Below are 276427 nucleotides of genomic sequence, written 5' to 3'. Positions count from 1 at the left end.
GTGTCATTGCTCAGTGTCTCATGTCTCCAAATACCATGTGTCACTGTGGGCTATCAAAACACTGGTCTTGACTTCCAGCTCCATTTTTCTGGAGAGCTCTTGTTCAAGGGCTGTACATAAACTGTAAGTAAGCTTAAGATGTTTTAATTTGCCTGTGCATTAGTATCCACTGAGAAAAAAATGTTCTTTTGAAATGTTGGCATAAATTCTAAGGCAATGCAGGAGCCACGTAATGCCTACCAACTGACAATCTTCATTTATCTTATGTTCTTAATCTTCCAGAAAAAAAATTGCTTCTATTCTCTCTAGATAATTGGGAATTTGCTTTTCTCTAACTAAAGAGCTCCTTCACCAGAGTAAGAAAATGTACAGTGTAACCACAGAGATCATCTAGCTATTACCCAGGTTGGTAAGAGTTGTTGCATCTAGAAGTAGCACAGTAAGGGTATGGGCATACTAATGAGAAATTAAATGAGTTAAACATTTCAGGGCAGATGCAAACAGCAAAGCGTTAATTAGCAGCATGTCTGCCTTTGTAAATTTTCTGTCTCATTTTAAACTTAAGGCCTGTTTTATGTGGTCTTGATTTGTGTTTATTGAAGGCCTGCCATATATTTATGGTTCCCAAGATAGATAAGCCTCCAGGAGAAGATTAAGGCTTAGTCCAAATCAGGAAAGAGAGCAAGTGCTGTGAAAAGCAGGCTGCATTGGTGACCATATCTTGGCTGACTAGACTGTGGTAGAAAGAAAGAAAAAAAATGGAGAATGGAAGATAGGTGATGATGAAGAGGTGACAGCAAGTGAGTGCAGGCAAGTGTCAGGCCAGCGGAGCAATGACATCAAGTAGTATTTTCAGCATTGGCTCAATCTTCAGCACAGCAACGTTTGCAGTAATTTTAATGTGGTGATCAACAGTAAATTAGTAGGTTTGTCACTGTTTTTGCAATTACTGTTCGATGTTTTTTCCGGTTGGCAAGGCCAAGAATTTAATGGTCATTAAAAAAATACATGCTTATGTATATGGGTAGATGGAAAATGTGTAAGATCCTTCGTGTAGAGAATAAGTGAATGTGTGTTTCCAGGTGGCACCAAAGATAGTTACTGTCTAGCGTTTGGCAGCTAGTTCTGGTTATGGCAGATGCATTGTTGGGAGTTCACATGTATTTTCCTGAAAGCATCTGATGACACCTGCAGTAAGAGATGTTGGACTGCACTCACTCATTGTTTGGTATAGCAAAGCCTATGTTCAAAGAAACATTTCAAAATAGCTAGCATGCTTGGGCTGGCTTAATTATTTCCATGCCTACAGTTATAACCTTGACTCTCTAGGTGGCAATACACATACACGGTAAACTGCAGTGAATCTGGAAAATGTTTTGGGTATGCTTTTATTCTGAACTGCTACTGAAAATTCGAGCAGTGACATCATGAATGTTAATCATTTCCTTACGGTGATACATAAAGGCAGATCAAGCCACAAGTTCCTGATTCTAAGGTGACAGAAGGTCTTCAGCATAATTGGAGTAAAAACATTTTGTCAAGAAGTGTTGGGTAATCTCTTGTCTTTCTTTCCACCCCTTCTGCCCCCCACCCCCCAGAAAGCTATCAGTTTAACGCATGGTAGTTTGTTGTCACTACTTCTTAGCACTGTTTCCATTGGAGCTAGAAAGCAAGCTTTATCTGATGGTGTGTTGGATGGAAACCTGGATCGGTGGCTGAAGGCTACTTGAAATGTACTCGTTAAATATGAGGAAGAAAAAGGTAAGTACTGATGCATAGGAAACTAACTATGAAGTAGTGTTTGACTGTTGATGTAACAATGTAGTTTAAATGTATGTGGCAATTTCAAATGTAGCCTTAGTAAGAGGTTGTTTATTTAAAATTCCTGTTTCAAACTTTGTATTGGAGAATATTAGGTTGGTTCAGCAAACAATATATTTTAATTACTGATATTTCATTTGTAAGTGAATTCATTAATAAGTATGGTTTAAATTTTCTTGGTCAAAAAACCAGCAGTCATGACTTCTTAGTGACTTCTGAGGACTTAAAAATAGTTGTTTCTTCTCTTAAAGCCATAAACATCATAACTTTTTCACTACTGAAGGAAAAGATATTTTCTTGTTACTGATATGTTACCATTCCCAGTGGAAAAAATTTTGAAGGGAAGATGGAGACAAGTTCAATTTTTGTTTGTAATTTTATTTTGCCTTTTAAGAATGCAGTGGATGGTAGTTTTCCTGGTTTTGTTTTGTTTTCTTTTGTAATACTGATGTTTTGAAAGAAGGGATATGGACTGGCTAAACATTACATTTTTTTCCCACTTTTCTTATATGAATACCCGGGGTTCATGTTTAGATTGGAATATGATGAAATAAGTGGCTTACAAAGTATGAGATTGAGAGAAGTAAACAAAAATAGAATTGTAACCAGAGGAAATTTTTTTTTTCTATGCAGAGCTATGAATGGAAATGCGCCACATCTATTCACTGTTTTCTTGCAGAGGTGGATTTTGTAATGTCCTTAGTTTGAGCAGTGCACAGTGCTCTTCTGATTAAATTTGAACACACAATAATTAATTCTATTGGATCTACCCTGTGTCAAGTGTCCTCTCTGAAGCCTTGTGCTGTATAGTAGACATTTCCTTTTGATGCTTCAACTTGCAGAATATGAACTTTGCTTTCAGCTGATTTTCCTGGCGTTTAAAAAACCCTAATTTTGCTTCTGATTGCATCAAAAGCAATTATTATCCAAGAACCTCTTTGGCATAAAGCAAGCTACCAGAATCTGATGATTTCATGATTGTCAGTTGTAAACTGCAATGTTTTTTTATCACATAAACACAAAATGTTGCATCTGTGTATCCCGTAATAGTTTTTCTATCTTTACCTTCTAGGAATTGGAGAAACCTGTGAATGAACAGAGGAAAATCTGCTTCAGACAAAGCTCTGTATTTCCAAATGTGTAATGTGCAAATACAGAGACACTAAAGACAGCTTTTCACTGTTTAAATTGAACCTATAAAAATTATTCTAAAATATGATTTCAAAATACTGTATGATATGAGAGGGAAAAGTATGGCTAACAATGTTCGTATTTTGGCCATTAATTGTAATACCAAACCTGGAGCGTAAATGCCAAAATGTCTTGATTTGTATGACATAGCAAGGCTTCTGGGACATGGTTTTGATGTCAAGTATGTTGGGTTATTTTTGTCTTGGAGTCCATACACACAATGCATGTATGCCCAAAGCACTTTAAGGATACAGCTTGGTCAGTGGAGTTGCCTTGAATCATACAGATAGGTACTGAGCATGCCAACTTGTTTATATGCTGCCAGATAGCATAAAAGGTATGCTCATTGTCTCTCTCATTATTTTGAGCCATGAGACACATTCTGGTACGTGCATTTAAATGCATTCCTTTCTCCCCTGTTTATGTTGTGTAGCTTGTCTGTGAATGGCCTGGATTTGTCAGTTCTAACTACTCCAGTCTCAAAACATTTTGGGATTTCTGTTTTATCTTTGGGTAGTCTTGAATTATTGTGAGGCCAGCATTACAAATTTATAAAGACCAGTCATTTCAATATGAGTTCAGCAGACAAAATACTCAAATTTTTTATACCACATTGTATGGCAATTACCAGTGTCTATCATGGACTTAAAACAGTGATAAAAATGCATTATTGGATTTTCTTTTTCAGTAAGGAAAATTTTAAAAATACAATTTTGATGGTCTCTGTATTTCGGTGGTACTATTTACTGCAGGTTAGAATAGTGGAGTCTTGTGGATAACTGGCTAGCTGAAAAAGTTTACATAAACATAGTCCAGCTGGCTGGACAAAAGTGCACATCACTCTCAGCTTACCTGAAGTAAAGCAAAATACACTGTCTTTGGCTGTTCTTGTTACACAATAACAGGAAGATTGTGGTGGGAAAAGAATGTTGCAGGTGGGAACAGATAACTACAGAAGAGAAACTAGGGGCGGGCTTGGTATTTAGGCAACTAACCAATAATGAGCTTAACTTTTGTAATATGTATGAGCTAATTATAACAAGGCATAAAAGGTGACTGTAAGGCACAATAAACGAAGTCTGCTGATCACTCATATTGAGCGACTGTGTCTTCCCTCCATCGCGACAGAGTCTGATCTTTTGAGATACAGTATTCTGACTTACAGTTCTTGGTGCAGTGTACTCGTGCCATGGAAGATTTGTGCTTTCAGGACAGCTTACAGTAGTGAGCAGTAACTCTGTTAGTGTTTACAAGAACAGGTCCTTGGGTTTTTTATCTTAAGTCTCAAGTAGTCAAGGAAACAACAGGATTTTTAATGTGTTTTCTTAAAAAAAAAGAAGGTCTGTCTGATCACATGTGTTAAAAAAAATAATCAGTCACACCACTTTAAGCCAAGGATGCAACCGAACTCTTCCTCAGCTAGGTTGGTCAGTTTTTCGTCAAAGAAAAAATATGTAAGGTCTTTTCCTATGAAGTAAGTACTTAAGAGAATTATTTCAGTTGCAGATACTAATTTCTGTGATGTTAAAAACTATTTTAAAATAATTTAAAAGCACAAGATAGCAGTCAGCAAGCACATTGGTATAAAAATTACGTAAAGGCTAAGATGCTGGGTTGTAGCAGAAGGCTGTTGTTTTAGAAAGAGGTGATTGGCGCAGAGAAGAAATCCCAAATAAACTTTTTAATTTGCTGAATAGATGTAAGAAATTTACTTTGCTTTTTTCTTAGAAATCTAAGTATCTAAAGGTGAAACTTAAGCAGCCAGCAACAAACAGCCAAGCTAATCAGTTCAAAGGTTCGTGACATGGCCTATTTCTATCACGTAGTTTGTGATAGCTCCTCAAAGCACAGCCTGAAAGCGATAATGACGGTGCCCTGCCTAGCTGACAATAGCATCATTTTATCATACATCTATATAAAAATACATATAAATATATGGGACATCTGCCTGTGGTTGACTGCCTCCTGCTTACGGTGGGGAGTGGTCGAGGTGATGCCCTGCAGACCACAGGGTGAATCCATATGGTCACTTTCCTCTTGTGCCATGGCTTTGCCATCAGGCTGTGCCTGATGGGGAACTCTGCCCCAAACGCCACAATTCCTAGGACAGCCTGTGAAATCCAACAGCCAAACATTTTGTATTTGCCTTCAGAGCAGTCAGCCTAAAGGCACGGTGTCACATGAACATGGATGTGACTTCAGCTGCCCCTGGCCTTTGGAAGCCTGGCCTGGGGTTATACTGCTCTCCATGAAACAGTCCATCTCACACTGAATATATCTGGCGTTGCCTTGCGTGTCCTGCACAGAGGTATGCCACTCTTCAGAGCATGTGTGCTCGCTGTACTTGACTGACACCCTGCTAAGTGTCCAGGTTTTCCTTTTGTCTCCAGCAATGGTTCACTAAAAGACAAACTTCCTTCTTCCTTTGTGAAGCATGGTGCTCCCTGTACATTCATTAGTGTTTAACCTTCGATTTTTAAGTAAATAGTTTTAGTTTTAGTTATTTAGTTCCAAATAAGGAAGTCATGTGGATAAGGGTTGGTTTTTTTTCAGTCCTGAGCAGGAAGTTTTTTGTCATCTTTTTCTAAAGCCTGAAGCATTGCCCTTGGCATGTCTTTGGCTGTGAATAGTAAAGCAAACCTCCGCCCTCCCAATTCTATCTTCTGTATAGTCTTTGTGGGACAGATACATTGTATCTGGTATGAAAAAAATGTGGGAAAGAACAGATTTTAAAAATTGTTTTAAAATGAGGATTTGAAAGCTCTGAGGTCACATCTGGAGAAAGTCTTGACTGAAGAATTCATGTACCTGTCATTTGACCTACGTTAGGGAGCTGGCAAGTCAGAGTTCACATCTTCCAGGAGTACTCTGGAAGATGACACCTCAGAAAAAATTATTAACCAGCCTGAGGGATACAAGGAGTGACGGAGCAAATTGAAGAGAGGCAGTGTTCCCTGAGGCTGTTCTACAAAACCCTTAAGACTTCTTACTCTTTGAAGCTGGGATTATGTTAACATTTCAGGAAAGGATCCCCAGAAACTTAGAAAACTTCTAAGGTTCAGCTATCATCTGAGTCGTCATCATAGATAAGAACAGCAACTGAAGCGGTTATCCTTCAGTCCTGCATTTTCCTGGTGTTTGCCTCCATGATTGTTACCCTACAAAAGTATATTGTGCTTCTCCATCATGGTGAAGGGTTTATTCTCAAGAAACGGAGACTACTACATCTTAAAGCTGCCAAACACACTTCTACACTGAGTCCTTTTAGGACTTCTTTGCTCATTTTCCTACTTCTATTAAGAAAACAGAGCAGCAGAGACCAGTCACACCATCTGAAATGTTGTTTCTTAGTTCTGAACTTTGGTGTCCTGCCTTAGGAAGCAGTATGCTGGTTTCCATGGGAGTATCACTAGAAGCACAGGAACTAGTCATGATCGTAATAAGACTAAACTGTACTGTCACATTTTGTTCTTTGGGTCTGCACTGACTTCAAAGGTATTTACAGAATGCACTTAGGGAGAACTGATGGTTGGATATTTGTGACTGTGGCCATCAAGCTGACAAAACCTACCCCACTACATTCTTGGCAACTTATGAACTCTAATAAAAACTTCTAAAAAGCCAGTTTTTCTCATACAATAAAGTCTGCAGACACTCCTGTTGACTTTGAACAGTTCTTCATGCAAATACAATGTTTGAACTATCTTGGAGGCTTCTGGGCCTTGTTCAGGTATCAGTAAATACTTGTTGCAACCACTCAATGATCTGATTTAAAAATACTAGAACATGTTGCAGCCTGGCTGTGTATAATTTAATATTCAAGACTGTCCTCATTCTTGCCTTCTGTTGAAGCACATCTGTCATATGAACCAGTCGCTGATGGACATTCGCATGCCTGCCTGGGTTCTGTCATCTTTTAGTCAAAAAATCAGTTTATTTGTGATGAAGGAAGTCATGTTATGCTTGGAAAAGCATTTTTTGGCAAATCAGTGTCTAATACCAGTGTGCGGTGGGCAGCAGGCGGAAAGATACACTACAGTCAGACCTGGAATAATCATTGCATATCTGCATATGGTGAAATAAGCTATAAAGCATGACTTAAGCTCACTCCAGGAGGTTGCCTCTACCTGTTGAAGAGTTGTTGTTGAAGAGTAAGTTGAAGAGGTAAACCAAGGCAGAAGATTCTGCTGTTGTCGCCCAGAATCTTCATGGTAAAACAGAATTTAAGTTTTGCATTATAAAGAAAAGTAATCTGCCACAGTGCCTTTTCCACACCATGCTAAAGCAGAAGCTGAAACAGCCATCATCTGATGAACGTGTGCTTAGTATGTCTGCTGCCAGCCTTCAGCGCTGGACTAACTTACAAGACTTTTATTTATGTTGTAAGATAAAGGCAAATAAGCCTAGTCACAGGCTGGTTTGTTGGTGATGATATGGGATGGGTAGAAATCTAGAAGCAGTCTTTACCAGTCTCAGTCCTTGCTCCTCTCTTTGCTGCTTCATCAGTTCTTGGAGACCTGCTAGGGCACTAAGGCAAAGGTAAAAGTTTGTAGATAGTCTTATGAAACTCGGTGTTTTCAGTGTGTTTGGAAATGATGAAGCAATGAAACTGGGAGTTCCCTCTAAAGCAGATCAGTGCATAAGATGTAGATTAGTTTTGGCTTTTTCATTCCAAAACCTGGACACACCTTCAATAGATCCTGCCTCATTAAACAGGGCTGATGGAAAAAATGTTCTAATACACTTGTTGGGTAGACCTAATAGAACATAGTGAACAGAGTGCAGATCTGGATGGTTATGTCTTTGCAGGCGCCCCATGGAAACAACAGAAGCAAAAGCATTCCTGTTCTGGTAAAAGTTTCTGTTAAGCATATTATCCTCCTTTAAGATCACTTATTAGTAGAAGAGTTTTGGACTTTGAAAACAATGGAAGGTTATGCATGAATTAATGCAATCATACTGTGACATGTCTGCATTTCACTTGCTTAGGACATGAAAAGCAGGAGGTGTGACACGTTGTTCCAATAACTGAGTTGGCTGCTCTGCTGCTGAAGTGACAGCTTAGACACTGGGAATATAGGACTTCCAAAAAAAGAAGCATAAAGGATGGACAAGCAAGATAGCGCTGATCTTAAGGTAAGACTATAGAAATGGGATTGATGCTCTGCAGTAGGACTGCAGGAGAAAATATCTCATCAGTTCTGATTTCTAGAGATAACAGGATAAAGAGTATGTGATAGTTATGTGGATTTTAACTACTAAGATGTCTGTTACAGAACTTACCACAGGTGTTTTCATACCAGTGAAGTGCTGGGAAATTGGGTGTGAGAATTTCCCGCATAATTGGTTTGTATGGCTTTGCAGAGCAGATTTTTAGGTCTTAGTACTAGATTACAAATGGCGAGTCTTTTAGGGAAGACTGGGAGTTTCTCCTGTCTGAAAGGAGATGCACAATTTGGAAAGAAATGGCAGAAATTTGGATTTAAGAAAATGTTTGCAGTCAGAGGAATATGTACACCTAGTTATGTCCCAGTCAAGGCCCAGAGCATCTGCATGTGCTGGAATACATGTGTTTCAGGTTTCTTATGTGGTTCAGATTCATCTGAAGAGTGGGCCTCGTAACAGTGACTGTTATGTCCTATTAAAAGAACATTTGTATATTTCATTTATAAATATTGGTGAAACTAGTAAATTGAGCTGAAAGTTTCTATGCTGACTCAGGATTACTTGTTTGAGAAAATTTATTTGAAAATAATTTAATATCTTCAAAGGTGTAGCTAGGAAAAGACCATGCTGTTCATCACGTGGTAAAATTCCTAGCTGTGCATTGTGCTCCTGCAAGCTGTAATGCTTCTTGAAGGTCTACTGTGTAAGAAGTGCAGTGTAAGAAGTTTAAAGACTAATAGAAGCAGTGAAAGAAGCAGAAACTTATGTTTGGTAGGGGGCTGGAAGCAGTTTTCTTTTCTTCCTTGTCTTTGAAAGAATGGTTTATATGAAACCGCTGCTAAGATTAACAGCTGTTTCAATAAGCCCTGAGGCATGCCCCATGGCTGAATGGGCTTTTCGGCTCTGGTTTTGGCGTGCTGTTGAGCCTGGGTGCCTAACCTCTCAGAGGCTTTGATCCTGGACTTCTGTGCAAAGACAGCATGGTCCGAAGTCAGGTCTCTGCTGTAGGGGAGAAGGAGGGAGAGCTGGGCACCATGGAGAAAGATGAGACTTGGCTGGACAGGAAGATTAGAAATGGAGAGACCAGAAAATGGAAACAGCTAGGAGGAAAAAGTGGAGGAGAAATACAGATAAAAATACATAGAGGCAAACTGACATTGGAGCTCACAGTCCATACAGTGGCACAACTGAAACCAGCAAACTAAAAAGTAGACAAACAGCAGATGAGAGGACAGCACAGAGAAACCAAAGAACCGGAGGCTGGGATTGGTTGTAGGAAGAGGGTAAGTTTGGGTCAAAAGAAAATGGAGATTGAAAGAAAAGTGAGCTTTGAGGGACAAGCTGGAGGAAATGCAGAACATGACACTTAGATTGAGAGGGAAATGGCATACGCCTGTTGTGTTAGTCCACACTAGGTACAAACAGAATTGCTGCAGGTGCTTGTTTTGGTCTGATGACTGTGGTCCTCTGCCCATTCAAGGGCTCTGAGCCGGCGGGAGACTGATAACTGCTGAAGGGGTGTTGATGTTCCTTGTATGAGTTTGTCAGTGTGGAAAAAGTGGTAGAAAAGGTAGTGAAGAAGAATAGGAAGATCAAGAACCTCAGTGTCCAAACGTTTGGGTTTATACCCAAAATTTGTCACTTTATGATGAAGATTTTAATTACTGGTTCTTTTGTACGCTGGCTGAGTCATTCATTGTCATGAGCTGTAATGCTGGTTTTCATCTTTTGCTTTTCAAGGATGTGTTGGTTAGATGTGATTCAGGTCTTCATAACTCAAGGCAGAATTGTTGGTTACCTCATGGACCTTCCCAGTATGTTTATCATGAGTGCTGTAACCTGACCATGCACCTATTTTCACAGCACCCTAAAAAATGACCAGGAAAATGGCTCAGGCGTTAGAGGGGGAGTTAAGGTGCAGGCAAGGTCGACCCAAAAGCCGTGTCCTGAGTTTGGCATAGTTGTGAGCCGGTTCCTCGAGGTGACGGAGAGCTCAGCGGGGGGGGGGGGAGACAGCGCCGCTGGGCCGGGCGGGGGGCGCAGCCGCGGGGGCAGCGGAGCCGAGGGATGGGCCCGGCTTTCGGGGCTTCTCCGGGGAGCAGCCGCTGTCCCACATGGGCGGGCCTCGCCTGCTGCCTTGCGGCCGCAAGCACCTTCCAACACCGAGGGAAAAAAGCCGACGGCGCAGATGACTAACCCCAGCGCCTGGGGTGAAGGACGGCGCCCTGGGAGCCGCCGCGCTCCGCGGAGGCGCCGCCCGCCGCGGGACAAGGATCGCGGGCGCCGGCGGGCATGGCGGCCTGGAGGGACGTGCTCTTCTCGCAGCTGGGCTCCGTCTGCTGCGGTGGCCGGGACTGGCGGGGGGGCGGCTGGCGGCCCCCGCCCCGCCAGCGCTGCGCGGCGGCGGCGGACCAGCGACCGCGGTCCCCCCCGCGCCGACCCCGCCGGGGCGGCCGCGAACCCTTGACCCCGCAGGTACGGGCGGCACACACGGGGCCGGCGCAGACGGGGCCGGCGCGCGGGCGGCGGCGGGGCCGGGGCCGGGGGTCTCGCCGCTCTCCGCCCTGGGCGCGCTGCGAAATCCCCCGCGCAGGGCAGCTGCCGGGGGAGCGGGAGTCGCTAGCGCCGATCCTCCGCGTCCTCACCCGGGCCAAAGTCCCCTCGGCCGGGGAGAGCGAGGCATCTCCGTGCGGGGCGGGGCGACTGGGGGCGAGCTGGCGGCGGCACGGCACCCGGCTGCAGCCCGGCTGCTCGCAGCGGCGGGCGTCGCGCTCCTCGTGCCGTGTGTGGCACTTGAGCACGGCGCTAAATGGCATCACACTTCACCTGAAAGTCCAGGCGACCTGGGGAGAGAGCAGGTCGGTGGGGCTGATGGCAAACAGAAAACCTCAGGCTGCAGGGGGCTGTTTCGCCAAGGATTTGATGTTCGGGTGGCGGTGCTGGTTACCCCCCTGTGCGTCTGCAGGTGTGGATTTCAGTGACTTTAATCACACACACTTGTATTCTAGTAGCCGTGAAAGGCTTCCAGCCAAAAATCCAGCTCACGCTGGGAGCAGGACATCGCACCGTGATGTATGTGAAGTTTACAACGGTTAGATGTAGCATGTAAGGAAAATGCCTCTGGCTGTAGTAAGTTTGCACTTCCTTTTCCCGTGATGCCAACTGAAGGTTTTGTTTTTGTTTTTTTGGTTTTTTTTTTTAAATTTCAAGATGAAACGTGTTGTCCAGATATTGGTGTTTGAAGAACAGAGCTCTGCTACTATAGATAAAATCATGAGGCTGGGTGGTAGTTCACACAGATCATACTGTAACAACATATTTGATGTATCCGTTTAAACACATTTCTTTTATCAGCAAGTATATTTACAGTGGGACATTCTCAGTATTTCTGTTTATTAATATAATTTTCAAAATTTCCAGTATCTGCTTGTACACTAAGAAAAAAACAAGCTAGTGTTTTAAGTTCTGAAGTTAAGCCACAAACTCCTTTTCTTGTTACCAAAACAGAGGCCAGTTTCTAGAGATCAGTGCGTTTTGGACCTCCCAGGGGAATTGCAGTGTTACCTGTGAGAATAAGCTCATACTGCTATCAGGCTAAAACGAGTTTAAGGAAGCATCATAATTGTTTTTTTAATGAAAAATATGCTGTGAAGTTGTGAAATCTGTTTACAGACTTTTCTTTGATAAGTTTATATTATACCATTACAACCTTATTTAAAGTAGTAACAGGTTTATATAGTTTCATTAAAAAAAATAATGAGCAGTAAATAGGTTAGATTGTGTTTGAATCTGTTTCCTTAATCATTTTGTGGCTTGATAAGGGATAAATGCTGAAGCTTTCTTGGCTGTTACAAGTTCAGGGACACAGACATTACCCAATAGTGAATGTGCTGAGGTATGTTGCCTTGGAAATAAACAGCATCAGGAAAAAAACATGGTTGTACAGAGCCATACTAGAGAAAGAGGCTTGTCTTTGAGCTCCACCTTCTTTTTCTTTTTCCATTTTTTTTTTTTTTTTTTTTAAGACTCTTGTAGGGACAGGGAGCAGATAAGGTAATTGTTACCTCTTCTAAATCCTTTTTTCCCCATTTGCGACCACCTAAGTGAAAGGCAGTAAGTCATGTAGCACTTTTTTAAAAGACCAGAAAGTAGGCAAGTTTAAAATACAGCCTGTGAAGGAAAATGATGTCTCGGTAGACATCTGTCTGCCCATGCATGCATGCAATTGTGCAGTGTGCACGGTACGCCACTCCGGGCTCCAGGTAAAGTTTTCAAAAACATCTGAATTATTTATGTGCCCAGGTCCCAGTTTTCAAAAATGTTGCTGACGTCTAATAGTGTAGGTCCCTCTGGCATCAGTGAAACTTTGTGTACGTGGTGGCTGTTTTGTTTGTGATGGAGAACCTCAGGGACTGGGCAGCTGCAGCATGTCACTCTGTCATCCCAAGGAGTTCTTGTTTGCTTCTGCGTAATCAGAGTGGGAAGTGCCCACAGATAAAATAGAAAACAGGTTTTAATTGCCATGGGGCCAGAATTATCCTTGATTTATAGTAATGTCTTTGAAGTGGGATTGGGATACGGGATAGCATGTCAGGGGGAGGCTGCAGCAGTAAGAAGTTGTCAATCCCTTCACATTGCTATTAGCACAATTCTGAATATGACTGGTGTTACGAATAGGATGGCATAGACCATGCAGGGTGGCTGAATCCCACCTACGGTGTCTATCAGCATGGATCTGATCTAGTTGCAGCTGCCGAAGCTGAATGAAACCTTCCCAGGAGCAAAATATATGTGAACTACGTGCAATATTCTTCTTACTTCTTTTCCTAAAGAAGTTACTCCTCCATCCTGCTTCTTCATGGCTCAGTTAATCTTAAATTTTTCACTCAGTAGCACTATGTCAGCTGAAGAGGTGGGAGCCCCCATGTGTCCCCCAACAAGCCAATCTATGGGTTTTGGGTGCTATCTGGGGAGGTGGTAGGTCCAAACTGGGTAATCCATTCTTTTTGAGAATTACACTAATAAGTCTGAGACTCTTCAAGCAGTTCACTGCACAATGGGAAGCAGAGATGACCGTGACTGAGCAAATTTTGATCTTCCCTCCATGTTGTTTTCAGACTGGCTCTATAAACTGTTGTGTAAAGCTTCCCTGAATCTTGTAGTATGTAAACATATTTCTGTGTAACATGCATACTGGGTGAACCCCTGTGATCCATTCTGTATGCTTTGAATTACCAGTTCTTTTGTTTTACAGCCTCGTCTCTAACATTTTACTTAGTTTTTGTGAGGTGGTTGCACCTTCTCTTGCCAGTCCTGGAAGAAAAGAGGCCCCTTTGAGGAGCCATAGCTCTAAGTAAAGTGCTTAAGCCTTGAGAAAGGCAGGATTTATTAAACACTTGTCTTCATCCTTTCCTTGGGGCTGGCGTTGCTTTGTGTCTCTGCCATAGTGAGTTGCTGGTATGTGCTGTTCTGAGTTGTCCAGTTCCCTCTGTTCATTGTACGGGAACTGAAGGAGGCATCTAAAAACAGTTTCTGGGCTTTCTTGCTGCTCTTTTCACCAGAAGAGAAGCTGGGCGCTTGTACTGCACATTGATAAGTGCAAGTCAGGAAAAGGGGGTTTTAAAACCTGATGGTAGTGTGCTGTCTTCTTGTCACTGTTAAATCAAATGTCCTTGCGTTGCTAATGTAGTAGGTGCTTCTGTTTCTTTCTAATTATTAAGTCTTAAGTGATGAGAATTGAGTTCAGCCCTCTTCAGCATTGTCAGTAATGATGAAGCTCTGCACAGGAGCTGTGATGAGGCAGGCAGTTGCCTCTTTGGTGGGGGTTTCAGGTGTAATGGTCTGGAACTTGGTGAACAACCATGGCTGTGACTTGGTGCCAGCCCCACAGTGTCAAAAAATGACATGTTTTCATTATAAAAGTGGTTTCCTAGTGGCCATGTAGTGCTAGGGATTAGACAGAGGTGATGAGGGACTTGGCCACATCTGTAGAGGGCTGGTTGCCTGTTGTGACTGTAGTGTCAGTTGGGTTAGGCTGCATTGCAGGGGTCACAGTGTGGGTATCATTTTTTTACCAGCCTGTCTGGAGTGAGACAATCCCAGGTTTGATCACAGTCCTGCTGCTATAAACTTACGCATTTGTTTACATTATATTGGCAAAATTTAATGCCCAAAGAGATACAGAAGAGCTTTACTAGGACATCCCAAGTGCTTATGAAATATCCCTTTCTCTGCCTGCTGGCTTGCCAAGCATTTTGGAAGCGCTGGGTGATGGTGCTGTGCAGCCTTAGCCTGCTCAGTGAGCTCTCCCTGTCCTTGCTCCTTCAGTGTCCTCCTTGCCTCTGCTCTGGCCCTTTTCTCACCCCTTGTGCTGGCCGCAGCTCACCAGACCAAACACAGATGCACTGGGCAGCTTGGAGAACGGGGCATGCTCCTGGGAGCCTGGGTGGCCTTTGGAGCTGCCACCCAAGGGAGAGGAGCTGGCAGCAGGATGGAGCAGAGACCTTTCAGGCTGTGGGGGACGATGCCTGGGAGCACAGTCTGGCGTGGTGGAGACCAGGAGCTGCAGCCTGGCTGGGTGCTGGGAGGGCAGTGGCGATGGCTACCAGGTTGTCCTGTGCAGCCTGGCATAGCTGCCTGGCACAGCAACCACAGCTGCTCCTCACTGCCTGGCCCCAGGGAAACCCAAGCCTTTGGGGGTCCCTTTGGTTGTTGTTGCAAGCTCCAGTGCAACAAGCCAAGTGATAAGGCTTGCATTGCAGAATGTGTCTTGGCGCTTGAGGCCAAAGGTGTGGAAAGACCCGACGGTGAGCCTGAGGGTGTGTTCAGATAGCCTCTGTGGCAAAGAGGCAGGAGGACCTTTCCATCCCTGCTGTTCCCGGTGGCTGCTCCCAGCCCAGGTGGGAAATGCAGAGGTGGGACCGTACCTTCAGCTTCCCCAGAAAACAGCTGAGCTGTGCTCCCTCTCTCTTTGGAAAATGGGATGTCAGTCCTGTGGTAGTCTGCCCTGCCTAGCAGTGTCAGTCAGTGCGAGGGCTGCTGCACGCAGCTGTCAAGACCATGAAAATTTTATTACTGTGTGAGACAAGCAATGGAGCAAAAAGAGCAATGCTGACAGGAATAACAGTGAACAGTCATGTGGCTCCAGAGGCGAGCTGTGTGGGTCAGTCGCATCCTTTGAACTTCATAGTATTACAGTTTAATACAAATTGCTATCAAGCTGTGACTTACTGGGGCTCTTCATGCTTCCTCCAGCTGAATTTTGCAAACTGCATTGGTTTTCCACATTAGATACTGTAGATATCCAACAAAAGTTGGGCTACCTGCTTTCTGGGCTGAGATGGGGAACCGCTGACTTTAGTACGTGGCTGGAGACAAAGTGTTCCAAGGCACACCCCATGCACAACTCCACCGAGGAAGGTGCCAGGAAGGAATTTGTTTGGTAGTTCTCACACTGCCCCGGTAGCCAGATGAAAGGCACCACAAAAGTTGGGCTACCTGCTTTCTGGGCTGAGATGGGGAACCGCTGACTTTTGTACTCGGCTGGAGACAAACTGTTCCAAGGCACACCCCATGCACATCCTGTCTTCAGAGAGCCACTTTTCTTGTCAATATTAATCTTCATATTGTGAAAATATAAAACAAAATAAAAGTCTGAAATTACCAGCAGGTAATTTTCTTCTCTTTCTCCTCCTGGTTTAAACTGTGAAGCGTTGTGCTGTATAATTCTGAATCCTTTGATGAAGGAATGCATTTCTAACAGCAGTGGGGTTGACCTCTGTGCCAAGTAGGTGAAACCCAGTTTCAAAAATAGCAAGTCCATTAGCTCTTTGCTAACCTGAAGTGCTGAACAAAGAAGCAGCACTGGCTTGCTTTGATCCCAAAGTGGAAATCAGAGCAAGACTTGAAGCATTGTATGGACCTTCTGAATAATACACCTGAAGCATCATTTTCTTGTGGCTGCCTGGATTTTCGATTCTTTAAAATAACTTACACAAGGTCGTTTCAAAGGGGACATGTAACTTGCCTTGAATTTGAGGGATTTTTTAAATTATATTGCTTTATTCAATAAAAGAAGGTCACAGGCTTGATTTTCTGTAGGCTATGAAAGGTACTACTGACTCCCAAAATATTGTCAGTGAGACAGGCAGGAGTGTTTACCAAGGAAACCCTGCAACATTTGTCTCTGAAAGTGACACAGTAAAATAAGGCCATTCTTAAATTTAAGAATTTATAATAATTTGCAAATATTCTTGGATTAATTTGCCATTTCTTGCTCTCTTACTGATGCCTGCTCTTGTGTTTACCACAAGTTTGGTGTCTTTTATAATTTATTCTGCAATTTGTACTGTTTTCCATCAATTAAAATTGTTAGAAGATGTCTTTCTGTATCTTTGATGTATGACTAGCTTTTTCAGTAATCTACATTTTACGTTCATCATTGAATTGGCTTTATAAGAGGAGATGATATACAAGATGATATACAGAATTATGTTGTATTTTAATGCTGGCAATGTTAGACAAATGTCAGCTTTTAGCAAGGTGGCTGTGACCATCCTTGAGCACAGATTTTTTTGCTGCTTGTTGGACCACAGTTATGAAACAACCAGATCCAAACTTTCTCAAACATCATTGTGCTTCTAGAGCAGTGGGTATTGGAGTGGCCTGTTTTAGGCTGAAGGCCTAATTATGTTTCATGTTTTGGACGCTTTTTGTTGTTTCCAGTTGGGGAGTGGACCAGGAATCCTGTTCTTAATTTGCAGATGTCTAGTGCCAATATAGGATTTTTAGCAATGATTTTGGGACCTTTTTCAAGGATGAGGCTGAGGAAAACAGATTGTGATTTGAGATTTCTTGTGTTTAGCTCATTTGCAAAAGCCTGGGGTCTGGGCAGAGATGTTAAGGTGCGGGCCTTGGTGTCCTTCCCCCTCTCGCCCGATGCCATGGGCTGTGCAGGGGGGCAGGAGAGCCTGTTTGGACCCTCCAGCTGCAACCTGGGGTTCCTCCGTCAGCACCTGCACCTCGAGCTGGGCCTGCTCCTGTGGCGGTGCTGTCTGTGTTTTTCCAAACATTATCGAGGCAGCAGAAAGGCTTAACTTAAAAAGTAAAAAGTAATAGACTAATTAAAGGCCTAGTCTTTCAGACTGAGCTAAGCTTTCTGTCAGCTGGCTAGCTCTGTGCTCCAGGGGTCAGGCCAGAGGTTCTTTACAAGGAGATCATTTTATATTTAGTATTTCCTGCATTTTGTTTCTTGACTTCACTGCTGTTTGTGTTCAGAAACATTATTCCGACTGTGTTGCATGGTCTACTCTGAGATAAGAAGCAACATGTTGGAAAGTTCGTTAAAGTCAAAGGGGTTTTCTTTTATTGGCTAAATTGGGGATCAAAATATTGGAAGCATTCTTATGAGCCTTTGATTTAAGCCCCCAGTCCAGAAAAGCACCTGGGCTTACATACTTAGCTTTTAAGTGCAGTGATTAGATTAGATATTAGGAAGAAATTCTTCGCTGTGAAGGTGGTGAGACACTGGAACAGGCTGCCCAGAGAAGCTGTGGCTGCCCCATCCCTGGCAGTGTTCAAGGCCAGGCTGGATGGGACTTTGAGCAACCTGGTCTAGTGGAATGTGTCCCTGCCCATGGCAGCGGGGTTGGAACTCGATGGTCTTGTAGGTCCTTTCTAACCCAAACCATTCTAGGATTCTAGGATTCTATTCTATGATTAAATGTGAAAGAAAATGCCATAGCATGCTGTTGGTTGAAAACTATATTTATGTATTTCTGAGAAGCTGACATGCTTCATTTGTGCTAAGGAAAAAAAATCTAAAATCTCTCTTCAGTATGACTGAAGATTTTTAACAAGTTCTGTTATCCCTCTCTGTCTTGGGTCTGCGTTTGCCCTGCTAGCACAGGAGACTTCTCTTCTGTTCATGTAGACAGTGTATGTGTGAACACCCGAGAATATGTTTACAGTGAGTGGATCTGTTTGAATTAATTACTGGGAAAAAAAATCACAGAAATTCTGCTGTGACCTGAAATGATATGTTATCTTTAAATGTATTTTAAGGAGGATATAGAGAAACTTTTCAGTGCTATTGAATCTGCAGTCTGCCTGCAAAGGCAGTTTGAGGTTAACTAATAGTTGTCTTATAATTAGGCATGGTGACCTTGTGAACAACAGTGGAAGCATTCAAATTAAATTATTTGCGCAGTATTTCTCTAAGTATTTTTGAAATGTAGCAATGAAAATTTTCTTGCAAATTTAATTGCTTATAAGTCAGTATTTCCACAGATGTACAGAGTTCTGAAGACTTAGGCAAAGGAGTAGGTATAACAGACTGGAAAAGTAAAAGATGCTAGTTAGTTGTACTGTTGTACTGTTGTACTGCGGTGAGGGAGGTGAGGGGAACCACAGCATGTCTGTATTACAAAGCCAGGCTGTTGTCCTGTGACAGGATAGTTCGAACACAAGGAAATTCTAGAAGAACTGAGAGTTGGTTGAAAACCTCACATTGGGTTCATGTTTTATTGCACATGACCCTGGAGTTTTACAATGCACTTTCTACCCTATGTGGATCCAAAGTGGTGTTCTTTGTTACAGTCAGTTGTTATATTACTTCATACCATGCATGTAATGGATGCTGAACCAGAAAGTTCCTGCCCTGAAAAGCTTATGCAAGACAGCCTGTTAAGTTGGAAATCTCTTTAATGCTGGCAGTAATTTACCAGTTGCCATGGGATGCAGAAATACTGCTGAAGTGCTGTTTTTCACTTGAGAATTATTATGCCTAAAATGATGATACCTGCAAGTCCACCTTAGCTTTTTTATAGCTCAGGAAGAGTTTCCAGGGGTAAAAGTTCAAGAGATAGCAATATGCTTATAGGCTGAGCTCTTGTGAAATGCTCTTGAGTGTCAGCTTACAAGAACTCTGGCTGCATTTCAGGTATCTAATGTTCTTGCAAGTGACTTGCTCTATGTGTAGTTAATTTTTAAAAGGGTTTAAGGTATTTAGAACACTGTGCTGAGCACAGAGGCTGGATTCTTGCAGTGGCTCTAATAAGGGGAAGTTCTTTCCCTCTCCCCTCATTGTGCATTTGAGTAAGGGTTGGTCACACGCTGGGCTACACTGACTTCTCACAAGTATGCTTTCACCTGAAAATGGTGTCTCCCTCCTTCCCAGGCACTGAAAATCAGTTTTGGGTCATTCGGGTAGTTCAAATCCTTGCCATCAGCAGTAAAGGTTCTTTTCAAGTACTGTGTAAGTATACTGGAATCCTGAGGCAAATGTTTTAGCCCCAGAATTATCTGTTGCTATGTAATGAGTATTTGTTTTCATCTAATAATTTTGAGGGTAAGAAATAATTTCTTCACTGGAAAAGAGTTATACGATGTGTGACTTTTTTTTTTTTTTTTTTTTTTTTGGCTACGGTTCTGCCAAACCTGCTCAGTGATGCAAAAATATTGGCTCTAATAGTTAGGATCTTTAAGAAAACCCAAATTCTTGAGAAGTGTAGAAACGGGATTGCGTGTAGTGGATTCACTACACACACTCTGTACAGAGCTAAGCTATAGTGCTTGGCAGCACTTCTCAGCTCTTGTAGTGTTTTGGCTAAGACTCAAGAAAGAAATTATTGTTCTCTGTTATCAGCACAATTTGTTGCAGTTTCAGTAAGTGACTTACTGCTTGATTGTTCTGGCTAGTTTCCAGCCCAACTGTACTTTGCCTAAATGAACTAACCTGTTACTTAAACTGGCTAGTCATTATATGAGTTCTTATTATCTGCCCCTGTCTGGATCTAGAATGTATCATTAAAGGCAGTTGCTGCTGTTTTGTCCAGTAAATGATTATTTTCAATCATGGATGAAGTTATTCAGACACCAAGATATGTGCCTGTTAATTTCCTTTTGGAGGGGAGGAGCAGCATGCTGTTTCATTAGAAATGTGTGCATCTGTGCTTTTCACTCCAAAAGGGGACATAAGTACAGTTAATGGTACTAAAAATTTGTTGTTTAGTATTGGCAGTGTAACCTAGTTTCCCTGAGTTTGGTACTCAACCAATGAACAGTGCTTATTGTCTGGTCTTGAAGGGGCTGAATGTTTTTTGCAGATCTTGGTTTAGTAAAGCTAATTCCGGAGCAGGACAAGTGCACATTGTCCCTACTTATCAGTGTTTAATTGGTGCAGTGCATCTAAAGGCTTTGACTCTGGCAAGTCCTTTACAAGGGTGTGGGGTTGAAGCTTTCACCCCTTTGCTCTGGTTAGGTATGTGGTGAAATCAGTGCGGGTACTAGTACAGCAGGTGATGGCAGAGCCGCCCTGTCCTCTGAGGCTGGTGAGCCGAGCGCTGCATACCTGCTGGGTGACCCTGGCAGGATGGTGGTGGCACAGTCACTTGCCTCACTGATGGCAACCCTGGATTTTGAAGGACAGACTACCCAGTGGTAAGCTGGGTTTTTAAGATTTTGTCTGCTCTCACTTGCCGTCAGCAATGAATTGAAAGAAATGCGTGGTGCAAGTGTTTCTTTCTAAATTTTATGCTCTGGTCCCTTTCTTTACTTCTAGAAAACTTGATTTTTGAATGTTACTCATGTTTAACTAAATTTGACCTGACACTGTCCCTTTAATACCAAATTATGCAAGGATCTCAGACAGTAAAGATATTGGAGAAGTGATTAAAAGCAATTTTCTAAAAACTACTCATGTGCCTTAAACTTCAGAGCCAAACTCTTGCCACTCCATTGACTAAATCAGTCTAGAAATCTCCAAAGCCTCTTCTGTGGCAGGGAGGTATAAGCAGCAATCCTAATCCTCAGACTGGCGAGAAATGAGAAGGCAGAACTCCCAAAGGTCTGAGGACTGTCTGGAAAGAAAATTGGAAGGAAAACTGCAATATAAACTTGGCTTCAGGTCTTCTGTCTATCAAAACAGAAATCTGCCAGTCAGAGGAATGCAGGTGTATTTTATGTCTCCTTTAGGTGGTAGAAATGATACAGGTTGATGCTGGATGAAGCATATGTACCTTACTGTAGTGATGGGAGAGATTTGAATTTGTTTTTGAAGATTAATTAGACGGTGAAAATTTTGAAATGTTAGCCAGAGTTTTATGAAAGGAGATATGCATCTTACAGAGGTCTTACTGGAACCAAGAGCAAACAAACAGCATTTCAGGAGTCTCCTCTTTTCATATTTACTTGCTTCACCCTGAAGTCATGGATGACTGCAAAAAGCATGAAGGTTTAAAACACTTTTCTTGATTATACAATTAGCTTAGAAACCCAAGTAAAGCCTTAGATTAAGAAATGAGTGTTACTGTTCTTGTGTAAATTTTACGTAGTCGGTGAAGATTTCACCTTCTGTAAAATTAAGAATAATGGTAAATGTGTTGTGTCTCCCAGTGTTTCAGTCTTGAAATTAGTGCTTCACAAGATGAAATACAGTGATACAGTTTTGCATTTAATTTTTTCCTATGGTTGATTTGCATTTCTATATGCACACATATATTTAAGTAGTAGCATCTGTCAGGAAATTTATTGAAGAAAAAAATGGTGGACTTTGAAATAATGTTTTTTTGCTGCATTTACATGTTTATCATTTGAGATGAGAATAAATGTTAGAGGCTTCATCAGGATCATGTACAGATGGTAAGCTATCTAAGTACTGCTTTTTAAAATGTAAAAGTTACAGGAAGCAAGGAGGTGAAAGAGTGCAGCATAGGCAACGATGGCAAACTCTATGTAAATAAGCAAAGATTAATGTTGAAATATCTTGATGGGACTATGTTTTTTTGCAAGGTAGGATGAAAACTCCCAGTATTGTGTCAATTACACTTCAAAATCTTGGTTTTTTCCCGTTTACTGAGAGTCCTGAAGTGGAGTTAACTGACTGACTGTTGTGCTAAGGGAATCTCTCTGTCCCTAGGTGAGGTGCATCCTTGGTGTTTTGAGATTCAGTGATCAAACGAATTAAATAGTGATCTTCTTAATCTGAAATAAATGGGAATTTTGTCAATGACCTCTGTAGTAGCAGGGTTAGATTCATGGCATGTGATCCAAAACTACAGTTTGGTTTTTTTCCATTGGCTTTGTTAGACCTTGAGCCTGACCCATTATGACTAGAGTAGCCTGGTCAGCTGTGGTGTGTGTTGGTCCCTGCCCTTACTCCCTCAGTTGCAGAAAAACAAAGGTGCTTTTGCACCAAGTTAAAAAAGGGTACACAAAACATCCAGAATTTGAAGCACTGATATTTTTGTCTTAACTCCCAACTGCCCTCCAAAATCTAAAAAAGGAGAATCTTGTAAGACAAGGTATGTTTTTTAGGGGACAGCTTAGATGTTCAGAAAGCTGATGGTAGAGAAAGAAGCCTTTCCATCTCCCGTATTAGATGTTGTAATATCAGCTCACACAGTGTATTGCATCACTGAGGACTGTAAGTTATATTTTGGTTTGAAATAACCACACCAAACAGCTGTTGTTTACCAGATGACCTCTCCTCCCTCTAAAATTATTGAATTGTGTTTTATCTTTTATCATCTAACTTTATTATGAAGAACAGTGAGCTCTGGAGATAAAAACTTCTTTGACAGCCCTTTTCAAGTGTATTAACTTATGGATTAGTTGAGTGCCAGTGTCTTGCTCAGCTGGCAGCATGTTTTGCTGTTGGTCCGGGGGTTATTGCAATGCTTCCCTGTTACACTGAGTTGTGTATCTCCAGTGCTGGCCTTCACACCTGGAAAGATATACAGATAATGCTTGATTTCCAGAATATGTCATCCTGGAGTTAAAGTAGCTCAAGGGATGATGCTACCTGTGTCTGTGCAATGCCAACAGTTTGCTTAAAATTACTTGGAACTACTAGTGCTCTTACTAAATTAAAGTCACAGCAGTTGGATGTTGTCTTGCAAGGCTGAGCATGTTGCCTCACCAAGTGCTGTAAGGCTTGTCAACCTCTTGGGCACTCTGTCATACCCTTTCCTGTTAATAAAAAACTTAGTAAAGTTCATTCTTATCCAAGGTATCCCATAACATAAAAAGATTTTTTGTTCCCTAGTTCTGATTGAAAAATAATTACCAGAAATGGTAATGGGTTTCAGGAAAATCAGAGTCCCAGGGTATTGTAATAGAAACATTTCATTGTTTTGCTTGGTAGCTCAAACAACTAGAATGAGGTAGTTTAAGAAGCATGAAACAATACTGATTATTGATGAGAATGCTACCAAAAGGTTTTTGAGAGCAGTGTGTGCCTGTCTTCAGGTAATGAAATCTTCTTTGCTGCTTCCAAATTCCTCTGGATTTAATTTTTATATTTTGTCTTCAGTGTCTGTCATTCTCAGATAGTTAATTTTCTTGAGGCCAGTGCTCTGTCCAGTGCTGAGGATCTTCCACACTGTTGTTACTCCTTCATTTGAAGCTCAATCAGACACAATTCAATTAGTTGCTCCCAGACGAATACAGATACATAGGTACACCAGCAAACTGCTTTGTAATGATCTTTTTCATCATTGTCGGTGGGGGCCTGTTTCAGAGTACATTAAAACCAAAGGTAGGACTCCCATTAGTCTTGGTGGAAGCTAGATCCCCACCTGTGGACAAATCAATCAGTAGTTCGCTCAGGTAGCTTGTAGCCCTTGATAACTGTGTGACTGGCTGGGAGATTATGCAGGGTTATTTAGGGTTGTGATGCTGAAGTAAAGAAACCTCAGACAATCCTGCTTTATTAAGGATCATAATTCCATTCAGGAGATGAGAGGTATTCTCTTGTATAAGAATTATTGCTGAACTCCCATCTGTGAAATGCTCCCAGCAGTAGAGTTGAATTACTGGCATTCTCATGAGTTGAATTCTTTTCTAAGTCATTGTGTGAAAGACATATTTAACAAACACATATGGAGACAAGTACTTACTGTAAGTATTTTTACAGGGTAGACATTTTGCAGATGAACAAATGTTTTCAAACATGAGGAGTAAATAAGGAGTCAACGTTATATACTTACTGTTTGCCTTCTATGCATAATCATAAACCAGGACTCTACTGTGCCCTGTCCTAGAGAGCTTGCAGTCTATGTCTAAGGTAAACAACAGTTAGACAGAGAGTGAGATGAACATGAGAAACAATGAGACAGTAATGGTTGGTTTAATTTTATTTAGTCTTTATGATAAAATATCTATCTATTGCATGTTTCATTGTGGGGGTAGTTCCCTTTGACAACAAAAAAATCCTTCGCTACCAATGTTTTACTAAATTCAGTCCCAAAGTTCAGCATCCAAAAACTATCGTTCCTTTCAGGGAACTTGATCCTGATACACCTGAAGAGAAAGAATTTCAAAGAGTTCTCGGTGAGATTCTTTGAAAGAAAATCTGTGTACCACAGTGACTGTTCAGTTTATGTGGCTTCAACAGGCATCACTGAGACAGTTTTCACAGTGTCCCAGGAGGCCAGTGGAAAAAACTCACCTCACATACCCTCTGAATGCTAGGTCTAGTCTTTGGTCCCTGCTTTTGCATTTCACTGTAGTCCTAGTTCAGCGTATAACCAGGATGAATCTCTTCTTAACTCTGTTAAGAATAATGTAAGAAGGAATCGGCTGTCTCTTTCAGGTAAAAAGAAAATCTTGCCTTTTTTTGACACTCACACCTTTAATAAGATACTGCCATTTGCTAGTCCTCTGGCAGAAGGAAAGTGCAGTCCTTTCAGCAGTTCTGATTCATCCTCACCACTTCCTGTATTGTACCTCTATCCTGTAAATAATTTTCATGTTTAGTAGTGAAGGGTGGGAATAAATGTTAGTACTGATCTTTCTGTGGAGCTGTGTAAATCCTGAGGGTGAAGGGCTAAGACTGTTTGGATCTGTAGCTTTAGTTTACTGACAGAAACCAAATGTTTGGTTTCATGTAACGTTCTGATGGGAATTATTCTGTTACGTGTTACGCATACACAGCCATGTAGATGTTATAGTACAATTTTTGGCATTATGTTCTTAAGTTCAGGAATACAATTACATTGTAAATGTCTTTTCAGACCCCCAAATCTTGGATTGAAGAGGTCTTCAGTAAAAGAGAATGTGCGTACATCATTCCCAGTTCAAAAGATCCTCACAGGTAAAACAATGAATTTCACTTTTTCTTACGTTTAGAAAGTACCAGAATAATTTTTTATGGGTGGTGTGTAGCTTGGATAAAGTTCTTTGCAGTTTTTCAATGCCACAGTTGGTGTGTTGTTTATGGATTTTCATGGATACTGTCACCAGTTCAGTACATTTTAAATTATGCCATTTGTTTGAATTAGAATTGGCAACAACTGACTGTCCTAGCCTTCATAGATGTATTGCTCTTAGTCCAATAACCAAAACTGTGGTATAGCATCCAACTGAGAGATTGAGTTACCCGGAGTTACTGCTGCACAGGAATTCTTAATCCTGTACCACCACTTTTTCCTTTCCTCAGAATAATGTCTGCCGCTGATCACAGTCTTCTGAGATAGAGTCTTCTGCCTAGGCTTGCATAGAGAGTGAAAAGCATAAGGAAAAGATCAAATCCTCAACCTCTGTTTTAGGACCCGAGAAAGCAAACATAATTTGCCATTATTCCAGATTGTTTATCTAGTGGATGCTGTTGCCTAAATAAACTTGGTGAGATCATATTCTGACTTGTAATTTTGATCATACCATTTTGAACACATGGATAGTGTATAGTAGATAAGATAGATAACTCATCTACGAATTGTGGATTTGACATACAGTCTGAGATATAAACCAAACAAATCACAGAAGTTACCCAGTACATCTTCCAGGATTGAGTGCAGAAGAGCACAGCCTTTAATGCTGTTGAGAATTTTTTCACAGGTGAATTGATACTTCATAAATACTGTTACAGATGTTTTCTTTTTTACAAGCATGTAGTAATTATTCATATTTTATCACAGGTGTCCTGCAGAATGCCAGGTGTGCCAGAATTTAATCAGGTAAGAGTGCATAAATATATATCTATGATTTTTATAATAACCTAAAGTTTTAGTGATAGGCGTTCCTACTTAAGGCAGTAATGACAACAAAAATCCTGTTCCTCTTACATTGTCAGAGTAGCATTTCTAGCGGTGTCCTGGAGAATGTTTAGCATAAATCTAGGTAAAATAAATTAAAAGTTACCATACAATTTTTTTGCAATAGAAAATTTTATCCAAATAGCTTGTGTGGATGAGTTTGTCTTAATCTCCTGAGGATTGAAAGGCAGAAATATGCCTTTAAATGGGAGACAGTTCCAGCCATATCCTGGGTGATATAAAGGAGAGTGGGCAGTATGAGTCTCTTTTTGTGAGAAAAAAGCAATGAAGAGCAGTAAGAATTATGGAAAGAGTAAGAACAAAATAAAGGGAGAAGAAAGAGGGTAATAGAAACATCCTTAATTATAGGTTTTCTGAAGATTTGCTCATCTTCTCTGCAGTGGGCTTTCTGTGTCCCTGCTTTTGGGAAGGCAAGCAACAGAACTTACATTGCTTTAGTGCTTTTGATTCGTGTGTGGGTTTTGCAGACAGCTAGTATTTTCTGGCTTGTATTAATTACTTGTTTTCAATCCAACATTTGTCATTCAGCTGTTGTTCCCAAACAGGTTTTGATACTGTATGTTTACGACAGTAAATTATCAGTTATCGAAACAAAATTGTTACCTTTCTTTGACATGTGTTCTGTGTTATAGGCCTCTGAAGGCTGAAGCAGCAGGGAACAATGAGTTTTTGATAATTAATGACTAGCAAGCCGGTGCTAGCTAGTCCTGTCACCTGCGTGAGCATGATTGTTTACTTTTTCATTATGTTTCAAATTTTATTTTGCTTCTAAGATTTTTGTGAAACAAGAGTCACGTTTTCCAAAAAGCAAATAAATTACTCCTTGAAATCAGATTACTTTAAAAGGCTGATGTACAGAATGCTGTTGGTCTTTTAAGTAAGGCAAATGATCTGCGTGGCATCTGTTCAGAAAGGGTCAAGTCCCTCTGTAGGAACAGTTGAGTGCATACTTTGCTTCAGAGCGGAAGGCTAGAGATTCAAAGATTCTTGCACGTGCTCTGGAAGTAGAAATGCAGGGGAGGATTTTAATACTTCCTGCTAACCTGCGGATACCCAGGTGGGTATCTAGGCTGAAGTTAACTTGTGCTTCAAAATACAATGGTCTAATCCCATCTAAATTGAGACTATAGCAGTTCTGCAGTCCTCGTCCTCGCCCCAGCAGAGTGACCATGTTGTTATTTGGTCTGAGAAGCTCATTGGTATGAAAATCAGCCTTGGGTGGTGGAAAACCTAAATAAGATCAGTTTTCCACCAAACTAGCCTCCTAATCAAATAGCATTAGCTCCCACTACAGTGGGAGAGGGAGGAAGAAAAACTAGAAATGTGCACCCCACAGGATGGGTTAATTTTTTTTTTCCCACCTTTGAAAAGACATTCTGTACCTTTGTGGGTTTTTTTAATCTTGTAGTTATTGTGTTCACTTTTTGTTGAGAGTTTTCATGATGTTTAAATTCATGTGAATTCTATTTGTCAGTCTCTCTATATATGCAGAACATGTGTGGGTGTCTGATGTTCATTTCAGTCAGCCATTATCTTGCAAGTATGTTTTCCCGAATGTTAACTGTTCTTGTCTTCTTGTGTATCTTACGTTGTATACAGAGCCTTGTTCTAGGAGAATTTTTCTGTTTCTAACAAGGGGAAATAATTTTCATGTGTGTTATAACTGGTTATGGTGTATTTATTAGATCAGCAATTAAATAGGTTTTGGGCCTCCTGAGATCAGTAATTTTCCACAATGGACCAAAAGTCATGTGAATGTACTTGACGCCTACTATAATTTGACCTAATATTCTAGGCAAATGAAATCTGTTAATGATTTCTTACTTGCAGAGAACTTCCAAGGTTTGCAAACAGTTTATGAGTGGGTTATGCAACTGTTTGCTAATACTAAGTAGAATAACTCCATTTAGTAGTTGCTAATCAGAGTAACTTATTGGCACCTTTGTCCATGTTCCCTGGTGTGTTGAAATGGCCTCTATCTACTCTTCAGTGCAGTGCTCACAAGCACATCCCAGACAGCACCTAGACCGATCTCACTGCATGAATATTCAGCAATGTGGTGCCGAACTTAGATATCCTTACGCATCTGAGATGTTCTTACAGACCATCTCTGTGGACATTTTAGGCGTATTTTTTGGACACAGTCTCTGAAGTGCTGCCTGCTAGGGCACTGCATTTTGTAATCTGGCTACTGCAGTTAATTTTACCTCAGTGTTGACCCTCCAGTTTCCCCTTGTTGCTCAAAGTGTGACTTTTCCAGGAGTCTGCTTTTGTGTCACTGACATTGCTCCCTTCCTCATTAGCAGCTTAGTGAGCCTTTGAGGCAAAGAAGGTAAAGTCATTGCAAAGGCGCTTTCAATCAATGCATATAGTATATTCATAGTATCACAGGATAACAGGCTGGCAGGGACCTCGGGAGGTCTCCAGCCCCAGCCCCTGCCCAGAGGAGGCTCAGCCAGGGGGTCAGACTGGGCTGATCGGGACTCCACCCAGTCACGGTGTGAAACACTCAAGGCTGGAGAGAGCCCACCCTTGCCAGGCCCTGGCTCCACCACTGGTCTGTTCTTCTGGGGAAGAGGCTTCTCCTTATCTCCAGCCCAACCTGTGCTGCTGCCTCTCACCCTCCCACCATGCACCACTGTGAAGAGCCTGGCTGGATCTCCTTTACCCTCTCCCATCAGTGCTGTTAGATGCCCCAAAACTGTCCCTCTTCCCAGCTGAAATATTCCTGGTCCCGCAGCCTCTTCTCAGAGAGCAAGGGCTCCAGCCCCACCATCCTTCACCAGCATGGTCACTCTCCCCTGAAGTCCTTCCATTTTCTGGTGTGTTTTCTGTGTTGGAAGTCCAACTAGAGGCAGTACCCACACAGCGTCTGACAAACACCAAGAAGAAGGGACAGTCCCTGTCCTCCCCTGGCTTTTGGTGTCCTGCTCACAGCACCCCAGGCACTGCTGGCCCTTGTTGCTGCCTGGGGACGTGGGTGGCCCCAGCTCGATCGCTGCCCACCACCACCCGGGGCCGTGCCCCAGATCTGCCCACTCCCCAGAGCTGCAGGTGTCCTGGGTCCCCTCCTCCAGGTCGCTGGTGGAGATGCTGGACAGGACAGGCCCCACACAGACCCTGTGGGACCCTGCTTGGTACCAGCCTCCAGGCAGCCTCTGACCCACAGCCAGCAGCCTGTGAGCCCACCACCCAACCAGGTCCTCACACAGCAACATGCCCTCCCTCCCAGGCCGTAATGTCACAGCCCAGGTACAAGGATACCGAGGGAGACAGCGCCAAAAGCCTGGCTAGAGCAGAGATAGGTGGCACCTACTGCTCTCCTCTCGTCCCCATGATTTTGTCACAGAAGGCAGTCAGGTGGGACAGGCGTGACCTGCCCTTGGTAAATCCTTGCCAGCGGCTCCCCATCACCATCTTCTCCCTACCGTGCCCAGATGTGGGCTCCAGGAGGACTCAGTCCTTGGTTTTACCTGGGACTGACAGGAGGCTGGCCAGCGTGTGGTTCCTTAGGTTGGCTTTTGCCCTTTTTTGAAGGGAGGAGTGACATTTGCCTTTCTCCGGTCACTGGGGACCTCCCTGATCTCCACGACCCGTGAGAGCTGTTGGAGAGCAGCTGCACAAGGACAACAGCCACCTCCCTCAGCACCTTGAGGTGCAGCCTTACATGAACGTGTGTGAGTTGAGTGCTCCTGTAGGAATCCTGACTCTACCGTTGTCCCCAGCTGGTAGCCTCTGTCCTGCTTCACTATGTCACTAAGCACACAGCACAGAACTTTACAGAAAAAGCCCCACAAACAGCTGTATTTAATACTCTGCTTTGGTTTCCTCAACCTTTCTGAGAGCCTCTTAGTCTTCCCTTTTGACCTCCCAGTAGCTCAAGTAGTCCACGACACCTTGTCCCTTCCTGCTAGATGGCAAGAGGGAGTGAGCATGCCAGCTTGGAGCATGAGCTATCTGGGAAATATGAGTGTTTCTGAGTTCATACATTTTGCTACAGTAGTCTCTGAGGTAAAAACAGCTGCATGTACCCCGCACACCTATGGTTTAGGTCTGTGTGTTGTTCCTCCACTGCCTGCTCAGGATAACTGAGCTGTTGTGAGTGCAGCTCACCTCTGGGTGCATTTACATGTAAACATTAGGTATGTAGTGCAAATGATGTTAATTACTAAAATAGTTCAGTGTTCACTGGGCCCCTCAGTTTCAAGGTTACTGCACTGATTTTTCTTGTCAGATGGTTAGTTCCTTTTCACAGGATCTCTGTTTTGAAAAGGGAGGTTGCCTTGGCTCCTGCTGCTGCCCTAGGAGGGGCTACTGGTGTGACCCTTGTATGGAACAGTAAAATATGAGATAGATGGTAATTCTGTGCTCATATTTTGATGATGGGCTGAAAATCATTCAGATTGTAGAAAATGTGATCCATCGATGATGAACCTGATTGCTTTTCAGTGCTGTATTTCTAAGAGCTGCTATTTGCTGAGTCAGACTCAGACTGTGTAATGTGGTATCGAAGTGAGTATCATGAGGTAGTTCAGTATTTGGTTGGGACTGCTATTGGTTCTTTGTCTTTCGGAATGATTCCTGGATGGAAGCGCATGTTATTTTCAGGCTACTCTAGGAGCAGTACAGTGATCACAAGGTATTTTCAGTACCAAAGGACAGGAGGGTATCTATGTGGTTTTTTATCTTTCATCAAAAGGTCAGATTTTTTCCTGACATGTGCTGTCTTTTACCCTGGAGTCCCCCCCAAAAACAAGCAGAAAATGGAGCAAGGAGGCTAACGGCTCAGCTGTGGAGAAAGTTGTCCTCTGAAAAGCAACAATAACATCAAAACTATCTCTTTCTTCAGGTCCTTCCTTTGAGGTATGCAGGGAGAGTCATAAACAAGTATAGTCATTTGCCTTATGCTCTTTGTAAGCAGATTTTTACCCAAATCTGTGTCCCTTGTGCTATCTGCTTTGTGGCTACATTGCCCTCAAACACTCTTAGTTTAGGTGTATCTCTATAGTGATTCTGAGTCCACATGTTATTTGGTAACACGATGTCAGCCATGGTCTTCCATCTGTGTGATCCCTCACAGTCTTCTGAAATAGTAATTGAATTGTGTATCTGTAAGTGATTTAGCGTGACTGGCTTATTCTCCAAGTTCCAGTTTGGATACTTTTTGTTTACTTCATGAGCCTTGACCCACCTGTCTCAGTTCGCCTGTGAGGAGGCCAAATTACAATGGATTTTGCTTTTGGGGTCATCAAAATGAGGTCCCTAGAACAATAGTTTGTTTCAGCAGCTCCTGTCCCACCTCTGCTAATCCCTGGCTTTTTTTTCCCCGCCATTACCACAGTGCAAATGGTTGTGGAATCACGCAGTGAGCCAGACTGGCCAATACTTCTGCTTAGAATAACTTGGCAATACCCCGCCCCCCGGCCCCAGTCCCCGTTAGGCTTTCCACCCCACCCCCACCTACCCCTCAACTAGATCATTTCCTTTTCATGTTTCCAAGATTTAGAAGATCAGTTGTGAGCACATGCCTGACTCCTTTCTGGCAAGTCCCTGAATTTCTGTGATATCCTACTATTTGTCTCAGCTAGGGGAAAGGTGTAGGTGGTCTAGATTAGCTAATCCATGTTGAATTAGCTTCACAAAAATGTGGGCATTTTTGGTAGCCCCTATTGACTTCTGACTTCTAGCTAACCATCATCATGTATGTGACAATAGAGCTCAAGTCTTTTCTGCAGTGCTAGTCTTCCACAACTCTTTAATTCTTGACTGAATAAGATTGTTTTATTGAGTTATTAATTCTCTAAGAGTGTGGGAAGCTTTCTTCTCCAGTCTGCTTTTGCAGAGCATTGAATCAGTCAAATGTAGTTTGTCTGTGTTGAAAAACCAGGGTGCAAACATGATTTCATGGCTTCTGGGTGTCAAAAAGTGCCTTTCTAAAGGAATTCACTTCCTTAATTTGCTTATTGGAACTGAATTGCTGAATTTAAACAAATTTGGAGTTTGTTTTTGTTTCTTTCTTTCTTTCTTATTTTTAATTTATTTCTCTTTCACCAGTTAGTTCTCACTCATCTCCACAGAAAACTCTCTGTCTTTCTGAATGTACCTCTTCAGGGTTTTGCAGACATCTAACCTATCCTTAGATCCACAAGTAATACATCTGAGTCCCAAGGCAGTCATTGAGTTTGGGTTGTTGGAGGTTGTTTGGTGTCTTAAAAGAGTAAAAGGGAAGAATTCATCTCCATTTCCCAGGGTATATTAATTTCTGAAATATCTAAAGGAAAACTGGACTGTCAGATGTCACTATAAATTATGTTGAAGTTAATCCTGTGGAAGAGACTGCAACCTGTTGAAGCCTGTATGACAGTAATACTGATTGAATTTGGAATCTGGGTTATTTATCCAGTTGCAAACCTTTAATGCTAACTGAGCTTCTGCTAAATTTCCCTTAACACTGCACATCTGTTTATTTTTTATATTGACTTTGCTGGCTCCAAGGGTTAGTATAAAGGTCAACCTGAAGTTCTGTCTGGATTGAGGCTTGCTCCTCTCCCCCTGATTAATGATGGTAACTCCTAGATCTTTTTTCAATACCTAGAATAGCCTGTGGTAATAACTGTAGCAAACCTTGGTGTCCTAAGATATTCCTCTGAAATGTCACATATAAGACCAGTAAATCTGAGCAGCATTGCTTAGGTCAGAATTGCTATATGGGATTCTCAGCCTGTTACAGAATCACACAGAATCACAGCATGCTTTGGGTTGGAAGGGACCTTTAAAGTTTATCTAGTCAAACCACCCAGCTTTCAGGTACAGGACAAATTCAGTATCCAACAAGACATATTTATGATCTAATTCAATGCGATTTTGCCATTGTTGAGGTTTTTTTTCAGCTGAGTTTAATTTTTTTTATATTATGTATCAGAAAGCTACAATATCCTTCTTTCTAGAAAAACTGTTTGGGCTATTCTGATGAAGATCCTAGAGATGCATGCCAGTCTGTTTGATATAAAATGATCTCTTTATTTTTAATATGAGGTGTTGCTGTGGACGGCTGGTTGGAGATCACCCAAGAGTAGACTGTAGCTGGCCTGTTTATCAAGCTGCCCCACAGAGAGATGGTGGAGAATGGTCTGTGCAAAAACACACAAAGACAAGTCCAACGGATGCATTTGGTACAATCAATTTTCAGGATGGAGATCACACTTACCATGCCAAGGTAATAGATACTGGGTTTATATGTGTGACTTTTGTTATAATTTCAGTATGAGAAAGGCAAAAAGTGGTTTTGGGTGAATATCAGATTGTTTGTCTTAAGAGGCCAGGGGAATCTAAAAGGGTATCACATTGGCGTGTGTATGATATTTTTATGCTGAACTTCACAGCGATTAAGCATAGTCTGTCTTGCTGTCTGTATTCCTCATTGATGTATTTTTGTGCTGTCATTTTAGTAGCATTATGAAAGTTCTAAGCCTGCACAAAATCTTTAAGACATTAATGCTGAGGACTTTGTAAGTTGCAATCTCATCCCTTAGAGTATTTAATGGATGTTTATTTTATTATTATTATTTCATATATATTTATATAGATTTATTATTATTTCTTCCAGTATATTAGACTCTCTTATGATAGCAATTTGGATCAGCTGCTGCACCTGATGGTTAAAGAATGGCAGATGGAGTTGCCAAAGCTAGTGATTTCTGTTCATGGAGGCATTCAAAATTTCAAGCTTCCCTCAAAGATCAAGCAGGTTTTCAGCAAAGGATTGGTGAAGGCTGCTGAGACTACAGGAGCATGGATAATTACAGAAGGCATCAACAGCGGTAGTGTAATTATTTTTCTTTGTTTCTGTCTTCCTCTGGTGTTCTTTCTCTGCACACAAATATATATATTTAGGGCAAGTACGATGAAATTAGTAATTTGTAATATTTTAGCACAAAATTAAGCTTTTTTTAAGGAATGGTGCATAATTCAGAGTGACAAAATGTTCCTCTGCTGTTGACAGGTATTCTGAATATTTTTTTTTTTTAAATTAAAGAGTAGAGGATTCTGATGTATTAAGAAACATTGATAGTAGATAACCAGAACTTATTTGCAGTCAGTTTTATCTGCTTCATTAAAATATTTAGGATCTGGAAGACTGTGATTGGTGTTTTTGAAATTCAGTTTTCAAATCTGACTTTAACTTGTGTTTTTTAATTAAGGAAGTTTTAAATTGGGATAATCTATTAGCTTATTAGTATCTGAAACTCTCTGTAGACTACTCTTAAAAAACAAGGGGGTCAGTAAGCCATGGAACTGCAGCAGGTTTACTTCTTTAGGTTTTGTTCAATTCGATGATCTTACAGAACTGTCCTGAGCGTTTATGTAAATAATAAAATTTTATGGAGGTAGAAAGTACCATTAGCAACACGTATGACTATTATTAATTAGAAATATGTGTTAAGTTTGAAGCATTGGTGCATTACATCTAAGCCTTACAATTCCTGCAGTTTACATCAGATATACAAGTTGGGTGTGATGGTTTGTTTCTGGTTAAAACATAGCCATAGAATAAAATAAATTATGGGAAACCCTTTCACTGGTGTCCTGTAGCAGGTCTCTGCATGTAGAAGAAAAATGATGGCTTAATTATCTATTTAGGAGTGTCTAGGCATGTGGGGGATGCGCTGAAAGGCCGTGCCTCACCACACCTGAAAAAGGTCTGTGCTGTTGGGATTCCGCCATGGGGTGTCATTGAGAATCAGAGGGATCTCATCGGAAAAGATGTGAGTTGGACACATTTTAATAATAAAAGCCTTTGTATTCAAGGGATGTTATAGCTTTCTTGCATACTTCATTTTCTGCTTGCTTCATTTAACTGGTTTGGTATTTTTTCTCAGTAATTGAGGCTTAGATTTTGCTCAACAGTAGAATTCTGTGGCGTGTTGAGGCACTGTATTTTCCTTTTTGTATGGTTTTAAAATATTTCTCTTCTTACAGGAAATTGCCATTCCTTTTTGAAATTTTGTAATCAATTGGACAATTCTCTTGTCGTTGCAAGTGATGTATTTCTGTATTCATGTGATTCCAAATGAGCAATCAGGTTAATGGTATACACAAATAGGTTACTAATATGTGTGATTTTTATTCATAAACCATAACTTTATGTGAGTGCCGATGTAAGGGCACTTGACAAGTAAGGTGAAATCATTCCTGATAAACGATAGCTCACCTTTTTTACTGGAACACACCCAGGAAAAATATGCCATTATGTTTCAATTGTTGCAAAGAAGAACTCTGACTAAGGTCCACAAGCCTAATCAGAAATACTTTCTGTGGTATTAATTGTGGTTTTGTTGCGGTTAAGAATCAAATGAAAACCCATGTTTGAGTAGAGCAGCAAAAAAGTATGATGAAGGCTTTCAGAAGATCACAGCACAGTAAAGAAATGCATACAAGCAAGGCAATGTAAATGGTGATATTTTTCTTTGAAGATCTTTTTTGTTTTGGTTTTCTTAGGCAGTTTGCCTGTACCAGACTCTCGGTAATCCACTCAGCAAGCTCAGTACCCTCAACAGCATGCATTCTCACTTTCTAATGGCAGATGATGGGACAGTAGGCAAGTATGGGAATGAAATGATGCTCAGGAGGAATTTGGAGAAGTACATATCACTTCAAAAAATACACACAAGTGAGTACTCTGTGGTCAGCTTTATGACATAAACCCCTGTCCTATAAAGTTCTGGAGGTACTTGACATTTCCAGTTACATGTTGTACATCTTCATTTGCCATAGATTTCACTGAGGTTGAAAACTATTATTGCAAGTCTTGAACTCTTAATATCAGGAAAATGGAAAGGACAGAATTTTTATAAAGCATTATGCAACTGAGCTAACTCACTTTTTGGTTTCTCAGTTGTAAAGTTATCTAAATTACTCAGATTATTTAGTAAGTATTGAGTGTTTGCGCGCTTCGCAGTTTTGCGTGATCTCTATATTAGCACTAGGTAGTTTCCCAGCATTTTGCTAGGTGGAAAAATTGTCACATTCAGTGGAATTCGAATCATTCTTCCCCTGTTCATTTGCCTTTATCTTGATTGCTCTTCTATATTGCAAGCCTGTGACCTCCTTAGGTACAGAAATAAAGTCTGGTTGTTAAAGGAATACCTTCAACCAATGTTTGTTTGTCATATTGCATAACTTCCACTGTTTGCCTATAAAGTAACTGAGTTATGGTATAGAAATAATGAATGAAATATTTATTACAAGTATTAATATATAGACATACATATATATATATACACACTAGTATTTCCTTTTGTGCACTAGATTGTATAAATTATTTGTGGAAGTTCACTCGCACCTAGTGATTTAAATCTTGAGGTATGTTAAAAAGACATTAGCAGTTACAACATAGAATCCTTGTTTCTTTTGTCTGCTTACTTTATAGTATTTACAAACTTAGGAACTTACCCAATTTCTAGTATGTTAGAGCTTCTTACCCAGACTCTAATATTTTCTTTCTATGAGTTTTTTGCAAGTCAGACTTTCTGTAGTTTTTCCAATTCTATTGCAATTTTTTTGAAATTTATTTCTGATCATTAAAAAAAAAACACCCTGCTGCTGTAAAACTTGAGAAAGTCTGTAAAGAAGTGCCTGATTACTTTTTTATGCGTGCAGTTAAACAAATTGATATTGACCACATTTCAAATGCTGTCAACATCCTTGCATGCAAGAGCTATCATGGATATTCTAGAGGATGTTTCTTCTTTACAACACTAGGCCTGCTTACAATTTTATCAGAGGTTTTTGTGGTCTTTTTGATCCAGTTACAGAAGTTCTGTGAAGATCTTAAAAACTGTTAAGTCAATTTAGAGATGGTAAAGGCATGATTTCCTCTCCATTGAACCACATGTGAGACTCCTTCATGAGTATTTCTTTACTGTATGTTCTGAATTTTTTGTGTGATTGAGACCTGTTTGTAACTGGTTAGGTGTGTTTCGAAACAGGAATGGGCCAAGGTGTACCCATAGTTGGGTTGGTGGTGGAAGGAGGCCCCAATGTGATCCTGATGGTGTGGGAGTACGTGAGGGCCAGCCCAGCTGTCCCAGTGGTGGTCTATGAGGGTACTGGCAGAGCTGCAGATATCCTGGCTTTTACCCACAAACACACAGGTGATACGGGGTGAGTAGTGGCATAATGGTCCTCCTCCTTGGTCTGTCATATTGGGAGGGACCTCAAAACTTCTGAGATAATTTATAATGCTTCTAGTGATGACTCCACTGTGGTCTTTTGCTGGCTTTTACTTCTGTGAAGCAAGATCAGTTTCTTCTTCCCCTGTCTCAAACTAGTGCTGAAAGAATTATTCTGCCAAATTTACTATGGCTTTTTGGAAGAAGAAAAAGAAACTACATCTACCTATTTTGAGTTACAACATTTCTCACTTTTGGCGAGGGACACTGCTGGGTGACCCCAGAGTGCCTGCTTGGGTTTTGACTCAGTCCTTTCTCTTGCCATCAGCATTCTGTAAATGGGTTTGGATCTGGGTTGCACAAAGCTTTTGAGACTAGGGCTAGGGCTAATTGCTGTAGGAGCCTCAGGCTGGGGTAGGAGGAGGACTAAGATTCCTTGGCTTTGGCTTTGGTTTATCTGTGGTAACCCAGATCTGTCATCCCTGTCTAGCTGTAACCCTTGGTGTTACTTCCAGTGCAGCCTCAGCTGCAGGCTCTATTAGACTGACCTTGACGAAAATTTTATGCCCAAGGTGTAAATAAATATATATATTTGTATAGCCAAATAGTATTATTGTGAAAGTTTTTCGAAGTCAAAAGGGCTTTTTAAATAAAAAACCCCAAATTTTTAAAAGGATGTGTGGGTTCATTCCAATTAAAGAACAATTTAGTAAACTTTATATCCTATTTGTTTATTTATTATCTTTTCTAAATATTCTTTTGGGGTGTTTGTGTGGTATTTTTCCCTAGTGTATTGTATTGAAAACTTTCTTCTTCACTTGCTTTTTCTTCTATATTTTTGATCTTTACAAAAAAACCCCCAAATCCTGCCATGTCAAAAGAACAGGAAAATATGGAGGAAAATATTAACAGAAAGATAAATGAGGGTAAAAAAGATAGGAGAGGTAGGAAGCAAATAATGAGGAATTTAATTTTATCTCTGTATGTTTACTGAGAGAATTAAAAAGTGTTGAACTTCATGTGATTTTTAGCCAGTCCTTTGAAAATTGATAACTTCTTCCTTTGTTCTATTTCCGCTAGTATATATGTATGTTCAGATCTAATGCCTGTGTGAATTATGTTATGGGATGCCTTTGCTTTGTTTTGTAGAAAAAAAAGCAGTAATAAGTCAACACAGAAGCAGAAATAAAAGACATTTCTCATATGTCTCTGCTTCGCACAATTTCGTCTTTTGCTGGACTGTCATTTGCACTGGTAAGAAAAGCTGAAAATACACTTATTCTTGCTGTGTATCTGTTTTTCAGGGATCTGCGCCCTCAAGTGAAGGAAGAGGTCTTAGGGATGATTCAAAACATATTTAGCTTGGGACAGAAACAGTCCAGTCATCTATTTCATATCTTGATGGAATGCATGGAGCACAGAGAGTCCGTGAGTGGGGTTCACACTTTGAGTTTAGGATGTCTTCATTTGCTGTTACCCTTTTTGCTCTTTCTGTGGTGGGTTGGCATGGTCACAGCAGTTGTAGAAGTAATGGTGTTATTTTTAATATAAAGATAAAACAAAGGTGTCTGTACTAATTTACATGTTGAGTAGCTCCACAAAGCTTTTTAATTTCTCAAGTCTTCATGGTTGCTTATGAAATGACAGCCTTTCAGATTTTAGTAAAAGGCCAGACATCTTCGTTTTCACAGGAAAGAACAAGTAATTCCTACTTTTTTCCTTCTCTAGCAGTGTCTCATTTGTAGTTTAGAAATGTTTTCATCCATTCTGCTACTTACAACAGAATTGTGCCAGAACTTTTCCCTGGGTATTGAAATGTACTTTTGAAATGTGCTGGCATGTGTAGCAGCTCAAGTGCTCATTTCTGAGTAGAATCATAGAATGGTTTTGGTTGGAAGGGACCCTAAAGATCATCTAGTTCCAACTCCCCTGCCATGGTCAGGGATACCATCCAGTAGATCAGGTTACTCAAAGCCTCATCCAACCTAGCCTGGAACATTTTCAGATATAGGGCAGACACCACTTCTTCAGGCATCCTGTTCCAGTGTCTTAGTAAAGAATTTCTTCTTAATATCTAATCTAAATCTACCCTCTTTCAGTTTAAAACTCTTACCCCTGGTCCTGTTGCTATGTTCCCTGATAAAGAGTCCTTCCCCATCTTTTCCGTAGGCCAGGCCCCCTTTAAGTATTGAAAGTTTGCTGTGAGGTCTCCTGAGAGCCTTCTGTTCTCTAGGCTAAACAACCCCAGGTCTCTCAGCCTGTCTTCACAGGGAAGGTGCTCCAGCCCTTTGATCATCTTGGTGACAGCCAGCATGGCTTCACTAAGGGCAAATCATGCTTGACAAACTCGGTGGCCTTCTGCAATGGGGTTGCAGCGTTGACGGATGAGGGAAGAGCAACTGTTGGTGTCTGCCTGGACTTGGGCAAAGCTTTTGACAATGTCCCAGGTAGACCACTTGGTGGATAAGGAATTGGCTGGATGGTCACACTCGAAGAATTGCAGTCAGTGGCTCAATGACCAAGTGGAGAGCAGTGATGAGTAGGGTTCTACAGGGATCCATACTGGGACTGGTGCTGTTTAACATCTTTGTTGGTGACAGACAGTGGTATTGAGTGCAAGTTTGCTGATGACACCAAGCTGAGTCATGTGGTTGACAAGCTGGAGGGAAGAGGTGCCATCCAGAGGGAACTTGACAGGCTTGAGAGGTGGGCCTGTGCAGATGTTGTGGAGTTCAACAAGAGCAAATGCAAGGTCCTGCACCTGGGTTGGGGAAACCCCTAGCACCATTACAGGCAGGGCACAGAATGTATTGAGAGCAGCCCTGAAGAGAAAGGCTTGGAGGTGCTGGTGGACGAGAAGCTCAACATAGCCCGTCAATGTGGGTTTCTAGCCCAGAAAGCCAGCCATACCCTCAGCTGCATCAAAAGAAGCATGGCCAGCAGGTCGACGGAGGGGATTCTTCGCCTCTGCCCTGCTCTTGTGAGACTCCACCCAGAGTCTTGTGTTCAGCTCTGGGGCCCCCAAGACAAGAAGGACACGGACCTGTTGGAGCGAGTCCAGAGGAGGGTCACAAAGTTGATCAGAGAGCTGCAGCACCTCTCCTGTGAAGACAGGCTGAGAGAGTTGGGGTTGTTCAGCCTGGAGAAGAGAAGGCTCCAGGGAGACCTTATAGTGGCCTTCCAGTACCTAAAGGGGGGCTACAGGAAAGCTGGAGAGGGACCTCTCACAAGGGCATGTAGTGATAGGACATGGGGTAATGGCTTTAAGCTGAAAGAGGGTAGATCTAGATTACATATGAGGAAGAAATGCTTTACTGCGAGGGTGGTGAGACACTGGAACAGGTTGCCCGAAGAAGAAGCTGTGGATGCCCCATCCCTGAAAGTGTTCCAGGCCAGGTTGGGTGAGGCTTTGAGCAACCTGGTCTAGTGGAAGGTGTCCCTGCCTGTGGTAGGGGGGGTTGAAACTAAATGATCTTTAAGGTCAATTCAAACTCAGACCATTCTATGATTCTATGATCTTCATGGCCCTCCTCTGGACACACTCAAGCGCCACTTTCCTCTTATTTTGGAGCCCTCAGAACTGAACACAGTATGCCACGTGGGGTCTCACAATAGTACAGAGCACAGTAGAGGGGCAGAATCACCTTCCTCAGCCTGCTGACGTGTTTCTTTTGATGCAGCCCAGCATGCACTCGTGCTTTCTGGGCTGCGAGCGTACATTGCTGGGCCATATACAGTTTCATCCACCAATACTCCCAAGTCCTGCTCTGCAGAGCTTCTTTCAATCCATTCTCTGCCAAGCCTGTATCTGTTTGGGATTGCCTGACCCAGGTGCAGGGCCTTACACTTTGCCTTGTTGAACTTCGATATTCGCATGGACCCACCTCTCAAGCCTGTCAGGGTTCCTCTGGATGGCATTCTTTCCCTCTAGGGTATCAACGACACCACTCAGCTTGGTGTTGTTGGCAAATCTGCTAAGATGCACTCAATCCCACTGTCTATGTTGCCAACAAAGATATTAAATAATCCTCAACCCAGTACAGACCCCAGCAGAACGCCACTCATCACTGATCTCCACCTGGACTTTGAGCCACTGACTGCAATACTTTGAGTGTGACCATCCAGCCAATTCCTTATCCACCAAGTGGTCCATCCGTCAAATCCATGTCTCTCCAGTTTAGAGACAAGGATGTTGTGTGGGACAGTGTCAAATGCTTTGCCCAAGTCCAGGTAGATGACATCAGTTCTCTTCCCTTATCCACCAGCACTGTAACCCCATTGTAGAAGGCCATCAGATCTGTCAGGCACGATTTGCCCTTAGTGAAGCCATGTTGCCTGTCTTCAGTTGCCTCCTTATTTGCCATGTGCCTGAGCATAGTTTCCAGGAGCATCTGCTCCATGATCCTGCCATACACAGAGGTGAGACTGACTGGCCTGTAGTTCCCCGAGTCTTCCTTATTAACCTTTTTTAAAATGGGGGTTACGTTTCCCTTTTTCCAGTCAATGGTAACTTCACCAGTCTGTCGTGACTTTTAAAATATTATGGAGTACCAAGTATTTATTATGGGAATGATGATAACTGTAGTGATGATCACTAAAATGGAATCTACCCAATATGTTCTTATTACTTTTTGTTTTACTTTGAATATCTATTTTCTAGCTGAAAACTGAGCAGGTATCAATCATGTTACATTTGTACATTTCTCAGCTTTAAAGACTAATCAAAAGGAAATAGACTCGTGCTGTGTAGTAGGTTGATTCCAGTTTGCCTGGGATGCCATTGCATTAAAAAGCAATATGGTACATTTTCTGTCTGAAACAAAGGAAAATCATGTCTGGACCTTTGCCATTGTTTGTGTTGAAATGTGTATGGTTTAATCTACCACAGCCCTTACCAAGAAGAAATAACTACAGACTTCTCTGCCTCACCTCAAATAGTATACTTCTGCAATTCTAACAGATAACCATATTTGATGCGGAGTCAGAAGATCAGCAGGACGTTGATTTGGCAATTCTGACTGCACTCTTGAAAGGTATCTATCTGAAAATAAACCCCATTTTCATCTGACATACAGTCCCACTGGCTTACCATTTCAAAGTAAAGGAGTAACATCAATGTATGGAAAACACTAGGTCCTTTACTTGTTTCCTAGGTACCAATATGTCTGCTTCAGATCAGCTAAACTTGGCGTTGGCCTGGAACCGGCTTGATATTGCCAAGAAACACATACTGGTTTATGGACAACACTGGAAGGTACTATTACCTTTTATTTTTCACAGTGGCTTTACACTTTTATTATGATGACCAATTTTCCATGATTTGCATTTAACAAGCTTTAATTAAGGAATAGTTTGATGCTCGGAGTCAGTCTTCTGGAGTAATCATCTTTGATTGTGGAGAGGTATTATTCTTAAAATTGTGAAGTATTTAACTGCAGAGTGCATCAGATGAAAAATCAAACACATTTGTTTCCCCAGAGAAGAAGGGGTATCTAGAATTCTTTTAGTTTTCACTGCTAGCTTTTCCAAATAGTTTCAGTGGTCCTTCTGGTTATGTATTTCTCAAGCCTGTGTTGACAATCATTGGTGGTCAAGGATATTTCATTGCAGCTCAGAGTACTCTTGTCCCCAAAGGAACGTTGCCTCTGTTTTCCTAGCTCTAGACAGAAATACAGAAATCACAGTCTCATGTAGTGTTATCAGGTAAAAAAAGGTAGAATTAACTGTAGTAATATGGCATCATGGCATTATTTTAGGTAGTGTTTGTTAGGAATATAGGAATAGCTGTAATCAAGGCAAGCCATGGTTTAGACTGATATTAGCTATATGCATGTGAAAGAACATACAGTAGCAATTTAATCCGTCCTATAAATTGTGGTTTTCAAGTTTTTAGATATAATTCAGTATTTAAGTATAACCCTCTCTAAGTGGGTTTTTATTTACATAATACAATTTTTATAGATGATAAATATAAAACTGTGTGTGCCTCAACACATACTATTCCCATTTATTTTCTTCAAGAAGTTGTATCTGATGCTCCCAGAAGTACTTTTTAGGTTTTCCCATCTAAGAATTACAAGGCTGATTTTTCCAGTCCTGAGTGCCTTTTCTTCTTTACAATGTAAATTTTGGATAATGGGCAGTGGGTATATATATATATATATATGCATTTGAGTGACAGTAGCTGGTTGGTTGATGCAACAAGAGATCTGAATTTATTGATCACCAGTCCATATTTTCCTGTGGCATATAAGGCTGAATGCATGGAAGGCTATTTATGAGCTATCTACAATTGAGCATCCATGAATTAAAGGTTGTTATTTTGTTGTTGTTACCTCTTTGGCCTCAGTTTACTATTTGTGAAGTAGAGATGATGACATCGTATTCTTGCACAAAGCTTGGTAAAAATAAACAGTGTCAACTGCCCACTAAAAGGCAGAGGAGGAAATTGCTGGTTTCATCTTCAGGGTTCCAGCAGTATGTGAATAATAAGGGATGTGCCAAGCCTGGAACAATAAAGTTAGAACAAAATGTTGAATATCTGCTACGAGAGTATCATTCACTCTGTGAACTGAGGACCTCTAGCAAAACATAGTATATGATTGAACAATGAATAATTGTACCATTATTCATGGTGATGAATTATCTGATAACTTTTGAGTGTTTGACTGCATAACCTTAACAGTATTTCTGTCCAACAGTCTGTCCAACAGACTTCTGGCTCTATGTAATATAGAAAAGATTTGTATATACACAATGACGTCTGTGTATTTTGGCCTTTATGATTTTTTTTTACGATATCCTGTTATGTTTTGACTCTGTGAAGAAAATTTATTTTTCCCAATTCTTCTTTCTTTGTTTTATAGCACATACATTTTTAAATTTTATTTATTTTTTCCTTTCAACATCTCTGCTGTGAACTGTTGGTAAGCTTTATTGAACCACATCTGTGAAAGGTATTAAAGAAAGGGGGACACCATTTATCTTATTGCTTCTAGTTCTGTACTGTTGGAATAAAAGAGAAGCATTATGCTTTTGCCATTTTTGTCATTGAGGATATATGTTGGCAAGACCTGTGAGTCTGCATCATTCCTTTGCATTTACATGAGAAATGTGTCATGTGAAACTTGCTTTGACTGCTGAATTAGTATAAATGGCATAATCATAGAATCATCGACTCATTCAGGCTGGTAAAAGAACCTTGAGATCGTTGAGTCTAACTGTTAACCTAACAATGCCAAGTCTACCACTAAACCATGTCCCTAAGTGCCACATCTACACCTCTTTTAAATACCTCCAGGGATGGTGACTCAACCACTTCCCTGGGCAGCCTGTTCCAATGTTTGGCAACCCTTTCAGCAAAGAAATTTTTCCAACTATCCAATCTAAACCTCCCCTGGCACAACTTGAGACTGTTTCCTGTTGTGCTATCACTTACTTGGGAGAACAGACTGACAGTCACCTCACTACAATCTCCTTTCAGGTACTTGTAGAGAGCAGTAAGGTCCCTCATGAGCCTCCTTTTCATCATGGAACAGAAGGCATCAAATGAAAATATCAGGTAGCAGACAGCCACCTAAATAACTCCATGATTCTATGCATATGGGAAGTAACAAATAACTTTTTCCTAGTTCCCACCTCTTTGACACAGAATATTTTAAAGAACTATTGCATAGTCCCCCCAGCCTCACTGCTGGCTTTCTTATTTTCTGCTGTTCTGTGTAATTTTTTCAGGTCTTAAAATCATCTTTTGGGATAGGCAGACCTGCAGTGTACCCAGTATTCAAGAGATAGGGATCTTCATTGAGATATTAAGTGAAATACTAGTATTTTATACATATTTCTCTATTGAATTATAAATACTAATAGTTTGTATTCCTTTTTTTACTTATTTCCAACTTACATCCAACTTATATTCATGCTTTCAGAGGCTAGTCCACTAACATTTTTTCTGAGTTATTTCAAGACTGATGTGCAGGCAGGGGTTGTTTCCAAATGCACATTATTTCACATTTACCAATATTGGATTTCACCTCCATTTTTTGCCAATTAGCCCATATTATGAGATTTTTCTGCACCAGTCAGTTTTATTATGATGAGTACTTTTGTATCATCAACAAGTATTATCAAGTCCATATTCTGTTTGTGACATTTTCTTGGTCTTCCAGGACTATTAATATTTTTCTCTACAATTTGATCATTTATTAAACAGTTTGAGGACCTTTTGCCTGGTAACAGCTTAATTTGTTTATAGGTCCTTCAAGAAAGCAGCATCAAAAGCTTTTGTAGGGATACTGAATGTACTGTATGTACTGTATCAATCAGACAGCCTTATCCTCATTGTACCTGCCAAAATTCTGGTAGAGTTTGGATTTCATTCTGCAAAATAACTGGCATCCTCTTCCTCTACTGTATTTACCCATGTTGCTATTAATTGCTCTTCCTTATTGTAGTTTCATTATATTTGTCCTTACAAAGTTCTAACTGTATTGAAGTACCATACTTCGACAACTTGTACACTCCTTTATCTTTTTTAATTGGCATATTTTCTATAATCTTTCATTCTGCTGTTAAAGGGGCTGATCTCAGCTATACTTCAGTTCCCTGGGAACTCTTAGGTGAATACTACCTGATCCTGACAATTTGCTGCCACTTTCTGGATGACTTCTATAATCTTTTCTAACGACACTTCAATTTGACACAGTTCCTCAGATTTGTCTGCCATAAAGAACAGCTTTGATGTAGGACCTTTCCTATCATGTTCTGTAGTGAGCAGTGAAGCAATGAATTAATTTACCATTTCTGCACTGGTCTTACCTCCTTGCGTGTTTCTTTTATAACTTGATCATCCTCTGGCCTTACAGATTCACTGGCAGTCCCCCTACTCCCACGCCTCTGCTTCTGATATGTTTGAAAAAGATCTGTGTACCTGTTCATATCTATTTCAGTGCAATTGTTCAGCACCATTTTGAATGAAAAGTCATTGTCAGATAATGAGTATGCGCTCCTCTTCAAGTAAGACGTAAAGAGATTGTAATAAAGAAGCCTTACATCTCTTGCTGCTTCTCTAAGCAAAAATTAGAATGACATATATGCCTGAAAGTTTTTCTTTCAGCTAAGCAGGAAAAAAAATCTTGAAAAACATTTTCTTCATGCACTGTAAAGAAGAAAAAAACAAAAGATAAAAGAAAATACACAAGTGCAATTTTAAAATTTGCTTTTGACTTAGTTCCTTTTCTAGAGAGGAGTACCCCTGACTGCCAGGCCTGCAATTGTCAGGGTCTACAGTTTGTACATAGTTATTGTGGTTGTGTGTTCAGATTTTAAATTAGATATTTAAGCAGCAATTTTTAGGTGACTGTCCATGCAATCTTAGTATTTTTCTGTCTATTTAAATGTTTTAAGGAAACATGTATGATTATGCACAGATTGTGGCCATTTTGTTTTAGAACTCTGGTCCTAAAAGTTCAGAAGGTAAAGATTGTAACCAGCTGTAACTATGTTCCTGCTGAAACAGCTCACTCTCAAATGTACTTTACAAGAAAGAATGTCATTCTAGTGATTACCGGACAGCTGTCTAAACCTCTTTATACAGACTGCCAGCACAAGGAATGACTACTTGAGGAAATTTAGTCCAAGAATGGTCACTTTGAGGTATTTTGGGAAGAATCGTCAACAGTTCAGGAGCAGTGCATAAGTTTTCTTTTCACCTGTGGCAGTTATGTAACATTTATTGGTCATATTTTAATATCACTTCCACAAAACAAATATGTACATGGAATGCACTAATTTCAAGTGCCAGTTTAGCACAACCACCTGCCCCATTTGTGTGCCAGCGTCCTCAATCTGCTCATCTCAGTGCATTTTCTGTGCATACCTGTTCTGGGGAAACTGTTTATATGGATTTATATGAACCTCATATGTCCGATTACCTTTCAATTTTGCATGTAGAAACCCTGCTGAGCTCTGTGCCAGTGCCATGAGTTTCACCATTTGGACACTGTTGTAGGCAGAACTCTGCTTCGTGGTGTCTTTGACAGAGTTTGTCCTAACACAGATTCTTTCTTATATTTAGAAAGAAGTCTGCTTTAAAGAACTTCAAGTTCTATAAAGAGATCTTGAAATACAGTACCTTGAAATGGCTTTTGTCGTATGTCAAAAAGGAAAGGCTTCCCTCCGCCCCCAGAATTATCATACATTAGCTTGTGAAGTGAATTAAAGAGTAGGGAATGTATTATCAGAGTCTGGCTGTAAAGTTAGATTTGTAGAAGGCTCTACAGACTTTTAACTACAGTTAGGTTTGTGGAAACTCAGTTTTACTCTCCAGTCTCTTGGATGTTTTACACAGGTGCTTCCTCCAGCATATTTTTCTTTTGTACTGTGCACTTTAAATATACATAAAGAAAAATCATTTCGATAAAGACATCTCTAGCTGTTCAGGAATGTTTTATTTATTTCCAAAAGAAGGTGATAATTTTCTAAGCTTTACTTTCATTTCTGTCCTTCTGGAGGTTGGTGCCTTGGAACAAGCAATGCTGGATGCTTTAGTGATGGACCGTGTGGATTTTGTGAAGCTGTTAATAGAGCATGGAGTGAACATGCATCGTTTTCTTACAATATCCCGTTTGGAAGAACTCTACAATACAGTGAGTATTTGAAATCCCAGTGTACAAGTTTAGATTAGAATGTCTAGAAAGGTTACTGTTTTGCTTAAGAGATTTGATAATTAGGCCACATTTTTATGAAGGGTTTTTGAAAAAAATTGAAAATTAACAGATTTTGATAAGTTCTGATTGTAATGTCAGATTTCTGGATTGGTGTCTCAGCTTTTCATTTTCAATTCATTGACATGAACCACACTGAGTACTCATCCGAAGCTCATGAAAAATATGTTCTGATTTTAATCTGGTGTGTAATACATGCTTATCTTACTGAAAATTATATGTTGTTTAACCAAAGTGATACCAACTTCTTTCTAGAATATGTCAAGACTGAGGATAGTAGAGGTGTTGCACATTGGTGTTCAAAATGTTTTTGAAGAGTTTGAGTGGGGAGATTTTGAATCACAGTGGCTTAACCTGAAGATCTTTTAGCTGCTTTTTTTACAGTATTGATTTTCTAGTGTGGAGTGCCATATTTCTTACTGTCTTTTCTTTCACACCACAGAAACAAGGGCCATCAAATCTACTTCTGCATCACCTAGTTCGAGATGTGAAACAGGTAATAGACACAGAAAAGCTAGCGAGCAAAGATGGTAGTTTAGAACTTAAGTGCCCACTGGCACGCTGCTATTAGGTAATACAGGGGAATTTTAGGAATAGAGGTGACGGGTTCATTACTACACTCCTGTATCTACTAAATGGTTTTATCTTCATCATATTGATCCCCCATAAGCAATCATCTGTCATACTACTACTGAATGTTACAAGGGTCCTGTACCTTGATTTCAAAGCCAAGCAGTTTGTATAGATCAAACTCTCTCTGTCAAGTTACTAAAGTGACATTCTGAAGTGATTGTACAAAAGACTTGGTGAATTAGTGCAGTGATTATGGTCATTGCTTTAAGGTTTTCTTTTTTTCCCCCAAAGCTGAAGAAGTTTTTCCTTGTTGAGCAGTAGCAAAAAGACACTGTGACAAGGCATATTATTTTAATGTGCTGCATTGCCTAGGAGAACAGAAGGTGGCAGTGAATGACTATTGCATGCAGCACTGGCTCCCTTAGTAATTTAGTGGCAGCCTTGTTATTTAGCTGCACAGTTGATGTATTTCATGTTTCTGTTATCTGTTGTACCTCACAAGCCCTGCTTAGCCAGGAAAGGGTGAGCTGTTCTTTTCTGCATCTAGTCTCCATTGCAGGAGATGCCTAGATCCAAAACTAGATTAATTGTCTAATTCTTTCCAGGGTATGAATGCTAATATAAAATAAAATGGTAAGTCTGACTGTTTGCAGAGTTCTGTGGTCTCAAGTAGGGGAATTTCTTGTATGATTTTCTTATTGTGGATGCCTTCCACATCAATCCCATTGATGGCTCTGTAGATAAGTGTATTTTGGTCTTCATAGCAAGCTATTTTATGTGTTTTCCCATACTGATGGACATATTTGAGGTCTAATTTATGTGATAGGTCAGGAAGATCTCAGTGTTGAATATACATTTAACTTGTCTAGGCTGAGAAATCTGTCTTTTTCACTTCTACTGAAGTGATTTCCTTCTTGATATGACCCCCTCTCCTAAAACCCATGGCCTGGTTACATCTCAGAACACTGGGAAGACTCAGCGTGTGATCTAAAGGGAGGCTTTTTGCATTTGAAATAGAATAGTGGAATGTAGGTAGAAAATGGGTGCACAATTTCGAAACTTTCTACGCTTGTGGGTAAACTAAACTCACTCGGGACCTGCAAATAGGTCTAAATGCTGAAAAGCCTTTTTCATCTAAACTTCTGTAAGTATGCATAAGCGCTCTGTGAATGGGTTGTGCAGTTGCAGTCTTTTATTAAATATGGTAGCACAGCTAGGACAGTCACCAGTGATGTGACCATGGATCTCAGAATATTTTCTCCATTACTTTGACCACCTTCACTGCTGCTACGTTTGAATGGACATACACTGCAGTCTTCCCAGGTAGCATAAAATATGCTTTTTAGGGCAAAGAAGCATCTATAAGTATAGGTAGTCAGAAATACTTGCCTAACTCTCAATGACAGGGCTGGCAAGCTCTATCCTGTGAGACATGCTTTTGCCCCAGAGTGCCATCTTGTTGGTGCCTTCTGTTCCCTGGGGCTGGATTGCCTTAGCTGGCTGTACTGAGGCTTGCTACTAAAGTCTATTGAAAAAAACCCTCAGTCTAACGACAAAAAAAAAAAAAAAGACTTTTCACAGTCTGAAAGGAGTACATCACTAGGAATACAAAACCCCTCTGTTCCAATCTATACAGGCCCATTTTTCACTTCCAAGACTTGTGGTTTAAGGTTGCACCAATAATCTTCAAAACCTGCATGGAACATAATCTGTTCTTCATAGAGTTTGTTGCAAACCTTGTGTCTTGGGAGGACGGTGGAGGTAAATAGGGAAGCAGTAGTGCTTTCAACAGAAGTGGCGAGAGACTTAGAAGGTATAGTACGTGCACCTGCTGTCCTAGTTGTCATGACAGTCCTGAGCCTCTACAAGAGATTACCAGTCTCCAGGAATTACTCCACAACATTAAATATATGCTTCATCCACTTCTTGATTTTTAATTAATCAACTAGTTTAATGAGCAAATCATACCATGCTAGTTTTCTCTTGTTATGAAAAAAATAAGATTTTTACCAGTCGCTTTGGCTGGTGGTGATTGGCCATTACCCTCACTGTTGAATGCAGCTGGTCTTATGAACATTGCAACATATATCCGTCCCTAAGTAATGTGGGTGCACTGGCCTGTAGACATCACACTTTTCAGACTGAAAATGTGGTTGTGCCAGTGTTCTTTGTCCTAGGGGAGTTTCATATGCCTAATGAAGGTATACATTTTCCTGACAGATGCAGGAACTCTCAGCTGCACCTTCTTCCAGACTCCCCTCATAGCAGTAGGGCTCTGGCATGGCTGAATGCTGCAAATAATAGCATGGTGAAATACGTGTGACATTTGGTGTTTCAGAATACCCTTTCTGTGGATTACAAGATATCACTGATTGATATTGGGCTGGTGATAGAGTACCTCCTTGGTGGAGCTTATCGGAGCAGCTACACAAGGAAGCATTTCCGAATTCTCTACAATGATATCTACAGAAAACACAAGGTAAATTCTGTGAAATGGCTACCCCTGGTTACCAAGGAAAGCCAAAATGTGACACCTGAAAATACCTCAGATTGTCGTCATGTTTTTTCTGAAGAGTGTCAGCTAAATGTACGCCATGCTTGTCTGTTTTATGAATCTCTGCCAACTGTGGAGAGGTTGCAAATAAAACAGATGAATCCCTCCCCAAGGTACTCCCTGCCCCTCAAGACCACTACTGATTGTTAAATTAACTATTAGTTCAGTAACTTTACCTTTGTGTCTGGTAGCCTTGTTGTGTTCTTTGACTGGCATCCATCAATGAAGATGGATAAGGCTGTACCAACCACTATTTTCCCTTTTACAAAGCAGTTGCATGCTTCTGCTTTTGCAACTTGAACCACATCACAGAAATACTGAATTCAGCAGGCATTGAACTAGACTTAGAGCATGTCAGTGTGGCATAGTGAAGAGCAACACGGACATCCCTGTTTTGAGTTTTGAGCAAATGTCTTACCTTTTAGAAGCAGCTCAGTGCTAGTGGTGCATCTTCCTGCCCAGGCTATTGAGCTGTGTTTGCCTGGCAGAGCTTTTTCTGTGGTGCAGTGGTCATCCCAGAGGAAGTCTCATACTGGATGTGCCAGGCTGCACCCATGGTGCAGTTGCTTTGTGCAGGCAGAGGGCTGTGCTTGGACATGCGTGCTGTTCTGCACCTTCTAGACACTTAAGGTGTTTCACTGTACAGCATAGCATTGTGCCATGTCAGTGTTATCAGTAGCAAAACAAACCAACCTCTACAAACTGCCTCAGAACAAGAGTGTGCAAATATACCAGCACTTTCATTTTCCCCATTGACTTTCCAAAACCAGTAACTTGAAAACAGACTAAAGTTCTCAATAAGTTGAATATCATTCCCAACATCACAGAGGGAACAGATTTACCACTTAAGAATTCTCCCCAGTTTTTGGAGTAGAGCTGGACTTTCACTAAAGTACTTCCGTGTGTTAACAAACAACAAAAACCTCTCATCCCATGTGCTGCTTTCTTGACTGATAGAAGAACCTCAGGGTGATCAGGGAAAATGAGAAGAAATAATGAAAACTCTTACTTGGAGTGAATAGAAACACAGAGAAAGCGCTTCCTGTGTGTCACTGGCTTTTAATACAATGCTTAAAAGAAGATATTTGAATAGTTATAACACTTCATTGTGTTCTTATGAAATATGACCTTAACAGGAATCAGTGAAACCATGTAATCACATAATTACGAACTGCAGGGAAGAACGTTAGCGATTCAGCTGATAACATTCTTCCTATCAGTCAACACTGAACAAAATGCCCAGGAATGCAGATGTGCCATCCTTTTAAGGAGACGGTCAGCAAAAAGTTCAGAGAACTTTTGTCTTTCAAAGGGCTTATGGAACTTTTTTATAAAAGTAGGCACTTGGAAGAGCTTCCAGGCTGGGTGATGCAATGTGGTGCAAGTCCTATTGTTGTACTTGGTGGATGCTGTTGGGGAAATCAGTGTTTTGAATTTAGAGATTCAGAAAAATGTATATATTTTAAATTAGATGTGAAACTGGCTATTCTTTCTGTGATGGTATAGGCTCCAGTGGTACTTATAGCAATTGCTGACTCAATAGTCTTTGAATAACATCAGTTTCTACAGGCACCATTGCAGTCAGAGGTAAGTACAGGTAAAGTTAATCTCTAATTTGCATTTCTCTCCCTGTGTTTTATGGTATGCCTCTGGATCTAGAGAGTGCTCTCCAGCTTTTCTCAGAGCCTGTCTCATTCCCTTCATCAGAGTAATCAGACAAGTAGCAGAATGGGGTCTGCTGAAAGTACTTTGCATTCTCAGTTCTTCAGAACAGCACAGCCTTACAAATACAAGGTAATCTAATTGCTTCTTCTAGACTTTGCTTAGGACATATTAGGCTGCTAATCTTTTTATTGAGAGATTTTAGAAATACGTTGTTCAGGCTTTTAGTTATAATTGTATTTAAATTCCAGCGGAAGCAACATTTTAGTCCTCACTGTTCATGAAGTCTTGCAATTTTAATGTTGAAATTATGCTCAGACTCCTCCTGTGATACTTGTTAATATATTCCATCCATATATTGCTAAGGGCTTTTGTTCACCGCAATACAGTACCATCAAATTTCTGAACATCAGGCACTGCTGAAAACTTTTTATTTGGAAACAATTACAGGAATTCTCTGACCTTCCCAATGTTTTATCATGATTGCTTATTAAGGCGCTACATCGAGCCTGCAAAGAAGATGTACAGTTCTGATATCTGGAAAATCATGACAGAGTATTTTCTTTCAAAGAAAGAATGATAGAAGAGCAAAGGTCACCACACACATATATCTGACAGACAAAACAAAGTAGAATGAATTTAAATGGCTTTATTGGAATTAGTCTTAACCAAAATGAACCAATTACTGCACTGAGACAACCTCACTTGTATCAGTAAGACTTTTTCTTTGCCTTTAATGGAGAAATATCCAGACATGAATGTATAGCAAGTTTACACTACAAGTGTGGCTGACAGTAGAAATCATCTTTAAGTATCACAAGTCCATAGTGTATGTTTGTTTACTGATTGATTTTTTTCCTGTTATGACACAAGTACAAGGAAAGAATGAAAGCAGGATCTTGGTGTCATGGGTTTGGAGACAGCCCAACACTGTGGAAGGGGAGGCTATAAATGGCACAGGTATAGAGCAAGGAATGTTTTTCCTCACTAATGTTACCAGTTTCTTAGCATTGGTAATCTGAATGTCTTTCTAACTCTGTTTTATGACTTAGATATATATAACTATCAAATAGTTTGCTACTAGCAATTCAGATTTTTGTGGGCTTATTTACATGAACCTGAACCTCAACCATTTACTGAGATTTTCTTTTTTTAAAAAACCAAATTTATAGGAAAGATCCACTGCTTTACATAAGTGTAAGAAGAAATCAAAAGATGATACAAACTTTGCAGAGAACTCTGAGTCATCTGGCTTTATCTACCCCTATAACGACCTCCTGGTTTGGGCTGTATTAATGAAAAGGCAGAAGATGGCCATGTTCTTCTGGCAGCATGGAGAGGAAGCCATGGTCAAAGCTGTTGTGGCTTGTAAACTCTACAGGGCGATGGCACACGAAGCTGAACAGAGCAACATGGTGGATGACACTTCAGAAGAACTTAAGAAGTACTCAAAGTATGAGTTCTGCAGTACTTAGAATTTTTTCCTAATCCGCTAAGAGTTTGTACGATTATTGGTCCCGTGGACGACAGAGTGTGAAAGAAATACTTCCAACTGCCCACTCTTCATATTATAAAATGGAGCTATGTATTGGTGTGCAGTCTGGTTGAGCGTTAAAGGAAAGCTGTTAGCTTGCTATCTAGTTGCATATTTGAAAATTAAAATATAGACAAATAATGCATGGCTCACTGTCTGCTAAGTGGTCAAGTGGAAGACTGAAATTTCCCTTACAGTTTCCCTTCCAGTTCAACTTGTTAAGAAGCCATATGGCACATATGCTTTGGACTTTTCAAATCTGTAATGTGGTAATGAGCAAACTAACATCAGTGCTTAAATCCTGCTCTGTATAAGACCTAATGAAAAATGTATGCTGAAATAACTGAGTGAATAAAAAATGAAGTAGACCAAGAATTCTCCTCAAGTTTTTAGTTTCATGTTAATGTTTTCTGGTATTTTTTCTTGTTAATGACATATTTTAAGCTTTGTAGACATCATGCCTCAGATTCAGAGTAAAATAAGATGTGCTGTCAGGTTTTGTATGCAGCTTCAAAGCTTAATTTAAAGGAAGACATATCTCCCTTGGAGAGTCTTCCCTATAAAGATGTTTAAGAACCAGTGTAAAAGAAGAGGCTTTTGCAACTCCCTGCAATGCTTGCCCACAGTGGTGATGAGTCTGTTGTTGAAGGAAATGGCACAGAAGTTGATAGCATCCATTTTGATTGCTGAATGAGATTGACAACAAAACAAATAAAAAAATAGGAAACAGGATGACCATATATAGTAAGGTGTACTCCCCAAATTATTTTTCATTAGCCATATTGATAAAGCAACAGGAAGAATGGGAGAAGGCATATGGACTGAGATTGTTAGCTCAACTTTAGTTAATGGAGTTTTCAAACCAACCTCTTTGCAGGAGTCATTCTGAGTTTTGACTGATACCTGTAATATTAACTGTTAATTCACTTCTGCTCTAGGGAATTTGGGCAGCTTGCCTTAGATGTGCTGGAGAAAGCATTCAAACAAAATGAGCAGATGGCTATGAAGTTGCTGACCTATGAACTGAAAAACTGGAGCAATTCAACTTGCTTAAAACTAGCAGTGTCTGTGGGGCTGCGGTCTTTCATATCCCATACTTGCACACAGATGCTGCTGACTGATATGTGGATGGGGTGCCTGAAGATGCGGAAGAACTCCTGGTTTAAGGTAACATCACTCCAGCTTTTTCTGAGCATTTAGATGCTGTTTAGATGCTTTATACACGCCTTTGTGACAGTCATGAATGTGCTTCGTGCAGCTTTGGACAATGGGTTTAAACATGGATTGGAATGTGCACATTTAGGAGAGAAAAGAAAAGTGGGGAGGGACGACAGTACTTGCTTCTATTTTACTTTGCAAAAGCAGCTGTGGGATGACGTTGGGAGAATACATTTTGTGAGGGTTTTTTTGCCATTCCCATTCTCTCAGAACCCTTCAGTCCCTCCCCACCTGCTCTCACTGCCCTGCATTGCTGGTTCTCTGGCAGAGCTGCTGACAGGAGCAATCCTTCTGGACATAGGGATCAGTACCTAAAGTACCTCTAGATGCCACTTTTCAAAGCTACAAAACAGTCAAGAGCAACACACTTCTTTGGAGGCTGTAGGAGTGTGATACAGAGATTCCCCACAACAGTGTTTCCCTCCCAGGCCAATGGAATTGCACTGGGTTTGTGCTAGCAGCATGCATGGCTGACTATGGTCTCAGGTCTATGCTATCACTGCTGAATTAATTTCCTGAATCTTGTGTCTCTCTTTTAGGTCATTATGAGTATTCTCCTGCCTCCCACCATCTTGATGCTGGAGTTTAAAAGCAAGGCAGAAATGTCTCATGTGCCTCAGTCTCAAGACTCCCACCAGTTCACGTGGTATCATGGGGATCAGAGCCCAACCAGCCCTAAAGATGCCTTGTCTCTGGTTAGTCTGTGGTGATCAGTCGTTTGAATGTCAGGGTCTGTCTGTTTACCACAGTATAATCCTGAGGAGTGAGGATGGAAGTGTCGGGGCCTAATTCTTGATAAGTAGGGGTTTGATCCCTGGTTTGGATACTGACTGAAGTGACCTTGGACAAGTCACTTTGTCCTAGGTGTTGCTTCTGTCCTGGCCATAATGAAAAAATCCTTCCCAACCTCACAGAGGTACGGTGAGATTATAATTTTCTGTCAGTTACACAGGTATTTTAGGGCACAATGTCTGTTCAGGCTGCAGATAAATACCTGTGTAATCTTGTATACCAAACAGTCTAAGAATGGTTTAATGTCATATACAAAATCGTATCCGTAAAACCCAGTTTAGGTTGCCCAGCCAAGCTGCCCAGAGCCGGGGCAGCAGAACTGAGGCACCCCAGGTCCCATCCTCACCAGCTCGCTCCTTCCTCCCACTCAGCCTGGCCAGCAGCTTCTGCTCCATACTGCAGCCACAGCCCTTCCCCCTCTCCATTGCCATCCTTCGCTCTTAGCCTCTCCTTGGGGTTTTGTTTTCTGACTTACATCATAGCTCTCCAGGAGGTCTAGCTCTTGCCCCTCTTGTTGAGGAACTGGGTATCTCTACTGATTTCCTTGAGCCTAGCAGAGGTGCCATTAAAGCACAGGAGAAGCACTGTGCTTTTGGTTTAGTCACCTGAACTGAGTCCTGAAACACTCTGCAGGGACCTGTGGTTGCACAAAAGTCCTTAGGCCCGTCTGTGGGGAGCCTCCAGCACGGTGAAGTCTTTGCCTTTTTAAGGCCTGAATTCCCCCAGACTTCTGCCAAGCAGAATTGTCTATCCTTTTTATCTTTTTCCACAAAGCATTCCTTGAACTGAAAATTTCCAAAAGTTTTCAGTCTGAGGTAGACTGTAGATACAGAGAATTTCCATCCCGAAGGGTAAATGTTGGTGAGGTGCTAACCAATGGAAACGGGATTGTCAAGTGAGAGCTGTCAGGCAGTCTGTTTTGCTCTGCTTTGCTTATCTTACACCAGATAAGCACTGCAGATTGCTTGGGACCTTTTCAGTAAACTTTCTACTTCTGTAAAATAAAAAGGAGTGGATTGTCTTTGAGGGCTTTCACAGCATTATGGTAGGCCTGTCAATGCCACGCTTGTGTTTTCTCCCTCTGATGATGAAAATGCTTGAAGCCATTATGTCCTGCAGTGCCTGTCTAATATAGTCAGTTCAAAAATGTGTTTTATGGAGTTAGTTAACAGCTATGATACAGAGGATAGGCCAATTGTAATTATTTGCAACAGAACCAACCCTGCGGTATGGTGGAAGGCAACACAGCAATGCACATAAGCACTTTTCTTGCCTGCCTCAGGTGGGGCTGCTTCCTTCCTGGACTAGCAATAAGCCTAACTTCTGATTTTATCTAATATAAAGTGTTGATGAAAACAAAAGGCCACACTACAACTTTTTCTTAAATAATCTGATATGAAATATTATAGTAAAATCTACAGGAAATTTCAACAGCATACATGTGCAATATAGAGCATGTTTCACACACAGTCATGAATTCCAGCAACCTGCTGCAGCTGGAAATTGCACTCTTTCACGGGATAAATTCTTTCCTTTACCTTGGAGGATCTGATGTTAACACACTGGGATGATTTTGTGCATCAAATGTTCTGGTTTAGCACTTTTCTGAGTCTCATGTGTAGTAGGCATCAATATGTCACATAGAAAGTGTTGTACTGCAGATGTCTAGTAAGTTTTAGCATTAATATTAGCCAAAGCAATTGGCCAACACTGAAACAACTGAACAAGGTAGTTTGGTTCTCTCAGCCTTGCCCAGGCCTCTCTCCTTCATCTCTGTTCAGCACCTTCTGGTTTTGTCAGTTGCCCATTGCAGTGTGTCTGCAGCTCTTAGGCTTCAGTGGCAATTGAATAGTTGTACTTTCAGAGGGCCACTCAAACAAGTGTCAAACTCTGGATATAGCATCAAGTGTGTTTGCTTTTTTGTAGTTGTTGTTTTGGTTTTATTTTACTGAAGATAATAAAAAGAAGTTGCATGCATTTTTTGTAGACAGGTCTTTGTAAGAGAATATTTCATCCTCATTTTCTAATCAGGCGTACAAGACATTGAAAATAGCAATTAGATTCTGTATTTAGAATTTCACTGTCTTGACATTTTCTGTGCATTTTTATACATGAGTGGAAATGTGATGCTCATTCCATTATTTCAGAATGAGCCACAGTTGTCAGTAGAGTTTTAAGCTAACACAGTTATGTTGTATTGGGAATTTCTGTATTTCACAGATGGGGAAAGTGAGACACAAAGTGATTAAGTGATTTTGCCTAAAGACTTAATGAAATATGTGGCAGAAGCAGGAGTGGTTTCAGGTCTGCTGAAGCCCAGTCCACTGACTGTAGTCATAAGAGCAAACTCTAAATGAGTATTTATAGTGGAAAAGCATGCATGTTAATTATTGCAAACAAGATTGTTGTAACCAGACAAAATCAAGTTACAGTAATGGTTTGTATGTTCAGAACACAGCTCAAACATCTGCATCTGTCTTCCCTCTAACATGACACAACCTTTGCAATTAGACCATGGTTTCTTACTTTTAAAATGGTGTTTCCTTTTAAAGAAGGATTATGACGTGGAGAAGGTTGCTCAGAAGATTGATGAAAGCCAAGTAGATGGTGGACAAGGAAACCTGCCTGGCATTAGAAAAATCTATGAATTCTACAATGCACCAATTGTCAAGTTCTGGTTTCACACGGTTGGTCATCATGCTAGAACTCACACTGCCAAACCCCTCCTTTTATCCTTCAAATACTACTTGATGCTGTTTTTACTTTGCCTAGAACGGATTTGCAGCCGCTTAGCAGTGGGGGTGGATGGGAAGACATTTGAAAATTTATCTCACAATTAAGTCAAGTGTTTTGCTGCTGAAATCATGCAGCTGCATTAAAAAAAAAAACAAAACAAAACAAATGAAAAAGAACAAAAAAACAACTATAAGGAACTAAAAAATACCCTGAGCACAGCTTTTTACAGAGGTTAATTGCACATGTAGAGATAGATTTGAAGCTGGCCTTAAATGCCTTAAATCCCTCACAGATATCCATGTCCCTTTCTTTAAGAACTGTTTCTGAAGGAGTGAATATTAATCTATAGAAGATAATTTACTATAGAGAAATGTGAATTTATTAAACAAATTTTGGTAACTAGCTCTGTGTCAGTAGAGTTTAGGATGTTTAATATCAAGCTGTGTGTTGGCTCAGACCACCATGTACATAAACTGTTACTCCTTCAGCAGGGTATGGTTGACTGCTTTATAGGTTGTTAATCTATTATCTCAGATACAATTATAGCATGTTCTGTTATCTTTAAAATATGTGCTTTCGACATTGTTCTTCCTGTGTTTTGGAATGTACTGATTAACAAGGTTACCAAGTTAATGAGCTTAACTGGTTAACCAGATACATGTAGCTCTGAGGATGGTTACTTGCTCCTACAAAAAGTTAGAATGAAAGCATAGCACTGCCCTTACGTTTAAGTAACAGTGTGCAGATAAAATAGTCTGTCTTATGTATGTGTTTAGGGCCTAGGTGAACATGCACTGCAATAATTCATCTTCTGCTCCCATTTTTTCAGCACTAAAGCATCCATTTCCAAATGATGTTTAAGCATATTCCCATAAAAAGTGCTTTGGAGAACCGGAGGAAAGATTGTGGGCTTAAAAATCTGACAGTGCTCAGTAGTTTGAATGCATATAGTCAGGCTAATCATTGTTAATATGTTTGCAGAAATTTGTTCAGGATTTTTGTGCGTACGGATTATGTATCCTGTGTTTTGTAGATGGCATACATGGCGTTTCTAATGCTCTTCACTTACACTGTGTTGGTGAAGATGGAACCAAGACCGAGTGTGCAAGAGTGGCTTGTTATCATTTATATTTTCAGCACTGCTATTGAGAAAGTCAGGGAGGTAAGCTTTTCCATTCAAACTTCTCATCTATAGGGGATATATTATAAACCAGAGACTACCATAAACAGAAGAATGCCAAATCCTGCATTCTTTTTATAAAGAATTTAGCAGAGGAAAGAATTGTACAGGGCGTTTATTTCTGAGAGGTCTTTTATATGAAGACCAGCGCTTGGGCTTTGAAAATGCATCTTAAAGTTTGTCCTTAAATCTCTATTTTTTCTATGTAAAGCCAGTGGTAATGACACTTGAGAGTGGTTGTGCTGAACTGAGATCTGCAGCCCTCATGTAGGCACCTGTTTCTTAATTTTTTTTTGGTGGATGATTTGATTTCTTATAACAAATATAGAATTTGCCTGTTTACTTTGAGTGTGGACATTGTAATCAATAAATAGATGTTGTGCATAGAATAATCTGTGGCTCTGTCAGATCTAAGTGACCCTCTATAAACAAAGCTGGGGAGAAAACCACCATCAACTTTTATTGCTGGATTCATTGAGCATGGAAAAATGATACTCCAATCAAGATTAATTGCTGTTATTTGCAATTGATTAGAGCTAAGCTTCTGAACACAGCTTGCATTCTGAACCTGAGGTTGGGGACAAATGAAACTGTGTATTTCCCAAATTATTGTATCTGATTGGACATATCTTCACTGTAGAATTGGCACATAGTAAGCAATGGTAGTGTGAATTGTCTTTTATTTGAAGTGCTGTACTTTTAGAGGAATAAAACTGCAGCAAAGTTCTGAGTGAAGGATGCTGTTACAACAGCTCACTCAGAAGACTGCAACATCAGTACGAGAGATGTGAGAGTTTTCAAGGGGCAGCAGGAATGCTGGGAATATACCAAAGCTTGGATAAACATAAAAGTTCTGTGGTTGTGTGAGATAAAATTGAAAAAATCTACACAAGGATTGTCTGAGAAAAAAATTGTGAAATAGCAAGCACTTTAATCATGGTTGTGCAGTAGCATTGTTTTGATGGTGGGACTGTAGAAACATCAGCTCTTCTTTCTAGCACTAATGTTCATTGGAGACTTCGAAATTCATGTCTTCTACTTGATTTTTCTTTGTCCATGTACTAGTTCTGGTCTGCTGGCAAAGACTTTGTAGGACGCTGTGTCTTACATGTGCAGCTAATTAACTGCTGAGGACCTTGTTACATATAACTGCAAACCTCTATTTCTCTAGATTGTATCAACTAATTGTTAAAGCCTTGGGCCCTGATCCTGCAACTGGTTCCCCATGTGAGTTAGTCTGGCTCAATTGAGTAGGATTACTTGTTTACATTAATGTGTTCATATGTGTAAACTCTTGCAGGATCAGGGCATAACATTTCAAAATCTCTCCTTTGCTTGGTACTTATCAGTGTGATCTTACATAGCGCTGACTTGCAATGTGCAAAGGTTTTATTTATGGCCTCCCAAAGCTTCCACTTCAGACATTTGTTCAGTGAAGCTTAAAATCCCTTTGGGGCACCTCACAGTTGGAGGAGTGAACATTTCGTTCTTTACCTTGCTAGTTGCCTGTGCTCCTTTTTTTAGCATGTCCTTGGTGGAATACAAGGATCTTTATATTTTCAGTCTGAAATAAAAGACATTAGTTATTTTCCCATCAGCAAGGTTAGGTTGGTACTTTCCATGACTTAGGGGCTTTTGAAAGGGCTGTTGCAGGTTGTGGCCATTCCTCTAGAAAATGCTTGTTAAATTATAATGATCTGTATGCATAACAGTTTTATACTGGCTGCTCTTTTCTGCTGAGGAAAATGCTCTGTGGTGAATGGGTTTAGGCTCAGAATACTTTTTTCCTTGGGAAGAGCTATCCTATTTGGTGTGGCATACTTGAGCAATATGACACTATAGAGTAAGCACAAACCTCAGTTAATGCTGAATGTCAATTTGCACTACATGAGCCTGGGGAAAAAAAAAAAAAAGAAAAAGAAAAGAAAGAAAAAAAAGAAAGAAAAAGGGAAAAAAGTTACATTCCCAAATATCATGAAAAAATTTGGATGGAAAAGGTTAAAGAATGATCTGTGATTGTAATGGAGTTCTGTTGGATTTCCACCCCACCCCCCCACCCCCCCCTATTCTACTCAGGTATTTATCTCAGAACCTGGAAAATTCCGCCAAAAAGTGAAGGTGTGGATTTATGAATACTGGAATTTTACTGATTCTGTAGCTATCATCCTGTTTATGATTGGTTTTGGCTTGCGCTGGTCCGATCCCCCTGTTCAAACTGCAGGGAGGCTACTTTACTGCTTGGATATAATATTTTGGTATACTCGGCTCCTTGATCTTTTTGCTGTGAATCAGCATGCTGGCCCATACCTGACAATGATTGGGAAAATGGTAAGTATCGTGCTCTGGGGCAATATTTTTGTCATTAAGGCATCTATTGAGGAATGTGTAAAGGTCAGAAGTGACAGAAAATAATGATGATCGAAGGAGAGGTCACCTAATAATTCATTGTGAACGTATTACCTGAAAATACCACATCTTTTTCTATTTGTGAGTTGACCATAATCAGATTTTAGTCCTCTGTAATTTATTCATTATTTGAATTTATTCACAAAAGCCATTTTTGCTTCATTCCTTAGAGAAGTGTTGCATTTGAGTGGAGTTTCTGATCCAGCTTGATAATAGGAGAAAGAAAAATCACTGTCTCTTGCAGACGGGCTCGCTACTATAGATAATTCCCCTAGCTCTTGGAAACTGTCTCATTATTATTTTACATTTTGATCCAATTAATTATATTCCATTTAAGCAGGCAAAATTTCTCCGAGATCAAAGTTAATTTTTTTTTTCTCTTTTGGTACAAGAACTGCTACTGAACTGCTGCCTAGTCTTGAGGGACATCTGCAGATTCCCACTGTGATTTCCCTTGGTTATTGGGAACTGTCTTATTAATACTTTTATATTCTGTCTTGCATAGTAATTCTGATTCAGTGTTAGAAGGCAAAATAATTGTCACTGCTATTTCTTGCTGTTAGTTTGGAAGAAATACCGCTGAGGGAAAGGACCATCTCTGCATTTTTCAAATCTTGCTGAAGATCTTGAGAGGGACTTGAGAGACAAGTAGAACTTGTGGCCTTGTTAGTCCAGGATAACTTTAATGTCTATAAAATACTTGGGTAGTCCAGGTCATAGAAATAAAATATCTGTATTTCCTCTAGCATATTAGATTATTAGCCCTGGTTTTATATTCTGCTTTGTAAAAGCAGTGATTGATAGTCTTCCCTGAAATGTATGTCTCCTTTACGTATAGTTAACCCAGCTAATTCTTTCATGCCAACATGTCTTCCAGACAGCTAACATGTTCTACATTGTGGTCATGATGGCCATCATCCTCTTGAGCTTTGGAGTATCACGAAAGGCAATCCTTTCACCAGAGGAGCCTCCTTCCTGGACTCTGGCACGAGATATAGTATTTCAGCCCTACTGGATGATGTTTGGTGAGGTGTATGCTGGAGAAATAGATGGTAGGTAATTTTCACAATACAGCTCAACAGGTTAAATTTAATATGTGCAGAAACATGTCCACTTCGGGCTACTAGAGTTTTTACTATGTGTTGAGTCTATTCTTCCTCAAACAATTTTGATTCCAGTATATGTATGTCCTCAATGAGTAATACTGCACGAGTAAAGGTGAGAATATTAGCTTCTTTGTTAAAAATAAAGATTAAGCTTTAAAACCTTGAAATTTAGCTTTTCACATGAAGTAGATTGCAAAGCTCAGAGCAAAGCAGATAGGAACTAATACTAAGGTAGTTCATGGTCAGCGGGTCTGGCAGTGAAATGAATTTCCAGTTGGTCGAATCCAAAACTGATGATCTCTTGGAGAAAAGATTACAAAGTTGCCTTAAAGGAGGAAAGAATGAAGGGAAAACAGAAGAGGAAAAATAAGAAAGAAAAAATATTTTTCACCATACTAAGAGTTGCGAGGCATAATTCTTAAACACATAAACCAGTTGAACATGGGAAAAAGAGAATCAATGAATGTAAATAGGAAAAATGTTATATCTTGATTATGGCTTTGACATTGTCTTAGTAAGAGAGAAGAACCAGGCACTACAGGAGGTATCTCAGCATTATAGGTGGAAGGCACTCTTACGCAGCTAAGTGATGAGTACAACTAAACCAGTCCCTAAAATAGAGAAGTAGGTATGCAAATAGGTACAGATATTTGAGATACATAGTTCAACATAGACCTGATTCATTAAAATAATGTAAGATATTACATCCATTATTGCTGAGTCATGTGATGGCTAGGTATTTTGGTTTTATACATCAAAATTCTTTTAATGAAAGCAAGCTCTGAAGTTTCACAGTTTAATCCATTTAATCACGTATTAATGCTAAACCTTTAGACATTTGATACTTCCCAAATACAGTTATGATTTCTCTAATAACTCATTATGCTGAGGTGTATGTCCTGAATTTAGGGCTACTGCCTTATAAATCTGTTTTAAAATTCCTCAAAGGTGTAAAATTTGATTAAAAATTATAAAGACTGAAAGGTATTTATTTTGACAATTTGAAAACATTAAGAAGGATCCCTTAATTTCTGTGATTTGTTACTTCATCTCACAAATACTCATAGCTTTATAACTTTTTGCACATGAATTAATCTGGTCTTGCTGAAGCTCTAAAGGAATAACACTATGGTAGTGATAAAGCAGCCTTTGTGCTGTATGCTTTCCACAGTGGAGTCAGTGAAAGCTTTGCCACTTGCTTTAAGGATCAAAGATTTGGATTTCAGTTTACTTTAGTATGTGCCATTTCCCAAATATATTTCAGCTGCATCAGTTTTGTCCTTAACAAAAAGTCAGGGTGACTGATGTAGGAACTGATACATATGAAATGGTGTCTACAGCTTCTGAATTGCAATGGAATCTATGGAGCATTAATATCATGAAGAGGTCTTAGGTCTCCTTTACGTGGAGGTAGACTTTTTACTTGAAAATTTAGTGATGTATCTCTGTGGAAGTAATGAGGACTTTTCTGTTTCTTGCTGGGGCAAATGGGGAGCACGTTATTGCTGTACTATGCTCTGATTTCCATGCTAACCATGATCTATATGTCCTTCACTTCCAGTCTGTGAAGCCAATGAAGACTGTCCTCCTGGCTCCTTCCTCACGCCGTTCCTCCAAGCTGTGTACCTCTTTGTGCAGTACATCATCATGGTCAACTTGCTTATTGCTTTCTTTAAGTAGGTACCCAGGGTATGTTGCTGCAAAAGCAACTAATAGGTGTTCTGACAACATTTCTGCAAAAGGCTTTCACCAGAAATGCCCCATCGGGGGTGTGTTGATGGTGGTTGTTACCCCATATTCCATTATGGTCTGGTGAATAAAAAAAGAATGGTGGAAGCAAAAAGGTGGGAGGAAGGGGTTGTGAGAAGACGTCTATAAACTGTTTAGCCATTTAAACGTAATCTGACTCTGTGAAACTAAACAACTCCAGCTGGCAAACAAGCAACATTAATTCAGCTCTCAAGTAATTGGTCCTTTGTCCCTGAAAGTTGTATTTGTTGTGCTGAGAGCCTATATAATGTTCAGCATAGGGCAGCCCAAGATTCAAATAGGCAGATAAGTGGAGAAGGTATTCAAGAGAAGAGGATAATGACTTTGTAGGAGCCTGCTTTTCCTTGGAAATAATTTGAAAATTCCTGTTGTTTGGTGCAATTTGATATGTTTTAGTCTGAAATCTATCAAGTTCTGTAAAATACTAGTAAAGAGCAGTTTAATGCAAGTAGTTAATGTTTTCTTAGCATTCTAGTATTTCTTGGGAAGAAAAAGTCAGCTGTAGGTTAAAAAAATTTCAAATGAAGAAATGTAGTGATTAATATTCAAGAAAACGGAATGATCAAAACTCATTCTATTCCCACTTCCAATTAGAAATCCCTTTCCTGAAATTGTGGCAAGGCATCATTTTTTTTTTTTAATACACAGCTGTGAAATTGTAATTTAAATTATTTCTAGATTTAAACCTTCAGCAATGATGATATGTTAAATCTTCTGCCTAGTGATTTGATTGTACCAGGAGTGGGAACCAAAATGGGTATGAGCATTGTATTTAATTTGCTCCCAGAAGCAAAGCTGATGTTTTTGTGATTATATACTGGTATAGTATGATGGTGCAACTGAAATTACAGTACCAGAAACCACAAAGTTGCTTTCCTGTACTTGGGTCTATAACAGTAGATTCGGGAAGTTATTCAGTGCAACAACAGTCACATTTAGTAACATCAGAGCTCCAAAGAGTACCCTGCAGAAGAATTGCTCATGTAATGCCTCTTGCAGCAAGTATTTTGTTTAGGAGGAGTGCACAGAACTGTTTTGTTAACAGTTAGACTGACTCCTACATTTAATCCAGTCCAAAGAGGCAGACAATGTTGAATTCTCAGTTAGGCTATGTATTAAAGTTTAAATAATCTGGCTGAGATTTCAAAGCCACTTCAGGGATGTATTTTGCCCAGTTCCCATTAATGTGAATGGGAATTGGATCTCCAAATCCGTTAGGCAGCTTTGAAGATCTCATTCTCAGTGCACTAGCTGCAGGCACATGCTGCTGCTTTGTTAAATGAGAGTTGCTAAGCTGATTTACCTCACTGGAGGGATGGGACTTTTCTTCAGTGTCATATTAGATCTGTAGACAAGCATCTTGTGCCATACTGGGAGTATTCCTCACAGGAGTGTTTTATACTGCCCCCCCTCCATCTCTCTTCTCAGTAATGTTTATTTCGATTTGAAATCCATATCAAACAAGCTCTGGAAGTACAACCGGTACCGCTACATTATGACCTACCATGAGAAGCCATGGCTACCTCCACCTTTCATCCTCCTGAGCCACATTGGACTTCTGATAAATCGCATCTTCCACCATCGGCCCCCAAATGAGCTGGATCAAGAGGAAGGCGACGTTGGACTAAGTAAGCTGGGGACCAAAAGAAACAGCTGATTAATGTTTTGCTAGCCTCCCATCACTTTGTAGCTCAGTTCCTCAAAAAAAAAAAAAAAAAAAGATAGTCTCTGGGTGGGAGACTGTTTTTATTTGCAAAATTGAATTTAACCTGCCTGTCTGAGAACTCTTTTAGGAAAAAGTGACTAGGGGAACGCTTTGCTTTGTATTTGGCATTTAACCTGCCAGTCTGAGAACTCTTGTAGGAAAAAGTGACTAGGGGAACGCTTTGCTTTGTATTTGGCTTTTCCTGTGCTACATACTGTGCATCAGTCAAGACACATCACAACTCTGAGCTGAAATAAAGTGACAACAACTTATTCTGTAGGATTGAGTAGCCTTATTTTGAAAGAAAGTAAACAATACCTGAGGTATACATTTCTGTACATTTGGTCCTGAGAAGACCAACAATTCCATTTAAATTGTCCAGAGAAAGTAGCTGCAGAGCCCAAGGACAGAGGAGATCCAGTGATGGGAGGTGCAAAGAGGGAGAGGGCCTTCCATCTCCTCACTGCATCCTTCCCTTTGTGCACTGGTTCATCACTGTACCTTTACCCTACCTCCTTCACCCTTCCTAACCTGGACTTCTCCATCCTGGGGTTCTTCCTAACACCTCTTCAAGGCGATGCCAGTTCCGTATCTCTGTTGCCAGCTCCTGCAGCTCTGCTGTGAGCAGCCGTAGCCACTCTGGGAAGAGGACCACAAGATATTGGGATGAGTACGAACACGCAGTAGTAGGGCTTGGTGGCTGGTGAGGTGAGGCAGGGAAATGGGGAAGAGGAGAGGCTGGTGACTATAACCTTGTCCGAAAAGAAATTTGGAAATGTTGATGCATGGTGTTATACAGCCTCATTATTTGTGATGTGATATATCCTTGATGCCTAATAACAGAAGTGAGCAGACCCTGCCTGAGTTATGCTTCACTTAGGATTTTCTCTGCTGAACATGAGTCCCTGAAGATATCTGGCATGCTCACAGGTGGTTACAGAGTTCAAAAATGGGCTTAACTAATCAGTGCTGAGCTTCTTTACTGATGCTCCCAGGCTCAGCTCCTCCATCATGACTAGATACATCAGCCTGCCTTTGAAGTATTACTGCTTACTTTACATGCATGCATAATATAAGTTCACTGACACAGCACAGAGGGCGTCTTACCTGTGAAGTGCATTAGGCACAAGAACTGAAACACTGCTTAGCACATCTAAGAGTCCTTGGATAGAAGAGGGCTCACACGTTGCCTACACTTCTCTCAGAAAGAGGTTTTTTTTTCCTGCTTATATACCTTTGTGTCCCTTTTCTATATGCTTATGGGTTGCTTGATAAATTTCTTCTATAATTTTGATGTGGTTATAATTAACTGGCTTTAGCAATGAGGATCCAGTGCCACCCTGTGGAAAACTAATGAAAATACCAAAATACAGAGTAAAATCTTGGAGGCAAGAACACAGATATGGGTTAGGCGGTAAAAAAGACCCTAAGAGGTGATGAAGTCTGATTAGGAGTGAGAGGGGGACCCCAGGATACTGCAGAGGGCTTCCCTGCTGAGCCGTGTGTTGCATCCGAGTGCTACAACCTTGTAACAAACACTTCCGTGTCGCTTGGTGCAGATACCCCCCTAGCAAGTAGAGTGAGGACTCTGGTATGCAAAAAGGGAAAGAAAAAAAAGAGCTTGGAAGATGGAGAGTTTGGATCAGAGAAGCAGCTTTCCACTGTATGCATTTCTTCATACTGACTTAGAATCAATCTGTTCTCTCAGAAGTCTTGGTGTGAATAGCATCATGAGCAGCCCAAGCTGTGGAGTTTCAAACTTTTGAATGTGTTCTTTTTTGTCCAACAATCTTGCTTAATGTTTTGTACATATGAACATGTGAGACAATTAGGTGAAAAAAACCTTTGTGGCTTTGAGTACCTGAAAGGACTATAATTACTATAGGTAACTAGCCCTAAATGAATGCCTGGACCAAAGTATAATGAAATCTTTGTTTTACATATCTATGTCTAAGTCTGGTGAGTGACACATGTATAACAAAATACAGGAAAAAGTTTGGAAGAAAATATGTCTTTATGAGCAGCCATTTGGGTATGTGTTTTTGAGGCTTTAAAAGGGAGTTCACTGGAATTTTTGTCAGTGTGATTTTGCTCTTTGTCTAAGGAAAGATAAAAAACTGTTCATATGTTTTTGGCGTGTTGGGTGTATATATACATAAGCCCACATTCATGAAGTTAGGTCTGATTCATTCTTGTCAAGGGTGGGGAAGGAAACTGGTTCTGAAAGATTTATTTTTTTCTCATGGATGCTTATAAACAATTGCATTCATCAGCATGCTTTGTACTGACTCCTGCCTCCTTTGTTCAGAGCTGTACCTGAGTGATGAGGAGTTAAAGAAGCTCCATGACTTTGAGGAACAGTGTGTGGAAAAATATTTTCATGAGAAGAATGAAAACTTGAGTTCCAGTGACAGTGAAAGGATCCGTCTGACAACAGAAAGGTGTGTTTTTCTGCAGATTTGTGCTTTTCATATATATTTGTCAGATAAAAAGTAATAATAATTTTGATAAACTAATGCTTTTGGAACAGGTTGTAGCCACTGTGAACATAAGGAGCAATAACATGTATAAGCATTGCTAATTTGATGGAAATGTATCTGTTGGAACTGCATGGCAGGCCTGGTTGGGAAGCCTTGCTGGCAGAATTGCATCCCCAGACGTGTGCAGGTGATTAAAAGGATACAGCAAGGTGTTGCTCAGTTTCACTTTTGCAAACCAGATAGCACCATGAAAATGTGCCAGAGTATGACATGCAATACACATTTTTATTTAAAGGCTTGGCAGTGCAGAAGTGCTGTGAGAGTATTGCTTCTGGTTGAGAGTAACTGCTGTTTACAGAAATAACCATATAACCATTTTAGCCTTTTCTGCAATGTAGTGTCTTGGTTTGCAAAATGGCAATACACAACTGTCAACAGGGTTTCAAAACTCTCAATATATGCCTAATTTAGCTTTCTTTTGAAATCAATGGCAAAACTGCCAGTAAGTTTAATGGGAAGAGTTAGAGAAAACGAGTACTATAAAAAGTCTTACTGAATGCCAACACTGATCTCATCTAATAAATTTGTTTTGCCAGGAGAAAGATAGCCTCTTAGTCTTTGCCTGTCCATACTCTTATTTTCTGCATACTAAAACAAAACACACAAGCAAAAATAATGTCCTCTGTAAAAGAAATAAGTAGCTTTGTTCAAAATCTGCAGAATCGATTATAGCAACAGGATTTCATTTAGCGGATAAATATAGATCTGGAAAGGATTTTTTTTTCTGAGTGCAAAGGTGAAACACACTTCACAGCACTGCATAACATTAATGCAAAGAATTTACATACTTTACATGAATAAAACATTTTATAACACTGGTCTTGGATTTTGTTCAGCTATTGATTAAATACCACATCCTTTAGTTGCTCAGTGACAGAGGAAAGGAGGAACTTTTGCTCGTTGCCTGCAGTTAGTCTATCATTGTCTTAGTGATAGAGTACCAGAAAGAGTATCTTCAGGGAACTTGAAGGTAATGATTTCATTAAAATCATATAATTCCAGGCCAAGAAGTTCTTGCGCTGTTCACTGGGGATTTGAAGACCATAAAAAAAGGCTTTGTTTTTTGGGCAGTTGAATTTTACCCAAAGATAACTGATGGCATCAGACATAGAGAATCTGTTCCCACAGGCCAGACAGGTTCTTGGGAAGACCCTTTTCACATCAGTATCCAGCGTTTGAGAAACACAAGAGCATCTGTAGGTTCGTGTGAGCCTTGTCCTTCTCATGATTGCACAAGAAATGTAGAAGTGAAGGGTGACTGGCTGACAAGAACTGTACTTTACAGCATTTTACATTTTCAGCAATATCCAATGCAGGGTTTCCAAAGCTGCATCCTGCTGTCCGTGGTTTAGTAGTTCTACGGCAAGGAATGGACATTGGTAGGAAAATAACAGTTTTTGAAATAGATACTCCTTGAAAAAAAAGCCTGTGTCTTTAAAAGTCACTGGCTGTGGGCTAGTAATCTGAAGGACATGTAAGTCTGGATGTTTTTTGACAAATATAGGTATTTGTGGGAATGGAAGTCACCATTAGTAAAAAAATAAAGGGCTGTTTGAAACTCTGACTTTTTGAAATGTTTTAACAGCTTCCTTCATCATCGGGCAAACAGAAGTAAAGATCTGTGTTTTGGTATTTTAATTATATTTTCTTTTTCCACCTAGAGTGGAGGAGATGTTTCTGCAGCTTAAAGAAGTGCATGAGAAGGTATTTTATATCAAGGAGTCTTTTCTCTCCCTGGACAGCCAGTTAGGACATTTGCAAGACCTGTCTGCCTTGTCAGTGGACATCCTGAAAGTGCTTTCAGCTGTAGACACCTTGCAGGTGGAAGAAGCCTTACTGGCTGACACAAAACATCGAACCTGTAGGAAGCTGCCCCATAGCTGGAGCAATGCACTCTATTCCAAGACCTTGAGCAGCCTGGAGTGTCTGTATGACAAGAAATACCACTACTACAGCATGCCACCTTCCCTTTTACGGAGCTTAGTAAGGAGTCAGTGGCCATCCGAGTGCAAAGACCACATACTGAGGACCAAGAGTAACAAAATGGTAGAAGACAGCTCTCGAAAGATAGAGATAGAAAGTGACACGCTCACTTCGGGAGTATCCTCTGAGACCAAGTCAGCCACTAGATATGGACAATTTTTGCTGGTGCCCCCTGACCATCAGGGAGGGTCTCTTTCGGAGGATGTCACCTTAAATATGTCCTTTTTGAGCACTCCTACCAAGTACAAGGACGATGCGTTCAGAAATGTACTGCAAAGTAACATTATGGTGCAGCAAAATTTGCAGAGTGTCAGCCTTGTTGGAAAAGAGTCAGAAGATTATCAGTGGAACCAGAGAGACTTTGTTCCTCATGTGCCATCAGAAAAGACTAATGCCATAGAGACTGATCATCCTCTTGGTCTCCAGTCATCACTGTCTATTGGAGAGAGTGCAGCACCCTCCTGTGATGACAGGGAAGAAACTGAAGGTGGTTATGTGAACTGGGGATTCTCTGAAGGTGATGAAAAAGGGGTTTTCAGCTCACAAACAAAGAATGTGGCCCTGTGCATACATTCCACCTATAACAGTGACTGCAATTGCACGGGTAGTCCTCCCAGGCATGTCCAGATAAGAGAATCAAAGTCCTTTTCCTACAACTCCAACAGATCACCTCACAGCAGCATCATCTCTCAGAATAAGCTGAAGCGCAGCACCTCCTTCTGGATCAGCCCACTCTGGAGAAACTGGAGTTTCTGCAGGAGCAACAGCTTACAGTCCTCTAAGAAAGAGGAAAGAGGGAAAACCTTCAAGGCCATAGGTGGTAATTTTAAACCACTACACCTGCATAGTACTTTTTACTGGAGAGCGCAAGACATTATAAAAGTGTTTCCTTTGAATGGAGGAGTTATTAGCTGCAGCTAAGGATAATAGCAGGAAGCCCAGAGTTACTACTTCACTTTCTTTGTGCTGGGTCTTCATGCTGTAGAGAATTTCTGAAGTGTACCTGGTATGTAAACTGCAGCTCATCTGTGTGTCAACCACGCTGATTCTCCCCATCTCAGGGGATCCCTGTGGCTGTGGCTACACAGCTGGGGTTACAAAGGGACTGTGCTTGCTCCAGGAAAGTCTTCTGTTCTGGAGATGCAATGCAAGAGTTGCAGGAGCCAAAATAAATTGCACAATCCGTAAGAGATTCATTAACAGTATCTTAGGGTAGATGGGTGCATGGAAAATGAAGAAACACTTGCCAGTTTAAAACTCTTCCTGTCCACCACCAAGTTTGCTTACCAACAGCTAAAATACAGCAAATTCCAGTTCTAAGTATGAATAGTGTAAGATGATGGATAACATTTGCTGTTTTATGTCTTATGATGGTGCACATCTTTGCACTGAACTTCCTGAGTATTAGCTTTGGCTGTCACAAGTCTTCTCAGCTTGCTTTGGAGATCTGCCAGCTCTCAGTCTTATCAGATCTTCTCTCAGTAAACAAAAGCTCTGCAGCTTAATGGTGTTTTTTGACTCTTTCCCACAGAGCCTTTAGGATCCAGTGAGCTACGCCACAGTGAGGCAACAAAAGCAAAACAACAGAACAGAGACAGAAAGTCTGGCAAAGGAAAGATGAATCAAAAACCCCTTCAGGTGCCGGTATGTGCAGATGTAAAAGAATCACATATCCCATAGTTATCTTTTTCATTCATTAAGAGCAGTTCTGCAGTGTTGCTTAGTTGAAAATGTATACATTGAAAATGCTGCACACAAATTGGGGCACCTTTTTTGTGTGTCTGGCTTTGGTTTAATTTCCCTTTTGTTTGAACGTGTGGATTTCAGTTTTGAATGTGTTGAAGTCTATGGGCTTTGCAAGATAGTATACCAGGGGTGTTACTGAGTTTTCACAGAAAGGGATCAGTCCTTGCACTCTAGCTGGCAGGAGGACTTGGGGAGGCTTCATATGATCTAGGATAGACTGAAGGAGTGGTGAGCCATATCCAGGTGGTGTGCAACTGTGAACCAGCAAGCCAGGCCTTGTAATGTTGTCTCCTGCCTACAAAAGTCCCACAGACTTTTCTCTGAATCCATCATTTAGCACACTGCAGACAGCGAATTGATTGTGTCATATGTATAGGGCAAATTTCATAACTGTATGTGTGTATAAAAATCTATTCATAAAGTTATAAAGAGCTTCCTAGGATCTTTGTCATTGGAAGGAGTTCTCTCTGTTTAATGCAATGAAACTTTTAAGACTGATTTATTTACATAAGATGCTCAGGTCAGCAACAGATCTTAGACTTGAAGTTTGAGATCTGGTACCTCTGCAGGTATTCTGAGGGACTTCAAAATTTGTTTTAAAAAGCTGTAGTGCTAGATCTTTCATCAGTAGTGTTTACTAGACAACGTCTTCTCCAAGTTACAAGAAAAATGGGAAAATCTGTTTCCCAGCTGGGAGAGACTTCAGTCACTGGCATTTCAGTGATGCTCTGAAAGGCCATGTCATAGGCTGTTAGAGGAATTGCAGAGGTGCTAGTCATCGCATAAATCAAGTATTGTTTTTTCTATGTCTTTCCAGGTGATTAGAGTGGATGATTGTCCCCAGAACACCCAAGTGAGCTCAGAGCCCGCAGAGATCAACATCTGGGATGAGCAAGAGAAACACAGCAAGAACTGGCTCACTGTGTCTAACTTCAGGCAGCTAAGTATGTGAAATTTTGGAGATGATGAAATTCAGAACAGCTTTTAAAAAGAAGCAGTAAATAAAAATTTTAAAATGCAGAGTATCATCCACCACTTTCACCTCATGCCATAATTTTTACAGAATTAGATTTAGGTTGCATCAGCACACAACTTGGTTGTTTGCTGTGTCATTGCAGAGGCAAAAGGGACTTAGGTTGGATGGAAGATCAGTTGATTCTTTCTGGGAGTGCTGCCTGTCTCACATGGAAGATAGTGGAATACTAATCCTCAGGAGTAAGTGGGAAGCAAGGAGGATGATATCTTTGTCTCCTTTCCTGAGATGTATTCTAAAATATCATCCTGGCTAATTGTAAAAATCGTGAATTTCTCAGGGCATTTACACTCACAGACAGTGCTGTGATACTGTATCTGCTGGCAGATCTTCTACATGCATTATTCATTACTCATTGCTCAGTAACACATCCACCAAAGGGAAGAAATGAATTCTGTATCATCTCTGTTGGAATGAAAAGGGAATGGCATTCTCACTCTTTTTAAATATTTCTCCAGCTCTTTCATTCTCAGAAATCCTTTGCATAGTTCGTCTTATCTTTTGGCTTTGCTGTGATGCGGCTCACTGGCTTCATCCTGTGAGGTGCTGCAAGAAGCACCACGGAATGCTGTGACTCAGCACAGCATGGTCTGAGGAGGGCTGCACTCTTCTGAAACCTGCTGACAGAGAACAAAACCAGTCCAGTCTAACCCTATGAAATTCTGTTACTGCTTTTATAGCCCATTATGCATTTGCTGGGGCAATATGGTATATAGGTGTTTATTTTATAGCACTGCATAGGTGTTTAGTTTGTAGCAGAAGAGCTGTTCATTTACACTCTGGAAATAACTGACACCTCCTCTTTTGGCTAGGTTTGGAACGTCTCAGTTACATGCACCAGAAAATGAAAAATCAAGACATCGGTAGACATACCATACCGTTCTGTGATTACCTGAGGCATCCTCGAGAGGTAAGACCTAAGATTACACATCCTAGTTCATAGCTCTGGCAGGACTCAGTCCAGGGTAGCTCTACTGACGTCCCTGGGCTTGCCACTATAGGTTCTTTGTCCTGAAATACCTCTTGAGAGAAGAGGAACTTTGTTGTCTGCTGGCACAGTGCATGTGTGCGAGTAAATGAATAATTTAACAGCTGTTAACACTCTTTAAGATTATTGAAGTAGGATATTAAATTATTGAATCACAGAGTGGTTCTGCATATGAAGAAGTTGATCAGAACTGATGCATGTGTTGACGTTTCATTAGGGAATGAGTGAGCACACAGTTTGGTCTTATACCTGTAGGCAGAATTGGTTAGTGAAGTAAATTTTAGAAAGTTAGCTACATAGCTCTTAATCTATCACACAGAGATAGTTATTTCTTACAAAGTGGAAGTTAAATAATGATAATAACTACAAAGCTTAGATTTCTTAACCACTGGCTTATAAACGCTGTATCTAATTATTTATCAAAATTAATTTACAGCTCCATAATGCAAAGGTCCTCTGCCTATGTAAATCAACATAGGCTCATTGTGACTTTGATGGAGCTAGACCAATTTATATTTCCTGAAGACTGGGGGCAGAAACCTGGATTACAGAAACTTCCATCTCATTTAAAAGCTAATGGAAGAAAGTGTATCTATCTTTCACTACATTGTGTAGGCGTATCTCAGAGGTATGAAAGGAAATTAACAAAGAATAAATTAAGAAAAGGAACTGTGAAATAATCCTTTCCTCTTCCTTTTTCAACAGCTCACTTCCTTGTTTGTTTTACTTATAGCACTCTTGTTTACTAAAACGGTCATCTTTAAATGGCTAGCTTATTTTTTACAATGAATGTGGTTTGTTTTTTTTGATAAGGAATAAAAACAAACTATATAGTTTCAGATCTACTGCTCTGAGTGCTGTAGAATTTGAATCCCAAATACCAGGAAAGAGAGCTTGAATCTAAATTTTAAAAGATGACATTTTTCTTAGGGATGGAGGGGGGGGGGGGGAGTGGAAGAGAGAGAGAAGTAGAAGTAAATTACTGATTTTGTATTCTGTAAAACCTGATCTTGTATCTGTGAAACACAGGGTCAGACAACCAAAATAAATGTACAGTCAGGAAAACTGTGTGAAGGGATCAAATAATCTGGTGCTTCAAAACTCATATTAAGATGTCTTGGGTAAAACTCAAGGATGGGATTTTTAAAGTTCTCAGAAAAATTCCACTGATTACAGCAGGATTGGAGTTAGGCTGAAACTAACCACTTCCAGAATTCAAATTATTTATTCTTTCAAGATAGAACCTCCAATACCTACTGAATAGCTATGGCCTCTCCTTAAGTCCTGTCTGGGTTATGCGAATATATATATATATATATATATATATATATATATATATGAGATGTAGCAATGTTGCTGCATCCAACTGTTCCAATTGAAGTATGATCTATTTTAAAGAAACACTTTTTTTCCTGAAGTGGTGCTTCTCAGATTTACCTACTGAACACCAGTGGTTCAGAAATCCCTTCTGATGGGTAGCAGGGAGCAAAGCAAGGTTGTATGTGGAAAGGTTTTGGTTTTGTTAAAGATTTTTTTCATCTGCCAAGCAAACTACAAGGTGAAAATATGAGTGAAATAAGAAACCAGTGAGTTAAGTTTCAGATAATATTCAAAGCTGAGTTTTTAAACTTTGTCATCTTTGAACTTTTTGGGCGGGCTCTACTTCTTTTGAGGATTAAAATCTGCCTGCCTACTATTCAGAAGAACAATCCCATTTCTGACTAGCACATTAGGAGGACCCAATTTTCCCTAATACTGCTGGGAGTTTAAAGACTGTTTGAGTACTTCAACTGTAACAGCTGGAAAATCTGTGATCTAGGTATCACTGGAAAGCTGCTCAGCGTGTTACCTTCTGTTACAGAGGTTTAGGGTGCATTTTATTTTCAACAACTGTAAAACCTATCCCTAAATTGGAATTTTCTAATATAAAGAGAGTTCTGTCCGTATTAGAACACACTTTTGTGAGTGTATTGTTGTATAGGTGGATACCTGAGTATTTTATTTATATGTATGGGCACAGGATGAAAAACTGTAATTCGAGCGAATTAGTTCCATTTTAGTGTAGGTATGGCAATGCTGTGATTCACCTCCTTGTCAGTGTCATTATTCATGCTAACAATAAGCATATCAATATCTTTTCAAGATTGTACCTTTATGAGTTGTGTAGGATATATATGACAGGGATGTGCATATTTTACCAGTAAAAGTATCTCTCTTCTTTGCAGGATGTGAGTAATAGCATATTTGGAGCCACCAACAAAAGTAATCTGAACAGGAACTCCTTGTATGTATTATTAGTATATTGAGATATTTATCACATGCTTTTAGAAAGAGACTTCTATGCTTTCTGCAAGTTTCCACTTCAGTTCTACAGTATACTTAGGATATGAAATTGGTGTGAAACAAAAAGTTAAGGCAATTCAGTCTGTTTAAGTTTCTTTAAATTAAGCCTTATCAATGATAAAGAAGATCCATTTAAATGAAGTGTGTAATTTTAGGTGGAATAGACACCCCTTTTTATTCTAACAGTAATCCAATTTTCTAATTAAATCACTAAGATCACCATAGCTTCTTTAACTAGCCATTATTCCAATCTAGTAAGCATGAAAAGTTGCATTTGCTTTTGCTGTGCAAATTGAATGTTTCCTTTTTTAATAATTAAAATGCTAGCAGCTTCTGAAAGCTTCTCTCATTGTCTGATTAATCTCTTTCATACTGAGTCTGCACTTTTACAAAATATTTAGCTTGGTTTTCTTGATGTTTTTCAATAGTTATTAAACTTAGATTGTATTTAGTGCAAGTATAGTGATTTCAAAAGTGTTTTCAATTTTATTGTGGATTTTTTTATTTTTTCCCCAGCTTGATTGATCATTATCTTAATAGTGGGGGTGATTTTTTCCACATGCAGCTTTGTCTGTATGTTCCTTTTCCTTTTCTGTCTTATTTTCTTAAATTTATTTTGTATCTCTTTTACTTCATAACACTGTGGTTGTAATAGATAGAAGACACTAGAAAGCTGTCACATACTGTGTGCTTTCACCGTGGGAAGAGGAAAAAAAGATAGTGTTTTTTACCCATACTGTGGTTGGCTTTTTGGTTTTTTGACCCAGTCATTTATAAGCAGTAGGCAAACTGTATACTCTCCAGCAGGACATATAGGCCTGATTCTGCAGCTTATTCTGTTGTCTTCACTGGATATCTCTGGTCTGTGAGGTGAATCATATCTTCTGTCTTTTGTAACAAAGACTGCTTTAACATTAGTGCTGATGCTGTAGTCTTTTCTGCAGCCTTGCTAATCCAAAGGACCATCAGTTAAAAAAGTCTATTTGTGCAAGCAATGGTAATGGCATATGTAGCTCTGAATACATCTCAGCATTGATTGAAAAATGAACAATTATGTATGTAATTCAAGTGGTCTTTAACTGATGCTGTTATTGCAGTGTAAATGAAATATCCAGCAGTGGCAGAATTGTAAGAGCAGTTCAACATAAAGAAGAAAAAGAAACATGCAGAAAAATGTGGCTGTTCTTCAGTAACAAGAGTATTTGCTGATTGTTGTAATGAAAAAAGTTGCACTGAGGGTTATTTTGTTTTATGATTCCCAATCAAGCCTTGGTGAGGTTTTCCTTCACATAGATCACATCTTTTTATATGTACCAGTATGAGGTTAATGACAGAAATTTTGAAATAAAGTATCAAATATTTGCTTTTAAACAGGTTGAGAACTTCAGAGGAAGCTGACAGTAAGTTTTTGGTTGCTTGTCACTCATTTTAATTCCTCTCTGCAAATCCCACTCAGACAATTTTGAAGTACAAGTCGAAAAGGAAGTTGATTTACTGTAGCTGAAGGGTTATAGGAATATGATCAGCTACTGTTTCATGTGTTAGTTGCTATTTCATACTTTAAAGTGAAAGGTTTTTTTATGAGGAAATATCTTCCTCATGATAACTGCAAAATCTTAAAAGAAAAAAAATTTTTTTTACTCTAGTCTGCCCAGTAATGTTGTCCTCTTCAGCAGGAAGAAACTTTTAAGATGATGGTTCTGCTTTCATCCCTGGCAGTCCAAGAGACCTCCTGAGTTAAAGCAGGGTGTATACCTGAGGATAGATTGTGATGTAAGATTTTCAGTGTATGCTTGATTTTTCAGTTTGCAGTTTGGTGTAATTCCTCTGTTTATGTGGTTTTCCTGAAATTATGGAATCAGTGAAGGATTGAATTTGTTATGATATTGCCAATGAAGAAATTCAAGGTTATAGTGAGGAATGACCTTGTTCCACAAAAGTAGAGTGCGAGTTAACTTTACTTGTATTTGTTGCCTTTTAGTCTACCTTCCAGTTTTCCTGACATGCCACTTAGCCATAAGAGGCTGAGCAGCTTGGCATCTATCTCTTTTTGAGTCTGGCTGTGGTGCAGAAATTAGTTGCTCTTAGACTCATCTCCCCTTCAAGTGCTGCTCTTTCTGGGTTGTGCACAAAATACTGCAGTGCTGAAGCACACTGCTGCATGCATAGTAACTGGTGGAGCTACTCTCTAAAGCACCCCACTGCTTTGATTAAAATCCAGTTTTCCCATCCTCAGAAGGAATGACTTAGCCCCCATTCCCCTTTTCATGTTAGTTGTTTTACAACATATGAAATGTAACAAAGCTAGCTGGGTCCAGCAAGAAAGAGAGCAAAAGCAACCTTGAATCACCAAGGGCACTCAGTGGAAATGCTGCGCCTTCCCCCAACATCTATCTATATTTTTTATTTAAGATCTCTTTTGCTAGAAAAGGGAATATAAGCAAATAAAATACACCAAGAAGAAAAGTGTAATGTTCAAATATTTTGATGAAGATTCAGTTTTGATTTTTATTTTATTTTTCAGAATTAAAAATAGTACAGTATACTTATTTTCTGAAGTCTGGCATTTTGAAGGATTGTCTTCCAACAGAAAAAAGTGATTTCATCAGATTAATGGGAACATGCTCATTAATCTTGGTTTTATTATAAATAATTTTTATAAAACAAAGATTTTTGGACCAAATTATCTGGTGGTGCCTCTTAAATGTGTACCCACATAAATTGTTTGTCTGTTTATATTTTAACAACATTTCAGATGCTGTGGGTTAAAGGGACAGTATTATAACTTTGGTGTCATAGTATGGTTGATGGAATGCTTAATGACTGAGAATGGAGTTGGAAAAATCATGCCTTTGGGAGGCTGTGAAGCATGATGGACAGCAAAGTGCTTTTAATATCCCAGAGGTGTAATTGGCTTAGAGAAGCTACATGTCCTTGAGGTTAATATCACAAGTTTCCCACCATTTCCCTGAATAAATAAGTCATCTGGCTATATTACATTGATGACTGAAATCTGCCAATACACTGTACATTATAATGTAGTTAAAGCCTATTAGTAATTCTCTTTAGAATGCTGAAACAGTAATTCTGATTAATCTGTTTCATGACAAACTCTGGGGTGGAAGGAATTAAAAAATCATGCATTTACGTCTGCTACAATAATTAACGTAATGATCCTTTAAACATTATTTCAGATATCTTTGCCTGCTTGAAAACATCTCAAGATCTGCATCATCACTACTCAGGTAAGCAGGAGGCACCAGAATGATATCTGAGTAATTTAACAAATTAAAAAGAACATTAGTTCCTCCCTTGTCATCCTGTGTGATTTTCATTTTGAAGAATTGCACAATTGTCCACTGCTAAGAAGGTTCTATATTAATTCATGCCTAACACTCCAGTGAGGAAATTATGAATTATTTTCTTGCTGCTAATTGCTCCATTCTGGGTATTTTTGGCAAATCCAGAGCAGAATGTAGATAATCACTTTCAAAATATCATGGAAACAATGAATAGAGCTCCGATTCCTTGGGGGGCAGGAGAGGCACTCATTTGTTTATAGCTGTCACTTACCCTCATGCCTCCCACGTCCTCCTTTGTACTTTCTGGAGTTGGTTCCTTCAGTTAATTGGTCCTGTACTACTTAATCTGTGTTTATATACCTATGAACTCCTGGAAGTTTGGCAGGGAATAAATCATCTGAATGCTAATTGCCTGCAGTCCTGTCTTTTCCTGAACTGAGTATGCAGATGTTCCCACAAGGCTTGGACTTCAGTTTTTCCCGGAGGAGAACGGAGCAGAGCTTGCCAGTAGATGTCTCTATTGCCCACAGGACTTGGCCTCCTTTAAAGGGAAGCCTTGGGGAAACCAGAAGCATTAGCAGCCTCCTGAAGTTCAAAAAAACTATGTGGTTTTCATGGGAATAACACCTCCTGGTTTGTAATCAGTGTACAGGAGTAATTTCTCTGACACCGTGGCATTGTTGCAGTGATTAATTTAGCTCTCGTTGGGCATGCTGTTTGAGATTATGTAGGACTTTTTAGCACAGATGAGAGTGATTTCAATCATGAGTTGACAAGTGTCTCGAGGTCTCCAGTGTAAGGTTTTTTTCCTCAGGAAGATTGGGATACAATTTAGCCAACTATGCCCAAAAGTTAGGTACCAAAATCCTGCAGCATATATGTCTTATGCGTTATTTTTGCTGTCACATTGTGCAGGCAAATGTGGTGCTGCCTCTTGGCACACCCAAAAGAACTTGAGCTTTGACTCAAGTTCAGCAGCTGGTGCAAGTCCACTTCACGTTGCTTTGCAAGTCTCTAGAGTGAGTGCTGGCAGGCTTTGACAGACAGCACAGTTCTAGCAGCTCTGCTGTTCATGTCCTTGTCACTCCTGTGCACTAATTTTGTGACTAGAGCATGTGCATAGCAAGGCATCAAGGGAGGACCTTGATTTTCAGTCCATGCCCCAGAACTATTCAGGCAGGTTAACCAATGTCTGTCAAATTTGGAATATGTAAGCAAGTGTTGAAGTGGAGTCAGAAATGCAGATCTGCTGAAATGATAACACTGATTCTTGGGCTGACATTGCATGGGTCCCCTTTGCTCTCTCCTTCTGGGCTAAATAATCTCTAATTAATTTCTGCTCAGAGAATTAATCTTAAAAAGAAGGACAGGTGGTGTCCATGCTCTGGAAGAGCCTTTTAATTGCTCTGCAGAGAACCACAGCTCTCCTGTGGTTCACTCTCTGCTTTGGATGCTAGTTTTGTCTTCAGCCATTGGATAGGGAAATTAGGCAGTCAGCCTGTAGCATCCAAGTTGCCTCCTTGTTCTAATCTTACTCTCTTTGTGGTTTTCTTTACATGTCTTTCCTCCTTCCTGATAACACAGTCAGTGTGGCGGCAAATCCATAAATACTTAGCTTGTGCTCTGAAGTTTCAGAGGTGCTTGCCTGAGAAATAAGCCATCAATTAGGGACCTATAATAACATTACTGATGTTTGGCGAGGAGCCCAGATGAAGAAACTGTGCTCTGTGCAGGGGAAGCTTGTATTTTCCTGTTGTGCCTTTCTAAATCCCCAGGTGCTTCTGAGCCTCGTGAGGCAGTAAGGGCAGCTGGGGTCAACACATTATCACTGGCACAGTGTGAGTGTTGCTCCACTGGAGCCAGCAGCAGGAGGAGATAGCCACAGCCCTTGGTGGAAAGAGGAGGATGAAGAGTTAGCAGAAGCAGTCCTTCTTGCTAGGGTGCAAGGGGCTTGTCTCAGAGAGCTTGTTTCCTTGGAAGGAGGGGGATCAATGAATGGGAAAAAGAACAGCTGCTCGTGAGATACCATGGGCATGCAAAGGAGAGTTGCTGGCTGGGTAGAATGGTGATCAGATTTGACACAGGAACACACTGCAGCCTCCTTGGCTTTGTACACTACCATAAAGTGCTGCCAGGTGCTTTTGAAACTCAGCCAGCTTGCTGGTTATTCATTATAGCAGTGAAATCTATGTTGTTTGCAGCTGTTGAAAGAAACAACTTAATGAGACTTGCCCAGACCATACCATTTACACCGGTCCAGCTCTTTGGTGAGTACCAACTTCCTGGTCATGTTTTTTTGCTTTATAAATATTCAGTGCATTATCCTTTTAAAGATTGTGTTTAAGAAATTTTCTTGGATTAGTTTCAGCAATTCTCTCTAACAGAGATGAACCAGAATCAAATTGTAGTCATGCAGTAATTTAGGGAATTTGGAGGTCATCTGCTCTAGCTTCCTCTCCAGCCAATTCAGATCAGGTTGCTGAGGGCCTGTCCAGTTGCATTTTGATATATCTATACATGGATATTGCTCAGCTTTGCTGGACAATCTCTTCCAGTGTTTGACTGACTTCATTGTGAACCTAGTATTTTTCCCAGTATATGTGGAGGGTTCACTTACTGTAGCTTGTATCTGTTGGCATTCATGTGATTACTGTCAGCCTCAGAGATCAGTCTTAACTCCTTTGTCACTGTACCTGTGGATACATTAGGATAGCTGAAGACAGCAAAAAGATTCCCTTTAACCTTAATACCTGCATTCTCTCTCTCTCTCTCTCATATTGTGTGGATATATGTATAGGATATCCCATCAAGAAGAAATCCATGTATTGGCTGAAATGGCACTACTCCTGTACCTGGTACAGAAGACTTGTAGTGTACCAGGGAAAAAAGCCCCTGTGCTGTAACTGAAGAGTGGTAGAGAATAATACATAAATCATTTGGAAGAGTTCTGAAAGTAGTGTGCAGTATTGGCTTACAGCAGCAGAAGCTGCTCAGCCTCTAGGCACTTGAGATCTAGGTGTCTTCTTTTCAATGGGTAGAATATTTTGTGTCACAGCAAATAATTGCTGATACTTGCAGCATCATAGGATTTCTTGGGACCAGATTGCTGCAGATAATTAATATAGCTATGAGCATATTGAACATTCTAATCTTTGAAGCTCCCAGGAGACACCTTTCTAGGTATTAAATTGTCAAAAGATAATAAAATGAAGAATTCATGTAAGATTAAAAAATGTCTAGTTATAGTATCTTTATTCAGGTCTCTGCCTTTTATATAAGACACTGGCTTTTCTGTTGCTTTATTTTAAATTAAAATGTGTGCAAGTTACGGTGTTTGACAGCATCTACATTTGTGGTAACTGGTGAAGGTAGGCTCAGGAGTAGGGAGGAAATCTACTAGTCTGAATCCAGTTTGTCATTCTTTATGCCATACTTTGCCATTTTGCAGATGTAGTTACCTCCTTACACTTGCCAGTAAAAACTTGTTACCGACAAATTAACATTGCGAATAACGTGAGTTGCAAGAAGGAAAGCCAGGCTTAAAAAATCAGTCCACTTCTCTATTAGTTTGGAAATGACGGCAACAGAAAGGTGCCTTGTTTATGCTGTGAGAGAGGAATGCTATTACAACTATATAGGGAAACAGAGTGCAACTGAGTTAAAGCTCACCAGATTTGTTCTGCTTTCAGAAAAATGTTATTAGCAGGAGCAGAACATCTGGAATTTTGTGCAGTACAAATAACACTGGAATGTCTAGAAAAAAGACAAATCTTAGTTTAAAACACCAAAACTGTAACCTTCCTGTAAATTTGCTTTAGCTTGTTCTCCTAGGATTCCTTGTTCCAAGGAAAGTCATGTCCTTTTCAGTATAATTTCCCTGGCTCATCATGGACAAGTCACTGCTTTTGAAACAACTCAGCTGTCTGCCTCAAAAGGTGGCACTTTCCAGCCCTTTAATTTTGTAATTGATAACTATTACAAGCTGTGTGTGTTTGTTTGCCTTAATTTGTTGTTTTGTTTTGGGGTTTTTTTTTATTGTTAATCACAGTCACAAGGAAAATACTGTGAGTGTTCCATGAATCCTGATTAACTTAAAACAAGTCTTATTAAAAATTCCCCTTCCACGTAAGTGCATAAACAGAGGAAGCCACACTTGGGGTATTGAAAGTTAATACACTGGAGATAAAATGGCAACCTTTTAAAATTACATACTTTTAAAGTTCAACCATCTTTAAGTACTTAAACTGTGGCAGATGAGATTGATTACACAGACCAGAATGAGCTTTGTTTGTGTGGAAGTCTCATGGAGGTCTTAAATTCATCTCTGTTTAGAGACTTTGGGCCACTTACCACAGTAGATCTTAAGCAGAACGTATCTAGTAAGTAGTGTAAGTTTAGGCTGGGGATGTTTTGACACAGAAGAACAGTAATGATAAAAACCTCTTTTTTGAAGTGTGGCTTACAAAGGTGTGTGAAGTAGTACTTTATTTTAAAGCACCAAATCAAAAGGCAGTTCTCTTCTGTTTCTGCAATGTGTGACTTCTGCTAACAAAACTTCCTTGTATTTAAGCTGGAGAGGAAGTGACGGTCTATCGACTTGAAGAAAGTTCACCTATGAACCTTGATAAAAGCATGTCTTCCTGGTCCCAGCGTGGTATGGCTGCAATGATCCAGGTCTTGTCACGAGAGGAGATGGATGGGGGTCTGCGGAGGGCCATGAAGGTCATTTGTACTTGGTCTGAGAATGACATATTGAAGCTGGGACAAGTATTTATTGTGAAGTCTTTTCTGCCAGAGGTGGTTCAGACTTGGGAAAAAATCTTTCATGATGGCACAGTGCTACATCTCTGCCTGAGGGTGAGTTCAGACCTGAAGGCACACTGACTGGTCTAGCCTCATGTGCCTTAAATATTTTACTGCTTACATGTGAATGTCTGCAACGTGGTTGGCATGTGGTTTGATGGTTCCTTTTGGAAAGGAAAAAGGTTTTGTGCAAGATATATCTCCCATTTGTAAACAGTATACAATCATGTGTGTATGTTTGTTTATTTGTTTTGACAAATTCATGGCACCTTTCTTCATGAAAATGAAAGTGAAGTTTGTAACGTTATTTTCTTCAGGAGATCCAACAGCAACGGGCTGCCCAGAAGTTAATCTATACCTTCAATCGAGTGAAGCCTCATACTATTCCCTATACTCCAAGGTAAAATTGCTATCTTTAAGTATTATGTACCAATGATTTATCTTTTCAGCTGTGTCCCAGGTCTAGTGCAGCCTCCTTTCCCATTGTGGATAGAAATAGCTGCTGCTTAGACTGCCTAATGACAGTTAATCAACTTTCTAAGAGGAAAGGTAGGCAGCTTTGAATTTTGTCTTTATAGCTACATGTAGTTGCAAAGTAAGCTTCATAGTGCTGTTCATTAGATGTAAGCAAGAATTGCCTTTCATACAATTAACAAAAGACAGTTTGATAAAGCTCATTTACAGTGGGCTGGAGTAAATCAGATTATGTTGTTTGTCCATAAACTGTACTTCCTGATCAAGTGCTTTGTTCTGAGAGTTATCAAACCAAGAAAGCTTTTGTGCTGTCTAACATTTGGTACCTCCTGCTGTTCGAAATGCTTCAGATAGGGAAGATGTGGGCTCCTTTTTTGGTATATTTACTTTGCATAATGCTGTGTGCTGACTGTGAGGGTGTTCATTACCCTGCCAGCTCCTGGCAGACAGCATTTATATCTTCAGGTTCCTGGAAGTTTTCCTCATCTACTGCCATTCAGCAAACCAGTGGCTGACCATTGAGAAGTACATGACTGGGGAGTTTCGGAAATACAACAACAACAATGGGGATGAAATTACTCCCAGCAACTTACTAGAAGAGTTGATGCTGGCCTTCTCTCACTGGACCTATGTGTACACCCGTGGTGAGCTCCTTGTCCTGGATTTGCAAGGTGAATGCTAGCATGAGATCAATATTTGAAACAAAATGAAAAGCAATTCTCTCAAATCATACTGATGAGTGGGCCAAATTCTTTTGTCGTTTACATACTGGCAAAGCTTAAGAAACCCCTGGATATCTATTGTACGGCGTAAATGAGTATCCACAGAAACACTCTAGATTTATGTAGGTGTAATGGGAAGATAAATTGACTTCAAATATGTCTAGGCTGAGTGACTGGACAAAAAAGCAGTTATATAAACTGTGCAGGAACATTTCAGCTAGCTCCAAAAAAGTACTCACAATTAAGATATTTTTATTAAGATAAATAAATAATTCAGAGATTCAAGTGTAACCATGTATATACACACTTATTGTATGTGTGTATCTGTCAGAAGAGTATGAACTGCTCTTTGTATTTTTTAATTAATAAATCTGTAAGCAGATTACATAAGCTGCAAACCTGAATGCTAGTCACAAAGTATGGTGACTCCTTCAAAGAGCATGTGATGACTTTACTGTACATGTGTAAGTGGGAACATGGCATATTTTAAAGAGATAAAACAGTTGACAATGTTCAGAAGATGAACATCACCCGTCAAACAGTACAAACACTATTGTTTGCCACTTCTGTCAAGGGAAATATGTATGGGTAGACAGAGACTTAACATATTTAAATTATATAGCATCCAGAAGTTATGAATTACAAAAAGCCATGCTTATTATACAAAATATACCTATAATTCCATCCTTGCCTTCATTTGGTTTTGACTGCACATGAAAAAAATACAGAAAGAGTAAGTGTGTCTTCACCATAGCCTACTGGAATTTGTCTGAAGTTTGCTTGGGTTTATTATGCAACTCTTGACAGTTCCAAACCAACTGTGTTGGCTCAAACATGGAGAATTTAAACACCTATGTAAATCTCATCAAGACTGGAGCTTCAGTTTCCATCTCAAACAAACTGAAATCTGTTCTAGTTTTAGCCTCATAGTTTATCTTGCAGTTCTGTAATCTGGAGTTTAGGAAAAGTGCAAGGATTGCTGCTCTTGGAGTTCTAATAGAATTAATCCATAGCACAATTTATACCACGGCTGTCTCCACAGACATATACACCACACATAATGTATGTATAAATAATTAATTAAACTTAATTATTTATTTAATTTACCACATGTCTAATTTACATCAATTGAACTTACCTTCATTGAAGAGTGTTGCAGTTTGGGGGTATTTCAGTCACAGTATGCTATTTCGAGAACTTTACTGATTTTCATTGCAGGGTATAAACGTACCATTGGTGGCCTCTTGAAATAAAAATAATTGCATATCATATGATCATAGACTTTTTTCATTAGTGTAAAAGCACAAATGATTTCCTCAGAAGAAAAAAGCTTTTTGGCAAAATGGTAGTTTGTCATCAGTTTGGGGAAAACTGCAACATCGGTATCATCATTCAGGTATCAAAATTAAATTATTTATTTAATATCCTTCCATGGTCACCAAGAAGACAAAAAGGGATAACAGACCCAAGCATTTGCACATCACAGAGTTGTGGCTTATTGTGTTTGTTACCTTGCAGAGAATGAGTATCTGAGTGTAGATCTATTGATATCAGTAAGATCCACATCTGATTAAGAGCTTTATTCCAACTTAAATGGCAGTGTTATGGTTGGTCACAATTTGCTTAGTTGGTTGAGCTTCAGCATAATATTTAGTGCATTTGCATAACCCTTCTGTCTATATATAAATAAACCTCAAAGCAACTGAAATCAAGACTGTAATAAGAACTCTATATGTTTGCTAATAGTTAACAGATTTTTATACTTACAGCATTTTCTTTTTAATTCATGACCACTTTAATTATGACACTTCAGGGTCTACAAAGAAAATGGAAATTAGGTTTTTTTTATGTGCCAGATTACAAAATTGTGACTATCTTCCTTTGTAACCTACACTGTTGATTTTGTTGTAGGTGTTGGGGAAAACCTTACAGATCCATCTGTGATTAAACCTGAAGATAAAAAGTAGGTTTCTTTCTGATGAAGTTATCTTTCACTTCAGATGTTCTGCCAACAGTCTGTGTATTTAGGGTGGGTTTTTATGTTTTGTGTGAGAGATTTAATTATTTTCATTTTTCACATGGTGTTTGGGTTGGATGAAGATGTGATGGCAATGGAGAGAACACGTCCTCCACTGTACTTTGGAGGACTGTGGACTTGGGGAGCTGTAAATGTCCCAGCTCTCAACATGGAGTGAGCAGTCTGTGAAAGGTAGGGAGAGTCTGTGTTGCTGTGCTGGGAGCCACGGGAGTCTTCCAGGCTATGCAGGGAGAGCAGGAATGGGAGACAGAAGCCTCTGCAAGTCTCTTCACAAATTTTTACTGAAGGGGTCTCAGTAACTTAAATGTGGCATTCTGGTTTCCCCTGCCTGGTGGGGCACTGTTTCTTGGAGAATATGGGGCCACAGTGGCTTCAGAGGGTGAGGAGAGGGCCTGTGGATCTCTGATCTGTCCCATAGGTCCTAGTGGTGCATTTAAGCACGCTGCACATTACGGTTTCAGAGCCTTGATGTGGAGATGGTAAATCATGTGTGGAAACTTAATAAAACTAGAGGGGCTACACAGAAGCAGCAGTCTGTCTTCACACGTCAGATTTCAGAATCAGAACCATGGCCATTCTCTCATTCTGCAACCTTGCTCCTTTCTGGTATTTGCTGTAGCAGGAGGAGAAGCAGTGGTGTTGATGGTTGCTGTCCTGCAGTGTCCTCTGGGGAGTCTTCCTAAACCCACACATCTCTCCAGCTGTGCCCTGGCATCCCTGCTCCTCAGCTGTGTTGTGCTCAACTTGGCTCCCTCTTCCTCAGTTCATGTCATCTGATTGAAGGGGTGTCTCGTGTTTGGAAGTGAAGGAAGATGAAAGTATGAATAGTCTGATTTAATACAAAGGCCAATTAACTACAGAAATATCAGATGACTTGCCTAGAACTCAGAACAAGTTAATTGCAGGCTCTTAGTTCTGGGACCATTATTAATATTTCATTAATAAGATTAGTAATAAATGGCTGTATTAGTGTTGTACGAATGTTTAATTATGAATGTAGGTGTATTGGCCATATAATATTTATTTTGGAAGCAACATCAAAAGTATGCTAAGCACCTCACAATGACAAAGTCTTTGCCCTATGTAGGTCATACAACCGTGACAGAAGCACAAGGATAGCTTAAGCTAGAGAGGCAGAGAGGTCAGTCACGTAGTTGTTAATTAGATTTTAGCAAATATTTTTAAGGTATTACTACAGATCTATAAAAGTGTGGTTTGCTGCTGTTCAAATCGTTTTTTTATATCTGTGATACCATAAGCTGTTACTGTACATAAGTAGTTACTATTGAAGACTGTAGCAGTTTACCACAGTACTTCACATGGCCACTCAGGTTATCCTCTTTAACATACAAATAATATTTATCTACATTATCTTGAGGTATATGTCCATTAGTGTACTTCTGGATTATTTTTGTTACAAAATAATTTTGTTATGCTTACTACAATTTGATCACAAAGATCTTATTTTCAGAACTTTTTGTTGTTTTGTTTTTATCATCTGCAAAACAGTCAACTCCTAGCTAAAGAGCAAGTGTTGATTAATTAATCAATACCAGCTTGATTTTCTTACGTTCAGGGAAATCTTCAGAACAGCAAGTAATGAAACTATGTTGTTTTGATTCAGGGATCTAAAGGAATAAAGCAGTGAAATTGTGGATGGGTTCTGTAAGCAGCTGGCTGATACACAAATCTAAGAAATGCTTTCTAAAATAGTAATAATGGTAACAATGTGAAGGTAGTCTTTGCTTTAACCTTCAGTTGCTCACAAGTGAAACATTTCTGGCAGGAGCAAGATCTGTTTTAAGTTTTCATTTGGAGGTATGTGTGCTGCCTTAAAAGTTGCTTTGAGCTCACATTCTCTTAGAAGCCCAGGAGAAAATAGATGGCATCTGACTGACGGAGCTGATTCAAATTTTAGCACTACTTACAGTTAAATTATTTATGTTTTGCTTCTTTAATTCCATTGATTTAGTGGCTCATGTCATTATCTTGTAATGAGTCTTTTCTTTCGTGCATCCTGCATGCTGTCTTGAAATGGACTTTGTAATGGCAAAACGTGACCTCTAGCTCTGCAATAGTGCATTGTGTCTTAGTTTTGTATACGGTACCAAGACACAAATAACAGATCTGTTTGGAAAGTGTGCCTGACACTGTGACATCTCAGACAGATCTGAGCTGATGTAAATTGGTGTAAGTTCATGCATATTTAACATTAATTGAAGATCTTCCTATGTGCAGTGCATAGGATGTATGAAGTGATAAAATGATACAGGTATAATATTCACGGAAAGATTTCCTTTAAAAGCAGAAGTAATCGAGGCACAGCAGCAAGGTTGTGACACAGTGGAGTCCCTGCAGACTCCTGTACTGCCAAAATGTTGGGAAGGTTTGCCTTATAAGCAGTAGTCTGGATGCTCTTTTTAGCATGTACTACTTGCCAAATCCACAACAAAGTCCATGCAGGTAAAGCTTTCACAGACACTAGGTGCAGAGTGTCTGCAGAGCAGATTCAGAGATGAGGAAAATAATGGGCTGAGTTTCAAACTGGAAAGAACTGATGCATTAGGCCTGCTGAGAGAGGTGAGAAAAAGGGCGCTGGCAGTCAAAAACCTCATTACAAACGTGAAAAGGAGGTGTCAGAGGTGCTAGGTCTCTTACTCTCCCTTTTGAAAGCTCTCAAGCAGATAGTGACTGGGCTGAAGGTTTTAGAAATGAGTGGAGACCACGTTCTCTGAGGCTATGCATTAGCATGTGTTTCGAAGAAAAAAATCTATCGAATTTTACTAAGCTGTGCACTTCCAGCCAAACAGTTTACAGTTGAATTGCTGCCAGCAGACAAAACATCTGCATGAACTGTAGAAACCTGCACAACGGAAAGAGGCGAACTGCAAGCTAAATCTACAAAAACATACCAAATAAAGTGACTTGGGCACCTCCCTGGAAAGGTGCTACTTGCCATAAAGCACCCCACAGGCCTTTACCTTCCACCAGTAAAGCCCTGTAAGTGTCAGCGTCAGCTTTGAGCATTTGTAGCTCTAGACTGTAAGGAGCACTCTGCATCAGCGCAGTCTGTATTGTCTGCCTGCTGGTCAGAACCAGTCTGGTATACTCTGGTAGGCATTTATGGAGCATAACTGCTAGGTAAGGTCCTGCACAAAAAGGAGGAACATGTTTAATTTTTTTAAGCCCATTGGCTCACAGTAATGCACCAGCTTGGGAAATAGGAAAGCTGGGTTCACTATTTTTCTCTTGGAGACAAAATCAGACCTTGAATAGCCAGGAGAGTGGTCCTGTTTATAACACACCTGTAGGGTTAGGAGCAACCCGAAGAGTTCAGCTGGTTCTTCTTTTCTGCCAGGTCATTCCTGGCTTTACAGGTGTTGTACAGACAAATCTAAAGGTCCTCCAAGGATGACTGTAAAAACTTTCCAGACCATTTGATTTCAACAGTTTGCTATCATTACTGTCTGAAAGATTTTTCCTGATTTCATTCTTGAAACATTTCTTTCTGGTCCTGTCTACTGTCAACACAGAGAAAAAAATTTCAACAAGCTCAAAGACTGTCCTCTACTTATTTTTTTTTTCTTTTTTTTTTTAGCCTACCCTGTAATCTTTTCATGTATGTCATGATTCCTAGATTGTGGGTCATTCTTGTTATTTTCCCAATTTATCCCCATATTTCTTGAAATAGTTTTCCAAATTTCAATGTAGTATTCCTCTTGAACCATTGCTGGTGATGGGTAGAGAAAAAAGATTGCTTCGTATATGTTGCAGACAGTACCCCTGTTTATCTCACAATAGTGTAAGAAAATTATCAGTCTGTCTCATGCTATTTTCTGCACTTTGCATGGAATAACAGATCAGGGGAAGTATCAGAGTGGTTCTGTAGCCTTGGAGTTACTGAAATCTTCTTAATTTCCTATGCCTGCCCAAGCAGATACTTAAGTATGTTCTATTCTTAAGGGCATTTTACCAGATTTTACCAAGGAATAGAAATGGCTATATAGCATCATGTCATTTAAAGTGTATATATGGCACTTAAATGATATTTAACTTCTTTCCTTGTCTGATGCACTAACTTGCAGTAAAGGCTGATTAGATGAGTCCTTCAGATGATCCAGGAGATGGATAGTCTTTAGTGTCTGCCAGAAATTAAAGAGGTACTAAGCTTTCTGTAGTAGTTTTGGCTAATCATTGCTTTTCTCCTGTGTGAAAGGCAAGAGTGTCATATTTGAAAACTGCTTTCTTTAGAAAGAATATATTTTGTTAGTGTGGATTACAGATTGATTTGAGAGAGTTAAAATCTTTTTCTATAGCTTCTCAGGGCTGTAATTGCTTTCAGATTTTAAAATGTGTTGTTTCCACTCTGTATATCATTAAAATAAAATACTAGCGTTCATAAAGTTTCTTTGGAAGTGTTTCTTGTGTGCTGTGTTCCATGATGTCTAGAATGTCAATTAAATTCTTGAGAATAATGGTGAAACAATATTAAAATTAATGAACACTGATCTTTCAGACTACATTAAGAATCTGTTAGAATTATGTGGTACTTCTAATACATGTGTGGGTATAGCTTGCTTCTGTTTGTAATTGTGGCAGCTTCATTCAGAATATGCAACGCACTTCCACAAATGGATCTTCTGTAATGTTGCTGAATTGGCCAGAGTGCAGACACATGGAAATGAGCATAGGGAGAAGCCAATAAATTTTAAAGCCTTGCTTGTCAGCAGTGTACTGTGTTATTTTTTCCTGTGCTGCATATTGATGTAACTAGGGCTCTGCCTGCTTTTGGTGTTCTGTTCTTAAATAAGGTAGAAGTAAGTCCTTGCTAGCTCTGCTTTGTTCCTAGGTGCTTACCATCAAAACCAGAACCAAACCATTTGCTCGATGAGAATGAGTGGTGGCTGCAACAGAGTCACGCAGATTCTGGCATATATTGTCTAAATGTCACTATGGCCAAATTTCATTTGAAAATTTTTTTGAGAACTGCTGCGTCTCTTCTGTCTTCCTTTAGAGTGTCTCTGAGATGCAGCAGGAAAGAGTAGTAGTGTGGGAAGTTTTCTTGTCCCAGAGCTAAGGAACTTGTGATGTATGCTAAGCTTTGATTGTCTTTATACAAAAAGCTGTTATCTCTGATCCAAAAAATAGGAAACATTATCATCTCCCTCCACTACAATTGCTTTGAGTTCATTGATTATTTAATAATATTTCTTCTAGATCTGGGAAGATGGTATTTGGACCAGCAAACCTAGGAGAAGGTGCAATAAGAAACTTCCTCACAAAGCATCGTTGTAACTCTTGCTGCAGGAGACTGAAACTTCCTGGTATGCAAAGTAAAGATTAATTTTTAATCTTTGTATAACTTTTTAAGTGCAAAGTAAAGGCCTAGGCTTGCTATAAAAACAAGAACCAAAATTCTGTTGAGCTGAAAGATTATAGCAGGCGCAATCCCTCTGTGCAAAGCCAGGTATGATAATACTGCTCTTTTACCTTGCTTTTTTGCCCAGCAACCGTGTAAGTTTGGAGCCTGTCAACTTGATATTAGCATTCAGCACGAAGACTTGTATCTGTTGAATTGTTTCCTTTGCTTTGCAAAATGGTAGCTTGTTTTTCTAGGGTCACCACTACAGATAATATCAGCAATAATTTTTAGAATGAGAAGGAGTAACAATCAAAAAATTGGCACTGCATTAGCTGGGAAAAAAACTCACTGGCTGTTTCCGGGCTGTGGGATTGTGTCTTATGCACTGCAGCCCTGACCTCTCTTCAGCTGGATTGCCTGTTGTTCATGTTAGATTTGATAGAATGTGCTTCTGTTTGATGCAAGGCAGATTTTAAACCCCAAATAGATTGCTATTCTGGATGAATTTCCACCCACCTTTTTTTTTCTAGGAGAAAGCTCCTTCCTTTCAGTGCCTACAAGGAGTAATAATTGCTGCTTGAATCTGAAACAGAAACTGAGTGTTACTGGTTTTGATTATTTGTGTCTGTGGCAGCTAGAGATAATAGATGGGAAGATCAGCTGAATGAATTATGGTCAGGGAATGCTCATGCATATCAGCTCACACTGTTTTGGGTCCCCCCAGGACTCTCATCCACCTGGCTCTGATTTGTCCTGCTGCAGATTTTCTTCCTTCTGGGAGCAGCTAACAGACTGCCACCAGTTGCCGGGTTGGACACTGCCTGGAGTGTATGTGCTTTTCAAACATTTACTTGGCTACATCATTGAATTTATTTTCTTGCCATAGATTTGAGAATAAGTGACTACACACTGGAAAGGGTTGGTCCAGCCTTTGAAACAGAAATGAAGACAAGCACCAGAGGAGCTGGTGATGCAGATGCGCCTTTGGAGTATGATACACGGCTGTGAAGCAGTGGCTGTGAGCAGAGCCCAGGTTTTGTGTGCTCAGAAACCTGCCTCTTATCACTGCCATTGGTCAGTCCAAAAGAACAAAATGCAGGTGCCTGAGTGCAGCATCTGTCTGCCCTTGACAATCCCTATAGGCAAGGATTAAAAAAAAAAAAGTCTGTCTGTCTGTCTGTCTATCTTTCTTTACTCCCATTCCATGCTCTTGTGCTGGTCTTTCTCATACAGTTCAGTGAATTGCCAGTGATTTTTTTATTTTTTATTTTTGAAATGTGGATTATGGTTCCAAACTGTCCTTTCTTAGGAAAATTAGGAAAATGACTGTGACAAGCGTATTTCTAAGGTGGAGTGATTTGCTGTTTCTCTCTTTGCTCTTTAGTAAATAACTGAATGTATACACATGTACAAATAATTCATTTTCAGAGGCAGAGCTCAGTCAGCCCAGTGCTCACTTTTCCTTGGGCATAGGAGACTTTCCAGGAAATTACTTTCTCTTTAATGTTGATTTTGACGCAGAGACAAACCAAGAATATATGAGTAATGTACTAGTGGTTTAAACAATAGTCACTGATATAGCAGGTAGAGTGAAAAAGTTTGTGGGAACTTCACCTTGAATTCTTTTCACATACCAAGAATAAGTTGAACAGTGAAGGGTTAGATTATTGAACCCACAAGCATCGTTGACCTTTCTTATTTTGAATTGATGAAATTGATAAATCTATAATCTTTAATACAAACAGAAAGAATAACCTTGAGTGTGGTTCCGCTTTTAAACAGGACTAGCCTTTCTTTATAATATTTTAGCTTCAAAATGTTTTAACGTAGTTGGCAACAAAGATTTTAGAAGTCACAAAGAATAATATGTTCCATTTGGTGTGTAACTTCTTGTTGTTAATATTGGGCTGTACGTAGGACTTTTGTCTAACAGTGGTGCAATTATATGTATGCTTTTTCAGCGTTTGTATCTGTTTCTATTGATGTCATCTGATTTCAGAAGTTCATAAAACAGAAAAATCAATTCTGTTCAGTGTGATTTTTGTAGAATAAAGACTGAAATTAAGTGCTCATCAGAAACATCTCTAATACAACTAGTGTTGTATTACAGATCACATCTATCATTAAAGTAACTTCGTACTTTTGTATTGAGTAGAAATAGCTAACATCAAAATTAAGTCAACAGAAACTTTATACTTGAATAAGAAAATCATATTTCCACCACAGTTGATAGTAAATTTTAATGCAGAAGGGGATATTTGTTATGATCTGTCATTCATTTGATATATTTAAAGATTGTCTAGTTACATATAGGAATTGGAAGTTATACATTCCCAGTTCTCATATTGATTATGATATTGATGGTGGCATTGAAGTAATCGCTTACACTATGTTCAGCTGAGATGTCTTCAATTCCTGAGAACATCCTGAAATGATTCTTCTTACTTTTTATCTTTTAAAAATAGTTTTATAAGATTATTTTTGTGGAAACCCCCTACCTTTCTCTCTATTAGTTTATACTATTAAGTTTGCAAAAAATATTCGTCCCTTTGGCTTTTTTGGAAGCAATTAAATTTATCGGAAGGCTTAGTTTGCCTGTGAAAGATACTGTTTAATTGCGTCTCTACAGAATGATGGTGAATTTTAATCTCTTTGCTGGTAAGGTAGTAGTTCTGCTACCAGTGATTATTATCTTAAAATTTGGCTTTATGGAGATATGTGCTTATGCATACATATATGCTTTAAAGACAGAACTTTCTTTAAAGGATCTCTAACGTTAGGATCTTTAAAGTTAGTGTGCCTTTACATTCTGTTAAATTAAATGACACATAATTATGTCTTTAAAGCCAAGGATAATATAATTCCTACCCTATAATAGTGTTGTTTTCCTCAATCATTGCTCTGAATTCTGAACACATATATATTAGACAGAAAAATAAACTCCACGCCAGGCTGGACCTGAGCACCTTTTGTTTCTCTTTACGTTTTGAAGGTATGCACAAGTCATACTTCAGATGACCTTTTCTTAACAACCTTCTTGTTACCCTCAAGAGTAAGTGACTTCTTCATTCATAGCAATACTCATGAGAATTCTTACAATATATAGCTCAGGGTAGATTAATCTTATTCCTTCTTGTTAGTACCTATCAAGGTATATAGTACCTTCCTCTCAAATCAGGGATCCTTGCAAGATACTAATCTGTGTTAATATATAGCTGCTACAAACATGTTTGATATTTGATTTTGCTCAGTGTAAACTATTGATGTGATGGAACATGAAAAGGAGGCATTTGAAATTGTTCTATTGTATATTTCTACCGTAGCACTAATTTTTCCATGCATGGAGACACCAAATTGAAAAATTCCAGTGATTCTGCTGGTTAATTAATTTTGCCTCACCTTTCTTCTTGCATTTTTATGGGAAGGCTGATTCACATTTCACTAAACTATAAATCTGGGTATTTGGTTGAAGATGTTCCCCCTGCCCCCCCCCCCCCCCTCCTCCTTGTTGTAGTTCAGTAATAAATCGTAAAGAAAATAGTGTGGAAAAGTTATTTTTATTTCTTTTGAGTGTTTGGTGTTTTCTTACTACAAATTCTGTACATTCTTTAAATTGTCTTTTGATGTCTAAATACTGAACTCAGGTTGAAACTCATGCCAAATGAAAACATGAAAAAAACCCAGAAACCTTTAACAGGAACAGCAATAAGCCTGTAGAATGAAAGATAGAGAGGACAGGGTTCTTCCTCTAGTTGCTTGACAACTAGTGTGGAAGAGGAAATCTTGTGTGTCAAACTGTAGAGTTTTCTGATATTAGTTTCAACTTTTGTTTTTGCTTAAAAGCACATACTGGAATTTATTTTATATATCTGGTGGGCTCAGGAAAAGAAGTCCTGATTACTTTCCTCAAATAAGTCAGGCAGTAAAGTTCTGAAAAAAAACCAATAAACTGAAGCCAAAGTATTTATAAACTCACATTTTAATATGAGCTTAAAAGAAGCTTACTTAGGAATTCAGTTGAGATTACTGGAAGCAAAATGTGTTTCTGGCAGCTGCTGCATTGGAGATGTAGCTTAAACATATGAAAAATATTCAGAAATTGCAAACCTCATTCTCAGGAAGGCCTTTTTTCACTTCTTTTATTCATACTTGTGGTGTATTCGGGGTTATTCATTTATTTTTAGTGCAATAAAGACAGAAGGGATATTACATCTGTATTTTCTATAGGTGGATTTGTATTTGTTGTGGTTTTGTTGATCTATTTCATACTGTTTCAAAAGAATAAAATCACATTTTCAAAATATTTCTGTTCCTGATGAGTGTAAAATAAAATAATATGTTTCCAAGCTCCAAGGGAAACAAGTGAAGGTAACATACAGAAAATAATACAGTTACTTTTATTTCTAATTTAAAGGAAATAAACAGGTATTAATTCTATATTTATCATGTGGTTTTCCAGCTCTCCTTTTGTTTTGTAATGGTGTAGTAACATCAGTTTCTATTCTTGTATTCAATATGCTTGCAGCAAGAATATTTATACACCTGCTCCATAAGTAAAAGTTTCTTTTTACAGAGGCAGAAAGTAGTTACTTTGAGGTATTTTATTTATTTATCAGATCACAATTTATTAGTTGTTCACTAAACTCTGGTGGGGTTTTTTTTGTTGAGATGCGTGCTTGATTTTTAGAAAACTTGGTAATTAGTAAACCATATCACTGTTGCAGATTTTAAAAAAATATCATTACTTTAATATGTCAGTCTTATTTTTTTACTCTAATTCTAGATCTGTGATGTAAAAACCCTGTATAGCCACTTAGTGTAAACAAGGGGCCAATATACAGGAATGGCATTCCATTGACTTAATCGTCAAATGTGCTGTTTAATACCAGCTACTTTTTGTATCTGTTCTCTATTCTTAGGATGTTGTTGCCGGTCACTTTTTGCTTGGGAAAGCGATACCAGAAATAAATAAAGGCTAGTTTGGAGTGACCCAGGCCTTCACATCAACTGTGATCACACCAGAATTGTCAGGCCTTTTCTTGTTGCTAGATATTTTGCAAGATCAGTTACTGCTTTTCAGCTTTCTTTACTTTATCTGTTATATCTTGAATTATTATGGAAGAATTTTATCCCCTAATATATATATGGTAACTATGGCAGGGGAAAAAATATCTGAACTAAAACCAAACAAAAGCTATTTTCCTCTTTGGTATTGAAGAGTGTGTAAACAGCTGCAATGCTCTGTTCATTTGCCTACCTGGCATTGGTTCTGTTTGCAGGAACAGAGCAAATAAACTAGTGCTATATAAAAACCCCAAACCAGTTTGTTTGGATGTCGGCATTCAGTTGTGATGAAGTGCTGAAGATTAAAGAAGAAAAACCAGAGAAAAGTCCTGTGGAAAATCAGTGACTTTGTTGCCTAAAGGAAGTTGGGTTGTGTTCTTTGTGTCAGGGATTTAGGTAGATGGTTAAAGTCTTCAATTTCTCAGGTTGTCATTGAACAAATATCATTTGGGTTTTGACACTGTGCAGGCAGTCCACCATACCCATGGCTAGCGGAATGGAGAAGGAGATGAAAGAGAAGGAAAAGGAGGGGATGTTAAGGTGTAGAGAGCAGTGTCTGACTTCTGAGCCTTTCTCCTGCTGCTCTTCCTGGCTGAACTGTCATCCCGTGGGGGTATTGCCAATTTCATCGAATTAGTTACCCCAAATGACCATTTGAAGTTAGCCTGGCCTTCTTTGGTACCCAGAGGTCACCTAAGAAATGAGAAGAATATTCAATTTCAGATAACCTCTGTGGAGTAGCAGATTAGTAGCTAGCCTTGTATGACCATCTTCCACAGTACAGAGAATGGATTTCAGCTGAAATCCATTCAGTAAGCAGAATATGCTGGGATTAAACCCCAGCTGTATAGGTTGCCCCAAATCAAACCGGGAGCTGACCTCACCTGAACCTGCAGTAAAGTGAAAGTGTTGGTTCTGATTTGAGCTCAACTGACTGTTAGGCAAAATGAAAGTAGATGATGACAGATTATCCCAGCCTGCACTCACCTAGGGAAGGATTTGAACTGTTGCATCAAACCTCTCAAATCTGACCCATAGCTGAAATTAAATAGTCTAATGTACAGAAGCAGGGCAGACTGTGACCACTCTCGATCTTTGAGAAGCACAAAAAAGCTGGGTTTGAGATGTGAGGAACATTAACAGAGTGTGGCCACAAGATAGTGAAGAGAGAAGCAGCCCAAAATAGATCTCAGTATCTTCTATGCATCGCATTAAGGGACTGGGGAGAAGAGGCATAAGTTTAGAGGTCCCCATTGCACAGCAACTGACCCAGGAGTGCAAGGGAGGCCCAGGGTGGTCTCCAAAGATCCCATTACAGCAAATGAAAGTTAAAGATGCTACAAACTGGATTTAGGGTTGGCCTCAAGTGACCCTAAGGAAATGTGGTCTGGATTAAGTTCAGGTGACCTCTGGGCACCCAAGAAGGCCAGGATGACCTCAAATAATCATTTGGGGTAACTAATTGGAATTAAGGTTCATCTTAGAAGACTCCTGTGCAGGTTAGCTGGTTGTGAATTTGACACCAAATAACTTATGGAATGGAAACAAGGGCCGAGGTGACCCTGGATAGTTTGTTGGGTGTAAAGGTGACCTTCAATGACCCCAGGCATCAAATGAGAGCAGCATTAACCTCAGATGACCCCCAAGCAGGTCACTGGATATCGTGTTGTCCCCAGGTGATGCATTTTAGCAAATTTGTTAGCATGTTGTCCTCGCATGAGCCTTGGGACTCAAACAAGGAACAGCTGGACTTCAGGTGACCCCATAAATAATAAGAACTCATGTTTACCTGAACTAACCTGTGCTGCAACCATGAGGGCTGACTTCAGATGACCCTGCAGTGAGAGTTGCATCTCAGATTGAACTCAGATGACCTCAAACAGGAAACAAGGACTGTGATTGACCTCTAATGACCCCTTGGCACCAAATGAAGGCCAGGTTGACCTCAAATGTCAAACCAAGCAATAAACTGAATCTCAGGTTTACCTTAAATGACCTCTCGGCACTACACAAAGACTGCACTGACCTCACATGAACCCTAACAAGCTCTGTGGTTGACCTCAGATGAAGCCTGGCTGCTTAGTTGGATCTCAGGCTGACCTTAAATGCTGGCCTTAAATGATTGCCCCTCCTCCAAATGAGAAGAGTATTGACCTTAAAGGACCCATTACCAAGGAGGTAATGGGATGTCAAGTTGACCTCAGATGATCATGGGCTTCAAAGATGAGACAAGCTTTGCATATACCTGAATCTCATGATGATGTCAGAGGAACCCTGCCTCAGACAGGTTAATATGTCTTCAGGTTGACCTTAGATGACCTTATGGCAGTCATTTAACTCTCAAATTGACCTCAGGCAACCTTCCTGCGTTACTATGGTGGCTTCCAGAGATCACAGGCAGGTTAACTGATTATCATTTAGCCTCACATGACCCCCAGCAGGTATTTGGATCTCATGTTCACCTCAGACAACATTCAGAGCCTCTAACTCTCTATCTCAAATTGATTTCAAATGACCCCTAAGAAGCAACTGAGGATTGATGATTGGCCTTAAGTGATCCCTGAATAGGTAAGTGGCTCTTATGTGGATAAATGCTCCCAGGTTGCAAAAGCACACTCATTTAGCCTGAAGTGACCTCTAGGGAGCTAAATGGGCCTCAGACTTACTTCAAATGACTCCTCGGCAGCACACAAGGACTTTACTGATCTGAAATGATCCCCTTGTCAACTGGTTGCCTCTCAAGTTAACCTCAGGTGACCCCTGGACAAAATATGAGGGCTATTTTCACCTTGATTTGATACTAAAGTAGACCTCAGATTACCCCTGTGAAATTCACTGGATTCAAACTAGACTTTAAATGACCTGCTAGGCAGGAAATAGGGGTTGTGATTGACCTTACATGTCTCCTTGCATAGATAATTGGCTCTGAGGTTGACCTTAGATAACCCCTGGTCAGGCAATGAGAGCTGAATGACCTTGAATGATCTCTGTGCAGCTAATTGCATCTAACATTGTCCTCAGGTGACCTCTGCAGAGCAAATGACAGCCATGACTGTCCTCAACTCATACAAACATTGATTAGTTCAGTTTGTAAGTGTTCTCTGAAGTTCATCTAGAACAACTTTCTGCACAAAGCAGTTACAATTTGATCATGTTGCTCATGCTCTTTCCCAAGTAAATTTTGCTTTTTTTCCAGCAAAGGAGTTTTCACAACTTTTCTCGGCAACATGTTCCAGTCAGTATTTGTTCATTCTTGGTTGTTGTTGTTTTTTGGTTTGTGGGGTTTTTGTTTGTGTTTTGGTTTTGGTTTTTTTGTTTGGTTTTTTTTTTTCCTTTAAAAAAGGATTTCTGTGTATCTAATTGTGATTTCCTTTGTTTCAGCCTCTGGTTCCACTACACCCCTTGCTGTGGGGCTCCTGGAGGACCCTGGATACATTTTCTGCTGGCTTTATTCCTGCCTGTTAATGCATTTCTTGCTGCTGACAGCTCAGATTGCTGAGCCATGCTGCAGCTCTGACACCAAGCTGTGAAGCAGAGGCCGCAGGTCAGGGTCTAGCCAGGCATGGAGCAGGTACAAGCAAAAAGCAAGTCTGAGGGCTTCAGCTCCCAAGAGAAGAGGGAGTCCCCCAAAAGTCTCTTTGTCACATAGCTCTTTTCACAGCGATCTGATCCCAGGTTACAGCTGCACTGTGTCAGAGCAGATGCAGCTTAACTACTGTAAGTGAGAGGAAGAGATCACAGAGCCCGCTGGTGCACCAGAGGCCTTGACACCATTTTTACCACAGTGGCACTGTTAGCTTTTTTGTTCACCAAAAATGTTGACTCATAGATACTCTCCTTTGCTAAAACCATCAGGTCCTTTCCTGCAAAGCTGCTTCTAATCCAGATGGTCTGCAGCCTGTGATGCTGCATGGAGTTAGCCCATCCCATGTGCAGGACTTTGTATTTGCTTTTGTCACACTTTGTCACAATGTTCCTGCTGGCCCATTTGTTTCCCAGCCCATCTGTGTCTGTCAAATAGCTGATGCATCAAGTACTTAATTTGTTATCCTTAACAAACTTAATTAACTTACTAAAAGCATACTCTGTCCAATCATGCTGGGTGTCTTATCTCTAACCTTACTGAATTTTTTACAGATTTCCTAACAGCTCTTGATCCCAATTTACCTGTTTCCTTAGTAATGTCAGGTGAGGCCATGTGGCTGGGACTGGAGGCAAACTGGAGCTATGGCTGACTTCAAACCACTCTTCAATGATGAAAAAAGGAGAGTTGTTTTCCGCAAAGGACCACAGTGTGTCAAACTGCGGACAGTAGTTTACTTCAGGTGACCTCCGGTCAACAGAACATGAGCAGCACTTAAACTGAAAGAACCTCTCGCTGATAAACTGGTGTAGTATTTGAGCTCCTCTGTATACTGTGTTTAAGAGGAGAGCAGAAAGAGAGAGCTCATGCTGGGCCTAAATCCCAGGCTGCACTCAATTTCACGTAACCGCTTCACACAAAAAAGACAGTCTTTCCATTTCCATGGTCCTTGTTCAAGACAGTGCAGTTGTGCTTGATGAAGTAACTGCTCTGTATACAGATGTGGCAGGAACTAATCTCTGTTGATCTCATATAGCAGACTGTATCTTGATGCCAAAACGGCACAGAGTAACTGCTCAGAGACCAATTTTGTCTTTAAGCAGCAAAGGTATTTATTTTGTGCAACATTGGGAAGCTAGCCAATTTGCACCGGACAAACTAGCTCCAAAGTTTTCACTGAAAAGTTAGGTGTTTTATGCAGTTTTCCTGAGAGGTTACACAACATCTTTACATACATACTCATTTGATTTTGACACCTAATCATTCCATTCACAGTAGGTGGGATCTAGTAGACCTTTCAATTTTTTTTTGTTCAACGATTTCCTGACTTGATGGTCTCCTTATCTCCTTCAGGTGCCCACCTTATCTTTTCTAATTATTCAGAGTACATTCCTTTCTCAACACAAACAGAACATCCAGAGCATTGTACCAAACTCATCCTGACTAATCTTTTTATTTTAAGACCTGGTTCTGTTTCAATCTCACAGTTGCTGCCATTTACTGGTAGCTGTGCAGCGAACTGTATCGATGTGTTACCTGAGAGAACCTAAGATTACAGAATTTGTCAGTGTTTGATCTCCACCAATCTCATCAGCAGAAGGCTAAAGGTAGTATTTGACCTGAATATATCTTTAAGCATAAAAATTTTCATTTAATTTACTTCATTTACCTCCACTACCAAACTGTGGCTCAATAGTTGATCTCAGATAATCCCTGAGAAGTGTTTGTAGTAGATAGATCAGTGTCAGTTGCATCTGACCAGGAGTCTGAAAAATAGTTAAATTATGCTGACCTAATTATAAAGTTTTGGGCAGGTGGGTATGCCTGTGTATGAAAAGAGGGCAGCAGTTGCCCCTGTTTAGGCTCTACACATATTTCCTGGGTATCATTGGCATTTGGACATCCTGGTTCAATGAATTGGGTCAGCAATTGATATTCATTGACCTTTGAGCCATAAACTAGGGCAGGCATTAACCTCCAGCTACTGAGCGCTGGCCACAGATGACCTCAGATAGTCCAGTGAGAAAAGTCTGTAGGACTTTATGTGATCACTGTAAAGATGGTTAGTGATAGTTTATTTTGGCTAAACTGAACGTAACTATTCATTTTTACCAGTGTTTCCTCAGTAGCAAATTGGGATAGTAATTGAGCTTTGGACTCGTGACCCTGTTTCCTCAGTAGCAAATTGGGATAGTAATTGAGCTTTGGACTCATGACCCCTGAGCCCAAATGTGGGACATAGAATAGTATTTAAATTTCACATTGTCCCTGAATAATTAACTGAGTGAGTAATTGACCTCATATGAGTCCTTTGAATTGGAAAAGTAAATGACCCTGTTACATCCTAGGCTGCAAAGCAGTGCAGCGACCCAACTGTAGTCTGCATCCATAGTTAACCTCACTTCACTCCACTGCAAGAGGTAGTGACAAGATACGGTCTCTCTCTCACATCTGAATTTTGAGATTTAAATTAGGCTAATGACATCTGAACAGCAAACGGAGGCTGGCAAATACCTGAGGAGAGTTTGAGCACCAAAGCATGCTGGAGCTTAACCTCAAATTTCTACTGACTAGGACATACGGTCTTCAAGTGACTTCTTGTGAACATGAATAGGAAGCTGGACCAGGCAGCTGCAGTTGCTGAGGTCACCCACTACCAGCTCTGTGGTGGGCTGCCTGAGCATTGGCTTGTGGAGTCCCTGTCCCATTCTAATGTCTCATTGCAGCTGCAGACTCAGCATTTCAGTCTTCTGAACTAAGGACTCCCAGAATGCTATTCATAGCTATACATTACCCATTAAAGACATGACTTTTACACAATTCTTGGTAAAAAACAGGCTTAAAGGAAGGCCACAACTTTGATACTGACTTTAGTGGAGCCAGGATTTAAACCCAGACTTCAGTGGCCAAGTAAAATGTCTGCCTACCTAGCCATCTAACCCTCTCTCTGAATCCCTCCTGCTATGTCAAAAACCCCTAAGACCCACTTGGGTTCATAGCTTTTGAGTACTATCAGAACTTCTGAAATGCAAAATGCCATTCATTCTGAAGAAAGAATTCCCAGTGAAGATGCAATAATATCTGAACCAGCATATCTTATTCTGTCCATCCTACAATGTAAGAGTATCAGAATTATTCAGGTGTTTAAAATCCCTCTGTTAGTGTCTAATACACCTTTCAGAATTCAGCCTAAATCTTCATGATTTAATATCATATTAGGTTTCCTACCAAGCCAGACATGAAATTAACTTAATATTAGAATGACGGAAGCATTTGCTATGCAGTTCTGTGCCTTCTGCTTAGAGCACTGAATTATGTTCCATCATGTAGATTCCTCAAAGGTAAATGCAACTTGAGTATTTCTGATAGGATCACTGAGGCTGTTAACTTCCTGGTCCCTTAATTACACAGCAGGTCTAGTCTCTGTAATCTGGCTTGCTTTGGTGCCAGTGGTCATCTTTTGTCAGCTGAAACTGACCCTCTTGGCTTGTGTGGACTTACCTATTTCTCTGGATTGCTTTGATTTCAAGATTCACCAACCTAACAAAACTTTTCTGACCACAGTTGTATTGGGTCTGGCTGAGCCCCACAGTAGTTCTTATACTTATCTGCTTTGCATTGGTAGCTGGAAAGGTGCAATAGCACACCAGTATTTTGGCTATTTTGGCTGCTGTTGAGCAGTGCTTGCACAGCATCAGGGCTGTCTCTCCAACCCTCCATTCCCTGCTCCTCAGCAGGCTGGGGGTGGGCCACATCTTGGGAGGGGACAGCCAGGACAGCTGATCCAAAGTGACCAGTGGAATATTCCATACCTTATAATGTATGCTCAGCAATAAAAACTACGAGAAAGGAGGAGGAAGTGGGACATTTGTTATGTATGATGTTTCTCTTCTAGAGCAACTGCTGGCGTGTACTGACTCCATGCTTCCCAGGAAGTGGCCAGATGTTGCCTGCTAATGGGAAATAGAGAACAACATCTTTCATTTTCCTTTGCTTTTGCATGTGTGACTTTTGCTATTGCTTCATCGAACTGTCCTTATCTTGACCCATAAGGTTTTTTTCACCTTATTTTCTCGTCCCCCTGTTCTGCTGAGGAGAGGACTGTTAGAGCAGCATGGTGGGCACCTGGTGTGCAACAAAGGTCAACCCACCGCAACTGCATATTCTGCATGAGTAAAAATGGTGTTACAGTAATAAACCTGAACCACTGAAAATCTCAGTGGCATCAAGCAAAGATATTGTCCTTTGCTGGTCCTTCATCATTAGCTTAAGGAACTTCTATATATTCCAGCTACATGTATGATGGGTGATACCAGCCAGAAAGGACATTAACAGTACAACTACAATATACAAAATAATAAAACATTCCATTTTTCAAAGAACACTCAAAGAAGCCTCAGCTTCATGCTAACTTACATTTGTTACCTTTCTTTGTATCAGAAATAGAAATGCTTTTCTCTCCTGCATTCCACAATATGCCAAATATTTCACCAGATGCCTTGCATTGTGGGATATGCTTTCACCCAGACAAAAAGAAAAGTTTCTACTTCACGTGCTATTAGAAACTCAAACTCTCATATGTATTATGTACCTGGATAATACCTCCTTGGATGCTTAATGCTTCCTTTGCATTAATAAATTTTGAATTTATGGAACATGGATCATGTTTCCTAGGTGATTCAAGTGTACTCTGATAATATACAAAAGGTAGCCACTGGAAAAGACTCAAGGTCAAAATTAGAAGAATATGCCTGTCCCCAAGTTACACAATTATCTCTTCTCACACACATCATCAGCTCTTGTAGTTTACTCCAATGAGAATTTTACAATCATACGGCATAGATCAAATTACTCTTACTAAAAATTTGCCTGTGCAGAAAGGCCTACTACTGTGCACTAGTGTGTATGGCAGTCTGTGGAGGGGAAAGTTTGGTAAGGGTTGGGATAGAAGACTGGTATTCCCTTGGTGGGTAGAGCTAATGTGATGGAATTTGGCTGGAAGTATGCCAGACTTGCTTTCTTCATTTAGTGGAATTCTAGAATGGAATAGACATTGATCTAAAATTAATAGACTTTCTGGAAAGCTACATAGAGCTCTGATGTTCAAATTAAATTTTTGTAGACACATCTATATTACTATCCTTTAAGTACATAATAGATCATTATGAAGCAAATTGGATAGGCTAAGTATCAGCACAGAATGGATTTGCTGTCTTTTTCCTCTGCACGAATGTGTACACTAATTGGAAACCTTAGGGATCCCAAGAGAGAAGTCAGACAGCTGGCTGTTTACCCTATATGTGCCAGCAAATTTTGGATAATTACTTTCACCTACTTACATTCTCGCTTCCATTTAATTAATTTAATTTTTTTCACATAAATAAATTAACACAATTATTTATGTGAATAAGGATGAAATTGTGCTTTTTGTGGCCTTTAAATGTAACAGTGTTGGTCCAGGTCCATGGAAACACTGAAGACACTAACACAAAAATAGTTTTAAGCTTGGTACTTTTCTCCATCAACTGTGTTTGATTGCTAGGAGGAAGAACTAGAAACCAGCACATCAGGGATGCACAATTTTAAATACTGGGCAGCCATTAAAGGTTTAATGGAATTAATTAAGATTTATTTACTGGACAGACACTATTGGCTGCCATTAGATGGACAACAGGTCTTAGTTTTTTTAGGGCATGGCACCTTAATAAAAGTCTTGCTTTTGCATTATTTTGTAGTTAATGGGATATATATTTCAAGCCTCTAATCCTATAGCCTCCCTTAGCAAGCACAGAAATTCAACGCCAGTCTCCTTTACTTCAGTCTCAGACTATTACTCTTACCTATGAGCTTCATTTTACATGGTCCATACTACCATTCCTCACCTTCTGCTCTCTATCATACACTCTTGTCTTGGTCTTCTGGAGCATGACCTAACTGAAGGACTCCTTTTAGCACTCTTTCCCAAACCTCATTCTCCTCTTACGTAGTTCAGCAACTGTGACCTCACTCCTCAACTTCTGCCCATAAGCTTTCATTCCCTTATCTGGCTCGCTACCTCCCTGCCATGGGATCTAGCCCTGGATCCTATGTGAACATCTGCATCTTGGCCTCAGTCGTAATGATTTGGGCTGACCATAAAGAGGAGTAACAGTGATGAATTTCTGCCTTGTCTTGGGAACATGTACTCCAAAGAACAAACACATGAGGAAGCCGCTGCTCTTTGCTGCTCCATGGTATGTGTTTGAATGCAAACAGGATTGTTTGCTCTTCCTTCATAGAGGTCTAAACTACTGTGCTTTTGTCGATGGGCTGAAACCTCTGTGGTACTTTTGGGAAGGAAGCTGACCACTGTAGCAACATTTTAGCTTTTCTCTCTACTGCCTGTTTTTCTAGAAAGCCAGATGAAAGGTTCAGTAGCCAGAAACCATGTTTGGACTGAAAAAAAAGAATGGAAATCTTAGCAGGCAGCCTGATTTCCTTTGTCTCTTCAGGGCCCTCCCTTGAGATTTCTTTTTTCAGCTGTTTTAGTGAGTGTGCTATCTTCCAGTGCATACCTGCTGTAAGAGCTATAACTCTCATTACAACAAACTCATTACTGTTCTCCTGAGCAAACTGAACCTTGCCTCTCTATCAGGGGAGGAGGCAGAATGACCCACTGGCTCCTGCAAAACAGAAAATAATTTAATATATGACACCACCACCCACCCCAACCCCCACTCCTTTCATTGTTCCATGTGTGACCAAAATATTAAGCAACACATGTATGTGTTTGACAGATATGAAGCAGCCTCTCTATGTTTCTGTGCTCTTTGTAGGACGGTGTATCTCAGAGTCCTTACCACAGGTAGGTCTGCCTACATGACCTTCTTTTTGCTGAACCTCTTAAAGCTGAAAAAACCAGCACATACAGTTCCTCCCAGGACATGAGGGTTAACTTCACTCCACAGGAAACCTGCTTTAATTAGTTAAGCCAAAAACCCTAGTAATACATAGTGGAGCACCCATACATCAATTTTTTAATGAACCTCCTACATGCTTGTTTGCCACATCTCATTGCTTCTTTCTTTCTTTGCCGTCTTTCTTACCCTAAAATTGTTGTAAATGAGGCTTAAGGACCAAGCTGGGCTCTTCATGCATGTAAATCAGGAGTAATACATAGTGTTCTTTGTTTCCTGCTGAAAACCAGTAAAAATCTGATGTGCTCTTCAGCAGAGGTTTCATTTCAATGCTGGGGGAGGCAATTCCTACACTCAGACATTTATAATAGAATAAAGTGAACAAATTGTTCTCTGTTGGTATCTCTGTTTTTTAAGGGTAGGCAAACTAAACAGCCACCTGTTTGCTGAAATAATACAGAGGGCAAAAAAGGACATTTTCCAACAGAAACACATACTATTAACCTCTTGATGTGCCTTGTGTTTATATGGGTGCTAAAATCTTTGATTCTGATTTTTAGGGGTAGGCACATTATTTGCACAGCAATTGCACTTGGTTTCCCAATGCAGCTGCTTATATGACTTTGGACTTGAACTATGAGAAAACTGCATTAATTTTGCAAAGCTCATATCCAGTAGCTTCTTAGCACGGTTTCTATGCAGCACTGTTTCTATAAACAATTACTCCAATATAATGAATTTATTTTTTATTGTTCTTATAAATAAGCAGATTCAATGGCACACACAAAAAAAATTGTCCTACAGCTGGTTACTTGGGAGAAAATACCAACACTCACCTCACTACAACCTCCTTTCAGGTAGTCGTAGAGAGTGATAAGGTCCCTCTGCACAGCCTGCCTGCCCTCATCCAGATCAACACTCCGCTGCAACATGATGTCGTCTGCAGACTTACTGAGGGTGCACTCGATCCCCTTATTCAGACCATTGAAAAAGATATTAATCAGAACTGAGCCCTGAGGAACACCCTTTGTGACCGGCCACCAGCTGCATGTAACTCCACTCACCACCACTCTGGGCTTGGCCATTCATCCACCTTTTTACCCAGTGCAGGGTACACCCATCCAAGCCATGAGCAGCCAGTTTCTCCAGGAGAATGCTGTGGGAGACGGTGTCATAGGCTTTACTAAAGTCTAGGTAGACAATATCCACAGCCTTCCCCTCATCCACTAAGTGGGTCACCTTGTCACAGAAGGAGATCCCTCCCCTCTTCTACTCAGAAAACTGAGATAAAGGGTACAGCAATGACATCTAATTGCAGCATGCAGGGTCCACAATGTGGAAGAAATGATAGACAGTGCTGCTGCCAGCTTTCCAATTAAAATTTGACAGATCTTGTAAGACCACTATTTCCTTTAGTAAGCATCTGTGCTACTAAAAAAAACCCAAAACCCAAACAAACCCCCCAACACCACAACGCCTGCCCAAGCCTCGAAATCCTACAAAAATAAAATTAATTATGGATGTTTACTATCCAACTCAGGAAAAGATAAAAATATATGGAAATTAAATAATAAGAAAGCAAAGGAAATGGGAAGGAAAAAGGAAAAGATCTTTTATTTCCAGCCTTCCAATGTTAGGAAGTTCAGCCTTGCAGTTAGCTACTTTCACCTGAAGCCCAAACTCTTCTTGTCCTGTCAGCCTGATGTTTCATTCAAAGCCATGCTAAGGTGAGTTTTCTGAAGTGGTGATATAGTTACTGTAATAGTGTAAGGAATCAGGTACTTGTATTTTCAGATTAATTTACTTCAGCAACTTTCAACATGGGTCTACAGTTTTTTTTGGAGCAGCTGAAGCTTATTGCTCTGAAATTGATGCATAGCACACAAAATAATTAAATTGCTTATAAAGAGCAGCTGGTAGTGTGAAAAGTCTTTTTTGTATTTTCAGACCTGCATTTCTTACTAGAGCACACCTGAAGCTGAGGATTCAGACACAGTAGTTAAGACAAGTTTAGATGCCCTGTGAGGACAGACATGTAGCTTGAATACAGCTGAGGTCCTAGATGGACTGAGGTTTTGACAGGCTTCTTGATTTTGGTAGCATCTCCAGGGGTCTCTGACTGTCATAGCTTAGCAGCTGTGTCCCAGTAATTCTTGATATTTGGAATAATTACATCCCCTTCCTTTCCATAGAACAGCGGAACTGGTGTTCCCTTCACCTGCAGATTGCACAATAGCTTATAGAGCTGCGTGAATCCTATTCTAAACAATCAGTCACTTCAACTTTCTAAGCTCAAGCTTAGGCAAAAATATTTTCTGTGCATGATACTTTTTGTACCAGTTTAATGAGTACAGAGAGAGCTCTATATACTCACTTCTTGCTATAAATACCCACGGGTTATTAGATACTTACTTAGTTTTCTCTCTTGAATTTTCAATTGCCTGCATTTTACTTCATTATCTAGTGGAAAGTCCAAAAATGCAGCCATTAACTGGTTATTTCTGGCAGTGTGCCCTCTGCTCAAATGACAAGGCACAAAGAGTAGTATCTTTTCATTTTCTCTTACTGTTCTAGGCCATGCTGAACTGGAACATCCCAATAAAAAGAAAGGCTAATTCTCTTCCATCTCAATCCTGAATTCCAGTTCCCACCTAGATGTTGAACTCAGGTTACTAAGAGGAATGGATTAAGGCACAAAGCCCCCATGCTGACTCCATGAAAGCTTTTCTTTGAACCTCTCCATTATTTGAACAGCTCTGTTAACCAAACCTATTATCCTTCCCCCTTGGTTTTCAAGTTGAGAAAGGAAAAGCAACTTCTTTAATGGCCCACAGATTGATGATTAACATTTTACATGTCCCTGCTGGTAAGTAAAAGAACTGCTTTGTGGACAGTGAAAATGCCAGAGAGAAGGAAGCGGGAGTCAACTTATGTTATTAAGTTGTATTGCTTCATTAATCACAATCTTTTTTTATTGCATCGCTCGAAGCCAAATCCATTCTACTTCTTGGAAATGGGTTAGATCAAAACCAAGTGCTCTTAATGCACCTTTGACATCTGGCCTAGCAGCTGGCTATCTGCTAATATTGCTCTTAAGAAATGTCAGGAGCTACATTTACTGTGACCGTTGTAGCCCTTCTGATTTAAGCTACTGTAGACGGCAATGAATTACCTTAAAGGAGCTCCTCTGGAAAGCCCTAAGTTTTATGCTGGACCCCTGCCAGCCTCACTACTTCATGAGTATGAACAATCAGACAATTGAACTGATTTGACTTTGCCACTCCTGGAGTTTCATTGCCTTTAACCTTGGATGTAATGATGGTAATGCCATGCTAAGTGCCTCTCCTACCAGGGGGAATAGGGTTTGTCGGCTCAAGTAGGGCACCCATTCTTGTTAGCTGAAAACTGCGCTGATTTGCAGTGAGAGGGGAAATAGATTGAACATGATTAATACCACTTTGAATGCAGCTTATTTTCTTTCAAGGCTTTTGAAGGTGGGAATTGCCTGTATATACTTCTTTTTTAATTGTAAGTTCATTACTAAACAAGGCTGGGTTTAAGGCTTCCCCCTCCCCCCGCCTTTTTTTTTTTTTCTGTCTTTTTTTTTTTTTTTTTTTTTACGAATTCTTTAATGTCTACTAGAGACTCAATAACATCAGCCTGTAAACCTTGTACCCTCCTGTCTCCAGGCAGAGCAATGATGACTTGGTTTGATTATGGGCTGCATTAAATATGGAGGCAACTGTTCCTCTCTGATGAAGGTGCTGTGAGAGGAGAGTTTTCTTTTCCTAGCAGTAGAAGGGGAAGAAATAAAGAGACGGTCAGTGAAACTGTCCAATCCACATCAGAGAGGAGATATTACAGAGTCTTCAGCTTTCCAGATGCTGTGTTGCCTACTTTCTCTACTAGCCATTTTCCAGTATCCTCTCACCTTGTTATCTGCTTCTGACTGTCTGACTTGGAAAGAAGCTGGGAGATGGGATGAAAACAAAACTGAACAGCAGTTTAACAGTCTTTATGATAACATGGCCCTTCTCAGACTGAAGGCTTTTGACAGAGGTGTCAGCTTCCTCCACAGATGTTATAGTCAGAGGAGGTCATTGTACTCGTCTGTTCTGACCCACAGGAACCACAGACTCCTGCCCAATGCTGCCCACGTTACTGAGCAGAAACTACTGTGCTTGCTGAGGCCTCTGCAGTGACCCGATATGTTCTGGGAGGAGCCTTTCTTGTCATACTGCAACCTAAAAGCGCTGACTGATACTCCCTACCAAATCTCAGTGTGAGAGATGAGGCCTTTGTTTAATGGACCAGCCTGTGAACCATATGTTGTAGGGATCACAATGCATTCACTGCTGCCATTCCCACAATCCATAACACTCAGCAAAGGGGCAGTGGATGCTGGTTACCGGTGAGACCTTAAATGCCTGCAGCTGGACCAGAGACATAATTCTTACATTACAGTTAAAGAGAAGAATGAAAGATGCTTTGGGACAAGTTGGTCCAAAAAGCATGGTTCATCTTTGCCCATGGAGAGAGCAGCTGATGCTGGGGAACATCTCTGAGGCCTGAGGCTTACCAGGGAGAGAGAGGGATGCTGCTGCCTCTGTGAGCTGGATGCAAGTCCAGAAGCTGAGTAGATTTGCTTGCACTGTGATGTGCTCTGATTAGAAGTCCTGCCTGACAGTGGCATGTACAGTGGGATGTGCTGTGGCACAGCGTTATAGTGTGGCAGTGGGCAGTAGGTGGCTTTTGTTGAGAAGGAGGGAGGAATTTCCACAGAAAATGTGCACCTCTTAGGCCTCTTGCTGTTGCGGGAATACACAAATAATGACTCTCAATAGTCTACTGTCACTTATTAAGGACCAATGCATTTTTCAGGCTATTTTACAATACAAGTGGGACCACAATTCTGCAAATACTCATCTGTATCTACTTCCACTTGACAGCTACCCAGATGAGTCCCAGTCACTCACAAAAGGAGCCTCAGGGCAGTTGGAGTTGGCATGGGAATATGATGAAAATATAATAGCGGACTTGACAGTTATCTGCTCCTGTTGGAGTTAAATGGGCAGGACTCACTGTTACTTGGTGGTTCACATTCAATTTAAAGTGAAAAAACACAGAGAGTTAAACCAAATTTTGCTGAGAAGGGAAACTAGGGGACTCTTCTGGACTATTTGGACTGCTGTAGCATGTGAACTAGAGTGCAGGCTCCATCTTCTTCCTGAACATTTTCTCGTTATGTCCCAGTTCGCTGTTAACACCTTGACACTGCTTCACCTCTTTCATGTTCCCCGAAACTTTACTGTCTCCCTATGTCTATGATTTGCTACAGAGACTCGGTACTTTCACTGCATTGTCTATTTCTCATCAACATATTTCAGCACAGCAGCTTTCTGGATGGCAATTCTGCACATATAAATGAGCTCAGTCACCCACAAGATTTTGCAGGAATACAGGCTCTGATTCATTTCACCCATATCCAGTTGGTTAGCATTGTGATTACCCAAAAATGGACATGAAAAACACAGGAAAGGAAGAACAGTGTTGTGACTTACTCAGGAATGCTACACAATCTCCCCGTGGCACTGATGAGCTGATCTGAGAGCTGAGTTACACGGCACACTCAAATTGCTGGTTTCTGAGAACAAAGTGTTAATCTTGGAACTTACCCAGATGTTTCCATGGGGATCCACCCGTGCTACCTAGCATCTGCTGGGGCTGCAGTTTGTGTATGGAGGTATTCAGCCAGATGTGATGGAGAGAATGTTTCTTCTAATGTTTCTTTTGGTTTCAGCTGAGTGATGCTACACAGCCCTATCTTTATGGGCTATCAGGGCTGCAGTTGGAAGTAGGTGACTACGAAAATGACAGAATTATGTAATCTAAAATTCATAATGAGAAGAATTTAACCCAGCTTCAGTGAATGCTGTTTCAAAGCCTTCTGTTTACAGCTCTCTTCCAAGGCTAAAAAGCATTGCCACAGGGACCATAACACAGACCAACACACCGAACAGCTTCTGTTTGACCTGTGGGCTGGAAATTCCTGCTTAAGCTGGAGTTCTCAGTAAGTTAGATCACTGACAAAGAGCCAGCATATGTGATGATGAAAAATAATGAGATAAAAAGTTTCCCACCTGCTCTGAATGTTTCCTTGGCAGCACATCAATCTGCAAGCTGTTTGACCAAAGGCAGATGAGAAACAAAATACAGCAAACAACCTTCATAAGACAGAGGTGTTCTTTCGTTCTCTCTGTACGTTTGTACAGCCAATGTCTGGAGTCTGGACTTCAGTGGTAGTTTTTTAGGCTTAAACAGACTGAAGTTATGCAGAAAATCTTGTGTGCTTTGTAGCAGCTATAAACATATCTAGCTTGCCATTATTTTATTTTTCACTTCAAAATATGTAGCTTTTGTATGCACTTATTAATGTAAAGGTTATAATTATATGATCATTTTCTACCCCCAGTATCATCACTGTCAAGTAATGCTGCTGATTTCAGAGTAACTATGGTTTCATATTCCTATAAAAGGAGTGCTCTTGACTCTAGAATACATCAACTTCTCAATGTTTCATGTGCTGTTTTTCTGCAGTTTGCGTAAAAATGTTCTCTAAGGCAATTCCAGTAAATAAATTGTTACTTTAAAAAAATCTATTTAAAAATAACACAATAGTGGCATTTGAAGCATATGATTGCATGGGTACTTTGTCTACTTAATACTGGAAAAACACAATTTCTAATGGAAAGAAACAGATCGGTCCAATGTGAAGCACTCTCGCCTCCACCTTTTTGCTGGAGACAGGGTTAAATAAATATTTTTACTATAAGTTGATCTTTCCAACAGAGGGTAATGTGTCAGTGACTCTCCCTGTTACAATGCTGCTCCATACTGGAAAGAACATTGCAACAGCCCAAACAGAGCTCCAAGTTCAACACAGAATTGGAAAGAGAAGCTCTTGTGAAACAGCCTAAGTAGATACCGGAAAAAGCTTTTAATGCCCTGAACTCAGCTGCTACAGACCAGCCGTTACATCAAGAGGATCCAGTCCATAAATGTAAAATGGAAGAATTCTCTTGTGCTTTTGATGCAGACACTTGATGGACACATTTTTGGTTACATTTGGTAGAAAATAATGAATTGTATATGGCCATTAAATGACTGAAGAAGTTTAAATGGAACTTCTGTTGTTGGTCTTCTTTGGTGTGCGCTCTGATTCCTAGTCTTTCTACAGAATACCATAAAAAAAACATACTATTGTCTTTTAAATGTAATGAAATAATGCACCAGGTTTATATCAACTTCCATGACCTTTCAATGCAATATTCCTCACAGGAAAACTATGCCCACAACAGAGATTTGTTTTTCATGGAAAGAATACTAGATCTAATAATAATTGATATTTTTTTTTAAAAAAATAATCTTTTGACTGTATATGCCTTTATCAGCACTAGTCACAAATGCCCTCAGTTTTTGGTGGATAACATCTTTGCCTGTGGGCTAAAAGTTCAACACCTTTGAAAGTGCAAAACATATTTTGATTATACTCACCGAGTGTTTTCAAATTAAAAGGAAAATAAAAAATTTAGATTTCTTAACATTTTCAAATGAAAAGAAAAATAACAAATTTAGATTTTTTATTTCATACCAAGATTTTGAATTCTATTCCTTTGGTTCAGTGATGTATAAAAGACATGGTACCTATGCCTTGCTAGTGTTTGGTGGTGTAAACAGTGCACATTTTAGTAGAGCTGGATATCCTTTAGCATGCAGCATTGAAGGTTAGGAGTGATAACTTTAAATCCTGATTTGCAAACAACCACAGCTTCTCAGCATGCTGCTTCAGTGATATGACAGGATTGCAGGATTTTCCCTGAGATACTGGAACAATAACTCACCTCAGAGAGAGGCAGAGTGGATTTCATTAGTAACACAGATGGCAGCAAGGGAATGAGGTAGTCATTGCCAAGACAGTATGGGTTGATTTGATAACATCTGGAAACTCACAGTAAAGATGAAGACAGCGCTTATACCTTAGAAGCGCCAAGAAAAAATAGATATACAGATATCAAATCATCTGCTTGCCTAAAATGACAGGAGTAGTCAATGATCAGAGCCAGCATCCCCAAAGCATGGTGTTTAAACTTGGTGTTCTCATTTTCTGGTACTCCTTTTAGTTAGCTATGTAATAGTATTATGACTTAGTTTGTGGACAGAAAATATTAAGTTCTTAAACATTTTTCTGTAAAGCTTTTGGCTGGTAAAACATTCTGCACTTCTTGAAACTGCTTGGACATTCATGCTACATTCATGCAGTTACTTAAGCATATGTCTAGCTTTAAGCTTATGGAGGAGGTATTGATTTTTTGGATAAGGTATGGGCTTAAAAAGCACACACAAGCTAATGCCACTGACTCTCCAGGGACTCCTCAAAAGCATGACTTCCAACCTCTCTTCTGTTATAAGATGAGAAGGGTAGAGAACAAAATGGGTAAAGGATCTTTAGAAGAGACAGAAATAGAGGAGTGCCCCTGAAATGTACTTCCTTTTTCAAACTACCCTGAAGTACAAGCCAAGGCAGTTCAGCATTCTTAGCAGGCAAATACATGGGCTGAGGAACAAAAGGGAGAAATCTATTCACCTCCATATCTGCTGATGTAGTGGAATGAAGATGGGTTAATTATCATTGATAATATACAGCTGTGGGCTGGCTTCAGGGGCAGCGGGTTGGCCGATGTAGGTAAGGTGCAGCTGTGGCTGGTTAAATGGTTGAGAGCCAATGAAGAAGGAGCAGCCGAGGAAGAAGCAAGAGGAGGGAGAACACGTGCCCTGGATGAGGTGAGACGAGGACAAGGCAGCAGAGGGACTGGCATGAAGAATATGCTGGTATGAGATGGTAAAAGACCTTGTTGCAGCTGGATAGTTTGGAGAGTGCTGTGATGTGCTGAGGGTGTCTGAAGAAGCATGTAGTATGAAGCACTGTGCACAAAACTGTTTTGTAACTTGGCAAGAGAAAATTCAATTCCCTCTTCCTTTTGCTGTGAAAAGATGGGCATGTTGATTAGGGTAGCGTGACCTTTTAAAGAGGGTGAAGGCAGGATAAGCTGTCTCCTAACATTATGACCTCCTCGCCAGCCCTCTTACTTCAATTTTGGTATCACAGCGCTCCTGAATGCACTGCCTCAAGAGAAAATTGGGGTGCCAATTACAAGCTCAGTAAATGAGAAATCTAACTTCTAAGCCAACAGAAAATTTTTACTGGTATGAGACTAATACCAACATGTATTTGCTAAAATGTCACAGTGTTTGGTCATCAGCTGTCACAAGGAAGTAAAGGATGTGCTGAACCTTGCCTGTGTCAGTCACTGAGTCATTTAGAGGAGTGTTGCAAAGCTTATCAACCACTACTTCAATTTTAGTGATGCTGTCTTCATAACTGAATGCATTTTTGAACACCAAAATGCAACAAAAAGAAGGTGACAGAGCATGCAATTTCTGAAGCCCTCTGACAAAGGCTCTTATTAATTAGAAGAAATTTCAGGCCAGATCAGTATTTGTTCAAAATTGCTATTGATTAATTTGTTGAAATGGAAGCATCTTACACACCAGCTTTATTATGACTGGGCTGAATCTGCTGATCATGGAAGCAGTCTCTCAATCTCCATAATGCAGTTACTGTTGTAGCAATTACTTCTAAATCACGGATGATGCCTAATCTGTGTACTTTCACATATGCAAAATTCCAGGCTTTCATATGAAGTATGTGTCATATACTTAAATTCTCTACTGGCACCTAACACCAGCACATAGTTACACTGGAGTTGCCATGGGTTATCCAAAATGTCCATATACTAGGAAGAGGTAGGTGTGAGAGGCCTGAGACCCTGAGGACCAGCAGGAGGAGGTCAGACAAGGTACCCAAGAGCAATGCAAATAGGACCAACACACCTCTCTGGTCAACTGAATTGAGCCTGTACAGGTAGAACATCCAGATGAAAGATTTGCTCAGATTCGTTAAGAATCATAGCTATACACACATTTTTAATGTGTGTCTGTAGGGGGAGAAAATATTTTTGTTAGCCTGTTCAATATAATAGGAATAAAGCCTGCCTGGGATCAAAGTCCCTTTATCAGGACTAATAGAAGCTCTTAAATCTTCTGTAAATCTCACTTCTTTCATATACACAGACCATAAAAGCTACAAAAAACTTGCTGCACAAAAACCAGGAAAGTAAGCAAACGTTTCCCAGGAACAGAAGCACGGCCTGTAACACCAAAATTACAGCTACCTTCCATAATGAACAGGCATTTCACACCTGCAGCAGAATAAATCAGTCTTCGTCCTCCCAGAGCAACCTGCAATCTAGTTTTCAATGGATTTTTTTTCATGATTTCTCTTGGGGGTGGGTGTGGGAAGTGAGGTGAACAGTGGAGGAGGAAGAAAGGAGAGAGGCAGAAAAATTGCTCAGCTGGATTTTGATTTATCCAGTGCAAATGCTGAACTATTTTTAGAATGTTTATCACATCCTAAACAGTTCCTCTCATGAAGATGTTGCTAATCCATCTGTCTTTGAGAAACTGCAAAATGTGCAAAATACATGTAGGAGTAAATCTATTGTGGGCCTGGGCACACTGACATTTGAACTGACATTTAACTGGTACAACAGAGTATTGATGCCCTGTAAGACTTTCATATAACTGTGTTTCAAAATACTGTTCTACTTCTCACAAAGTGTTGGTAACTGTGCTATTTGCCAGTCAGAACCTATTAAAGTTTGGTTTTGTCTTTCAGGAAAATTGGGTATTTTACTAAATTTTTTTTCCTAAACAGACTAGAAAGATAAGGCAGTGTTAAAATATAAAAGAGAGCAAACCAGTATGGAAACACAAAATTTGCTGATATATTTTAAAAATTAATGCTTCTGATTTTCTAACTAAAAAAGATACAGGTTAGTATAAAATGAGTATGTCTCATAGTGACACTACATATTTAAATACCAACAGCATATTTGCAGGATTCCCGGTTTTGCAATATGTAAATACAACAGTCCATTTATTTCATATGGCTAGTAAACCATTCAGCTTCATGATGTCTGAAATATGTTTATATATGAACTCCCTATTACATGTGTCTGAAATTATTTCAGATGGATGTGAAACCTCCAAATGAATCTTAAATATCTAGTACTTGAATATCTAATCATGCTAATCTGCACTTACTGTATCTTAGAACCCAAACTTGCTTGCCTGCATTGTGATGCAAGAAACGTGAACATATAGCTGCCTTTAAGTATATGCATTAATCCTGCTGAAGCCAGTAACACTATAAACATGTGTTTAACAGTTTGCAAAGTGAGGCCTTCAGGTATTGTCTTTTTAAATTTACTTCTTTACATTTAGGGTCCTAAAAATGAAAAGATAGTATCTTTGAAAGGTATTATCTTCAGCTTTGATAGCTAGTGCTTTCTATTCCATCCTTTAGTATAAATTATTACTAGACATACACAAACTTGAAACATATTTGATGTATTTAGAATATATTTTAAATACAGTATCTTCTTTCAAGTAAGATAACCCTCTGTTACATTACTGTGCAGTTTGTCTTCATGCAAGTGTTTGCGTTGTTTTTTCTACTAGCTGAGGCTTGCTCCAAAATAAATAAAGAAATAAATTAATAAACATAACAAATATAACATATTCAAATGTTGTGGCTCTAATTTAAATTGCAAAATACAGGCACTTTTGGTGCGTTGATGGAGTAACATGCTATCCTTAAATCAACAGATTAAGAGAAAAACTGGATTTTTTTTTAGAAAACCTAAACCTACATACTTTTGATGTTTAAGTTTTTGGTTTTACCCTTTTCTCTTGCAGATGCACACACTGTACCTTTTTTTCTGACCGATCCAGGTAGTTTAAAGGGATGGGGGAAAAAAGTCACACAACAGAATTTATTTTCTTATGCATTTTTTTTTTTAATTTTGCATTAAAGAAAGGAACTTCATCAACATTGATTGTCATTTACAGAAAACATTCAAAAATCATGTGTGCATTATTATGGAATGCTAACAGTATTGAACTAATAATTTACAGGACATAAAATAAGACAAAAATCTATTACATTCTAAATTAATATAGAACCGTTTCATTTGACAGGGATGCTGGTCCTACGAAATTCATGATAAATAATAAAACCCTCAACGGTCACTTTCTAAATGAATCAGGCTGTATTTTTACTCACATACACATAAATTAGGTCAGTTATATTAAACAAGGGAGAGAGATCAGAAGAAAATTGCAGATGTAAAAATGCTGGATGAACTCCTGGCTCTGTAGAAGTCAGTGAGGGGTTTTGCTGTTGGTTTCAGTGGAGCCAGATTTTTACCCAGCATGTCATGGTTCCTTTGCGGTTTCACTTTTTGCATCTACAAGCCAGTTAAGATACATCATAATTATTACACAATTAAGCTTAAAAAAAAAAAAAAATCACTGTTGACTCTATGAGGCATTTGATTTTAGAAAGGAATTTTTATTCAGCTTTTGAGAGTGATTAATTTTGAGTGTTGATTGTATTTTATCACACTTCTTGACAGGCAATGCAACTCTTACGTGTTACCAACAGTAGTAAGCATACTTATCAAGTAGCAAACAACACCCCCCCCAAAATTCACATTAAATTGATTTACAACAATATAGCTACAGCCAAGCACCAAATAGCTCAGGGCTTGGAGATCTGGGTCTTAACATCTCATTTCACTCTAACAAAATGAACTGGAAATAGGATAAAAACATTAGATATTTGAAAGTGGGAAGTATATGAAAAATCATTTTCTCTCATAATCCTAAAAGCAAGGAAGCATTTTCAGGGATATTTCAAAAATATTAGAAAGTTTCATTTAAATCTAAATATCTATTTTAATTACGTTTTTCTTTTTTATAAATTGGTAATCATAAAATACTAGCCATTAAAGTCATATCAGGATGCTGGAAAAGCATCCAAATACTTCGCGTGTTATTTATGCTCCTGCCTGTGTTATTATAGCTGTTGATAAACTGGACTTAATTTCTTTTTCTATTATGGTCTTTAAAACGTATTTGGTGAAGGTCAGTTATGGCTTCAGATTACAGCTAATGAGTGACCTGACCTCAAATCTGAATAAGAAATTAAAGGCATACAAAAATATTTTGCTCATTGGAAAGAAGGAAATGTTTCTATTAATAGAATTCATGCCAGAAGGATTCATAAAAGCCATACGCTGTAAAGAATCATTATTTGCTTGAGCAACTTTTCTTCAAATTATATTAGTCAAATGCAGTCTGCAGGTATTAATACAATACTAACTGTACAGACTCACTGGGATCATGTTTCATTGACAGTCCCATCTTTTTTTTTTTTTTTTTTTCTCATTACAAACAGAAGTATACACTAAACATCAATGGCTGGTCAAAAGGCTTTATCTATTACAATCAGTTTCCATAAAAACTGAAGAGTACAATACACTTACAGGAAGCAAGTACATAATTTGCTCTTTGATGTTTTTCCTCTTAAAAAAAATCATTACAAAGTCTTATGCTTAAACAGAGACATAGAAAAAATCAGTGTATTCACTGTCCCAAGTTATTTACAGCAAAAATTACAGAGACAGCATACATAGTATCAGACCTTCCACAAGCATATATTAAAAGTAATTACATTTGAAAAAATATTTTATTTGTCTTCTACATTTCTACAATACATACTCAGGTTTCTTTCTTGTTTTGTTTGTTTAGTTTTTAAGTAACTTTCTTTAGTGTTAATCAGATGAGGCAGAGAGTGCAGCTGGAAAATAAAGGGATTTTGTTGCTGTTCTGATTCTTATTTTATTTATACCATCCACTCATTACAACCACAGTAATTAGTTTAACATGGGAATTATCTCACAGCAATTAGCATAAATCTCAAAATACCCCATGCGTTTGATTTAACTGGGTGTTGATAACAGCTTAGACTTCGGTTGTGCTTTATTTGTGGCCACAAGTACAATCACAGAGCCGCTCCCTGTAGCCTACCAGAGGTCACATTGCAGTCACACAAGAGGCAAAGACTGTCACGGCTAGTTCACTTGCTATGCTACTCAGTGGCTTTTTAATAAGTGCACGAATAAATCCCCATCTACTGCACGAGAATGTGTGGTCCACACTCCGTAGGGTTAAATGATTATTATCATTTCTCACTAACAACAAAACACCTTTTTTGCCTGATTCTGACATTGAAGTGACACATTAAAAAAACACAAATGTAGTGCATCTGAATCTGAATCCCCAAAGTCAACAGCCTAATGTAGTTACTTTGACTTATTAAGCTGTGTGTCTAATCAAGACAAGTATAAGTGCTTTTTTTTAATTTTTTTTTTATTTTTCTTAAAATAAGCTGGTTTTATCTGGAACAGTCTTCAAGGTAAAGCCTGTTCTTTCCTGTTCTTTGTGGTTGACCATCTGGCCCTGCTTGTTTTTCAATGCAGTTGCGTTCTTGTTGTCCAAATAAGGGACCAACGTGATCATAATATTGAAAACTAGGAGACATTTTTTAAATTCTGTTCAGACAGTTTTATATTGAACATACTTTACTGCTGCCAGTGTATAGCCATAAACAAGGGCCGCAGCCTTTTCTTGAAGCACACACATTTTTCTAAACAGCAGTATTTTTGATCACAAAGTAGCAGCTCCATCCAACAAATCCAACAAATATGCAAAAACACAGTGATATCTACATTAGATGAAGTTTTTCTTTATGTTATTGTACAGAAGACCACGTGCAAAGCAAACAATTTCTGCAAGTACAGTTACAAAGAAACACTTATAATTTATTTATTGCTGCTATATTCAATGATGTTTTCTTTCACTCTCCCTACGTGCTGTGCTTGAATTGTGAGGATGATGAAATTATGTAAATGTAGTACGTCACATTACTGAACTCACTGTGAGCAGTATTATCCTCGCTGCCTGCAGTAACACCCAGGAAATATCTCCTTTCCCAGAGTGTTTTGTGCATCACCTTATTCTCTCAGCACGAATGAAATGCAAGGACCATTCAGAGGACACCGACACACCCATCATGTCACTGGACATTCAGGATGCCTTTTTAGGAGAGTTACTGATCTGTGAGCTACCACTGTAGAAATTTTAGGTCTCTTCTTTTCACAATGGCTTTCATCTGCAGACTGAATACCCAAGTGGCTTTTATAGTTAAGTGATCTGCTGCAAACTGTTTCTGGGATGGTAAATTACCGGGGTGTTGGGCTCATTGTTACACAGCCTTACTTGCAGGGACAACACATGCAGTGACAATATAGCTAAGTGAGGACCCTGGGAGGAAGAGGAGGAAAGAGCCTGCTTCCTACCTCCTGGGTGGAGCCTCCCTTGCAGACTGCAGGTAAGGGTCAGCCTTGAGAAAGAACAAAGACTTATATTAGGAGCCCAGAGGAAAAGGAAAAGGAAAGAGAGGCAAAGATCTCTGGCCAGAAGACTGTTCTTTTTAATGGGCAGGTGTCACATGAACAAGAATTTCAGTCACTTGAATGTGGCTCCAGCAACCAGAAAAATTAAAATTTATATTGTAATGGGACAGCTGGTAAATAATATGATTATGAAAACCTTGATGCATAGGGATTTTGGCTTCTCCTTTCCACCTTTTGAAGTTGTCCACCCATCTTCTAGGTGTAGGGAGTTCAGAATATGGAGTTAAAATCTTTATATACCCACTGTAAGAACAGAAGCAATGATCACACTCAGAGCTGAGGAAAGCCTCTTGGCTGGAGACCTGGAATTAACTCAATCACTGGCAATACAGTCCACTGTAATTTGTCTTTCTGTGTGTGTTCTTGTATTGATAGGTCTGTAGAAAACATGTGGTGTAAAGCTAGGGATAAGCAGAAGCGCACCTCAAAATTCTAGGAAATGGAGTATTTTTCCCTAGTGCAGTATAAAACGGGTCATGTTTGCTTGAGGTAAGAAAAGGACTGGTCATGCCATGGAGAAGCATTGCTACAGAGGCCTGGGGGTAGCTATGATTTTGTGCATCCCTGAGAAGAAAGGCTAGCTGTTAGCCACTTTATACTACTTGCTTTTTATACACATTTCTCCATGTGGTAGTTCAGCATACTTGTTGCTGTTGTTGCTGACATACTATTATTTCTTTCACATCTTAACCTTTCTTCTTATACGCCTGCAGTAATTCTGAATATGAGCTCACATTAATGGTACCTAAACTCAGTACCTTTAAACTGCACTTTCTTTTGTCAGTTATCTGAATTCAGTAACTCATACAAAGCTTGCTTGCATTTTGTTTCCAAAAGGACTTTAACATCACAAACTGATGTGTCAGTAGGGCTCCACTGACCGTGAAACAATGAGTGAAGTGAGTCCTGCATCAAGCTGAGGAAATGCTGACAGTGAATTCAGTTTATACCAATGTTATTTCTAATCACTGGCTTGAAAGCCTTGTCTGGGTCATGTTCATTTGGGCAGCTCAACCCGTGCCCTTCAAAGCCTCTAACATTCTCTTCCTTATTATCACTGTTATATTTATATAGCTATTTTTAGTAATGAAACATCCCTGAGTGGCATACAGTGCAACATCTGCATCAAGCAGTGATTGTCATTTACAAAGTGTGAAACTTAAAAGGGAAAGAAGAGGACTAGGTCTCCAATACACTGTTCCTAATGGATGTCAGAGACAGCAGTTAAGTTTCTAGAGCGGAGGCAGAAAGTGCTGGCTGGGACAGGTTGGTAGATGTAAATACACTGTTATTGCCAGGGAAAAGCAAGCTGTTCTGTCTCAGTTTTCCATTTTATATGTGCTCAGGCAAATTTGGACAAAAAACTCTTTCATGTTTCATTTTGATCTTATTGCCCAGTGCTATATTCCTGGGATGTCCAACAGACAATGACTCTGAAAATAGGAACCATCTTCCAGGCTGGGCCCTGGTTCTTCTGGAAACAGCACAATCAGTGCAGAGTCAGGAGGAAGGAGGATGGGGGAACCCGAACATCTTTCAAATGTACTTTGTAGCACAGCTTTAGAGGGGGTGAAAAATGACAATGGGGAAAGGAGCCATCGCCTGCACATCTCTAACTGTGCTGCCTGACTGATTTGTGAAACTGCTGCAGCCTCCGAGCAGCTCCCACAGCCTGGTGGTGGAAGGCTGAGAGGCCAGTGTATGGGACTTGCTTTGCACTCTCTTTGTGTAGAAGTTATGTCAGAAATCCCTGCAAACTATCCCAAAGGGAAATGTACACCTGTGCAAGCTGTCACCATGAAAATGAACAAAGAAAATCAAATAATAAACCTTATCTTCATGGACAGGTCTGGTAGCTGCTCCACCTGGAACACCATAATCTGGCACAAGCACTGAAATAGCATTGGCGGCCCAGGTGCAACAGGAGGAATAAACTGATCCCTGTGAGATGGGAGTTGAAATGAACAATGGAAAGCATGAAGTAAAAGCATTAAAATGCAAGTATGAGAATAACATCTGACTTGTGTTCTGCAAAACTCAAAGGGGACCTCTTTACACCAAGGGTCTCTAACTTTATGAGGGGTTCAGCACCTTCTGTGGGGTGCTGAGATGTCTCCATTTTTAGAGGCTCTAGCTGGAGCTAAGGGAGCCTGACAACTTGCAGAATCAATTCCTAAATGCTGCCTATCACAAACCAATCAAAAAATATACATTGCTTTTGGAAACAAGTTGGCTCAGCTGAGTGCCTTCTATTACCCTTTTTTTCTAGGAATCGCTAAAGCAATCTTTCCATTAAAAGGAAACATGACTCTTGGAATTAATTCTTTACACAAAGAACTGGCAAGAGTGACATCTACACCAAAATCAAGTCTCTGTGGTAGTATAATGAACAGTCTACATCTGCTTCCTCAATGCCAAGGATAATTTAGATCAATGTGGTGGTTGAATTATATGAGAGCAATGCTAGAAGATTCAATACATGCTTTAAATATCCTTTTGTTAAAGATCCTGGCTTAATCAATCGTTAAAAAATGTGTCCCATTTGAAAACCTTGTCACTAAAAAAATAAACAAACATAACCAATTACGACAGAGACCAGATCTGACAAATGCTAGTTTTAGAGATTTCATTGAAGGGCTTCAGATACTACTGTGGACTAATGAAAGCCAAGAAGAAATAAAAGTGTAGTACTAATATTTTCTGAAATGCATTTTGCGAGTGGATTATGCAGTTATTTACTCTAATTCATGCTATTCTATTATTTAAAGTCTATGGATAGCTTCAACATATGAAATCCAGTATCAAGAATTTTAAATTTGGAATATAAATGACTATGTATCAAAACCAACAACAAAAATCCAGCCTGTGTCATGTGATTGTTATTTTTTGTTCTAAACTCAGTTAAAGAAGGGCAACAGAGGTACTACTTTACTTATGTGGTCAATCTCAAATCACAGAAAAACAAATAAAATTTATCAGCCTTAGTTACCACAAATAATGTATGAGAACGTATTTTTATTTTCCAAATAAGCAACAAGGTTATTTGCTCAAATTCTTTAAAAGTAGTAACAAAAACGGAGCAAGCTGTTGATAATTAACCATATTTGAAGATAAAATTTTGGCAATATTTGTACTGTTTGTACAGGCTATTGCCTATCAATGGCAATGAAGATTCTGTATACCAGCATCTTAATGTTTATCAGACAAAGGCAACAATCCATTTTTATTCCAGGAATGGATGCTGCTACCTCTGTGGCCTCTGGCAAATCATTTAACTTCTTTTCCTTCATTTCCACATCTTTAAAAAGAGGCAGTAACCTCATGATTGAAAAGGTCATGAGGTTGCAGTGATTTAAGAATAGTGCTTTAAGGATTAAAACCCCTGTGGATAATGACTAAATAATGTTCTCACTGGTGAGCTCCACTTGGTTACCTTGTCTGAATCATGAGTCAAAAATTCCAAGGACTGATTAGCTTATTTGAAAAGAACAAAACATTTTCAAGGTGTAACATATAATTGTGAAGGACTATTTATAAACACGACAAACCTCTTTATTTATTAGCACTAAGAGCAGTAACGACATATTCTGTATTTCTGTGGGTTGGCTACATATGTAACTATTGATGTACTGAAAACAAGTTTATAAAGGATTTCAAACAAATATATACGTGTGTGTTTGTGTGTTGGAAAAGACAAGGAATACATGAATCCCCTGCAGTTAAAACTGTGCACTTCTAGTGTTCAGTTTGACTTGAATTTTTTCCCAAATAAATTCAAACAAGTAGTACATAAATATAGCTGATTAATGTTTTTTATAATAGAAAAGAGTTGGAGTTTGGGGTCATTTTCATGGATTTGCCAGTAAAAGGGGCTGCAAACAGATAAATCACCTTCTAAGGGAATGCCAGTCTAAGGGTTTAAATGGAATAAAGAAGCATCAAGAGCAATGCTTTATTATGTTAATTGAAGACATTTTAATGTAATCAATGTAGGTCAGAAAATGTGCTCTGAATTTGGAGCAAAAAAGGTATTTTTAACAACTGCTGTTCTGTAAGACTAAGTTTGAAGAGTATGTCATGTTTGCATCAAAATTCTCAGCACAACTAACTTCTGTACAGGTTTTTTCTCTTTTCTTTTTGAAGTTGTAACAGACCTACAGAGAAACATTTAATAGCTGAGAGTTTGAAACTACTCTTGTATCTGATCTGACATTGTTAAAATAGAGCAAACAAATATTGATGTTTCTAGACTGGATTCTGCCATGAAACGTGAACTTGCAAACCAACTGATGGAGGGCAAGGGAAAACTCCACAAAGTACTTGGAATTGCCTGTGAATTATTTGGTCATGCAGAAAAGGGAACAGAAGATTGAGACCAGAGCTGTGTGAGTATGCTGGAAAAACTGGAGGCATTAAGTTGTCACTACAACAGATCAAGTTTCTGCACCCACCCTGGGGCCCACCTGTGTCCCTGTGGGCTCCCTGTGACCCTGCTCTGCCATGAAGCCTGGCAGAAAGTGGGTCCTTTGGCCTCCCTGTCAATGTGCTCATCCTCACCTTGCCTCAGACTGCACTGACTTCTGTGTGATTTGAAATAAGGAAATATATTTGCTCATCATCTTGCCTTCATTTCCTCTCTGCTGCCTGCTTCCTCTTTTCTATTCTACTCCCTCCACTGGGATCTCCGGAGACTTCTCTGAAAAAGCTCATAACGGGTAAAAGTGGTGGTAAGGTCAGGGTGGTAGCAGAAACTGAATCCATCTTCCATAGCTAAAAAGTCTATGTCTTGTATCTCTGGCACAACCCAAATACATTAATCATGACTGCTAATTAAACTTAATTAATCCACAAGATTAAGTCTGTGGCAGCCTTCCACCCCACTTTGTATTTGCCTTTGGTTTTGCAAGCAAATGCACATAAAGTCAGTTCAGAGACAGACAAAAAGAAAGCCCTAATTCTTTGCTCCCTTCCTGAAGTGAATCTAAAATCAACCCTATATATGTGTATATATATACAATTATATACATACAGGTATGTACATACATATATGCATGTGTATGTAACACACATATATGCATGTGTGTAATGGAAACCATCAGTGCCATCTCAATGATGGCTGTGTCAGAAACAGTGATAGCTGTATTTGCCTTCATCACCATAGCCGTTGCTTGCTTTGACTTTCCTCCTCCTTCACCCTCTTCCTCCCTCTGCCGCTACTCTTCAGGGCTACGTTTTAGGCTCCCTATGATTTTCATTGGGTTCACTATGTGTCTTTCCATTGAGTTCAGCAAAAAACCAAGACTTGCAACTACTTTTCAAAGCAGTATATATGAAATAAAATCATGAGTGGAATCAGAAAAATGTACATGTGGGATAGTCTACATTTTTACTCCGTGTTTCAAATACTTCACTGACATCAAGTCCTACGATGTTCACTTCTATATATGCTCTATCCCTGTAACAGGGAGAAAAATTAAAAGAAACTCCTTTTCTTCTCTCCACTAAAATCATCCAGACAAGGCTTTTGCACCATTGATACATTCCTGATGTTTCATTTACAGACTGCACACATGCACTACGTTACACATATCTCAGAAGTGATCCTGTCATTACACATCAGCAACTAATAATTTAACTCTGACTGGCAAAGCAAATCTTGATTGCCCAAAGTAAATCTAATACATTACTTGGAGAGTAAGAAATGCATGACAGCTGGGCTGAGCATCCTTTAAAAGTAGGCATGGGATTTTTAAGCTACAGCATGTATGCATATAATACCTACATATATATATATATTTTTTTTAAAGTATATAGCACATATATATATGTGTGTATTCCATACATGCACCATAATTTCCAAGACAGCTACAAATTTCCACATGCATTAAACTATCTAAAAACATAGAAATAGGCAAGTCTAATAAGTGGAATTTTCTTAAATTATATTTGAACAATAAACAGCAAGAGTAATACTGCAAAGTACTGCTCTATTCTCATGTATATCTACAATAAAATTCTAGGAACAGTTGTCTCCCAAAACATCCCCCAATAAAATAAAATTAAAAAAAAAGATAACACCCAGTGTCCTATATTCGTATATTCATTGTCAGTTCAAAAATTAAAAAAAAGTAAACAAAGAAAAGAGAAAAAAGACATCCCCACTCAGAGTTGCATATTTACATTCTTCAAACTGTAGCGGTGAAAAATAAATCTATTAAGTGCAGGACATTCCTAGTGTTGCAGTAGTGACATTTTTAATAAGTTCTTCATGAAAACATTTCTTTATGTCTTAATAGTGATGCATTCCATGACTACGTGAAAATTCTATTATCCCCTTCACTTGCAGCCAGTCGTAGAGTCTGGATTGAAAAGCTCCTTGTATAATGGAGGAAACAGTGTGTTCACTATATCTGGATGAGACTGCTTAAATACCTGTAGTTTCTCTCCGTGCAAGTTGCAAAGTGCAGTAATGGTTGGTATCTTGGCTATTAACTGTGAGACATTAAAATAAAAAGAAAAGGAAGAGGGAGGAAGCAAACTTAGTATAAATTGCAGTTTCCAAAAGGGACTATGTTAAGATCTTGTTGGGTAACTGAATGCAATACTCTGAACTCCATCAAAACTACACATCCAAAGGACCAGACACTGTTCTTACTGTAAAAGCTCAAAAACAATTGTCCTGGAAATTTTAGGCATGTACCAAAGAAGTATATAGCAAGGAAATGCTTCCAGGGGTATTTTTTTAAGGCAGCCTCATTCTTGCGAGGATACCAATTAAAAAGATTAGTGGTTGAAAAAAAAGCAGACTAAGAGGAACCAGGGGCAAGAGTAAAACAAGACTTACTTCTCCTGTGCATTACCAGTACATAGTGTGCTGCTTTTAACTTACATTAATGTGGCAGTACATGGGGAAATGACTACCAAAAAAAAGCATCACAATCAAGGAGTGCTTGGCTCTTTGTCTTAACAATTTACCTTTGTCAAAGTCTCATCGTCGAGGTGGTTCTTCTGGATCACATGTTGAAGTGCAAAGTAAATCTTTTCCTGAAGCTTCTGGACTTTCCTTGGCTCTATTAACCAGGCTCGATCTGAGAAAAAGGAAAGCAACAGCTAAAGTCAAGAATACACACACATTGGGCACGCTCATGGATGAAAGTGTCCCATGCTGGCAAGCATTCACAGCAATCATAATTCCCGTGAGAAAGGATAGCATGATAATTAAGACATAGTTTCAGAGGCAAAGTATTTTAATCTATTAAAAGATCACCTGAGATTTTAATTACCAGAAACAAAGTGTACAGAAACACAATAGCTCTGCATCTCTTTAAACTGGGATGTTAGAGATAAAGATGGGAGTAGAAATGACACAAGGCACAACCATTTTATCATTTTCTGTTGGTAAAATCGGTGTTCTTCCAACTTCATACTGGCTAGGTGAAAAACATGTGCTATCTCGGTGGCTTAATACATAAATAATAAACATATTGATCAAAACAGTTCTTAGAAAATAATAGAATAGAATTATTTAAAAATTAAAATAAAATATATCTCATTATTTACTAGGATAACATTTAAAGACCAAATATTATATTCTGAATAAAAAGAAATGGCTTCCTGCAAAAGAATTTCTTTAATAATTCAAAAGAATTATGAGCCGTTGCAATGTCTTGAAGTGCAAATTTCTCATTATTTAAAAATGTTCTCTTTTTAAACAACACAAAATAAAAGATTATCTGGGAGAATAACAATTACAGACACAGTCATTTGGAAACCTATGTGGCTTCTACTGAACTCAAACCCTAAGTATAGCAGGTCTTCCTTAAGATCTATATTCTCACAAGTCATAGCTTCTGGACACAAATACTTTGAATGAGAAGCAGCAGACCCCAAGACAATCCCAAAAACATTACAAAGTGTGTTCACAGCATCATTCAACCTTCTGTTCTCCTATGCTGCAAACTTGTTTCTTCCTCCCTCTTTTCCTTAGTCCAGACCAATTCTTGGGTATAGATTTCAGCTTTCAAACACAAAGCAAGAAAATTTCTTTTATCACAGGGCATGAATCTTCATGTGCAAATTGAAAAGTGCAGGAAAATCCCTTCCACTTTCAGAGCTCTTTCACCCACTCCCAGTCACTAAAATAATCCATAGAAATAATATAAATCGATCATTTCAATAAGCATACGTGTCAGAAAGGCTGGAGCTGAATAGTAAGTATTTCCTCACAGAAGGAGCAGGATTCTGTCATTTGTCTGACTGTGGAGAGATGTGTATGAAAAGTGTCCATCAGCAAGTACCGAGAAAAGAGACAAACCCAAACCTCTAGTTACTTAACAGATGACCAGGAAAAGAAAATAATCTTTTTGCAAATCTTAGAGAATCATGCTCCCAGAAGGTAAGCCAATGGATCCTGTGCTACCAGTGGCAACAGAAACAGGATTAGCTGGGAGCACACACAGCCATCTACACAAATAAGCACACAGTAATATTTAGATTTCACAGGGTAGGTGTCAATTTTTATGCTATTGCAAAAACACACTTCTCAATAGTGTTAAATCGAGGCCTATTGTGGCAGACTGGAGCTAAAAAGATTTATCATAGAAAGCAATCCTTAAAGATTTATCTTTCTGTCACAAGAATAAGCTTAAAAATAGACTGAGGCTGTTGGAGGAGAGGTATAATCATTTATCTGTCATGGAGCATGCTGTATATAACAGAAACATTCTTCAGTTCATGACAAGAGCTAGGTGAAACTTTTACAATGGATATTATGTTCATCTTCCAAAATGTGGTTTCTACTCTCTGAAAACCATGTGCAAAATTTGACGGAATTCCCCAGGTACCTCTAGTTATGTTCACAAAAGTACAGGAAAAAGTCAATAGAATCGTGGTGACCCAAAATTCATCTCCCAAAATGTGGTTTCTACCCTCAGGTACCTCTAGTTATGTTCACAAAAGTACAGGAAAAAGTCAATAGAATAGTGGTGATCCATACAGGATATAAGAAGCAGTGGTTCAGTTCCATACTTTTCCTTTTGGGTTTTGAACTTGTGTCTCTTTAAAGTGTACACAGGCCACTAGGCTAGACAATAGTACAGGAAAAAAGATGAGGGGCAACTCTGCTTTTGCAAAAAGAAAGATGGAAAAAAGGAACATGGCCAGCCAGAATTTCAGAAGTAGTGGCACACAGGGGGCAGCTAGGTTAGTGTCTTACCACCTGGCTCTGGCATGTTTGCAGGTGGAGGTGCCTTTGTAACCTTTACTGCACTGCTTCTACAATGTTTTAACCTTTGCAATCAGAAATCAAGTTAAAGACTCACCTCCAAGCAGAGTAGTTAGGTACACCTTAAAGGGGATAATCTGGATTTGTGCTCTGAATCAGGTGGAAAATGGGTTTGACATTGGGCTTTGCAACCTTAAATTTATATTAATGGATGTTCTTAGGTCCCCTTACTCCCTATAGGACGACTCTTGTTTCCTGTAAACTACCCTAAACATTGGGATCAAGGGTTAAAGATCAAGGGTTAAAGAATCACCTTTCAGGATGGTGGCTTCTGTAGAAAAGAAACTTGAATATGAGTACTACTCATAGTATATCATAGAATCTCTGTGTACCTGTATTAGTGGATGGTGCAGATACTTCTGAGAAGCAGTGCTTCATTTTTAATTTTTTACCTATGTTCCCAAGATGAAACACTTTCTTGTGAAGAAACTGGAACATCTATTGTATAAGGAAATTGTTTCTTTTTCTATTGTTAACTATCATTTTGTAGGAAAATAAATGGTAAATTTCAGTGTCAATTCAACCTGTACTGGTTTTCCCTGCCTTCCAACACACAAATTTCACAGCCCAGATGAAACAGGAATTATTTGCACAATCCAAATTTGCATTCTTTTAATGAAAAAGAGATTGCTTTCAGTCATGTACACGCTACTTCAGACCATAATTTATTTCTTATTGTGCCTTCTCTGACTAAACACACACATCCTTACAGACTACAGAAAAAAGCAGTCAGCATGCATCAAGCTGACTTTCCCCTTTTTGTTTTGTTTTGGTTTTTTTTTTTTTTTTTAAAGCAATAGGAGACACTGTGTGTGTCCTCTTCTTGCAAGTAGGAAAAAGCCAACTTGGATGTGAAATGAGGAACTGTGGATTATTGAAATACTTCAGCTTGTAACACCACCTTCAACCCTGAATCTTGATTATAGTGAAGAAAACCTTGGAATTGCCTCTTTATCTGTGCTACTTAGCAGAAACAGAAGCTGCTATTCAGGAGACACCCAGCTTTGAAAGGCTGTATCAGGACTGATGTAGGCCAGGGCTGAAATGCATTATTATAGTTAGTGGAGAAGCTTTTAGAACACATGCCTGCAATACAGCTGGCTCAAAGCCAGAGCTGAATTGCTAGCTTTTTCAGGTGGTTAGTACAGCTGCAGGAAGTAGGAATGAATGTGGATAGAGTGTCCATGACATGAACTTCTGGCGGAACACAAGAGATTTTGGTGCTTTAAAAATTAAAGGGACATATGTAGAATTGCAGAGCTGAATGAGAATTTTGATGTCCACCTAATGTCTACCTGCAGCTAAGCACATTTCATAAATTACTTGATCCAAAATCCATTAAAATCAGTGGGAAACTTTCCATTTGGAAAACTTTCCATTACTGACATAGGTTTTGCCCAGGCCTTAAGGCACAGGACATCCTGAGATACTAGAAACTTTCTGCAACCAAATTTTGTTGAATAGGGCTATTACTTCTTCTACTTTCCGATATTACCTAGAAGACAGAAACATGTTTTCAGTCTGGCTAGAAATTACATAACTGAATTATCTTTCTCCCTACAGACAAGATGCCCCCATCTGATCCACAGTGCTTCGAAGCCAGCTTCAAAATGTCCTTGTTTCCGTCTGTTCAGCTAACTACTAATTTTCTGTTCCTAACTGTAAGAAAATAAACTGAAGAGTGAAAAACCCTCCAGCTGTTACAAAAGACAAATACAGATCCTGCTTACAAGGACCCCAGCACTCTCTTCTTGCTTCCCTTGGCTTCGTAATGTGAAGTCAGCTGGTAACACCAAAAACATCTTCTGCAGTCTCTGTTAACATCTTACTGAAGAACTTCACAGCCCAGACCTCAAACAAATTCCAAGGTTGCCTTCAACTTCCCACTGAGTCAGTTTGCTGAACAGATCACTAACTCAAAGGAGGACCAAGCCCTGCCTGCACATCTCTGTCACGCTCACAGCTTTGGTCTTTTCAGACTGAGGGAGGGCTGATGGACAGGGACCCATCAGTACCTTGCAAATCCCCTGTCCCAGTGGAAGTCAGGGCATCTGGGGGACAGTGCACAGGCATCTCCCACCCCTGCACACACGTGGGACACCTCTGAGGTGGAAATCGTGGCTGTTTTGAGGGTCTTTTCTGGAACATCCTTGCCTATCACCATGAAAAGCCACCAGGTCAGCCAGTGCACCTCAGAGCAGAAGACCGCAAGAACTGCTCAAAGAGAAAACAAAAGAAGTGGAGTCCTTTCAGTAGGTGTCATTAATGATGAAAATGAACAGGTTGACACCATATGTGCTAGTCTAATTCTGCCTAACATAACCTGCACCACAGATGTGCAAAAGGGCAAAGTGACCTAGAGGAAGTATTCAGCAGAACAGGCTAGAAAAATAATTAATGGTGGGATTTTTTGTAAAGGCCTTTCAAGAGGTTACCCTTAATGGGAACTGCCCTGAAGCATGTTTAAAAATCCTACACTAAGCTGTGAGCTTACCTACTACATCACCCTCTGAGTCAATTCAATCACAAACCCCTCTTTTCCGTGGTCAGACAGCCAGCACTCACTGAATGCATGTTTGCCTGTGCAGAGTTATGATATACGAATACATGAAAAAGTATGTTGCTCCTGGAATCACCCTCTCACCTGGAGCTAAATTTGGACAGGATGTCACAGAGATTTTTACTGTTCATGTTCTTATACCCACAGAAACAGCCCACCACAGTTGGGGACTATATAACCTGTTCAGGGCTGTGAGGTTTGAACTCCTGAAAATGCTCGGAGGTACATGCACCTCCTTGAGTACCACGCTTCTCTGTATGTGGTCTGAAGGAGCGCCAGCCTGCACTGCTTGTCTGCACAATCCTGCTCCACCTCTGTTACCCTCATACTTTGGATCTATTTCCAGCATGTGTAATGTCTGACAGCATATCAAAAAGAGAGTGAGGTATATTTGGGTAATTCAGGTATTCTTCCATTGCTTAATACATTGCTTAATACTGCTTAATACAGCTTAAACAGCTGTTCAAGTAGGTAGAAACAGAGGTGGCCAAGGAGGGGGGGAAAAGATCATTGTGGTGTTCGGAATGAAAAAATTACCTGGTGATATTAGAACAGCAGATGAAAACAAGGCAATCTCCTCTTCAGTCAGCTGTAAGGAACATAAATTCTTTGCGAAGTCAAACGCTTCATTCACCAGATCATCAGAACCTGCAGACCACAGAGGACAAAACCAAAGCTAGAAATTTATCAGCTCTTTAACCTGCCATGAAAAGCGCTGCTTCAGTGTCAAAAAAAAGTTGTGAGTAAATATCCATACTTCTCAAACAAGTGCCTTTCATCAGCCATTAAAATTCCACCTACCCCAAAAACGTATCACTAAAACACCCACAGAAGCACAGAAAGTGTCAAGAATTAGGGGCATGACCTGTACAAAAATCATAGAGACATCTTAGAAGAGGGTTTGCTTTTCCCAATGTGGAAATCCCTGCTATTTCTGAACAGATATTAAATCTAAGATATATGAATGACCAGTCCTAAATAACTTTCACAAGTATAGTTTTATTAAATAACAGCACAAATACATATGAAAATTTGTGAAAACATTTGTGTAAACACCAAAATAAATCAACTAATGCACATTGATAAATGCTTTAAATTTGTAAGGTAGTGTTACATTTACCACATGCAAATTAGAAAAATATATACCTATATGATAAATATGAACAGTTGAAGCAAACACCTTCTCTGAGTTAGGTCCTGAATAAATTTCTGATGAAGTATCAGTCTCATGGATGGGGAAAAGATATCCATTTAGCTATTAACATTTCAGGAAGCACTTGATACCATGTTGAGAAATTAAGTAATTGTTTCAATACATGAATCTAAATAAGCTTAAAACTTTTAGACAAAGGAGTATTTTAGGTAAGTCCTTGTCTATATTTTCTAGTAGTTCACCATTTTAGTCCCCTCATTGCAGGGGCTAAAACTGTCTTCTGCAGGACACAATTAGTGGGAGTGATTTGATACATCAAGCATAACTGAACTGTGAAGATAAACTGCTTGGCTCCTGCCATAAACTCGTATTTTACCAAAACTTCATATGGCAGAGTAAGAATTCTATCTGAAAAAAAACCTCATCCTGCCCTTTTTTATCAGAGAAAAACACTTATTACTGCTAGCAGCTAGTGGAGTTATCTTTTTGCTTTTTCAGTTCCAGCCTAGAGATTTAGGGATTCAACATTTACTGGGTATTTTCATTGTGGGTCACTACTTTCAGAAAGACAAATCTGTCACTATGTGGCTTAATGTCATTGGTTGAAAAGAAGATAATCAACATACCCAAGGCTTTAAACATTTGCATCCCTCCATACTTTCCTTCAAACAGAACAGTATTGTTGAGTGGGTTGAAGGCACGGCACATCCTCACCAAAACGACTTCCAAGCAGCCTATCAAACACACAAAAGAGCAAATGTACCACATTATTACAAACCCAGGAAATCTCAAGAAAATGTTTAGGATGACATCAGTTATTAGAAACATCATCAGGAACAGACACTCTTTGAAGGCATCTAGGTGATTTGTCTCTGAATGAGAGAAAAGATATTTCTGTCCACTTTGAGTACAGAAAGGGATAATTTCTGATCCAGCCTAATCACCCTTTCTTTACGTTGATTTTGCCCCAGCAAATTGGAAGCCTGGACTTAATCTAAATTTAGACCAGGCCAAAGATTTTCGATTTGAAATATTTTATCCTGAAAATTAGGTGTTTATTGAAACTCCCTTTCAACAAGTAAAGATTTTTTTTATATATAAAAGCAGCTCCACTCAATATGTATATAAATCCCAGCTTAATTTGGCTGGAGGGGGGAGAACATCACAAAATGTTTTTAGAGAGAGAAAATAAAAGTTAAAGTACTGTCAAGAACACCCTTAAATTAGGTTTTATTTTTGTTTCCCTTGTTTTTGTTTCTGGTTGGGGAATAGCCAGAGGGGCCCTTCTTTTTTTCTCCTTCTCTTTCTCTATTATTTCCTAACTGCAAAAATACACAGTCTGGGAAAATTTTTAAGAAAAATATAACTGAATCCAAATCTCCTGTAAGAGGAACTCTGAATCCGAGGATCCTTTTGCAGACACGCTTTTGGCTGAAAAGTCCTGACTTTCTAATTCCTGCTCAGCATTAACAGCAAAACAGAAAATAAAACCTGACATCTTTATACATGCTGAAGCTAAACAGAGTTGTCTGACAGCACAGTCAAATATAACCATATCTTTCACTGAAGGTGCAGCTGTATCGTTAGCTCTGCCAGCCAATTGAAGGAAGTTACTTGGGTGCGCTGGCACCTGCAGCATTTTCAAAATTAGTGTGAGCTTTAAAAAGTTATGCTACGGCTCCATTTTTCCAGGAGGTTGCCTGTGTGTTCCAAGGGTTTCTGTATCCCTTTCCCTTTGCACCTGTGCCCACCATCTCAATCCTGCCTGACACTGAGCCACAGCCCTCTGTGTACAGTGTTGAATCACACTGGCTTTCAGCCATAACGAAGAGCTCTTTTTTGAAATAAGAAGCGCTTCTTGTGCTTTAACGAGCTGCCTCACACAGCACCCTGCCTTTTACACATGGAGGGAGCAAGAAACTGATATGACAGGGTAAATGGATTTAATTGCCAGTCGCGGTTCACGTGGACATACCATTTTGTTCTGAGTTTGGCAGTGTACTACATAGTCATGATAAATCTTGTCATGATTCTTCTGGAGGACAGAAATTGCTGAGTTCCATGACAGGGAAGGAATCGTTTTTTCCTCTTGCCCTTACAGGCACATATGCACACCCAGGCACGCACAGAGAACGTGGCTGGAGCACACTGCTGTAATCTGCTCTCATTTATTCTGAAACCAACTGGCACCAGCAGGGATTTTCCCCCCTGTGCACTAGCTGGAGGGTATTTCTGTAGTCTCATTAAAAAGATTAGAGATGACCACAGAGGCAGGTCCCGGTGAGCCTGTGTTCGTTTCACTAATGACAAGTGGGGATTTTACAGGGTGGCAGATGACTGCTTCAACGAGCTCAATTTGTGGGGTACTTCCACCACATGTCAGGTTGGAGACTGCAGTTTCTGCAATGACTGTGTGCTTGTGTGTACTTAAAAACCACAACTGACTGTAGAGGGATGGGAATCAGAAGGCAGTAACATGATTAATGTGGAAAAATATAGAGGGGTTCATGTAGTTCATGAAACAGACTGAAATTAGGGTTCCTTCAAAATTGAAATGATCTGCAGAACAAGACAGCAGAGCACATTTCTAATGTGCTGGTTGCTAAACCAGTCTCAAGCCTCTGGTGTTCACCCACCTGACTTAAGAAGGAGAATTTGGTCATTCTGGCAGAGCTCCATGAATCCTGTTATGCGCTTCGCAAACTCCACCACGTACTGGATAGCGTGGGTGATCTGAATGGCACACTGCTGCCACAGAGCTTCTCTGGTCTTCAGGGAAAACACACACAGAGAAAAGCAAAGCAGTGAGCAAATGGGTTCATCAGTCCATTATGTTCTTCAGGTGGCCTTGCAGCAAGGTGCATGCCTCAGACGCCACCCCCAGCCCCAGGCAGAGCTAGTGGCATCTCTGCTTCTCAAGGTACCTGAAGCTTTTCATTGGAAGGTTGTTTTCCCAAGCTGATTGCTGCAGTGATCTGAACTCTGGCATTGCCTCTCCAAAGAGGGAGAATGCATTGTCCAATATTAGAATGTTAATGTAATGTAGGTTTTTGTGCAAGACAGACAAACAGTGGTACAAACAATGCAAACATCCCATAGTACTCTTAAGGAAGAAGTGGCACAGTGCTATGAAGTTATCCAACAGAATATTTTTGCTAGTTTGAAATGCAAAATAGAATAGAATTAAAGTACCATTGCAATCCAAACACCGATTGCATCAAATTTTTGTCTCCTTGACAATAATTTTCCTTGGACTCGCAAATGTGCAAATGTAAACAGATGCTTTTTGTTTGCACGCCACAGCTCTGCAAGCTGTGGTGTGTTTTTACTATTGCTAGTATTGCATAGCCGTTCAGCTTTCAAAGAACAAGCTGGAGTCTCTTCCTGGATCAGCTAATGTGCCAATTGAAATCTGACTGACAAATCATTGCTAGTGATGCTAGTGCAAAAGGCACAAAGATTTTGGTTGACTGGACTGCACCTGAAGAGGTGCCAGTGAGAAATAGCCTGAAATTCACCTGAGGATCACAGTGGTCGAACAAAAATGTAATGTAATGAGATAATTTTGTCACCTAGTTTTGAACAACTTCAATTTAAGGAGTACTTTCAGTTTGACATTACTATCCTCTGTAAGTGACAGATTTTTGTTATTCACATAAAAAGGGGATGCATTTTTAAAATTATAAGGAAACACAGTCAGGTTGTCTTATTTTCTTAAAATCCTTACAACAGAGGATCCAATCCTGATCACATTAAAGTCAACTGAATTTTTGCATGAAGTTTAGACCTGCAATAACAAGCAAAGCATGGGAAGCTGGGTTCCATAACCACGCCCAAGCTTTAACACTAGCAAACATCCCAACATGCTGGAAAGCTGCTGCTTCTTTTTGTGAAGTGTCACTCCCTTGCTTTCAGCAATCAGTTTCTCAAATATATTTAAAAGCCTGTTTTGACCTATATGAAACTCATCAGCATACCCTTGCCAAATACATTGTACTGTTAACAATTCAAATCATAGAGAGCAGAAGAAAAAGCATATTACAGGATTGTACCTTGCTCTGGTAAACCTTGATTTCTTCATAAGTATGGGTTTGCCACGCTAGCTGGTGTAGTTCCTCCATTGTATATTGACATGTCTCCAAATGAGATTTAATGATATTCTGTGCAATTCGATCTGTGAAGAAGAGAATAAAAAACAGCTTGCATGAAACAGTGAGCAGTGATTTGCAATAGCACAATGTTGAAAACATTAAAGTTGTTGGAAGATGCAGATTTTTAAAAAAAAAGGTAAAATCTTTTCTTTCCAATACTACCTTTCTTATTTTTTTGATTTCTGAAGAGGACTGTTGCAAAATGTTTCAGTATTCAACCCAAAGCCAAAAGATGCTCGATAAATAGTGGATCTGCACATTAAAATAATGAATCTTGTGAAGATACTCAGACTCTTTCATTCTGGAGGTGATCTCCATCCTCCCCTCCCCCTGTGTTTACCTAAATGTCATTCGGAGACTCTGGTTACTTCATCACTTCCGTCTGCCCCAAGCCTGTGCCATGCTCTGACTGCTCAACCCTGACATGGGCATTTGAATTACCTTGGGCTGACTCAGAAACAGGTCTCATCTCTTTTTCTGAAGTTAGTTTTCAGCTGGATCAATTTCTGATTTAGCTTGATGAATACAAACATGTAGGCTGGTGGTAACAAGGGGTGATAACTAGAACTAGTATCCTGGGTTTTAGAAGGAGAGATGGAAGAAATAGACCTCACATTTACCTTTAAGTTATTCTGAGATCATAGTCTTAAAAATCACCGTGTAACCACTGTGTAGAATGCTGGATGCAAGGGGAAAAGGAAGCATTCAGTGCTGGCCTGAGATCCCACTGAAAGCAAGAGTAAACTTCTCAGGGAAGTATTTTAAAGTAGATATTTGCCCTTTATACAACTCAAGTAGATTAAAAAGATTTCATAAAAAATACCAGCATGAATTCATTAGCACTGGAAATTGAAATGTCTTGAAATGCTATAGAAATGTGATGATTTCTTATTTTGCAGGTTTGAGACCTGTATGTCTAATGAAGCTCAGTGCTTCAGTCTGAAGACATTGCTTAAACTGAATACCTTTTAAGCAATGGAACAAAGTCGAAGTCGCAGAACCGAACTGAAGCCCTTGCGGCAGAATTGGCATTTGCAGAAAACATGTTTGTCAAAAAAGGAAAGGACACTGACAATGCATTAGCCAAACCTGAATGTGGGAAGTAGAAAGAACTAGGAATGTAATCATTTACTCATTCACATCCTCAACAGTTTTCATATAGTGGGTGGATCTGATGCTTGGAGTCCCAAAATAAAACTGTTTCTTTGGCCTGATGTTGACTGAATTTAAAAACACCACCAAGAAGGAAAGCTGAAAAATGAATGTAAACATGTATATGCTCCCTGCAATCACTGCTATAGGAGTGTTATTTAGAGGAGAGATGCTTGTGCTACTGTCACAGTTAATAAGCCGAGATTCAGTGAAAAGGAACTGAAGAAAACACAAAAGAGTTGCAGGTTTTTGTAGGAACAATAAAACCTGCTCAATTCAATCTTTACAGGTATCTCTTTAAAGGTCAACACTATCTTTAGGTTTCCTGATGGAAGAACTGACTCAGGCATAAAGATAACTAAAAGTGTGTATTAGTGAGTACAGGGATGTACCCATTGTTCTTTTATGGAAGGCTGGATACAAGTCTTAACCCATAATGGTAAGCTGTTGCATTTTATAGTAAAAACCTTACAGATAGATGGGCATATTGGCATAAAGGGATGATGAATTAAAACTGTTTTTAAAAGGATCAACAAAGGTTTATTTGCATTTCTTTAATCAAGAAACCAAGAAAAAAAGAAGTAACCTCCAGTTTTTTTAGAACAAATTTCAGATATTTACTCCCATATTGTTCTATTTAAATTACCGTTTTAACAATATCATCTATCTGGAAACATCCTTAGCCATGGTAAACCTGACTGCAGAAATTAAGCTTAAGCTATAGGGTTTGTCACTTATGTTTCTGGATGGGTTTAACCAGACAGAACTGAGGTGTGGTCAGAGGAACATTTAGGCCTTGTATCTAATACACCAGTAAAAGAAGTATGATTTCAACTTGTTTTGCATGTCTACAGTCTGAATAGTGAAGGATTTTGTTCTCTGCATGCATTGGCTGGTCTTTTTCTCTCTTGTGCTTCCTAGCCTGGCTCTCCTAGCCTCGTATGTGAAAAAAGCTAGAACTATTCACACCCTTTACATAAAGAAATACATACAATAAATACCTCAAATTATTTAATATTACTGCATAGACAGATATTTGAATCACATAAGGTGACCTAGTGCCAACAATCTGAATAGAAGAACTTTTCATTTCACTGACTTCAAAATATACTTGGTTAGCAGTTCTATATTACTGCAGTGATCCTCAACTCCACTCCTCCTACCATGTACTTACCTTAGGACTGAAGAGCTGAGAAGCTCTTCAGTGTTTTGTAGGGATGGCACCCTGTGTTTTACCCCATACATCTTTTCCTTATGTACTTGTGCTTATGTTGAGCTGACATTAAACCCCATTTAGACATGCGAAGGCCTAGGGCAATCACAGCAAGCACCAGTTCCGAATGCTGACATCCAAAGAAGAATCAGGTGCAAGACAGACTTGAAACTCCTGCGCCGCAGGCTAGGCAAGGCTGAGTGTGTGATTGAAAGGGTACATGGGTCTCAGGGGAGGAGGGGACTGCTCATTCAGCATAAGGAGCAGAGGAGGCTGCTTGCGTACACTCAGTGCTGGAGTCCCTGGAAAGAGCTTTATGCAAACATAGCATACACTGGATGTGCAGAGCTGACATGATGCAAAAAGTAAAAGAAATTCAAGCTTGTCTTGGCTTCTCAGATGGTCCAGCAACAGAAGACCCAATGCAGGCAGAGCAAAGAACATCACTCTCAAAGGGTTTCAAAGACCATAGTCCTTTTTTCTGCCATTTTCAGATTTTTGCATCTTTTTGCTAATGAAGCTGGGATCAGTACACAACTCAGCAAATTCCATGCAGAATGCAATTCCTAAACCACTGGGAATAATGTACTGACATCTAACGTAAACCTGTTCTGCCACATGGCTCATGGTACTGTGCTGTACCCAAAATATGATACATTTCTGTGAAACCTGGCAGCTCTGAGGCACTGCTGGTAGTGGAGTTGTTTTAGCAGAACTAGAAAGGAAGGGACAATGAGGGAGGGAAACAAGCAGCTTCAGTGCAGTGGGAGAAGGGCTCTTGCCTCGATGTCTGTGGCCTCAGCCCTATGGAGGTACCCTGCTGGGATGGTGCTCAGCAGCTATTTCCTTCCTGTTCTCCAGGCTAGAGGAGTCCACACGAGTCTTGACTTTTGTTCATTTTGTTTTAAAAAATGTTGAGCCAGAGATTTCAAGGATCCCTTACACTGGAAGCTGCATGGACACAATTAGGAATCCAATTTGGATGGAGTAACAGGACTATAAAAAACAACTCCATTTTTGTGATCTCAATGTGAACTCCATTTCTATTTGAAATGTCGTCAGCCTCCATTTTACATAAGTTACAGTAGGTTTGCAAGGTTTGCTTTATGGAAAGGAAAACAAAAGAGATGATGTAGCCAGTCAGGTGTGAAAATCATAGTCTGCAACATTTTATTTTACAAGCAGCAACTGCTGCAACTGTTGAGTGAAAATTACTAATTCCAATTGAAAGAATTACTGAGTCTTCATGATAGTACACCACCAGAATTATAATAACTAAGGCTGTGAACTGCAGGATTTGTAAAGCTTATCTGCGACAGTATCCAAACAGAAATGTAGACTAGGTGGGTCACTCCTCCCCTTTTGTTTAGATACTGGATTTATCATATTAGGGCTATATGTCTTACTGCATGATGATCACTTGATACTATGTGACACCACAGGGAATCTGAAAGCCACAGCATATCCTGACAGATTGGTTCTGTCTGGGAAACATGGTCCACAGAGAATAACATGTTCCCAGAGTCTGAACTGCAGCATGCACTGTGACATGGAAGTATTTATATTAGATAACGTGGTTCTAAATTTTAAGATTTGTAAGTATTGGTACCTTGAAATTTTTCATGGAAAGCAGAACCCTTTTGTACAAATGCTACGTTTCATTACAAAAAAACACAACAACCAACCAACCAAAAGCAAACCCAGAAAGTCCAGAAAACAGGATTTTCTTCCAGCGAGATAAACCAGAAACAACATACTTAAGAAAACAGTCAATAGTTGTAACCAATACGCGGTCTTTAAAAAACAGAAACACTCTATGAAGATATATCCCGGTATAACCTCTTCTATTTGATTTCTGTCCTGCAGGTATCTGACTAGCTTTCTACAATGGCTCACTATTCTAGCTGTAAAGTCTTGTCCATTCTTAGGGGTGATAAGGAAACCTAGCTATTGTTGGTTGGCACAGCTGGAGAGCAGGAACCCAAGTGGCTGAGCTGGCCTATGTGCCCTGCAGCAGGAGGGAGCCCTGCTCTCCCTGTCACAGCATCTTTGGTACTGCTGGTGGGGCTGTGAAAGGTGCCTGCCAGGTGGGAAGATGAATTACTGGGGATTTCGCAATGCAGCAGTGTAAAAAATGTAAAATGCATAGTAGGAGATGCCCAGCAGAAACTGAAACCTGTACATCAGGAACCTGAAAGATTACCTGTCAAAAAGATTTGTTCTCATTCAGAGAAAAAATTGTGGGTTTCTTGAAAAAAAAATACTCTGTCTGTGTGTGCATGTAATTTTATGGTCTGTGACATGCAACTTGTCAGACAAGATGGCCTCAGTGGCTATCACTATATGGAGCAACAAAAATGTAACGGAAAGGTGTACATGTATAGGCTGTGCAACATGTAAGGGAGCATGGCCGCAGAGTAAATAAACATCTACGGGATGTGCTGCTGGGCTTGTAGCTTGGTGGTTACAAATTAGACTGTCGAGGCCAATACCTGAAAGAAACCACGTGCAAATATTGATGGGAACTGTCCTGAAGCATAATGAGGGATCTCACTGGTGCTAAAAGGATTAAATGAAGCTATCAGGAAAAAGCAGCATCTGAAGGGTGAGATGTGGAATATAGCATATAGACAACAAGGATGAGGAGGACCATGAGACATCAATGCTGTTTTAGCAAAAGAAATGGCTTTTAAATTTGGCCAGGCCTACCTGAAATGACACAGAGAGCAAAAGGACTGGATTCTGTGAGGATGGCCCAGTGAACAGTGAAGTAATCTACACCACAGTTAGTGCAACAAACCCGTCCTGGGTTCCTACAGCCGTGTCAAACATCACTTGTAATTTCCTTTCTGACCCCCAAAAGACGCACCATGAATGTATGAGGGGCCCATCTACTTGGGCTGACTAGCCAGCAACCATCACCTTTTGGGATGAACATGGGCTTGGGTTATGCCTTCTGCCCTTCCCTAAGGTTGTCTGTCTCCTTCGCCTGCTGAGTGGCCTCTTTTCCAAAGCTTGCGGGGACCCAAGCATCTGAGACTGCTGATTTCCTTCATCGAAGCTGGCCAGTAGCTAAAGAAGTATTGGATGGCCCTGACAGAAGGACTGGACAGAGAGCAAGACTGTAAAAGCCCTATTCCATCAGCAAAACAGGCCAAAAGCATATGTTGTATGGGAAGAGCAACAGTGTACAAGCTATACATCTCTTGCATAAACTTGGGACAACAGTTCACAACTTCCAGAGCGGCAAATGTCCTATTCTGTTTCCAGTTTAGGCTACTCTGCTGAGCTCTTCTTTTTTCTTTCTTTTTTTTACCCCCTACTGTAATTTCTTATTTTAGATTTCAGTAGACACCTCATAAAAGGCACTCTCCAAAGGTTATGATATCTCAAACATATATTGCACCAGTGGGTTAGGAGCTGTGTAAATCCTAAGTGCATACAGAAAAATGAACATTGCAACCTAGATAGTATAAATCAGCATAGCACAAACCTGCAGGAGTCTATCATCAGCTGATGAGTCAGTCTTGCTTTTTTCAGACATTTCCATGTGATATTTGGAGTTCTCAAAGTACAACACTGAGGAAAAACTCCATCTTGGGGTCAAGTACAATGCTGGTGAGCATGGGTGTAATAACTCTGTGGACTGTACGCAACATTCACCAGCTCCGAATTTGGCCGGCTAAGTAGAAATTATCCACAGTACTTGGCATTTCTGTTTCCTACAGGCTCTTTAGTTCTTTCATTTGTCTCTCTTTTCTCAGGAGAGACTTAGTTTTTCTCAGCATTCCCTTCTTTTGCACTGGGAACTGAAGAACTTTGAAGCGTGTCTTCTAAAACACTGATAATCATCCTCAATTAAAATGAATAATGAATTTTTAATTTGCCACTTACCCTTAGGATCCAGTTGAGTAGCTAAGAGCTCATCTCAGTTTATATCCTAAGTTGAGCTCTCGCAGGGATCCACTTTGATTTAATGTTGCAGTAACACCACAGCTTTGGCTGGCTGCTGTAAGCATGCATATCAGCTCATGCAACTATCAAAACTCCAGCTAGACATTCTAAATAAAATCCCTGTTCTAGGACCCAAAATAATGCCAAGCTAGTATCAGATCTGTTCTCTAATTCAAGGGTATTATGACTACAAAATGAAAAGTTTTGAAACTGGTTTCATTACACAGATTAGACAGCAGTAGAGGGAGTGACGCAGGGCATTAAGCAGAAGTTGTGGTTGCTGTCAAACATGAATAGTAGGTCCCATTTTTTTAAAATGAACTGGCTGAAAAGTCTGAACTTTTTTCACAGAAAAACAGGAACACTTTTTCCTAAAAAAGTTGCAAAAAAACATCCAATTTTTCATCTGTCCCTGGCATTCTTGATGTCATAATACACAAAAGATTTCCCTTTAAAAAACTGTTAATAGATAGACTAGCAAGTTTTATAACCCCCATTTGTTTAATAAATTTGTAACATTACACAATATGCAGCCTAGGAAGATGATATGAAACATGAAAACACTCATATGAGACTAGAAGCACTTGAATTTAGTTCAGGAATAACCCTCCCTTGTGTTCAAGTTATTGAATGCTTATACTGTCAGGCACAGATTGCACATTGAGTCAACATTATGTGTATGAATTCTGTATTTCCTCTCTCTCCCTTTGAAATAAATCAGTGTTTCATTTGCCTTTCAAAAAAATGCTAATAAATTACAAGAAATGACAATACAATTGAATGAAGTCCTAATCTGAAGAAACCTAGAGGACGGACCCAGAATTCTGTTAAATCCTAGAGGATCCTTATAAACGCTTAAAGGTCTCCACTTAATAATACTTTTCCTGGGTCTCAGCCAATTTAGTAAAAAACGTATATTTTGTACTAATTAGAAATCATTTAGCTGGCAGCAAAAGCACTAACCAAGGCAACAGCTAGAGCTTATGGGACATGGACTCTACAGGCACCATATAATTATCACAAATTTATTGAGATGAGCTGTTTCCTAACTTCTTCCAGCATAGCTTACACAAAGAGCATTTGTTCAATATGAAACCTAGAAATACGCATGGAACAATTGGAATGTTTAGGGTTTTAAACTTGGGTTGGAAGGGTTTGCCCTGTTGTAGCCTGCAAAAGGCTGGAAGAGATTAGATACATATTTTAACAGTTCTTTCACTGTCATAGGCTTGCATTTAGCTTTTAATAAAGGTTTTACGCAATTGAGGTATAGAAATGCTTTAAAAAGTAATAACAAAACATTCTATGATGATTCTGTTTCCCTGTAGTGTCGCAACTCATTTGGATCAAAGTGATGTCAGCCTATAGTGTCAGAAAGTGAAACAATTTGGTTATCATAAGCAATGCCAGAGATTTCACTGATCAAGAGAAAAAATGTCCATGCAGCCAAAAAGGAACACGAGGCAGTGTTCCATGCCTTAATATCTCGCTTTAACTATTCCAGTTTACACGTGACTTTCATCCCTGCAAGACTACTGCACTATAGAAATTGTCTTCTGATAATCAGTTTCAGCATTTGTCTGAGTCCTGTGTCTTGTTGCATTGTATTTTTCCACTAAACACATCCATGTTCCTCTACCATGTGTTTCACTCCAACTTTTTCTCATATCTTTTCACACTTGTATAAAAGAATTGTTGCTGTTCTGTGAAATAAAGTATAAAAAATGAATGGACTGAACAAAGACATCATTACCTATAGAGCTGGGACCAACATCACAAACTGCATAACAAGCAGAATTACATTATTCTCAAGAATAAGGTGGCAAGTAGTGAAAAGCATGAAGTGAGTGATGAAATCTGTCAGACAGAAGGCATGCAGTGTGAAAAAGTGAACTATGGCCTCAGGAAGTAAAACTTAGGATGTTGCCTGTGTACTGAGAAAGAAAAAAAATTGCAATTTTTTACAAAAATTTTTTTACAAAATACCCCCTTCTTTTGGCTTGCCTGTGCCTAATGATTAAAGAACAATCAAACAGAGTTGTCCAGGATGGCAAAGAAATGCAGTACGGACCCCAGATTAATCTCTCAGAAAGTACAAGGGAAGTATGCATGCTGTTGGTGCTGACTGCCCAGAAACAACATACACCAACATTAAAGATAGGGAGCATTTGACACTGAGATGAAGAGGTTGCTTAGATGAGGAAGTAAGCAACGCAGCAAATACTAATTCAAACCACACCCGTTTTTGCAGATAGTATGCCACTTCTGTATACTACAGTGATTCCTAAAGCATCACTGCCTTGCCCTCTCGATTCTCATCTGCAGCACTGTTTGCCTCCTTGCGGGCTGTGTGCGAGACACAGCCCTGCAAGACATCACCCTTCAGATGTCCTGGGCCCTCCGTGCTCTGGCACCTGCTCTGGCCTCTTTTTTCAGTGTTTCTTGCAGAAAGCCAGTTACCATGTCTTCTGCTATTGACACTGCTGCTCTGAAGCATATGATAGGGAATCATCCAGGTGGCTATGCTGGCAACTGGCAGCAACAGCACCCCTCAGTACCCATTATACCATTAGTTTTAAATCGATCTTTTTGTGTGGTTTCTAATCTGACAATATTCACAGCACAGTGTTGTTCTCGAGATGGCTGTTATGGTATATGGCAATATATGTGATGCATGATATGGCATTTCACATGTTTTGACTGCTACAAATAGTTGCTTTCTAACTGCTTTTTGGATTAATGTAATAGAATGAATGTATTTTTTCAAGTTTGGTTATGCAATAAATATTTGTATCTTTTGAGAAAATGAGGAATTTTATATAGTTGCTTTAATGGATTAGAAATGTAGCCCTTTTAAAGAACTAGATTATCATGCATTAGAAATGTAAGACATAGATAAGGTTGTTTTAAAATAATACTTAATGCATGTTTTTAATTCGTGAAAAAATCTGAAAAGTAAGCCAGAAAAACAGATCACAAAACGCTCCCCATCCTCAATCTCAGTTAAAAAATTCCACTGATTTTATTAATTTCGTAGCTTAATTGAGAGCTACTTATATTGTTCAAATAGTTATAACCACAGTTAAGATGGGACTTCATTGTCTTGAGTGCTGCAGGAAAACATGGACAGTAGACAATTTTAGTTTCTTGAAAACATGCATTATATGTCAGAAGTAATTAAACTTCACCTCTTTGTCAAGAGAACTCTTGATTGTATCCCCACTTGCAACACTTATCCCCACAATAAACATAAAAGGCAATATTAAAAATGGCATTTTCTGCAGCATCTATAGTGCACAGTCTTGCAGTGTGATCAGACCCCAGCTAGGAATGCTGCCAATGGTCATCTTCCATAATAATATTGTGATATTACTGGTGGGCCTGCATTTGACATATGAATTGACACAACTGAAAGAGAAGTCAAACTGCTTTCAGAAATAACCAAAAACCTTTACAATTTGCAGGAAAAAACAGTCTGATATGTACTTTTAGGCTATCTACTATATTTTAAAATAGTTTTAAGATTAATTGCTTTACTGTATAAATTTGAACTAGAGTTAGTACAAAACCACATTGTGTCGTGCTTAATGAACTGCTCTGATTTGCGTTAAGTGTAGTCAAGCAGGACTGCCACAGCCAACATGCAACTGATCCAAAGTCCACAAAGTCACTGTGAGGCAGTAGATGCTCAATGACTTGAAAATCACTGAGTGAAAGAAATGGTGCCTAAATATAGTACTTTCTAGAAAACAGTCTTTATTTTCTAAATCTATGTCAAGAGTTGTAACACAAACCCTGACCTGCCTAAGTCTTCTTAAATCAGTACGTGCTAAAATATGCACTTTAGTAAAAGATAACAACATAATCAGTTATTTATGAATATTTGAATCATTTAAACTACTGGCTGGACAGCATAACTCATTAAAGCCTTTACAAAAATCTGTAATTAGGCTGGTTTTGGTCTAAATTCACAAATAGAGTTTACCAATTTGAAAGTGGGAAAATATACAACTAGAAAATGTTACAAATTTTCAAAATTATTACATTTTTCCCAACATGTCTGCCAAATTATTTGTTGATTTTATTGGATGAATTTATTTCTAAATATTTGCTTTGAAAAATCAGAAACTACAATTATAAAAAAACACCCTTTACTTCAGTGTCATTTCAGCTAGAATGCTTCAGCATCATAATGCTCTAATTTATTCCTCCACTTTTCTGCTCATTTTTTATGAAGTTGAAGCATTTCCTGACCGAGCAATGCTGTCAAATTAGTTTTAAATCTTGCCATTCTCTGTTCTCTCCTTGTGTGTATGAAAAGAGGAAAAAAATAATTAGTAAATATAAAAAGCGCAGAAGTTCTAAGTTTTGTCACATGAACTGAAATGAGTACAGAACTGAAATATTAATTTATTCTGATTGTCACCTTTAAATAGGTAATGACGGTAAGATATAGTGCCCTAAGGGTATCTGCTGGGAAGTGCACATGATGCACATTCTCATTGCTCGCTAGATGGCAACATTGCTCTGCTGAAATACAGCTGTGAGGCCATCGGCATCTGCCCTGCAAAATTTGACTCTCACCCTGGTAGGAGGGATATTAAACTAAGGCTTAGAAAAGGAGGTGAGGGAACATTACACAGGACTACAGTCACAAAAACGTCATTTCTGCTTCACTGTGTGGTGGGTCTTGTAAAGGGAACATCAACATAGACGTTAATGTCACCTTAGGTACAGGTTTTAGAGAGTTTATTGCATTTTGAGTCTGATGGTCTCTGCAGTGTCCCTTCAAATAACATCTAATTGATCAATACACATTCAGTAAGCTGTCCATTAACACTCGATTTGGCACAGGGAACAAATCCTGGAGATACAGAGAAGGGAGTTGAATACTACTACTACTACTAATAAAAAATGCTTATCACTTTGGAGAAGTGCTTTTGCAACCTGCAACAAGGCACAGCACCCTTTTTAAAGACATCAGTCTAATTCCGGTATATATGTTGCATATGCAATATATAGTGCTGTGGACATCTATGAACAGTACAGGTGGAAGAATAAACTAAATTCTTCTAAAGTTATTGGATAGACTTCTACTGAAAGGAGTAAAATGTGGGACTGGCTTTCAAATACATCCTCAGCAGAGAAGCTTAGAATGTTTCCAGGTGAAGATCTCTCAGGGTGGGATAGTGAAAGAACTAAATGCTAAGCTCTTGCTTGTATGATATTACAGCAGTGGAAATTCATAAACTTTACAGTGTATAAAGTTGTTCACTGTAGGTCCTGAGATGAATGTACAAAGCCTGCTAAACTAAGGCTTAAATACGCACAGTGTGTTATTTGTGGTTACCAAGGGTTTTTTTCTTTTTTATACCCATCCTGAGCCAGTCTTTAGAACGTTTTGAAGGTTTTGCTTTACTGCCATTTTCCAATCAATGGGTCACAGTCAAAAGAGCTTTGCATTATGGTGGATTTGTTGAGTATGGCAGGTAATGCCTCCGCCAGTTCTCACCATGTGGCTGCCCACCGTAAGATACACACAGCAGAGCAGGGTCAGAGGGGCTGGGGAAAGGGAAGATCAAGACTGATTCTACCAACCTTACTTACTATTTGATTTTAATTTTGGTAGAAACATAAGCTTTCCAAGCCACTGAGTACCTTCAAGCAGTGCTGAGGTTGAAGAAATGCCACGTAAATACACATAAACAACACTTTTTTCTGTAATTACAGAGGCTGAGTTACGTGAACTCCTGTATGCTCCAGTGGTGCCTTATTGACCACCTAAATTCATGCAGCTATAGGGCACTCTTCAATTTGACCTGAAGTGAACCCTTAACCAATCTATTTTCTCCACAACAGTGTTTGCTAATAATTTGTTTCACATCTTTAAGAAATCATAGGCTGGTAATCTCAAATGCAGTCAAGGCAGGGAAGCCTTTCCATTAACTTTTACAGACCAAGATATAAGCCACATATTTTGTGTGGAAAATGCAATGCTCAGCTCACTAAGAGATAATATTATGCACATATATTTAAACAAGAAGGTCTTTAATTTGACCGAGTCTAAAAATAAGCTTTTAACACCTGCTAATTTAAAATCACACTGGGGTGCAAGCATTTATGTCCCTCTGTGGGGCTACCAGGGTGAAGAAATGGAGCTCCCCTCTCCCTTCAGGATTTCCCATGCACCAGCTGACCTCAGCAACTCCCCCTGTGCGGAGAAAGCCATTCTACAAATGACCAAATTCTCGCTTTTGACACAATGAGCAGACTTCACCTCATGGTTTGAGCTCCCACTGTAGCATGAGGAATTTCTGCCTTCCCAGATGTGCAGACAGCACAGTGGTCAGGGAGAAACAGGAGCAGGCTGCAGGGTCCCTGGCAGCGTGCACCCTCAAGCCGTAGGTATGTCCCATGGTGGCAGCATCGCTGGCTGATGTGACATGCCTGGGTCATGCAACCCATGGACAACAGGACAGGTAGAGAAAGAGCCTGCCCAAATCATCTGGTCACCGCATCTGACTTTGTCCTCTGCCCACCCAGCTACAAATCCTGATCAAGGCTCCGATAAGGTGCCTTGAGTTAAGGAGAAAACCACCTCCATTAAAACAAAAAGGACCTGGCTTGCAAATGCAGCTACCGCCAAGCTGAGGCTCCACTCCTCTATGCTTTTTAATAATCTTTGGACTGATTTCTTTATGCTTTGAGTTTCTTTTTGTAACAGGATCTGGAATACTGACCAGGGCTGAGCCTAAGGCACAGTTCTGCCTGATGGGTAACTACCTGATTTTATCCAGCTTTTCACCATTGCAAGCTCTGGCAGTTGCATGATAAATTTGTGTCTGTTTCTGAAACAGCTTTCTTGTACTTAGCCCTCTCTTCCACAGGAGACATTACTTACCCTGCTTCTTACAATGTTCAGATAATGTGCAGTTGTACCCTGGACTATTCAGCTCAATTGGAGAAACATACTAGTACTAAATACGTGTGAAAGAACCCTATATAATTTGTCAGCAGCTGTTTCTCCTACACCTATTTCCTGGTACAGCATTTAGAGATTCTAATAAGCATGCAATGCAGGATAATCTATTATTTTGCTTGCTGTGCCACTGTAATACTATGTGTTGAAACATTTACTATGTAAAAATTTTGAATTCCAAAATGGTTAAGTTGAACAATTTCCATTTCCACTACAAAGTCTACTGTAGATGAAGGTATGTATGTTCAGGAAAAAGAGCACTTTCACATTCAAATTAAAGCACAGAACTGTTGAAGATCAAAGTGGGCCCGACTATTACGATTCTTTTTGGTGGAATTAGAAAATTAACTTGTGAAGAAAAGAATGTAAATGATGTTTAAATTACGTCATAGAGTATCTTGGAAAATTTTATTTTTATAACTGAATCAAATGGACAGGTAAATGAAGACTTGTTATTTGGATTTTTAAGGGAACCTTACTGTTGGATAGCAAGCAAAAAGTAAATAAGGTAATTTATGCAATTGTAGCAAGTTGTTTAGTCAGGTGCAGCAGGGACATTGTTAGAACTTGTTTTACAAGCATTTAACATTTCCATTAATAATCTGAAAGAGGGTTCACAGCATGCTAGTTAAATGAAGAGAATTCTAAACTGAAAATAGTCACAAAGCATCAATGAGGACTGAGACATAATGTAATAGAATCAAAAAAGTTAGAAAAATGAGAAAGAGAAAATAAGATTCAAACTTGGAAATGTGTGGTCAGAGACATCTTAACAGCAGCTGCCCTATACAGGAGATGAGTGAGAAACAAGCAAAGCAGTACACTGAAGGAATAAGCGAACTGGATATTGGTCAGCATGTAATGCAGAAGCTGTGGAGGCTACCTTGATTCTGGACTGCCTGTGGAGAATTCTGTCCCTTGGAGAGCTTACAGCAACTTTTAGGTGCTCAAGGATGGAAGGAAACTCATGCATTCATTTATGAGGAAAAAATTAAGAGGGTTACACTGGAGATCACGTAAGTGGCAACTGAGGTTGTGCTTAAAAAAATACATATATTTGAAGAATATAAAGACCAGAAGTCTGAAACTGAGTCTGGAAATTTGAATCTCATAGAAAGTCTTCAGTGAGGAAAAAACTAACATGACCTGGGATACATAAAGCAATTGTTCAGTGTATCACTAGACAAGGTAGTATAAAGAAATTTCAATTAGGCATGAGGATCAATGCAGTATACGTTTTCCATGTCCTATGTATTCTCTATGATTTCATCTAACAGTTACAGCAGTAACTTCTATTTAACATGAGTTGAGCTTATTCCTAAATCTTGCTGGAGTAAGATACAATGCTGCAATGAAATTTAAGCACACTGTAATATGAAATCAGTGCATCCCAGAGCTTTGACTGCATGACTGCAGCTTTACAGATGGTCCAGCAACCCACTGCAGCATTAAGAGGCATTTTCTGCTTGTCGTTTAACACTGAAAATATTCACCTGTGCACTAACCACAGCATTTTATGGCACATCTCTACAATTTTTCCAGTTGTGTCAGCTCATTTGTTACGTTATCTCTCACTAATACCCTTACCTCGCTGCTGTAGGTGCCACAAATAACATACAGCAGCACTTGGGTAAAATCCTAGCAATTTAAAAGCACCAGTTCCAATTTCAAAAGGAAGAGAGGTAAATCCCAGTACCTGAATTTTACTGTCAGCTCAGAGACAGTCCGTTTGCTATGTGCTGCTCCCTGTGCTCTGGGGTTTCCCCAGCTTTGTGTGCTCCAGAAGGGGAACACTGACCAGATGACACAAAGGATGAAAGACTAGGAAAAGTGGGGTGGGTTTAGTGCTGGCTTGTTTAGGGTTAGGAGAGCAAAAAACTGTGTGAAAATTTAAGAAAGATGCATTATTTCTAAGTGATCCTGCAAGAGACAGAAGTTCAAAGGTTGTCTAAAGCTCCATGAATCAAAAGATCCCATTGACTTCAGTGGGATTCCTTAGCCACTAACATTATAGTCCTGTGGCCACATTCTCTCTTTGCACTCACTTCTGTAACTGAGCACAAACCCTAATTCATGGACTATCAGAATTGTTGTATTTCATTCTGGTACCTCCTCTGAGTGTCTCTGGAACACTTCCCTTTCATACAGCATGCTGCAGTGAAACAGCTCCTATGACTGACTGAATTGCCTCACCTGGTTTGGAGTATTGTGAACTACTGTTGCGGGATTGAGGTTTGCACAAGCCAAGTGTGAGTAATATTCATATGGCCACAAAGGCCAAGAGGGAAGATGGAGCAGTTGTTCCTCACTACTCCTCCATACTGCTGTGCTGTGGGTGTAGGACTTTACTGGGCAGCAGCCTAAGCCAAATGTGATAACCAAACATGTCCCACCAAACAAAGTGGCAGAAAAGCATAACTTTCTCCTGTGCAGTTTGCAGCTAAAGCACACAATTTGTTACACTGCTTCTTGCACGTGAGCATCCATGGGTAGAAAACATGCTACAGATTCCAGCCACACCCTCATTTTTTTTAACTGACAGTAATGACTATGTACGCACTTCCTGCAATGTATGTTGAGTGCATGCCACATCTCCAGGGCTCTCGGCAGGTCTGAGTACACACACATATATATACATCCACGAGGCAGCAAGGCCAGGCCAGAACAATAGATGTGTTTTATGATGTGACACTAATTAATTTGTCTGGGTGCTCTTGAATATAATCTTTTTTTTTCCCTCCTCCTTTCTTTTTAATGAAATTCCATTAATGAAGTGTTACTGTTTGATTATGTTCTCAACCACAACTGACTCAGCATATTTCACTTGTTAAGGTGGGAGGTACCTAATTACTATGCCGATTGTCTTTCATGCTATTCTTTTATAACAGAAGCAATACTTCTAGTTGCACTGGAGAGGTATGACTAGAGGCATTAGATGAACAGAAATCTTCCTTAGAGAAGAACCACCATTAGCCATTGCCTTTCAAACCATCTCATCTCACAGACGGGTCTCTTTGCTACTTTCGGAAGAAGAAATCAAGGGATGGGTTCTCCAAGGCATTCAGGCAGAGGAACAGAACTATCCATGCAACTACATTCAGAGTTTGTGCACCTCATGAATTCAGTGAACTCTCTCTGCATGTACATCAACACACCGGAAGTAGCGAGTCGGTGCTTTTTGACAATAAATACCCTAGAATTCGCTGCCATGGGAGTTCTGCGTGTTGACAAGAAAACAGATGGCTGGCTGAAGAGATCATTTAACCCTGCTAATAATGACCTCATTTGAAACAAGCTCCCCACTACTAATTATCATTGGTTCTGATTGATTCATCACCTGCTTTGATGCTCCTATTTCATAAACAGAACATGAACTGCTGAGTTTAAGAAACCGCATAATTTGCAGATTTTGGTAAAAACTTCATCGATATTGTGTCAATTACTGCCAAAATGATTTTCCTTCCCTTACTCCCTATAGGTGTATGCACATATACACACGTGTGAGCATGTGATTATTGTGCACCTGTACATGGAATGCCTATATAATATTTTAATAAAGACAGTATTGAAATCTAGCTTATATATATATACACATTACACTAGAAGAGTAAGAATTTTCCTTACCTATTTCACTCATGGATATCCCCGGAGCTAATTGCCCATTGTTGAAAGAGCTATAGGTAAACAAGTTTGGTACAGAGGTGAGGTCATAGATAGGTTCCTGCTTTATCTGTTTGATTCCAGTCATGTCTAACCCAGACTGGTCTGGGGAAGGTTGGGCAGAATCCACGTTATAATAACCCTCAGACTTTGGCAGGTCGATGATGTGCCCATTTGAGTAGGTGCTGCCAGTTTCATTATTCAGGTTGCTCAAGCCATTGCTGATGCTGTTGCTGTAAACCCTGGCGAGGGCTTCTGCCTCACCGCTCTGCTGCTGCCGTTGTTCCTGCAGTCGCTGCTGGTGCTTCTGCACTTCAGCATACAAGCTATCCCTCTGCTTTTTGGACATTCTTCCAAACTTCACAGCTGAAAAGCAAAGCATAATGTGAACCACTGTCATCTTTCACTTCTTCTTGATTCCCCTCAACCCCACCTCTCTTTTGATATTTACTTTCAGTGTTACTTTTGCTGTGGAAACTTGTCTTTTTCTGTAGAAATGAGAGAGGATGCAAAGCTTTACATCATATGCATCTCATAAAGGAAAAAGTATTGTGTGCTTGGATTTACAAAGTGACGACAATGGCTCCAATTTGACAGGAGGACCTCAGTTAAGCAACTCACTTCCCACTGTGAATGTTAAAAAGACCATGCATCCTTTTATATCTCTGTGTTCACTGAACAACAACCCAGAGCCATATTAAATGTACAGTCTGTAGATTCATATCCCATATGATTTACCAACTTTCCACAAACCTTTAAACAGTGCACTAACAGGATTAGTACTCTGGGTGAACACAAGCCCTAAAGCCTTATTATCACATCCTTTCAACAGGGTGTTATCTTCACACTTAAAAAAAAATAAAATCTTACAGGTTAGAGTTTGAACCAAGAAGAAAATAACAGATTTGGAGGTAAACAGCACAACTGAATGTCATCTTTTCCACAGAGGAAAGTCTCAGGGATTTACACAACCAATTTACATAATCTCCACGCACAAATCCATGCATTCCTTCTGATGAGAAAGGAAGGAAAACATCAGAGTGCAAACCACTCTCCCCAGGAACAGAGTTCATTACATTGAGATTGAAATTTTAAAAAACGACAGGCTGATTGCTGTGGCAATAGGAGTAGTAAATCCACAGCCTGTATATACAGTGGGTCATAGCTGATTATCTCCACACACTCCTGCCCCCTCATCTTTCTATAAATTCTGACTTTCCACTGGGCTGGATCTTGGGATCTCAGAGCAGAGGTAGCTGTTTATGGCACTCTAAAACAAATGAGGGATACATTCAGCAGAATTTATCAGAGCACAGATAAGAGGACATTGCTCTGGAAATACTGATTTCTACATATTATGAGATGCATTTTCCAATACTGCGTATTTCCAGTCCATCTGCAATTGGGATCAGTTCAGAGTCATTCCATTTATTATAACAGGATGGGCTTGGCTCTCATTTTTGCTACCCCATATTTCAGATATAGCCCTCAAGAAGAGTCTGAGCTTACATATATGGATGAATGTGAAAATCTTCAGTCAGGAGAAAGAACAGCAAAGGAAGAGTGCAATACAAAAAGGCAGTGTCAGAACACCAACGAGCTGGCAGCCTTTTCAATTTATTAACACTTTTTTACACTAAGGGTTTTTTCTTGTTGTAAACCTCAGTTTACTCTCAGCCCTTCACATAGGCTGCAAACTACCTCACACAAACACGACCTGGACCTGGAATCAGTCCACAGTGCATTGCATACCCTTATGGACAATATACAATGACTGTGTTTCAAAAAATGCAACTGTGTATTTTCTTCAAATTTAGGGCCTCAGTAATAAAAACAAACACCCACTGTTTATTCTCATTATATATTCATTAATTGGATTCTCCAGCTGCTGTCAATTAGCATCCTGCCTCTGCATGATAAAAATGGATCTGTTACATGGCTGAGAGGTAAAAATCACATTCAATTTCTCTGGTAAAAAGATCCATACAGCCTATTTAAAACCTGCAAGAGCTCTTAATATCATTAAGTATAAACACCCTTACATAAACAATGAGAGAAGAAAGTGATGCTGTCGGAAGAATCACTCCCTTTGTCTGTATGCAGTGGTCCCTGAATTACAGATTGGGAAGACAGTGCTGTCAGTCACACTAAAATGCCCCTGTAATACCTCAAATCATTGGAATATATTACTTTTGGGAGGAAAGCAGTTACTATTAAATTACTGAAATGTTTCTACTTTAATCTCCTCTGGGAAGAACTGGGAGCTAAAGCATCAAGTAAGCTGCATGCTAGAACCAAAGAGAATTCATGGATTAAAGGCTAGACTGCAAGACTCCTCCCCGAGGGTGGGACTGGTGAGCAGGCTGTTTCACTAAGACAGGAGACACACCGAGGTAGGAAAAGACCTATCACAATCTAAATTTAAAACGAGTTTATAATGTGTGGACCATCTCAAGAAATAACTCTTTGAGTAACTCTCCGTTAATGACTGTTGATTTCAAGCGATACATCTTGTGTAAACTTTCTAATACAGAAAACTTCCAGCAGGCAATCAAAATTAATATAACCTGCCTTGAAAAATAGTTCTTCTCATACTTCCTGACCATTAGAAATATGCCTATGAGATGGAAACCCCCAGCATGAGCAGTGGTGGCTGGGGCAGGTCTGCTCTGGACAGAACACAGCTTGTCACAGCACAGCTTGTAAAGTGTACCAGAGCTCTGCCAGGACCAAAGGATCCTGCTGTTGGATACACTGTGGAGCTTTCCTCTGGCCTGTTGTCCCTTTTCAGTGCTAAACTATGAAACGTTTCTATAGACCCAGACAGGGACAGGGGCAATGTACAAGTAAAAGAAATAGGATTTTTGGCAATGCAAAATACGTGGTCAAGTGCTCTGAGTAAAACAAACAGAAAGCCCTAATGCTATCAAGGTGTAAATTTCTTCTTAACTGCCTATTTACTGTCATAGACCTTTAGAGATCTCAAGGAAAGGGATGCGTTACCACATCAATATTTAATATTAAGATAAATATAATTTAAGAGGTTATCTAAACTAGAATATAAATTCATCTCTCCAGAGGTGACCTTTTTGTGCTTTTGATCAGAACCACACGTTTCACTTCTGACTCTTTCTGCCCCAAACTAATACTTCTCTCCATTTTGTGATTTGCCCACCCTCCCCATGAAAACAGCCTCCTTTGTTAACTGGATGGCAAAGATCTGTCTCTCACAGTGCATGCATTACAAAGCAAGGAGCTTCTCCTCTCTTTTCCAGAAATCTACAGAGAGTTTAAGTCAGCAGTGAAGAATTGTTTCAAAGGGTTTAGGAGTGAAGCAGGAACCTGACTCCTTACCATCTCGAGACATTCCCAGGGCAAGACATTTCTGCAGTCGGCAGTGTTGGCAACGATTTCTGTTGGTTCTGTCAATTAAACAGTTTCTCTGCCTTGGGCAGGAGTAGGAGGCATTGTTCTGCTGACTCCTCCGAAAGAATCCCTAGAGGCAAGAAAGCAAGAGAGACAGAGTATTACCATGTGCATATACATGCACGCATGCGCGCGCACGCACACACACACACACAGAGAACCACACAACTGACTCTGATAAACTCTTTTTTAGTGCAATGCTGCTTATGCTATGGCCTTGCAGACGTGTTGGCCTTGTATAGTGAAATTAATGAACATTTACTTATAATGAGAATTGTGCTTTATTCTGTAAAGAATGTAATTCTACTTCATTAAAAAGCAAACAATAATGTTACAGAATGCATTCTTGTTGTGAAATAATTAACATGTATCATCTAACGCTTGCTCCAAATAGACGAAAAGCTTGTCAGCATTTGTAAACAGATGACTTAGAAGTACTTGCTCTATTTTCTTCCTTTAATGAAAGAGACTGGTAATAACCAGCACTGGCTATGCATAGCATTAGAAGCTGAAGTCTGCTGTTCAATTTAACCGGGCAAATGTTGATCTGATCTGGAGGGATCATACACTTCAGGAGCGAAAAGTAATTCAAATTCAGGCACCACAAAAGCACTAGGATTTGATGACTGTATCAAGTAAAGCCAACACACAAAGGGGAAAGCAACACCTTCAGACACTGCCATGAGAAAGTAATGACATTTTCCATTTCAGTGGAATATAACATTATCCATTTTATCTATGTAAAAATTTCTAGATATTCTATCTCTTAGAAGGTTTCTTTTCTGGCCAGTTGTGGGTTGTTTGGCTGAAGATCAGAGAGCTAAAGGAGCATATTAACCCATACCTAAGGCCTTACGAGCTCCCAGCTGCTGTGAACAACACCAAGATCCTCTTATGGTAGAAGTGACATGAAATGGCAGAGGTGACAAGAGGAATGAAACTAGGGGGTTAGGATTAAAGAGAGAAAGAGAAAGAGAAGGCATTTAATGATATTCTTGTCTTTCCTGTAAAATAAAGGACAGAAGGAACAGCAAGTTCAGACAAAGAGGAACAAAAAAGAGCAGTTTCTTGACCACTTTGGCATCTTTAAATGCAGGCATCTGCAGGGTTGTGTGGAGGGAAAGCTGAAGGATAGCCTAGCCACCGCAGGAAGCTGTGAGGAGGAAAAGGGCACAAAGCATCATTACTGAAGCTACCCTAGTCACCATAAGTGATGCCAAAGTGATTGTATCTTTCTGGGCTGGTTTGCAAACAGCTCTGAATGGAGCCAGAAAGCAAGAAGTGACTTCATTTTTCAGGCAAAGCCAGTGTTATCTCTTCACAGGCTGACAGACAGTAATACCAAGCAATGGAAATCATGACAGACTTGTTTTGAGGGAACAAGAGTGAGGAAGCAATAAGGTGACAGCGTCACAGGGCTAAATTCGCTTGCTACAGGTATTGCTTGAATTCTCATTCAAGTCCTGGTGAACCTGATGAGGATGGTGTGGGGTGTCAGAAAGAACAGGTGACAGGTGTGGTGTTCCACCAAGGACACCCGGCAGTGCTAGTTCCTGAGGTCAAGCATAAAGAGACTCACTTCATCTAGCCTGTGCTAGATGTGGTTTTATTATAATTTTTTAAAATACATTATGGTATACCTAAAAACTAACCTAAGTTTAGTGATTTGCACCTTTGAGAACATGGATGTCCTTTAAGCGGAACTCTCAGAAAAATCTGGTGGGGACTTATCTGATTCTGGTTGAGCAGTATTTTCCTGAAACTGTGGAGGTGAGTTTAATTTAAGGATAAATGAATGCTAATTGCAGATACTTCTATTATATTTGCTGAACTTTACAGCCAATTTTGTTTCTGACATGGGAAAAGATTTTCTGTTTAAAGGTTTAGATTTTAGCAGCTCCCTTGTGGATATGGATTTGAGAGAACAAATTAACTAAATAACATTAAAAAAACCCACATAACCATCTAGCATTGACTATGCCTTATCCTCTAGTGCTGTTTTTTCCTGTTAAGGCTGATCTCATCTCAGAAGAATTTGTTTGTTCCTTCTTTACTCCTCTTATGAAAAAATCAAGGGTTACATAATAAAATTAACCTATAGTAGGTAATTTATCTTTCCAAGCAGACTTTTGTAGTCTCTAAATGTTGTCTTACAAAGTACAGACAAACCTTTCATTTAATTTTTAGAGGATCTTTATATAATATTGGCTATATTTACGGAGAATAATTCCATTTGGGACTAGGAGGATGCAGTTCATTACTGCCATGCTACGAACTTTAAGACAGGTTTCCCAGTATTTCCAGCACTGACAATAAGTCTTTCTGCATCTTGAACAAGTCACTTTATCCATCACTGAAAGTCTGAGAAGGGAAACGGTCACGTGAACTACTGTCTAAATAATGACAGAGTGGTAGCAAGTACTTTGCTCTGGGGGTGGGCTACAGAGATGATAAAAGGCTTCTCAGCAAAAGAAGGAGCCACAGAGACAGATGGGATGGAAACTTGTCTTCAGGTTTCAGCCTTTCAGTGACGACAGTGTTAGAGACATCATTTTCTTCAGTGGCTCTAGCAGGTTACTCAGTGTATGCAGACATGCACAGGAAACAGCAGTAATATTTATGATGCCCCTTAGGCAGTTATAATATGCATTTGCAGTGCATAGCTAAAGTAGGGGCACAAAGTTAAAGGATTTCCTCTCCCTTGAAGACTGTAGCACCACTAATGGTGGTACAATCCTTGGATGCTGTGTCCTGAGTTGCTGTGGCTGCCTGGTGCCTGGCTCAATACGTGTGCATGCTTATAGAGTGGTTCTCGCCTCTTTCTTCCACATATGGTCTCCCTTTTAATTAATTCAGGTTTCTCACACTTTCAGACAAAAGGAGCCAGAAATTACCAGTTATTAGTATGTGGGCTGAGGAAACAGTTATCTACTTGCTGGGCAACGAAGAGCAGAGTCTCCCTTCTGGAGACACTTAACCTTAAAAGAGAGATTTGACACACTGAGGTGCCTCCCATTGGACCTGATGTGAAAACACATCTTTTTTTGTAACAGGCTCACAAAACAAGATTAGACTAATTGATCTCATACTGCAATACTGGCACAAAAGCAATAGGGTTAAAACTGTCGTAAGTGGAAGAGAAGCTCTTTATCTCAATAAGCAGTCTATACACAGAGCTGAGGGGTATCATCTCCTCTTGAGGCACACACAAAAGCCAGCATTAACCCTAATCACATCTACAGGAGACTTTACCCCTAACTGCTCTGTGGGCACTGAGTACTAAGACAAGATGCTGGGTTTTTTGCTTAAAGCATTTTCCTTTTGTAGCTTTTGTGTCAATTTTGAAGTATCAGATCAATTAGTCTAATCTTGTTTCATGTGATCATCATAAAAAGAAGCTTGTTTCTAGTCCAGTGTCACAGTAATACAGTGACACATTGTGGGTTTTTCCGTTTACAATTGTTAAAGTTTCTGAAAGAAATCTGATCTTTGACAATCTATTGCTTCTCAAGGCGTTGGCATTAAAAGCTTTCTTCTAGGAATGGGTGCACCCAAATTTTCAGATGTTGTAAAATTTTGTAAAACATTAAGTAAATACAGACTGGCCATTTCACTCTACAAACATGCACCCACTTTCAAATGTACCAGTTTGTGTGCTTCCACATAGACGAAATCAGAGAGGCTACCTTTCCATCTTTGCAATTTCGCATTTACAGTCAGAGCTGAAGTACCAACATGTAGTATGAAACTCTGGTTTTTCACAAGTAATGATGTACTTCCTTAGATAATAAAATCACAGAGTATTTTTGAAGTTGAAAACTGAAGCCTTTCTTCTCTTGGCTTGGGGTCTGATTTGTGTTATTTGAATTAAAGCCTGGAATAATAAGTTAATATGACTAAGCAACACAGAAGGGTTATTTCCTTCTTTTTCCTTAACTTCCAGTTCACAGCTATTGCCCTGTGCTGGAGCCTATAAGGCAGAAGACAAAGGATCCTTTTAGACTACTCACAATGTAAGACTTTTATTTTTTCTTTTGGAGATTACAATTTGGTCTGCAGAGAATATAAAGGGGATAAAATAGGACCCAACTGTCACCTGTAAGCTTTTAAGAGGTTGAACTGAGATACCGCGCCAACTTTTAATGCTACACAGTTGTGTAGGAAACAAGATAAGAAATCCTTCTCTCAAGCTGATTTAAGGTAGAACAGGTGTGACTTACAGTTGCCAGCCTCTGTATCAGCACTTACACTGTTTTGGATGTGACTGATTCATGTTTTAAACAAGGAGGTAACTGTAAAGACTATTTGATGAAAAGGAAAGCAACTAGTAAAATTAGGCATGAAATGTATCTCTATCAGCAGCTGGCTTTACAGCCTTTGGCACCACTTGCTTGAAAGCGTGTAAGAGTATATTATTGTACAGAGATGCCTGAGGCTAATGCAGATGCTGATGACTGTGCTGTACTAAAATCTCATACCTTGCAGCCTTCACATGTGATGACTCCATAGTGTATTCCAGAGGACTTATCACCACAGATTTTGCATGGTATCACTTCAATTTGTGCTGAAAAAGAAAACAAGAGAAATATTTTGAGTACATAATTCTATTTCATGTCTGTCTTTCTCAAATGGAGATCTTAAATACTGGAGCTAGACAGCAGATAACCTGCTCACCCCCTAACAATAAAAGACTGCTTTCTTTTGTACTGCATGTTTCTGAATGCTTTGATTTGGCAAGTTTTAATTGCTTCACATTATGTAGTTTCTACCATACCCCACAAAACTCAACAACAATTTAAGATATCTCATGATTAGCAAGGTTTTCCTCATATTCTCCTTTTTTGCTTTTTACTGGTTAGTTCCATCATCATTATTGCTAGTAACAGTCATTAGGGGTCCTAAATAATTCTCTAGATCATTCATGCTTACACATTTCACACATTCACAACTTTTCACTTTGCTGAGGCAGAATTACATGGTATGTTTCGATGCATTTTTCAAAGCAGTTGAGGTGATGAAGTTTTCACATCCTTCAGATTATGGCTTCAAAATACACAAAAATACCAATTCCACCGGCAGAGATGGGCTTGCAAATGATTGCTTAACTTCTCCTCTTCACGCTATTTGTTTCAGCACCAGATTATGCACAGGCAAGGCCCACAGACTGAGTTTAAGTAGCCAGTGGCTGGGTGCTGGGAGAGGCAGGTACTATCTGAAAATGTTTGAGTATGGATATGCTTCAGATCCTTTTATAAAATTAATGGTCATTTACTTCAGAGAAGGAGAACATATTTCACTGTCTTCCATATCTTTTTTTCTAATTTTTATTTTTTTTTTGCTAACACAGCTGTTTGGTTCCCTGAAATCCTTTGAATACTGTGTGTGTTTCCTTTGACAATACTGTAAGAGCACACAGTATGAAGCGTAGGGGAAGACTGTGCCTTTATTGTAGCCAGACGTGTTGCAAGAAATAGAAAACCTATATTCATTCTCTTTCATTGTTTTCTTATGTGGGATGCACGTCTCCCTGCAACTCTCCGACCACTTGGAAGCAGCAACATACTTGGTAAGGATCAGTGCTCCTGGCAGGTATCCTGCCTTCGTGCTCAGGGCAACAATAGCAGCAGTTCTCTGCAACATGTCACTCATCAAGTACTTGGGTAGCAAAGCTGAGAGCTTGTGTAGTAGAGCTACTCTGAGCACAAGGATTGCTAACTGTTAGTACTTTAACTGGACACGTTCAACTCCAAAATTGATTAGGAGATAGGGAAACAAGATTATTGTCCAGATGCTCATTCTAAGAAAAGCATCCCATTTCAAACATGTGGGCAGCTGAAAAGGTTATAAATGCTGAAGAAAAATAAGCACTTAAAAATGACTGCACGTTGTAAGTAAGCACTAAGCACACTTGTATGGTGGATGCGGTGACAATGTAAAGGTGTATTCTGGATTTTGCCCTGTTTCCACCTATGGTTGCCATTTATCACTCTTAGCAGAAACCAGGAGTCTCTTACAAGTTACCTTCCTACCACCATGTGGTTAAACAGCCAAAACTCAAACTGTGTCCCGCAGAGCCATCACACTTCCCACTGAAGGGTGCATTGCATCCCCTATTCCCCTAGCCCCCTACTTAAGGTAGAAGCTTAGCAGGGTAAACTCCACAAGGTGAATTCTAGCAGGCCCTCTTCTCTGGCAAGTCAAGTAACTATTTCCTTGGGACATGGTATTCCAAAGAAACCAGGGAAGAAGGACATTCATGGATGGCTAAAGAGTTCCCACTGTGAGCTCAGGTTCCTGAGATACTGTCTCTGATCAAGCAGATGTTTAGGCAAGGCTTAGGCAAGCAAACCATCTTTTATACTGCTTGTAATCCAGGAGGGATAGAATTAATTTTATTGTAGGAAATAGCAATTTGTTGTTAATATGTTCTGGATGGAGACAACCCAGAACCAAAACCTTGCCTGTCTTTGTACTTAAGAAAGTTCATATCTAGAAATAAAATTTCCTGTGCCATCCACAATTTCTGGATTAGCTTCTGTATCCATTTTGGTTTTGTGAACTAGGTGGTGGTAGTTTCTTTCCCTTCTTACGAAACTAATACTCATTAGCCATCCTGGCATGACAGATGCATAAAAAAGAAGGCAATTCCTTATAGAAAAGCATCTGCAGTTCCTTGGCAATTTTGCCAGGTTGATCCTGCTCAAAAATTCCTATGCCTTATCCCCACTGAGATAATTAAAACATTTGAACACGCACCCCCAGGTATTGCTGTTTGAGAGGCTAGTTTGAGTAATTGCTCACACGTCTCTGCTTGAGAGTCATGTGGAGGGAGCAAGCTTAGCTCTGGGACCACATGCTGCTTTGTGCTGACAAGTCACAAAGACATATGTCAATGTCAGAGGCAGGAACTACAGTGGGAATGTGAGGACATCTTCAGGAAAAGACAAGACAAAGGAAGTAAAAAAAACCCCACCCAAATAATATGAAGGTACTTTTAATGTGACTTGCATATATAGTTTGTACTGTGATAGGAACAGACAGAAGAATTGATCCTGTGGCACTCGTTGCATTTAGCACAGTACTTGTTACTGTGAGTGATCAATAATTCCATGCATGACGTGCAATTACAAGCACTGTGCTCATGGTAAATATTTGTGGTCACTAAATGCTAAGGCTCCATGTTTCAATTAATATTAAATAAATACTTGCAACTTGCAACTCACCAGTTAATTTAAACCCTTATTCAAAGCTAACCGTTCTATAAATTAGTAAACACAGGATGTCTAGGAAATTGCTACCATGGCTCCTTAGACAGCTCACAGAAAAGGCAGCATCTTTAGGACACAGAAGGCATTTGAAGAAGTTTGGAAAAACAGACTCTGCTACTGTCTCCTAGGCATTTCATTTTGCTCATAAGACAGCACAACAATTTAAGGATTCACAACAGAAAACTTGAGTCATTAATTGTACAGGCCAGATGAAAAAGAAGCCACTGTATTCCCAGAAACCTCTTGAATTACTGTAATTAACACCCAGTGTACCAGGTTTCTTTTGCAGATTTAATGATTGTCAGAGCTACTACACCTTTTTCACACCGTATCTTTGTTCAGCCACCCATAATTTTATGTTGTTTTTCTTCTTACATTCTCCTTTTAGACCAACAGTTTAGGGACTTATATATCCTATCTCTCTTTACAGCTATGCTAAAATAAGCAGCCAGCTTTTGAATTCCTTACAAGTACAAAACCCATTGATTCAGAACCACTTCCTGAATATTGAGGCAAAAATGGAATGAACCAATAGTGGAGTTGCCACAGTGATAACTTTCGGCAGCACAGGAACAGAACTTCTTTTCTCCCAGTGTAATAAACAGAGGAAGGAATAACAGCAAAACTACTTACCTCCACTTTGAAAGTCCTTCCCCTTGCCTTTTTACCTATAAACTTTAATAATGTGAATAAGAATAATGGCTCCTGCCTCTTTTCAAGCAATAACACAGGTCTCAGCTGTCCATCTGTCAAATTTTTCAATAAGCACATTCAGTTTTCATCCTGTCCTGACATGTATCACTCAATAAACCTGGAAAACTCAATCACTGCAAAACCACCATCACCCTGATGTCTAACAAAACATTTATAATGTTTCAATGCATGCTGCATTGTGATTGCTCGTTATCACTAACTGTAACTTCTGTCATCAGTACCACAGTGTCATCCCATCTCTCTGTGGTATTAATCTCTTATTTTATACTTAAGTTTTAAAGTTCTTTAGGTCTGGGAACTGCCTCTAGTTTTATATGGCAACCTACAAATTAGAATGCTGCAATGGAAATTAATTAATTCTACATGACTAGTAATAATAATCCACAGATGCTGGGTTTAACACCTGGAACCTAATTCATTCTCTCAGGACAACAGGAAGAAGGGTGGAATTCTATTAATGAATCAAATACAAAATCATCTCACACATTTGAAATGAACACTTGAATAAAAACAAATATGTACTTAAAACCATCCTCAAACCAAGCATTAGCTGTTTTCTCAAATGCTGCCCCAAGAGAAATAAAGGATACACTAAGCTGCTCTTTTTCTCTCTTTTTTTTTTTTTTACCAGCAAAAATTTACTCATGGGCACAATATTCATTATCCTAAATGTAGGGAAATAGTCAGGTTTCAAGATTTGTTATATTGGTGAAATTAGGAATAAATCTGGAAGGAGATACACAGTTTGCTGAATTCTTCTTGAAACAAAGGTAAGAGTCAACAAAGCAGCTAATATATCCGTTGTGTATTTGTGAGGACTGCCACTCACATGTATATGTTGTCTAACATGAAAAAAGCAAAGCTCACATTTTGTGTAATCTCAGTTTAACATCTGAGGAACTTCATTTGGGAGAGACAGGAATATAATTCCCAGATCTGTAGCTTTGGTTCCAACAGGCAAAAAAAGACTCCAGCTTTCAACATTTAGTTCTTGATCAAAAGAGGATACTAATGCATGCTGGGCATGAACTTTGAAGAGGAAGTCCTCTCTCTAATTTGTTGATCCAGGAGGGATTGCACTTGGAAACATCAAGGCTAATGAGAGAACTGACAGCAAAAAAAGCAGCTCTTCCACCTTCCAAGAATTCCCATCATCCTTAAGCTGGAGTTCTTTGAAAAATACCAGTAGATTGGCCCAGTTCACTTTCATGTTTGTATCCCTAAGTGATTTCAAATTAAGTATATTCAGCAATTTTATCTTGTGGCCAACTCTGGTTGTTTTTTTTTCTTGGTTTTTTTTTTTTTCTTCTTTTTCTTTTGACCTCTGTGAGTAAGACAGGTTTTTTTCCTTGCATGTTATCATCAATAGAGGTTTCCACTATAAGTTAGGCTGCCAACTAGATCTTGGTATATCCCCTTTGCCACTGGATTAGATATTCTGTGGCTTCACAGCAAGACTTCAGGTGCTTTGCATTAGTATTTAATAATCTGAAAATATACAGCTGAGGATACTAGTTATGTTTTCAGCCTCTGTCGTACCTCATGCAGTGAAAACTACATGGTTAGCAATATCTCAGCAAGCTAATTAACGCCAGTTAATGTTAATTAATGTGTCTGTAGATACATTTCCTGTCAGCCATACCCCAAATGAGCCATTAGAGTAAGCAGATATGATGGAATTCACCCAGGAAAAGAACGCTTTCATAAATTCTTAAAGTTTTTGCACAGTGATACACACGAGTCTGATTGTGAGTCTGGACCCTGGACTAAGTTAGAGCCACAAAGCCTGTCAGGTCTGCTTTGCTCAGAGCCCTTTCTGTATGTGCAGCTAGACTGGTGATTCTCAAATATTCCAGTTCTACAGCTCATGTGCAGAGATGTACAAATTCCCCAGAAGCAGTTGTTCTTGTATATCTATATGTCTCGCTGGGCACACACAGTAGATTTGATCTGTACATGATCTTTAAAAACTTGTTACGAATTTCAAGGTAAGTGGTAGTCCTAGAAGTAGGATATTGAGAAATCTGATCCATCATTGCTTGAAATAGCAGAGCTATAGATTACTGCTAAAAAGATTGTTTTGCCCATAAATCCATGCAATTTGTCAGGTCTGATTTCTTTCATAGTCTTGCACTCAGCTGAAGGTTTTTTAGCTTATAATCAATGTCACTTGGAACGTTTTTTTCGTGACACATTTTCTTTTCCCCTTCCTCTTTTATGATTTTCTTGGGGGGTGGTAAGAAAAAAGCACTGAATTGTACATCACTCTTACAGATCAACTCTGCCCTTTATTGCACGGCTGTTCTAAAGACTGTTGGAAAAGAACCTTTTAAAATCTGATTTTTTGATGAAAAGTCTTTATGTAGTTACCCAGTGCATCCTTATTGGGTGCATTTAAAATTTACTTTTTAAAAGAGAAGGTAAGATCACACCTTAGATGCATGACAATGTCTGTAGACCGATGAAATGTTTCAAAATTACATGCTATATATTGGCCTTTTTGCAGGTTTTGCATACGAAGGAAATACGTTTGTATCTGCACTGTAGATATACAATTTAGAAGATTTTTTCTACCTGTTTCACAGGCGTAATAATGTTTACAGGCCATTGTCAAATGCTTTGAAATCGACAGATGAAGTAATACGAGTCCAAATGATTGTAGATGCTTGAGAGCTAAAGGGAATCTCCAAACTGCTCATATTATTTGAACTTTTTGGTTTTTATTGTTACATAGTAATTTTGGAACAAGTCTGGAAAGAATGATCTGCACAGATTACTTGCCTTTATGTTCAGCAGAGAAGGTGAAATTATAGGGAAAAAAATTAGCTCAGTAGAACAACCTTTTTCTATCACAGTAAGAACAGAAATAAGAAAAAATATTTTTGTTTAAATGCCCTTTCTTTCCTAAGTGTAACCACAATGGATCTAGCACTGTTATTTAACAATGTATGAATAGTAAAAAGTTGCTGTGCTTGTGATGGTCCAAGGATATAGATGAGATGAGGCTTTCAGCTAGATGTAATATCTTTTATTAGACCAAGGGGTACATTCTTTTAAAAAGAAATGCTTTTGGAACCCTAGCTTTTTATCACACCTTAGATAGGAGCAAAGGACTTCAAGCTTAAAACAGGTTAAGGATAATTGCTCCAAGCTGAATTTCATTATGCTAATCAATTAGAAAAGCTGCAAGATTTGCAAGGTTGGATGATTCTCTGTGGAGCAAAGGTAGTTGTGAGCAAAAGTATCGTAAGGGTAGGGACATGATGTTGTGAGATAATTGATATACACCTCTTTTGGATTACCAGCATTTTTTCTGCAGAAGTGATGATTTTAATGAGTTTAAAGCATTTGTATATTAACAGAAAATCTGGATTTCCAAGGGCTAATTATGATACAGTGATGCTGTTTCCTGAACTGCAAATGAAAGCTGTGCAGCTTTTTTGCCAAGAATGACAGCCCAACACTCAATGAAACACCAAAAGGTTAGGAAGATGCCAAAGGCAAAGAAATTGCTACCTAGCAGCTTGTTTGTTTCTTTATTTTGGACAAGACAAGAGTGGTGGAAGTGCATAAGAAGCACAAGTGTTTTAAGGTTGTCCCAGACTTTCGTGAGATCGTTCATAAGGAGAGAAGGCAGCAGAAGAGAAGCAGAACTGCCTGCATCCCCTGCTGAGCAGCGATGGCTGACACAGACAAGTACAGCCCAGTGACTAGATCCAAAAAGCTGAAAATCAGCTCCCTTGTCAGAAGCTATGGTTCAAAGCTTGGCCCCTGAAAGGCTACGCCCAAAGAGGTCAGAAAGGGTCAAAGAATGAGTAAACTTTGACAACTCACCTAGCGGTATGAAAATCCGTACAAAAGCATTTTCACTGCCTCTCAACATGGACTTCTCTACACTAATCTATGAACTCTTTTCCCTAGTAACTCATATGCATGGAAATTATGTGTGTAACTTCAAAGGGTGGTGCTACAGTAGAACAAGTTACCACACAACGAAAACAGGTTGCCAAACTGATGATTTAGGCTCTGTAGGTGAGTTCAAATCAGAGATATTTAATTAAATTCTCAAAGCTTTATCCTGGGCCCCATAAAGAGTTCAGAAACTTGCCTTATTCACAGGGAAAGATTTAAGTATATAATAAATGCGGAATTATTACTGTACAGTTTCTACTTCCCTCGAAGACTCAAGCAATGGTTCTGCTGATACTGCACACTTTCCCTAAAGAGATTATTACGGTAATCTCAAATATTATACTACCCAAGCTATCTTATATTTGAGCTCATCAGATCCAATGTTCTGCAAATAACCTCTAGCAGCTTTAGCTAGTGTTTATATAAGCTGGTCAGGATAGCTATTTGAGCAGTGATGACCATGTTTTCTCTGCAATTATCTACACACTAAATGAGCACTTGCTCAAAAACCATCAGCCTATACAGAAAATACATTGCACATGTAACGTTGTTTCCTATGAGAAGTATACTTAGTATTTGCTCTGCCAACATATTTATCATAATTTTTGGATGTTTCACTTGAAAGGTTTACAATATAGCAGGCATTTAGCTATAGAATATATAAATATAGAAAAAAAAATATCTATAGAAATACAGAATATAGAATATAGAAAAGACAAATCCTTTTCCCTCCTTACTTGTCTTTGCTCAGAAAGCTACTCAGTGTGCCAGTGCTTCTGAATTACTGTTTCCTGACAGATGACAGACAACAGTCTGTGGCTATCTTTTTTTTTTCTCTTCTGGATAAATGGACAGATGAACTTTGCAAGTGAAGAGCCCAGATAGCATAATAAATATTTACAGTCCATTTTGCCTGTTGAGAGCTGGCTGAAATTGTCATCTAGTACTCAGCACCTTAGTGGCAATTCTTTGTGTTAGATATGCATAGGTCACTGCTGTACAGTTACAAAGCACAGAGAGATGTTGCACAGACGGACTCGACCTTTTGTTTTCAAGGCTGTGGGATCACACAGGACCTTATCTTTCCCCCAGTACCCAAGCCAGTATTACTGGTTGCTGGAGTGGGGTAGAAATGAACTTAAAATCTCAGCTTGCAGTGGGAGCAAGGCTTATTTTTAGCTGTCTGTGGCAGCACCTTCTTCTCTAGCTCTTTGCTACTGGACTGCAGCTGCAGCACACTCACAATCCTCACACATACCCCTCCCCAGAATCCCCCCGCCCCCGGCCCTTCTTCCCACCCTACCTGCATTGCTTTGTTCGAAAATCCCCAGCTTCCTATACTTGCAGTAACACTCAAATCCAGAATTTGATGCCATGCAAAATCATCAAGGGAAATGACAACCGTTGCACAGTTCAGGTCTCCACACAGAACCAGCTGACACTCGGCAATTTGAGTATTCATGACTCATTTGCCACTAAACGGAGCCTGAAGCCAGCCTCTGTATAAGCAAAGGCTTCAAGTATAATCCTGTTTAACTTCTCTTCTACAACTGCTTATTTTTCCAACTGTTTCCCAAGCACTTGCTCTGTTAAAGGCAAGAAAGTCTACATCAACACCTGGGATGGACAGCTATAAGAAACAGCAACATCATGTGGGATGAGTATTAGTAGTGTGATAGTACAGTGCACTGTGAATGATTAAGGATTTAGGAGGTTTGTTCAGTCTGTGGATACACACAGAGTAGAGTTGATGGACCTACGAAGAATGCAGCTTCAGAGAAAGTAAAAACTGGGTCAGAACCTTCTTCTATTGTCCCACCCCTCAAACGCTGATTCTTTTCACTATTTATACTTCATGCAAAAATTGCCTGTAAATTCTGAAATATTCAGAGGATTTTAAATGCTTTCCTTTTTAGGAAACATAGGGTAACAGAGAAGACTCAAACCATCTACATCCTTACTTCTGAAAATTAGTAATTTATACACTGCTAGAAATAAATACAATTAAAAACATGATAGAAAAATGATTAAGTGATAATTAGAATTGAAAAGTACTTCAGCTTCATATAAGTAAGTGAGCTCACCATTCAAATAACTCCATATTTATGGTTTATATTCTTCCATTTTTGTGGCAATCAATACAGATTTTTACTGAGGTCTCGGTATGTTCTGCTTTTTATAAACAAAATGGTGGAAAAGGAAAGAAGGGAGGCTGAGATTTGCAAAAGTCCTAACCTAATGCACACCAAACAGGAATAGCTAGTGCCATTTTCAAAATTTCATAGGAAAAAGCCATGTTTAAAACATCAATCTTAGTAGGAAAAAAAAAGCATTTAAAGTCCAGAAATCACTACATACAGTAGCATACATAAAAAGTCCAAAAATTTTGTATCTGTATGCACCTTAAAGAAAAATAAATATTATTTTCTTTGGTAACCATTGTTACACCTACCTTAAACATTACCTGTCAGGATACTGAACCCAAAGATGACATTTTACTTTACAAGTTATGAAAATGTGTTAAAGACAATGTTAATGCATACTCTGTGGTTACTAATGGCTTTTGCAGACTTTGAAGAACATTATTTTCCAACTTTTCTCTGTCTTCTACATGTATAAGGTTATAGGAAAGTTACAGAAAAAAAACCTTTCACATCTAACAATGATGTGTAACAAGATACACTTCACATGGTAAGCATTCTGCTGTGGAAATCACATGCAAAAGAAAATGTTTCTTTTGCTTTACCAATTAGCCCAATAACTTGTCAGACTAACATAACTGATTGCCTATACCACATCACTCTTATTAGCAAAACACCCTTCTTTGTATTTATTTGAATATGCATGCCTGCAAGATTGTTTGAACATTTAATTACATTAATTGATCATATCCTCAATTTCCCCCAAATATTACATCCTCAGTATGAATTTTTATAGTTCTATCACTTACTGTAGGAAGCCAATGTCACAATAGTTACATTTCTAGAAATATAGCTCTGGGAGTTTTCATTTATCTAATATTGACAATCAAGCACAAAAGGTAGCCCAGCACTAACCAGTGAAGAAGTATATACACTGAGTCAACTGAATATGTACAGAAAAGTATGTATACATATATGAACATGAGTAGAAAAGCCCAAGAACTTTGAGGAAGTTGTGCACACAGAGTGTCAAGCCCTACAGAGCGTGGACCATTTACAAAGGCGTGGGAATAGCATAACAGGGGGGTACAAAGGGTTGTTTTGCAAATTGAGAAGTAAAATTCATGTCAACGTGCCTGCTTTTTTCCCTCCCTGACCTTCAGCACTTTTGTTTTGTGGAATGTTTCTCATTCCTGGAATCTCTGTAAATCTGTTTGGCCATTACAATTAAAAATGCTTAAATATACTGTTTTCTGACTGCCTGATGCAAGATATTGTCAGGGAAATTTTAGCTGATTTGACTATTACAGCCATATACTTTGATTAAGAATGGTGAACCACAGGGCATGATGAAACTTAAAAACCCAAAGCATTTCAGCAAGCTAAATATATTGTATATCTGGAGTCCTGATAAACCACTAATTAATGCAGCTTCTAATTTTAAATGTTTTACAGCTTAAAGCTTCTTGCCAAAATAGTTAACTGTAATGCTCAAGGAAAAGTTCAGAGGGAAGAATACATAAGCATAGTTTATGTCTTTATTTTTGTTAATGAGCATGATTCAGTAGCAAAAGCCTTTTTAAAAAATTGGAGTTGCTCTCCCTGCCCCCCCCCCCCCCCCCCTTTTTTTTTTTTACTTTTTTCTTTTAAGACAGAAAATCATCAAGCTGGCTGCCCAGGGGAAAGAAGGGATGGGGAAATGTGTTTCTGCTGGTACAGATTTTGATTCTGAGTTGCACTAGGTAAATGAGGAGTAAGTCAACACACTCAAGTAGAATTATAGCAGTGCAGCAAAAAAGATCTAACTTGCATTGTCTGGGATTTTATCTAACTGTATCACAGTCAATGGAATAATTCCCCATCCCCTTTCCTAGATCACGTTCCTTACAACACATTCCCCCCTACATTAGGCACAATATAACTCCTACAAGGGAAACTGACAAGAGAGACAGGCAACAACAAACAATAAAAATTATTTCAGTCTGAAATGACTCTGAAATCGTTCTGGTGTTTTCCTGCTTAGAGCTTTTTGACTTTGTTCATATTTTTGATCATCATTATGGATTTTTACTTTTGCACATTTTTATTTAAAATCTTTGCCCCATCTTTTGAAAAGCAATCGAATCAGCTGGAGATATTCTGGGATTTGCATCTGTTGCTGTCTGGAAAATGTTATACCTCCCAACTGTCTACTTACCAATTTAATCTGCCATCTTTTAACACAGTAGGAAGAATTACTATTTAGTAAAACTCCCCAAGTGCAGTTGTCTCAAAGATAGATTTGGTACAGCCAGATTAGTATTTCCCTATTTATTCTTAATTGGAATACTTCATATTGTTAAGGAAGTGAAGAAGAAAAACATTTCAACTCACCAGTTGCATCAGTTTTTATTCTGGATTGAATATCACACATTTTGTCGTAAATAAGACTCCTAGGAGCAGAACAGTATTCTTCCTATTACCCTACTTATTCACAGTTACACCTGTGCTGTTGCAAAAGTGGAGTCTTAACAGACTGCATTAACAAGATTAAATGGAAGAAGTGATAAAGGCACAGACTGTTCCATTTCATTAAGGAAGGGAGGAAGACTGCTGGAGGAACTAATAAAACAATATTTGCTTTTGATACTATGTTCATGTAGAATGCATTTCTTAATCCAGACCAGTCATTTAAAAATAATATTTTCTTGTAAATTCTGAAAATAGATCTCAGCTTTCCTTTACCATCAGTTGTTTTGTTTCAGACATATATAAGAAATGCAGGATTAGAATGGTAGAGGTAAGATGACAAATTATTACAGATGAAAAACTGGTCCTGTGAAATTACACCTATATCCTACTGACTGGCAACCAGAGCTAAAAAGTTAATTTGCTTACAGTGTTTTTAGACTCTATGTGACAGACCAAACTGAACTGACCTTGCTGGACACACATTACATTAAGGAATATCACCTGAATCCCAGTTGCCCTTAGTTGTACAGCCGGGGGAAATTTGGGGAATTTAGTAGTAAGCCCTCAGTATGAATCTCTAACAGAGTTGCTCAGAGCTTGTAACTATGATTTTTCTTCTCTAGGCTCCCACATTGGCTAGAATTGCATCCTGGTTCACAGGATGGTTAAGGATGCATGCAAGAGCATGCAGTGGCTGTCATGTACCAAACGTGGTATAGACAAACACAAAGCACAATGAGGTTTACACAGGCTTTCTGTCAAAACCAAACCAAAGCAAAACAAGACGTAAGAAGGGAGCATTTTTGCCAGGCAGCTAATACATTAAATGCAGTGCCTCTCACTAATTCAGTTTTCCCTTGGGAGTCTTAGTGTGCTTTCTGTGCTTGGAAAAATTCCCCTTACCTCTCCCCCTTACACATTCCCAGGCTTTTTTCCTGGAAGAGCTCTGCAGAGTTTCTTTATTTCCAGGTATCCTTTCCTTGTTACTGTTTGCTTATGTCTTAACCTTTTGCAGAAAGTATTTGTTGGAATAGGAGACGATTCAGATTTTAACAGTTCTGTCCTGCTAACTCTGCATATTCATTCCCTTGGAATTTGTGCCAAAGCCAAACAGAGAAGACTTTATTTTCAAGATTCAATAAGCCTGATATATACAGAAGACTGTTAATCCTACATACTTCTAAAAAATAGTTGTTTGAAATTGCCACCACCTCAGCCACTTTGCTTTCAATGCTTGTTCTGGTTAGATCCAACAGTTGAGGAATTTTCAGAAAAGAAACCAATGCAAGGGGAAATATTAGAGGAGAGTTCCAAAGTTTACAAAAATAAGCAGAACTATTGAAGATTAGGAAAAGTACAGAAAACAAACAAATACATGAGCTGGGAATAGGCAGGCTGAAAAAATATTTTTTCAATAATGAGGAAAAAATTATTTGAATGATAATAAGAAACAGGATGAGTTAATTACTTATAATAACTCATTTAAATCTGCATAAACATTACACAGCTATTTTTTTCATCTCTGTTCCTAGAACCAGTCACGTAGGCTACATGTGATGCTGTGGGATTATAATCTTAAATAAGGTCCCAAATGCTTGGCCTGCTGCATTTCAGATGAAAAAAAATTCCCTGGCTTGCTAAAAGAATAGGAATTGCCCTCTCTCTATTATTTCATAAATGGAAGCCTTTGATGTTATGGGGCATAATTTTTCTTGACTGGATAAATAATTGGTGTATAATTTTCCTCCTGTTGCAACAGCATTTCATTCTGCTGAAGTAGTGATTGCCTAACAAGATTTTTAAGTCTCACTGTTTCATAATGTATTACAGTTCCCTATTAGACACACCACTTTCCTCTCAGATAAAAAACATGGATCAAAGAAATGGCCAAAAGAACTGAACAACATTTATGGGTTCTTTTTCCCTTTTCTCCCTCTCTAATTTGTGTAACTGAAAATTAGTTCTGCATGAGTCAGAAAAAAATCAATAGATTGTTGCCAAATATTACAGACCCTTTTGATGCATGAATTAGCATCAAACTGGTACTGAGCAACGATTCCAGACGCACTGGCTTTCAAATTGAGAATCGTCACTTGACTAGCAGCCTAATAAATCATCCTGTATGTCCTGTTGGGCATGTTCTGCCTCTACAGGCATCAGGACAGGCAGAATTTGGACACAGAAATCTCATGCAATGCTTGTGTTTTGTAATGAGAACTCAGTTCCAGAAGAAAATGGCAATTTTTAAGCTTGTACCGAAACATAATGAGACAATGTAGTTTTCAGTTTTAAGTTTGTATGTCTAGAAATGTACCCCACCTGACCCCCAGATGAAAAGAAACTATATTGAGGAACAGTAAGAAGAGCTGAACGAATCTAACATAAAAATTCCATTCATCTATAGCACAGAGTAAAGCAAGCTCTGACATCCCTGCAGAGGAACCTTAACAGGCTTGAGAAGAGGACTTCACAAAGTTAAACGAGGCCAAGGGCAAGGTCCTGCATGTGGGTTGGGACAATCCCAAGCACAAATATAAGCTGGGTGGAGAATGGATTGAGAGCAGCCCTGAGGAGAAAGACTTGGGGGTGCTGATGGATGAGAAGCTCAGCATGGCCTGGCAATGGGTCTGCAGCTCAGAAAGCCAGCCATACCCTCAGCTGCATCGAAAGAAGTGCGGGTGGCAGGTTGAGGGAGGTGGCTCTCTACCTCTCTACTTCACTCTTTTGAGACTCCACCCAGAGTCTTGTGTTCAGCTCTGGGGCCCGCAACATTAAGCACAACATGGAACTGTTGGAGCAAGTCCAGAGGAGGGTCACAAAGATGATCAGAGAGCTGCAGCACCTCTCCTGTGAAGACAGGCTGAGAGAGTTGGGGTTGTTCAGCCTGGAGAAGAGAAGGCTCCAGGGAGACCTTATAGTGGCCTTCCAGTACCTAAAGGGGGGCTACAGGAAAGCTGGAGAGGGACCTCTTAGAAGGGCATGTAGTGATAGGACAAGGCATAATGGTTTAAGATGAAGGAGGGTAGATTTACATTAGATATACAATAGAAATGCTTTACTGTGAGGGTGGCGAGACACTGGAACAGGCTGCCCAGAGAAGCTGTGGATGCCCCATCCCTGGCAGTGTTCAAGGCCAGGTTATCTGGAAGGTGTTGCTGGAAGGTGTCCCTGCCCATGGCAGGGGGCTTGAAACTAGATGATCTTTAAGGTCCCTTCCAACCCAAACCATTCTATGGTTCTATGATTTTATGATTAACTATGGAAAGGAGGAATGTAAACCATTTATCACAGTAATGTAGAAAGAAAATAAACTATAAAAGTTGTTGTACAGAAACTGACTATTGCATTACAATAACCCCTCCCCCACTAATATACCAAAACCACCCTCCTGAAAGACAAAGGTATTAAAATTCAAAATGGTAACAGATTGGATATTACAGGGTTTTTTTTGCAGAAACTATGAATACATGAGGACATGGTCTGCTGGAGCCACCCTGTGCACTTTAATAGCTCAGGGCATCCTTCAGCTGTTGTGGATCAAGTCTGTTCTAGGCAATAGCTCTGTTAAAAATGATTTTGCTAAACCAAGGACAATCTGGCCATCACTTTAGAGACCAACAAATGTGAAAATTATGAGGCATAGTGAGATTCACTTCCATCCAGCCACTTTGCTCTTGTTAAGAGCAGGCACCAGATGCATCCACAGAGAGGAAGTTTTTTTCTCTTGCTGTTCTTGTTGTTTTTATCAAAAAGCATCTATCCATCTGGGGAGTAAGGGGAATGAAAAACATATGTGTGTGTGCACATGGGCAAGACTGTACTGGTTCAGAACCTCATTTGGTGTGAGCTGGTGCAGGGCTGTTGAAGTTAGTGAAGCTATGCCAAATTATATTAACTGCGGGTCAGGTCCTCTTCTCATTTATTCCTACATTACATGACAGTTGGAAAATAAAGGAAAAGAGTGTTATTAAAGAGGCTATAGGTAACTATCACTCTCTTCCTGAAGGCTGCATATGATAAATCCCCCTGGTCTTAACTGCCAGAACTACAGGAAATTGAGTAGCAGCTTCTAGGTTGTGGCCTTCCACAATTTCAAAGAAGGTGCTTCTGTTCTTTCATTTTAGGAAGCAGGTATTGTCCTTGGGGAATGTGATGAGGTGAACCTTGCTCTCTTTTGCTTTGTATATTGTTCAGCCATGCAAGCTCTGATTCGCCTTGCAAATGTCCTTTCAGATGTTGGCTTTCCTCCCTTGTGGATACAGAACAGAAATAAAAGTCTTGCTGCACCCTGAAATCTTGTGATCTGTAAATCTAAGTCTCTGCAGCCCTGGGGACATTTCAACAATGTGAATCAAGTTCTATTCCACTTGCAGGCTAAAGATACAAAAATGGTCATGCAACTTCCTGGTTTAAAGTAAAATCAATACAGATGTATTGAGAACCCAAGTGCTTTAATCAGGGAGCCTATATCTGGGAGAATCACAGCAAAAGGATTAGCCCAAGAAATTGGTAGCAGGGCTTTCTGTCCTTTTTTATTTTTTTTTCCTGGTGAAAAGTAACACCACCAGACTGGGTGAACGGGAGCCATGAATGTGAGAAAGCATGCTCTAAAGGTCTATTAGCCCACTCTGCAGTGCATTTTAAGTTCAAAGACTTCAGAAATGGTAAGAGAGGCTATACCTTTATGTGCAGAAAAGATCTTTAGACATCCTTGTAACATTAAGGTGACAAATTTCCTCTGTTGGTATGACCTCTAATGGCTTTGAAAAACACTGAATGATTTTTAAGAACTAAGGACTAGATGGTTATCCACGGAAAATTTGAAGAAAATCATGGACATGTAGGAAATACTATTTTTGAACCAAACTGGAAGTACTGACCTCAGATTTTTAGGTGGTCTATTATCATACTTCCCTGTGGAAACTTGCAGCATCTGGGTGACTTTTTGTCTCACCACTTCTTGTTTCACCTTCCAAGCAATGACAGACTGTTGGAAGAAGGGTTCGCCGGAGTCAAGAAGACGCTCAATATGAGTTATGCATCTTGCTCAACTTTATTAGTTTCTAACACCACTTATATAGAACCGATACACATGCATATTCGTAAAGCAGAAATATAATTGGTTAGTAGTCTCTAAACACGTGCGGTTCTCACACCCCTAATTATCATGACTAAAATAAGCATTCTATCCATGTAGCTACTTGTGTTGCTGTGCTTCAGCCTTGTAGTTTGTTACTCCCTATATTCCCATACCGGTCCCTACCTTTCTTGGCCCTGCACCTGCTTTCCCAGCAGCTGTAGCTTGTTACAGCCACAGCCTGTTGGCACGACATAATTACTTGGTCTCAGGATTCACGAATAGCTCAAGGCTACCTTTCTTGTTAACTTCAGCACAGCAACTTCAGTGCAATTCTGATTACAGGCCTAATACCAGGCCTGGACCGTGCAGGTCTTCAGAGATTCTAAGGCCATGCTTCTGCAGCCGTTCTTCTACAACAGACCCCTCTCAATAAAAAAGTTTTTCCCTAAAATGGATGCTGCATCTCCTTGGCACACGTAAAAAAAAAACCTGACAGATAAATCCATTCAGAAGCAAGCCAGGTATTTTAGACATTCACAGTCCAGATGTTCACACACCACTTAATCAGACTACAAAATTTTTGCTGTAGGAAACCGTGTGTCAATCTCTTGTTATTGGATTTTAACATTGGAGCAAATAGTTTGCCAACAGCTATTGCCTGTGGAACTGCTGATTATTTCCACAGGCCCATATACTTTTTCTAGTGTGATTGCAACTGCCAGCACCATAAAGATGTATCTAACAGGGCTCTTCTGGAAGCAGAGTAGCCACAGGTAACAGTAGAGCAATTAGACATATTTTTGGTCTCCTAAGCTTATGAAGCCTTGTACTCTTGCCTAAGTCTTTGCGCCTTGACAGTAAGTTTCAGCTTTCTGGAGCAACAGAACCATTGTCTCCTCTGAACTTGGTCTGACGTGTAAAGAAAAGCTGTGCTCTACACAGGCTTGAGACTCACAAGTAAAGCAGAGATAAATCTAAGGTGGTATGGTTTTTTTTTAAGAATGAGAAAATTGCTTCCTGCAGTGCTTTCTAAACCAGAACTAGCAACCCAAATATTTTTCTGTAATTACTGAAGTGATCTGCTAAGAAGAGTAGCCCTTCCACCTTGAAAGTAAAAACCAAAGCAGAAGGAATTAAGCAAGTTTGATAAATAGATATGAAAAGGAAACATTTTCAAGAGTTTTCTGGCATCTGATGCAAGCCTTTAGTCTTCAATACTTTAAGCACAGTATGAGGTGAAACCTCTTGATTTTACTCTCATAAACCACCGTGACCGCAGTTTACTTCCTCTCATGTAGCCCACTTTCTGGATTACACTCTGTAACTCTGTCTGGTTGGAAGCCTAACAAGACGGGACAATTTACCTGCCAATGACCACGATCACCTTCAGTAAATTAATGAGGCCAGTGTAACTATATATAGTTCAGTCTGAGGCCTCTGTATTTTCACTGTACTGTAAGGAAACAATAAAATGTCTCTGGCAACTCTGCATTATATGTATCAGCAAATGGTATTTGATGGTAGCAGTGCTGCTTCTGAACTGGGCTTGTATCATGTCCCTTCAGTCTGCCAAGCCCAAATGTTGGAAACAGTGGGGTGAAATGACAAACACAGCAGAATTCTTTCAGTGGGGATCTTGAACCTCTCATGAATTTGTGCTACATCCAGCTGGGGGGAGAATGGGGACTTTGTGTTTTACGTTAAACTCAAATAAGCTTTCACAAATGAGAACACTGCCTGACACATTATAAGGTCAGTCACAAAGAAAGCATCACTGCTGGGTTTCTAATCTTGAATCTTGTGCTCATTAATAATACACAACAGAACATCAAACCTTTCCAAAGCGACAAGCCCAGAACTTTGCTTTAATACCTCTGTCAGCATTTCTCCTTTGCACTCCTGAAGATGCGCATTGTGCTTTTGACAGAAAGAGCAAGTGCTTTTAAGTCACTCTTCTAAACACTACCACAGGCTTCTGTTTCCAAATGCAGCACAGATGCAGAGGTCAACAAATTTAAAAATAATGAAAAAATAAATTAATTACTAACTAAAGATCATGTCTGTTGCAGGCAGAAGACATGTAACTGAGGGTGAGCATGAACCATCCAATATACTGCGCTGTTATTTTAGTTATTGTACTCAATAGGATCTCCAAGCAATTGACAAAGCTTGCCCCCGCCCCCCCCTTGAAAGTCTTCTAGGAAGGCATGAAGTGAAGCAGAGAGAAACTGTAATTACTATGAAAACTTCTGACTGATGACATAAAAAAGATATTCATCCACACTGAGGCCAGATAAAAAACCCAAAGAACAGAGACACCCAAGACTTCGGTGCTCTGACACCTGGCTTTTGAGGGCAGTTTGATTGAAAGTGGGTTTAGTAAACCTGCATGAGGTACCTAAATGCTTCTACAAAGTACAGGCGGTCCAGTGATTTGCCATTGGATCTGGCCATTTGTAGACTGGTCACATACAAAAGCTGAAGAAGAAAAGAAGGTACCTTAGGTGCCTTGGGTAACCTATTAAAGGAGGATTTAATTCTGAAAATTTACCTAACTTCCTTCTCAACAGCAAGTAATCAAGAAAATTGTACTAGTGGCATCAGAATATAGGGGAAATAGTGAATGAACTATTCTTATACAATCATTAGATACATCAAATGTAAGCATCTCCTTACAGTGATGTTTTTGCCCCTCTGCCCAAAGTACTCAACATTTTTTTTACAAAGCTTTAATGAACACAGCTGTAACTTCATTAAGGCTAAACCAAGTACAGCTTTGTCATCCCTGTTGTATAAAACAGATACGTTAGTTAGTTTTGTTAAAGCTACAATGTAAAGGAGAACCAGCTCTTATGTCCATGCCTAACAGTACCTGGGATGTGGCCACATCTGAGACAAAGTACAGTAAGTACTGTCTGCTGTTGAGACTGTAAGCCTCAGACAGCAGCATAGACTAAGAAATGCAAAATGTTCTAGCCACACAGAACTTCAGGGACATTTAGTTAATTAGGCAAATGTGCCTGGTGTACTAGGAGCAATGTGTCAGAACACTTTCACAAGATGCAGTGAGAGCCCCTCACCCCTTTCAGTAACTGATAAAGGCTATCACCATCTATGGGATAAAAGGAAAGAGCAATACCAAATGAATCACAAGTACAGCTGCTGCCACGCTAGTGAAATAATACATCCTCGTCAGAAGTCTTTCAAAGAGACATTTTAAAAGAAATGAGAACAAGCTGTAAGGAGAGAAGACACCACCAGTAGAACAGTGGTGTTAGAGTAACTTTTTTTTTACTGTCACGGTTCTGTCACACTGTTCTGTCATCAGGTTGGGTGTGCTTTTCTGGCTTCCCCTTCCAGGAGCTGCCAGTGAATTAAAAGAAATGAAATATAAACCTTTACTATTTACATCTTACGTTAAAAAAAAGAAAACAACCCTCAAAATAAACAAAGCTAGGGACAAAAAACTAATCCATTGTTATTCTGCTTCATAAAACATAAAAACTTATAGAAAGGGGATTCTGCTTTTCTAGGCCATGAAATATAACCCTTCTTTGCTGGCATATTTTGATTGTTCTTGAAAACCATAAAAGATGTAAACTTTGATGAAGACACTGAAATGATTAGATGCAAATTTGGCATCTCCTAATGAGATACAATAGCTAATGAAATCTAAGAATCCAGTAAGAAAAGTACAATCAAAAATATGTTTCTCAGAATTTTATTTTTTTAATTTTAATTCTGATACTTATCTAGACAAGATATGTCTACATATCTAACTGAAAGATTACCCACTCTAGGTGCTGAGACATCTTAATTTGCTTCAAAAAGTTAAATGAAGGGTACAGCAGAACGACGATATTTATCAAGGTTACGGACTAAGATCCTGTCTGTTGTATTCTTAAACACAGAACTACAGCCCTATTACAGCTGTCAGAAATGGCATTGCTACTAAAAATGTTTTAATGGTACGGTATACTCAGGTCTGCTTATAATGACCTTTTTATCCATTTTTCTTCTCTCTCAGATGCTCTTTCTGAGGGAGGAAAAGGGTATATCATCTGCCCCTTTGCACATTTCTCATGCATAATGCAATTACTATGATCTTCTGCACCTCAAAAGTGCAGTCATTTCCCATAACTACACAGAAAGAAAGAAAATGACCCCAAATCAAATTACTGTACAAGAGACAGACCTTACTAACATAGCTCTTATTACTTAAGATGACAGTGAATAACTACAGATAGCATTAGTATTTTCAATTCGGGTAGTTCTAAGTTTGATTATTAACCATCCCTACCACATGTTCCCTTAGACACTAATGACTTCTGGTCATGTGACTCAGGAGATCTGGGCAAATCTGTATTGGTCCCACCAAGAATTACCTACCTAAGTAAGGGGAAAAATAGTATGTCAGGGATATGTGCCATAACTGCAGCCCATGGTAATGTTCAGTGTAGCTTTAGCTGTTAGAGCCACTAGAAGGCAAAAGAAAGAAAATCCTGCAGTGTCTGGAGCTCTTCCTCTTACTCTCTTAGCAATCATTGCTAAGCAAATCTGGCATTCAGACACAAATGTTTTGCTTTGCAGAAAAATGCTGGAAAAACATTATTAAAAATGTCAGGAAAAATGTTGTATCTGGTAAAAATCACAGACATTTAAAAAAAAGAAAGAAAAGCAATTCAAAGAAGATGTTTTCAATAAGTCTACCTGAAACTTTTTATAACAAAGTTCTCTCTCCACATCATTGATCTAAAGCTTTAATTGGCAGACAGTAAAGTCTGATGGGAAAATAATGGTCTTTTAAATACCTGGGAATGAAAAGCAAATTGAGTTAGCACAGTGTAAGAGGCAAGTAATTACATAATGTCAATCCTGTTTTATACAGTTCAGTCTTTAAACAGCATGCAAAGGAAAGACATGTCTGGGAAAAAATATGAATCTTAACTTCCAAGTGACTCATGTGCTCTTTTCCCAATAAGAAGTTAGGGCTATTACGTGTAACAGCAGGCTCTTTGCTTAAGGGTTTCTGAAACGGAACTGCTGTTAACACTGTTTGGACTATTTAAAATTTTCTCCCCCTCTTGTCAAACCCAAATGTCAGTCACTAGCTACAAGAGTAGAAGTCTCCATTGGGCAACTTCCAAAATGATAATTTCTGCAGAAAGAATTTCTATTATCTCAGAGAAAAAAACCCACAAAAAATAGACATAAAGTTAAAAGACTGACTGAAATCCTAAGAATACATACTATGCAACTGCATATTTTAGTTGACATTGTATTTAATAATTGGCTAAAATGTAAGTAAATCAGTGAAAACAAACAAAAAAAGGGGAATTTTAGATGGCTTATGTCTCAGTTCTTCACTGATTATGCACTTCTTATTTTCCCGTATCTTCTGTGTTTGTACCATCACTTGTCCTTATGCCACATACGTTGCTTCAGCAGGATTTCGCCTAACAGCTCAACAGCTCAACATCAGAGAAAGCATCTAAAAAAGGGGGCAAGAACTGACAGGAAGCCAGAACTCAATAGCAGATGTCAGCTAATGTTTCTAAGCGAGACAGTTATGTGGTAACTTTAAGATTTTCAGGAAATATTACCTATTAGTTTAACTTAGAGTATTTTGCATTTGCACACTTTTACCTTAGATTGTCCCAGATGCAAGGATTACTCAACAGCAGTCACTCATCTCCGTCCCATATAGGAAACAGAAGATGATCCTGGACCACAGTGATAAATTTACTTGAGCAAATTTGGGTTATATGTGAAGACATGATCTCAGAACCCTTTGTGTAAATAATGCACCCAAATATACTCCAAATAAGGTCATAGACACTGAGCTGATAAAGAAGGAACTGAGAACAGCTATTACGATCATGATTTTCTTTTATTACAGGCCTCCACTGTTACTCCACAGGGTGCATGCAATTAAATTATGGTATGCTACTTGGTATCTCAAAAGATGGTAACCTTTGACCACTTGGCTTCCTCCAAAAAGGGATGGATTACATGTTTCTCCAATTTATGTCCATGATGAATTTGAATCTTTTCTTCTGTTGAGGTGCCTACTGGCAGCTAGAAGACAATGTCTGGGACTTCTTTTGCCTTTTCTTTCTCCTCTTTCTTGCTGATTTCAGAACAAATGAATTCAGCACTGTTGCTCGCTGCTCAGTCTCCTTTCCCAAAAGCCAGTTTAACGTGCCTTTCTGCTAGCCTCCCAACACTTTAACTACTTATCTTATGCTCAAATCCGACTCTCCACCTCCTTTCCTGAAAGTTCTCATGGATTTTATACAGACTTACATAAAAATATATTTCCCCTATGTCTCTCCAATAGAACTCGAATGCATGAATTCTTTGCTTCAGATTTCTCTTTCTTTCCTACAGCCAGAACAAAAAAATGGGAGACTCTGTTTGCTTTGTTACTGCTACTTCTGGCTTATACCATGTGCAATTTTGAAAGCATGTAGTAAGTTTTTACAGCAGGGATCAACTGACTGACTACTCAGCACTGTGGCAATGACTCATACTTGCTCACCTGCCCTATACGCTAGTCACTTGTTGCAAGTATGCTAAATTAAATAGCAGCATCTTTCCTGCATTTTTTTTTCAAACTTTTCAAAAATTTCCACAAATTGCAATTCTTCTGTTGTTCACAGCAAGTAACTGCAGTGTCACAGTTCAGCTTTTGCCATATGGAAGTGTTACAGAAACAGTCCTTGGTAAATATTCTCAAATGAAATTTTTTTACATACAGGCATACCAGTCAGGAGAAAAATAACAAGCTATTGGAAGAGGACAGAACTGCAAAGCCATTAGCATACACCTACTGTCCTTTAGTAGGCTATATGTATTAGAGAGGCTCATGATACAACCTTCTATAACAGAATTCCTTTAGACACCAAATATAATTTGTTTTGAGTTAAAGCTGTTAATGATAATCACATATAAAGTGAGCAATAAAGACATAAATGTCAAGTGTTGTGAAAGACTCTTTTCACCTGGAAGAGAGTGTACCTTACAGACTGAAATGAGGAGGTAATTAGGGATTTTGAAGCAACAATCATGTTACATTTGTTGATTTTTTTTTTTTGTTGTTGACTGTAAGTACCTAAAAGGCTTTCTTTTTCAAACCTAATATATTAGTTAAGCCTTTTCTTTATACAGACTTCAAAACAATGCAAATCAATCAATTGAATAACTTTTCTAGAACAGAACTACATTTATGTGGTATGTAAGCAGTAGTTACTGACATATTCAGGAAAAATATCCTGACTGATAATAGCTGAAACTGCTGTGTAATGACTTAAAGTATTTCAACTCCATAGGTCTTCAGAGGTTTTTAAGTGAGTTGACATAATGTAAGAAATGCGTATGTTTCTTCTGATAAACACATTTGGACTACAGGTAAATGAACACACACTAAGAGCCTTCTGATGGCTGCTTAATTTTTCATTACTTACGTGTGCAGATAAAACAACAAATCTGCAATGCATGATAAAGTGTTTAAAAACCTCTTAGTAATTCTAGGACCTTAACTTTCAAAAGTGACATAGAGCTTTTGAAAGCCTGCAGATCTACCTGTCTTTTCAGTGGGCACTGGTTAATGAAGTGTTGGTAGTACTAAGTAGTTTTTGGTTTGGTGGTTGGTACAAAAAGGTTTGGTTTTTAGTACCAAAATATATTTTAAAAATTATTTTTAAGAATTTGAGTAGACAAGCTTACCTCTTTCTGGAAGCTGATGACATTTAAAGCCTCAATTTCCTGAATTACTTTTCAAAATCACACCCACAGCTTGAAGACCTTCATCACATACCTGCTTGAAAACCACTTCTGTAAAGACACCTGTAAAATCCCTTCTGCTATTACATCTGCATTTCTTTATTACAGATGGAAGAGAATTGAGGTCTAAACAAACAGTAAGCCTGTCTGCAGCCAGAAAGGTTACTTTCCCTGGTACATAATCAGAACTATATTATTAGCATTAGTATTAGTCTTTCAGGGAAATGAAAATATATGTGATCTCCCCTAGTCCAGGGTTTTTATTTACTAGGTACTAGGAACCTATTCTAGAGCCAGAAACAATAATTTCTCCTTAAGAAAAAGATCAAATGTTGATGGATCTGAATGCAGAATCAGCAAGGAAATGGAGATGCTGACACTCCCTTTTAACCAACAGATGGGTTAATGATTGTGGCACACTTGCAGGGTAAGTATTTCTTGTTGCCTAAGGAACTTGAAGGCACATCTCTTTCGTAAATTACTTAACATGCTCCAGCAAAGACTAAAATGGGATTTCCATCTCAGAGCTGAACTGTGTAATTTCTGGAGCTGGAAAAGCTTTCTCCTTTTCCAGGACTTGGGAATTTTACCATGTATCAGATGCCTATGTGCCCAAAAAAACTGGGTGCAGGAGCACAATAATCTGGTTTGAGAAACCTGCATTTTACACAGGAGAATTCACTTCAGAAGGCACAAGTAAAGACTCCAGTATTATGGATCTTACTGACCCTGTGTGCTGAGAGCCTTTATAAGCCATTCAGTGCAGGTAGAAGAGGAATCGTGCCTGTGCCACTCCTGTCTCCACTCCTTAGCTTACAAGAGATAAAGTTGCACCTTGAATTCACACAGTGCCTCTTACTTTACCATGTTTAGAAAAAAACTTTTTTTTTTTAAACATACATCTTTAGGTTTAACCACTTTGAGGTTAACAATGAATGAGCTCATTCAGAGATTTAAGCAAATATATAACTGTCAGGATCTAAACTGTTGTCATTAAGAAGGGAGTTAGAGAAAGCTGAGGAGGCTTTGAGCTTTTTTGACATGAGTATTCAGAAAAAAGGTGAGAGGGATAAGATACCTGCAAAGTTAGGGATGATGTTGATGCACAAGAATAAAGATCTCAGCCCAGAGTTCTCCTAAGAAAATACCTTGTTTAAGCATATTTTTCCATTTAATCCTTTGGGATTACATTTCCATTATTCTCTGGATGAAGCCCTGGCCTCAGTTGTTTCTTTAGCATACACTTCATTAACAGAGGCATCTTTGAGCTTCTTGATATACAGGTAAACTTACTAGCTGCTATAGCTCTGCGTGAGCTGTATCCCTCCTTTGTTGGCCAGGTGTCCATGGCTAAATTGGGAAGTTTATCACAGCTAGTAGGAACAATCCTAAGAAATCCTTCTGTGAGACGTGTGGAAAAATTATTTATGGCTGCAAATCTATGGCAGCTTAGGTGTACAGGTCCCATCCAGAAAGCTATTTCTGTAAGCTTGTTGCCATTATTTCTATTTCTTTTTTTCCAAAGAAGATGGTTTCAGAAAGATAAGAGATTTGTGAAATATAAAGAACAGGCCAAACATCAGGAACAGTGTAACATTCTAAGGCAGGTCCCACCGCGCTGAATCTAAGAGGAGGACTTGTCCTGGGATGCTGGGAGTGTTTAAACTTGGTACTTTATATATCCATTCTGAAGAACTGCAGAAAACCCCTACATTAAAATTTTCACCTTTGTTTTTTCAGTGCTTTTTATTTTCTTTTGTTTTTACAGAAGGTCTTATTTCCCTTTCTTCTAATTGCAGGCCCTGAAAGCTCAGCGTGGGGCCTGAGAACCAAGCAGATTCTTCCTTATTCTATAAATAAGGCAATAACTGTTATCTAGAAAAACAACCTTTTTTTCCCACTCCACTGTTTCATGGTTAGTCATCAGTGACAAAGTACAATTCTTTACCCTGAGTGGCTTAACTTTCTGAAATTTAACAATCAACCTGCTGATGCACAAAACCAGGCAGAATACAGTTTGCCCTCTCTCAGCTGGTCTGGATCTCACAAGTGCTGCAACAGTACGAAGGATTAAAATAAATCCAATTAAATCTTCCCTTTTGACTGAAGTTACTATAAAATCTGAATCCACAAATTTCAGTCACAAAGTTTCATTGGAATGGTTCCAATGTAATTGTATTTGAAGCAAACAACAATAACTACAAATGAAGAATTTATTACAAGAATGAGAAACTGAAACTCAAAACTCAAACAGGCGTCTCTCAAGACTTTAAAAAGTTCACCTAGCTACATACACATCTAGATAAACTTTCTTGAACTTCTGCTATGCTCTTTTTATCTACAGTGAACCTAAGGAAAGTTTTCTCCAGATTTAGCCTGCTGAGTAAATCAATCTTCTACTAATTTTGATAGTTAGGAAATTATTTAACCATGATTTTAAAAGTGTATTTTCTGTTTCAGGAGCAAGTTGATCTTTTAAAAATGTGCTGTTTTGAAATAGCAAACCCCAGGTTAATGTCTTTGTTTTCTTAAACTCTGTGCCTCCTTTAATACCATGGTTAACAGCACTGCAAAGCATTGATAATTATTTTGATCACTAGTGGCGGATGCCAGTCACCCAGTGGGTTTTTTGCATTTTTATTGTGTTGTCCCTTTCCCCTGAGGAGGATTCAAGATCTGTTTAAGTTCCTATAAGGCCCAAACTTCATGTCAGCAATACTACCCTGTTAACAGTTTAGACAGTATCACTTCGGGCAATATAACTGAAAGCTGATATTAGCTGATCAGATACAAATGATTTGCAAGGCCGGACAGTTCTTGTGACAGGTTAGTTTTCCACTGCTGTTTCCTCTTCTCCTATTTCTAGAGTTTCAGATCCAAAAGCTATTTTAGAGTGCTATTACACATGGGCACGTAATAGTGTGTCTATTTGAAGCTTATGACAATATTAGCCCACAACTAATATGTCAATGTGAATATAAATTCAAATTATTAATAACATCTCTTCTATTTGCCTAATTTCTCAAAAACATTTTTCTGTGCTTGTGCGCTTCAAATATTACATACCCAAAGCAGCTATTTCTTTAAATGAAATGCTAATAAGAATTCGTAAGAAGTAAGAATTGGTGTGTCAACACAAATGTGATTGTGCACATTTTTCATCTATGATGGAGATCCAAATACACAACTCGGTGCTTTAAGACATAATGCTGGTTTGTGAGTGTTCAAAGTACTTTGGATCTATACATGAATGCATGCCTTATGTTCACTTCTATGACCAGTTTATCATTGCTCACAGATACAGTATGGCCAACTTTAAAGAGCTAACTGAACTAACGTGTAATGTAGGTAACATATAAATTAGACACCTTATGTACCTTAACTCTGCAGCAAAGGGTACACCTCATGTCTCTTTGGACATCCTAAGTGTAAAATTCTCAATTAGAAAAATGCCAAGCTTCACACACAGTAGTTTGTGTGTGTATGTTTTGGGGTTTTTTTTAATGTATTGAAATAGACATTTAGTGCATTTGGACAATTACTTGCCATCAGTATTGTTAAGGCATGAGGCAAACATCAACCAACGTGGTACTGGATGATTAACCTAAGTATCCCATGCAAAGAAATAACTATGTCTCAGCTAATTAACTTTTTTTTTTTTTTTGACATAAGCTTGTTGGTGAGCAATGGCCAAGAAAAAAACAGGAGGAAGAGCAGTGTGTAAATGTTTCAGCCATTTGAGTTTTTCTTAGTCAGAACAATAGAGCAAAGGGAAATATTAATGTTAATTGTAAACCAAAATTTAATTGAGTTGGAGTGGTCTGCTTAACATGAGGACACTTAGATGAAGTGTAAATGAACATCTCTGTCACAAGGAAAGTGTGCCCAGTGTTTCCAATGAGTTATCTGGTACTGGACCAATATGGAAAATTGATCCTGAGGGAACAAATCCACAGAGATACTCTTCATTTATCTGATACAGGATTGTGTAACTGCGATTGATGTTAAACAAAGCTGGCAAAAGAAAGTTTTAGAAATATGTACGTACAGCTACTAATAAAAAGACAGCTGCATGAATCAGTTTGGTTGCAGTTTGATACAATACCAATGCTTTCTTCAGTGTCAGCTGCTTACTTGGCTCTGCATTGCCTATTACAATCTCCACCCTTAAAAACAGAGTTTAGACATAAATTACCTTCCCAAAGAAGTAGTAACTAATGCCAAAACTTGATTTGAAGGAAACATGTATGAAGTAAAGGGCCATCCGACTTGAGTAAGAAACCACAATAGAACTTGACCACTAGTGAGTGGGTACAGACATTTTGTCTTTCCCCCTCTAGTATTCAGAAGTGTTCTTTACTTAGCTTTGCTTTTAGTTCCAGAAAGCAATAACGGCATTCTTCATGAAAAAAAACCAACAACAAAACAAAACTGAAAAGAACCCAAAATCCCACAGTATATTTATAAACAGTAGTATTTGTAATTGCACAGATTCCAAAACATTCACCAGCAGAACTTGGCCCAAAGGGAAGTAGAGAGATTGATCTGAAAGAGCAAACAGGGGAAAAATAGTAATTAAATTAATTACTGCATAAAATCAGGGTCAGAGATAGACTGGCAGGTTCGTGTCAGTCACCTTAACAACCCATTAAGGATGACCCAAACACTGGACACAGTTTTTTGATATGGTGTTAGAGAAAGACTCAAGTGAGTTGTATTTTCTTTTCTTTTTTTTTTTTTTTCTTTTAATTTTCTCTCGCGCTAGAAGAATGGCAAGAAAAACCTCCCCGGTGGTATTTAGGCACTCTAGTTAGAAACTTGGAAAGAATCATGAAGTTCATAGCTGAACAGCAGAGGAACTATGTCAAATGTTTTTCTATACAAAATTTTTGTTCCATCTTTTTCGAAGAATCTCTTAAAATGGTTCGTAGACAGTGAATGGTTCTGCAGCATAAGCAATCTATTGTAAATTGCTTTGCAATTCTATTTAAATAATCAAATCATCATTTAGTTTTGCATGATTTTTTAATCAAATCTTATTTTCAATAAATACATATTCCATGCAGAAATACCCTTGTGAAGAGAAGCTTAAAAGTTATGCAGGTTTCAAAGAATAATGATGAGGAAGAAATGCTACAAGATCCACAGTGGGGGATAAATATGATAAAGAACAATCTTTAAAAAATTATGACCTGCTATTTGTACAAAAATGAATTAAAAATAACTTACAATTTTTAAAAGACAGTATCAGTGGTCTGTGAGATTTCAGGCCTAAGGAAATGAGCTATACATACCAGAGGCTTTCTTTCAGTGAAACAGAAAGCCTCATGAGAAGAAAAGATTTGCAGAAAGGCTCAAACAATTTATTCTAGTTCGATATAATCCACAAATATATTTACACTGTTTAGTCCTAATTACTCCTGTGAAAAATGGCACCTTTACAGAAATTGCTAGTTGCTATTAAAATGCCATGTAGGAAAAAATGCAACTATTTATATTAAATCTTATATTAATAATAAAAATGTGCCACAACCATTTTCTCAAAAAGCTAGAGCAGACATATTTCAGTACTAAGCAGATTAAGATATGTATTTCAATACAGATATTGATACATTATATTAGAATATGTATTTATTGTAGTTGCTATATGTATTTTATGTATTATATTAGAATATGTATTACCAGTGCCTGGTAAAATTATGTAGAAGGTCATTCTGGGAGTTACTGAAAGACACTTGAGAGACAGTGCAGTCATTGGTCACAGCCAGCACAGGTTCATGAGCGGGAAGTCCTGCTTAACCAACTTAATTTCCTTTTATGACAAGTTCCCATCTAGTTGACCAAGGGAAGTCAGCAGAGGTGTTCTTTTTTTATTCTAGCAAAGCTTTGGATACTGTCTCTCACAGTACCCTTCTGGACAAAATGTCCAGCACACAGCTGGACAAGTCAACAACATGTTGGCTGAGCAACTGGCTGACAGGTTGAGCTCAAAGTGGTGTAACAGTGTTACATCAGCCCGGCAGCCTGGGTTCCCCAGGGCTCAATTTTAGGGCCAGTGCTCCTTAACGTTTTTATAAACGATGTGGACACAGGAATCAAATGTACGTTAAGTAAGTTTGCCAATGATACTAAACTAGGAGGAGCTATGGACTCCCTGGAGTGTAGGGAGGTCTTACAGAGAGATCGGGATAGACTAGAAAGTTGGGCAATCACCAACTGTATGGAACAAGAGCAAATGCAGGATTCTGCACCTGGGACAGGTAATGGTGGTTATGCATACAAATTGGGGGATAAAAGGCTGGAGAGAAGCCCCATAGAAAGAAATCTGGGGTTTGGGATGATGGCATGTTGAATACGAGTCAACTGTGTGCCGTGGCAGCCAGAAGGGCTAACCATGTCTTGCGGAGCATCAAGCTCAGCATAGCTAGCCAGTCAAGGGAGGTGATTGTCCCACTCTACACTGCACTGGCGTGGCCCCACCTTGAGCACTGTGTGCAGTTTTGGACACTTCAATATAAGAAGGACATCAGATTATATAGGTGTGTCCAGAGGAGGGTGAAGATGGTGAAAGATCTCAGGGGCAAGACTAGGGGGAGCAGCTGAAGTCACTTGTTTTGTTCGGTTTGGGGAAGAGAAGAGAAGGCTGAGGGATGACCTCATGGACACCTACAGCTTTCTCAGGGGGGGCGATGGAGGGGGAGGTTCTGATCTCATCACTTTCTCTGATGACCAGCAACAGGACATGCGGAAACAGAATGAAGCTGCATCAGGAGAAGTTCAGACTGGACTTTAGGAAAAGGTTCTTCACTGGGTGGGTGGCCAGTCACTGGAACAGGCCCCTCAGGGAAGTCGTTGCGGCAACAATGCTATCAGAGTTCAGGGAGTGCCTGGATGATGCTCTAGTCACATGGTTTGGTTTGGTTTTAGGCAGTCCCGCAAGAAGCAGGGAGTTGGACTTGATGATCCTTATGGGTCCCTTTCAACTGGAGATGTTCCATAACTCTATGATTACATAATCTGCGATTCCATTTCAATGTAATGGTAATGGTTAACTGTGATGGTCTAAAATCACAGGTAAGACAAGGTTTAGTGTTGAGTTTGAGTATATATTTATAAATGAGAAGAGCAGTCAAACTTACAGGTTCATACACTCTTCCCCAGAGATTTCAGCTTACAAGCAACACTTCAGATCCAAACTTCAGTCAAAAATGTGCTTTTTTAGTTAATTTTATTGTTTAATAATATTAAAAGTGCATAGTTATCTTTAAAAGTATACAGCAAAGAAAAATCCTGTCCACTGACAAAAGCTTGGCTTGGGAGCATGTTCATTTCCCATGGCATTTATTTACTCCAGCACAAAACCAAAATGGTGATGGAAGTTGAACACAGGTCACAGATGAGCCTGGCTGAACAACCCTACGCATTTTTAAATCTTCTTTGAAGTGCCAGAAGTCCAGAGAGAGAAATACAGCAAATGTGAACGAAATTATTAACAGTGAAATATATTCTTGACTAGCCCTGTACTTTGAGAAATTTAGGTAACCTTACAGGATTGTGTTGATCAAATGGACTTTGTTAAAGTACAAAGTACCATGTTCAATACTGTTCAGACTTTGACAATGTGCAATTGTTCCACTGCTGTAGTCACATTCAAGGTGATGTTCATGAGATCTTATGATCTTTCAGTGTGCAGCTATTTCCCACAATATTTTAGCAACCATAAGCAGTAGGCAAGAATAAACACAAATCCTAGTTACATCATGGACTTTTTGGAAGAGTACCTTCATGTCCATCCCCAGAGCCACAGACTTCGTATAAATAACTCTAGCAATCTAGGAATTTAGAGGACTGATCCGGATAAATTTTGGTGCCTTCTTTTCACTTTCTGAGTTTCAAGCTGGGAGAAGGGACAGAAAAGTAAGGTCTGTGAGCAGGCTGATGCCTCAATACAACACCTGCCCTGAGCATTTATGTGGGCTTTCCTGCAGCTGTCCCCCCGCATTCCCAAAACCCTAACATGAAAGCAATGGACAGAGGATCTGAGCTCTAAGAAACATTTCACACCTCACTGTTAGACAATGAAATACCTGCAGGGTCAACAGAAATTTATTTAACACATTCTGTTCTTTGTCTGACAGCCAGTATTAACATGCTGCAAAAGGAAGAGCAGCAACTTATAAACAATTAATTTTAAACAGGTTATATGAAAAAAATAAACAACCATAAAAGTGTACATTACTAATCATACAAATACCCATATATAAGTATATATAAAAATACATATACTTTACAAAAGGTCCTCAGCCTTTTGACTTAATAATACCAAGATATCTTCCTGAGGGTAACAGTGACACCCAATTTCTCTCCTGCATATGTTCCTGGGTGTGGGGAGCAAGGCAGTTCTTCCGTCTCTCCTTTAGCAGAAAACGGTAAATAACTGATTTTTGGCTTGCTGGCTGAACAAGAATATCACCAAAACCAGCTTCAAGCTAAGATTTTTTTTTCCTTCTTTTTCTTTGCAAAAAGTACAAAATATTTTTTAAGCACCAAAAGGCATAATTTCACCTTATTTACTTTTGGAATTACTTAGGAAACTACAAAACAAATATATTTCCAGATGTGGATTGAAATGCTTCCTTTGCTTGACAAGGTACTGTCATTTCTTCATGTAAAAATTGTGCTTTGCTTTCCTACATTTGTCAGTATGAATTATTATTTTTTTAATTTTTCTCCTGACTTGCAAATATTTTTTTTTTCTCTGCACTGCATGGCAGATCCGCCTACAGTGTTACGAACTCAGCTCTCAGCTATGCTATTCATTCATGGATAAATGCCATTCCCATATATTTTAAGTAACATTTTTTCCTTTATATTTTCTTCCACTGAAAATAATAACTGCTTCTTCACAGTATGTAAATATTTTCTTTATAACTATGGTGTGAATCTGAAGCCATTTTTAATCTTCATGTCAGTGAAATTCTGCTTAGCAACCAGAAAGATTTTGTTTCCCCAGAGCAGTAAATGATTACTGCCTTCAGGCTGGGTAGCACGGGAGCATCAGTTCTGATGGTGTAAATATAAACATCTACAAGTTGCCCATATCTTAGGTTGTTGTTTTTAAGCAGGGCTTGCCTAAGAGATCTGAAGTTTGGTGCAATAATTAAAACACCTTTTTAAAGAATTTCAACTGACTGGCTTAGACTGCACAACAGTGGATACATCAAGCACTCGGGGAGCAAAATGTGGCCATCTTTATGGCCAAAGGTCCAGCTATTTCAGGGCAGATGCACAGAAGGTAGGGAATTTGTTCTTCTGCGCAATGTTAATGATGAATTGCCTTACCCTCCCCTCTGCCCATAACCATGTGCTCAGTGCTGTAGTAAGAATTAATCTACAGAAACTCTACCATTTAGCATGCTTTCCCTTGCTACCGGGTAGCTCCTGCCATCTTTAATCTTCTGTATACAGCACATCTTCGTATCATTGGCTACACTTGCCAGTGTTAATACACAAAATTTTGCTGAAGTTCAGCTTTTCTCTGCAAAAGCTCCCTAAAAAATAGCATTGTGAAGCTCCAAATGCAGTTTGTCTATCAATAATTAGCATTCTAAATGCACTTGGTTTAAAAGGAAAGAGTTCATTTGTCACTGACAGCTTTGAAAACTCAAATACTCATGGGGTCCCACTGAGTCTTTATTGTATCATATATTATCACCCGGAGGAGTGCCTTTAAAACAGGAGCTTTTGAAGCCCTGGTGACATCCTCTGTTACAGTTTTCGTATGTCCCATCTCTGCCCCTGTCCCACTCTGCCCACAGCACAAAGTTCTCAGTACTTATGTAGGTAACATACAGAGATCAAGTATCTGCCCTTCAGTTATCAGAATCAGCTATACAGTATCTAGCTGTCACTGTTCTTGATAGCAATTGCAGTCTTGACCTGCAGTGAAGTTTTTGATATCAAAAATACTGGCATCAGTTGCATAGCATGACACACTTTTCACTCAGATGGGTGAAATGTGGGCTAGAACTAGCTAAGCAATTCTGCTCAAGCTGAGTCTGGGAAGACATCAAAATGAAAGCAATTAAGATTTATATATATATATTTTTTTTTTATTAAAACCCACAGCCACACAGCACGGGACATTAACAAAATGCTTTGTATTTGAACAATGACAAAAATGAATTATGGAGTTCTGAAATTCAGCAACAACAGGGGCAACCAGAATAGTCTCTTCGAAACATTCTCAGCCCCCACCAGATAATCACTTCTCTCCAGTTTTTCCCCAGGCCTATGATGAGTAGAGGCCTCATTAAAGTTTACAGTGCATAGTAGAAGACTCCAGCTTGCTGGGCATGATTTTATTTTAATTGCCAAAAATACATCACAATGAATACCCAAACAAGCACTAAAAGGAAAAAAAAAAGACTTTTTAAAAATTATTATTCCACTGTTATATCCCATTGAGTATTTAAAAATAAAGAAGTTCATGGACTCTACACTTCAAAGATAGCCCATTTTTTATTTACTTGCTGCTGAAACAAGGCCAAATCACATATCTGAGAAAAAACTGTTATTTTATGCCTATCACAGAAAAAAACAAATTAAATGTTAAAAGCAAAAGGCATTCAACTCAATAGTAGAGTACCAGCTGTACAACCACACATAAGTATTTTTATTTCTTGTAACCAGTTAGATGTACTGTAAAATTGTCAAAGACTGACACATATAGCAAAAAGTACAAGCCATGACAACTACTCATACCCATATCAGTTAGAGTATCAATCTCCAATGACGCAAAGCCAGCCAGTGTGATTTCCACTTGTATTCAGGTGGCCTCTCTCACAAAGTGTGCTTGTACATATGAAAGTACGTACATATGAAGTATGTATGTACATATGAAGTACATACGAAAATACACACCAATTTGTCTGTAAATCACTATGACCACATGCTCAAATCTGGTAAGGATCCAATGGTTATTTCTTAGCATATTTTTTAATTATGCCACCATATACATAGAATAAATATGTACAATGAAATCAGGCAGCAGGCCTTGATTCTTGGCTACAGATTAGGTAGACTCCTACAGTCATTACATGTATCTTGGCCAAGTTCTGAGAAGTTTTCATTGAAATCCCATGAAAAGGGGGCTTGTTTCTATTAGATCAAATAAAAAGGTAGTGGGATGCAAAAAGATCTTCATCTGCCTGACACTATCCTGACCGCTGGCCCTTCAGGTACACATTTCACTTCCTGAAGGACAATTACACATAAAAAAACAAAGCACCACCTCTTTAATTTAGAAATCCTGTAAGTTGCTATCAGATAACAACCAAATAAAATTTGCGAATGAAAAACCTACTTTATTCTGAACTGATCTAGTAACCCAACTTAAGTTTACACTGTAATAAATTAATTGCATTGAGGGCTGACCTACATACCAAGAGCAAAACAAACAAAAATTATCCAAACAAAAAAAAGATTTAAGAAAACAGCGGGAGGAATAGATGATACTGATTCGATATATTACAATTTCTTGGCAATACTGGAAGACGTCAAGAAATAAAACCAATCTGTAAAAGAATCTGCCCAATATTACTTAACAGTACTGCTCGGTTACATCACAAAGTGAAAAGGTTCAAACTCAGAAAGGACCATACAGCTCAATTTTGAATAGATCTTACCATATTTTTATTACCTCAATAAAAAGATTTAAGAACAACTCAGTGACAAACACATATAAATTTAAGAACAGTCAAAACATCCAGGGCTTCCTGCCATTCTGGAGAATAAATATACCCCAACTCACTGTCTAAGACAGAGTCAACTTTGAGGATTCATAGTATTTGTACTATTAATATTTTACTGGTGATAAATTTTAATAACTCCCAGAGAAACAATGTCACTGAACACTTACTTACCAGAGGGTGGGCTCAGTCATGCCTACACTAGTAGACAAATGGGGTCAAGCTGCCATTCCAGATTTCAACACACTTGGCTTCCTCAACTCTTACCTTCAGTTTTCATACACCTCAAGATGCTGTTTAACCTGCTCTTTTTCTAACCAAAATAAAATAGTCTGAATTTGAAAAGGCTAGTAAATCTGAGTTAGAGAGGCACACTTGCCTAAACATCGCTTTCCTAACAGGGAGATGTACACAAAGAAAAGGATTTTCTGATCTCATCTGTAGCTGTAGTAGCATTTGCAAAAACTTTTGACAATTTTTTTGTGGTTTTCAGGAATCTGATGTAACAGTTTCAGGAACCAGAGGTGGCAATGAAGCCATTGTGTTCTTCCCAAGGTCTACTAAAGAAGTTGATATACAAAACTGTGGAGGAGGCAGCACCTAAAATCTGTCATTCCAGGATTGATTTTGAATACAGAATAATATTTACAGTCTTTAAAGCACATGGCAGAGCTTGCTAAGTGAGAGGTAAGGTCTAACCTGGCCCACCCCAGGCCCACCCCAGAGACCTAGCACAAACATCCCACATTAAGACAAACATCCCACATTAAGGAGCCCACACCTGCTGTTGCACCTGCCCTCTAAGAACTGTGCTTTGCCTACCTATTTTTTCCACTTAGTACAAAACTCAGTATAAAACTCAGTACATTGCTTCAGCTTCATCTGCACTGAGATGGTCTTCTGCCCTAGCTTTCCTCCAGACCCCATGCTCTACTGCCCCTGAGCCTTGCAGTTTCAGTGGTGAGTGGGAAGCATTCTTTTGCTTTGTTGCAGTCTTGCATGGATGCAACCATGAAAAGCAAAATTCAAGTAGCTGTCATCAACAATACTAATAAAATATATTGACCAATAAATTTAAAATGCCGCCACAGCTCCCCATTCACAGTGTTCTCGTATCAAAGACTTTATGTAGAAATGCAGCCTTTCCTCCTCAGAAGAGTAGGTCATGTAGGTAACCAGAACAGATTAAGATCCTAAAATATTTAACAGTGAAGTCAGCAATTTAAAATTCCATTTTGGAATATGGACTAAGTCTGAATCTGTGATTTTCCTTGGAGACTGGTTGTAATAAAGAAACATTTCAAAAGCATTTTCAGTTAAACAAGACGTTACACTCTCTCAGATAGTTTCTCACTTCTACTTCATTATTAACAAACCTTTTACCTTGGATTTGTTTCACAGTAGCTGCTTACTTACCACCAACCTTGTAGGTAGAAACAATCAGCGAAGGAAGAAGGATTACTTGGCTTACTGAGTCATCCAACTATAACACAGTTCTATTTCAGTTTTTGATAAGGAAAGAAAAATTGCTTTATTAATGGTGCTCACACTGCTGCCTATTTAAGATCAGGTTGACTACAGCAACTTAATCCTTCAATACAAGAGGATTTTACCCTGAGAAAAATTCTCTGTGATTCCTTTACTTCTATAAAGAGCTCCAATACGCTTACCCAACAAGGAGCTTCCACCTCCTAACCATGGGCCTGCTAGCCATCATGTCAATGGCTCCACCTTTTTTTGCCTTCTCTGTCATTGTTACAGCTTTAGACGCCCCCAAGGCCTTTTAATACAATTGAAACATTCTGCAGCATCATGCACTTTGTATTCACCTGCTGCTGTTCTAAGCAGAGGGCTAAAACAGCTTCATAATTTATGATTTAATTAAAGCTATTCTCTGGACTTTTTATCTTTATGAAGCAGTGATGTGGCTAGATCTGGGAAGTGAGAGCCAAAACAAAGTTCAGTTCCTGGCTCCACCACTTGAATTGCTATCAGCCAGATTTCTTATTTTAGTACAACTGTAAGGCTTTTCTTGTATTGCAACCCTTCCATGGATGGAAGGCTCTACTGTATGCAAAGCATAACACCCAGGACACACACAACTTTTCACAAAGTCTAAAGGAGAACCCAAAAGTAATCGCTACATGAAAGCAAAAGGCAGTACTTCATTTGGTTTGAGTGGCAAGGTTTTGTCAGAAGGGGGGGGCTACAGGGGTGGCTTTTGTGAGAAGCTGCTAGAAGCTTCCCTTAGATCCGATGGTGACAATCTCAGCTGGTGCCAAGAGGGACCCACCACTGGCCAAGGCTGAGCCCATCAGCAATGGTGGTAGTGCCTCTGGGAAAATGTATTTAAGGAGGGGGGAAAACACCTGTGCAACAAATTGCAGTCAAAGAGTGAGAATATGTGAGAGAAACGACTCTAGAACATTGATGTCAATGTAGAAGAAGGGGCAGAAGAGGCTCCAGGAGCTGGCACAGAGATCGCCCTGCAGCCTGTAGTGAAGCCCACGGTGATGCAGGCTGTGCCCCTGAAGCCCATGGAGGTTAATGGTAGAGCAGATACCCACCTGCAGCCCGTGGAGGACCCTAAGCTGGAGCATGTGGATGCCTGAAGTTGACTGTGACCTGTGGGAAGCTCACACTGGGGCAGGCTCCTGGCATGGCCTGGGAGCCCATGGAGGGAGGAGACCAGGCAAACCAGGAGCAGGTTTGCTGGCAGGGCTTGTGACTCCATGGAGGATCTGCGCTGAAGCAGTCTGTTCCTGAAAGGACTCTGTGGAAGGGACCCATGCTGGAGTAGTTTGAGAAGTGTAGCCTGTGGCAAGGACTCTTGTTGGACATGTTCATGGAGGACTGCCACCCATGGGAGGGACCCCATGTTGGAGCAGAAGAGTGTGAGAAGCCTCCCCCTGAGGAGGAAGCAGTGGCAGAGACAGCGTGTGATGAACTGACTGTAAACCCCTGCTCCTCATCCCCCTGCACTGCTGGGCAGGATAAGCTAGAGATACCAGGAGTGAAGTTAAGCCCAGGAAGAAGGGAGGGTGAGGGGAAGGTGGTTTATAGTTTTGGTTTTATTTCTCATTATCCTACTCTGATTTGAATGGTAATAAATTAAATTGATTTCCTCAACTTGAGTCTGTTTTGCCCATGATGGTAATGGCTGAGTGATCCCTCTGTCCTTATCTTGACCCATGAGCTTTTTATTATATTTTCTCTACCCTGTCCAGCTGAGGAAGGCAGTGATGGAACAGCTTTGGTGGGCACCTGGTGACCAGCCAGGGTCAACCCACCACAAGAACTCAGGTTCCAACGTGATGTGCTCAAGGATGGTAGGATGCCATGATTTAATTATTTTCAGTACATCAATTCCACATATTTACCCCAAAGAATTAACTCAACAAAAGTGAAGATATTTAGAATAGCATCGTATCTTTGAAATACTGTCACAATAGGAAACACTTCCTTCTCCCTCAAAACTATCTGTTTTGCCATCATGTAGAGGGGATAGGAAACATCCTGAATAAATAAAGGTTAAAACTTAAAAAGAATTACACAAACTCTGTATGAGGACAGTGAAAATTTGACATTTTCAATAATACAATAAATAATAGTTATACCCCTCTCTAGCTCTTACATTGCACTTTTAGACATATTTTGATCTGTTGTCATACAAATCCAGTTCAACGGCTTTATTTTTGATTGAGTTACTTCAGCCTCACAAACATAACCAAGATCAGAGGCTGATGAAGTGATTTGCCCAAAGGCAATCACTAATTTAAAATAGCAGAGTAGAAATTAAAGCTTTGGAGTTCCAGTCTCCTCTGACATTGGTCTTCAGCAATGGAAAATGCAGAATATCATCTGATTCACTGATGAAGCAAAATACTGATTTCCAAAGCATTTCTGATTGCATATTTGGATCACACTGAACTACCTCACGGTCTGGCAGTGTCATCATTCATGCTACACAATGTGCATAACACACACACAATCTAAGTTAAAAGAACCTTATTAACACAGCGGGTTCAAGCTCCCTAAAATTAGGAAATACCAGAAATAATATTCCCCTCTGGTGTGTATGTATTACAATACAGCTGTGAATTACATGATTCACTAATGTCTTCTTCAGAGAACTTTATCTCACTGAATACATAGAATGGATGGTGTTCATTGAAAAAGCAACCAGTCAATAGATTGTTTTCTGCTAGGTTTTCAAAGTCTGGCCTAGGGTCTGTCTTACGGTACACACTACACAACACTGCTCTAAACCCAGAACTCTTAATTTTCTCATAAGCCTTTTTTTTTAGTGTTCATTGGTATCCAAATACTTTAAAAATACATTTATTTTTACATCTTAACCAGATATGCACACACCAATGTTAAAAAGGAACAGCTGAGGAACAGGGAGACTAAAATAAAAGAAGTAAACTTGTTCAGAAGCTTTCCTAAGTAGATGGTTGATTTTTCAGCTGTTTATGAAAACAGTTTTGATGAAATGTTTCCCAGGAAGCTTTTCTTAATTTTAAGACGTTTGCTGTTTCCTGATAGCCAAAAGCTATAGAAAAGCTATCTGTCAGATAAAGATATTCAGTGGCAATGAAATAGGTGACTGTTTCAAGTCTCTCAATGGACCTCAGGCAGGCAGGACAGCAACACCGGCTGATGACCAAAAATCCCAGGCAACCAGCCACCAAGCAGTTCAGCCGCCATCCCTTTATCTTCACACAGATGGATACCGGTACACAACTGTGTACAAATGTGAGAGATTTCAAATGATTCATTCTGATGCAGAAAAAAGGAGTTTCTGAAATCCACCAGAGTGAAATCCCCAGACCTTGAAAGGACTGAGGAAAAGGTTCCCCTGTCTTCCTTTGATTCAGGCAGCATCATCTTTGAGATGATCCTACCTTTGAGTAGAATTTGAATCACAATTTGAAGTGAATAATTTCAGGAAGGGCCATAAGATTGTGATTCCCAGATCTCAGCTCCAGTCTCAGCCCTGGTCAATTCCAGGGGAAAGTCCTGCTTACTCCAAGCCTGCCACAGGTCCAGTATAAACAGATGTTACTAGGAGCGCAGCTGAAAATTGCTGGAGTGTCTGTACAGAACATGTGCAAAAAATATTTCCCCTAAGCCAAATCTCCATGGTAATGAGAGGGTATGTAGGTCTGAGAATCAGGCAGCTCCTATCGAACCACCAGAGTTTCACAGGATACCTCGTATTTAAAGGGACCCATAAGGATCATAAAGTCTGACACCCTGCTCCTTGCAGGACTGCCTAAAACTAAGCAATATGACCAAGAGTGTCACCTGATGCTCCTTGTACCCTGACAGGCTTGGTGCCACAACCACTTCCCTGGGGAGCCTGTTCCAGTGACCGACCGCCCTCTCAGTGAAGAACCTTTTCCTAATGTCCAGTCTGAACTCCCCCTGATGTAGCTTCACTCCATTTCCTCGTGTCCTGTTGCTGGTCACCAGAGAGAAATCAGCACCTCCCCGTCTGCTGCCCCCCCTGAGGAAGCTGTAGACTGCCGTGAGGTCACCCCTCAGCCTTCTCTTCTCCAAGCTGAACAAACCAAGTTGCTTCAGCTGCTTCTAGTCTTGCCCTCGAGGCCTTTCACGACCTTGGTTGCCCTCCTCTGGACACAGTAATAGTTTAATGCCCTTATATTGTGGCACCCAAAACTGCACACAGTCCTCAAGGTGGGGCCACACCACTGCAGTGTTGTTTGCTCCAAAAGATGAGGCTAAAGGCTTTACACTTCCACACCCTTGCCCCTAAATTTGTGGTAGTATGTCTGATGGTTTCGACAACTAGGTGTACATTACAGTCCCTGCAAAGCAAAGTCAGGACGTGGTGAATTGCAGCATGCCGGCTTGAATGTCTTTGACTTAGATGAAAACGCTACCGGAGAAAACTGAGATAACAAATTACTGAATTTAGTTCCAGATTTACTTTGGAACCCCATATAAACTGCCATAAACATGTGTCATGCATGCTTGCTAACATGGTAGAGGCAAACCAGAGCAATTTTGAAGACCTTGGTTATACAGTTTAGTTCTAGTCATGGCTTCAGGCTGGACAACATGTCTTAGAACCTTCATTCTGTAAGTAGCTGAAATGTTTCAGTTAAAATTATCCAGGAACATTTATTAAGAGGGAGATCATCCATTTTGGGGAAAAACATCAGTCCAGATTATTTAAATGGTACAAAGCTATCATCAGTTGAAATCGGAGTCACATGATATCCGTGTGTTAACAGTGATTTTATACATACGTATTAATGTAAAGTGGCTGTCTGCAAACCAAAGAGAGATGTTTGTTGATTCCGCTAGGAATTCAAATATTTCAAAACATTAAATTAAAATATCATTGCAAGTTAATATTGATATATTGATAAAGACTATAAAGGAGACAATGCAGTTTGAATGACATATATATAACCTGCTCAAGAATTCAATGTTGAATTCGTCAGCAGACCTTAAAGGGGAAATTATTATTGTTAATGCAATTCTGTAATTTAAATGGGTACCACCTCATTCATGTATTACAAAACAGATTTTTACATGCTCCACAGCAAGTGGAACACAGATGAAGGCAGCCAGGCATTCAACAGACCCAGTGGCATGTGGCACACATCTTCCACCTCACCTTGGTGGGTCCTACATAAGAAAGGCTGCCGTGTTTATTTAACTGCTCATGACAAAGCCCAGCCTTATAAGACACTGAGTGCTGCAGCTTTGGCCAAGCACCTGCATGTGCTTTTTCCCTTAAAGGCTCCTAGTTTCTGAGGCTTCATGGCACATGCCCTCATCCTTCGGGGCTACCAAACTGCTCTGCTGGGTGTGGGCAGCTATGCAGCCTGCTGTGCGACTGAGCACATGGGCAGCTAGCTGCCTGCTGCACACACCTGAGATACGCAACACCCACCAGCACTGCATGAGAGGCAGTGGCATTAGGTTTGCTAGCTCACAGGGCACACTTCCTCATGATACTCTGTTCAGCCGTGTTGTCATCTGCTGATTCAGTTTCCACTGCTCTCTACACTCCACAGTGGTTTTATAAATCACTTCAAGAGCACTTAAGGACAAAAAAGCTGCTTGTATTTTCCCTCCTGCCACCCCCCTCTCCAGTAACACACAATACGTTTGTTCAGGGATTCATTAGCAAAGCATTCTTTAACATTAATCTAGGGAGAAAATCCTGCAGTGGTTCCTTAAGCTATTGCTCCATTAACACTGAAAGTAACCAGTCTGCAGGCTGGAGATTGCAAAATGCTTTGTCCTTTCTACTTTGCAAAGCAGTATAACTCATTAGCAAGCCCTAGCTAATTGAATTTGATTTAGTGTCAACACTGTCACAGTCACACAGAAGCACACCAATAAAATTTCAATCCCACTTGCTGTGATCATTAAGTCCAGTTGTCTAACAACAGGAGCTCTGCCTTTGTGGTGAAGGTTGTCAGATCAGACTCACAGGGGCTCTGCATCTCAGTTGCTACATGAAATAAATAAAAGTGCCAAAGCTGCCATCTAAAATATAAGATTAATGGAGAAATTCATTAGTTCAAACAACATGCATAAATGCTGCTGTTGGCTGTTTTTTTGGGCTTCTGATCTCAGTTATCCTCTTCAAAACACAAAACCCCAAAGATCAATAGAGAATTTAAAGAAGTGTGCTAAGAAAATTACTACATTTTTTTCAATGTAAATCTCCTTTCAGATAAACAGAGTAAAAATATGGAAGGAAAAGGTGGCTTCAGAGTATTTCACCGGTAATTACAGATTTTTATATACTGAGCTTACCGGTAAAGTAAGGCTAGATTTACTTCTGTTTTGGCTTTTTGACTAAATAAAAAAGATAGTAACAAAAAATCATTTTAAATACTCTAACCTGTGGGCTTTTGGCAAATAATGATACTGCTACTAGTAATAAAACAAAACATAAGAACGCAAAAACCCTAAGAACAAATATTATTTAGAATCTGAGCATTAATGAAACCAGAAGGAAAATATTCAAAGGCTGAAGGTGCTATTCAGAATTGTAAAGAACTATTAACTGTATTGACTGTCCAAGCTGATTTTCCTCTTTTGGCCCATCACCAGGCTAAGGAGACACACTTCATTTTTAGACCAGTATTTAATTAATTACTTACACAAAACAGAGCTTCTCCCCTCTTGAGGGAGAAGTTCATGAACCACTGGCTTCATGATACCCCATCATATCTTTTTATTTTAGTGTTTTACACACAGGCACCTACAGGCACAACCCCACCCCTCACCAAAGTGGGGGGGCTTCTCTACCTCAGCAGGAGTGTGCTTCAATCTCTGCCTCACAGATCACAGGAAACTGCCACAAATACTGGATTAACTGGGGAGCAGTAGTCCTGCAGGGAGCTCCTTACCGACATCAGTCAATACCAAGCCTGCATTTTAAATCTCTTTTGCAATTTCACCTGGAAACTGAAAAAAACCCACAACACAAAACCAACTCAAAGAACCCAAACCAATGGAAATAATGAGATCTGACGATTGATAGCTATCCAGTGACTAATTTCTGTTGATTCTTCTTGTCATTTTCCACAGCTAAACTCCCAGATTTCAGGAGTTCAGTCATTAATCCAGAAGTATACACTGTGAAATTTTTATTACAGAATTGCACCCCATTTCTATTCCTGTCCTTATGGCCATCTGTACAGTTTTCCCTACAGTAGATTCCAAACCTTCTCTAGATTAATAAAGCCTCCTATTTTTGTGATGTCAGTACATCCCTAATAATCACGTCATGGTCATTAATGGAAACACTAAATAAGATCAGCACAAAAACTGGTGCCTGAGGAGCTCCACTGGGAAAATTATTCTTTTCAGTCCATCACTGTATATCCCTATCAGCAATATATAATTTACTTTCTCTTATGTTGAATCCTAAAAGCCTGAGATGAAATAAAGAAAAGTTCATATTCCAGATTAACCCAGATAACAACAAGTAACTGCCTGTTTATTCTCTTCCTGTGTTTGGAATGATACTTATCAAACACTTAGTATCAATTTAAAAAATCCCAAATGATCTCAGGGAAATATTTGTATCACAAGGGTACATTTTCAGGCATTTCGGAGAGCTTCCCATGAAGATGCGGAGGCAGACCAGGCATGACAGACCTCCCTGCAGCTGCACTCTGGTGTGTATACACCTGGCATTAAGCTGAGCTCTCGGCGAGCTCTAACCCAGCACTGTCCTATGCAGCGTGGACATACCCTAAGTGTCTTTATGCAATGAAGGGGAAACTGGCTGATTCTACACACTGCAGGCACAAAATTTTTGGTCTAAAATTACATTGTTCATTGGTGTCCCATACTATATAACTTTGAATTACATACACTTTCTTCTGGCAGACTACAGCCTCACATTTTCGAAAGCTCTGGTCATAAGAACAGTACTGTAATTTATTGAGAAACATTTTGATAGTTAGCGGGCAGTGCATTCAAAAGTTGCACTGCATAGGTGTGTCTACAACAACTTACTGCTGGCCCAACATAGTATATGTTATAGATACATACCCCACCTTGCAGAAAAATAAAATAACACTTAAAAGATCTGCATGCTGTTCTGTCTTGCAAGTCAAAACCAAAGGGAATAGCCCACTTTTTTTTTTTTTTTTTCCAGTTGTTGATGTTAAAATGTTATTGTGTAACCCATTACTAGAAACTCACTAGTCTTCTTCTTCAGCCTAAGACACATGCTCTGATGATCTTAAAGTCTGTCCCTTCCAGCTTGGCTTCGAGTTGAACAATGAGTACAATGACTTGTCTGTTGGACAGTTCGCTGTCTGGTCCAGCAGATTCTGAATTTCTTTCTTGCCTGCCAAGCTGGAAATGATTCACCTTTGATAAGGGGAAGCACTGTGCTGCTTACAGGTTGTTTTCACTGAGGCCAGCCATTTCCCTCCTCCTTTCATGAAGGCTGCTGATCCTTACTCTGTGTCCATGAGAACATCCTCCCCTATCAGGGTTTTCACGAGAAATTGCTGCCTCTTCCCAAGACTGACTTGCGGTGCCTAACAACCAGTTCTTTCCTTGATCCTTTTCCACTAAGATCCACCCCGAGTCCAAAAGTGTGCCCTTACTGTCAAAGGTCAGAATAATGCGACTGATCACTTGCTGACTTTTGTCCCTATCCTACCCTGCGCTCAGAGGGACTGAAGATGCTTCTGAATTTTTTAGTCTTTTCCTTATCTAAATCTCTGGGTAGGAGAAGAACTCAGAAACCTGTTTAAGCATTTGCTCCCCAAATTGTGTGTGGGCTGTTGCCTCACTTCATTCTGCCACTGTCTAGACTATTCTGTGAAAAAATCTAGTCCTTATGTAAAAGAAACAGACCAGACGATGTCTCAGTTGTCTAGTATGTATTTTTAAACTCTGCAACTTTGTGTCATTCCAGTTAGCAACAACCAAATGAAGTATAAAAAGTTGTCCATTTTTAAGCTGCTGAAATCCAACTGCTTACATAAGACATGACTAATTACAAGGAGGAAACCAAACTTCCACAATATAGTTTTGCTGGTTGAAGTTCTGCATCACTCTCACCATCATCTGGCCAGAGTTACCCAGTTGCCAATTGCCTGGTTCTGCTGGCAACGCAAGGATACGTAGAGTTAGGTTAAGACTAACAATTAACTTCTGGAAACAAGGCTGCTGTTTTTCCTGATTTTGATCTGATGATTTCTGATGTTTCTAAGATTTTTAAACCGAATGACAGGATTATCTTTACATTAGAGGATTAAAGCTCTCTTTAGAGTAAGTACGGCACTTACTTTTGAAGTGAAAGTACTCTGTATTACATTTACAGATGAAAATTGTACACTGCCTGGATTTTTCCATTAGAACAGGCTTCCAAACAAGTGTATATAAATAAACCTCCTTTTCTTCTTTTCTTTCTAACCACACATACACTGATGTTGTCTAAAAGGACAGAAAAGAGGTAGATAGCAAGCTAAGTTTTCACTACTTTACATAAGTGAAGATGAGGAAAAGTCCACAATGAAACTAATACACCTCCTCCTGTCTGAAAAGATTTTGCATTACATGGTCACTGCACCAGAACATGAGAAAACTCGTAAGTATAGAAGGTAATTTACACAGCCTTTTTCGTTAGAGGCTCAATACGACTCCAGTATTTTAGCATGTCTGAGAAAAACTCAAGACCAAGTCAGAAGTGCAATTACACACAGTAAGATCATGCCCTTAAAACTGCAAGGGATATTTCTAAGATAAATACTACAAAGACATGCAATTTCAGTAAATGAAACAATAGTTCTTAACAAAGAGTAAGAAGTTTCAGGCCTGTGATATACTGGGCATGGTATTAATATTGAAGAAAGTGTTAATGAACTGTACTGTATAGTCAATATATCCTAAAAGTAATTGAAGATGCATTTTTATATCCAAAGCTGAGGATCGGATAGCAACATGGAATACACTTAGACTTAAAGTTACTCACTTAATAGTGCAGAAGTATCAAGAGAACTGCAACATGAAGTTTTACACAGTTATATAACAAGTTGCATATTTTTAATTACTGTGGTCAGTCTTCAAATTCTGCATTTTCACAGTTTGTGAACTGTTCACAACGTAGTTCACAAGTAGCTAGCATTTTGATCTAGCATGACAAACCCTTCACACAATCGAAAGCTATGGTATATAGCTTGTGAGGTTTGAAGGAAGGATACAGTGAAAAGAGCGTGGAATGACAGATTGAATTAGAGGAATGCCTGCTCAGATTGAAAAATTCCCAAGAACGTAAATAAAAACATATGGCTTCATCTCTCTAGATTTGGCAAAGCAAACTATAAATGTATCTGTTCTAAAGAGGGGAACAGAAAACCAAAACCACATACAGAATCTTGAAACTGTCAATTGAACTGACAAGTCACATAAGAAACTGATCTGAACCATGCCTGGCCAGCTACCTGGCTTCATCTACTGCAATCCACTGATTGCAAAGGATTGCTGAAGTTGTTTCAGATACGGTTGGAAGGTATCTTGCTATCCTGTGAAAAATTTCTGTTTCACATTTTCTCATTCTGTAATAGGAAATTCAAGGACTCTTTAGAAGTGTTCTTTCAAAAATATGTCAGAGAGATATATCAGCCTTAGAACAGCCCACGACTTAGGTAAATCCTTTACATGAATATATCAAAATTTAATTCCCTGTCCTGCTTCTTCCAGTTAAAGATACAATCTGTGCCCTCTCATAATGATCTTCCCATTACCCATCCATTGGCTATTCTGTCCCACTTAGGGTTATCCTACCTTCAACAAATAATGAAATACTTTTTGCAGTAGAGACTTTTACATTTTACCACAGTCCATCTGGCTGGTTTAGCCTCTAGCAAAGACTGTGTTTGCAACAGGAGAAGGTTTTCTTAGTTGTCTCTTTCCCTCTTCAGTACTTTGGTTTTGATCCAAATATTCTGTTCTGGCATACCTGTTCCAACTGGCAGTTTTGATTTTGAACACTGAACATTTTATGATTAAAAGAAAAATATAAAACCACAGGTCATTTTTTAACATCACAAAACTTCAGCCAGTCAAACTGAAATCAATTGCTTTTCAAAATGACAGAGTTGTCAAACTTATTTCACCAATATCAGCCAGCACTGGTGCAGGAAAAGCCATTTTGGTACATTATGTCTCATTGAAGTACTACCTTACTTCACAGTGTCATTCCTCAGATGCGATTTTAAAATATGTTAAAATTAAGGACCTACAGCTACAATAAATTAATTTAGAGAAGCCTAAGGTAAATGTTCTTTTTTTCCCCCTCAGACTGTAAAGTTATCTTTTTTACTTCTGTTTAATAGCACTTTAATAATAACACTTAATAGTGCTACAACTAAATTTGCCCACTGAGACAAATAAGCTTTGGCTTCCAATTCAGTGTTTGTTAGCACGGCTTTTAATCACTGTCTGGGGGTGCTGTCTAAGCCCCACAAGTTACTAAATATTTATACTATTGGGAACACGGTTTTCAGTTTTCCATTTGCTCTGACTTCCTGCTGTAAACACTAAAGGGCTCTTTTTGTGACCACAACTCTGTCATGGTGGGTCCCAGCTTAATTCAGGCAGTGACACGATCCCTCTTTCCTTGGGTATTCTCAGAGTTTGGAGACAAGCCCAGGCATATCCAGCTACTTAATTAATAATACATCACAGTTATTTCAGAAAATGTCTCTGATTTCTTCAGGCGATAGCATTTCTGTTAATTCTGTAATAAATTAATATGTAGTGCAGTACTGTCCTTCAGAAAAGGCTGGGTCACTCACATGTTCCAGAAAACATTTTTGTTTTAATATCATGACAAGGCAACAGCACTTCACTGCGTATCTGTCTACTGATGTTCCAAGCAAGCAAAACTGTGGGGCAAACACTCGTCTTATTCTTCCATTTAAGAGAGAGAAAAATCAGTCTCTAATTATAAATTTACAATGGTAACGCTTAGAATTATTTTTCACTGATTGGAGACAATTATAATGTCATATTAAACAGAATGCACCCATTTTAAGGTACTGATTGATTTATTATACCAGCTGGATGAACCTGTACCTATTGCTATCAGCCATATGATGTTATCGGTATTTCCACAACCCTAAAGATTAAGTTTATCATATATCATTTATGTATTTACATATTAATTCAGTGGGACCAGCTTGTTACTTAGTGGCAACAAGACTGAGCTTGGTTTAAAGTTTCTGTCTTTTCTTGTATAAATGCACTGTACTTGTTGATTCTTTTTGGCTTTTCATCATGGAAAATCTTTTTTTTGTTCAGTTTTGGAGCTTTTCTGATCTGAAGTTGTGACATGCTCTTTTTCGTTGGATTGTAGCACCCAGACATCACTGGGAAGCTTGCAACTATTGTTACATGAAGCATATACTAGTCATTTATCTACACAATGGGAAGGGAACTCAAATATGTCTTCGCCAAAGCACTGACATCAGTAACTGTGGTAAAACAAAACTTTGGCTGCTGTAAGGCTACAGCACAATGTGATTATTGCTGTGCTGCTTCTACCGCATTTTGTATTCCATTTATGAAACCATCTGGTTCCAAGTTAAAACCAGACAAGTTATATTCCACAATTACTTTTGCAGAAGGCTAAAGTCATAGAAGGAAAGGCCATCTATTATTAATGAGTAGCCTGATAAATGTCCAATGGGGTTCACATAACAAGGTTTCCTACAGTAGCATAAATACATTATATTGATACAGAAGCATGCAGGAGCCAATCTGGTTCTATCTAGCTGAAGTCATGTGACTTGCTTATAATGTAAATACTTATAAAACACTACTAACCCTTACAGTAATTTGCATATCTTACCATAGCAGAATAAATAATTATGAACAGGCTAAATGCATCTGAATATTGGCCAAATCCATGAACATACATGAGAAAGCAAAAAATTACCCAGAGTCTGTGTAGATGAAGCCTAGTTCCACAAAAAGCAGTTTTCACAGAATAAGGTTCCCTATCCTACCCCACTGATAAGTGTTTGAGATTAATATTTTTCAAGTGACAAGCACACTATTGGCAGGAAAAAACAGGGACATTTTTCCTAAAGGTCCTTTGTTCAATACTTGTGCTTGCGTTGCAATATTAAAAGATGCTGGCAATTTAAGAAGCAAGTCGATGTGTTTATATTTAGATAACATAGGTTTGTCTGTATACTCTTACACGTGTGCATTCTTTGCCGACCAACTGCAAGAGCTGCGCATCACTGCAGTGGGTGAGAGGAGTAAAGTGGTGGTCTTCGCCTTCACAAGTATACACTGTACCTGTTGCAAACACTCCGTACACCCGCAGTACCAACACTTTTCTGTGACAGTGAGGCTTGTCACCACCCAGCTGTGCGTACCTGACCTGTAAAATCCATGCCAAGTAAAACTCCAGACCACAGATTCATAGCTGTTGTACTGTAACTTTAACAGAGTTACTAACTTACTGTAGCTGAGAGTCTGGCCAAGTTTACTTTTATGATTTCACATCTGGGAATGTCAAGATTAAAAATGTAATTTATCAGCTTTTTTTTTTAAAACTGATGTAGAAGGTATCACCAAAATATTGTGTAGCTTGTTAAACTAGTTACTTGTGAACTCCGCTTCATATTCATGTCTTGGAAAAACACAAACAAGCCTGTTTTTCCAAGACATGAGCAGCGAGTTTATAACTGTATGGTTATGCCATTCAACCAACACATATATTAGATTATATATTCCCCCTGTACTAACATTTATTAGCTTGATATTCATAAATTAGACTATTTATGAATACAATACCACTTCCACAGCACAGCAGTTGTACAAGGCCAATTCTTCTAAATGGCTCGGATGACCATCTAACCCCACCCTTCAAACATTCACTGTGAAACATCTTCACAAGGTTCAGTATGTGACGGTGACAGCTTGCATATATAAACAGGATATAATCATGAAGCATTTGTGTTTCTTCTGAATTTTTCAGTTATTAATATACAATGTTGAGACTAATGAAGTTCATAGTTTAGATTCACAGCATGAATTCCAGAATATCAGAGGCTTAGAAATGGCTGCAACGTACTTATTTTTCTTTATGAGAGTCACAGTTATTTCCATTTTGTATTTTAAAAGCCCCACTACTTCAAATGGTAGAACGCTTCTAATTTACTTGATTTCTTTTTTTTTTAAATCATGAACATAAGACTGAAAGCTACAGGTTACCTAGTATGAAAAGAAATCTGTTATGTTCCAATTGGTTCTTCTGGGGAGAAAAAATGATAGTTCTGTTTATAGCCACATTCATGCTGTCACTTTCCTGTATCACTAGGTAAAATAGGAGATACTACCATCATCATCACCACACTGACTTTCATTTCTGGGAAATGAATATAAATAAATGCTGCAGACAAACACAGAAATGAAGTAGGTTTAACCTGATTCACTCTTCTTTCCAAAAGTGCTGTCCAGTGCTGAATTATATTTAATTTTGTGTTTTATCAGGTCATACATATTCAGCATCGTAACTGCAGGCTGAATTTTGATATGAGTTTCTGGCTATAGAGGTGGGAGGACAAAGGAGGCTGTTGACATATATGAAAAAGGGTTAGCATGTTTTACTACTGAAACATTGTGTTTTCCAATTCCAGCGTAGCTATTGAAATTTAGGTTAGCCAAAATAAACATCATTTGCTTAAAAAGTTATAGAAGACTTTTTTTAACAGACACCTAATCAGATATCCTCTGTAACATACCATCCAAAAAGTTTTGCTTTCTGGCACTTTCAATCCTTGCTTTTCAGATACAAAATGTTGTCCTATTCTGCAAGAAATACCAATGACCTGCAGTTCCCCAGCTTTCAGAATATTTTAAGAGGTAGTCAGAATATTAGATGATCTGATCCAAATGGACAAAAGTAAAGTAAACGAACAGCTAATTGAACACATCAGATTTAAGTGGGAAGAACTGGTGGCTGATATGAATCAATAACAGACTTTCATAAAAGTAACAGGAATGCCACTACAGTTTTGAGGGCTATTATACATGATGCCTTTTTAATTTGTGCATTCCATAAATTGTAAAGATTGTTCTTGAACTGTAAAAAAGATCTGTGGATGGATCTGCTAAGAATTCAGAGCCTGTGCTGAATGAAACATTTCCTCAGAACATTCTCGCACCAGGAATATCAATTTCTGCATTCCTGTAAGCAAGAGTGATTTGAGCATTATAGAAAAGGATGCACACGCTCCACTGTGCATGATTTTAGCAATAACTTTGAAGTTTAATGTTTTCAAATATCTTGATTTAGTTAACTAGTGACTCTCAACACCAGGTATTAGCTAAGGTTTGGTTTCAGAACCAATTTTGAAAAAAAATATTGTTACCCTCTGTACTACGAAATGCACAGAACTGAAGCCTTTCAGTGATCTGCAGATGCAGCTTCGAAATTACATTGCATTTTTGCCTGTACCATTTTTGTGTTGCCATAAATTCCTTTTTCTACTTGATCAAAAAATCTGAAAGAGTTTAACAGTTCAGCTCAGTATGAAAATGTAGCTCTAATTTCTTTCTATCACAGTGCTCCTTTAAAATACTCTTCCTAACCTAACCACTTCAATTAAATTCAGGGAATTTTACAGAGCTCTGAACATTTCTGGGATTATATATTTTGATGCCAATTATATGACAACTATTTGATTACAAATTCACCACAAAAGTTGTAGAAACTATAAACCCACAGAAATGTTTAATAAATTAAAATTATCTAGAATGCCATTAAAGGTTTTAGAGAATTAGAAACAAGGTGGTGGACAGAAGGTAAAAAAAACCCACAAAAACAAGTACCCTTTCTAAAGAAAAAAAAAAAGGCAAGGAAAAAAAGCATTTCAGTTTAAACACAATCAAATATTTTGAAGTTTTGCTAGGCTTTTAATTATTACTACCTTTTTCTAAATCATTTTCCCCTGCTTGTTCTTATTTCAAAAGCAATTTTCCTACATATTTTACACAGAAGGCAATTTTGCAAGAATGCTAATCACAGGTACAACCAAGTCTGTCGTGATCACTGTAACACCAGGAAAACAGCTGAATAAAACAGATACCTTGCATTGCTCTACATTAGCTTATGTGCATGCACACACATGTGTATAGGAATGTGGTTTTGTTTCCAGTCTTGATGCAGTGACATATTCAGCAAAGTATAAACTGGCAAGAAATTTCAATTTCGGTAAGAAAAACTGAAACTGAACATGTAAGTTTAGGTCAAGATACTAATTATGCTGACAGTACCTAGAAGTTTTTATTTGAAATTATATACCTATTAAAATCATGCTGCCCTTTTTTTCCTGTTCTGGTCTTCCTAGGCAACATTATTTTCAATATTGCGATGCAAACATCTTACTAATTTGTAGTGCTTTCTACTAGCTTTGTATTTCTACTGCTTTATGGAGACACTGTCTGGCCAGGAACAGAGGAACATTAAGTTCTCTGAGTGCAACTCACCATCAAGCTTTTAAATTATAATTTCAATGACACTTAAACTCTTACTTGGAGATGCATTTTTAAGTTTAAAATGAAAAAAACATTTAGCGTTACCATGAGTTAACATTAGTAACATGAATGCCAGTTAACGTTAGTAACATGAATATCTAGCACACCACAAAGATCACATTTTTGTATTTTTTCTGTGGTAAATTTACTACAATCATTCCAGTATGAGTGTAATTCCTATCTTTTGCATGAAGCCCACATAAATAACAAGGTAAGTAGGCAAGGGAGAGCTGAGCTGAGTGTTTTTACAACTTCAAGCACTATAGAGTGAGTACCTGAAATTTCACTTCAGATGATTATATGAAGAAATGAACCCTAAGATGTGGTAAGAATTTGAACATCTCTCAAATGCTGCATTCTAGTGCATAATTTATTTTATGCCTGTGCAAACTCTTCTCAGCAACTTATAAAATAGCTCATATTGTCTCCTAATGACCAAACGACATTGATTTCAACCATCCCATAATTTGCTTTTGCTTTCACAGCGTCTCACTCACTAGTTTTCCCACCAGTTTCTCCTTTGTATGTAATCAAAAGAACTCCAAAACTTTGCCTTGTATATAAATAATATAAATATGTAAGTATACCCAAAATACACCCCTAGTGCATTTTTGTGTCTTTGTAGAATAATTAATAAATGACTGAGAGAATCTTTTTCAGTTTCCTCTTTGTTCACTGTTATTTCATCACATCCATTTGCATCTTCTGATTATTGGAGCATCTTGTTTAGGATACTAATGGGTTTGTCTTAGACCCTATGCCTCCTTGGATCCTATACGCTTTTGAACCATCCCAAGGGTTTTTGTTTGTTGGTTTGGGTTTTTTTTTCACTGTGCAAAACAAGAAAACATTTGTTTTCATGCGTATACCTCTTTAAATCCATATTCAGACTATCTGTGTTCCAGTGTGAGCTTTTCTGAACTGCATGTTAATTCTAGCTGTCTGCAGGACAATAGATTGGCCTGTGCATGCTGGATGTTATGGAACAACAGCAACAACAGCAGTTTCCTAACTCTGTATATTTACAATTTACTTACTGTAAAGAGGGAGAAATGTTTCACTAGCTAGTTTTGACTCTGCAGACATCTGGCAACCTACCCTGTGCTTCCAGGGAGATGTCAGCATTAAGAATGACAAAAAACTTGGCACAATATTTTCAAACTAATCTATATGAAGTTTCTTAATGGCTCAGAATTTCAGTGTTGAATGGGTTAATTCCATGGTTTAAATCTTCAAAAATGCTTTATTCAGAAATCTAGGCTGACATGACATAGGCAGAAGATAGCTGACAGTACTAATACAATGTATGATTTCAGTGGAGTCTAGTTAAATCTTGGCAATACAAATACAATAACTGACAGGACTTTAAGCTTAAATATATATTTTTAAGAAGTGCCTAAACTGTGTGTTCAGCAGTGTTGGCTTGATGAAAGTCTTCCATGGAAACTTCTGGTAGGCTTACAGATACTAATTCCTTCTTTATTTCTGACATACACAACCTGCCATGTCAAATCTACATTCAGAAGCAGCTAAACACAGCATTATTAGTTCTTGTTTGCACTCACTGTTATAAAATGAGTCCAAGCCATAGCCTGATTATGTGGTAGTATAAACAGTAAAAACTTTCAGGACTTATAAAGAACAGCTACTAAACAAAATACTGCGTTCCTGATCAGAAAGGTTTCCAGAGTTATGTTTCCAGCTTTTAGCTCATGACCTATGATTTTGAAAGCAACACGTGTTCAGAATTTTTGCAGCAATCATGAAGTAAACAAATATTTTGATCTTTTTTTGTCTTCTTTGTGGGTTTGGGTGGGTTTTTTTTGTGTTGTTTGGGGTTTTGGGGGTGTTTTGTCATTTTTGTTTCTGGTTGTTCTTTTTTTTTTGTTGTTGGTTTTTGTTTGTTTTTTTTTTTTTAATAATGGATTTCACCTTTTTGCACACTTTCAGGACTGGTTAACTTCCTCCTGAAATACCTGTTGAAAACCAGGTAAATCACACGGGACAAAGCTCTCTATTGCAGTGTACGTAAAAAGAAGATTTACACTCATATGCTGTATTGAGCAGTATGGTTGCATAGCATGTAGCATACTGCATCTTTGACAGGCTGAAAGAAACCACATGCCAGCTCTGATTTCAGACTTGCCTAAGAAGCAGACCATGTTGTATCTTCAGCACATCAGGAAATCAAGCAGCCAAAGGGATAGAGAAAGAGAGGAATTGGGAAAGAAAGTAAGGTTCAACCTCATTTTGTTGTTCTACATAATATTCACAGCTTCAGCTGTTTCCCATTTATATGCTCCCCAGGGCAATTATATGGCACTTACTCACTTTAACATTAGTAGCAACGAGAGGCTACAAACATGATTTTGTCTAACACCATTTAACCCAAACTGTCTGGTGAAGAAGGAAGAAAATGTCACCCAATCCATGTTGCCTAAGTACTTTTGGATCATCAGAGCTGGCAGGCTAGTATTTCAACCACTTTCTGTTTCTTCTGGAACTATCTGCATTAATCCATTCTTTGACAAAAAGGGAACTTATCTTCAAGTTTCAATCAGATAAGGATTCTTTGAAAGGAATAATGGGCCTCCATTTATTTCTTAAAGATATTCAAACACGATTTTCAAAGAAATTAAATCTCAGGTAGCAGCATGACGTATCCTCACTTTTACTATGGAGTGCTGGGGAGGGAGGATTCAAAATTAGGCCACCTAGGTGAAGCTTTGACTACAATCCTGAATGTTCAAAAAAAATAAGACCAACAAAAGAAGAAAAAACAAAAAAGTTTAAATGCATATAGAACAAGAGTAAACAAACAAAAAACCCCAACTCTTACCCACATAGTCTTTCTCATGGTACAGGTATAAGCAGTGAGGATAACGGAGAGAATGTATGGATTATTCAATTTTCAAATGAAATGTCACAAACTTTTACAGGTTTTGCATACATCTATCTCATAGTAATGACTTATAGTGAAACTGATATATTATTGAACTGTCAAAGTACTGTATGGTCAAACTAGCACTTGGAGGTCCCAATTTACTTTCTAAAATGGAGACATTTGGAAAGTTATCGGCAGTGTTTGGGTAGTTTGGGCTTTTGTTCATGCTTAATCCACACATGACAAGATTTTGCATAAACTAGCATAAAATTTAGCTTAGACTCTTTAGGATAGTAGCTGATTTCCAGTCCCCAAATAAAATGTTAATTTTTGTTTAAAGGTATTTATATCGAAGATGAATCCCACTCTGAATCCCACTTTCAAAAAGCCTTAAGCTTTGGCATGCGGGTTTGCAACCTAAACACAGATTTTGACTAGATATTATGCAAGACCCCTATTCTCTCCCTAATTGGCTAGTACAATACATGACCCCTCCATGCACATCTGAATGCTACGGCATGGACTCTCCTCCTCACAGGCATATTGGCTGCTGTAGAGGGAAAAGTCTTTAAAGGGATAACCATTAGATAGTCATTCACCTGAAACTGACAGAGTACCTACATCTTTTCATAGTATATGATTTCTGCTGGTTGCATCCAAGCCTCTTTCCCTAAGACTGCATTATAGCCTATTACAAAAAAAGGCTTCCATCTTTTGAAGCCACACTTCATTGGTTGAATTACATGGATTTGTCTAAAAAAATGAAGTTATGCAGGCACCTATTAAGCTTCATTACACTTAGGGAAGTAGTATAAGTCATATAGGATCAGAGAAGAGAGTCCAACAAGACTGATACCCTCCTTCAATATAGGACACTCCTAACTCTTCAGAGATATGTGAGTGTCCAGAATTTCACGCATCTCTGCACATGCTTAGCCACAGAGCTGGGATAATCACAGAATAATTCAGTTTGGAAGGGAGCTCTGCAGTCAACTAGTCCAACCTCCTGCTTGAACAGTGAAAGGAACAATGCCTTCCTGACTCCAGCATCAACTAGTTTATACTGGAATATTAAATGTTTTTTATAATCTTTTGTAATACACATACACAAATTACAGATGCTATTTCTGGATACAAAATGTTCCATTATGAGGTACTACTATCTTAATACAGATTTAAGCAGACCTCTCATTTCATCTATGAACGCCAGGTAGTTTGTTTCCATCAGATACCCCAGCTCCTGGCATTACATAATGTACTTAAAGGTATCTGCAGATCACTTCATTGGTTGGGCATTACTACATGAATTTCATTATTTAATCTTGGAAAGCATTTCAGCTCTATATGATTCCCAAAGGCCTCAGTCCCCCGTATTTCCCCCAAATTATTGTTATTTATCTGCAAGACAGAAGGGAAGTAAAGAGAGGTCCTCTTATTAGAGGTTATCAAAACTTAATTTAGCAAGTGTATGGCTGCAGGAGAATAGACAGAAGACCTGATTCCCTCTTACCTTATGACAGTATAAATTAATTTCCTTAATGTAAGAAAAGATATTTGGGATACATGCTCAATTTCCTCTTTCACGTTTTTAGAAGCACATACATAAATCAGACTCTCAGTTGCATTCATTTCGATGTGGGGTTTCAGTGGAATTATGAAATTAAAAGCAGAATGTAGCTTCTTTCTTTTTTTCCCATTTTTCTCTTTTCCTCCCCCCCCCCCCCCTTCCTTTTTTTTTTTTTTCTTTTGTGTGTGTGTGTGTGTGAATGTACCATACGGCATTTTTTCACTTAGGGATTTAGATTACTATTTATTCATTGACTTAGACAAATGAAAGGGAACTGAAGCTATTCTCCTAAGTGAAGTTTTCTGTTCTCTGAAAAAGCTTGCTAAGAAATGGATACTTCAGCAAGAGAGCAAGGACAATAGATTTTGCACGTTGCATGGAAAAAGAAGTCTTTTATAAACCAATGAATTTACTTTCTGCCTAGCACATATCCAATGACTGTTTGATTGTGTATCTGTGATGATAAAGGGTAGTGATTATCTTCTTTGTAGAATGTTCTCACAGATTTGCACAATGACTTAAAGATCACAGGCAACAGGAAAACTGCCTCTTTCCCCCAAATTTCGCACTGTTCAAGACTCAGATCTTGCCCATCTTGCATCTCCCTGGGAAGCAGTTTTTTTGGATAGTTGTATACGTGGAGCACTTGCTCAAGTTTTACACCATTAGACACTGACCAGAATCCTACTATGGTCTCTAGCATTCACTATCACATCTAGCTTCCTTTGGCACAGCTGCCCACGGATGCCAGGCAGAACTGGTGCTCTTCACTGCACACTGGCTGGGTGGCTGTGAGTCACAAACTCACAGCATGCTAAATATCCATCTGCCACAGAGATCTTGGAAATGCTGGAGCAATTCTGTTTTTCTTACTCTTTGTGCTGCCTCCAGTGCAACTGAGAGCACTAAGGTAGCATCACCTTCCTTCCTAAGGTAAAGCATAGGTGCAGAGGTTGCAAATGTAGTCACAAGATGAAGCAAAAATCCTAGGGAATGAAAAAACACAGACTGAAATGTAGGAACTTAAAAGCAACTTAGAGCAGGGGTCCTCAAACTTTTTAACCAGGGGGCTGGCGCGCGGATGCAGTGGCAGGCAGCCAGCTATGGCTGCTTGGTTTCCCCCCCCAGCCCCCGGCAGGGGGGTGGGGGGGGTGGGTGGGGCAGGGGGGTCTGTAAATACCGGGGGCCGGATTGAGGACCCTGGGGGGCTGTATCTGGGCCGTGGGCCGTAGTTTGAGGACCCCTGCCTTAGAGCATCCTTTGGTAATTAAGAGTGAAGCAGTTAAATTTTCACCTCCTGCTGGTTAGAAAGGCATTTCAGCCACCTAAACACCTAAAGAGAACAATACTTTGAATACCTGTTTGCCTTTTGAAAATAGACTTTAATTTGAGGAAAACCTATCTCACAGATTACCTCCATCTTTTGGAATGAAAGTTTTGAGGACTGAGAAAGTATAACGTGTTTTACTTAATGGTGCGATGTAATAGAACAGTATGTACTTTTGACTCAGCTTTGTGATTTTCGTTGCTTGTGTTGTGTTTATTTTGCCCTACAAAATATGAAAAAAGTAAGTAAGGCATATGGGTATTTTCCATACTGGGTAACACAATATTAATTCACAACTGTTTTTCCAAATTTTGCAATGTAGCATGCTTCTAGGAATGGCAAATAAAGCTGATCTTGGATAGGGATTCTTAATGAGTAACAGTTAAGACTGAAGTGAAAGTCCTTATTTTTTCTGTAATTTAAAGGTTATGTGATGCTACTTTGCCTTAAAAGTAACTGCTCTAGACTTTTCCAGTTTACACCATGATCTGGCACTAAATGTATAACTTAACATGTTACTTTTTTGTTTTTCTTGAAACTTCAGTACTTTGTTCTGTTTGGCAGGTAATGAGTCATTCTACTTCAACAAAACAAAACCCAAATCCACCTACTTTTAAGGGTCAGCTGGGAAGTATTTTGCTGTATTTTGCTGGCTTGTAACAAGATCTATTTGAATAGATAGTTTCATTTCTTTTTTAGATACTACTAATTTTATGCAACACTCTAAGACAGTACATATTTCTGGTCAAGCAAAGCACGAAGTGTCTGGCAAAGGGACTTGTGCTACTACTGAGAAAGTGAGTGTCAGAAGCACTAGGCTGCTCCCTCCTCAGTATATCCCTGGAAAACTGAGATCAGGTTAAGTAGTAAAGTTAGGTTGATATTTTAATATGCCAGAATAAATGTTATTAGCATTGTAGTGCTGGAAATAGTATTTCCTTCGGAGGTTTTTGTTTTGGTTTGGTTTTTTGTTTGTTTGTTTTGAATTTTTTTTTGGGGGGGAGGGGTGTTTTTTTAAGTGGATTCTCAATAAATGAAGCTTATATAATTATGGAAATGGAAAATGGCTTCACTGTGAGTTACACCAGAGGTACCATGGTACTTCTGAATGGAAAGAGCTATGTGGTTGCTAGAGTGCTTCCATTCTCACGTGCCGCTCCATCCATTTTTTGTAAGCACTGGCATGCAATGAAAATCCCTAGGACTCAACAGATGGTTTCTCTGCTTCATGCAGAAGCATTTACAGTCATACTTGTTTCTTCTCTTGGATTCACTTCTTCCTCCACCTGCTCAAAGCAGGTCATCCTCATGACCTGAGGAGAACATACCCTGTAATACCCATATTCACATATCCCATTATACCCCTGGAGGCTGGAATTTATTTACTTTTAACTGCAACTCTCATCATTGGCTGAACTGGATGTCTCTGTGGTTCTCTAAGTCCTATAAAAAAATTGACCAGCATCTTGCCAGCTAAAGTAAAAAGAAGATTTGGAAAGTGATGCCTTAAAACTGTTATGGAGAGAAGGCAAATCCCAAAGAGCTTGTGTTCTGGAAACTCCGACTACCTGAAGATTTATCCTTTATGAGCTGCCTTGTTCGGCAAATACCCTCTTAGAACCACTGGCATGTGGAACATGGAAAATGGCCATTATGCTCCAGAATTTAGTATTGCAAAAGCACATTATTTCTCACAATAGAATAATCAGCAACAGTAACTTCAGAGCTGATGTCCTATATATTCATCAATTAAAAAATTATTTAATTTCTACTGATGCTCCAAAGCTAGGTATATACCAAAGTATGTTGACAAACTGGATATTTCTATCTTTTATATTAATTAAAAGATGAAATCCTTAAGGCCTTACTTCTCATGAAAGAAAATAAGCTATTGCCAGTGTATGTTCTCCCTGCTACAATGGTAGTCCAGATCATTCAGACTTCAGGCCCAGGAAAACAGCGATCCAGAAAAACACACCCTGCATGATTCATAGATTGGATGGTTTCAAAGCTTCTGTTATTCTGATTCATGAATTTTCTAATACCAAACGACTGTCAGGCTTCCACGCCGGTCTTAGTGACCGATGCCGTACTTTGCCATGTATTCTTTTATTAGTCATTCTCACTGCATAGACTCGTGCAGAAGACTTGTATTTTCTGAAATGGTACGTGCTGGTACTTCAGAAAGCAGTGACTGTCACTTGAGAAGATTGGTCTGGTTTATGTCCACTCAGAGTTTGTGGTATCTACCAACAATGAAACTGTGGTTTTCAGAAAGTGAATAAAACTCTATGAAACAAACTGAGCCCAGCTAATTATTATGCAAACTGTAAAAAAATCATCATTAGATAAGCCCATCAAACAGCAGTTTCCACATTGTGGACTACAGATTAGTGGGTAGTCTTGCTCAGCAGCCTGCAGCTGCTCCAAAGAAGATTTTTTTAAAAAAATAATTTATGTTAACTTAAAAAGAGTGTTAAGTTAAAAGTTTAATGCTAGGACTAAATAGTGATCAATAAAAAAATTGAATACATATTAGGTACAGTGATCAAAAAAAAGTTTGAGATCATCATATTATATGTAATATCGTTAATAGCCATCTACTTGAAAGACAGTCCCATGCTGAAATGCAATGTCCATTAGACTCATGTCATGCAACAGAACACAAAACATCAAGTCTAAGTTCTATAACCTTATTTATTAATTTGTCTTTCTATAAATCTCTCAGCTTTCTGATGCAGAAAATACTTTTTTTAATTAACATTTTCAGAGGAAACTGTAAAACTGACACAACTGTTTTTCAGTATTATCAGTATTCCTACGTTAGGAAGAATAAGCTCATTTCATTTGTGCCTCATAGCTTAACAATAAATACTCTCGAAAATCCTGTTAATTATTTCACTTATTTATTTAAACTGAAGTTTTATGTATTTCAACTCCATTTCCCTATTTCTGTGGTTACTAATGGCTTAATTCAACATGCAAACATACAAAATGCATGTGTTCTTGAGCAGCTCCTTGAAGTATCTTGTTTCTAAGACGTTTGGCTAAGTGTCCTTAACTGAGAGTCAGTGTCTTTAACTAGGATGGGTTTTCTGACATGCCCAAGTATTTCAGTAAATCAAACCCTATAGAAAAGCAATGTAACATCTAAAGCTACTTTTAAAATATCCTTTATCCATATCAATAGCTTTTAAAACCAAATAATGTATTTCCAATTTCCGCTGAAGTCAGACAGCTGATGATACTTAGCGTGTCTATACTATTCTTCTCACGACCATCTCAATTCACATGACTAAATTTTTATCTTATGATTGAGGTTTTTAAGTTTGCATTTTAAAGGTAACATAGCAAAGGGGAATTTCTTTTTTAACCAGTCCTGAGTTGAGAGAATGGAAATATGTTAAAGAAAAAGAAATAAATGTTACAGAAAATTCATCTTGAAAGATTTGTTGTCATTACTTCCTTGCTTTGTAAGCTTTTCTACGTATTGGAAGATAGAGAGAAGAACATCATGTTTTCTTGTGAAAGGATGATGGGGGGGTGAGGGTGGTAAAAAGTGTTGGAATGGAAAAGGCTGCTGTTTTCATGTAAAATCCCAGCATGTTTTACCTTGTACTCAGAGGTTCCAAATTGCCAATCTTGTGATGTGCTGTCACAACTTATGCGTGACTGACTGGTTACAGAGCCTGCTGATCTATATGGAGAAGTGAGAATTTGTCACTGTGCATAAGCAGAGAGATCAGTCAGATATAGTGATAGATCTGTTCTTTGCCTAGATTCGTCTGCTGCTATATTAGGGTGGCTCAGCGGCTGCCAAATCAAATTCTAAGCCTAGTTTTGTGGTTGAAAAAACAGGAAAAAGTAGTGATGTCCTGACACAACCACTTTGGGATGCAATAACCATGGAGAAAAAAACCACTCATAACCTCTGTGGTGCTGTGCTCCATCTTCCAGGGCAGCCACAGTGGTCCCAGAGTTATTTCATAATCTTTTCACAGTCACTGCAGTGCACTCGCCACACACTACAGCACAGCGCAATACAGGAACAGGTACCTACCTCTCCTGGGGCTGCCAGTAATGAAGATACTTTGTATAGCTAAATGTGCCACTACCAAAAGACATAAAACAGCAGCACAGCACTATAAAGAAGAACCTCTGCTTTCAGAGAGGAGAGCCCTCATGCAGTGTTTGAAGTAGCGTACAATGGTCTGCTTCTTTTTTAGGCTTGCTTTAAAACCACGGAGCCCTTTGCCACAAAGAGGCAGGCCCTGAGTGGTCTTAACTCCCAGACAAAAGCACCCCTGTCTAGAGGCTGTGTTTGTGTTCTACCAGCAGTAACATTTTTGGATGACGTGCTGATCTTTTTAGTGCAAGCTTTGCTGTGTACCAACACAACTCTGTGGACCGAGATGGTTTATGGTTATCCCAGTCTGGAGCTCAGGTAGAGGTGGGGTGCAAACAAATCACAGTCTCTGCTCAAATACCTGGCACTCCAAGCAGGAGCTCATGAGATCTGCAAGGAGAAGAGTCCCTGTCTGTGCAAACCTCCCTCCCCATCTGAGATGCTGTGTTGTCTGTACTGGAAACATGGGTGACAGCTTACAGAAAGTCACATGTAGCACCCGCTGCAAGTCAAAACCAAACACACGCAGCAGTGGAAATGTGTTGTGTGCCTGCATAGTTAAGGCCTGTGCCTCCTCCCTCTTCTTCATTTTGCCATCAGTCCTTGGACTCTCTCGCCATTGCAATCTCCCCAACATGCTGCGCTTTGTCAGAACTCTTGACCATAGGCAGATTAAACCTAAAAGTTGAAAAGTAACTACTTTAACAAAGAAGCACATCAAACTAACACTTATCTTACAGCTAGAGAGATTTCAATAGAGTTGCAGGGGCATAAAATTGACAAAGTGAGGTGTCAGGAACACAGGATTTACAGAAGCCTTTTCCAGCCCACCTCTATGCTTCTCCTAGAAGCTTACAGACACACCTAAGACTGCTGGCCTAAATGTAGGTCAGACCCTCTTCAGGGGTTTTAGACAATGCTATCTATGCTTCTTGGGCAATGTAGATGCTGGTTTTGTATTCACAGTGGTGATAAATATTCTCAGTTATTATTTTTTAAACTAAAGGAGTCACTAGGGAGATAATATCAACTGTATCAAGTGTATTTAATCATACTGCTTAAAGGCTGCTTTACTGCTGATGGACAGAAGATTTCACTCAGAATTTTCTATTCCTTACCACTTGTCTAAGGAACAGGAGTAGAATGTATATTACCTTTTTTCCCCATGGACATAGCGTAATAGTAGCTGTATTATTTTTCATTCATATAGATTAAGGTAACTGTTGGTATGCAGCAGTTTGCAATGATGGGACAAAGCACTAGTGTTCCTCAAAGGTATTTCCAGACCTGACTCTGACCTGCAGCATGACCTTGGAAAAGGCACTTGGCACATCATCCATACAGCGACCTGTGTTTGGGCTGCAGGAGCTCATTCAAAACAGCAGGGACGCTTCCCCTTACTTGAACATCCCTGCTAGTCCTCAGAAGAGAGACCTTGCTGCAATCGCAGTATACAAAGTTGGCCATTAGTTTGCTAAGCTGTTTGTCCCTTAAATGGGAGACCATGAAGCTGAGCACTCTGTCATTAGTGTAGGTAAAAAGCAATGCAACTGTCTCTTGCCATAGAGTGAAATAACGAGCTGTTTGTTCAGCAGTGCCTTCACACCTGAAGCACAATAGTGTTACGAACATTGTGATGTTCACAAGAGTCATTTTATTTAGGGTTCCACTGGAATTAAAAATCGCATTGATTTATAACAAATCGGCACAGACGCCAAACCAAACATTAAACAGAGCTCCTCAAGTCCTACAACAAATTCTGAAAGAAAAAATATTGCACATTTTCGATTTCCCTGAAAGCAGCAGCCAAACAATGAACTAGTGGAACAGTTACTGTAATGTGCTCTGCTGTTTCATACAGAACTGTTTGTTTGTCATTGGTGTCTATTTAATCATGCCTGTTATGCTAGATTTTGAAGCTTAGTAAACACTTTACAAATCCACTCTGGTTTTAGACAGGCTTGTTTTTTGTGAAAGCTGAAATGACTGGATTCATCAAGGGCAAACCCCATACACAACGCAGGCATAATCTTTCTGTGTACTGCGGCATGATGAGGAATCAAGGTGGCAGAAAATGAGTAAATCAAAGAAGATAGAGTTACCCTGTTGGTGCTGTCGCAGTATTTTTCTTACTTTTCATTTGTATAGCACTAAACACTGTATTTGACATGTAAAATAGCTATCACAGAAACTTTATTTTTACTGCACTCTACAACTGACATGCAGCGTCACATTTAACCAGAGCCTACTGAGTCAACATGCAAGGATAGGTTTGGCAAAAAAATGTGTGTATAAATATATACACGCACCCTAAGGGAACATGATGGAGCTTTCCACAAACATTGCACATGTATAATCACACAACTTAGGAAAAACCACCATGATCAAATCTATACTACTGTTGATTAATCAAAAATTTATATAAATATGTGGTTCTCTGTGTGTGTGTATATGCACATATATGAGTGTATATTATATATAATATTATATATAAATATATGTATATATACATACACATACAGACAGAAAAGCTACAGATGCTTTCAAGTACGCTTTTACAGAATCTAATGGCAGATTTTCTCTGAACCTATCATTTACTAGAGAGTACATGCTAGCAACAGAAAATATTCACAATAATTTGCACAGAATAACATCAGTAGATGTATTATTATCTACTGTAGTAAATGTATTTTTTTAAGACTTGACTAAGGTTTGGGAGAGCTGCTTGAGAAGAAGTAGCCTTGACAGAACGTGCAGCTTGGAATCTGGCTTCAGCAGACTAGATCAGTTTATTTTCAGCTAGAGAGACAACATGTCAACTCAGCTAAAAAAGATCACAGGCATTTCTTCATTCAGTGCTAGCTTTAGAGAAGTTTAAGAGTTGCCAAAAAACTCTGAACTCATGAACCCAAACATCAGCTGAGCCAATATTCTCAAGGTAGAATATTTTCAATAGAAATACTGGTGGCTCTGTCCATGTTTATGACTTACACATTGAGCCTCAGGGACAGTGTATTTGAGGGCAGTGGGACAGCCTCAGACCACTGGAAAAAATTGCTGCTTTTGAAAGTGAAATGGTGTCATAGCCTTCAATGTGAAAAGTCTCTCATTTTGAACAGTTCGTATTTACAGTAACCACAGACAACCAGACCATTGCCTAAAATGTAAATTATTTTTTTTTTAAAAAGAAAAACACAGAAAACTCTCATATTTCAAACTAAGTCATAACTTCATGCACATTTAAAGAGATTTATCTTCAAAATGCTGGCAGGACTGGCATACAATTGTAGACAAAGTATTACTATAGTGTAATACTATATTGAAAAGTACTGTTATACTGAAAGTACTCTCTATATGTATACCTAGATGCTTGGCCTGATTTCCAAATGACTCAGTATCCTCCACTGAAAATGTTTGTTTGCATTAAATAAAAGAATATCTGGAGGCCGGAAGATTTTGGGCTGACCTTACAGTTGCTTTGTTTTTCCTTTCAGATCACTAAACCAATCTGCATTCAAGAAGTATGTGATATACAGCAGATGATGGTGAGGAAGAAAATTCCTAAAACCACAAGAGCAGGTATGAAAGCAAATAGTGCCAGCCACTGTATAGGCAGGCTGCCTGGCAGTTCAGTTTGATTAGTTGTCATCAGCTTAGTAAAATAATTAGTAAAAATGCCAGTGTGCTGCTTGTCAGTTTACAGTTTTAAAGAGGTGTTAGCTCATACTGATAGACAGCACTGCTCTTTTCCAGTATAGCAAAAGCAAGAGTACAGTAGAGTAAAACCATAAATATTAATATGTATCATCAGGTTTACTACTTAGGAGTGTCACCTTGTGATTAATGGGCTGAGAGCCTGTGAGCTGTAAAGCAAAGCTGAGCTGAACGAGACGTGCTTGTAGGCTAAAATATAATTTGTATTGCACATTCCAGATATTGGCAATTTAAAAAAGAAAACAATAATAATAACAATAAAATTTAAACCAACAACAACTATTAATCATAATATACAGAATGATGAACTTTTTCATACTAGCGTATGAAGGAGATGCCTGTTCCATTTCCAGCAGTTCACTATAAAAAATCTTTCATGCACAGGCTAAATTCTTATTTGCCCTGTGCAGATACTAAAACTGCAGTAACATTTTAGGCAAAAGGCAGTATTTGCCCCAATTTCCAACAAACATGCTCGTCTCTCCTCATTGATTGCCTCTACAAATGCACTAGGATGTTTGATCAGTGTATACATATTTACAAAATCTAACAGTGGTGGCCACTTACATGCACGGGCGGACTCAAACATGGTGACGTATGCAAACTTTGGGAGATCGGCAGAACTTTCTCGAGTCCTGAATGTATGCCAGCGGGTGAAGAGCTACTTTATATAATATGCTTTATGTAAGACACTCTTTCATGAGTCAGACTTCTCACAATATAGCCATTGTGTGTACCAGCACCCTGCAGAGGGTTCAGCATCATGTCTGATCTAATTCATGTTAAGGTTTTGCTCTTTAAATGGTTGAATCTTAAGAGTCTTCACAGACTATTAGGAGAGGACTTTAGATCTACTGACTTCAGCACTACGAAGTTCCCAATGCCATACAAAATAAACACTTTGCTGCAAACTATAATATTATTTTAATTTGGATTTATTTATGCATTAAGAACTTACTCAACATAATTTTATATTCCTTTTTCTAAAAAAGCGTATATAACTTGTTATCTAAGAGTCTTGTCTCTACCAAGCTTCCTATAGAACATGAATCACAGTGTATTCCTGCAATCCCTCCTGCCTTATTTTCTGAAAAAGAAAGGTTAAAAATTCTGTCAAGACAGACCATGTGGAAAAAAAGCAATAATGATGCCATTGAACCAAGGAACCCAATTGAAAAAATTTGCTCTTTTTGCTTATGCCATGCTATCAGTGTTTTCTGGTCTGTGATCTCCTACCTGCCTGTCATCTGAAAACACATATTTCAGTGTTAGCTAGTAACAGCCATTTCACATTCACAATAGCTGATGCGCCAGCTGAAACAATCCAATTATTTACAACAATAATGTGGGCAGCATCCCAGCTAAAACTTTTCTTATACATTCTTCTGCCAATTAAGAACTGGAAAATTCCCTCCATTTATATGAGATTGTAAGAGATTTGGAAAAGCGACATGCCAAAAACTCTTCCCAAGGAGTGTCTCAGTCTCTCACTAATGCACTGCTTCCAGCCCAGCAGAAGAAAAAAAATGTGAGAGCACAAATACTTGTTTTAAAACAGGGTTGAGAACAATTACTACTATAAGCTCCTGTAATGCATTTTATTGCTCTGCCATGTGAAAGTGATTTAGAAGTAATCATTGGTTTCTGTACTGCAGGCGGTGCGATACATGCATCTGTGTTTGTGCATGAGCAAGATGGAGGAGTGGACTAGGATCTGGATTTATACACCCAGACACTCAAGTTCAATAGCTTATGCTCTTCTATGTGAAAGTGACAGATCTATGTAACTACATATGCCTTATTCTATTAGCGGTGCATTTGAAATCTAGAGTCCATTCAACAGCTAAGAAATATTAGCAGTCTAGAAAGGGATAAGATGCTCATATTTAGGAGTAAGAGTGTCCATGCAATCTGTTAAACAGGAAACTGCCTTTGTTTGGTTTACCTTCAACACAGTCCTCTTGAAACTGGAAAAACTTTTTCCAACTTTGAATATTAAGCAGATCTAATTCCCTCCTTTCTTGCTTCTCATTGCCACCTAATCTAGGTACTATTGATAACCATTGGTGGGAATCGGCCATCTTGCCTTTCTAACCAAGTTGTTCAGGGCTCCTCTGTAGCCAGGTTCTTCCATTAGTGCTGGAAGAGCTATCCTGATACAAAAGCACTGTATGGACATTTTCAAAAAGAACTCACTTTAAATGTAGCCTGAAAAGTTGCATGAAATTTGGGCACAGGTCTGTAAATGCAGGCACTGACCTCATAGAAAATTCCTAGGTTACCACGGCAAAATAAGGCTTTTGCTGGATCTTACAAGTTTTCCTTAGTTCCATGGATTAGTATGAAATTAATAAATATCAGTTTCTCACAAAAACATTTTCTTGCATCAATGAAGTACTATCACTCTAGCAAAGGCAAGAATATGGTTTGTATTCAAAAGGTTATAGACATCTAACCCTCTCATATAGCCTCATAACGAATAACTTCGAACACCATGTTTTCAGAAGGATTTCTTGATCTTTCTCCTCTCCCTCTAGCACTTATTTTGTTGTTCTGTTTTCTTTCCTCCTGCTTTCAGCTTCCGTCTTTCAAACTGTTCTTATCATATAGTTTCCCATTAATTCCTCACTTGAGTTTTATTCTTCCTGGAGGGTCTTGCTATCAAAATACTGGCACTCTGTCAAAATACTTCTTTTAGACTTCTCTTCTCCCTACTGTAGTATCACCCTGAACCTTTTACATTCCAGATCTACTTGTATGGGAATACCACACTATGAGAATTTGGACCACAGAATTAAGCAACAACACCCACATTTTTAGTGCAATTTCAGTCATGAAACATGCATGAGAATGACAAAATCAGTATAGTCTCAGTGATTAATAATGTCAGAGGTACTTATACAGTGTAATTTTAATTATTCCACGTTTTCCCTGTAGTAAGAATAGGAAAGCTATGGCTATACCAAATAATATTGAAATAATTTATTTAACTGCAAATTGGCAAATCTTTGAGCATGGCAACATACAGTATTAGAATACAGTAACTGTGGCAACATACAGTATTACAATACTATATTCAGTATTACAAATATTTAATATTTTAATATTCATGTTAGTAAATGGCCATGGTCTGCATTTTAAAGAACCTTTTTTATATGGATATAGTAACTTTTCATCCTAGCATTACATACGTAAATCCTTGCACATTAGGGGGAGAATATAACCTTTATTGTGAATTTTTAATATGCATTGCACATGGTCCATGCCTACAGAAGAATTTGTATTCTACACTACATTTTTTAAGTCGATGACAACACTTTTGAAGAATAAAACACAATGCTTAGCCAGGGCCAGAGAAAACCAAACTGTCCTTTATTCACCAAGACAAGTTTAGCTATAGAATTAAAGAATTAGATTCTATAGGATAAAACTAACCTTGCTAACCTGAAGAATAGTAATTTTCTAAAAATAGAAATGGCTGAGAAATTACATGCATACACTCAATGTACAATCTTATATTCCCGCTCCTTAATGAAAGCTCGAAATCCAAGGTCATCTTCAGTGGCAAGCATCTAAATAGGAAACCATATCCAAACACATGTAGAGCTGTCAGCAAGGTCACTGTAGGGGTTTAGGGTTTTGTGTTTGGGTTTTTTGCCCTTTGGATTCTTATTAAATTTCATCTGACATCCACTGCCTCAGCAGCTCAACACAACTCGAAAGCAGTTTTCAGTTGGAGGAGAAAGAAAACATTCAACATGACTAGCTGATGCACACCTAATCTAACCCCATGCTCAGAAGATGAGATGAACGCTCCATGTGAAACACACATTTTACTTATTCATGGATTTGTTCCAGCTACTGCATGTGGCCAGAAAGCTTCCTCTAAGACGTCCCACAGCCTAGTCTTGCACAATGTGGTGTTCATCACTTATTGTGCTTTCATTCCCCTTCTACCACGTCTTTGGGGACGCACAAGACTGTCATGCCATGGGCTTGGACCCTGAACAGAGCAAGTCAGGCCCTGTACCCCACCCAAGAGGGACCAGTAGGCAGAGGTGTTAACTGAGATGCCCCACACAACTTCAGCCACTTGGCTGCAGCTGGCAGAGCTCAGTGCCATGCAGGTTAAAAGTCTTCTGTAATATAACTGAACTACCGGAGGGGAACCTTTTTGCACAAAATTTAACGCCTGCATCTCTCATGATAAGGAAGTTCTGGGTGTGGGCAATAAGGCCAGAAATGGATGTGTCCACCCTTGCTCTACATGGGACATCTAAACTCCAGGTTTTACAGAATGGATCTAACCTACTGGAAGCAGACCCTTTTCCCCCATTTACCCCTGTACCCTATAAATCAATCAAAATTATTTGTGGTGGGTTTTCTCCCCCACACCCCTCAGCTGCCATGTTTCCTGTTATATGAATTGCAATGTTGCCTGGAGTAAAGTTTAGTGTCTCAGAAGAGCTTTTCTTTTATTCAAAGGGAAATCAAATGACATTTGTTCAATTTTTAATGATAATCTCATTCAGATAACAAAGTTACCAGAAAAATGCTCTCAGGAATATGCCAGTGCCAGAAATGAGTTACAAACTGGCAGTAACACACAGAGCCACAATTATCAAAGGAGATGTTTAGTGTTTCTGGGGCTAACACTGCAACAGCACCTGTTTTTTTCAGTATTAAATTAAGGCCTTGCTGTAATGGGAATGTACACCTATTTCAAAAATGTATATCCAATTTAGTTCAAAATATCATTTTGGTGCCAATAAATGCAAACTTCAACTTCTAGCACTACTGAAGAAATTTGTGTCTGAGGATATATCTCTGCACTGAGGAGTCCCAGTTTAAAATTAAGACTGGTAACGGAAACAGAACTTTGGCAATCATAACCCCGAAAAGTTCAAGATGTATTTTCATATGATGTTTTTACAAGGCCTGCGAGCTTGACTACCATCCTCAGCAGTGACTTCGTAACATGTGAGGCTGAAAGCTGTGCAGTCAAATTCACAAAATTCCTGCGAAAACTTGGCAACTGTCACTTTTCTCTGAAAAATTAAGCACTGGTACAGACTGGGAAGTTTTCTAAATACAAGTATGCAGAAAAGTGCACTGTGAGTGCTAAGTCCTTTGAGAACTGCTTGGCTATGCCTCTCTGGAAATCAGGAGCCCAGTTTCCCAAACACTTAGAATAAAACTATAAAGCAACATAGATGTTTCTGCAAAATTCACCCGAAATTGTAAATGATTGAAATATGTATTTGAGCACTAAGTAATCTCTACCAGGGAAACCAAACCATGGCCAGCTTCCCTTCCTACGATTTCCTTCAAATTTCCCAGGAAAGCTATTTCAACTGTGCTTACAATGAGCATGGCATGAAGTCTGTGCATCAAGTTCAGTAAAGAACAGTTTTAAATAATTTATTGCATTCTGCTATAAAACCAGCAACTCAGCAATCACTGTTGGTACCAGAAATAGTCTGATACTGCCCCTTCAATCACAATTAAAAAATCAAGCAAACAACTGTTCAATTAAACAAAAGGTTATCAGTCCAAAACTGACCCCCTCAAAGGCACTAAGAAACCTTGTGTACCACAGTGGGAAGTCCCAGAAACAACTCCCATATCCTGTGACTGCTTCTTCATCTGTCTTCATCAGTGAGGTCTACAGAAGGGCAACCTACTGAGGTGAATACATTTCTGCCACAATACAAGGTTGAGATATTTATTGTGGCTATTACTTGATTTTTTTTTTCCTTTCCTTGTATTATTTGTCTGTGTGCAGCTCCGTGAGAGAGTTTTATACAGATGTAATGTGGGCAAATATCTAAAATATATTTTCAGAAAATACTTCCAAGGGAAAAGGTTGTATTTAACTTCAGTTTATTTGTCCACTTTTCACACTCACCTTCCACAGATATTTTAGCAAATAAACTTACTAACTTCCACAAAAAACTAATTTTAAATAAATATGGAAGAATGTTAATGAATTTTGAATTCATGAGTACTTACACTAGAAAGCCACTTATTAGAATACTATTCAGCAGTTGAGAAATAGAAACTGTACCACGTTATACTTTTCAGAATTTTAAATATCAAATATTTCCAACAAATTGCTTATGGACAATCTAGCACAGGGGTCCCTCAAACTTTTTAACCAGGGGGCCGGCGAGCGGATGCAGTGGCAGGCAGCCATCTGCGGCTGCTTGGTTTCCCCCCCAACCCCCAGCGGGGGGCGGGGCGGGGGGGTCTGTAAATACCTGGGGCCGGATTGAGGACCCTGGGGGGCCGTATCTGGCCTGCGGGACATAGTTTGAGGACCCCTGATCTAGCAACTTAAGATCATTTATGGAGGAAACTCAACTACTAAATGTGAATAATTGAAGGAAAATGCAGTCTCATTTTGCATACCTGAAAATACAGGGTAAGAAATTTCTAAAAAAGGATAGTTTACCTGCATTCTGTAGATTTAATTACATAGATACACCAAACAAGCCAAAATAACCAAACATTTCCCCATGTTCTTAACATTATAAATAAAAAAAGTCTTGCATCACTAGCTGTACATACCAAACCAGAGAACTAAGGCAGGTGGCTGTTACTTCTGTTGCTTTCCACAAAAGGATTTTAAAGCCATTACTACTTGCTGTCAGTTTTTCAATTGTAAACAAACCTTTATCCTATATTGAAAAATCAATACACCAACCCATTTTTATAATGCCTGCCTTTTACTTCACTTAGTCTTCAACAATACACATTGATGCAAAAATCTTATTTTATTTTTCTAGCTATGTGAACTATGTGATGATATTTCTGTAATTATGACAGCTGAGCTGATCCTTACCCTCATGAAAAGGTTATACACAAAATTTACAAAAAAAATCCCTATGCAGAAATCATAAAATTTTTACTAGATTAATTTCTTTAAAGTGTGTTTCTTCAGTTTTCCCTCAACTGACACAAAGAAATCCATTGCTTATTTGACAGTTATTGTGTATTTAAAATTACATTATCTGTCTTAAGTGTTTAGAGGCAACACAAGTAAGCCTTGACAGAATCTAAACTCCCACAAATACATTATATATTCTACATACTAAGTGAATTCATGAAACTTAGAAACTTAAGAGTTTCAACTTTCTACACCAACCTTCTAACTTGAGACAAGTAAATTTATGAGCTAATACAGTATTGCAGCTGCAACAGAAAAGGGAAAATCTCAGCTTCCTCAGGGTCTGAAGAATACTGTCTTAGCTGAAAAGTTAACTTGAGTGATTTTACATACAGAAGAACAATTTTAGGTAAGAGAGGCAACTAACTGTAATCTTCCTGTATTTCCACATGCTGGGCAGAACAAACCTGATCTCTTTACACCACAACTGTAAGTCTAAAGGTTTCATTTTGGCACAACCAAAACACTGCAACAGGAACCCTTATATACAGGCATAGAATATAGTGGGGGGAAATACATATATGAATATCCAGCCTGAACTTATTCCTCCATAAAATATATTTCTTATGTTGTTACTAAGAGTTATGGTAAGAAACATAAAAGGTACCTGCCTAACTCTTTTGACAATGGTAACACGCATCATGACACAGATTTTCTGTGCCACAGTAAATCCTCCAAAGCTACTAAAATTGGCCAGAAGACACAGTTCTCAGTGAAAATTCTGAGAACTCCCCAAAGGCATTGAGAATAGTTAAGGAAGGCTATGAGAGATTGAATGTCCATGGAATTAAACTCCAAGTATTAAAACTCTAATAATTGAAATTATACACATTTTGGTTAAAATAAAAACTATACTAAATTTAAAAACCTCAGTGTACCATGGTAATAATGCAAACACTTCGACACCTTTCCTACATATTTCTCCTTTAAAATATTAATGGCCTGCAAAAGGTGTCACTCAATGCTGTTCCGAAGGCAAGAAGAGTGAATGTGCCAAAAATGCAGGGAAAGACTCCAACACCTAGCCCTTTTGTGTCTTTTGAGCCAAATGTTTTAGACATGGTTCTGAGAAAAGTCCAGACAGTTTATTTAGACCAATACACTGATGGCAAGTAAAGGCAATCAGATACTAGATGACTTTATTGGGTGGTTTGTTTCAGAAATATTACAACAGCTTTCTAATTTGGTAAATTCTTATTGCCACCCTGCTTATTTCAGTAGGAGCTTTTTATCCATCCTCTCCTTCCCTCAACTTTTTCTATATATTATTTTCTATTAATCACTCTTTAACTTTGTATCAGTGTGTAATATGGCATGGGGGAAAAGTGGTGGCTGCATTCAATTTTAGCCATTGATGTTTGAATGCCCCAAGGGAAAATCTGCTATCTATAAAAGAAACTTAAAAAAATACCCTGCCATTGATATAACAACATGCAGATCTCAGCAAGTATGACATTAATATTCAAATGTTCTGGGAGTGTAGCTATCATCACCCCTCCTTTTCAAAATAATAAAGCTGAAATGTAGCAGGAAAAAAAGCATTAGGGAGACAACTCCAGAGCCTCTTCTGAATATACTGCTCATCAGTGCCAATTTTACAAGAAAATTTTGGAGAAGAGATGGTAACTGAAATAAATGAGGGAGCCAAAATATGGGAAATGGCTCACATTTTATTGCTTGATCCCAGTTACCTGACCAGCTCAAAGTTACTAGTCACTCATTGACATGTGACAGGAGTTGACTGGCAAAGTGACCAGGACGTGATCCAGCAATATTAAATAACATATTATAAAAAATATACTGCAGAGGCTTATGTACATTGAAAGGTATTGGGAAATTTACTTTTCTTTGCAGAGAACTAGCAAAAATGATAGCCTGGTGATGGCTCACCTAGTGGAGTTTAGGCATGTAAGTGAAAAACAGAAATTAAAGTAGTAGCAAAGCGGAACAAAATAGCAACAGAAGTTTAGAAATAAAAGCAAGGACAAAGAAGCAGTAGAAGGATGAATAAACTATCAAAACCCTACAGAAAATTTCTTTTCCATATTTGAAGTTCTTACAAAGGTAACTAAATAGAAATCTATCATTATCCGAATACTTCATGTTACGACAGATATCATGATGTCATCATTTCATGTAGCGACACCTGAATTTGGGACATTGTGTGATTCAGTCAGAAAGTCTGTCTCTTGAACTTTTTTGTTTGACTGTTTCAATTGTTTAGCTAGAGTTCGCCAAAAGGAACTCTACACTCACCAACACTACAGAATGTCAATTGAAAAGTAACAGAGAGGACAGCTATCTAGGCATGCGGTTTACAAAATTTCTTGTGATTCAATTAGTAAGTGTTGCTGACAAAAAAAGATATTAGTCTGTTAGATATTATATCATCATAGCTGCAGAAAGACAATTGGGATACAATTTCCAACAGGTCCATCACAAAAACACCTCTCAAATAAGAGAAGAAGAAACAGAGTTTAGGGCTGCTAACCTAGCGAAAAGCATGAAGGGAGAGAGTACAGGCCTAGCAGGACACGTGCCATTAAAGGGTTATAGGCAGCAAGCTGCTTAGCATGGGATCAAGAACAGACTTACTGTCTGAAATGAGAAGTGAAGTATGTTGAGGAAAGAGAAATTAGAGAATGGAGTTACAGAGTTCGGGTGCACTGCCAAGGAAAGCTTGGCATCAGAGGAAGGATGCTGTAGTGAAAGGGTGGCCTCCCTGAAGGGGTGGGGGCAATACAAAATACAGGGCCAGGTTTGCGTGTATTACTTCAGTGTTAAGATAGCTATCTATGATCTGAGCAACAGTCTTTAAGCAATGAAAAGCAGCCCTTTCCTCAACCAGCACCTAAGTAATAGTAGACAAGTGATGTCTAAATGCAGGCTGTGCTGCACACGCTGTAAATGCTTAATAAGAAAGCGGTTTCATTGGCAGAAGACAAATGCTTTCATTCAGGTTTACTCCAAACCTCAATGAAGTACAACATCAGAAACAGCTGGAAACACCTAGGTAGAGCAGAAAAGACAAGAAGAATGCTGAAGGGAAAGGACCTGAATTAGTGAAGCTCACTAAGTGAGAGAATATGGTAATGTGGCACAAGCAAAAGTCTTTGGAGACATACTCAGAACGAGCTAAGGAATATGCACACATGAATTCTATACTGCAAAGCTCTCTCCTGCATGCAGACACTGTTCTGAGTACTAAAATAAAAAATAAATAAAAAAATAATTGCTAGGAGCCAGGCCTTATTTCTTACAGAAACACATAATGTTTTTTTTAAAAAAAATCTTCAGTTATTTGTGTTGAAGTCAACTACACATAGCTCAAGTGATCAGTGTATCTTTGGAGACCCTCTGTCTTTGTCTTACAAATAGCGAGTGGAAAAAGATTGAGTGATTTTACCCTGTCAGCCAGCAAGATCAAGTTTATCTTACATAAAAGAATAAATTATTCAATTTGTTATCTAATAGCTTAGCAGAAGTCAGAACAAACCCCCTTGAGTTTCTGAGAAATATCTTTATTGTGCACATGGACAGAGCTGAGGGACTGAAATAACAGATACTCTGAGATGAAAATCATCCTTACATTCAGTAATTCTTGCTCTATCCCCAGTGAAATCAAGGGGACCATTTGAAGAATAATCTCCTATGCAGGGCGGTCCATAAATTTATAAGCATTAACCTGACTGGGTGATTATGTTCAACAGTATCTTGATACTGTGGTAGGACAGCAATTGAGATCCCAGCTCTGCTGCTGCTCTGCTGAACTGCTGCCCACAGCTAAGCCTACTCCTGGTAGCAGGATAACCTTCTGAGGGCAGCCCTGTCCAACACTATTAAGTCTATTGCTGATCCATGCTACTTATCATAACACTCGTACTAAGCCTGACCTTGTGAACTTGTGATCAGTGTGGACACACACTCAGTACATAACTGGGAACCAAGATATTTTACTTTGTTACAAAGCATGGAAGGGAAAAATGACAGCAACAAAACCCTCCAAACAAAACATTTTTTAGGACATAATAATCCATCTACATCCTTGTTTACTGTTTGGTATTTGAAGTTGTTAATTTAGAAGACACCATCATCATTCCATTAAAAGTGAATGAAGATTTCTAACTCTCACAGAGATCTCCTAATGCACTTCTAATTATAATCTTTAAAGACTGATATAACTCACCCATTCATGCAAATTATCATCTGGAGAAAATTATCACAACTTCAGTATTTTCAGCTTTTCAGCGGAATGGTGATGATTAATACAAGCTGAAAATCAAGACAGTTGTTTTTACTGCTGCATAGAACAGAAACTAAGAGCTATATATGTAGAGGCATGAAGACACCATAATACTCACCTTCAGAACTCACAGGTTTTAGGGACTTTATGAGGGGTGGTGAATACTCTTAGCTCCTCATCGTGACACTGTTCGATTTTGGACTATCTGTTCTTTAGAAAAGCAGGAAGTAAGGAGAAGATCAAAACAGAACAAGAGTGAGTATGGTTCTTCAGCACTGTCATTAAGTCACTTAAGGAGGAGGGTCTTGCTCCAGTTCATGACTCAATAGCTATTTCTATCCAGTTTCAAATTTGGAAAATAGATCCAAGGTCAGAGTATGACATTCAGATGTTCAGTCTTGCTCTATGGAACTAATGGATCATGCTTGCCCTACTTCTGATCCATGAAATCTTTGAAAGCAGTAAGTGAGAAGCATCAACAAGCAAGATGGAAAACCATCTCCACTCCCTTCTTGCTACAAACTACCCACAGCAATGTCATTATGGTACTCCTCTGATCTAAGACATCATCACAGTTACTAAGGTCCTGTGGAAGTACTCTTAACCCTGCCTTAATGAATAAAAAGCCCCCATCATCTCCCTCTCCACTTGTGTTCAGCATACAGCCTGCTCTATTAGGTATATCCTTGTCTATTTATGAATTTGATCCTCAAAAGAGCACAGGCAGAGGAATGCTTTCTGCACTGTAAGAAAGTATAGATGGGAGATGCAAACAAAGGTGGGAGAAAACAGGAACTTTTGATTTCTTAAGAATCTAAATGTTAAAGGCAAATAAGCTTACAGAGATTCTGCAGCTAAGAAGTTTTTAAAGTCACAGCTGTAATTGACCACTTATCACAGGTGCTTAGTTGCTTTTATAATAATTTGGTGGATAATAATCTAAGCTCTTAAGGAATTAGAAAACTACTAGCGTCCTCTCCCCAGCACAAACTTACCTTCAAAATCAGTAAGACATTACAGTGAAGTCAGTAATTTCTATAATATATTTAACCTTCATGGATGCAGCATAAACTGTGTAAATGTATCAAAGACCTATGTAATATTGTCCAGGATAGCTACTGAATAATTTTGCAGGTACACCCTCACTGGTGAAAACGTTAAAAGACTAACCTAATGTTATTAGAAAGCCTGAATTGCACGCATGACCTTTGGAGATTCAGGGGCTTAACAACATAACTTGACCATTAAAAGCTATGACTAGTGAAAAGTTGTGATTTTTAAGGGCTAATATTATAGAGGAGAAACAATCCATGCTCAGTGAGAAAAGTTGCCATTTGGATAATGAAGAGCCAAAAAATAACTGAGATCAGAAGAATGTAGAAAAGTCAGATGAAAGATAGTAGTGGAAGAGAAATACATGTAAAAGTAGAAGAAAACCAGAACAAATGTAAAAATATGTAGAATATTAACGATAGTAACGATTAAAAAAATCGTAAGGACAAAACCCCTAAACATGTAATGAAAGAAATAACTGATAAAGAAAAATGACAATTTCAAGATGTAGAATCTCTTTTTTCTTGTAACAGGCTGAAAACACCAGAAGAGTTTGTTATTACTATTTATTGGCTATGCGAGTTTGGAAGCAACTGTGGCAAAGCTGTTAGATCAATGTGATGTGGTCCATACTGGGGTTGGCTGCAGTATGGAATGCTCTGCCACAGATAGGCAAGAAAACATATCGGACCTAATTTATCTTTTTCAGTTTTCTCCTACAATGTTACAGCTGGGAAGGAGCCCTCAGACATCCAAGTTAATGACCTCTTTAACTTCAGCAGAACCAGCATTATCCGCAGAAGAACCACAAAAGAGAGTGCAAATGGGGCACAAGCACCTCCTGCCTGTCTGCAGGCTATGTCTTCCAAGGGTGCACTTCAGAAACTTTTAACACATATGTTCCTCTTGACCTTTTCTGGTTAGAGGGGATATCAATATCATGTGATGGTAATTGATAAGGCTACTAATGATACTCACTGTTACAAAAGCAACCCTGTCTTGAACTTGAAATTCTGAAAAACATTCAGGGAATATTTTACAGACAGCAGAATTACAGAACAACCTCCCTATCTTCTTGTTCTTCATGTTTTATTTAGCAGGTGAATATAATGTTTCTCAGCGCAGTTCCACTCTATATGAACCCTAATTTTGCTACTTTGAGTAACATTTGACTGATCTTCTGCTCACATGATGAAAAAGGAGCAGAACCTATACCATGCACATACATGAAGGTCAGCACTAGACTAATATCGACATCTGTTAGTACAGTTCTGACATACAGTGCTTTCACCGTTCCCTGCTTGGTTTTACTTGATCAGAACACATCCATCAACCTTCATACATGCTGCAAATGTCCCATGACTGTCCTACCAAGCTCCATGCAATTTGCAAACTAAAAGAATCTAAGATATTATATAACAGTGTGATGAAAGGACCAAATAATGACTCGCATTTCTAAACTGCATATACACTGTCCTATGAGAACACAAAAACTCCTTACTGTCCATACTATCCTTGCCCTGGGCTGTACCTGAAAGCATCATTTGCGCAGCCTACCTAAGCCTTTCAGGGAGCAGCCTCCGGACTGCTTGCCATAGATAGCGCTCCATGGTGACACCCTAGAATGATCCCCAGAAACATCTCTTTCTGCCACAGAGACTGCCTGGACTCTGTCTACAGCTGGCTGCCTGCAAAATTAAACCCTGCTTCCCCAGGAAAATCATTAAAATAGACTTGAGCTATGGCCTGAAATGTCTCCTCAGGAAAAGGCTGAAATGTGGGCAAGAGGAAGACTAACACTGACTTCACATGATGATTTCCTCCCTCCAAGATCATTATTGTAGGCCAAAAATCAAGCCAGCAGTATCCATTTCATAGCATTCGCAGAACAATTACTACAAAACATGCCGCATCAGATATTGCGCCATTCCTGCAAAGAACATAGCAACTTCATAGTGTAGCTGTTAGGTTTTGCGAGATGGAAAGATGCTGAACAACCTCAAAAACATTCTTGACTGTTTAGGGATAGAAATGAAACAGAGAATACTTCACAGGAGAAAAGAGAATTCACTTTGTGTGGCATTTTGAAGCCTTGTTTCTCTCAGTTACTCTCAGAGGTTACACATTAGGGAACACAAACAACAGATAAAATAGATACAGAAAAAAATTCCATGAGTCATTTGTAGCTACAGCTCCTATGTAACCACATCCTTGACTGGCTTCTACACCCTGCTCTCTCTCTTCCTTCCTTCCACCTTTTCTGAGTAAGCAAATAGCCAATCCACTAGTCCTGATGTGACCGACCATAATCACAGCCTGTCCTATCCTGGCACATCTTAAACACATCATCCTTTGGGCTGTCATGCTAGAAGAAAAAAGGTGCCCATCCTTCCCTCCTGTTTCTGTCTTGGGCCTCAGAAAAATCCAGGATTCATATTCCCTCTGTTGAACTGAAGAAAGATTATTTAAATTATTTAAATGACTGCATTTGGTTTTATTCTAGATGGGGATCTTCCTCAGATCTGACCAACGTAACATTCACAAATGTTTCCCTGGCATAGCTAGTCTGGAGATGAGCTACACACTAAACATGCAGGCTGGGAACACTGCAATAGAGCTTAAGTCATAGGAAGAGTTTGCATGTAATGCTTTTTGGGGCACTTGTCCTGTGTTTTTTTTTCATCCAGGATTAATGTCTAGCAAGGAAATCCTTAGTTTTAAACTGGAGTGAGATGTGTCCATCTTTGATGACTGAGGTTTTTTTAAAATCAACTCCTGTGGACACAGAGGTACAGTTAATTTAAGAGTCTTCTTGTAGGTGGCCACAGTGAAAGATGTTTATTTTGCCACTGACAAATTTTCATGAAAACTTCACCTCATCGTCTTGGTGGCTTTCAGCCTCATTTCTCAGCAAGTGCTGAATTTCGTAGCATTACACAATGTGCAAAGAAAAGATTCCTTATCCAATGCTTTAGAGCAGTTTCAGGGGAAAAAAAATCCCAAACAAAACCCACAAAGCAAAACAGTGGAGATTAAGGAGAAGCAGGGTTTTTCAGCTTTTTTTTTTTTTTTTTTTTGAGAAGGGGAGCTTTACTTTTTCTACATCTACTGCCTAAATGAGGAGACACAAAGTACTTGGTCCTTGTCAATAACAATCTTTATTGGCCCTTGTTGAGTGTCAAGTGCACATATTGCCCTGGAACCCCTCTCTCTTGATTCAATGTCCTGTGGAAAAGCCTCTGCCCTAAATTTCCATCCTCTCCTGTATGCGCATTTTTACTTCTTCCCCACATCTCTCTGCCAGGCCCCTTTGGTGCTATTTAATTATGCTGACCTCCAGCAGGTGTTGTGAAGTCATGTGGTTAAGAAGATGACAAAAGAACCCCTTAGTGGATGGATAATAGTATGAGATGAGACAGTGAAGACATGCTATCAAGTAGATCATGGGCTTTTGTATAGACCACCAGTTTTCAGCATGGAGAGTTATTATGATCTTGTTAGAGATGCTCTGAGAACCAGTGAATTAAGTATGCAGTACGCAGCCCGATGCTGCCCTAGAGAGCATCTCTGGCAACTGAAAACACTGGAAGAGTGGAATAAAGCTTAGGAATTATTTAGGAGACTTTGAATGACATGGACACAGCCCAGGAATCAAATAATTACCTGAAAGTGGAAAGATGGCATCTCTTTCTTTTCAGAGCACCTGGACACCTTTATAATCAAAAATTACTTTGGAAAGAATCTCTACAGTAACACTTTGGCAAATGAAGAGAAACTATGGATTTGCCACACCTGCAACAGAGATCAAAATACAAATAGTAATAAATTTCACTGTGTTGCTGTGGAAAACCTTTGAAAATGTGCTGCTTGATCTGTGCTCTTAGTGCTTCTTTCTTCAGTAATGTTTCCCCACAGAAGGACTAAATAATAGGTTCGTCCCCCTTATTATCGGAATTTGGATGAAAATACTAGTACAGCAACAGCAAAGCTGAGATCAGTGTAATTCTTAAGAAGCAAGTTCTGCATTATCTTTGGTAGAAAATGTATGTTAAGAGTGTTGAAGAATGCTACAAGAAAAATATTTTTAAACATTAATTAAATGATTAAACCCTACCTTTCCTTCTCAGAAACATGATGGGCAAAATTGAAGTATTTACATTTTGGTGAGGCAAGATAGCCACATGCTATCTTGCTTCTTCAATTTCTGCTTTAAATCAAGTTAGCAGAATTAACTTAAATTTTAACAAATTACACCATCCCAAAATCTGCTTTTGTCAGTTCAGTTTTTCAGCCGTGACTCTACGCCAAAACACAGTCCTCAAAACAATTCCTTTTCCTAGATTATTTGAGTTCTCAGCTAACTATTCAACATACCAAACCAACCTTTTTTAAAAAGGCAAGGTAACGTAATGATCCCAAAGCTTCTTACCTGATCTCAGACATTTTTGCTTAAAGAGGTAATATTTCCATGCGGATCACACAATGTTTCTGAAAATTTCTTGTATGCTACGTTGGCAGAAGAGAACACTGGCACAAGATCTTTTTGAGGGATTCTTAATCACACCATAGATTAAAAGGGAATTTTCTGTTGGTTCATATTCAGTTCTTTTTCTCCTCAACATACCACAGAGGGGATAAAATCTATTTGGAAAATAAAGGAAAAAAATATCACTGCAAACACTAGCTTCCTATCCAAATTGATTTATACAAGAGAAAACAGAATCAGCTCTATTTGTTTAAATGTTTTTCTAAAATACCCAGGCTGAATTTATTACAGAAAACAAGGACGGAACATCTCTTAAGTCTTTCCTTTTGCTACTGGAGCTGACCAGCTGAAGAAACCAACTATATGTCCAGACCTTTAACTGAAATCTGCTGCTGAAGGGAATTATACTGTGGTATCGGCTGGTGCAAGTCAGGCCACCTAGCAACAGAAGCAGCAACTTTCAGCAAGGCCCTATGACATAAACCAACAACTGCCTCCGTGGGCACCAGCTTGTGGAAGTAGCAGTATATTTGCTAGTGAGTGCTCTTCAGAGAAGGAACAGGAAGCCAGTTGAAATTAGACGATAAAGTATAAATACGACTTCCTCAAAAGTATGCACTTTTAAATGCATACTTTTGAGCTGACTCAAGTCAGCTTTCCATATGTTGTTGACAAGCCTATGTTTTATTTATCAAATACTCTTTGAAGGCAATGCTCATGTAAAATATGAACCCACAGGATAACTGGGGCAGCCATTAAAGCACCAATAAAACCTCAAGTTAAATAAACTACTGGGGGATTAATTCAATCTTGACTAGTTTTAGCCAAAAATGTATTTCCACCGCTATCTGTAACTCTAGATGTCAAAGCAAGATTTGTGTGTTGATAAGAGGATAGTACACTACTCCAAAGTAATTTTTCTGAATTTGTTTCATATTGTACTTTTGAAATAGTAATACCCATAAGGCACATCTGTAGTGTGGCAAAGCAGAGCTCTGATGTCAAGACTCTGTGGAAATGAGTCCTACTAAGATTCATGGGGTTACGTGAATACACAATACAACTCCACTCATGATGAAAATACAGGCGGGTAAAATGCAGGAAAAAAATATCCTGAAACGTCATGGGGCCCTAAATCCGGGTGGGGGGTGGGGCAGAGATGACCTTTGCAAAATTATGTGCTAGAAGAAAGGAAAACCATTCCAAACTCTCAAAAAATAAAGTCACTCAAACAAAGAAATAAGAAATGTAATACATTAAGTTTTGAGACTCCTGAGAATGTTTTTGTAATATTCACAGAACTAGATCTCATATATGCTTCTAACAGTATGACTTAATTAAAAAAAAAATGCAATTTCAGAAAAAAAAATCATGCATGTTGATGCATTTCTGCTTGACTTTGATGGCTTTCTACTTGTTATTTAAAAGTAACAAAGCCACAGCACACATCTATACCATCTTCTCATTATCACAGAAGTACAATGAAACAACATGCATCTCTAGTTCAGCCCTCCTTTAGCAGAAAGTCCAAGTCAGCATTTTTAGTAGAATTTATTTTAAAGGATTTACAGAAGCAACTCAAAAGTATCAATATTCACAGTGCAAACTCATATCCTTGTTCTGCTATCTCTTGCTCACTCTGCCTTTTTTAAATTTGCTATAAAAGCTAAATTAGCTCTCAGGGGCACTGCACTGCTAAACAAAGATCTCTTCTAGCCCATTGTGATGGAAGTAAATGTACTTAGAAGGGAGATGTGCTTGAAGGAGAGGCTAAAGTGTCTCCCTCCCCCAATTCTCTAATCTTTAACAATGGTTTCTTTACCCTGCTTCACAAAATCGCTCACACTCAGTCATACACTTGCCCCTCCTCCTGACAGCCTTTTTTTTCTCAGGTAGATTTAGCCAGCTGAATTTACTGAACAGGAATAAAAACCTTTTTTGGCATAACTTGCTAAGCTGTTCCAACATTTGCATGATTCCTTCCTCAGCCTCTTCATGGACATACACATTCAAAATAAATAAGAATACTCTTTTCAGCATCAGGACAGCTATTTCAATAGGATACATCCACAATCCAATGTGCAGAATGTGCAGCCTTATTATAACTTAACAACAAGCCAGTTCTGCTCTCTGTGTGCTTTCCCATCTACTGTTGCTATTATCAAATTTCTACTATTTCCTCAACTTTAGCTTCATAACCACAGGATTTAAAGTTGCAGACACACTTATAATATGCCTCACTATGAGGGATCCCAGCTTTCACTGGAAGGAAAAGAAAAAAAAAGCCTCAAACCCAACAAAAACCTGAACTGCACAATTTATTTCCTGCTTAGTTATAAAACCAAAAGAATTAGATATTTTAAAAGTTTAAAATATTAAAAATACTGTGAAAACATAAAATCAAGAATGTTGTATTCAGCTGACAAGCCTAGTATCCAGCCATATATATATGTTTTGTTTCTTGAAATTTGGCATTACAGACTTAAATGGACACTAGTGACTGCCACTTCCATTGGACTTTGAGAAAACCTTGTTCACCTATAGTTAAAAAGAAGAAATAAAGATTCCTGTAACATAACTTTTCTGCTGACAGACAGAAAAATACAGAATAGTGTTTCAGAACAACTGATTTAATCATGGGCTCCCTGCAATGCTTAAGAACAACTCTATTTTTCAGCTCAATTTTCTATTTCTGAAACCTTAGAAGTCTGGAATATGTCTGAATATACTTAAATATTTTTGACAGAAAGGCCCTAGTAATTAGAAATGTCCTAGGATCACTTATGAGAAGCCCGTAACAGAATAGAGACTCGTGTTTGTGTATTAGATTACTAAGCTTATTGTAACACACAGGATTCTCTTTATTTGACACAAAATTCTAATGCTCCTGTCATTTCTGGTGTGCCCTTTTCGTATGCCTGGTCAGTTCTTCAGAATTTTGATAAAATTTGTGAACTTCATAAAAGCAGACTCAAATTCGGCATCTAACCACAAGCAGCAACTTCAAGTATTTTACATCTTTGCTGCGTAATACTATGCTTTATTAATATATCTTACTTCAGAAGCAAACATCTCCTACCAAATTAAATTATTTCAGATTAATGACAGACACAGAGACTGTACAGATTACAGATGAGGCTCAACACGAGGTTGGTAGTGACTGAGCGAAACAAAAATGCCATGGCACTTAGTGGCCTGTATGAAACAGGCTGGTGGTCTCAATCCAGGATTTTGTCCATTAAAAAAAACCCCAAAACCTACCACATAGAATTAATTGGCACCCCTATGGGCACTGTCAGTAACAAAGCCAAAGTTGTAACAGCCACAGGTTATAACGGCCACAGGAAAAGGGACTTTCAAGGTCACTGTTGAGGCACAATAGTGAAACAGCATTGGAAAGAGGCAGCGCCAGTGCCGTCGGCAGTTCAGCTCCCAGGACCTCTGTCAGGTCTGCACCCAACAAAATCAGCCTGACAAGGACTTATGCACATCAGTCACCACACTCATACAACTACTTGCATGCCAAAACCCCCTTCAGGAACAGGTCCTTAATCTCTGCAGGGTACAGAAGAACCATTAATCTGGCAACTTTCTGAAGTAAAGAATACATCACATGTAAAGACACCAGAGAGCAAAACCCCTGGTAAAGTTTTAATTTGACTGATTTCACAAAATTCCATTGCACAAAAGCTTTCTGCTTCTTCTCCTTACTGTTTAAAGACGCTGCCTGTACTACAATAGAAGGGAAAATAGGTAGAAACATGTAGGTAGAAACAGTCATGCAGGCCAAGAAAGTACATAAACAACGTAACTGAAACACACTTTTCTGGCTTTCTTGTACATGAATAGTTTATAAATGTCATTACAGAAATCATTCATCAGAGTGTGTAACTATAGGTTAGTCTCGTGTGGACAATTACAAACTCATCTTCAACCTCCTTTCTAATGAGTCTAATGCACAGTGTGGAAGGATCATATTCCAGGTTTGTCCTTAACACCTATTCAATGGCTGCCTTCTGAGTCTGCCAGTAAGAGTATACTTGTGGCAGTCACAGCTCCCAAACTGAAGAGCCACAAAGGCTGCAAGAATATGAAATGGAGCAATAAAGAACAAGTAACTGACAACCAGTGGAGATGGGGATTTAAACTAAGACAGCACACAAAAAATAATCTAAAAGGTAATATGCAATTGCAATAAAAACTAAAGCCAATAAACCTACATCAGAATGACCGGTTAGCTCTAAGAGCAAAATCTGATATCCAAAAAGGATTGTTCTTCACTGTAAACTACAAAAATACATAGATACGTCAGATAAGTTTGTATGCTTGGATGTGACTACATCTATTGGAAATACATTTTTTAAAAACTCACATAATGAGGAAGTAATACATAATTTTTTAAGGAATTGTTCATAATGGTCTTATTGCATAAATGTATCAAAATATCACCTATTCCTTCATGAAATGTGAAACATATCTATACATAAACCCAAACTATGAAACCTTTTCAGTTACCTTCCTGAGCAGGAATTTATATTATTCTTGACAGTATGCTTAAAGTTCATCCTTTGACTTGTTCCACAGTTAAGCATATATTAAAAGTCTTCTTTTGGAGGTTATGAAAAATCACAATATGCATTTAATAGCATTTGTAGTCTTAAAATTGTTTTACCCTGCTGCTCATTTCTGCCCAAAAGATAATGTAAGTTAACATTGGGTCAAGATCTGATGCATTCCTAAATATTTTAGTAATAGCATAAAGACTTTCCTCTGAGACATACACCCTCCTGTAGCTCAACTGATCCTGAGAACGGATGAAATAGATGTTAACGGTTGACAGCTTGGCTCTCTGCCTGTTTTATGCTTAGGGCTTACACAAAACTACAGGGGGGAGGCAGGAAAGCAGAGAATTCATGTAAATGAACCTCCTACGCTACCAGAGTAGTTTTCCGAAAATTCTGATTTCCTTTTTCTTTCTGGTTACGGAGAATTCTGCTATTGTTTGGTTGTAATAAGCTCTGTGGGGCTGCTACAGAAAAAAATGTTAGTGAAGGGTAGATACTTAAAAATCACCCTGGTCTTGGAGAAATGGAGAGCACTGTAAGAGCATTCTTTGTTTATCTTCTGAGCATGCAGAAAAGATCTAAAAACATTACTTCTATCTCACAAGAAATGTTTTGCTGCAATCAGATAGGACATTATCTCCCCACTACCACACATTTCCACTTTCTCCAATGCTACATAATAGACAGTTTAAAAAACAAAATCCAAAGATACAGGCAAATTGTTTTACCAGGCAAGAGAAAGAGCAGGTGCTAGCAACCAAGCAGTACTAGGGAAGGAAGCAGAGATTCATCTCTCAAGCACCTCTTCTATCTCCAAGGCTACAAGCATACAAATGTATGAGAGGTACATGATGGAGATGTAGCCAGGCCAAAATTTAACCATTTATTTCTTCCTGACAGCATATCCCAATCAAAGATTAAAAAAAAAAAAAGGAAACAAAAGGGTGAAAAGACCAAAATGTTTTTTCTGCAATACATGGGCTGGTATGATGCATGCTCTAATAAACCAGTTACACGTTTTCTAACAAATGAATGAAGTTTAGCGTCAAGGACTTTTCTGAGTGTACTCCTTTTTAACTAAAGTGACTGGAAAAAATGCAAAGAAAGGGAGACAGAAAAAAAATAACAGAAAAATAGAAAAAAAAACCCACCCAAATTTGATTCAATCCAGAATTTAAAAAGATCAGGTTTGGATGTATTTTGCAAGTGACATTTTAATTTTGCAAATTACTAACTTGACTGAAGTGCAGTGAATGCCAAGCTTGTACAGACAGCTTACATAACTGTATATGTGATGTTCCAACTTGCAGCACTCCTGAGTAGCTGAGCTCTGGATATGCATAGTAAAATGAATGGGAGCGGATGTCTAATGTTAGCGTTTAGCTGAATACCAAATAGTTTGAAGTCCTGTTACAACAAATCTACATGCAACAGCAAGTAATAGAAAGTAGCACAATGAATACATTTATATTGTACATGAATTCTTTTCCTTATTTCACACCTTTTTTCTGTAACTTCACTTTTCTCTCTCTCATTTCTAGCAGGATGTTCCTGTAGTTAAATCCACCTGCAATGAGTGGAAATTGAGAAGTCCAGCACTTTGTAGTAAAGGGCCATTCATGTCAAACCCCCCTTCCATCTTCTCACTCTTCCTTTTTATATTCTGTTATTTTCCTTTATATTTCCACCTACTTCGTCCACATCACTCACTCACACTCTCGCGGAACGGCACCCTTTGCAGTTAGTTTGTTGTTTATCCAAATTCACCATGCTTTTTTCCTCTGTTTTCTCTTGCAACTGTTTAAATTGCATGTTGAAAGCATATATGTCAGCTTTATGATGCAGCTGGAACAATATTTTTCTCCTACATTCTGTTGATGCCTGAAAATGGATTGCTGTAAAGGTCATATTTAGAGTCCCATTCTTCAGGGCACTCCCACTACAGTCTGTAGCAACTGCTGATTTAGAACACATCTTGGTAAATGGTCTTTTACAAAAATAAATACTGGGATTTTGAGAAATTCAAATCAATGATAAATGAAGACAGCAACTTCTGCATAGGCACCTGAATTAAGACAGTGCAAGCTGTCTTCCTCTTATCTGCTGAACTCAAAGTAGTAAGAGTTATTTAGCTCTCTCATCTTCTGAAAATCAGTAGATTGTAAACAACCAAGGAGCCCTATCGTACCATTGGTTTTACAGTAAAACATTCCATTCAAGACTATAGGGAATTCTTGTTCAATATTAAAGATACAGCTGGGATCAACCACAGCTCTACAGATACATTTCACTCAGTTAATGTAATATACTGTAACATATATTTACCTGAAATACTAACACATATGAACAGTTTCTCCAGAAATCTTTTATGTGATAACTGTTGCTTCTCAAAATGCCAGAGTAGATATTGCATGAAAAGTTTCCTGAATTCTTTTTGGGTTTTTTTTTAATACTACATTGATTATTAAGAAAAGTATGGCTAAATTATGGTAGTTACTATTTGATGTTTCATCTTGAATATTGCAATAGCTGCCACAACACTGGTAATGCGTTTATTCTCAACCAGTTCAGAAAAAGGATTTTACTTCCATAAGCATGTAGATGTGTTTTGCAAATTATAGTGGAACATAATGACATTCTTTAAGCTATGCGACAATTTGTAGTTTGAGTTATTCTCAATGGGTGTTAGTCAACCATATTTTGTTGCTATTGACATTGTTGTTTTAATTTTCCTCCTTATTCCTACTAATCAACTGAGAGATTATATTAATCTGAATTTTCCAAAATTTGTTATGGCCAAGGGGAAACTAGTATATATAACAATTGCAATCCCTCAGTAAAGTGCATCCCATTCAAATAAATGAAAACTGTTTTATATATGTGCGGCTATAGTACGTACTATTTAATACTCATTTTTTTTGACATAAATTTAGATTATTTAAAATACATACATAGATTTTTGAAAATGTTGTGGAAGTGTTGCTAATTTTTACTTTTTCCAATATAAAGCAACATTAATTTTAAATGCAAATCTCCCACAATTATAGCTGCCACATCTAATAAAGATTAGTGGTACAGTACTGCTTACATACCATCTATAATATCATATATATTATTGGTTTCTGTTCATTAAAAAAACCCAACAAAAACAGTTAAGTGATATCTCTCTTATCACATTTCCATATCCTTATGTATTGGCATACTGAGAATCACTTGTGTCATTACAAAGAGAAGTCCAGTCTGCTGACAGATACCAGTAATACAGTTCTTGTGTACTTTTCACAAATACATTGAAAGAAAAAAATTCCTAAACAAACTGAAATAGTCTCTTCTTGGTGATCAGCAGAACTCTCCAAGAGAAAAGGGTTTTTTTCTTCGCAAACATGAAGTCACCGAATGGCACCGTGCCTTACTAAATACGTTTCTTCTCTAGTGCCATTACCTCTCCGTGCCACTAGACTGTGCTGTGCTTGTTCATATTTGTGCTCCCACTGCATTTGAATATCTGGCCTCAGTTGCTGTGCATGGTCTCGCCTTTCTTTCAGTTCATTCCAATTAAATACTAAATACAGTTCATTGTACAAATATTGTACAAAATCCCCCAAACAATGCACCCTGAAGTAAGCAATGCTTTTCATAGCCAGCTTGCCACTTCATTCATCTTCCAGACAGACAAATATGAAAAGAAACAATAGACCACCTGTTTCACTACTTAATCAGGACCAGAAATATAACATTTACTTCATTTTTCCATCTTGTTTTGAGGAGCAAAACTGGTTCTGCACTGTTGAAGTGTGCAAGCAGCCAAAGAAAAATGTGGTAGCAGTGCAGTGTTAGGTTTTCCAAAAAGCACTCCTGTGTCAGGCTCTTAAGTTTGTCATCACCTAGTAAAATCAGGCATATTTTTCAAGACACAAAGAGAAGAAAACACACATGAGTGTCTTGAAACAACATTTTAAAGTAAAAATATTGTCCTTAGTTTTGTTAAACTCAGTTTTATAGTTCATATATAGGAAATTCATTAAGATGTCATGCTCCAAAAAAGATTCTAATTTCCAATAAATCTTTTGGAAAATGTTTTGCTCGAGTTTTCGCTCTGCTAGCTAACAAACAGAAACATCTACAGTATCCAAATATTTTTCAAACAAGTATAAGCTTTTGACATGTAATGCACACTAAATAACCTAATCTTGCCAAATTATCAAATTGCACAAAACCTATAACACTTCACCTCCTGTTGTAGTGGGAATGGTAATGTAAGAGATGCTTATTTATAAACAGCCTTGTCTTCACTTTTTACACTTGAAGTTTATTTTAGAAGAACCATAATTTCATCTGAGACCAACAACAACCTGCTCCAAAACATAGTATGTTACCCTCTTGACAGCTCATTATTTTGACAGTAGACTGAACTGCAATTTAACAACTTCTTCTTTGTGTTCTTTTGATCTAGCTTTTTTCCCCCCTCATGAACACCTTCACTCAAAAAAACCCTCATAACACATACTGCTTGTAAGAGTAAAGACATTTTTAGTCTAAAGAATTGCTTCAGAGAGTGAAAAAACTAAATGCAATGGGAATGCATGTCTTGTTTGGAAATGTTACTTTGAAGGATAAAGTCACTTACGGCTACTGTGAATTAATCAAGCAGAAATAAGACTCTTTTAAAAAGAATGATTTTGGTGCAAAAGGTGTTTGTCATGCTTAGGAAACTGAAGAGATCATGGATAACTAAAAGGAATCAGTTAATTGTGAGACACCTGAAGAACATCTATAAGCAGACAGAATACTTTAAAGACTGACTTTATAATAATTGTCAAAATTACTCCTAGAATTATACTGCTTCTTTAGCCATGCTAAAATGTTTTATACCTGTGTAGCATACTCATGCCTAAATATAAATGTATCCATTTTCCTAATCTTTACTTAAAGATTGATTTGGCCAGTATTTACCAGCAGCAATGTAGCAATCAGCACAATGATAACAATTAAGCAAAAGAATATATTAATAATTGGCAGAAGAACAATGTTTTTGAATACTTTTTATATGTCAGCATTAGCTGAGAAAACCAGTAGCTTGTTTACCAACACCGCTTCCCAGCAAATATGAATTTCCAGACAAGCCAACAGCTGCACTTGAGCCAAAGACTAGTAGGCAGTTCGGAATAGAAGGTGATTTTATTCAGTTTTCAGGGTAAAAAGATTTTTTTTAACACAGCATGCTTCTTAAAACACTGATTCCCCACAAGCCTTTACAGTCATTCATGTTTCTCATAATACCATCATTGGGTTTCAAAGGGACACAGGACACACACCCTCAATTCAGTTTGCCTTATTTATGTGAGTAGTCCCATCAAATCTAGCTGAACCACTCACATAAACAAGGCCTATGATAACAGGAAAATGCTTTCAAAATGAGTATGTCTGTCAAGCAAGCGTAATTACTTGACGTTTACTCTTTAATGAGTATGTGGGTTTAAATGGCCATGATCCGTATCTGGATAAACATATGATTTTTTAAATTTATTGCATTTTTGTGCAGCAATAAAAGTGTTGATCTTCCTTAAAAATTGTGTGGATGCATTGTAATTGACAATTCATCGAAATAATTCATCATTAACAGCAAAACAACAACATTTATGTCAAACTAAATTAGCCTATATACTTGTAGCAGAGACAGAAACAGCTGTCTTTCTGTTTGCATAAATTTCCAGCAGAATGTGTCTGGCAAAGTTAAGCAAGAGCAATGCTGCTTTATAAAAAATAGTTCCAAGACAGCAAAAATCCAGAGGGCCAAATGTCTCATCAATAGGACCACTCAAGTAAGCAAGCATTGTTCAGTCAAACAAGGACCAGGCCATCACAGCTTTATTCCATTCTCAATCCCATGCATACATCAGTTTTTAATATGTTCATGAAAGCAATATTAGAAATTAGAAAACAGCACAATCCAAAAGGCACCCTCTGTGTGCCACCCCGATGACACCGTGTGATGTCTTATTCTCAAAGCTGCACTGCAGACTTTGCCCAGACTGCATACAGAATCGGAAGGAACAAAAACATTGAACTTGATAAACATGAAGCACAAAAAATAACATTTTGACATCTGTAGTTTGTCTATGAAAATCATTATGGAAAGCCTCAACTGTGCTAAATGCACAAAACTGTTAAAACTGCTCTTTAAAGATACTTGAGTTTAATTTAAAGTGTATCAGGTTTCTTAAAATTTACACTTTGGTTTGAAGCTGATTGAATAGGTTTATTACGAAGCTCAACAGTAAGTGATCTAGGGCAGTCTTCGAAATGTAAAACAACATGTAAGCACTAATACTACTACTAGCTCATGGTTGTGTAGTAATGCTGAATGTTTCTATTGTTTTCTTTTTAATAATGTCCCTTTTGTTCTATGGAACTACAACTGGTTACTTATACAACTATTACATTTAGCCCAATTTATCATAAATACCGTTATAACACCTGTGATTTCCCTCATTAAGAGCTCAATAGATAGGGTCATGGGTTGGAAGGGCAGCATATGGACTACGAAAGGGCTAGTTAACCCATTATACTAGTGCACTAGTAAAGCTCATTTCTATTCATCTGATTAGTTCAATCAATATTTACTCCTGTGCACATCTTTTGTCTTCAGCTAAAAAGCATACATTCTTCAGTTTCATAGCACAGACTGTGATTTGTGAGAATTCACTGCACTGTTTAAGAGGAAAGAAGATGATTTCTTGGATGGCTTGGGAATCTTTCAGTCCTTTGATTTTGTTTTCCTGTATCATGTAACCAATACCTGTATTATGGCAGATCCTACTTCCTGTGACTGTTTAATAACACACAGTACTGTTAAAGGTATACCTCATCCATACCTATCTTAATAGGCACATCTGAATATCATGTATAGCAGCACCTATTTAAAAAGGAATTCTGACTTCCAGTTTACCCAGAACGTATGTTGGTTTTTTTTTTCTCCTGGTATATTTTCCCCCAAAACACTGCAACAGTTTTAATCACAAAACGCAAATTAAGCAATCTCTACCTGCAATCATGTCTTTCATCAAATGGGTAAACCAAGTTATTGTTTGTCACTGTATTTGTAAAAGGTCAATAGTCAACATCAGACACTTCCCATACCACAGAAGAGAAATTGTTTCCAGCTAATGCACATGATATTTTCATAGTTTTTAAATTAACTGTCATATTACAGGTTGCCAGACTTCTATCAATCAAAAACAATTTCCTCATTAAAAACAAACAAACAAACAAAAAGCATCAAAGCTACCCCCACACATTTTCTATGGTAAAAATTCTAATGACATTAAAACAGATAATGTTTTCTATTGATGAACTTTCATTATGTACTCCCTTTCCCTCCCGTCCCCCACATAACAACAATTAAAGATAAATTTAAGATGTAAATATGATGCAAAGTAGAAGTATTGCAGAGGTACCTGCAATAGGCCCTCAAGCTTTAGGTTTGATTTTCGTTTGATCTAGAGAGCTGTCACTCTATATTAACTATACACATTTGTATTTGCTATTAAGTAACACAGTAACTGTTTATTACTGACTCCTGATTTTCTAAGCATTTACTACCATTTTTTAGAATCTGACCTGCAAAGGCGTAACACCAGAAACTTGTGCTCCATCACGTATCAAGCAGTCTTAATGATGTCAAAAAACATTATTCAGGTAAGTAGTAGCTCGATGCACCACGCTGCGGTGACAAACAAGGTTTGCTATGGTAGGATAGGGTCCTGTTTCTGTCAAAATCAGTATCCCTTTTCTCTTACCACCTTTGTTTTAAACAGTCAATGTGTTTGTTCACATATTTTAGGATATTAATAATACATATATCAAATTCAGTCATATTTATTTTTCCTGGAATAACTTGTGAAGTAAGTTTCCTTTGCTTTAATGTGCTTATAAAAATTCCCTGCACTCATCTATTAAGGAGAACTTTCTCAGTTATCCAGCCTATTTGTATATGTTACTTAATAAGCCCTCTCGCCAATATTGCAGTAGGTTTTGTTTGATTCACACTTCCCTAATTGCTTACAAATATTACAGTGATGCTAAGAAAACAGAGTAACTATGTAACATGTATCATTGCTCAGTCTTGACACCAACAAGAGAAAACACAGAAAAAACTTGCTCAAATACGTTGGCTTCAGGGGTTTGCGGAGCTTCTTTTCTTGAAAACATGAAGGACAAAGCTTTTTAGTAAGACTCCCAACAGAAAGCTTAAATATTACTTTTTCATTAAAAGGGGTACTCTGTATGACTGCTTTAGTGTCACTTTCACAACTCAAGTAACTGTGATCGTACACTTGGGTTTTGTGTGTGTACAGGTACCCTGTGCCCAGAGTAAAATTACATGATTTTACATTCTTTTTTTGACACTTGGCATTTTTTTTTAATGTTTGCCTATCAGCTGCATTATATACAGAATTCACTAATTTCTAACAGATTTAAACTTTACAGATCAGTCTAACAAAAATTATATTACAAGATAAAACCCCGTAAGTTTTATTTTCTTTTTCATTAAGCAGCACAATGATTTTTGTGCATTTTCAGTCCTCTTTTTCTAAAAAAGTATAGTGAAGTACATCTTCAGTGTTTCCAAAACCCTTGCAGGGTGTTGGCAGGAGTGGGACAGGTAGAAGGAAGACTGTGATGAACAGTCACTGTAAATGTAATTCTTTTGTACCTGTCTTTGCCTCTATAAAAAACAGGTATGAAAGTCATCAGCTTCCAGAACTTTCATTCCCGGTTCAAAGGAAAATATCTGAACCTACCATAACAATGCGAGCACCAAACCCACAAGTGTTCAGCCTCCTGTACTGGAATACTGTTCTGCTATAAGTCAGCATGGCTATACATCCTGAAAGGGATTAAAACCACGATTTGAAGTACAGGAAATTATTATTTTGGACAGGACTTGACTAATGACTATAATGTAGCGGTACCACAGCTGAGGTGTGCCCCAAAGCCGGCTGGGCTTCCATAGGATAGGAGGACAGACAGCCCCTATGGCTGCCCAGTGCTTTGGGATGCAGCAGGCTGATGCTTTCAGAAGTTCTTGGCCCCCATCTCTAACATGGAGCAGGTAAGCAACCACAGCAGCCTCTGCACGCCAGGCACGTTAGGCTGAGCACATCAACTGTGGCTTGGAAGCAATGCAGCTCAGCTGGGAAAGTTTGGAGGAAGAGCTCACATGCGTAAGAGAGCGAGTGAGCACTTCTTCCTTCAAACCCAATGGTGACTATAACATAGTTGAAAAGTGTATCTCCACAGGAGGCTTACAGCTGTCTAAAAGCATTAATTCATGGAAGCCCACAATCTGTTAATTGTGATATACATGCATTTCCTTTATTAGGAAAGTCACAAATGCAACGGACAGATGCTCTATTAGCATACAATGTTCTTGTTCATTTGAAGTGGTGTCAGACGCTGTCCTCATCTTGACATACACCTGATGCAAAGCATCGGTTCGGTAACCTCTTGCACACCAGTTTCGCGTAAGGATGAAAGTTGCCTGTTTGTTGTTTTTCCCCTCCCTCCATCCCAGCCCTTCTTCCTCCCACAGCCATAAATCCCCTACTGAGCGAGCCTAAATACGACGCAAAGATAAACTCGCATTCCAGGGGCAGCGCGCACCTCTCCGTGGACAGCAGCGCAGCTCAAGGGGCCGGCGGAGGCGGCTGCGGAGCACGGACACCCCCCACACGGGATGCCGCCAGGTGTGCGGAGAGATCCGTCTCCCCCCTCCTGCCCAGGGCCGCTCGGCAGCCCCGGACCATGTTTTAAGGGAACGGGCCAGGGGAGAGGGGCCTTTCACCAGGCACTCGCCGAGGGGGGCTCTGCGCGCCGCGGCAGCGCCGGCCGCCCCGGAGCGGGGGGAGAAGCGGGGGCGGCCGCCGCTCGGGTGGGCAAACCGCCGGGAACGCGGGGCGCGGGGCTCCTGCAGAAGGGGCACCAACGGACCTGGTTCTAAAACACCCCCTCGGAGCCACTGATCGGCTCTGCTCGCATTGGAGGTGCTCCGGATGGGGTAGGGGCCAAAAGAAAAAAAAAAAAAGGGGGGGGGGGGGTTGGAGTGCAACAGAGGCCGCTTTACAGAATTTAGTTTTCTCCCGTTTCCTGTTGCTCTTATGAAAGACAAATACTGTTTAGCAAGTTATTGCCAGATGCCTCAAAGCGAACATGCTATCTTCTAAGGAAAGCCAGAAAAAAAAAAAGTTTTTTTCGTTTCTCAGCGTAAATGGCAAAATTACAGTTTCTTTACAGAAAATTACACAAACGCGTGATTTCTTAGCGCTGCTAAGGCACTGCTACAGGAGCCGATTACGCCACAAGAGGAAAACCCGGCTAAAAGTTGTTCAGCGTGTGCGTCCCCACCCGTTAAGGCAAACCGGAGACCCAAGCAAATTGCACGCAATGTCGCTGTCAACCCCAAGCATGTGCCGTTCCCGTAAGCCCTTCTCTCCCGCCCCTGCACCCCTGGAAAGACCACTGATTGCTGCCCCTTTACCACGCCGTGGGGCGAGGCAAGCAACCGGGCCGAGAACCGGGCGATAAAGGGGAGCGTGGAAGACGGGGGCCGCATGCGCAACCCCCGGGGCCGGCGGGTGTTGCTCTCGTCCCGGTGCTCGCCTGGCCCGGGAAAGGGGCCCGGCAGCGCCTGGCCCTGGGACACGGGTGACAAAAGCGTTCCTACGCCCCCGCACCCCTCCGCGGCCACCTCGGTGACCGGCGTGCCCGCCCCAGAACGCAGCCCCTCTCCAGCCCCAGCCGTGCCCTCAAGACAAGCACCCACGCCGAGGGGTGTCCCGTTGGTGGGGATGCTCTGTGCTCTCCGTTGGGACCCTCGCCGGCTGGGGGCTGCAAGCCCTGGGGGAGGCTCTGGCCGCCCTCCAAGGGAGGGCTGCGCAGGGGGCACCGGCTCGGGGGGCTGCCGCAGAGCGCGGCGGTCCCGGCGGCCCCCGGCAGCGCGGTCCTGCCCGCCGCACTAGCGACCCCGGGGGAGAGGGGCCCCGCGGGCGACGTGCGGGTCGGTGAATGGGCGAAGGCAGGGAAGAAGTACTGAGAATAACTTTTGGGGCGGGAAGGGGGAGGCCGCCCCCCGCCGGCAGTGACCCGGGGCCAAGAGGCAGGCGGATTCTGCGGTACGGGCCAAGTGCCGAGGGCGAGCGCGCCCCACGGACAGCCGCGGGTGGGGACTTCGCGACACGACCGCCAAGCACTTGCCCCTTCCCTCCCACCCCGCCCGCTGCGGCCCGGGGCGACGCCGGGCTTTCTCGCACAGGTACGTCGGGGGCGCCCCCGCCTCCCGCGGCGGAGGGCGCTCGGGGCCGGCCACCGGTCCTCCGCGGGTGCGGGGCACACGCCGCGAGCAGCCACGGCGGCGGGCGGGCGCGACCCGCCAACTTTCTCCCGCCGACCCTCTCCCCCGGCACGAAGGCTCCTCCCGGCCCCTTCCCCGGCAGTTTGCCCAGAACAGAGCCGCCCCCCGGGCCCGCTTACCTCGCATGGTGTTGGCTCCCCGCTCCGCGCAGTCATGAAGCTGGGAGCCCGGGAACAGCACCACAAAAATCCCGTCTCAGCACCCGCGGAGGCGGCAGCCGCCGCAGCTCTGCTCCGCCGGGAAAACCATACCTCCGGGGCGGCTCCGCGGGGCGCGGCTCCGCGGGCTGCCCGCCGCCGGGCGCGCTCCTCCCTGGCGGCCGCCCCGCGCCCGCCCGCCGCGGAGCCCCTGCGGGGGTCGCCTGGGCCGCGGAGCGGCGGCGGGTGGCTAGGGGCGAAGCAGGGGAGAGGGAAGGAAAGGAGTTACGTTAGAAAAAACAGGAAAAACACGCGGAGAACGAAGAGGGGGGGGCTGCGTGGATGGCGGAGCATGTGCGCTTTCACATGACACCGGCGCCCCTCAGCAGCTCCCCGGTGCGGATTTCCACTGCGCAGCCACAAGGACGCGCGGAGCGGGAGTGAGACCCAGCGAGAAAGCGGCAAAGAGGCTTATAGCGGGGGGCGGGCGGTGCCGCCGGCACGGCCCCGCCCGCTGTCAGCGCCGCCGCCAATCGCCGACGGCCCGCCCGGCACCGCGGCCGCGGGCGGCACCGCGCCACCGCCACCGCCACCGCCACCGCTACCGCTACCGCTATCGCCCCGCTCCCGGCCTCGGCCCCGGCCCCGGCCGCGGCCGCGCAGGGGGCGTGCGGCTCCGCGGGGCTGCGCGCCGGCTGTTCCCGGCAACTTTTGCTGCTCTTGGGAGCGCCTGGCTGCTGGCGGGTCTGTGCCTGTCGCCAGGGCTGGCCCTAGGGGTACAGAAATGAGTGTTGTCTGCAGAGCTCTGGAGCTTTGGAGGAAGGTAACCGGCGCAGAAAATCCCCTCGTGTGCCCGATTTTTTTTTTATTTATTTTGTTTATTATTAGAGGCGAGGGGGTGTCTCCGGGGAGGAAGGTTAAAGCGCTCACCCGCTGTGATTGTCACCGGGGAGCTGCGTTTTTCGACAAGAATGGGAAAGTTTGGTGGTGAGTCATTTTCTCATTAAAGAGCGAATCTGGACTTCGAAAGCAGTTTGTTTTCCCTGTGTAAAACCAGCAGACGGTTCTGCAGAAACGGGTTTGTTCTGCCGGCAGCAGGATTTTTTCCTGACTTGGAACTTCCCCTCTGAACTAACTGGTGTTTTGACCATGGGGGGGGAAAAAAAAAGAAAAAAAGAAGAAAAAAAAAAAAAAAGCCTGCGGGACCTTCTTGGTGTTTTGATTTGGGCTTTGGGCTTGGGGTTTTTTTGGGGTGGTTCTGGTGGGTTTTTTTCGCCCTGTATGGTAAATCATGGAACACAATCACACAGCATCTCAGTATGTCATCTTAGAAACAAGTCCCAGGTACCAAGGATCACAGTTCCTAACTCCAAGCCTAAAATGAAAAAGGAACCCCCTGATTTTTCTGAATTATAGTCATACAAAATTATTCATATAGACCTCATAAATCAAAATGGGATACATTTCGAAGAGAGATACTTTAAAGTTAAATATGGACCTGACACAGTAGATGTATTTTTTACTATGTGAATTAACAGATGAGGTTCTATTAGGTCTGTTATGCAAGAGATCATAGATACGATCTCTTTTGCTGGGAAAAAGTTAAGAATCAGCATAGCCGGAGACAAAGTGAAGTTTCCACTCTTGGTGCAAACTGGCAAAGCTTTACTGCTGGGGAACAAGGTGACAGGTTTACAGGAAGCAGTTCTTTACTCTTTTTTCATATTCTGAGTCATGTTGTTCTTGTCTATGCCAATATGGTTATTACATTTAATTATTGTAAAGCTGCATTTTAATACCAGTCAAAACTTTGATAGGCAAATAACAAGCTGTCTACTTGCTAAGCAGTGCATTCAGAATATCTTACACTATTGCACTAGGTACCAGTGCACCTTTATTTGGAAAGTATATAGTGCTTTTGACAGTGGAGAAGAAACTGAAATGGCACTATTTTCTCTTAATTGACTTTGATTTTATTTACAGGCTTTTGTTTTTAAATTTGTGGGGGTTTTTTTGTCTACAAACTGCAAATAATTTGGTCCCTGATTTTTTTTAACCTGTTTTCAGAAGTCCTTGTAGACTTTTAGTTTATTCATCTATCTTGAACTGATACAGTTCTATGTATTGTGTATATGTACATATATACATACTACACACGCTAATATGTATAATGACGTCTGAACTAACTTCTTCACTAACCGGAGCAAGTTGTTAAATTTGCAGTTTTATTTTAATACTTAGGATGACATATTGTCTGCTAGGCACTACTAATGGTGGAAATGATATTTATAATAAACATACATGGACGTCTGTGGGCACCAGGCAATTTATGAATACTTTATTCCAAAATATATGGCTGCCTGAAACCATTAGATACTGAAGCAGGTAAACAACAGACAGGAAAGCCACATGATCTAAGGGTATACAGGAATTTATAGTATGTTTTAAAACTGAACACATATCTTTAGTAGTTAAATAAACTGAGTGGTACAATTCATCCCACTATTCTTTTAAGATGGTAGTTATCCTAGATTTCAAAAAGTCTTTTATGGGATTTCTCATTTCAGATGAGTGCCAGAGGAAAACTTTATTAAAAGCTTGGCAAAAATAGTTAAAATGCAATAAATAAGTTGTTTTACTTCAAAATGTAAACAAACATTTTAGAGGAAAAAAATAATTTCTAATATATTTTCATGGCAAACTAAACAATGAGAAATTGTCTTTCAGAATACTGACTTTCATTAGCACCTTTTCCAAAGCTCTTCTGATGGCAAATCTTTGAAGACAATATTTAAGGCCACACAGTTTTATCATTTTAATAATGTGCCATATATTCATTAGAGCTGTAGCAAGTTATGCCTAATTTAGTTGCTTCATTAAAAATAACTGAATAGAAAATAGTCAAAACAAGCTGTGTCTGCAAGGCCTCATGTCATTCTCTTGGATATCAATGGCTAATTTCTGCTGGCATGAAAGGAAGCCAGATGCATCCACTAGCCAAATTTATTTCTTATATTCAATAGGAGCAAGACTGGTCACAGTTTTCTTCTCATCTGTCTCCAGCAGGTGTGGTCCCATTGCCAGACATGCCTAACTTTATGTAAGTCATGAGAAAGACTTACTAATTTTTCTATTTTATGACTTCTGCATGGAGTTATTGACAGACTCAGGAACCTGAACTTCTTTCATAGATTCTGCACTTTAGATTAATTTTCTAAATTCTTTCCTATTTCTTTGTGCCTGCAATCTGAAATCATGCACAAACACTATACTGTGTTTATCTCCTATAAAGCCTTGCAATCATCATGAAATTTCATACTGTTTCCACAGAATGTTACTGAACTCAAGAACTGCATATTTTTTTCCAAACTGGTAAAATTGTTTTAAAATCCTGACAGCATCAGAAACAATATTTAGTAATTTAAAATCTTTAATTATGCCAGTTTAGTTTTAGAAGCTAAGAATGTAATGCATTATGCATGACGGGATAACCAGAAACTTGAAAAAATCAAAATGAAAAACTATATTTGATTATTTCCTCTGTCTTGTGAGATGAAAATATATCCCTAGCCACAAAGACCGAATCTCAACTCCTGTAAATACTTCATGACATTTAAACCTGGATTTTTTTCTACAATACTGCAAAATTATCATAAAATTCATGTAGTTTGTATATTTAAAGGTTTTTTTTTTCCTACAAATTCATTGTTTTTATAAGTGTTACTGAAGCCTCATTTCATTCATATGTTCTTCTGTGCCCTCATGGCAGAAGTTGTATAGTGAGTTTCCCCTGCTTTAGGTACAGTGTCAGTCACTGGATCAGTGTATAAAATGTGCTCACTGAAATATATCTGTGAACAAGGGTGGATACTAGGTGAGAATTCCCCCACGTTTACCTAAAGTGGCCAGTAACTGAAAAGACAGGCTGTAAGGATATAACTGCTGGTCAAAGCTGCATTAACCCTAAAACACCACGAACATTAGAATGATAGTTTGCATCTTAGAAATCCAGCAGGGAGAGAGCTAAGTTTGGTGGTAGTACCTATGACCAAATAGCCTGGTGTTTGTTATGGAGGAACTGCAGCACATTTGAATGCTGATGAAGTCAGGAGGCTGCAGTGAAAGAGACTCTCTTCCAGCAGAGAAAAGCTGCTGAGAGTCAACGACCTTCTGACATCTGTGTCCACATTCTCCTTCCTTGGCAGGGCCAGGCATTCCTAAGTTGTTCTGAGGCAATCCAAGAGCAAGAATGGGCTTCAGTAAAGGAGGCAGAAAGATGAGAGTTGGAAGGGATACACGAGCTAAATAAAATGCCCTAGGAAAGAAGCAAGAGGCAGAAGACCTACCTACAGGTCAATGCTTTGAATCCTCCTGCTAGCAGTCTCTGAGGCACCAGGCGCTATAGGTCAGGAACAAGATGATTCTTCGAATGTGTATCATTCTCAATCAGTAGTTTAAAAAGCAAGGATCTATTGCAACCAAAGATTTTCCACTTTAAATGGATGCTGACCTTCCAGCTAAACATTCTTTTTGCCTCATGGAAGCAGTCTGAATTTTTAAATTTTTAATGTCGTTTCACTGGAAAAAAGTAAAACTCAGAGTAGAGATATTTTATTTATCAGGAAATTAATTCATTTTATGGTGAAATCGCAGTTTTCCTATTCATATTTTTGCAGCACAGCTTTACATTTTAAAATCAAAGAAAGTGAAAAAGTTTATTTTAAAATATTGATTTTTCCATTGTATGCAAAATAGATAGCTCTATTATTTCTGAGCCAATGTCTGTTTAGAAAATCACATTTTTCAGTTCAGTCCATTTTGATGAACTAGCTGTTTACATAATTTTTTAAAATGAGTCCTTCACTATAAGAAGGATCAAAGAGTGCATACTTACTAGTATTTCTTTTCTGAAAAAGGTAAAATTAAGGGAAACAGTCACATTTCCTATTCATTTCAACACAGGTTATGATTGAAACTGGAATCCTGGATACAAAGAATGACAGGAGTATGAAACAGAAAAAATTTGAAAAATGTAGAGGGCTAACATCCTGGATTTGACAAGGATGAAACACACAGACAGGGAGTAATCTATAACCTTCTCTTGAGCATTCAATAATTCATTATTATGCTACAGTAAATTAGTACCTGCAAAACAACGATGAGCTTCAGATAAAAAGTTTGTTTGGACTCAGCATTTTAAAATGGCTGAATTCCATGGTTTTGAACTGAAAAAAGACATATTTCTGTCAAATTTTCACTGAATTCAGAAATGTTTAGGTTTCAATATTTTGCCCTTGTTGTGGCTTTTAAGGTATTTGTATTTGGGATTCTCTTTTAGACTAATCTCCCGTGCACACTGAGTCTACCTCTGCGCTCTCCAGCTTTAGCTGTAGCTCATAGCAACAGCTACAGTTAAGGATGCTTAAGGGCTTCTATTCTAAAGCAGCTTTTTAGTTTATTCTAACTTTTTACATTCATTCTTTCTTTCTTTCTTTCTTTCTTTCTTCCTTTCTTTCTTTCCTTTCTTCTTTTCTTTCTTTCCTTTCTTCCTTTCCTTTCTTTCTTTCTTTCTTTCTTTCCTTTCTTTCTTTCCTTTCTTTTTCTTTCCTTTCTTTCTTTTCTTTCTTTCTTTCTGGAACAAAGGTATTTGTAGTATGACCTGATACAGAAAGAGTCTTTTTCTTCACAGAATGCACATTACGACATGAAAATATTCCAGAGGATATAAGAAGTTATTGTTTTCTTTTTTCCCCCTATATTTGTAAAGCATTAATAAAAATTCAGCAAAAAAACCCTAGTGAACAGGTGCAACCTTTTCATATTGACTATACTGCAAATACTTAGGGAAGTGTATACAGTAGGTTACCTCCTGTTTTTCTGGTGAAAACTAAAATTGCTTTCAGAATAGTTACCTTTAAATTTGATATCCCAAAGTAGAGTTACTTTCAAATAGTTGGGAAAAAAATGATTAAACACTGTCCAAACAGTAAGGCTAGGGATATTCAACGTGCCCATTGTTGGCCTAGTTTTTGAAGCAGGTGAGAACAGAATCATGCTTTTAAAAATACACATACTGAAATGCAGATTTTTTAAAATTTTTTAAATGTTAAAAGAGAATAAAAGAGCCTACAGATTGCTCTACCCCTATTTTTGGCATGAGCCATTTACAGGGCAATGCAAAGCAAACAAGATAGTTATGTCGGATAACAAAAACAATCTCCAAAAGCAGAAGTGACTACCCATGCTCCTGTTCATTAAAAAAAAAGCTCTTTGTCATATAAAGCTATTAGTGCCACTTTAATTCATGCAGTTAATTTTTCCTTCCAGTTCACAGGGCAATCCCAAGAGGGGAAAAATGTCCTCAGCTCAACCCCTCATATGAGGCAGGCAGATTTAGCAAGTCTTGATCTGAGAAAGTACTAATGCAAATGCTTAAGATTAAACATGTGGTTATGTGCTTTTCTGAATTAGAATCTGTGTCAGAATAGTTATTTAGCTACAATTCTGATACTAAGAAAATCTTTCTGTGTTGGCTGACCTAATACAGAAAGTGGCATTGTTTTGAATATTCCTTTTATTTTATACATTTTGAATAAGTTACACAGGATATATAAACATTTGTGTGAGAGATGTAAATTAGCTAATAAACATTGCCAGCTTTCATTCCAAAATTGCTTTTGTTATACTTATTGTGAGAAGATATGACTATGACTGAGTCCAGGAGACACCTTCTAGGTACGGTGATATAAAAATGTTGAACAACTTGTATTTGTGGATGAACGTGGAAAGAAGAGTTCTCATAAGATGTATTTGAAACTAACAAATGCTGGTGTAAAATCGAGGTCTTGCCGTATGCACCATCTCATGCTAACGTTGCTGTGTCTAACTCCAGCATACAAGCAGGCAACTTGTAAGTATTTCAGGTATTAAATATCTTGGTACTTGCAGCATAGCTGGCTAATGGGTGGGTTAAACACACAGCTTGAATACAAACAAGCAGGGCCAAGGGGCTAATACTCCTTTAAATTTCAGGTTTCCAGGATGGCCAGTTGCACCTGACAAACTGTGAATGTTCTCTGCTGGTGTCTACAGCTTAAATCCTAAGAATAGGAAAATGTAAAAGCCCACTAGGACACAGTGTAGCATAAAGATGCCAGAGCTAGCTTTAAATGAATTATTTTGGGCACTGGCAACAGTCAAGCTGTGATAGCAGAGACCTAACTCTGCGTTAAGAAGTTTATTCTGCTGCATGGGCAAGTTTAGCAGCCTGTCCTGCACCCCATGCTGTTATTGTGAAATGGCTGCAACACAGTAATTTGCATAATACCTCTCGTGCAAAAATGCATCCAACCGAGCGCGGCATGTGGCAAAAAGCAGTTAGCTGGACTAGAGCTGCACTGTACTGTGATACACACCAATTATTATAACCATTTTTGCCTATTCATGGTACCACTTCACCATTATTCAGATCTTTCCCAGGTGAAATGTGACCGGTCTTGGGATGCATCCTCTCT

General features: G+C 39.3%; 2 protein-coding genes across 2 annotated transcripts; one reads left to right on the top strand and one right to left on the bottom strand.

The window, feature by feature from the left end:
* Positions 1-25178: 25178 nt before the first annotated feature.
* TRPM6 (transient receptor potential cation channel subfamily M member 6) lies at positions 25179-95884 on the top strand (the record flags this gene model as incomplete). Its single annotated transcript, XM_056325504.1, has 38 exons — positions 25179-25270; positions 26094-26132; positions 33267-33447; positions 33838-34051; positions 34872-34996; positions 35730-35901; positions 37220-37394; positions 38707-38830; positions 42363-42435; positions 42556-42656; positions 47914-48048; positions 48569-48622; positions 51038-51178; positions 52913-53047; positions 54088-54368; positions 55388-55616; positions 56207-56362; positions 59012-59146; positions 60229-60357; positions 62452-62703; positions 63659-63833; positions 65449-65563; positions 67086-67285; positions 69671-69803; positions 71564-72702; positions 73417-73529; positions 74449-74575; positions 75477-75574; positions 77878-77936; positions 79370-79395; positions 81190-81240; positions 83499-83564; positions 85868-86154; positions 86418-86500; positions 87040-87245; positions 89208-89259; positions 94552-94658; positions 95583-95884. Coding segments are annotated over 38 exons (6102 nt in total), but the record flags the coding sequence as incomplete, so codon positions are not given.
* A 28976-nt stretch (positions 95885-124860) lies between these two features.
* On the bottom strand, positions 124861-269339 carry RORB (RAR related orphan receptor B). The gene is made up of 10 exons (XM_056325496.1): positions 268896-269339; positions 167749-167834; positions 163199-163340; positions 159809-160210; positions 142788-142909; positions 141372-141504; positions 139362-139469; positions 138120-138230; positions 132715-132827; positions 124861-132231 (listed from the first exon to the last, which is right to left on the bottom strand). The coding sequence occupies exons 1-10, from the start codon at positions 268900-268902 to the stop codon at positions 132076-132078; spliced, it is 1380 nt and encodes a 459-aa protein (XP_056181471.1). The 5' UTR covers positions 268903-269339; the 3' UTR covers positions 124861-132075.
* Between the last annotated feature and the right edge of the window lie 7088 nt (positions 269340-276427).

The sequence above is a fragment of the Falco biarmicus genome, chromosome Z (assembly GCF_023638135.1).
Source record: "Falco biarmicus isolate bFalBia1 chromosome Z, bFalBia1.pri, whole genome shotgun sequence".
Lineage (NCBI taxonomy): Eukaryota > Metazoa > Chordata > Aves > Falconiformes > Falconidae > Falco > Falco biarmicus.
Note: the sequence above shows the minus strand (reverse complement) of the source record. Positions and strands in the feature narration are given on the sequence as shown.

Bases quoted from the DNA above. Each gene is read 5' to 3' on its own strand.
- RORB (XM_056325496.1), bottom strand. The intron at 142,910-159,808 runs GTAAGGAAAATT...TCTTCTTCACAG, and splicing joins GATATCCATGAGTGAAATAG to ATCGAATTGCACAGAATATC. The intron at 132,828-138,119 runs GTAATTTTTTCA...CCTTTTTCTCAG, and splicing joins TGCTGTTCTAATATCACCAG to ATCGAGCCTGGTTAATAGAG.